General features: G+C 42.5%; 2 protein-coding genes and 1 long non-coding RNA gene across 3 annotated transcripts in view; all 3 read left to right on the top strand.

The window, feature by feature from the left end:
* The first annotated feature begins 303 nt into the window (after positions 1-303).
* On the top strand, positions 304-114413 carry LOC134586284 (scavenger receptor cysteine-rich domain-containing group B protein-like). The gene is made up of 10 exons (XM_063441771.1): positions 304-403; positions 17468-17782; positions 69410-69442; positions 69917-69946; positions 70819-70848; positions 76234-76281; positions 78057-78089; positions 82230-82262; positions 99539-99583; positions 114340-114413. The coding sequence occupies exons 1-10, from the start codon at positions 304-306 to the stop codon at positions 114411-114413; spliced, it is 741 nt and encodes a 246-aa protein (XP_063297841.1).
* A 3821-nt stretch (positions 114414-118234) lies between these two features.
* LOC134587165 (uncharacterized) lies at positions 118235-175173 on the top strand. Its single transcript, XR_010086617.1, has 3 exons — positions 118235-118281; positions 165809-165835; positions 175145-175173. It is a non-coding gene; the product is annotated as an uncharacterized LOC134587165 (long non-coding RNA).
* Positions 175174-183652: 8479 nt separating this feature from the next.
* Positions 183653-208243, top strand: part of LOC134587162 (putative per-hexamer repeat protein 5) — a 34068-nt gene continuing 9477 nt past the window's right edge. Inside the window, exons 1-2 of the mRNA XM_063443349.1 lie at positions 183653-183709; positions 184444-184474. Coding sequence (XP_063299419.1) covers position 184474 — 1 coding nt within the window. The 5' untranslated portion in view covers positions 183653-183709; positions 184444-184473. The remainder of the gene's footprint in view (positions 183710-184443; positions 184475-208243) is intronic.

Below are 208243 nucleotides of genomic sequence, written 5' to 3'. Positions count from 1 at the left end.
ATTTTTGGCATGAACGGCATTGGCCTGCTATTATAGCAAATGCTTATATATAAGTACATGAGAACCCACGAATGCCGTTCGTATGCTTCCCATACGAATGAAAATAAATGTAGTACATGAATGAAGCAGACTAAAAACCTTATTTAACAGAATGGACAAACACACGAAATGGAAATTAAATGAATGAGACTAATGTATGATAAAAAGTGTTCATATAACCAAACTATTTGCAGTTTGCCTGTTCGTATGATGACTGTGTTCATTTTTTCTAATACTCACGAAATTGCACAAAAAGCAATTTAGATGGTTGTGTTTGAAAAGACTGACGAAGGCTGGGAAATGACATCAGAGTCTTTGAGAACCAGAAGTAGAACAGAGGAACCTCCGAAATCGGCGACGACAGGTAAGCAGGGGTTACTGGGTTTAAATAGGACCAATAATCCCTCCCACAATTTCAGGCATATGCCTTCCACATATATATATAATAAAAGTATATAGTGTAATAAAAAGTGTAATAAAAGTGGGCCTACCTTAGAGGGTGTTTGTTAATAGAGGGAGTGGTGGGTGGGGTGACATGCCAGACCAGTAACGGTAAGGTGGGAGTGAATTGGCAGCCCTTTTAAAGGGAATCCAAGCCCCTCCCACAACTACAGGCCAAGCCTTCAAATTTGTAGTCGGGGCAATATAGCCGTATACAGAAATCTAGCATATAATAGATATGGTGGGATATAGATATGTGGTGTGCCGGAAACGACAAAGCATATATATATATATATATATATATAAAACAAGGAGTGTGGCTGCACTCACATGAACATGCATAAATGGGGTGCTGCTGGGGGCCAAATTATACAATACACAAGATCCAGCACACTCACCTATCCACTAAACAGCAACTTCAATGTTGAAAGATTTAAAAAAAAAATGTTTAAACACCTAATCTACGCAAAAATAATGGGGGTTTAGTTACATTATATGATCATACATTGCATAAGCCTGCCACAACGTCCATGTACCCCATCTTTGGCAGGTCCTACTCTAACAGCCTAACGTCTGCTCTTATGAGATTAACCCACTTACTTGGGGGGGAAAAAAATCCATCTGGGGCTCCCTGCAGTACAAGGCTAAATAGGGCCCTGGGATGAGGCACCTGTGACAGGGAGGGGTGCAAAACCAAGGAGTTGGCTAGACTCCCAAATATATATATATATGAAACAAGGGGGTGTGGCTGCACTCACCTGAACATGCATAAATGGGGTGCTGCTGGGTGCCAAATTATACAATACACAAGATCCAGCGCACTCACCTATCCACTAAACAGCAAATTCAATGCCCATTATTTTTGCCTAGATTCGGTGTTTAAAAAAAAAAAAAAAAAAAAAAATTAAATCTTTTAAAATTGAAGTTGCTGTTAAGTGGATAGGCTGTACACTTACTACTTTACATTGTAGCAGAGTGTAATTTTTTTCAGTATTGTCACATGGAAAGATATAATAAAATATTTACAAAAATATTTACAAAAATATGAGGGGTGTACTCACTTTTGTGAGATACTGTATATATATCCTTCCACCTATGCCTACCCTGTGGTGATTGAAGCGTGTGGTTAGAACAGTTTAACCACTAGCCTGACACCACCTCCTAGATATGGTGGCGATTCTAAGACCTGTCAAGGGTTCATAAACCAGATAGAGTTCCATTTTGGAACGTCTCCCAGGTCTTTTCCCACTGAAAGGTCCAAAGTCGGGTTCTTAATGGACCAGTTAACCGACAAGGCCTTGGAATGGGCTAATCCCGTTATGGGAGGCAAACAAGGACTTGTTTTATGATTACAAGACCTTTGTAAGAGCGTCCTGTAAAGTGTTTGATCCACCTGGCAGAGAGAAGAGTGCAGCTAAATGTGTTATGAGGATTAGGCAGGGAAGCAGATCCATAGCGGATTATGCGATTAGTTTACGCACTCTTGGAATGGACAAATAGTGGTTTAACTTCTGCATTCATGGAGGGGGTTAATGATAACATTGGATGAGGTGTCAGCCAGAGACCTTCCAGTCCTTCTAGAAGACCTTATCAATTATCAAATCGACAGTGATAATTGACTAAGGGAAAGAGCCCAACAGAAGACTCGTGTTAGATGTCCTACTGTTAGTGTAACCCCTAGTGCCTCAGTTCCTGATGTTCCTCCTTCTTCAGATACTGAGCCCATGCAACTAGGATTACCAAATTGTTTAGAAACAGTATAGGAGAAAGGCGGGGCTATGCCTATATTGTGGCCAGAAGGGGCATATTAGATTGACTTGTCCAGTGCGTCCGGAAAACTATCGCACCTAAGGTTGCTCAGGGGACCAACCTTAGGTGTGGTGACAGACCGTCTGGCACCCCGACCAGGTACCTCCATCAGTCGCCGCTTCCTAGTATTTGCGAGCACCATAAGCACTGCACTGGGACACCATAACTACTGTAAACCCCACAAAGCGCCGCAGCTTGGTTCGGGTCTCGCTGTCATCCAACAACCCTGGATCCAAGACCAGGATCCAGCTTCCAGTGAGTAGACCTCTCCTAGTCCAGAGGACAGCTCTTACAAGAGCAATCGTTGTGATCCAAGGGAGTATAGTGATTATAACAATCTACAGATTGAATATAGCTCTCCAATCCCTCAAACATGAGCCAAGACTTCATGTAGGGGTAAACTGTTCTGTTTATTGGCAGCCACAACTGGCCTTTTATGACCGTCCCCATGCAAGGTGTACTCCCCCTGGACCTGAGAGTAGCCTACAGTAAAAACATACACACAATTGCATTGGCTCTCAGGTCCAAGACATTGCCATACAAAACAAGACAATCCCTCCCCTATGCCTGGGAGATAATTGAGTCAGGAACTGAACTAACTTAATTATCTCCAGGCACAAAAAACACAACTTTTAACAATACCCCGAATGTACCCCCAAAACCCATGGAAACTCCACAAAAGTTACAACCCCCAATCTGGGTGACCAACATATCCAAAAATCACCCAGACCGGTTAAGAGGTTCGGGATTTCCATGGAAGTCATCATTTTGACTGATAATGTACATGGTACTATGCCCAAAACAGTTCCAGGGAATCAGGGCTAATGATCGGTCTCTCTGTCTAGAGTGCAAAAATACATAACTCACATGAACAGAGCCTTTTAAAGTGCATTGGGCAAGGTATATTGCAGGGCACATAGTCCTGCGGCAAGAGGCTGGCCAGCAAGCCCCTCCAAGAACCCATGAGGAGGTTCAGTTCATCACAGGTGTGACATCAGAATCCCCTTTAAAAGACTATTCTCCCCACCCCCTCCACTCCGCCACGGCCACCGCTACCCTGACCCAATTCGAACAAGACTGCTTACACACCCCGATACGCAAAGGCCAAATCTCCTTCATCTACCTCCAACTAAACTCCTCCTCCCCGACAGAAGCACTCGCATACACCAAAGCGTGGGAAAGGGACATCGGCCCCCCCAATGACCCGTCAGACTGGTCGGCAATATGGGAAGCAACTGCATCCCTAACCATATGCGTTAACCATAGGGAACAGGCCTATAAAACGCTCCTCCGATGGTACCTAATGCCCCTACGGATGAAACAAATAAAATGCTCGACCACGGACGATTGCTGGAAGGGCTGTGGGTCGCAGGGCACCTACATACACGCCTGGTGGCACTGCCCACACATCGCACAACTCTGGACGAAAGTCGCAGACCTAGCATCAGCTCTCCTTCACACTTAGATCCATCTTGACGCGTGGGTCTGGTTACTATCCAAACCCCACCCCCCCCTATTTAGGGCACAAAACAAACTACTTGCCAAAATCGCCTTGGCCACGCGGCGTACAATTGCCGAACAATGGGGCAACAAAAACATTCCCACCATGGACACAGCTATTAAGAAAATAGAGGAAGCCAGGGAAATGGACAATCTCTCGGCCCTACTTCACGACACAACCCACCACCACAACAAAATATGGGACCCCTGGATCATATATAGGCTGACCCACCCCTAAACTTTCCCAACTCCTACAGACATCAGCCGCCCTACTCCTCTACGACCCCTCCAAGATACCACCTCTCCGACCTCCCCTAACCCCCTCACCCCCCACCGACCCCCCATACATCTTCGCCAGACCACTGGCAATCGACCCACCAATGTTATTCCCAACCTCACACAACTGATGATTCTCAAATGGAAACAAGGGTACCACGCCCCCCCCACGACACTGACCCCTCACTACCCGAAACTTTCAATGGGCCAACACCCCCACGCCCCTCTCCCCATAACTCTCACCACAAGGCCCACACCGTCCTGGACGGGCTCCTGTGCCGAAACGGCCACCACAGATCAATGACTCTGACAGCTCATGGCCCACTCACAGCGACCAACCCCGCACCAAACCGTGAGAAACCGGTCTCATGAAGACCACAGAGATCCACGAACGGACACGCAACCCCCCCATCTCCCAACTACCCTACCCACCTCTGTTACCCCCCCAGACACATAGGGTACTAACCTAAAGACACAATCACTGAGTGACAGCCCACCCCCATGACACCCTCAAGACCAACAGACAATGTCAGCTAAAGAGACCATCATTAAAGTACATCTTATACGCGAGCCATGGTTATCCCAGTCTCTTTCTCCCCGGCTCAGAAAAGCCAAATCCTTACTCACTCAAATATGTGAATTGTACTTGTACCCTTCCCCTCTTTTTTATTCTGTACCCCACATTAACAGTTGAAAACTTGAAAATAAAGAATTTTGAAAAAAAAAGACTATTCTCCCCATCACCTTAACTTGGGGTGAGAAGTCTATAGACGTTTTAGTGCTCATAGATTCTGGAGCAGCTGACAGAAAGACCCATTTACCACTCCTAAGAAAGAAGTAGACACCATTGACTGTTGAGGCCATAGATGGTAGACCTTTATATTCTCCATTGATCACCCATGAGACAGAACAGTTCAGTATGCATTCTGGTATGTTACACACAGATGATTTGTGTTTTCAGGTGATCACTTCCCCTTCTTCATCAATAGTAATGGGTTACAAACAGTTCTCAACAATGGTTTACCTTGTAAACTAATGAAGTGTTTGATCAAAAAGAAGTCAATTTTTTGGATTATGTCATCTTGGCCTCTGGATTCAGGATGGATCCCAAGAAGTCATCAGCCGCTGTTGAGTGGCTTCTTTCCTCAGGGATTAAAACCTATCCAAAGGCTCATAGGGTTCGCCAATTATTATAGAAGGTTTATAAAAAAAATTCTACCATTATCCCCTAATAATGTGGCTATCAAGAATCACACTAAGAAGGCTATGAACCACTATGTTTGGCCTCCTGAGGCAATGGAAGCCTTTGAGAGCCTGAAACAAGCTTTTGTTTATGCTCATTTCCTCAGACATCCTGACCCTTCACTTCCTTTTGTATTTTAAGTACATGCTTCTGAGGTAGGAGTAGGAGCTATTCTTTCCCAGCGCTTGTCCCCTGACCAGCCTTTGCACCCATGTGGTTTCTTTTCTAGAAAACTCCTGCAGGCAGAACGGAACTATAGAGAAGTATTGGCCATTATCATAGCCTTAAAGGAGTGGAGACATCTCCTAGAGGGTTCCCAAGATCCTATCATGGTATTGACCGATCACAAGAACCTCTTGTACCTTGGAGATCTAAATTGCTAAATTCCAGGCAGGCTAGATGGTCTCTCTTCTTGTCCAAATTTAATTTTATAATCACTTAGACCTGGACCACGCAATGTCAAAGTCCAGGCAATTCGATGTGAGTGAAGAGGAAAAGTGTTTTGTCATTCCCCCAGAAAGAATCGTGGCTACAATGGTTCTTTCCGTGTCCTCTTTATTGTTAAGTCGCTTCATAGCTATTCAATATAAGTCCCCTGAAGACAAGCCTAGTGATAAACTGTTTGTTACCCCTACTGTCAGGCAGGAAGTTATGTACTTATGTCATGACAGCAAAACCACCAGACATCCAGGTATAAGCAAGACCACCAACCTTGTAACTTGTGACTTCTGGTGGCCTTCACTAATGAAGCATATAAAGGACTATGTGCTTGCTTGTGACAATTGTGCAGCCAACAAGACCATTCGCCGGGTACCATGTGGATTGCTCCAACTTTTACCCACTAAACCCTGGTCCAACTTGCCTATCAAATTTTTTTGTAGAACTACTCCCTTCCAGTGGTCATACTGTCATTCTCATGGTTGTAGTTAGATTTTCTAATATGGCTTATTTCATACCCCTGAGAAAACACCTTCCCCCCTAATCAGAATTGGCTTTTCTGGATTTTCACCAGGGAGGTATACCGTCTCCACGGCATACCGCAACAAATTGTATCTGACAGAGGTAGTCAGTTTGTCTCTCGCTTCTGGAGGGCCTTTTGCTCAGAGATGGGTATTTAATTGTCCTTTTCCTCTGCTTACCATCCTCAGACTAATGGAGCTGTTGAACATGCCAACCAGTCTCTTGAGCAGTACATACATAGTTTCGTTTCTCATCCCAAGATGATTGGGCTGAGGTTGCTCGCAATAACGCTAGTTTTTAGGTAGTCTATGGCCAGCATCCTGTTGTTCTTCTGATTGCATTCTCCTCACAGGGAATGCCAGCTCTGGATGAACACATGGCTGTTTCTTGTAATACAACAAGGCTGCTCAGAGACAAAGGTTACAGGCTTATAGGAAGGAGCTGCATGACGATGCCTATGTAATTGGGGATAGGGTTTGGCTGTCTACCTGAAATATCCGTCTCCGTGTACCATAAATTAAGTTTGCTCCTCGTTTCATTGGTCCTTTCCACATCCTGCGCATAGTGAATCCTGTATCGTATGCTCTGGACTTGCCTCATTCCATGCGTACAGGGCCGCCACCAGACATTTTGGGGCCCCTGACAAAGCACACGGTCTGGGCCCCTCGGGCGCCCCCCCCGCCCGGCCGGCCTCCCCCCGCAATGAATGCAGTGGGTGTTAGTGTAATGAATGCAGTGTGTGTCAGTGCAATGAATGCCGTGTGTGTGTGTCAGTGTAGTGAATGCAGTGTGTGTGTGTCAGTGTAGTGGATGCAGTGTGTGTGTCAGTGCAGTGGATGCAGTGTGTGGGTTAGTGTAGTGGATGCAGTGTGTGTGTCAGTGTAATGGATGCAGTGTGTGTGTCAGTGTAGTGGATGCAGTGTGTGTGTCAGTGTAGTGGATGCAGTGTGTGTGTTAGTGTAGTGGATGCAGTGTGTGTGTCAGTGTAGTGGATGCAGTGTGTGTGACAGTGTAGTGGATGCAGTGTGTGTGTCAGTGTAATAGATGCAGTGTGTGTGTGTTAGTGTAGTGGATGCAGTGTGTGTGTCAGTGTAGTGGATGCAGTGTGTGTGTCAGTGTAGTGGATGCAGTGTGTGTGTCAGTGTAGTGGATGCAGTGTATGTTAGTGTAATTAATGCAGTGGGTGTGTCAGTGTAGTGAATGCAGTGTGTGTGTCAGTGTAGTGGATGCAGTGTGTGTGTCAGTGTAGTGGATGCAGTGTGTGTGTCAGTGTAGTGGATGCAGTGTGTGTGTCAGTGTAATAGATGCAGTGTGTGTGTGTCAGTGTAGTTGATGCAGTGTGTGTGTCAGTGTAGTGGATGCAGTGTGTGTGTCAGTGTAGTGGATACAGTGTGTGTTAGTGTAATGAATGCAGTGTGTGTGTCAGTGTAGTGAATGCAGTGTGTGTGTGTCAGTGTAGTGGATGCAGTGTGTGTGTCAGTGTAGTGAATGCAGTGTGTGTGTCAGTGTAGTGAATGCAGTGTGTGTGTCAGTGTAGTGGATGCAGTGTGTGTGTTAGTGTAGTGGATGCAGTGTGTGTGTCAGTGTAATGGATGCAGTGTGTGTGTCAGTGTAGTGGATGCAGTGTGCATGTTAGTGTAGTGGATGCAGTGTGTGTGTCAGTGTAGTGGATGCAGTGTGTGTGACAGTGTAGTGGATGCAGTGTGTGTGTGAGTGTAATGGATGCAGTGTGTGTGTGTCAGTGTAGTGTATGCAGTGTGTGTGTGTCAGTGTAATGGATGCAGTGTGTGTGTCAGTGTAGTGGATGCAGTGTGTGTGTCAGTGTAGTGAATGCAGTGTGTGTGTCAGTGTGTGTGCCAGTGTAGTGAATGCAGTGTGTGTGTCAGTGTAGTGGATGCAGTGTGTGTGTGTGTGTTTAGTAGTGTATGCATATAAATGTAATGTTATTCCCCCCTCTCTGTTTCTTACCTGGTTCAGGGAGGGGGGGGGGGATTCTTTGATCCCTGGTGGTCCGGTCCAGTGCCATTGTGGGGCGCCCCGGCTCCCTATACTTGCAGAGGGGGCCCAGCGGACTGTAGCTGTACTTTACAGCATTTCCTCACGTCTCGCGGGAGTTAGAGAGCAGGAAATGCTGTAAAGTACAGCTACAGTCCGCTGGGCCCCCTCTGTAAGTATAGGGAGCCGGGGGCCCGTGGCTGCACCTATATATAGCGATCATCGCTCTATATAGGTGCAGAGAGTAATTGTGGGGCCCTGGACTGCCAAAGCAGTCCGGGCCCCCCAGGACCGCCGGGCCCGTGACAACCGTCATGGTTGTCACCCCCTGATGGCGGCTCTGCATGCGTATGCCTAATGTTTTCCATACCTTCCTGTTGAAACCGCTGATCTGTAATCAGTTTACTGGACCTTACACTTCTCCAGCTCCTGTATCGGTTGTGGGGGTGGGGGTAGTCTCCAGTAACTGGTCCATTGGAAGAGGTATGGTCCTGAGGAACGTTCCTGGGTCCCTTGGGCTGATATTCATGCTCCTAGGTTGGTCCGTTCCTTTCATCGCAGTCACCTGGACAAAACCGACTTTGTATTTTACTTGGGATTTCTGGTATCCTGACCCCGGCTTTGTCTTGACTCTAAGTATTCCGGTTATTCCTGTCCTTGATTTATTTTTGTCCCTGATTCTTGTTGTTTAGTTACGTTGAGTCCGGCCATTCTAAGGCTCAGTACTATGTCTTCGGACCTTTTGTGGTTTCCTCTTTTCTGCGTGTTGGGTTACGACTCCTGAGACATATATATAATGTGTATATATTGTGATCCTTTATAGCAATTAGCATGGTCATCTAGGGTACAAACATGCACAGTCTTTTAAAGTAACACACACCCTGTTCCAAATTATTATGCAAATTCTATTCACAAAGATTAAATATTTTGTTTTTCAGTTTAACTCATGGATAATATTGTGTCTCAGGGCTCTTTTGATCACTGAAAACAATTTCGGATACCTGTGATAATTAGATTGCCAGGTGAGCCCAATTTAAGGAAAAACTACTAAAGGAGGGTGTTCCACATTATTAAGCAGAGCACCATTTTCATGCAATATGGGGAAGAAAAAGGCTCTCTCTGCTGCCGAAAAGAGTGAAATAGTTCAATGCCTTGGACGAGGGATGAAAACATTAGATATTTCACGAAAACGTAAGTGTCATCATCGCACTATTAAGAGATTTGTGGCTGATTCAGAGCACAGAGGGGTTTGTGTAGATAAAGGCACATTGAGGAAGATTTCTGCCAGAGCCATGCATCGAATCAAGAGAGCAGCTGCTAAAATACCATTACATAGCATCAAACAGATATTTGTCTTGCAACTGTGCATAAACCTTTTATTCGGCCACCACTAACCAATCCTCACAAGCAGAAACGGCTGCATTGGGCAGAAAAAATCATGAAGACTAATTTTCAAACAGTCCTGTTCACTGATGAGTGCCATGCAACCCTGGATGGTCCAGATGGATGGAGTAGTGGATGGTTGGTAGACGGCCACCCTATTCCAACAAGGCTGCGACGTCAGCAAGGCAGTGGTGGGCCAGAATCATGTTTTGGGCCGGAATAATGGGAAGAGAGCTGGTCGGCCCCTTTAGGGTCCCTGAAGGCATAAAGATGACCTCTGCAAAGTATGTGGAGTTTCTGACTGACCACTTTCTTCCCTGGTACAGAAGGAAGAACTATGCTTTCTGTAATAAAATTATCTTCATGCATGACAATGCACCATCTCATGCTGCAAAGAATACCTCTGCATCAATGGCTGCTATGGGGATAAGAGGAGAGAAAGTCATGGTGTGGCCTCCATCCTCCCCTGACCTCAATCCTATTGAGAACCTTTGGAGCATCCTCAAGCAAAAGATCTATGAGGGTGGGAGGCAGTTTACATCCAAACAGCAGCTCTGGGAGGCTATTCTGACATCTTGCAAACAAATTCAAGCAGAAACTGTCCAAAAACTCACAAGTTCAATGGATGCAAGACTTTTCAAGCTACTATCAAATAAGGGGTCCTATGTTAAAATGTAACGTGACCTGTTAAAATGTTTAAAAAGTTAAAATGTTGTTATAAGTTTGATTGAAATAGCTTTTTATTTCAGTAAATATGCTGCAAACACAACAAATGACAATTTTCAGTTCTTTACAACCTATAAAGTGTTTTGAAACTCACTGTGCGTAATAAGTTGGAACAGTGCATTGTATGTTTTTTATGTTTAAAACAAATGCTGTTATCATTAGGGGGTTTGTTCAATAAAATTTAAATTGTACTCTTAATAGTTAATAACATGAGAATTATGCTGACTGTTATTTACATCAATTATTTAGGTAAATGAGAAAAATATAATTTGCATAATAATTTGAAACAGGGTGTAAATCCAGGCACTTTATTAATCACCACGGAGACAGCAGCAAATGAAAGAAACAATAATATAACAGAAATACCTGTAAACAAAATCCTAGCTCGTCTGAGCGCTTCCTAACATCAAATTCCTTATCTCTCAAGGGTTACACTATAACAAAAAAAATACAGGTTTCACCAACCTAGTGTCTTTTCAACTCTTTGCACTCCAGTTCTCAGTCAGCCTGCTCCTTCCAGTCCTCCAAAAATCTAACTGTACCTGCCTAGCAGGGAGCGGTTTATTCCCACTGCTGCAGATGATTACCTGCAGCTGAGCAATGGGTTGGAGACAGTCCAAAACCCTGGCCTGGGCCTTATTTCTCTCAGTTGTGTAAAAACTGAGGAGTGGAGCTCCGACCTGCCCTACTCTCTGAATGCTCCACCCCAGGTGTCCATATCTAAACATTAATTTAAGTTATAAACACAACACATACTCCCCTGGGATTAAATGTCATATGCTTCTCTGAACAATATAGTGGAAATATTAACTCTACCAGAGGACTGGGAGTTTGAGGGTTCTTTTTTTTTATTATTATTATTATTTTTTTTTTTTGAGGCGCTAGGGGTCCTTTCCAAATTCGACCTATTCCTTAAATAAGAAAATATGGTGATGTTCTTCATGAAAACCCATTAATTTGTAGAAAAATAAAATAGGATGAGAAAAGAGTTCCATACAAGATTGTGGATTTTCCAAATAGTTGTCCATAATTGTCTTTGATGTTTTTCCCTTTATTTTTTTTTTTTTAAATTCTTTATTTTTGAGTGCAGGGTTAGATACAGTTGTACACATTGACTTGTTTACTACTACATACCGTGTTATACATTTGGCACAGGCAGTCAAGAGGTACTGCACTTTTTTTTTTTTTTTTTAAAACAAGATAGGAACGTAGATAATACAGGATATAGCATAATTGTGATGTACAAAGTTTAAACAGTTGAGTGTCATTTTAGGCTAGCTTGTCTAGTTTCTTGATGTTTTAGCTGTAACTGGCTCCGACATTGACATTTAAATGGTTAGTACTATGTCTTAACGCTGTATGAGAAGTTAAGTAGCTAGAAGATACATATGCTGGAACCGAGAAGGAGTTAAACTAAGATGATTACTGCAAATTTCAATAACAGTTAAACAGTAGGAACAGGCTGGGTCACATAATGCAGTATAACATCGGCTTAAGGTGTATTATTAGGCTGCAAACAGACTAGCTCTATTAGGTAAGCTAATTAAGCAACATGCTGTAATTCAAATATTAATATTTCAATCATTCGCCTGTCACAGGGAGGTCAAGGCTTGACAAATTAAAAGTAAAGATTAAAGATTTGGCGGGACATAGTCCTCAATGGCTGCGCAGATGTGATATCATGTTCGCGGTCCAGGCCACCGTGCGGCAGCGCGAGTCAGTGGGCATCAGCCTACACCTGTGGTCGGCTCTGGCAGGACACATACCGGAAAGTCCCATGGGGCCTTAGCTCCGCAGATCATGGTTGTCGCTCTCCGGTGAGCAGCTGTACCGTGAAAGGTAAGATGTGCGCCCGGTTGGTCGCTGTCTCTTGGAGCTTGTGTGCAGCTTGTGTGGGAGGCCGGCTCATCATCCGCGTTCTCTCGGGTGTTGGGGTCTGGGTGTTCGCCCATGCGGAATGGCGCCGCTTGGTAGGTTGCAGACGTCCCTGGGCGAGGAGCGGTTCTGGGGTGAAGGGTGCTCCCCTTCTGGTTTACCCGGGAGCTGGCGCCTGGGAGATGCATTGATTTTTCTTGCCGTTTGGGTGCCTGGCGTAGCCACCGTCGGGTAGCTGCTCTGGGTGCCGCTGGCGGGTGTCTGTTTAAGTGGAGGCGGATCTTAGGGCGTATCCACGCCGCTGCTAGTTTCATTGCCGTCTTGAAGGTCTGGTCTTTAGTGTGGAGTGCCGACCAGAGGCTCGCGCCAAGCCGGTCGAAGAACTCCAGAGTGTGTACTGGCGGTTTGATGCGGGCTCTCCCCTTCGCGGGCCGCGTCTGAGCCGCCATCTTGGGTGGGCCCATGCATTGCCGCCTCTCTGCTGAGTGTGTCGCTTGGTTGGGGGTGACCGTCCCCAGCGAGGACCGGGATAACCCCCGCCGGTCCATGGGGGGGAGTAGCAGGGCCGTGTGTGTGTCTCGAATCGGAGCGGATCCCTTGCCGGGTGATCGGCCGCCTCCCCCATGCTGCAGGCTCCGCTCCATTGTAGGCCGCATGGCCGGTCCAGGCTTCACCAGGTTGGATCGGTGCCGGACTGGTATCGCCTTGATCCCTGCGTGGTGCTGCATCTTGCTCCAAGCACCTTAATTTGCTAGACCCTGTGGTTTGGGCAGGATTAGTGGATTCGTTTCTGCTGGTGCTGGAGGATTCAGGATGCACGTCCGGCCATCTTGGCTGTCAGGCCCCGCCCCCCGACAGAAACGGTCTTTTAAACATTCCATCCGCATCGCTCTCGTCCAGGGGTCCTGCCCTCCTGGGTGGTGTGTGTATTCCTCATTTTCGGATCCTCTACCAGAGGCAGTGGCGTACTAAGGGGGGGGCGGGGGGGGCGGTCCGCCCCGGGTGCCATCCAGTAGGGGGGTGCCACACCCTGTCCCTCCTGCTGGTCGTCCTCTCCCTCGCGGCTCCGGCGCTCAGTCTTTCCCTTTATTTTTAAAGATAATTACCTCATATCCATTTTTTTTGACAGAAATGTTAAAAGTAGGCCTAAAATGGTAAACTATCAAGAGTTATTTTCACTTCACTTATTAACACATAGTATTATTAACAGTTTTAGTAATCTGAATCTGACCTTTAAATTGATTTATTACCATTCACTTAATCCACATGATGACCAAAGCAAACCCCAGTGTATTTAGCCATATGAATCATAATTTATATATGAAGGCTTATGTAAAGTTCAGTGTTAGACATTAACAATGGAAATCATTGATCCAATATAAATTCCTTTTTTTGTTGTTTTAAATCAATATGTAACAATTACCTTTACATAGTCTCCTTTTTGTTAAGGGAAAGTTTGACGTTCAAACTACTAATCAAAATTGATTAATAGACATATGATATATATATATATATATATATATATATATATATATATATATATAGCTTCCCCTATTTTCTTCATATGTTCTTCAAATGGGGACCATTCACAGGACACTTTGCCGTCTATTTCTCATAGGATCAGTGCTCTCTTTAGGTAATTTGTAAATGGGTATCATATAACCAAAGACGAGTATAGAATTTTATAAAAAGGTGTTTTAATATTTATAGTACTTCGGTATATGGCATAGCAACTGTTTGCTAATATTATGTGACTGTATATATTATCTGCTTTAGAGTGTTGATGGTACATTCAGGACCAAGATTTGTAGTGTTGCAAAGTGTAAAAGATCAAATGTGTACTTGCTGTGTTTGTGCGACACCAGAGGACAAAAGAGGGGAACAGCCTAGGTTGTGTATATGTGTGTGTGTGTGTTTGGGAAGGCTACCTGTGGTGATCTGTGCTTGTGTGAGGAGGCGAGTGGGGGGATGCTGCTTGGGTGGAGCATGGACACAGCTTGTATAGTTGGGTGAGTGTGAATAAAGCTGATAGTGGTGTAGTTATATGTCTGGATAGGAACTGTATTGTGTGTGTGGATATGACTGTAGTGAGTGTGTTGGAGGATTGGAGTTGTATTGTGTGTTTTGGGGGCAGGAGTTGTGATGTATGTTGATAGAGAATGTAGTGTGTGCAAGGGGTTTAGGGGCTGTAGTGTGTGGAGAGATGGGTACTATAGTATATATTTGTGTGTATGGATAGAGTCTGCAGTGTTTGGGGGATATAGTTGCTGTATTGTGGGGTATGGTGTTGTGGTGTGTGCATGTGCAATTTTAAATTCAATTTGAGTTAACGATTTACTTTAGCCATATATTTTGTAGTATTAATATATACACTGATCAGCCATAAACTTAAAACCACTGACAGGTGAAGTGAATAACAATGATATCATTATAATGGAACCTGTCAAGGGGTGGGATATAACAGGCAGCAAGTAAACAGTTCTTGAATTTCATGTGTTGGAAACAGGATAGATGGGCAAGTGAAAAGATCTGAGTGACTATGACATGAGTCAGATAGTGATGGCTAGATGTCTGGATCAGAGCATCTCCAAAGTGGCAAGTTTTGTCTGGTGTTCTCGGTATGCAGTGTTTACTACCTACCAAAAGTGGTGCAAGGAAGGAGAACTGGTGAACTGGAATCAGAGTCATAGGTGCCCAATGATCATAGATGCATGTGGGGAACGAAGGCTAGCCCATCTGTTATGATCACAAAGAGCTACTGTAGCTCAAATTGCTGAATAATTGCTGGCCATGATAGAAAGATGTGAAAACACACAGTGCATTGCAGTTTACTGTATATGGGGTGTGTAGCCGCAGGACAGTCAGAATGCCCATGATTACCCATCGCCATAGTGCCTTCAATGAGGACGTGAGTGTCAAACCATGGAGCAATAGAAGAAGTTTGCTTGATCTAATGAATCATGTTTTCTTTTAAATCAGGTGGATGGCCGGGTGAGTGTGCACCATTTATTTGGGGAAAAGATGGCAGCAGGAGGCACTATGTGCAGAAGGCAAACTGGCAAAGGCAGTGTTATGCTTTGGGCAATGTTATGCTGGGAGACCTCGGATCTTGGCATTCATGTTGATGTTACTTTGAAATTAAATATTATTATTATTTTATTATTTATATAGCGCCATCAGATTCCGTAGCGCTGTACAATGTACCATCTACCTAGAAATTGTTGTATACCATGTGCACCCCGTTATGTTAATGGTGTTCCTGGATGGCAGTGGTCTCTTTCAGCAGGATAATATTTTGGCTTATAAATTCCCCCGAACAACATCCAATTGAGTATCTGTGGTATGTGCTGAAACAACAAATCTGATCCGATGAGACCCCACCTCTACAGTTAATGCCTTGGTATCAGTTTTTATGTTCAGATGTCTTGTGGAGACCATGACTTGATGCATCAGAGAGAGCTGTTTTGGCAGCACAAGGGGGGGGGGGGGGGGGGGGGGAGGGGGGCTACATGTTATTAGGCAGGTGGCTTAACTGTTGTGACTGATCAATGTAGTATGTAGTAAAAATTTGCTAGACAATAAATCCAATTAAATCTGTGCAAACACAGAAAAGAGATGTCAGAAAATTCCCTCATATATATATATATATATATATATATATATATATATATATATATATATATATATATATATATATATATTAACTTTAAAATGCTGGTCAAAATTATTTACACAGGTGCCTCATCCCAGGGCGCTATTTAGCCTTGTACTGCAGAGAGCCCCAGGAGGAAGTATTTCCCAAGTAAGTGGATTGATCTCATAAGAGCAGACATTAGGCTGTTAGAGTAGGAGCTGCCAAAGATGGGGTACATTGACATTGTGGCCGGCGTATGCAATGTATGATCATATAATGTAGCTAAACCCCCATTATTTTTGCAGAGATTAGGTGGTTTAAAAAAAAAAAAAAAAAAAACTAATAAAATCTGTCAACATTGAAGTTGCTGTTTAGTGGATAGGTAAGTGTGCTGGATCTTGTGTATTATATACATATATATATATACATATACATATATATATATATATATACATATACATATATATATATATATATATATATATAGCCAGCCTTTTACATTTATTCAACTTAGAAGCAAAGTTACATGAAATGTTATCTGAAAGAAAAAGTTTTTCAAAATTGTAAAGAGCTGCAGAATAAGTTGGCGTTATATAAATACTAAAAATAACAGGAATGTAGAAAAAGTGTTCTCTCTTTACAATAAAACTCTTATTAGTGCATGACCACATGCAACAAAACTGCCAAACTAACACAGTTTAATTTAGTGTGTACTATTTATGTTAATATTTATTATAATTTATTTTTACTGTGTTTGTGATGTTTTGCCCTTAAATTAACAATCCTGGCAAGTCACAGTGAATAAGCCTGAGAGTTCCTAAAATATGATTATACATGTAAAAATGCTTAGAGAGAGAGAGAAAGAGAGAGAGAGAGAGATAGAGAGATAGGTGATCCATCTCATACACTGCACTATGTCTTAAAATAATACTTGGAGGTCTGCCTTCATCCAAAACGTAAATGGACAAACTAGGCATCTCAGTAATCCCTGGGCATCCTCCTCTGGTAATCTCTCAAACCATTGATTACAATAATGAAGATCCAATGTAATGTTTTAAAAAGGAGAGCTATCACTATTTTCTAATAATAAGGAAATGCTGGATGCCATTATAATTTCTCTTTAGTAGTGGTTGTCTTGTGTATTAGTTAATATTTAGAGGCCACCAGTTGAAAAGAAAATTGTATTATATGGCACATTTCATAGTGTTCTCCAGTTCAGTGTCTACTAATGTAGCTAGTTGCAATAGCATTTAGCTTAACCCCTTAAGGACAGACGACGGATATATTCCGCCATGATTCCCTTTTATTCCAGAAGTTGTGTCATTAAGGGGTTAATATTTGGTTGGTGTATGAAAACACACACTAGCAAATAGTTATAGTACACACAGAATCTCTCTGCTGGTTTAAACAACTGGATTAAATTACTGAACTTGTAATTATTACTTGGGCGCATGGAAACTGGAGAACTCTAAGTCTTCAACTCTGCACCTGACAAAATGCCAAATAATTTAGTATATAATGCTCAATACATTGTGCAAATCTTTTACACATTCTTGATTTTTGTTTGTTTGTTTGTTTTTTTATAGATAATTTCCCTGTGCGCCTGGTGGGAGGCTGGGACAGATGTTCTGGACGTGTGGAGATTAATTATAACAAATCCTGGGGTTCAGTATGTGATGATTTATGGAGCATCCAAAGTGCAGCTATAGTATGCAAACAGCTGAATTGTGGATATGCTCTTCAAGCTTTACATAATGCATATTTTGAAAAAGGTTCTGGATACATCTTAATGGATGATGTGAAGTGCTCTGGAAGTGAGCAAGCCCTTTCACAATGCTCTCATAGAGGATGGGGTGTTCATGACTGCAGGCCACATGAGGATGCTGGTATAATTTGTTCAGGTAAAGAAACAAAATGCTATTATATCTGTCTATCTATATATCTATCTATCTATCTATCTATCTATCTATCTATCTATCTCCCTTTATGTCATCAACTAAACACTTAAAAGAAATTGGTTTCCTTGGAATTGCCTCAGATATAAAATAAATAGCAACATAATATTTTAGGTTAGAAAAGGTCCATTAATTAATCTACCTGACCATAATTCAGTGGCGGATCAAGAAGCTAACCCGGGAGGGGCACTGGCAGATCATTTTAAGAAACAATCCAGGCACAATAACCACTACAGCTCTCTGTAGTGGTTTTGGTGTCAGCGGTTGCCGTGGAGCCCTCCCAGAGTAAGTAGTCAATCTGTTTAAAAAAATGTTTGAGAACTTACCAAGGGTCTGCCGGGATAGGGGCTGTAGTGTGTATGTGTGTGAGGGGTGCAGTGTGTGTGAGGGTCGCAGTATGTGTATGGAGGGGTAGTTTGTGTGTGAGAGGGGTGAAGTGTATGTATGGGGTAGCAATTTGTATATTGGGATCAGTGTGTAAAGGGTGCAGTGTGTGTATTGGGAGCAGTGTGTTTGTGTGTGAGTAGCGCAGTGTGTTTTTGTGTGAGGGTTGCTGTGTGTGCATGGGGGCAGTGTGTGTATTGGGGCTATGTGTTTAAGGGTGGGGCAGCGTGTGTATTAGGGCTATGTTTGTAAGGGGGGCTATGTGTGTATAAGGGGGCTATGTGTGTTTATGTGGGGCTATGTGTGTTTATGGGGGGCTGTGTGTGTAAGGGGGGTTGTGTGTGTAAGGGTGTGTGTGTGTGTGTGTAAGGGGGAGGCTGTGTTTGTAAGGGGGTGGCTGTGTGTGTAAGGGAGTGTGTGTGTGTAAGGGGGGCAGTGTGTGTAAGGGGTGCAGTGTGTATAAGGGGTGTGTGTGTGTAAGGGTGTGTGTGTGTGTAAGGGGGGGGGGCTGTGTGTGTAAGGGGGTGGCTGTGTGTGTAAGGGGGTTGCTGCAGGGCCGGCGCTACCCTGTAGGCAGACTAGGTGGTGGCCTAGTGCGCTGTGTGAGAGGGGGCGCCCACAAGGGCTGCAATACTGTCTGAATCCCCCATGAGAGTATGCTGGCAATGTTCACTCACCGAGAGCACAGAGACCCCGCCTCCGCCTGTGATACAGCTGCAGGCACCCTCCCCTCACTGCTTCAGCCCTCCTCGCATTTCAGATGAAATGCTTTCTCTTGATAATAGGAGTTACGATTGTAACTCCGCCTCTTCCCACCCACAAACACTTAACCCCACCCATCCCACAACAAACTCTGCCTTTCCCCGCCCCAAACATTCTAACTCTGCCCCCTCCTCCCAAGACCAGGAGGTTTGAAGAGGATGGCAGGGTGTTGCACCCCCTGTCCTTTGCCTGAGGAGCAACTGGAAGAATGACAACAGAGGAGTTACCACAGTGCCTGACTGGACTGCTCCCAGTGCTCCTAGCCCCCATCTGGTATGTGTGTGTCTGTGTATATGTAATAGGCAGTGTCTGGCTGTGTATGTAATATGCAGTGTCTGTGTGTATTAGGCAGTGTCTCTGTGTGTGTATGTATCAGACTGTGTGGGTGTGTGTGTGTAATAGGCAGTGCCTGTGTGTTTTAGGCAGTGTCTGTCTGTGTATATATCAGGCAATGTGTGTGTGTGGGTGCGTATGTAATAGGCAGTGTATGTGTGTGTGTGTGTGTATCAGGCTTTGTGTGTGTATCAGGCAGTGTGTGTGTGTGGGTGCATATGTAATAGGCAGTGTTTGTGTCTGTGTGTGTGTGTGTGTGTGTATCAGGCTGTGTGTGTGTGCATCAGGCAGTGTGTGTGTGTATCAGTCAGTGTGTGTGTGTGTTTATGTAATAGGCAGTTTGTGTGTGTGTCTATCAGGCAGTGTGTGTGTGTGTGAATGTATGTAATAGGCAGAGTGTGTGTGCGTATCAGGCAGTGTGTGTATCAGGCAGTGTGTGTGTGTGTAATAAGCAGTGTGTGTGTGTATGTAATAGGCTGTGTCTGTGTGTGTGTGTGTGTGTATGTAATAGGCGGTGTCTATGTGTGTATTAGGCCGTGTCAGTGTGTATCAGGCAGTGTGTGTGTGTGTATTAAGCAGTGTATGTATGTAGTACATGTATGTAATCATAACATTTTGCAATTATGTATAAAGTATGCAGTTTGTATCAGGGATGTGGAATTTACATCGCCCAACTTCTGGGACATGCAGTTCCAGGCGTCGGATAGAAGTATTTTTTTTTCTTTTAGGGCTGCATCGGGAGGCTGGTGCCAAGCAGGGAGTGCATCTCTGACAGGCATAACTGGGCCTTGCTGCAGCTCACAGGGAGGTGTGAAGAGCGGCAGCATCCAACCGCTCTTCACAGTGGTTCCCAACCCATTCCTCAAGTACCCCCTACCAGTCCAGGATTTAGGGATTACCCTGTTGTGTCTAAAGTGTTTTTTTCTTCTTTTTTCTAAAAACACCTTAAACTTTCATTGAAATCACACAGTACATTGCAAGGGATGTGGATTTTGTTAGAATTCTCTCTAACAGTTAGCGGATATTGACTCTCTAATTAAGTCAAGCCTAGAGCAGATCTCTGGGTAAAGAGTTTGTAAATTCTTCTATTCATTTACAATCTCACAGTTAAACAAGATTTATTTGGTTAAAGATGGATATTGCCAGACTAGAAAAAAAGCAGAGACAAGCTATACAATTATCCCTTATGAAAAAAGATATATATTTTTAAAATTGTCTATTTCCAGGGTATTATCTAGATGTCACCTACAAGATATAACTATTCATTTACAATCTCACAGTTAAACAAGATGTATTTGGTTAAAGATGGATATTGCCAGACTAGAAAAAAAGCAGAGACAAGCTATACAATTATACCTTATGAAAAAAGATATATATTTTTAAAGATTGTCTATTTCCAGGGTTTTATCTAGATGTCACCTACAAGATATAACTCACCAACACTTATTCGCATGTGTTTATCATGACATGTAGGTGTATATAATGGGTAAGATGTGACATAGTGCATGTGTGTGGCTATGGGTAGCCATGTCACTGGATATGGGAATGTGACTGGGGGATAAATATATGAAGTTTATTAGCTGGGGTGAATGTGACTAGGTGGCTGTATGTAACTGAATGTAGGTATCTTGCAAGGTCTGCAGCTGGGTGATTATGTAACAGATTGGAAGTATGCAACAGAATTAATGACCAATCAGTGTGGGCCAGTAAGAGAGAATGAATGGGTTTATTACATACATTGCTGGGCTACTATTTGTATCAGTTTGCAATGCATACATATTACTTATATTTCCTGGCTTATAGGGGAATCCATCAATTGTAATATAATCTTTATGTTATATTATGCCATATCATTATTTTGTTGTTGTTTTCCTTTTAAATGTATATATATGCTTTTTGACAGCCATGTATGGTTTGCTAACAGTCATCTCAATTTACCTTTAGTCAAAAAATCAGCTATATGATGGAATGCTCTCTATTTTGCAATCCTCCAACTACATAGTTACATAGGCTGAAAAGTGACATGTGTCCATCAAGTTTAACCTTCCTCACATTTGTTTTTTTGCCTTTGATCCAAAAGGCGAAAAAAACAAAAAAACAAAAACAGTTTGAAGCACTTCCAATTTTGCAAAAAACTAGGAATAAAATCCCTCTTGACCCCAGAATGGCAGTCAGATGTATCCTTGGATCAGGAAGCTATTACCCTACAGTTGAATAATTATATCATGGAATATTATGTTTTTGCAAGTATGCATTTACTTGCTGCTTAAACATCTGTACATCTTCTGCTAAAACTACTTATGCAGGCTGATAATTCCCCATCTTAATTGTTCTTACTGTAAAAAAAACCTTTCATTTGCCTTAGACTAAAACGTATTTCTTCCAGTCTAAACGCATGACCTTGTGTCCTGTTTGTGAATAGATTTCCAAACAATGGTGTATATTAGCCCCAGATACATTTGTATAATGTTATCATATCCCATCTAAGTCAACGGTCCCAACAGTTGCAACACAGTAATTAGATAACCAACAATCTGACTGATAGTCAGAAGATGGCTATCAGAAAGAAGTGGAAATTGTAGGCAGGAGCAGTGCAGCCAGTGAAACTACCCCAGTGCTCCAGCAGGTCATGAGGCCTGTTGAAACCCATGGCACCAAGAAGTCATACCCGAATGCACTGGTACCACTGGTAGTTTCAATAAACAATTAAAGAGGCTTAACAGCAGTGGCGTCTCCAGTATTCATACTTAGGGAGGCACATAAGGGGCCAGGGACAAAAGTAGGGGGGGAAGTTATTAAACGTTTCTATAAACACACATACATACAAATATACATACACAAAACTCGACAAATTCCAGGCGCCAGGTCAACATGGAGACTAGATATTTCGCCCTGGCGCCTGGCATTCATTATACTTTGCTAACCCGCACAGGAAACATTAAAGCCGGCCGCAGCGGAGAGCATGGAGGCAGCGCGCAAGGGAACAGTAACCCTTCTGCAGTTTCTCTCTGCGCCCATGACGCATGACGTCACATCATGACGCTCGCAGCGGAGCAGAGAGAAACTGCAGGAAGATTGAGAGGAGACACACTGGAGGCCAGGAAAGATCCACTCAGCTCTCCCAAAGGTAGGGAGGCTGGGTGGATTTAAATTAAAATAAAAGCAATGTGTGAGTGTGTGAGAAAATGTGTGTGTGTGTGTGTAAGTGTGTAAGTGTGTATGTGTGTATGTGTCTCAGTCAGAGATTGTGGCGGAGCTTGCGTATGGGGAAGCTTCTGCACAGTGGAGGAAATAATGTAGAGTGGGCCCTGGTGCAAAAACTGTTTTGAGCCCCTGAAGACACATGCCTGTCGGGTGGCCCTAACTGCACTGGCCAATTTAAATTTTAAAGACCGGAGTGAAGCCAACTTTATACGCGGAATGATATGATATATATATTAAAATCCAAACAGGTTATGGTGGGGAAAAATTGTGATTGAAAACCTCTTCCACCTGAAGTCTGTGGATAGTTAAGACAATGTTAAATAAAAATCTGCACACCAGTCAAGCCATAAGACTTGCTTTTCCCACAGAAATCACAAATCTGCAGTAATGCTACTAATGCAAAGGCTTCTGGGAGGGCCTATGCAAATTAGTTTAACAAAGAATAACATTTTTGCCTCATTCCATTATAAACATGGGTTCCTTTGAGTCTGTGTTTGATGTATACAACAGATTTGAACACACAACTTAAGAAAAGATGCAAAACCAGCAAACCACTCATGGACAGCTGTGTCGTTGTTAATGCAACTCATCAGCATGAGGTTGGTTACTGGTTTGCTTATTAAGGCTTGGTAGTGCATGGGAAGTAAAATCCAAATAGGTTATGGTGGGGAAAAATTGTGATTGAAAACCCCTTCCACCTGAAGTCTGTGGATAGTTAATACAATGTTAAACAAAAATCTGCACCCCAGTCAAAAAAAAAAAAAGAAGAGAATATTCCCCTCTCCCTGTTCTTACCTTGGAGGGAGTGGGTGGCACAATCAGACCCATGGTGGTTATAAAGGCTGCCTATTCATCTGGTACAGGGGAGGTCACGAAATGAAAGGTTTCTCTCTTGGAGCTCAAGCCCTTACACAGACCAACCCATACAAACCCACGGACTGACCCATGCAAATCCACAGACTGACCCATAAACGCACACACAAACACACCATACACACACAGACCCATACACAAAGACTGCCCCCCACACAGACTGACCCATACACACACACACACACAAACTCCTCCCCCACACAGACTGACCCATACATACACAGACTGACCCATATACACACACAGACTGACCCATGCACACACAGATTGACCCACCCACATACACAGACTGACTCACCCCACACAGACTGACCCACACAAACAGATTGTGCCCCCCACACACACAGACTGAGCCCCCTACACAGACTGACCCATACACACACACACACACACACACACACACACACACACACACACACACAGAGTGACCCATACACAGCATGAGCCCCCTCCCACACACAGACTAACCCCCCCCCCCAAACACACACACACACACACACACAGAGACTGAACCACACACACTGATTCACACATACCAGCAGGGGTGTATTTACCAGGAGGCCTTTGGTGGCGTTTTCTGGGGGGCGGCAAAAAAAGATGATCCCCCAATCACCCTGGCAAATGCCTTGCCAGCCTCTTGTCCTGGGGGGCCCAGGAGCTGGCTGGCCACCTTAGGATGGCAGCGGTGGCACTTTCCGGGCGGGCGTCGAGGGAGCACTGATCATCCTGTTCAGCTCCCTCGCGCGTACCACCGAAGTGATGCTGAAGCCGGAAGCCCAGCAGCCCCACTGGACCCCAGGGAAAGTGAAAATCCACCCCAGCACTCCCAATGGTAGGGAGGCTGGGGGGGTTGAATTTAAAAAAAAATTGTGAGTGTGTGTCTGTTAGTGAGTGTGTTACTAAGTGTGTTACTATGTGTGTGTCTGTTAGTGTGTGTGTGTCTGTTAGTGTGTATGCATGTCTGTTAGTGAGTGTGCATGCATGTCTGTTAGTGAGCGTGTGTCTGTTAGTGTGTGTATGTCTGTCAGTGAGTGTGTGTGTGCGTTAGCTAGTGTATGTGTGTCTGTCAGTGAATGTGTGTGTCTGACACTGAGTGTATATGTGTCTGTCAGTGAGTGTTTATGTGTATTTAGAAGGCGGGGCGGGGAAGGGGGGGTGCCTGAGTTTTTTCATGCCTAGGGCAGCACAAAACCAGGATACACCACTGCATACCAGCAGCTGCCTGGATGCATCTGTGCAGAGCTGAGCTTCCTCTCCTTGTCTCTCCCTGCGCTGCTCCCTGTGACCCAACAGGAAGTTCCTCCCAGCAGAGTGTCCTCTCTGGCCGCACGTGGGAAAAGGGTGGAACACAGTTCCACAGTGACAGCACTGCTTGTGTATGTATCTGTGCATGTTTGTCATTTTTTGTGGACCTATGTATGTATCTGTGCAAGGGTTTCAGCATTTGTGGGTATGTATCTGTGCATATTTGTCAATGCTTGTGGAATTCTGTGTGAGTCTTTATGATTCCCTTCATGTGTCTGTGTTGCACTATATCTGTTCATATGTAACAGTGTTAAAATACCAAAAAAACAGTGCTGCACTTCAAATGTGCACAAAAAAAAGTTATATAATTAACCCTTTAAAGGACCACTATAGGCACCCAGACCACTTCAGCTCAATGAAGTAGTCTGGGTGCCAGGTCCCTCTAGTTTCAACCCTGCAGCAGGGAAACTGTTATGTTTGTACTGAGGGTTAATCCAGCCTCTAGTGGCTGTCTCACTGACAGCCACTAGATGCCGCTTCCGCGATTCTCACTGTGACGTCCTATGGGTGGCTTGAATGCGCGTGAGGCTCATGCGCATATGGCGCTGACGTCGGCAGGAGGAGGAGAGTTCCCCAGCACCGAGAGAGCCCAGTGGCTGAAAGGATTTTAAAGGTAAGTGGCTGAAAGGGTTTTAATCCCTTCAGCCCAACGGGAGAGGGTGACCTAAAGACTACATAGTGCCAGGAGACGAGTTTGTTTTCCTGGCACTATAGTGGTCCTTTAAGGACGGAGCCAATTGCACAAGCTGTGATCAAAACAAAACGTAAACAAAACCTGGAGTTTGCACTATATGTTGTTTAACCATAATTCATATCTTTCATATTAAGTGCACCCATATTTATTATATATAATTTTGTTGACGAGAAACAGGGCTTTCATTTCATATCAAATATCTCTATAAAACATAACTGAATGTGAATAAAATCTAAAAAAAAGTATGAGAAAAACATTTATTTTTCAAGTTCTGCATGACATTTTAACAGTGAATGGGGAAGCTTCTGTAATTGTGAATGTCATAACACTGTTAGATTTCACTGCAATAAAATACACATATTTGTATTCAGCAATGTCTCACGAGTACCACAGTACCCCCCATGTACAGGTTTTATAAATGTTTGGAAACTTACAGCGGTCAAATGTAGGGATTTCCCCTTTTCTATTGGAATTTGCAGATCGGTTTGCTTGCCTATGTTGACTTTGAGACCGTATAGTAGCCCAGGAATGAAAATTAACCCCATCTAGGCGTACCATTTGTAAAAGGAGACAACCCAGGGTATTCAAAATGGGGTACATCCAGTCTTTTTTAGTAGCCACTTAGTCACAAACCCTGGCCAAAGTTAGGGTTTATATAATTTTTTTTGTATTTTTCACAAATAAACTGCCCTTTTACCTATGATATCATCAGTACCAGGCCCAGACTGGCCATCGGGCACACCGGGCAAATGCCGGCAGGGGATGTCACAGGATCTCCCCTGCTGGTCTATGCAAGGCCGGCACTATCCGAGCGCCGGCCCCGCTGTTTTCCATTGCGGGCCGGTGGGGAGATCAGATATCTCCCTCACTGGCCCACTTTAATAGATATGCAGCTGGGGCTCTATCTTGGAGCTCCACCGGGTTCCTCTCGCGAGATCTGGAGCGTTGCCATGGCAACGCCCCCGATCTCGCGAGAGTGAACTCTAGCCTGCAGGACCACCAGGGATGATGTGAGAGTGCCGCCCCCCTCCCAGGTATATAATGCCTGCTTAGATTTTTTGTTTACCTCCTTCAACACAGAATCCCTTCTAACATTAACACACAGCACTCTCACACACATCATACACAGCACCCTCACACACATCACACTCAGCACCCTCACACACATGACACTCAGCACCCATACACACATCACACTCAGCACTATCACACACATCATACACATCACTCTCACATACATCATACACAGCACCCACACATCCTACACAGCACCCACACATACACATCATGCTCAGCACCCACATCACACTCAGCACTATCACAAAACACATCATACACAGCACCCTCACAAAACACATCATACACAGCACTCTCACACACATCACACTCAGCACTTTCACACACATCATACACAGCACCCACACACACAAATCACCCACATCACCCTAACACACATCACACACAGCACCCTCACACAAATCAATCACATACAGCACCCTCACACACATTACACACAGCACCCTCACACCGCACACACATCACACACAGCATCCATCACACACACATACTGCACCCCTCACATACACACTACACCCCTCACATACACACAGAACCTCCCCAACACACTGCACCACACACATACACAATACTTCCAAATATATATATATATATATATATATATACATACACACACACACTACACTCCTAACATACACAATCTGGATCCCCTATACACACACTAGATTCCTTGTAAGCAAACACATACTACACCCCTAAACACACACTCTCTACAAACACTACATCACCTATATACACACACACACACACACACTATAGCCTGTTTGCACACACTTGCTACATCCCCTATACACACATTCTCTACAGCCCCTAGCCACATATGCTTTACATTACACCACAAACACAACACGACTAAAACCGGCCTTATTACACAATACCATACCACAATCAGCTCATTCTACACACACGCAATACCACAAGCAGGCTCCAAATTCCATTTATAGAGACATCAGAGGCAAGTTGCAAGGAAACACAGTGCAAGCATGTTATTAAATTTGCTTGCGCTGTGCAAAACAAATACAGGGCTTTTTCCTCATGCTAGAGCTCTTCAGCAGAGCCCTGTGCATGGTCTGCCCTGGAAGAACATTGAAGCAACATGCTTATTTTGAGGAACTCCTGCCCCGCCCCCTTTTTAGTGGGCCGCTGTGATAAAAAAATGCCTGGGACAAATTTTTTTCCCAGTCCTGCCCTGATCAGTACTATACATTTTTGCATATATTTGTGTAGAGTAATGCCTCACGAGTACAACAGTACCCCTCATGTACAGGTGTTATGGTGTTTTGGAAAGTAATAGAGTCAAAAATAAGATTTACCAATTTCTGTTTTTGCTAATTGAAATTTGCCAGTTTGGCTATGTTGCCTTTAGGACGGTATTGCAGTCCAGAAATGAAAATTAACCCCACCATGGCATACCATTTGAAAACGTAGACAGCAAAGGGTATTCAAAATGGGGTATGTCCAGTGTTTTTTTTGTAGCCACTTAGTCCCCAATGCGAGCTTAAGTTAGCGTTCATATTTGTTTTTTGCATTTTGTACACAAAAACTGCACTTTTACTGGTGATATCATCGTCGTGATAAGTTTTACTGTTTTATAACACACATGTCTGTGTTCAGCGAAGTCTCTCAAGTACAATAATACCCCCCATGTCCAGGTTCTATGGTGTTTTGGAAAGTTAGAGGATAAATATAGGACTTGCAAATATATACAATTACAGGATGTGTTTTATTATATGTATGTATATGTAACTCCATAATAAATGTATTTGATATTGACATATATAACTATCACTATGAACGTCTGTTTTGCCGGATAACGCCGCATGATCTCTGAAGTGATGGAGCTCATGAACCTGGCAACCCATCCCCAGCAGCAATGTGAGTTAAAGGGAGTTGAGACACGTGGTCTCGCTCCCCAGTAGCAGTATGAGTTTAAGGGAGGGGAGATGGCCAGTCTCACTTCCCAACAGCAGTGTGAGTTACAGGGAGTGGAGACAGCCAGTCTCACTTCCCAGCGTCAGAGTATGTTCCAGGGAGAGGAGACAATTGGTTTCTGTCAGGGCTCCGCGGGCAGCGGTGAGGGGAGGCTGCAATCCTCTCGTAGCACTCACCCTCGGTCCGTCGCTGCCCGCAGTCCCCCGTCCTCTTACCGGTCGGCGAGCGGCGTCCTCTCCTCTTGACACGCCGCTCATGTCCTCTCCTCCTCCCAGCGGCAGCATGTCTAACGCTGCACGCTGGGAGCCGGCACTGATATCAGTACGCCGGGGTCACTCACGTGACCCGGCGTTAAAGCGCCAGTGCATCAATCACAGTGGGGGGTATAGATACCCCCCACATGTGTTTGTTAATTCTGATTGGAAGTTATCTAATCAGAATTAAGGCAAGGATATATATACTTACCTTTCCTGTCTCTCAGTGCCCTGTTGTGGTCTTTGCTTTATAGTATTGATACTGAACGTGTGCTTTCTGGTTACGTACTCTCTGGCTTGTTATACTGATTTGCGACTTTCTCCTACCCTTTGACCTCGGCTTGTTTCTTGTTATTCTGTTTTCTGGTTCCCCTTACTCGGCATGTCTCCTGACTATTCTGTGTGTGCTTAGCCTGGCCACTCTAAGGTCCGGTACTGCACACTTTCTGTGTGTGTGTCTGTGTGTGTGTTAGCGTGTTGGGTTCCCCGAATCGTGACATTACAACAGGGCCATAATGGAACCTGCTGACATACCACAGCTCCTAGTTAATCAGGAGGCTAGAATGGATGGCTTGGACCACCGTATGGATCAGTTTGCTCAAGCTTTGCAGACCATACTGGCTCGTACTGCACACTTGCAGCCTGCCATCCAGGAGGCGGTTGCTGCTGTGCCTGAACCCATTTCCACTCCAGTACCCGTTCCTGCTCATGTAGTCCATATGACACCGCCACAGCGCTATAGTGGTGACCCAGCATTGTGTCGTGGTTTCCTCAATCAAATCGACATCCATTTGGTGATGAATCCACGTTCCTATCCCACCGACAGATCCAAAATTGCCTTTTTGATAAACCACCTGTCCGGGAGAGCTTTAGCATGGGCAAACCCCATGTGGGAGAATATGTCTCCTATGTCCTTTGCAGATTTTTTGTCAGTATTCAAACGGTAGGGTTGCCTGGGCTGGCAAAGCTCTGCTTAGGGTTCGACAGGGTAACAGATCTGTAGCGGATTATACTATCGAATTCCGCACTCTAGCAGCTGAAGTGGTTTGGAATAACGACGCCCTCGTAACAGCCTTTCAGGAGGGTTTGGCCGCTTACATACTGGATGAAATAGCATCCAGGGAACTGCCTGTCCTTCTAGATGATATTATAGACTATGTAATCCTTATTGATAACCGTATTAGAGAGAGACGTAATCAAAGACGGCTGGATACACGGGTGTTACCTGCTCTACCCAGTACTGCATTACTAGCGTTACCCGCTCCTAGGCAACCATCCCCCGAACCCATGCAATTGGGTGCTACGGGGTTAACTGAGGCTGAAAGAACGTATCGTAGAAGGGATGGGTTATGTCTTTATTGTGGAAAGAGGGGGCACCACTGTAATACCTGCCCTAAATTACAGGGAAACTCCAGAACCTAAGGCCTAGAGAGGGGTTGGCCTCGGGTGTTATGACTTTGTCCCCTCATGTGTCCATCTCCAGACCATTTATTACGGTTTCTCTTTTGGTCAATAAAACCACTATAAGAACCAAAGCCTTGATCGATTCAGGTGCGGCATTACTTTGCCAAAACCGCAGCCTTGACTTTGATCCAAAAGGCCACACCCTTGGCCGTTGAGGCCATAGATGGTAGACCACTTGAGAGACCTCTGGTGACCCATGAAACCCAAGATATAGTTATGTCTGTGGGTGCTTTACACAAGGAAAGGTTAACCTTCCAAATAATTGACTCCCCTACTGCTTCCATCGTTCTGGGTTTTCCCTGGTTAGTTAAACACAACCCAGTACTTGATTGGGGTTGTTTAGACATACTCTCCTGGGGGGAATCCTGTCAACGAGACTGTATGGCCCATGTACGTCCCGTTTGTTTACTCAACGTGCCCACGGCTAAACCACTTTCTGTTTCTGTCCCTTCTGTTTATGCAGACCTCGCATTGGTCTTTGAAAAAAGGGAGGCTGATAAATTACCTCCACACCGTGATTATGACTGTGCCATAAACCTGTTACCAGGTACTATGCCTCCTAGGGGTAAGGTCTACCCGCTTTCTGAGAATAAAAATCAGATCATGGAGGAGTACATACGGGAAGCCTTAAGTAAAGGTTTTATTAGAAGGTCCTCCTCTCCTGCTGGTGCTGGTTTCTTTTTTGTGGCAAAAAAGGAGGGCGATTTGAGACCGTGTATAGACTACAGAGCTCTAAACAATATAACGATTAAAAATGCCTATCCGATCCCTCTCATTACTGAGTTGTTTGATCGTGTCAAAGGTTCTAAATATTTTACAAAACTAGACCTCAGGGGGGCTTATAACCTTGTTCGTATCAAGGAGAACGATGAATGGAAAACGGCATTCAATACACGTAGTGGGCATTACGAGTATCTGGTCATGCCTTTTGGATTGTGTAATGCTCCTGCCGTATTTCAGGATCTCATAAACGATGTCCTTAGAGATCTACTGCATGTCTGTGCCGTAGTCTACCTTGATGACATACTTGTATATTCTCCGGATTTGAAGACACATCATACTCATGTTAGGATGGTGCTTAAGAGGTTGTTGCAGAACGGTCTTTATTGTAAATTAGAAAAATGCTTATTCGACCAAACTTCTGTACAATTCCTGGGTTATGTTATTTCTGAACAAGGATTCAGCATGGATCCTTCTAAATTGGAAGCTATACTGTCCTGGCCCCTTCCCCAAGGACTTAAGGCAATACAGCGATTTATAGGGTTTGCCAATTATTATAGAAAGTTTGTTAAAAACTTCTCATCCATTATTTCCCCTATCACTAAACTGACAAAAAAAGGTTTACACCCCAGGGTTTGGAATCCTAATGCTATTGTGGCCTTCGAGACTCTTAAAAAGGCATTTGCCACTGCCCCTGTGTTACACCATCCTGATCCTTCCCTTCCCTTTGTACTGGAAGTCGACGCCTCTGAATCAGGTATAGGAGCAGTGTTGTCACAAAGACAATCGTATGACGAACCCCTCCTTCCCTGTGGTTACTTTTCTAAATGCTTGTCAGAGTCTGAAAATAATTACGACGTCGGGAACAGGGAATTATTAGCTATAGTGATGGCATTTAAAGAATGGAGGTACTTGTTAGAAGGAGCTAGACATAAGATTCTGGTTATAACCGATCATAAAAATCTATCCTATATCGCAGACGCTAAAAGGTTATCCTCTCGTCAGGCTAGATGGTCTTTATTTCTCTCACGTTTTCAGTACATAATCACATACAGGCCTGGATATCGAAATGTCAAGGCTGATGCTATCTCCCGCCAGTACGAACCTGTAGATTCTATTACCTCCACTCCTGAGCCCATTGTACCCACAACTAATATAATAGCTACTACCTGTTTGGTTATTTCGTCTCTTTTTCTTGATGGTATCAAGTCATACCAATCCCAAGCACCCCCTGAGACTCCTATTGGTAAGCTATACGTGAAAGTAAAAGACAGAAATAAGTTGTTAACATTATTTCACACAGCCAAAACGGCTGGTCATCCAGGGGTTACCAAGACTTACAAGGGTCTCCTCCAACAGTTTTGGTGGCCCTCACTCAAAAAAGACGTGGTAGATTATGTGCAGGCTTGCCGTGTCTGCACACAGTGTAAGTCCCCTAATGTTAAACCCCTGGGACTCCTTATGCCCCTATCTGTACCCAAGAAACCGTGGACACACTTATCCATGGATTTTATTGTGGATCTTCCTTCATCTGATGGAGAGACAGTCATTTTGACTGTAACGGATAGGTTCTCCAAAATGGCGCACTTCATTCCGCTTAAGAAGCTACCTTCTGCGGTTCAGTTGGCTCAGGTGTTTGCCAAAGAAGTGTTCCGCTTGCATGGTATACCACAAGATATCGTATCTGACAGGGGCCCTCAGTTTGTCTCTCGGTTTTGGAGGGGCTTTTGTGCTGAGATGGGGGTCTCCTTATCGTTTACTTCCTCCTATCATCCGCAATCTAATGGAGCTGCCGAATGAGCAAATCAGTCTGTGGAGTTGTATTTACGCTGTTTCACGAATGCACACCAGGACAACTGGTCCCATCTCCTTCCCTGGGCTGAATTTGCCAGGAACACTGTGTCTCATTCTTCTACTGGCGTAAGTCCTTTTATGGTGGCTTATGGGTTCCAACCCGCTGTCCTTCCCGGTGTGTTCTCCGACAAGGGAATGCCCGCTTTGGACGAGCACCTCGCCTCCTTACGGAAGATGTGGGATCAGGTCCATGCTGCTCTTTGTCGTGCTGCTGCTACTCAAAAGAGATTTGCTGATCGTCGTAGGTGTGCGGCTCCTTCTTATGCTCCGGGTGATAGGGTTTGGTTGTCCTCTAGGAATCTCCGCCTTAGGGTTCCCTCGATGAAGTTCGCGCCCAAGTTCCTTGGTCCCTATAAGGTGTTGCGTAGGGTGAATCCTGTGTCCTACTCCCTGGCCTTGCCTCCTTCCATGCGTATACCTAATACCTTTCACACCTCCCTTTTGAAGCCCTTGCTCTGTAATCGGTTCTCTGGGTCTCTCAGGCGTTCCGATGCCCTCCACGCGGTCTCTAGTGACGTATATGAGGTGGCTGCTCTCCTTGATTCTCGTTTCTCTCGAGGTCGGTTGCAGTATCTGGTTGATTGGAAGGGTTACGGCCCCTTAGGAGCGGTCGTGGGTTTCTGTCTCTGACTTGGACGCACCCTCTTTGATCCGCTCCTTTCATGCACGGTTTCCTTTGAAGCCTTCGGCTTCCCGCCCTCCGGGTGGTCCTCGAGGGGGGGTTATGTCAGGGCTCCGCGGGCATCAGTGAGGGGAGGCTGCAATCCTCTCGCAGCACTCACCCTCGGTCCGTCACTGCCCGCGGTCCCCCCTCCTCTTACCGGTCGGCGAGTGGCGTCCTCTCCTCTTGACACGCCGCTCGCGTCCACTCCTCCTCCTCCCAGCGGCAGCATGTCTAACGCTGAATGCTGGGAGCCGGCACTGATATCAGTACGCCGGGGTCGCTCACGTGACCCGGCGTTAAAGCGACAGTGCATCAATCACAGTGGGGGGTATAGATACCCCCCACGTGTGTTTGTTAATACTGAACGTGTGCTTTCTGGTTACGTACTCTCTGGCTTGTTATACTTACTTTGCGACTTTCTCCTACCCTTTGACCTCGGCTTGTTTCTCGTTATTCTGTTTTCTGGTTCCCCTTACTCGGCTTGTCTCCTGACTATTCTGTGTGTGCTTAGCTCGGCCACTCTAAGGTCCTGTACTGCACACTTTCTGTGTGTGTGTCTGTGTGTGTGTTAGCGTGTTGGGTTCCCCGAATTGTGACAGTTTCACTTCCTAGTGGCAGTGTACAGTGCAGGGAGTGCCGACAGCCGGTCTCCCTCCCCAACAGGAGTTATTGGGAGTGGAGACGGTCGGCCTCACTCCCCAGTGGCAGTGTGCATTACAGGGCAAGGAGAAAACCTTGTTTGGGAGTTACCCTGCCCAGTCAACATTCGCAGCTTTCCCTTGGTGCCCCTAGTTCAGCCTTTTCCCTTCTCATGAACTGAACTGAATGCCAGCTCCCTGGTGGCCGTTCACATGAACAAGCACATGAACGTTCCTCAGTGGTACTTAGTATTGACCGCTATGGTACTAATTTAAGCATGAGGACTTTGTGGTTCCCGGTCAACCCGTGAACGGTCCTCAGCAGTACTTAGCTGTGAATGTTATGGAACTAATTTCAGTTAGGTGACCTTGCGGTTTTCGGGCAACTTGGTCCAGTGTTTTGTTTTTGGAGGGAAGGTGCCTGAGACTGAAAAGAAAAAAATGCTCCCTGAGATCAAGGCGGAGCACCCCTGTATTTCGGCTACAGGAGCTCCTGAAAGTTGACCGGCCAAGGCACACATTGCTTTGGAACTATTTTGGGCATAGGACCACGTGTGTGGCTGGTCAGAACTTTACCATGGTGGCGTTTTCCTGACACAATTTGGGCATTCAGATCAGGGCTGTTTGGGGATGTAGGACATGTGGGGTTATTCTATGTGTTTATAATGTTTATATTTTTATGTTTTGGCTCTCCTGGGAGATAATTAACTTATCGGTCTTTAACTCCATTATCTCCCAGATGCAGAGATCTCTGGGATGGGCTTGTATTGTATTATTTGGAGACCCCCAGCGTGGGTCTTTGCATAAAAAATAGAGTTTAGCTCATTATAATCAGTTGTACTACCAGAACTGTGTTGTCTAGTTACTGGGAGGGGAAAGGGCTATTCACTGCTCAGCATCTTGTTCCAGCTTGTGGGAGATTCAGCGGGGAAAGTCCTTGTAAGGACTGTCGCTCCTAAGACTGTGTGTCGTCCAGTCCCTGGGAGGTAATAGAGCTAGTCTCCTACCCCGTTCCAAGATTGAGAGGCTTCAGGAGGACCCCAGTCAAGAAACAGTGACTGGGGCAGAAGCGCTGAGGATTTCCCCGGTTCCAGCTAGGAAGTCATCCTTGACAGAGGTACCCAGTCAGGGTATAGGGAGCTCCGCTACACTCCCATTTAGTTAAAGAAATCAGTTAGAAACCTGGACTGGGTTTTATGTACACCAAGTGTGCCAAACTGCCATTTGCAACTTTCTATGTGCCAAACTGCTCTGCTCCCCTGGCTTATGGAGAAGCCTGCTTGCCAGCCTCTTGCCACATGACTATGGCCCTGGGGTGTATGGCCCTTTAAAACTATTACTTGGTCTCATTGACTTTTATTTGGACTAGTGCTGGGCGCTATAAGCAGGAATAAACACTCATTGGAGTCAGTTCTAGAGTCCTGTCTCTTATTGGGGGTAACCAGCTATAACACTACAAGGGATTGCTATGCTCTGCATGCTCCCTTGGATAATCACTTCTAAGCTCTTTTAAGAGCTTGTTCCTGTTTTCCTCTCTTGGAGGAGAGGTTCACCCACTGGAGCCTGGAGCCTTGTCGTAGGTCCAGGGTGGGTAGGAGACGGCTAGAACCCAACCAAGCTACGGTGGTTCGTGGGGTCTGCGGTTGTTGTGGTGTCTGGTGGAGCGCTTGGAGCCCTCTGGAAGCACTAGGAGCATTCAGTAATGGAGGTACCCAGTGCTGTCCGTTATACCAAGGAACTCTAATAAAGGCTTGAAACATCGCTTTTTTGACTACTCCACCTATGGACACAAGATGCACAACAGGAGAAACTATTCTTAAATTTGCCTCCCCTAAGGTGGAATCGCTTATCCCACATCATGGTAGCTACATGCACAATTCTAGTTCCTAAGTACACACCATCTATATGTTTTCCTAGTACTCTGCCAGAATATTTATGTTTCTAAAAAACTATATTAATATGTGTGTGTGAACTGAATAAAAAAAAGAGGAAGTAATTTATGCACCAACAAATACATAGCAAAAATCTATCTAAATATTTAAGTTCAGAAAATAAACATAGAATGTGAAACTAAGGGGATAAAATTGAAGCAATGCCAAACACTAACCTAGTGAATCTTAAAGAATTAGAAGAACCTTCCCCCCACCCCCCCCCCCCAAAAAAAAAAAAATGATTGGACTGTGGGTGATAGTTAACTTCCCAATACTGGCACAAAAGTATTAAACTTGTTAAGTATAGTTGTGGATTAGTATTCTGCCTACAATGTGTTTATGTACATTACCCCTTTAGGACCGCGGATGTACTAGGTATGTCCGACAAAAAAAAAAAGGTCTTTAAGGACCATGATAACCGCTGCAATAGGAGTCTTTGGAGCAGCCAGCAGGAGCACTGTCTTAGCTGTCAGGCAGTCCCCCAGGCTGCTAAAAAGTAAAAATATAAATAAAAATAAATATATTTTGTGTGTGTGTATATATATATATATATATATATATATATATATATATATATATATATATATATATAGGTGAGTGTGCTGGATCTATATATTACACAAGATCCAGCGCATTATATATATTATACAAGATCCAGCGCACTCACCTATCCACTAAACAGCAACTTCAATTTTATTTTCTATTTTTTTAACACCTAATGTAGGCAAGGATAATTGGGGTTTAGTTACATTATATGAGCATACATTGCATAAGCCTGCCACAACGTCAATGCACCCCATCTTTGGCAGGTCCTACTCTAACAGCCTAATGTCTGCTCTAAATAATAAAATATGTATAATATATCAAAATAATTAAAGCATTTTATAATATATTATACATGTATGATTTCATTATAAGTGTACTTTGAGATATATACACATATCTCAAAATACACTAATAATGAAATAATATATATATGTAGAATATATTATAAAATGCTTTAATTATAATATATTATACATATATAGGAAATAAGTGTGTTTGTGTGTGTATATATATCTATATATATAATAGAAAATTTATTCATACTTACCATAATTTTCTTTTCCTGGTCAGATGCCATGGCAGCACAACATTGGGTAGCTCCTCCCTATCCCCATTGGACAGGAATAATAATTAAGCCGTATAAGTACCACCCTTAACCCCTCCTTCCCCAGTCACGTTTTTCAGCAATAGCCCCAGGTGGGACCCTTGTGCTGCCATGGCATATGACCAGGAAAAGAAAATTACGGTAAGTATGAATACATTTTCTATTTTCCTGGCCATATCCATGGCAGCACAACATTGGGTAATACCCAAGCAATAAACCAGGGAGGGAAAGAGACACAGACTCCAAATTTGAATGCAAAGTGTATTAACACCACAACAAGTGACAAACATAGAAATCAGGCATCGGATACAGACAGAACCGATTTAGCAAATTGATGAGATAGACCTGCTCTGACATCAATCTGGTAGCTCCTAATGAAAGTGTTAGTGGAAGACCACGTAGCTGCTTTACAAATGAGTTCAGTAGAGACATTAGCTGCGGCTGCCCAGGAAGATGAGAGAGCCCTAGTGGAATGGGCTTTAAGACCCACAGGGACCGGATATCCAGCAGATTCATAAGCAAGAATAATAGCTGCTACTATCCACCTGCTAATGGTAGATTTGGGAGCTTGCGAGCCCTTTTTACAGCCGCTATGAAGGACAAAAAGACTGTGAGAAGAACGCCCAGCAGAAGTCCTTTCAATATATATCTGGAAGCATCTCTCTAGATCCAGAGAAGACAGGTCAGTAGAATTCCCCATTTCTTGGGAGACAGACCTCAGGGATGGAAGAACAATATCCTTGTTGATCTGAAAGGAGGAGGTGACTTTAGGTTGAAATTCAGGAACCGAACGGAGGACAACTCTGTCTTTGTGAAAGACTGTAAAAGGCTCCTTAATGGATAGAGCGTGGAGCTCATAAACTCTTCTGCCGGAAGCTAGGGCGATCAGTAAAGCAGTCTTAATAGAGAGAGCATGCAGAGAAACAGTTTCAAAGGGTTCAAAGGGTTCCAACTTTAAGGCATTCAGGACCAAAGGGAGATTCCAGGATGGAACAAATGGCTTAATTGGAGGCTTTATCTGAAGGACTCCTTTGATTAATCTGATGACATCTGAGTCCAATGCCCATCTATGATTGGTTAGAACGGACAAAGCTGAGATGTGCACCTTAAGAGTGTTATAGCTCAGACCTTTAGCAAGCCCAGACTGCAGGAACTCCAAAATAATAGAGGAGGAGGGATCTTGAATATCAATTCTTCTGGGAAGGGCCCAGTCGGAAAAATCTTCCCACACTCTATAATAGGTGGCCGAAGTGGAATGCTTACGCGCCTTCAGCATAGTGTCTATTACGGCCTGGGAGAATCCTTTGTTTAAAAGCCGGTTCCTTTCAGTCTCCAAGCCATGAGATTGAGTGAAACAGGATTTGGATGCAACACAGGACCCTGGAACAGAAGATCCGGAGCTCTGGGGAGTGGGAGAGGAGGTTCCACCGAAAGACTTTGAAGCAGGGGAAACCAAGGTCTTCGAGGCCAATAAGGCGCAATCAGGATGAGAGACACTTGCTCTGTTGTCATCTTCCTCAGGAGTGGGAGAATTAGTGGAAATGGGGGAAACGCATATCCCATCCTGAACCTCCAGGGGCTTGATAAAACATCCCTTCCCAGTGCTAGATGGTCTTCTTCTTTCGTGAAGAAAAGCTCTACTTTTCTGTTGGCCCGAGTGGCTAGAAGGTCTACTTGAGGGAGGCCCCATTTGTCCACAATCATGTGGAATACTCTGTCTGATAGGCACCATTCTCCTGCATCTATCCTGGATCTGCTGAGGTAATACGCCAGTTGATTCCGTTTCCCTGGTAGATGATCCGTTTCCCAGGTGATTCATGATTTCCATCATCCTGCAGCACCTGGTTCCTCTTGACATAGGATACCACGGTGGAGTTGTCCGTTCCTATCTTCACCCATTGACCCTTGAGATGAATCGAGAAGTGTTTCAATGCTTTGAGGACAGCCAGAAGCTCTAGCAAATTGGAATGAACATTGTTTACCCTGAAACTCCATTCTTCCTGCGCAAAGTCGTGGAGACAATGAACGCCCCATCCCCACTGGCTGGCATCCGTTGTCACAGTTATCCATGCGATCTCTCCTAGTGGAAAACCCTTGGAAAGGTGTTCTCTGTTTAGCCACCACATCAGAGAATGGCGTACAGTCAAGGGAAGCTTGATGGGTTGGAGCAGGTTCCTGGAGGAGAATTGTCTCAGGAAATTGGCTTGGAACGGCCTCATTCTCCACTGTGCCCATCTGGTCAGTCCTATTGTGGAGGACATGGAACCACGGAGGCTCATGACAGCCTTTGCAGGGGCAACCCTGGATTTCAGCATCCTTCTCAATAGTATCCTGAGTTTCAGTATTCTTGCTGATGAAAGTTGGACAGTGCCCTTCAGAGTGTCGAAAGTGAGCACCTAAGTAAATCATAGATTGCGTTGGGTGGAGGTGGCTCTTCTTGGTGTTGATCTTCCAGCCATGTGCTTGCAGAAACTGAATGCTGGTAATAGCATGGGACGTCAGAGAATCTTCGTTGTTTCTTAAGATCAAGATGTCATCCAAATAATGGTAAATAGCGATGTTCTGCTTTCTGAGTTCTGCAATGAGAACAATCAGTACCTTTGTAAACGTTCTCGGGGCTTTGCTCAGTCCAAAGGGGAGGGCTCTGAACTGGAAATTACCTTCTTCCACAGCAAACCTCAGAAACCTTTGATGGGTTTGGGCAATGGGTATGTGAAAATATGCGTCTAACAGATCTATAGACAGCATCCATTGTTGGGTGACACTACTTTTATTATAGACTGCAGGGATTCCATTTTGAATCTGCGAATGTGCAGATGCTTGTTTAGCCTGTGTAGATCCAGAATGGGTCTCCACCCCCCTGAGGATTTCTTCGTTAAGAAAATGTGGGAGTAAAACCCTTGAGTTCTTTCGCCTGTTGGCACTTTGATGATGACCTTCTCCTCTGCAAGGAAAGGACAAAGTTTCGTAGGGCCAAGCACTTTTCCTTGTCTCCTGGCCACTTTGTGAGGTGAAAGCACCTGTTGGGAGGATGCTCGAAGAATTCTAGCAGTTAACCTCTCCGAATAATATCCAGCAGCCAACTGTCGCTTGTGGATTCGTCCCATATCGGTAGATATTTTAGAAGACAAGCCCCAACTTCTTCGGATTTGGGAATTATGTAGTCATAAATTCCTCAGATTTTTGGAGGAAGACAAACCGCGTGACTTGCCTCCTCTGCTTCCAGAAGGGGCTCCTTTCCCAGGTTGAAATCTGGAATATTCTCTACACGGCTTGTAGGACCTACTGTCTTGAAAGGAATGGTACTGGCTCTTTCCGGGCATGAAAGGATCCTTTATAGTTCCTCTCCTGAGGTAGAAAGGCTTTATTCCCTTCAGCCACCCTCTTAATGCATTTGTCCAAATTCTTGCCAAACAACATACTCCCGTGGAATGGCAAAGAACACAAACTATTCTTGGAGGAAGCATCGGCTGCCCAAGATCTGAGCCAAAGCACACGTCTGGAGGAAATCGAGAAGGACATATTTCTAGCAACTTTCCTTACTATATCTACTGCTGCTTCTGATGAGAAATCAATTGCTAGACGCATATCTCTTAGGTCATCTACAATGGAGGAATGGCTTCTGCCACTCCTGATGTCCTCCTCCAGCTCCTGTAGCCAAACTTTCATAGCTCTTGTAACTGACGTGAGAGCAACAGCAGGGTGGAGACTCGTGCCTGAGGCTACATAGGATTTGGAAAGGTAGTATTCCATCTTACGATCCATTGGATCCCTGAAGGAACCTGCATCGTCCACAGGTAGGGTAGTGGGCTTGGCTAGTCTGACAACTGCAGCATCAACTTTGGGTGGATGTTTCTACATCTTTGGGATCAAATGGATATAATCTGGAGAACTCCCCTTTTGCAGATGATCTCCTATCAGACCTGGACCATTCTTCTTTAATAAGGTCACTAATTGTGGCATGCACAGGGAAAGACGCTCTTTTTCTTCTAAGATCAGAGAAATAGCGGTTAGACGTAGAGGGTTCCTCCTCTGAGGGTTCCTTTAAGGTGAGGGTTTCTCTGACCCGTGCAATTAAATGATCCACCTCCGCAGGTACCAGGAAGTCAGGATCTGGCATAGCATCCTCCTCTGAGGAAAAAGCTAGGTCTCTCAGCGAAGCTGAATCCATAAACTCATCTTCCGAGTTTCCTGGAGACAAATCTGAGGGCTCTGAATATCTAGGTCGATTGTGGGTCTTTCCAACCTCTCTGATGCCCTGGGCAACTGCATGCTTAATAAGTTGCATAATGTCCGGTGTTGAATGAGAAGGTCCTGCAGCTGCTGAGAGATAATCCGAACAGAGACATTTCCCTTCTATGGCTCTTTTATCACAGGATATACACAGCGTCCTTTTGGGCGACTTCCCTTTAGACGATCCTGAATTCTTAGTACTTTTGGCACTGCAATACACCAAACGTGCTCATTAGCACATTACCACTCTTTTTTTTTATGAAAGGATGGCTTACCTATATTGCTTAGATTGTGACCTATTATGGTGAGAAGAATGCGATTCCCTGGATCTTGAGCGAGAATCCATCTATAAATAATAGATGGAACAGCGAAACTTAAACCAAGAAGAAGAAATTATAAGAAATAATAATAGGGTAAAAAACGTACTTTATGTTTTAGAAGAAAAAAGAACCTGGAAAGGTGAAATTTCAGCCTGCCCTAAAAAGAGGTCTGGCGCTTTAAGAAGGGCATCTGACGTCATCGCGCATGCGCAAATGACTGAAAAAACGTGCAAAAGGCCCAAATAGAAAATAAACAAACAGTTTTTGCGCGCGAACGCGCTCATTCGTGCTTAATCGCGTTCGCGTACTTATCCGAATGAAAATCCGCGCGAACGCTAGAAACTACCGAATGGCGCACATGCGTCCCGGAGCCCACGAACGCTGCGCGGGTGCACAGGAGACTCACGAAAGCCGTGCAGGCGCACAGGAAACTCCCGAACGCCGCGCAGGCGCACAGGAACCACAGAATGCCGCACAGAACACTACAGGTGCCAGGCTTCCACAGCAAACCTTAGAAACAGGTACCTTAGAGTAGGAGAAACCGACCACTTACCGGAAGAATAATCCTGCAGGTAAGTACCAATCCATTGAGCCATTACCTTGTTACTAGTGGGGGGAAATCCAAACAGAAAACCAGTTTTAATTCCATGGTCCTTCACTTGCTACCCCTGGGGTCAATGCAAGATTTATAGGAAGGAAAAATCCCCGGTCACTAAAGGGGTTTTCTCCAGGAGGACACCTTTGCGCAGGGCCGTATACTGGAGACTTCCCAGGGGAGAGAGGGTGAACTCCCCAGGGGCCAGAGGAACTAATCTTCAGGTAAGCCATAAAAGAATAATCTTGAAAAGACCGACATGTCCTAGGGATAGGACAGGAAAAAAAGACTGGGGAAGGAGGGGTAGGATGTGGTACTTATACGGCTTAATTGTTATTGCTGTCCAATGGGGATAGGGAGGAGCTACCCAATGTTGTGATGCCATGGATATGGCCAGGAAATAGATAGATATACACACACATGCAAATATATATAATATAAAAAACACTATATATATATGTATTACACACACACACACACACACATTCTACATATATATTTAACTATTAACTACATACTTATTTGATTTTATTAATTAATTATAATTTGAGGGACCTGCCTGACAACCCAGGCAGACAGTCCAGAGAATTTAATTGGCAAGCCTTATATTTGACCATTAACTTTCCAAAAACACCATAAAATCTGTACATGAGGGGTATTGTTATACTCTTATACTCGGGAAACTTTGCTGAACACTAAGATAAATGTTTAAAACAGTAAAACTTATCACGACGATTAAATCACCAGTAAAAGGGCCGTTTTTGTGTAAAAAAATTGCAAAACACAAATATGGACGCTAACTTTGGCAAGTGCTTGTGGCTACTACAAAAGACTGGACATACCTCATTTTTGAATAGCCTACTTTTTCAAATGGTACCGTCTCAAAGGCTACATAGCCAATCTGAAAAATAGCAATTTAGAAAAACAGAAATTGGCAAATCTTATATTTGACCCTGTAACTTTTCAAATCACAATAAAACCTGTACTTGAGGGGTACTGTTGTAGTCATGGGACATTACTTTACACAAATATGAGTTTTTTAGAGCAGTAAAATTTATTATCATCAGTGAAATGTCAGTTTATGTGTGAAAATTTTTAAAAATATATATAAATGCTAATTGTGGCCAGGGTTTGTGACTAAGTGGCTACTAAAAAAGACTGGACATACCCCATTTTGAATACCATGGGTTGTCTACTTTTACATATGGTATGCCATGATAGGGTTAATTTTAATTCCTGGGCTGCTCTATGATCTCAAAGGCAACATAGGCCCAGCAAACCAATCTAGCAAACATTTTTTTATTGCTTCTTTATTGAAAAAAAAATTTTTTATTATCAAATAACAAACATTTAAAATACACATACATGTAACATACCTGCCTCACTCTTGCTAAGTATTCTCCAATATCTATTTATTCTACAAGGATAGGCTCAAGGTTGATAAAGCAGGTATAACACTCAACAACTAACATCCTACAAAGAAAACAAAACCATGCAGAAAATAAAACAAAAAGAAAAAAACAAGAAAAACAAGGAGCAGCGACATAGAGTGGAGAGGAATACATTCATCATAGATTATACCCTTATTGGTGAATTAATCTTTACGTGTCAGGATCATTCCGACCATGTTTTAATATCCTCTATCGTCTTACTAATTCTTTCCCTATCTCTTTTGTTACTGAAGTTATTTAGGTGAGTGAGACAATACTTCATTACCAATTGGTGGTTTATTTGTTTGTTAATCTCCCTCCAAGTAGGGGGTTCTATTTGCCTCCAGCTGCATGCTATGACAATTTTAACTGCGACCAAATAATTAGTTACCAAAAAATTATCTATTTTTGATAGATTTGGCCAATTTATATGGAGGAGAGCTACTGTGGGTGACCTTATAAGTCCAGGGACAACCATTTGTGCAAGGCATTCAAATATTTTATTCCATACTGCTAGAATATTAGGGCAATACCACCATATGTAAATATATGAGCCCTCCTCTTGATTGCATCTCCAACATATTTTTGAATTAGTGGCTGATATCTTATATAACTTATCTGGGGTAAAATACCATTGATAGATGACCTTGACATGTGTATCCAGATAATTTAGACAATGTATATTTTTTGTTACCATATGGAGTCCTTTCGCCCACCCAGTTATATAAATTTGATTGCCCAAATTTTTTCTCATCTGGGAATTACCGATATTTGCCAGGGAGACATAGATGATATTATATTCCATTGACCTTGACTGAGGTCTTCTAACAGTATCTCCATTTAACAAGCTAGATAGCCTAGATGCATGCTCAGTTGTAAGATCCTTTTTATAAAGATCTATAAAAAAATGAATTCTCATGTATGAAAACAATTTATTATTTGGGAGGGAAAATTCTATTTGTAATCGAGGAAATGTTTTGATATTAGTACCTTCCATGAGTTGGTTTATTTTTTTTTTATAGCATGTCTTATCCAGTTTCTTAACATGATGTTTTCTGTGTGCTCTTCAATTATCTCAATTTTGAAGAAATTGAAAATTCTGTTTTCTAACTTAAACATTTTCTTTAACCTATCCCACTCTTCCATTAGATTATTTACAATAAAGTTGTTTTCCCAACTCTGTTTTAAATTTTGAAAGTCATTAAGATTCCATATTGCGGTTTCCCAGCTTTTCATATTAGCCATATAACGTTCAACCAGAATTCTTTCTTATTATTTTGTAATTGAGATCTATATATATGTGTTAATATATTAGTGTTATATAGATGTTCCTCTAAAGGCATATTAATTCCACCCTTTTTAGTTTTCAATGCTAAACTATTTCTGCTTATTCTGGGGGGTCTACCTTTCCAAACAAATCCATCTAAACTTTTCTGGATCATTATTATCCAGGAGATGTTATCTTCAAGGGAATCATCTGGAAAAGGTAAGACCATTTCGGCAGAACATAGTTTCTAATAGTATTTACTCTTCCCCACTATGATATGTCATGTGATCTCCATTATTTTAGTGTTTTATTGGTCTGTCTCAAGAGCCTTAACAAGTTCACCTCCATCGTCCTCTGCACCTCACTCACACTTCTAGACCTAGGTATTCTATACTTTGTTTAGTCCAAATAAATTCATATTTTTTTTTATTCTGATCTATATCTGTTGTTGTAACATTGGAGAATATACCATACTATATTCTTTGATTTCACCCATTAATGCCATCATTGATTCTTTTGGGGATGTCAAGTTAATTAAAATATTTAAAATAATTCACACCCACTTAGAAAAATATACTTCCGGTTTGATATGGCCGGCGGGATTTCTGAAGCACAGCTGGATGCAGTTGGACTTATCAAGGGGGCTACTTAAGCCCTGAAGGTTCTCCAGGAATTTAGCACTGAGGAAGGCCCTATCTAGGGCTGAAACGCGTTTGCACTTTACTGGACTTTTTACTGGGACTTTCATTTGGCTGTATTGTTATTTTGTGTATATGCTGTGGTGCTTTGCTGCTTTTAATTTTGGCCATTATTGCAGTACCATACCACGCTGTATTTTATACATATATCTGCCTATTTTTGTCCTATATTATTAATATTTTAATATAATATTTCATCAATTAATAAACCCTTATTTACTCTTGAATTCGTGGAGTCTGGGTCTTCAACTGAAAATTATCGAAAGCCTGAATAGGCACCCGAGAGCGAAGTACATAGAGCCTAAGAGGCTCCATCCTTGTGAGTTCAATCCTCATATGATACAATTGTTTGTTTTTACCTATATGGAAAACACTATGTATGTCTCATTTGTTTTACAGATGTAACCACCATATCTATATCTGCAATAGGTGGTATATCCTTTTTACTCTGTATATTTTTCTAAGTGGGTGTGAATTATTTTAATTGTTTCACTTTACCTTAAGGTGTTAAGGGATTACACCTTTCTGTCACACTTACTTTTATTGTCTATTTTAAGTTGGAAGCGCCTACACAACTATACACCTTGTGTATATTTTGTTTGTTAATTAAAATATTGTCGGCATATAAGCTAATTTTGGACTCTGCGCTGTTAATCCTGAGTACCTTTATATATTCGCAATTTCGGATATTTGCTGCTAATGGCTCTATAGATAAAACGAAAAGAAGAGGAGAGAGGGGACATCCCTGTCTTGTTCCATTTGTTAGGCCAAACTGAGGGGAGCAGATATTAGGGCCAATTACTCTAGCTTAAGGCTTATCATTTAAAGCCATTGTTGCTTGTAAATATGTCCCTGTGATACCAAACTTCTTCAGTACTAGTTTAAGGAACTCCCACCCGACCCTGTCAAATGCTTTCTCTGCATCCAGAGACAGTGTCAGGTGGGTTATCCCCTTGCTATTCACATAGTCCAGAATATCAATAATCCTTCTAAAATTTGAAGTTGAGGTTCTCTCTGGGACAAAACCTACTTGATCTGAATGGATCAACTCTTTAATAACAGTTTTCATTCTAGTGGAAAGAACTGTAGCATATATCTTCATATCGACATTAATCAGTGAAATTGGTCAATAGTTGGTAATCTCTGTTGGGTTCTTGCCTTGTTTTAATATTAATCCAGAATAAGAAATTTTTCTATTTACAAATAAACTGTGTTTGATGACATCCCTCTTATAGTAATTTTTGCTATACCAAATCTGCATTATTAAGCTGTGGATTATCAACACCACCCTATTCCTGACGATGACATCAGGTATCCAGTGAATCTATTTTATCAAGACATAGTCACTATAATGCAGGTGTATTAATAATACACCCACAAGTACATTTGGTTTTATATCAGTAACTTTTCCTTTTTTAACTATTAAGGATAGTTTTTTTGAAGCGCTGACACTTATATTTTATAATTTGTTATATAATAAATTATTTGATTTGAAAATAATGGTATCTTTAGAAAGACCATTTAATGGCAAGAAAAACGGTATATAATATGTGTGGGTACAGTAAATGAGTAAAAGGAAAATTACAGCTAAACACAAACACTGCAGAAATGTAATAACAGCCCTTGTCCTTAACGGTAAGAAAATTGAAAAGCGGTCTGGTCACTAAGGGGTTAAACAATAGATGCAATCCTACATGTATATACAATATAACTGAATCAATATTTCCCTTTGGGAGAGATTGCTTTTATCTTTGTATTATTTAATCAATATCTCTAGAGAGTTTAATTATTTTACTGTTCGTTGTAAAACAAATACACAATGCAATAAATAACACTAATATACATTTATCTATATTTCACATATTTTCTTACTCGATTTTCTTACTCGATTCTCCCATGAAATATGTTTGATGTGAAATGATCTATTGCTTGCCTTCTGCATATCTTGTTCCCTTTTATTATTACACTATCTTTGTAGAGTCACCTATCAATCAGCCCTTGTGAACATGTTATCAGAGTAATATACTGCACTTTTATCCTATCCATAATTTAATTTAAAATGGAAAGTGTTTCATATAATTTAAAGCTTAAATACTTTAGTGCATATTATAAATGCACAATAATGAGAACTCAAACTAATGCTGAGTAAAAAAAAAGGCATATACATATATATATATATATATATATACATACATATATATATAGTGATAAAGTGCATGGTGTGATCAGTGAAGGAGTCTATATTTCTCCTAGATTTCTTTTTCTTTTTTAAACTTTAGTAAGAAAGTAAGACAGTGGTATACTGCAAGGCTTGCACAGAAGCCAGTGTTCACAAGTGCATTATACATAGCATTGTTCATACTTCAAAAGATCATTGAGTGTAATGCATTGTAATGCCAGTTGGAGTGCTGTACCGTGGCAGTCTGCCAGTTTTTTTTTACAATTAATACAAATAATAAAGTACTTAATAACTTACTAACAAAACAGAGATGTAAAGTAACGGCTCTGCGATTCTAGAGGGTTTTCATGATGTTCCCTTAGTGAAGGTGTCAGGTCCTAGTGCGAATGGAGGTGTGTGCGTGATTGGGAATCTCTCATGTGTCTAGTGCTGGATCATCGTATTGTTCCCACAGCTCCCACACCTTGGTAAAGGTGGGGACGGTGTTCCGGACCTGTGCGGTTAGTTTGTCCATGAGATAGTTGTCAATCGGATCTCCGATTGAGAAAGCCGACCGGAGAAACACATCTCGGAGTTCAAAGGAAGATCATCCCATTGATTTTATTTGGTATTTTACTCATAATTTTTTTTTTTTTTGTAATATACAATAAATTGTCATTTATACTATATACCTATTCAGTGGATCTTCAACTGCTTCCTGCATCTATACACAAGAAGGTCATGCCTCCCTTAAAGGCACAGGTGCGTTTATACGTAGAGCCTAGTATAACTGGCTCTATCGAAGGTGAGCATATTCATGCACTGTCACTTTGATTATTTCTCCATCCAAACATATTTGCACTAGTATATTTTGTTTTTGTCTCCATATATCTGAAAATCTGTGAGCTGTGAATCTGGAGAGGGTCTGGTATAACTGTATATACCAAGCTGTTGAGATCTGAGCCGATCCCCAGGCACTCCACCATGTGAGTTGGACATATACCCCTTCTGCACTATACCCAGATTCCACTGGCATACTGCACTATTATGTGTTTAATTCTTTAATTCTAGACAATATTGTCTTTTATATCCCCACGAGTGGGACAAGTGTCACTTGACTTCCCCAATATTAAAATGGGTAAGATATTTCTTTTAGCGCTCCACTGAGTGATTCTTGTTGTGGTGGTGTGGTCCACCAAGTTTACCATCTTTTTCACATACCTATTTGTGTAGGATTGGGATACCTGCACGTGTGTTTAGCTGCTTTATACATACTTATATTTACTATTAAGCGCCGGTTTTACACTACACAGAGCACCCTTTTTTTTCAAGTCCATGGGTCTAGTTCTAGTTGTCTCTGAGGTACCTGGGAACCAAGGGATACCACCTTTTCCCAATATTCCTTTACCCTCGGGCACTGACACCCCATGTGTATGTAGCTGCCCTTATCACCACATAGATGCCAGCAGGTGTCCGTGGGGCTCAGTTGCATGTGATATTGTTTTACCAGTGTTGTGTACCATATAAAAGATTGTAGCATTGCTCTTGAAGTGTGACACACATTGTGGCGGAACCAACCTCGCCACTGGGCATTGGAGAAACCTGTTTGCCAGCCTCCTGCCTGCTGACTATGGCCCCTGGGAGATTTGACCCTTTAAATACGGGATTTGGGCATGTTGTATTGTATTATGCTGCTACTGGCCCTTTAAGAACCATCTGGGGACATACTGTGGAGTTACTGGGTGGCCACCATTTCATGTATCAGAGGCACATGGTGAGAACAATGGATGAAGCACATGGTGAGAACAATGGATGGCGGCCATTTTAACTCACAGACACTGTTGTGACTTTTCTACACAGTGTCATCTGGCCGGTATTTGGTGCACAAAGACATCGTGCAGTAGTTTTAATCTATACAACAGGGGACACATTATACAGTAATTATTTTTTATATAATCTGTATATGTTCTGCGGAATCTGCATTAAACTGTATCTTCCAAACTACTGAACGGATCTGGGTGAATTTTGGATATGTGGTTCACCCAGATCCCACGGTTCTGAGGATATACTTATATGGGGTTATTGCATGTTTTGGGGTCCCTGTGATATCTTTTATACAACTGTATTTCTCTGTCTGTGATAATTATATTTCCCATTGTGTTCAGTAACCATATCACAGGCAGAGGGGAGGATTTTGTGTGGGAGTGTCTGTGTGTATTGTACGTATTGATTGGTTGTTCTGTAAAACCCTGTGGGCAATGCTATGTTTGTGGATTGGGAATAAAAGAGGCTGTATGTGCCAGTACAGTTAGTTCTGCTTTGACCTCAACATTAAGTGTCGTCTCGTTATTGGGGGAATTGGATTGTATGCTGATTGCCAGGAGTGTAAGCTGATTGAATGCTTTTCCTGTTCAGCTGTTTACAGCATTCAAATGCTTGAGAGCATTCGTATGCTTCTCCGGTTTGGTGGTTGTGGTGTCTGCTGCAGTGCTTGGAGTCCTCAGGAAGCGCTAGGAGCATCCTTCAACGGAGGTACCCAGTCGGGGTGCCCATCGATCCGTTACACACATGGATACTTTGGTGCATACCTCCCAGATCTCCTGCCAGTCTATTCCCTCAAGAGCCTCTCCCAGGCCGGCCTCCCATTGATCTGTGTATCTGAGGGTTCCCCACTCCCCTGATTCCAATCTAATGTGTTGGTATAGTGGCGTGATAAGTTTGGTCTGGGTCGTTTCCTCATAGCATAGTTTTTCAAATAACGTTATTGGGTGTTGTGCTGCTAATTGGATCTCTGTTGTACAAGCAAAGTCCCTGATTTGTAAGTAGTGGAAGTAATCCCTAGTCTGGAGTGGGACCTTTGTTTTTTTAGGTGGTCGAATGTGACGGTGTTGTTGTCGATAAATAGGTGAATGTATCTTTGTAGCCCCCTTATTACTGTCTTATGGGCTGCTAAAAAGCGAGGTGGGGTCCATGCCAGGTGCAGAGTTTAGTGTGAAATATGTGGAGATAGCCTCTTTGATGGAGGCTCGTACCCTCTCATCCTTGAGGAGGCCAAAGTTTAACCTCCAGGTCCAATTAATGTTGTACTGCAGTTTACCTAATGTGATAGCTATATCGGCGTGGTCGGCGTGATAGCTATATTGACGTGGTGATGCTATTGATTTCTGTATGGACTACTTTGTGCATGCCTGTGTCGTTTACGAATAGATTGTCAATTCGTGAGTATGTGTCATGCAGGTTCGAGTCTATTGCTGGGCATGGTACTGCATTAAAGTCCCCTCCCACTACTACCATTTCCCCGCCAAGGGTCATCGTGACGGTTTCCTGTGCGGTCCAAAAGGAGGTGTCCGGGTCATTGTTGGCGTAGACGTTTATGTTATAGAGGGTTCCCGCCACCAGAATATAATGTCCCTCTGGGTCTGATTGTCTCATGGTGATTGTGAATGGGCAATGTTTTGTGGATGAGTACTGCTACCACTGCCTGTTTCCTGCTGTGTCTCGCTTTGTGTACAGTAGTGTAATTCCTGTACCTCAGTGAGGTGGATGCTGACCTGGGGAGGTGTGTCTCTTGGAGAAGTGCTATGTCTGCTCTCTTGGTTTTCAGGTCCCTGAGCAGCAGTCTGCGTTTGTTGGGTGTGTTGAGACCTTTGACGTGTAATGATACTATCTTAAGGGTCGTGACTGTGGAGTAGTAGTCTGCTATGAACCTAGGGTCGCAATAGCTTCTGTCCTGATTCCCGCTGTGGGGCAGTTCGTCAAGAAGGGAGCATTGTGGGTTGCGTACTGTACCATAAACCTCTGAATCGCCATGTTGAGCCTAAAAGAAAAAATAACCATAACACAAGGAACAATATCAAACATATCTGTGAATCACATGTTGGTACAATATTTTCTGGTCTTATAAACTGCCAAAATAATGTGGGGGTAGGAGCCTTCCCCAGTAAGGAGTGGCAATTCCCCGCTTCAATCCACCAGTTGTGTACTTATCCAAAGGTTGCATTGGTGGTTTATGGGTGCTAGTGGAGACGGTCCCCTTGGCAGTGTTAGGTGTGTCACTGCTACCCAGTATGTGTTTCAGGGGTATTTCAGGGCCAGGCCACAGGTGAGGGGGCCCAAAAAGACAAAGCCAGTGCCCGGCCTGGGCGGTTTACCGGCCCGGAATCCCCTGGCTGTATTGGTCGTGTAGGGTCCCCATTAAAGGGCATACTGGTAAAACATGGATGGGTAGATAGTAACCATGCCCCTTGTATAAGCCCAATACCCTCACGGGCGGTAAGGGAGACAGTCGGTTGCCACGGTGTGGCCTAGTACGCGGGGGGTGAAGTCATGGCGTCGTGTCAGTATGGATGAGAGTGTGAGGACCCTCCTGTTTGTTGTGATGGTTCGGGAATGTGGGTCAGTAGTATTTTGGCTCGGCCTGCCCTGGGATGTGCGGCTGCGGGGTTAGGCGGGAATGCAAAGTGCCGGATGTGAATGTTGATGCGGGGGTAATCCCAGGAGGTTGAGGTTGTGGCTGGGGCCTAATAAGGTGAGGGAGCAGCGGCACCAGCGCGGGGATACTATATGGGCCCAGACCCCAATGCCTTTCAAACTGTGTGGCCTGGAGCCTCTGTAAGGACCCAGGTGGCGGGTGTAGTGGGTGCCCCACGTTCCCTCCCCTACCCCGTCCTTCCATTAAATAGTGTTGCTTCACCCTTCCATTACCCTGCCACTTCTCAGCCCACCCCTCAACCCCATGAGGCACTTATCTGAGCCCTATTTAGGATGTATCAGACCGTCCAGATGGTGTGTGGAAGTCCGGGCACCCTGGCAGTGCAAGTCAGGTGTGGCCCCGGATCCGGAGATTATTGCACCTGAAACTATTAGCCAGATCTTCGACGTGCAGTTCAAGATCTCTTTGTTGTTTGCCCATATCATTGGAGTGGGCCACGTTGGCGTTATGGGCCTGTACTATAGTCTCAACCCGTTTTCCAAGTCGGCTGTATGTTGTCCGAGGGCCTGAATTTCATCCTTCACTTCTCTGGAACTTCGTGCTATTTCCTCCGCCAAGTAATTTCTGACTTTTAGTAGTTTCGTTAGTATTTGTGTTGCCTCTCCTTGCGTCCCCTCCTGTGTGTCATTGCCCGCCATGGAGGCTGGGGAATGGGGCTTTGACAGTGGCCATCTTGTGCGGCCTGATGTGAGTGCGAGGCTGCGAACAGGTCAGACACCATTTGGGTGGAATCTCTGCCCTCTTTCCCTTTCTTACGTGCAGATCTCGGGTAATTCGTGGCAGTAGACATTTTCCTGTGGATTGTGCCGGTTTTAACTGTTGGATGCCTCAGAAACGTGCTGGATTAACAGCCGGTCAGTGGGAGCTCTCAGATCATGCGGCCATACAGGTCTGCAGTCAAGCCACGCCCCCCCCATTTCTCCTAGATTTCTAGCGAAGCATATGCCATTTAACCCTAGGAGGAGTATGTGTGGTATGCAAGATAAAACAATGTTTAGAGATGGGCCCCTGGGGTGGGGCATTTGGATAGTAGGGCAGGCCGGTGCTCCACTCCTCAGTTTACAAGCAACTGGGAGACATAAAGTCCAGGCCTGGAATGCAGGCTGTCTCCAACCCATTGCGCAGCTGCAATTAATCAGCTGCAGCAGTGAGAATAAAGATGGTTGGTTTCTGCTTTGGCGGTTGGAAGCAGCAGGCTGGCTTGGAGCACTGGGGTGCAGAAGTATAGCAGTCAAGGTGACTGCGCACTGGAGTGCAGAGAGTTGCTATAAACAAGGTTGGTGAAATTGGTATTTTGTTTGTTTGTTTCTTGCTAGAGAGGGAAATTGAATGTTAGTGAACGCTCAGACGAGCTAGGATTTTGTTTGCAGGGATTTCTGTTACATTATTATTTCTTTGGTGTTGTTCCTGATGTTTCCTCCTGTGTGGATTTCCAAATAAAGTGACTGAACTTCTATTAAAACAAAAGACTGTGCATGTTTGTACCCCAGAGGACTGTGCTAATTGCTATACAGCATCACAATATATATATTTTCCTCTTGATCTAAATTGAGAAGCCTGTTATTGGATAACCACAGAAAGTCTAAGCTGGGGAAGAAGGGGATGTTTGCAAAAGTATCACAGAAGAGAACAGTAGCTTTTGCAAACTATTTTATACATCAATAAAAAAAATGCATACATGTTTTTTTGTGGTTTTCATTTGGGTTTAAAAAAAACTTAATTTGCTCAAAGCAGATGAAGGATATGTCTATTTTGAGACAGGCAATAGTTTATTACATTTCACTTCCCCTCTTAATGTGCTTGTATATTCAAAGGCTCTAGTAAATTGAATATTATTTTCAAATAATTTTTATTGAAATGTTTTTATTTTATATAATTTGAGTATAACACGGGGAAAAGGGGAAACAACATTAAGGGCCACACAAATATGACAGTGAAATAATTAGATATTTATTTTCACTCCATATTAATATACATAGCATTATCTAGATAACAATGGTAGGAGTATACAACATACAATAGATTGATCAGTATTTAGTCCTATATATCTAAACTGTAATATCTAAAAAGAAAAAAATTCAAAAAGAAAAAGGGTAAGGCAAAGAAAAAGGTTAAAAAAAAAGAGGCAGAAGGTGAAAGGGACAAAGAAGCAGGAAGTCCTCACCTGTACCTCACATTTTTGGAGCGTAACATTGCTGTAACTGCAGAAAACTGTCTTCTTTTAAACAATGTGGCAGGTGACAAGTCCTGAAAGAATTTAGCATTTTTGATAGTTTCAGGCAGGTCAACTTTTTTTGGAGTTGAGACAGAAACTTGTATTTGATATAAGCAAAGTTGAATCTCACAAGGGTATCCCTGGACGGTGTTGGAGAAACTGATTCTGGTTTGTGTAACCTGTGGCATCTTTCAAAAGATAACTCGAGTTTCGAGGCTGATTGTAAAGGTTCTTTAACCAGACTAGAAACGTAATCAGGAAGCGCCTTGGATGAAATTTCCTCAGGGATTCCCCTTATACAAATATTTTGCAATCTGCTGTGATCTTCCAGTTCTGTATTTATATTTGTAAGTGCTTCTACATGTGGACCGATTGAATTAATTGCTTGTTTCAGCTGACTTATCTCCACTAAGTGAATCTCATTTTTTTCAAGTTGTAGCACTCTAGATTCCAGTAAATCAGCTTTCTTCTTAGTATAATCCAATTCTTGCATTAGATCTGCACGTAGAATTTTTTTTAGGGAGGTATATACTTGTTCCATCCAAAGCTGTGAGAAGATATCCTTTTGAGCGAATAATTATCCATCAGAAATAATTTCTTCAGTTTTTTGGTGGTTTTTTTTTATGTGTAGCTTGCAGTACCTCTATTTCACCACTTAGTGTTGCTCTTTGCAACAAGCCTTCATTAAGTTTTGCCCTTCTTTGCAATCCCTGGGTGTTCGGGAAAGTAGAAACATTAGAATCAATGTTACCCTGATGTGAAAGGCTCACACACCACATTTTGTGTAGTTGAGTTTGTGGACATTGTGTTCGGTAATTTCCACCTTTATAGACATGGTGGGGACTGCCTTTGTGCAATCCTGCTTTCTTTGGGACCACCCGCAATAGAGGCACTCAAGTGGTCGGTACTGCTGACATGCTAGAGCTCCATGGAGCCACAAAATTAACAATTGGCTCCATGGAGGACTTCACAGGGTCCCGCATTCGGGACTTTAGCTCCGATAGAATGTCTGTTCTGTATTTTAAGTCTTTTAATGACGTGGCCAATCGCGACTTTTGCAAACTTCCAGGTGCCATCTTGGACGTTCGTGACAAAGTAGTTTTTTACACGAAATTGAACAAATTAATCTGTTTATGAGTTCTCTTGTGTGTTCGCATGATTCATAAGCTGTTAGGTTGCAATTTCGCATGAAATCTCTCAAATTGAAATATTATTTAAAGTGATTTTCGTTCCATTTATGGGCCACGCCCCTAAATTAAACATTATATAGTTATAAATAAATATATCTCTTTCCTCTGGATTGATCTATTTTTTTTTTGCCAGATTTAAGGTCCCCTATTCTTACATTAAAAAAAAAAACAACAAAAAAACAAATAACAACTTTTAATACAGTGGTTTCTGACTCCACCCCTTGGAGATCCTTACTAGAAGGATCTCTCCGGCCAAACCACAAGTCCATTCTTTATGAGAAACCCTCACTTCTGAAGTAGAGCATCCTCTCGGCTGAATGAGTGACAGTGGGGAAGATGTGTGTGTGTATGTATGTATGTATGTATATATATATATATATATATATATATATATATATATATATATATTCTCTATATCATACACTGACACACATGCAAATACACAGATACACAGAAGCAACTTACATCCTAAATGGTAATGAATTAGGGATAACCACACTTGAGAAACATTTGGGAATTGTTATAGATAACAAATTAGACAGCAATATGCAATGTCAATCTGCAGTTACATAGTTACATAGTTACATAGTTAGATAGCTGAAAAGAGACTTGCGTCCATCAAGTTCAGCCTTCCTCACACCTGTTTTTTGCTGTTGATCCAAAAGAAAAAAAAAAAAAAAAAAACCACTTTGAAGCACAATTTTGCAACAAGCTAGGACAAAAAATTCCTTCTTGACCCCAGAATGGCAGTCAGATTTATCCTTGAATCAAGCAGTTATTACCCTACATTGAAAGATTATATCCTTGAATATTCTGTCTTTGCAAGTATGCATCTAGTAGCTGTTTGAGTTGCTAAGGCCAGTAAAGTTTTGTCATGTATAAAGAGGAGCATACATTCTCGGGATGAAAATATAATTTTGCCTCTTTATAAATCGCTGGTAAGACCACACCTTGAATATGCTGTGCAATTTTAGACACCTGTTCTAAAGAAAGATATCATGGCACTAGAAAAAGTGTAGATACGAGCTTAAAAATTTATAAAAGGAATGGAGCACTTTAGTTACGAAGAAAGGTTAAAAAATGGTTAAAAAATTTAAATCTCTTTAGTTTGGAAAAACGGCACCTCAGAGGGGATATGATAACATTATACAAATGTATTAGGGGCCAGTACAAACCATTATCTGGATATCTATTAATAAACAGGGCTATGCATAGGACACAAGGTCACACATACAGATGTTTAAACAGCAATTCGATAAATACTTAGAAAAACATAACATACAGGGATATCATTTCTAATTAGTGGGGGGTAATAGCTGCTTGATCCAAGGTGATATCTGACTGCCATTTTGGGGTCAAGAAGGCTGCCTCTCCCCTCCTGTCCGTCACTTCCTCTCAGCAGTACTTGCGGTGCGGCTAGCATTTTTAAAGGGGCTTTGTTGCGCTATTACATGGCCGCAGTGCTGACCAGACCCCTGAAGATATAGGGCCCAGCGGGTGGCCCTAAATGCCTAGGCCACCTGATGGGCCCTATCAGAGTGCGGGCCCCGGTGCAGGTGCACCGGCGGACGGTCTTTCGGTACACATGGGGCCCATGTGGCTGCGCCTCCCAGGGCCACTGGGCCCGTGACAACCATCACAGCTGTCCCCCCCGATGGCAGCCCTGATTTCTGATGACTTAAGGGTAAGCAGACAATGTAATAGAGTAGCAGGAAATGCTAGCAGAATGTTTGGTTGTAAAGGGAGAGGTATTGGCAGTAGAAAGAGGGAAGTGCTCATGCCATTGTACAGAACACTGGTGAAACCTCACCTGGAGTATTGCACCCAGTACTGGAGGCTGTATCCAAAAGGATATTTATACTTTGGAGAGAGTTCAGAGGATTACAGGATAAAACTTACAAGGAAAGGTTAAAGGATCTTAACATGTATTGCTTGGAGGAAAGACGAGACAGGGGGGAAAATTATAGAAACATTTAAATACATAAAGGGAATCAACACAGTAAAGGAGGAGACTATATTTAAAAGAAGAAAAACTACCACAACAAGAGGACGCAGTCTTCAATTAGAGGGGCAAAGGTTTAAAAATAATATCAGGAAGTATTACTTTACTGAGAGGGTATTGGATGCATGGAATAGCCTTCCAGTTGAAGTGGTAGATGTTTACATAGTGAAGGAGTTTAAGCATGTGTGGATAGGCATAAGGCTATCTTAGATATATGATAAGGCCAGGGACTAATGAAAGTATTTAGAAAATTGGGCAGACTAGATGGCCTGAATGCTTCTAATCTCCTGTCACATTCTTTGTTTCTACGATATTCAAATAACTATTTTCCAAATGGTGACTTTCTGTTGAATTTAAACCAATTCCATATCCGAGTAATAGATTTTACTATCTCACGGCTTAGTAGTAAACATTGTATCACCCTTGATGTAATGAAATACTACGCATTATGACAGTAGAAATGTTCAGTAAATCCAAAAGTAAAATTTTGTCTGGATCATTTGATACTTGTGCCAGGTTTTTTTTTAATTTTTCTATTTATTTATTTAGTTCTTTATTGTGTTGTGCAAGAAGATACAATCTAGCAATTAATGCCACAACAGCTACAATGAGTACATAAAAGTACAGATAATGAGAATAAATAGTCAGATGGTGCTTTGATGTACTGCACATTTTTGTAGGTATAGAAACAAGCTGAGCATACATGTATTCAAGATTCAATAATATTTAAGTAGATATCATAGGCCATGGTATAGACTTGACATAATAACATTGAACAATCCCATGAAGTATTTTTCATTAGCTGAACTAAAAGATCTAAGACTTTTTTTCTATATACACAAAAGGTCTATTTCTCTTAAATATTCACAAATCTGTCTAAATCTGTGTAGTGAGCACTTCTTCTTTGCCGAGATAATCCATCCACCTTACGAGTGTGGCATATCAAGATTCTGATTATACAGTATGATTATTGCAAAGGTTTTCCTTAGGCTGGCCACAATAAAAGGCCACTCTAACCGGAGTCTAATCTAATCTGTGTCTGGTTGTCTCCATTGGATGAGCTGATTTAAAAGCCGTTAAAGATGGGCATTGAGAAGGTGAAGAGGATTTGAAGTGAGAAGGTGAGTTCAAACTAGCTGCAAGAGAAAATACTGGGTTGCTGCCTCTCCTCTGCAGACTCCCCTCTTGTAATTTCTCTGGGTAATATTTGAGTAGTTGCTGGGCCAGTTATAAAAATGCTCTGTCTGCTGTGGTAGGGGAAATACCAATATAATCACCAGATTTATCACCTCCACCGCCACCAAGACCAGGCATTGGGTAAACTACTTCAGCACTCTTCTCTAACTCTTCAGTAAAAAAAATGTCTCTGATAGTACTCAAAAACTAGACAAAGGTACAAAACCTTAATTGGCTGTGGTGCAATCAGCTGCAGCGGAAGCAACAACAGAACTTATAAACAATCAATGATTCAAAGTTGGTGTATTTGGCACTGGTAGTGGCTAAGCACAGCCATAACCTTATTACCGGTCTCACTAAAATCATTTATATAATTAAACAGGCCAAATCAAAGATGGTGTAAGTGGCACTGTTTCAATAGCAGTGGCATATCTTCCAACATTTTAAATGAACAAAGAGGAACAGTAAATTTAGGGATGTGTGTGTGGGTTTGGCCAGGTACAAGGCTGTTTTGAGGAATTTTAGGTGACTTACTAATAAAAATGTTTGCAACTAAATATAAATGTATTTATTTTATTTACACAGACTGATTTCTTAGATTTATTGACACATTTAAATACGCGTTACTCTGAGTTTTATTGCTGTCGACTTCTGTTATACGCTCAGACACACCCACAATATAGTTGGGCATTATGTTAGGAAAGAGAGCTGTAGGGCTTTGGGCCCAATGGGCCCAACTGTCTCTCCTAAAAAGGGACACTAGGGAGGTATGCTTTGGATTGGTACATTAGTAACCTAATCAGCAACCTCACACTAGGATCAGCTAAACAATTAAACAGGCTTTATCTATCTCCAGCTCAAATTGCAGTAAGTAGCACTGTGCCACCTGCAATCGCTGGACACAACAATAAGCTAGTCTCACAGTAGGATCTATTAATCAGGATATCTATCTACCACTCAAAGTTAGTGTTAGTGCCACTGGAGGTCACTATTTAGATACATATTGATATAAACCTAACCAGTCTCACATGAGGACCAATGAAATAGCCTATCTCTCATTCCCACACAGGCACAGCAAGAGTAAAACCAGGCAACTCCTGTATACTGGTCTGTCTCCCTCAATGCAGTAAAAATGTCTGAAATGAGCCTGCTTGTTCCTCTTTTTCCATTTTATTGGTCACTACTTGTAACTTGGTCTGTGAATTAACCAAGATGTGGCTGTCCCCTAACCATCAATCATACTTTTCTACCTCTTGAGCCTACAGGAGATAGAGCCCACATCATTGGGTTGATCTCTTGTCAATCATGGCATACGAAGCTGCTTATTTGACCTCCTCTGCATCTCCCCTCCAAAAAAATAAATAAATACCGTATATACTCGAGTATAAGCCGAGTTTTTCAGCACATTTTTTGTGCTGAAAAACCCCAACTCGGCTTATACTCGAGTCAATAGTCTGTATTATGGCAATTTGCATTGCCATAATACAGACTGGGGGCTGTGGGGGCTGGCAGAGCTGTAACTTACCTCTCCTGCAGCTCCTGTCCGCTCCCTCCTCCTCCGCGCCGTCCGTTCAGCACCTCGGTCAGCTCCCAGTGTAAGTCTCGCGAGAGCCGCGGCTCTCGCGAGACTTAGATTGGGAGCTGACAGAAGAGCTGACCGGACGGCGCGGAGGAGGAGAGAGCTGACAGGAGCTGCAGGACAGGTAAGTTACAGCTCTGCCAGCCCTCCCTCCCCCCAACTGAACTGCCAATGACACTGGACCACTAGGGAAGGAGAGCCCCCCTCCCTGCCATATATCAAGCAGGGAGGGGGGACGAAAAAAAAATAAAAAATAATAATAATAATAAATAAAAAAAATAATTAAATTAAATAAATAATAATAATAAGAAATAATAATAAAAAAATATGAAAATAATTTAAAAAATAATAACATTGCCCACCCCCCCACCAAAGCTCTGCAACACACACACACACACACTGCACACATACACATACACACACTGCATTCATACACACACTGCATTCATACACACACACTGCACTCACACAGACACACACTGCACTCACACACACACTGCATTCAAACACACTGCACTCATACACACACACACTGCATTCATACACACACTGCACTCATATACACACACTGCATTCATACACACACACTGCATTCATACACACTGCATTCACACACACTGCACTCATACACACACTGCACTCATATACACACACTGCATTCATACACACACACTGCACTCATACACACACACTGCACACATACACACGCTGCACTCATACACACGCTGCACTCATACACACGCTGCACTCATACACACGCTGCACTCATACACACGCTGCACTCCTTATACACACACTGCATTCATTATACACACACTGTAAATAAATATTCAATTAATATATTTTTTTTAGGATCTAATTTTATTTAGAAATTTACCAGTAGCTGCTGCATTTCCCACCCTAGTCTTATACTCGAGTCAATAAGTTTTCCCAGTTTTTTGGGGTAAAATTAGGGGCCTCGGCTTATATTCGGGCCGGCTTATACTCGAGTATATACGGTAGCTTCTTCGCTGTCCTGTCCTCCTATTTTTGGCACAAGTAATTTGCTTATTTTTTGGCAACAAAAATGGAACCCCAAATCAGGAAGCAAACAAACATGCTTTTCAATGCGAGTATTTTGCACAGTTAAATGTTCGTATGGTGCTTCTGAGATACAGAATTCAGATGATCCACCAATCTGGCAAAATTAAGATGAATTGCAATTCAGGCAAAACTGAAAACACAAGTCTATAAAAAGTAATTTTCTGCAAACCAATTGTAGATTATGCTAGCTTTAGTGTACCTATAATCTTAATTGTATTAATGACAGGAGACGAGTATTTGCTTAAGTCTCTCTTTACTAGAACTCCACAGCAGCACAGAAAAACAACCAATCAGAAAAAAGTTAGGTACTATAAAACTCCCCTCCCCATGCATCATTTCCTCTTTCAAGCTGCGACAAAAAACAGAATAAAGGTCAGAAAAACATAATGGGGAAGAAACGAAGTCCTGGATACAATTAATTCAACCATGTCCACTATCCGAGAAGAACTGCCAAATCAGATAGCGTTGATGGACTGTAAACTGAAACGAGAGCAAAAACAGAATCGAACAGGTTGATTATCCAAGGCAATATACTCTGAATACACAAGTAGGTACTCAATGTAGCAACCCCAAAATTACCTTAATATGTAGATATCCCAACCCTACTAATGAAAAAACAGACATAAGAACAGATGACAGGTAGCAGAGACAACAAGCAGAGTTGCATACGTACCTGAATAATCCAAACTATTAAAATTACACAAGGGAGGGATAAGAATGGGTGGGAAATACTTGCCTCCTGTCATTAATAAAATTAAGATTATAGGTACACTAAAGCTAGCATAATCTACAATTTTATAACATGACAGGAGGCTTCGTATTTGCTGTTTTAACGCTCAGCCAACAAGTCCAACGCTGTTTGTTTCGCTGGTACCTATTCCTGGAGATATCAGAGCAATCTTAAATGGACTTTCCAACTGCGATAAATGATCGATAAAAATGCTAGCCAACGAAGCATCCCAAATATGGAAAAAAACACCCATCGTTGACAGATCCCTTGTACGTGGGTTGTTACCTGTTTCCTTCCATGAGTCGCCATGCTGACTTATTAGCCATTTACCTGCAGTAGTAAAATGTCGAAGGTCCTTTGTGTACTTAGGGCCGCGAGAAGAAACTGCCATCATGTCTCAACTCTTGATGTGTAAGGTGGCTCCTCCGAACGTGCTGGGGTTGCCCGGTGATGTGGCCTTGCCGGTAGATCTCCAATCTCGAGGAATGCGCCTAAGTCCACCACCATTTCCGTAATAGAACCGAGTAGGATCTTTCACTCCCTCCTGGCCTACCCGGTGACATGTCTCATCCGAGAAGAAATGTATTATGTCGGCAAGAGTGTGGTCAAACCAGCTGTGTCCTGAGTGATTCCAATATTCCAAATGGACTGTGTAATCCTCGGCTGCGGTAGAGAAAGGACTCCAAAGGGACGTCCAACCAAGGTCCCAAACTGAACTTGTGTGGTGGAACGGTGGTCGACTATACTGGGAAAAAAGTGAATCCCCGAAATACTCAAAAGGGATGGGAGTTGAGATTTCCATCCAGATATGTTACGGTCTAAGAGTGAAAAGAAACACGGATCCAATGGCGATTGGGACCCGTATAACAACGAAGAGTCCTCACGTGGGAGGGAGTGAAACAATCCGATTACCCATATTACGATTCTGTTCCATGTCCAACCTGTGAAAATTCGTATAGGGGTACCTGGTCAATACGCCACCAACAAGATAGGGTATAATATAGTGAGACCCCTAGGTCCCTGTAACCTTGACTGTCCGGACACGTATCTCCCCGAGTAGGCCCTAGGACAAGGGACCCAGGAATCTGGGTTCGATAACCAAAGTCAAGGTCTCCCCATAGAGGGATTCCTCTCTTCTTAGTTTGGAGTCCGGCAAACACATAGCGTTCTCCAATACGCAGGTAAGGCCTAAAGTCCCTTTGCTCACAACAGGTGGTTCCAGAGAGCACATATGATGACGAAAACAAGGGTCTATCGTCAATCGTCCGAATCATGTGTTGCCCCATTTAGCATGCTGATAGCCCTATCTGAGTCTGCTACACATCTTGAGCCGCACTCCTGTGGTAGGTGGCGAACCGACTTTGACATCCGTGTAGTAGTCGGGGCATAGGGGGTTCCAGCATAGAGTCTCGTAGGTCTCCGAGACCCCAATCCAAGACGGCTCCCTTGAGGGATACAGAGTAGAAACGGAGGGTCCTCCATCTCCAAACCATGTTCTTCAGATATGTGCTCAGAGTAGGCAGTCCAGTCATCTTAACTCAAGATTGTTAATGAACAGGGAACTCAAGGTAACCAGGGATTTTCATGTGATCCATGCGTATAGTGTACCTGCAGACCGCGTAGCGGCCTTCCCCAGTCTTGTTACCCGAGTAAGGCAGTGTCCATTTGCTCCCTAAAGGTCTCAGTCTCTCATGTCATCATAATATGGGAGAAACTGTCTGCGCAGTTTATTCCAATGGTCCAGATATCTAAAACAGAATGCAATTGTCTGTCATATAGCGCAGAATATACCAAAACCTGCACTTTCGTAATACCTGAGGCTCATCCGTTAGCCATACCACCTCCAGGAGTGTGTGTAAAGAAGCGGGAGTCTCCCCCATCACACCTCTGTGAGTAATTCTCGCGTGTGGTACAGTGGTCCGGATCCAGTAGATCCATTACAGGAGGTGAAATAGAGGGATCCAGACTGAAAATGTAAATCCTGGAAGAACAGACAGCTCTTTATAACAAAATTGGTATCACGTCGTTAGATCAAATTGAATGCAGGAGGGACGCCCCTCGATGCAGACATCGTTGTCCTGTACAGGTACGAGCCTGTGTGATGAACAAATGGACAGCATCGTAGTGATGTGTGTGTATGAGAAAGCCGCGCTCTCTAATAATGTGACCAAACTCTGTGTCAGCTTCCGGCTGATAGCCTGAGCGGGCCACACCCGTTAATAACCAAACAGTAGCATCGACATCCGAGACTGGTTCTCCCTGCGAGAAATTGACACTTAAAACATGTCCTCTGTAACCAGCTCCGTATCGGGCTGAGGTTGAGGGAGGGCTGTGCCCTCCAATAACAAATCAGTGTCCGGTTCCGTATATGAGAGGGGTTCACTCTCTGGTAGCGAAAGTTAAAAATATAGTTCTCGGATCAAGTTGACGGAGGGCCGCCTCCTCTTGTAATCCAAACCAGAGTCCCTTAGGAACCCAGGGCAGTCAACTGCAGGGGTACACCATTTGCTAATATCAGCATAAAACTGAGATCCTGAGGTGGGTCTCTCTCTGGTCATGAGAGCTCTTTCTGAATCGCTCATCTGAGGAGGAATCAACCGGCAATAAACCAGACCGATGGAAGATGGAATAGTATACAACCATGGGCCTCGTCCACCAGAAATAGCACAAAGGGATAGTGAGAAAATGCAACCTTCGGAAAAACAAATATGGAAACTACCAACTGACCGCCCGGATCCCGTGCGCGCGCGCGGGGTCCAGGAGGACCGACGGTAGCCTGAGGAAAGCTGGAGACGTTCTCCGCAATCCACGAGAGCCCAGGTGGTCGGGGGAGGTCAAGTCAGGCCTCTCGACGACCCGAGCGAAAGACCAATTGGAAGGCTCAAAAACCAAGAAACGACAAATAAAGTAGAGAACGGTAAATACGTTCCTCGGGCGTCTGAGCGCTGGTCCCCACCTGTGCGAAATTCTCCTTGGAGATGTGCCAGCGCCGGGTTGGAATAAACTGCGGTGGTGTACCCAGGGATCCACATAAAAACCTTGCCCCTCAGGGCATGAGGTTTAGGGCCTTCACCCTTCCGATCATATTGAGGTGCCCGTATACTGGTGTCCTCTCGGATAGTAAGGCAGCAGTGGTTGCCTGGACACCCACCCATCTCCATGCCCATAGTGGGTAATGGGCTTTCTCAGTGATATCCTCCCAGGCCTGTGGCCAAAAGGGGGTTTCTGGCCCAGATAACTCAGGCCTAACAAAGGGCACAGATAGAGGAGGCCAGTCAGAAGGGCACGGACATAGCAGGTCAATCAGATGGGCACAGACCTAGCAGGCCGTCTCAATGGGCACAGACATAGCAGGCCGTCTCAATGGACACAGTCATAGCAGGCCGTCTCAATGGGCACAGACATAGCAGGCCGTCTCAATGGGCACAGACATAGCAGGCCGTCTCAATGGGCACAGACATAGCAGGCCGTTTCAACGGGCACAGACATAGCAGGCCGTTTCAACAGGCACAGACATAGCAGGCCGTTTTAGTGGGCACAGACATAGCAGGCCATTTTAGTGGGCACAGACATAGCAGGCCGTTTTAGTGGGCACAGACATAGCAGGCCGTTTCAATGGGCACAGACATAGTAGGCCGTTTTAATGGGCACAGACATAGCAGGCCGTTTTAATGGGCACAGACCTAGCAGGCTGTTTTAATGGGCACAGACATAGCAGGCCGCTTCAATGGGCACCGACATAGCAGGCCGATTCAATGGGCACAAACATAGCAGGCCGTTTTAATGGGGCACAGACAGAGCCGGCCATACACAGATGTTGTGTTCAACCTTTGCGTGGGTAGAGTCCTCTATATATGTGCAATAAAAAACAAAACAAAAACAGGGAACCTTGGGTAAAACTCCAATCTGTAAACTCACTAGCAGGGTAGAAAGTGCCTAAAATACTATACACGGAAAAGTGAAACCTTGTAGCGGTCAAATACAGAGATATCCAAGGCGCAAGAAAACACAGAGCAGTACATGGTGTACATGCTGTTCTCCAGCCCAGAAAAAAAAGTATATCTATATAAACACACATACACACACATCTCAACATCCATACACACATATCTAAATACATATATACAAATACATACACCCACACATACATGTATATAGTAATCTCATAGGAAAATAGTCACTTAGAAGGTCCCCTTTATTGAAGGGTAAAGCTCATAGCTGTATACAGTCACATAGTGAAACTGGCATGCAGTCAAAGGCATGTATACAGCTCCATGTGCAGTAGGAGAGCACTGAGCTGGGAGTGGGCAAACCTCCACGAGCAATGTACCAATGTACCATTAATATTGATGAATATGTCCCCTCATAATATTGGGGCTTTTGTCCTCTAATGGCATTGGAACAAGATACACTCATTTTAGGTATAGATGGTCCTGCCTTTTTGGTCATATAAGGACCAACAAACATACCTATTTATACTGATGATTTATGTCCCCTCATAACATTGGGGCAATATACAGTAAAATATGGGGTTCTCTCTTTTTCTTTGTTGCCATTAGTAGGGACTAAATCCTGCTCCTTCGTTATGTAGAATTTGTTATGTAGAATTTCATACTCATCATTATGGTTTGCATCATAATTGGACCCTTTAACATTGCTGTTCATGTCTCCGTACAACATAGAGACATTTTACATTAAGAACGGGTCCTTGCCTGGAATCTTGTGGGACCGTGCCCGTTCTCGCCTCTCTAAGGGGGGCGGACACTTTCTCCGCAATAGTGGGCGGGTATACCTCCCCGCCCATGCTGGTGATTGGCCGGGGGCGTGTTTAGAGACACGCTCGCACACATACACTATCTAGGACACTGCCTCCCAGTCCGCGTCATGTGACGCGGCCACGGGGAGGAGTGTCGGATGACGTCCACACATACTCCCCACACAGGACATTGCTTCCTGGTCCGCGTCACATGACACGACCCGTGGGGAGGAGTGTAGGATGACGCACATACTCACGTGACCGCACACAGCCGGCACCAACTAAGCTGATATGTGGAGGTATTTAAACAGGTTCAGGGGACACCACAAGCTCACTGCTCCTGACGACGGCGTGCTGTAACGCCGAAACGCGCGTCGAGCTAGCCTTTATTTAATCACTCTGCACTTTATAGGTAGCACTAATAATGATTTTTGTTTAATTTAACTTAAGTTATTGAGATAGGCAGGAACTAGGTAGGGACTTGGAACTTGGTAGGCACAAGCAGATTATCCACTGTGCTGAGGTATTCAGGGACAGTCTACTCACTATAGGAGTCCTTGCTTTTTCCAAGTCCTCTCTACTACTGTGTTGAGTTACTGTGAGTCTCTCAATCCGGATGGGGGATTCTCTGAAATAGGACAAAGACTAGCTTGTCTCCTTGCACAGTGAGCAGCTGTCTTAGTATTATCCCCCCAGGCTTGGTCCAGTACTACTCCCCTGCCTATCTATTTTATTTATTTTGTGTTTCCCTTTAGGATTATTAAAAGGTAGGGACTTCCCTCCCCTATTACTCTCCATTTGGGCTTATTTTGGCCCTTCCTCTTTTCTCTATTTTACTATTATCTGAGGGTTATTCCCTATGTTGGGAGAGTTATTTTGAAGGCATCTGGCACTGATTCATTGGCCACCTTATCTGACCTCTGAATCGGAGCCATTATCACTTTATTTTACATGGTGTACATGCTGTTCTCCAGCCCAGAAAAAAAAAGTATATCTATATAAACACACATACACACACATCTCAACATCCATACACACATATCTAAATACATATATACAAATACATACACCCACACATACATGTATATAGTAATCTCATAGGAAAATAGTCACTTAGAAGGTCCCCTTTATTGAAGGGTAAAGCTCATAGCTGTATACAGTCACATAGTGAAACTGGCATGCAGTCAAAGGCTTGTATACAGCTCCATGTGCAGTAGGAGAGCACTGAGCTGGGAGTGGGCAAACCTCCACGAGCAATGTACCGATGGAGGAGGGGCCGCGAGCGGTCGCACTCTCCCCCGGCCGAACTCTCCCCCGCCCGGTCGGACACACGCGGTCTGCGGGCGGAGGCGGACGCGGCCACGTGGAGAAAAGGATCCGGCCGCCGGGTACTCGTGTGGGCACGCGAGTACCCCCTCAACCGTAAAAACACATGGGACCGCCGGAGATTAACTCTGCGGTCCCGGAGCTCGGGGGTCGAAGGAAGCAGATGTAGTCAGCCTCCTGAAGCCCCCGAGCGGCACACACCACCGGACAAAGGCAGAAGGCACATGACATGAAAAATGGGTATAACAAGAAATGGGAAACAGACAGGGGGTGGGCACAAGTCCAAGGAAGAGACAGCAAGGACCCCAAAGCCCCCCCACAATTCCACACAAATAAAAGGAAATACAGTGAAAGCCTGAAGTTACAGGCACTAAGAAAAATCCCACAAAGATATATAACACAGCATATTGGAATAAAATCCCACAAGGGCATAAACAGTATAGAATATAAAAGAATAAAATCTAACAAGGGTAAAAGAAATAACTGAATATAAGATTAAATCCCACAAGGGCAATCTATAATATAGAAAATAAAATACTGAATCTATAAGACTAAATCTCACAAGGACAATATACAATGCTGAGTATAAATAGCAATACAATCTCACAAGGACAATATAAAATCCTGAATATAAGTAATAAAACCCAAAGTCACCCACTAATATTAGCAGGAGGCAGTGGTACTCTGACCTGTACTGTCTGCAGCAGCAAAGAAAGAGGAAATGATGCATGGGGAGGGGAGTTTTATAGTACCTAACTTTTTTCTGATTGGTTGTTTTTCTGTGCTGCTGTGGAGTTCTAGTAAAGAGAGACTTAAGCAAATACGAAGCCTCCTGTCATGTTATAAAATTCCTGTCAAACTGCTAACTAGTCAGTTCGGAAATGTTCTGTGACATTATTGAAAAATATTTTGTGCCCTTTAACTTTGCTAAACATTACACTTATTAAACATTTTGAACTACTGACAATTTTTTATACATTAAAATATACATCATGTATTGTATATGTCCATAATGGTGTTCTAGTTAAAAACCACCAAACTCAAAACCTGCTATTTAATACAAGTACTATTTTGTTTCACACAGGATCCTCCGCTCCACCTGCTGGACTTAACAAAGGTAACTAATAAATTAAGTAAGCATATACATTCACATTACTAGAATAGTAATTTTAACAAAACGTAAAAAGAAAAGCGTATGATATGTGTTTCCATTAAAAGAACAAGCATGCATCCTTATTCTGTGAAATAAGTTGGATAAAACATAGAGAGAAAAAATACAAAACTCTGGAGACACCAGAAGAGAGAAAAATATATATTGCACAACTCAATGTACCTTGATCTATGGAGAGGCATGAAGGCTCTGTCTCTGCAGGAACACTACTGGTCATTACTTTTTTTTTTTTTTGCCTCTAGGTCCTTTTTTTCCTATTTAGCTGTATTTTATCCAAGGTCGTGCCAATTACACAATTCTTTAAACATACTCTTATTGAGTGAGATGTACCATGAAGCAAAATTTAGTTGTACATTTTAAAATTTAGCTGTACATTTCAATATAATTAATTGTTTCCTTTTATTTTTTTCTCCTCCATAGATTTCTATCGCATGCCAACAGGAACTCTAGGTAATTAAAATATACTATTACATTCCAGTATAATATATTTAACAAATGCAAAGATTTTCCCCAAAACACAAACATAAGATTAGACAACTGAAGCAGAAATACTGAATATCTCAAAATACACTTAGAACGAAATAATATATATGTATATATCACTATATATGTATATATGTGTGTGTATGTAATAATTTTACATAATTAAGTCATTTTATTCATTACAATTTGCGGGACCTACCTGATAACCCAGACAGAAAGTCCAGAGAATTTAACACTGTAACTTTCCAAGACACCATGAAACCTGTACATGGGGGGGGGGGGGGGGGGTACTGTTGTACTCGGACGACTTCGCTGAACACAAATATTAGTGTTTCAAAACAGTAAAATGTATTACAATGATGATGTCATCAGTGAATTTTTTTTTTTCATTTTTCACACACAAACGGCACACAGACTATATAATTCTAGTGATACGTTTTACAGTTTTGAAACACTTATATTTGTGTTCAGCGATCGTCTACTTTACCCTAAATTTGTAATTCACTTTAAATTCACTTTGAATTGTCACTTTAGTGAATAATGTATACTTTAAAATTCACTTTTCATTCATTTTGCACTACTAACAATTCTCACTTTGATGAATAACGTTGGCAGTTTGTAACAAAAGTAAACAGATCCAGATAAATAATAAAATGACCAACTACTCCTGCATTTCAGCCAGGAATCTGAACGTTTATATGAATATCTGTGTGCTTAAATGTATGTATTAATATTCTATTAAACTATTGAAAGGCTATTAAAATCAATGTGTTACATTTGCATGTTTTCTGTGCAAAAAAATACTTTTGTTTTATAGTTGTGTAAATGTTTTTTTTCAGCTACCTCTGCTACTCCTGAACAAAACACAGGTAACATAAATTAATTATGGCAATCATAGTGGCAAAAATGTGTTTAATAATGTAATTCTTAGAGACAAAATGCAGATCTAGTTCATATTAGTTCATTGCAATTCCTAGACAAATTATTGGGGATGTTCACTGAATGTACAGTATTCTGACAAAGCAGCATCTAAACTGATGGATAACATCCAAACTGAATGAGATCCAACTTGGACAACTTTCAAAAGAGTTCTGACTGACTTAGGAATAGTACTGAAGACATCATAATAAACTGAAGAGAATGAATTACCATTAAATATAATTTTTAATGAACACTACAAACACATAGAGCACTTTAGCTGACACATACTTACCAAGTGTCCATATTTACACCCTAACTTGCACCCCTAAAATTAGTGTCCCTCTTTCTTAATTTTAAATGATAGGAGATATGCTGACGTGCTTTGTGTCAAGAATGTATACTGTTGTTTTTATTATTTTTATTTTACAAAAAGGGTTTTCAAAAAGATTTCAATATAAATTACCCTTGTACATCCCACTGGCTGTCACTCATACAACTGGTCATGTTACTTCTTGGTTTGTTTAGCTCAATTGAGCTAGACTCAGGCAATTATCCAGAGCACCTGCTTTGCAAAGACTTGCAAAGTCTGGGCAGGAAAATAAGGGAAGGGCTTGTAAAGGCTTCTTTAAAAAGATCTGCAGCTTTGGAAAGCTGTTTTTAGATATTTTAGATTTTTTTATTTGATTATATTAACTAAATAGTGTTTTGCTTTTTTCTATTTCTTTTTGGCCAGTGGAGTGTCTCTGTAATACTTGCTTCATCTTTATGTATATTACATTGCAGGCTCTTGTTTAGGGTTAAGTATTTAGTATGCCTGAATTTGATAGAAGGTGCATTCCTGTCACCAGGTCCTCCTGCTCCTGTCATCAATTCTGTTCCTCTAATGACGATTATGTCATGCGATAAACTGGAGAGACAGAATCTCGCTGTTTCTGTCCCCTCATGATGAACTATGTTGTAACGGATCGACGGGCACCCCGACTGGGTACCTCCATTGAAGGATGCTCCTAGCGCTTCCTGAGGACTCCAAGCACTGCAGCAGATACCACAACCACCGAACCGGAGAAGCATACGAATGATCTCAAGCATTTGAATGCTGTAAACAGCTGAACAGGAAAAGCATACAATCAGCTTACACTCCTGGCAATCAGCATACAATCCAATTCCCCCAATAATGAGACGACACTTCGTTTTGAGGCCAAGCAGAACTGACTGTACTGGCACATACAGCCTCTTTTATTCACAATCCACAAACATAGTACTGCCCACAGGGTTTTGAAATACAACCAATCAATCCGTACAATACACACAGACACTCCCACACAAAATCCTCCCCTCTTCCTGTGACATGATTACTGAACACAATGGGTAATATAATTATCACAGGCAGAGAAATACAGTTTTATAAAACATATCACAGGGATCCCAAAACATGCAATAACCCCATAAAAAGGTACTAGAGGTATATCCTCGGAACCGGGGGATCTGGGTGAACCACATATCCAAAATTCACCCAGATCCGTTCAGTAGTTTGGAAGATACAGTTTAATGCAGATTCCACAGAACATATACAGGCTATATGAAAAATAATTACTGTATAATGTGTCCCCTGTTGTATAGATTAAAACTACTGCACGATGTCTTTGTGCACCAAACACCAGCGAGATGGCACAGTGTAGAAAAGTCCAAACAGTGTCTGTGAGTTAAAATGGCTGCCATCCATTGTTCTCACCATGTGCTTCATCCATTGTTCTCACCATGTGCTTCATCCATTGTTCTCACCATGTGCCTCTGATACATGAAATGGTGGCCACCCAGTAACTCCACAGTATGTCCCCAGATGGTTCTTAAAGGGCCAGCAGCAGCATTATAAAATACAATATGCCCAAATCTGTTATTTCAAGGGCCAAACCTCCCAGAGACCATAATCACATGGCAAGAGGCTGGCAAGCAGTCCTCTCCAGGCACTGGTTCCGTGGTGGGGCTGGTTCCGCCACATTTCTCCCCTTTACCCACCAGACTAACAGGGTATCTGACCTCCTGCCGGTCAGTGCCCTGGTTAGACCAGCAACCCACCCACAAACCAGAATCCGCAGTATAACCCACCCACAAAAATTGGTTACTACACCTGGAGTAGTGGGTCGTTTGTCCAGGTCCAAGAGCTGCACCTCGGCTCTGGGGGGTACTAGCGCTCCGGATCGGTGGGTTGTTGAGTGGGCAGAGACCAGCAGTACTCTGCCCTGTTGCCAGCGCTACCACAGGAGTAGCCTGGTTGGAGCCCAGTTGAGGGAATGGCACAGTAGGCTGCTCACTCTGGACCTGGTAATGCTGCTGGAGGGAAAGACAGGCTGTCTCCTCTTTGGATGAACATCCCTGCTGCCGGGGGACAGGAACGACCGTCCCTAGCCCCTGTGAGGCATGTGCAGAGACCACGGTCCCATCTGCACTGGTGTGGGGCTTATCATCTCCCCTTTGTGGGCTAGGCTGCCGCTGGGGAGAGAGGGTAACAAGTTCCTCTCCCTTACACACTTTCTGTCGCTGGGGAGAGGGGGTGACAAGCTCCTCTCCCGGACTCTCTCTCTGCTGGTGGAGGGGGGGACCGAGTGTCTCCCCTTTCAATATATTGTCCTGCTGCTGGGGGGCGAGTCCGACTACCTCAGCTGCCCCATCTGGGAGAATAGGGTCTCCCCTTTGTGAAATAAGCTGCCGCTGGGGAGAGGTGGTCATCGACTCCTCTCCCTGGAACACTTGCAGACGCTGGGGAGAGGGGGTAGCAGGCTCCTCTCCCTGACATTCTCTCTGCTGGTGGAGGGGGGGACCGACTGTCTCCCCTTTCAATATTTTGTCCTGCTGCTGGGGTGCGAGACCGATGGTCTCTGCTCCCTGCAAGAGGAAGGAGAGGAAGGACGGTACCTTCACCTCCCTGTAACACACACTGCCGCTGGGGAGGAAGGACGGCACCTTCTGCTCCCTGTAACACACACTGCCGCTGGGGAGGAAGGATGGCACCTTCAGCTCCCTGGGGCGCACACTGCCGCTGGGGAGGAAGGACGACATCTTCGGCTCCCTGGAACTCACACTGCGGCTGGGGAGGAAGGACGACACCTTGGGCTCCCTGGAACTCACACTGCCGCTGGGGAGGAAGGACGGCACCTTCGGCTCCCTGGGACTCACACTGCCACTAGGGAGGAAGGATGACACCTTCGGCTCCCTGGAACTCACACTGCCACTGGGGAGGAAGGATGACACCTTTGGCTCCCTGGAACTCACACTGCCGCTGGGGAAGAAGGACGGCACCTTCGGCTCCCTGAGACTCACACTGTCGCTGGAGATCTGGGTTAGCTGCCCAGCATCCCTGTAGGGCCGGTAGAGAGACCTCGTTACCATCTCCACCTGCCTGTTGTGGTTCCTCACAGGACCAGTCTATGAGGACCCCTACTTCGGGTTCCTCTGGCCGCCTCAGGGGGAAACGGTTAACCTCCTCGAATGTAGCCTCTCTTTGGCTGCTGTAACACTCCTTCCGCTGAGCATATTCTCTCTCTTTCGCCAGCCGGAATTCTCGGTCCATCTTTGCGTTTCACTCGGCTGTGACCTTGTTCCAGATCGCCTGGAATATATCCATAGGCACATTATCACCATACTGGGCCACTCGCTGCCTCACCTCGGCCAGCCAATCATCGCCAGAGCCTTCCGTACTTGTCTGCTCCAAGTCGCTGGATACCTCTGCTCCCAGGTGTGCTGCACGTGTGCTAGCGTTGCCCTCAATTTGTAACTCCACGAATGGTGTCTCCGAGCTGCTTTACCTTGCACTAGGACGCCATCCCACCGCTTGCCACCAAATGTGACGGACCGCTGGCAGTCCGACCGAGTACCTCCGCCAATCGATGCTCCTAGTGCTTGCTGAGGACTCCGAGCACTTCAACCGACACCATCAGCACTGCAAACCCCACTTCCAGCGACGCAGCTGTGCGGGGTCTCGCCGCCTCTCACCCACCCTGGATCCAAGGCCAGGATCCAGCATCCAGTGGGTGAACCTCTCCTAAATCCAGCGAACAGGAACCAGGAACAAAACAAGCTCTTGCAAGAGCTGACTCTGGGGAGTATGTGATTATAGTAATCCCCAGAGTGTAGTTATCCCTTCCCCCAAGCATGAGCCAAGGCTTCAGAAAGGTGCAAGTAGGTCTGGTTTATTGAGGGCTACCTGCCTGGTATTTATGCAAGTGTCCACCAGGTGGACACTCCCCTAGGGGACCTGATGGAATATTGGGACACATATTGGATATCAGCCAATCACAGACAATACAAAAAAAAAACACTCCCACAGTGACATCACAATTCCTCCTCTCTATCCTGGAGATAATTGGGAAGTAATCAAATTATCTCCCAGGACAGAGGCAAGACTCCATTAACCACTTGGTTGCAAAAAGACCTACAATTACACAATGTTACAATTACTACATAAAACATATACATGCAACATATCCCCAGATAGCTTAGATCTAAGTGCACATTATTACAGAATGTCTCTCAGATCACATACATACAGTTCAATTGCCATGGAGCCAAAGTCTTTTCCATAGTCTTTTGTTACAAAAATAGGCTCCATGGCATAGCTATCTGGGGTAGCACTACTCACATACTGAAAGTCAGAAATATGCAGAAATACACAATTAAACCTTTCTGCAGGGGAAAATACAGCTATCAGCACAGGGGCCATAGTCGGAAGGCAGGAGGCTAGCCAGTAGTCCCCTCCAGGCACAAGTGGCGAAGGGCACTTTGTCACACATGTATTCTGAAAATATGAGAAAATAATGCCATTGAGAGAAGGGAAGATATAATAAAAATGATACGATTATAGGTTCATTGTCAACCAAGAGGTGCCACTATTTTACCTTGAATACACATTTTTTATGGCAATATAGGAGTTAATAGTAAGTGCTAGGGTAATGTAGGGTTAAATATTTCATTTTAAATGTGGACTTTTTTGAAAGCACAGTACTGTGGCATACATGCCATGATTCAAAGCCCAAACTTTTTTTTTTAAAAGCTTTTTTAAACATTGTATATCTTTAATCAGAGTATATGCAGTAGTGCACGGTAAAGCTCATTTGAATGTCGAGCCGGGAATTATGGTATAGTTGTGGAAACATGATTTCTATGTGTACTTCCCATGGTTCAATTGCAGACAAGGCAGGAATACGTGAAGAATGGAATATGTGAAGATTTGTGTATTTTTAATAAATGATTTTGAAAATCTAAGCCATAGCTTGTAAAAGTTCACATCAATGTAAAGTAATTAAAAGTATAAAAGCTGTATTTTTTTCCAATTCCAGGTGTCTATACAGGTGCTTCAACAATAAGCCCAAGACTTATATTGTCTTGTAAGTATGTAATGAATCTATATTTGAGCATGTTTCTTCAAGGAATATTCCAAGCACCATGAGAAATTGTAGTGAATCTGCTGCTTGAAGTGTTCTTTTAATTACCTTACCAGTGATGTAGTTACAGTCTTTGTAATGGTTATAGTGGGTTGTTATATGTTTCGATGTGGGACAGCTTACACAAATTTATTGTCAATTTTTTTTTCTTTCTTTCAAAAGTAGCTTTAAATCAAATTTTGGATAGACTAGTTAAATTCAATCATGACAGCCAGTGGCGGAACTACCAGGGTCGGACCTGCAAACAGGGCCATTATACCAGTGGGCCCAGCTGTTCTGTTGACCCCTGCTGACAGCACTGTCTCCTCTTGCAAAACTGCTATTAAGGATATTGCCAATTTGGTAATACACTAAATAGCAATTATCCTACCTCACTGATCGGCTAAAGTTCTTGTTGCTACTATTTGTGCTAGTGGCTGGTTCTTGGCTCGAAAATTTAACTATTAACGACAGGGAAATAGCAGCTGGTGTTTTTTTTTTTAGCCATTCTAATAGCTTATAATAGGAACTGTTAAGTCTATATACTGACTGGTTTATGATTGGTTTCCAACTCTGTCACTGCAGTTTATGTACTTCTACTAAAACTCAAAAATGACCACATACCTCTTGCCTAGTAGAAACATGTTAACAACAGCTAACTTCCATATATTTAATACAGAGTAAAGATTGGCTTACATATACGGTATGTTGATTGCTTCTCTGTATTGACATTAATTTAAAAAATAAAGACCAATAAAATTGAGTAGGGACATGGCAAGTGAAGAGTAAAGAGTAAGTAGATGGGGTTCAGGAGATGCACAGTGACAGTGCCTCCTAGAACCCAGTAGATGCCCAGTTTTGGACATTTTATGATCATGCTCCCCAATGCATAAATGGTTTGACAACTTAGGTGGAGTCCACAATATGCAGGCACAGCTTCTTCTGGAGCCAGAAGCTTCTTGTAGGTGTGCCTGTTACCTCCACATGGCTTTGCTAATTGGTTGAGAGCTTCAGATGAGCACTCTCAGCCAATGAGCCATTGTTCCATGCTGAAGAAGAGGAGGACACCAATGCCTGGAGGTTACTAGATAAGTTATCAAATCATACATAAATGGGAGATCAGTTTTGCTTCAGCCAAAAAAAGAAATTGAGCCACTGCCCCTGTTGTTAGAGTAACATATGGAAGGTGTAATTAAAACAGTACAGGTTAACAGTTATCACTTTGTCGATCAGTTCCTTTTGAAAAGATGACCACAAATGGACAAAAGAGGTGGACACAGATAAGATAATGAGGTGTACAAACATTGGAGGTATGTATTGAAAGGGAGAGATATAAATTACATAAAGTGCCTTAACAAAGAAGGGATTTAACAGTGGTAAGTGACTTGTAAAGAAAGACAGAGTTTGATAAACTGAGTGTTTATGTAGTGTTACCTTCAAAAGATGAAATGCGGCTGAAAGTTATTGGGAAAAGTGAGGAGATGAGAAGAAATCGTGATTTTGGAAGGAAACTGTGTGTTAGGGCAGAGATAGAAATGGAGTCTAAAGTAAAAGAAAATGAGAAAATTGTGCAAATTATAATAAGCTGCAACATGAATTACATTAAAATTACAATAAATGTGTGCTTTCTCATTTGTTTTCAAATAAATAATAATTTGAATATACATAGGAAATTGAAGCAAAAAATATTGTTAATTATTTGCAAAAATGTAATTAATACAAATGGTGTGTTTTTACAGCAACCTATGCTATAACCTCAGTAAGAAGCTCAGGTAATGTTTCTCTCTACACTACAATTGCATACAAAATGTTTTATAAATACCTTTTTTAATTTTTGAGAAACTATTTTGGCATATTTGGTATTTCTCTATTTTCCATTTAGTCCAGTCAAAAATATATTTGTTTATCAATGTCTGTCTGTCTATCTCGTCCTTTCCCCGTTCTGCTAACTCAATGACACCCACTAGCGGGTCTTAGTGTCTATTTATCTTTACTAAAAGCATGTATCTAGTGTCAACATATTCTGTGGCACTTTACAATTATATAACAGGATATTGGCCAAAAAGTAATTGATATATAAAATATTAACACAGACAAGTGATTTAGAAGGCCCTGCGTAAACAAACTTACTATTACACACTTAGAGCAGAGTTGAAAAAAGATACAATAATTATTTGATTTATGGAATATAATGATAATTTCTAAGTGTGACACAAGCTTAATGGCTGCTATAACATTAGTCTTAACACCAATAGTGATGTCGCGAACATAAAATGTTCACGAACCGTGCGAACCGTGCGAACCGCCATAGACTTCAATAGGCAGGCGAATTTTAAAACCCACAGGGACTCTTTCTGGCCACAATAGTGGTTGAAGGGGGGGAGTAAACCTACTCTCTTTCCCCCCCCGGCCCCCACCCCTGGGCGGCGGGTGGGGGCCATAAAGATAATGAGGGGGGACCTACTGTCCTCCCCCACACCTGGCCCCCACCCCTGGGCGGCGGGTGGGGGCCATAATGGTAATGAGTGGGGGGACCTACTGTCCACCACCCGGCCCCCACCCCTGGGCGGCGGGTGGGGGCCATAAAGATAATGAGGGGGGACCTACTGTCCTCCCCCTCTCCGGCCCCCACCCGTGAGTGGTAGGTGGGGGCCCTAAAAATAACAATAAGGGGGGAACCTATTGTCCCCCCTGGCCCCCACCCCTGTGCAGTGGGTGGGGGCCCTAAATACAAAGGGGGGGACCCTAGTCCCCCCCCCCGCTAAAAAAAAATGATCTCCCTGCCTACCCCCCTCACCCTAAAAATAATGAGGGGGGGGACCTTTAACTAAAAACCTGTTAAAAAAAATGAGATAAAAACAACTTACCATTCAATGTTTTCTTTCTTCTAAAATCTACTTTCTTCAGCCCCCAAAAAGGCCAAATAAAAAAACATAATAACCAACGCAATAAAAAAAAAAAAAAAAAGAGCGCCAAAAAAAAAAAATCCATGTTCACCCATGGAGGGCTCCGCGCAGACTGAGCTCTGCAGGGCGGGGGAAGGCTTATAAAGCCTTGCCACGCCCTGCAATTAGGCTAAGAGCACTCTGATTGGCTGGTTTAAGCCAATCAGAGTGCTCTTTGTCATTTTACACAGCGTGGGAAAATTCCAAAGAATTTTCCCACGCTGTGTAAAATGACACAGAGCACTGTGATTGGATGGCTTGAAATCCATCCAATCACAGTGCTCTGTGTCATTTTACACAGCGTGGGAAAGTTCAATTTTAGGGCCCCCACCCACCGCTTAGGGGTGGGGGCCGGAGGGGGACAGTAGGTCCCCCCCTTATTGTAAATTTTAGGGCCCCCACCCACCGCTCAGGGGTGGGGGCCAGAGGGGATGGGATTTTGCATCCTAAATCACAGACAAAAATGACAATGTCCAAAGAGAAATTGCCTTGCTCTCTTCTGCCCTCGAGGGTCTGACCCTTTGCCCTGCCTTCTCCTTTAAACTAAGTATCTTCACTCAAGTTTCTGAAGAGGAGGTTTATGTGCTTTTGTTTTCTTTCTGCCCTACCAAATGCATCGCTCTCTCTCTCATCTGCAACTTTGACTAAAGTCTTCAATGTCTCTCTATGCTCTGGCATTTTCCCCTCATCCTTCAAACACGTGGTCAATACAAAAAAAACTTTATCTTGACCCTGATACTTTGCTTAGCTATCATCCCAGCTATTTTCTTCCCTTTGCATCCAAACTGCATGAAACACTTGTTCATGCTAGACTTACAGACTATCTGAACTCCAATTTTTCACTAGACCCTCTACAGCAACTCCTAAAATTCCACCGAGTCAGCCCTGAACAATGTGACTAATGACTCAGTGACTTAGTTACAGTAGTGACAGCTATTACTTTCTACAGGAGATAAAATGGGGTCAGGAGACAGGGCATCTTACTGTCTCACTAGGTGTAGAATTTCTGCCCATAAATACAGTCAGGTCCATAAATATTGGGACATCAACACAATTCTAATCTTTTTGGCTCTATTCACCACCACAATGGATTTTAAATAAAATGAACAAGATGTGCTTTAACTGCAGACTTTCAGCTTTAATTTGAGGGTGTTTACATCCAAATCAGGTGAACGGTGTAGGAATTACAACAGTTTGTATATGTGCCTCCCACTTTTCAAGGGACCAAAAGTAATGGGACAATTGGCTGCTCAGCTGTTCCATGGCCAGGTGTGTGTTTTCCCTCATTATTCCATTTACATGGAGCAGATAAAAGGTCCAGAGTTCATTTCAAGTGTGCTATTTGCATTTGGAATCTGTTGCTGTCAACGCTCAATATGAGATCCAAAGAGCTGTCACTATCAGTGAAGCAAGCCATCATTAGGCTGAAAAAACAAAACAAACCCATCAGAGAGATAGCAAAAACATTAGGTGTGGCCAAATCAACTGTTTGGAACATCCTTCAAAAGAAAGAACGCACCAGTGAGCTCAGCAACACCAAAAGACTCGGAAGACCACGGAAAACAACTGTGGTGGATGACCGAATAATTATTTCCCTGGTGAAGAAAACACCCTTCACAATAGTTGGCCAGATCAAGAACACTCTCCAGGAGGTAGGTGTATGTGTGTCAAAGTCAACAATCAAGAGAAGACTTCACCAGAGTGAATACAGAGGGTTCACCACAAGATGTAAACAATTGGTGAGCCTCAAAAACAGGAAGGCCAGATTAAAGTTTGCCAAACAACATCTAAAAAAGCCTTCACAGTTCTGGAACAACATCCTATGGACAGATGAGACCAAGATCAACTTGTACAAGAGTGATGGGAAGAGAAGAGTATGGAGAAGGAAAGGAACTGCTCATGATCCAAAGCATCCCACCTCATCAGTGAAGCATTGTGGTGGTAGTGTCATGGCGTGGGCATGTATGGCTGCCAATGGAATTGGTTCTCTTGTATTTATTGATTATGTGACTGCTGATAAAAGCAGCAGAATGAATTCTGAAGTGTTTCGGGCAATGTTATCTGCTCATATTCAGACAAATGCTTCAGAACTCATTGGACGGCGCTTTACATTGCAGATGGACAATGACCCGAAGCATACTGCAAAAGCAACCAAAGAGTTTTTTTAAGCGAAATAAGTGGAATGTTATGCAATGGCCAAGTCAATCACCTGACCTGAATCCGATTGAGCATGCATTTCACTTGATGAAGACAAAACTGAAGGGAAAATGCCCCAAGAACAAGCGGGAACTGAAGACAGTTGCAGTAGAGGCCTGGCAGAGCATCACCAGGGATGAAACCCAGCGTCTGGTGATGTCTATGCATTCCAGACTTCAGGCTGTAATTGACTGCAAAGGATTTGCAACCATGTATTAAAAAGTGAAAGTTTGATTTATGACTGTTAATCTGTCCTATTACTTTTCGTCCCTTAAAAAGTGGGAGGCACATGTACAAACTGTTGTAATTCCTACACCGTTCACCTGATTTGGATGTAAATACCCTTAAATTAAAGCTGAAAGTCTGCAGTTAAAGCACATCTTGTTTGTTTCATTTCAACCCTATTGTGTTGGGGTATAGAGCCAAAAAGATTAGAATTGTGTCGATGTCCCAATATTTATGGACCTGACTGTATGTGACTGCAACATTGTGTAGTAAATATCAAATGTTTTTTGGTTCTATGGTTTCCTCGGAAGAGTTCATGCACAAGCTAGAACTTTTTACTAACTGACATCACAACATTTTGGCAATTTCGGTATAAATTTGCTAAAACACCAATTGCCATCTGGCACTAATCAATTGGCATGCATAAGTCTTCTTTTGTAAGTGTACTCCTTAAAATAGCACAAATGAACATTATTACAACATGATTAAAGTGGTCAGCATAGCTTTACAAATTTTATTTAAAAATGATCTACTTTTGTCTTGCAGATATCTTATCTACGTCTCAAGAGGTATTCTCAGGTAATACTGTGGTTTATATGTAAAAAATTAGGAAATGTATTTCAACAGACAAATAATGCCAAGCAAAGGTTTCTGGAAAAGCAGCCCTCTTGACTGGCTAAAGGTACAGCTGCTGTTGGATAAAACTTCCAACAAACCTCCATGACAAATATTACATGACAATTCAAACCCAATTTATTTGTACGCCTTCTTAAGGGGATACTTTTTCGTTTCAGAACTAACCCCTTTACTACCAGGTTATTTTTGTTTAACCCCTTCATGACATCTGGCACTTGGTGAGGAACTAGGAGTGGGCTCAGAAACTTGCTCCCATAATGATCACCAAGAGCGGGCTGCTTATTGATGCTTCATTAGTGAGGTATCATAAAAATGATATGGAGATCCATTAACTCAAGTCACTATCTCTGTGAGGCAGCCATGGTTCTCCATTAATAAATGTACATCCCACTTGTGTGTAATTGCAATTACACAATAAACCCACTCATGAGGCTGTTTAGTAAAAGCCAGAAGGACACTCACACACCAGAGTGACAGCTAATCACAGCAGCCTTATGGTTAGATTGAAAATGCATACTGGCATCAGTTGCCATTAGGATGTAGCTGGTTATCTCAGAAGAAAGGCAGCCCATCAACATTAATTGATTGGCTAGTAAGTAAATGATAGGCTGTTTAATTATAGTTATCAGGGGTCAGGGTTAATTAGGGTTAATATTGATTAGGAGTGGAAGGGTTAGGATTAATGTTGATTATGGTTAAACTAGGGTGCAGGTTAGCTAGTGTTGGCTAAAGGTAAATGGGGCAGAGAGGGTTAGGGCCAGACAGAGTTATAGTTAGATAGGGTTATAATTAGTGTTACAATGCACACTAATCCAAGTGTGCTTGTGACTTGGTTCTGGGTGTGAAAGGTTTAAATATCCCCATCTGTCTGCACTAGACTGAAAACCATGTAAACAAAATCCCACTTAACACCACCCACATTTAAAGAGACACTCCGGGCACCAATAAGTGTTCTGCAGAATACTGCACCATAAACATGATGTTCTCAAGGTCAGTAAGAGAATACAAATCTGTGGTGTACAATAGTGGGATGCACACAGTCTGATATTCCCCAGTAAAATAAAACATTTATGTGAAAACCACAAAAAAATTAAACACCATATGGTAGCCCAGGAATGCAAATTACCCCCATGATGGCAAACCATTTGTAAAAGAAGACAACCCAAGGTATTGCAAATGGGGTATGTCCAGTCTTTTTAGTAGCCACTTAGTCACAAACACTGGCCAAAATTGGCATTTAAATTCGTTTTTTGCATTTAACACACACAAATATTAACACTAACTTTGTCCAGTGTTTGTGACCAAGTGGCTACTAAAAAAGACTGGACATACCCCATTTGCAATACCTTGGGTTGTCTACTATTGCATTGGGGGTAATTCTCATTCCTGGGCTACCATACAGTCGACAAAGGCAACGTAACCAATCTGGCGAATCTCATTGTGAAAAAACTGAAAAATGTAACATGCTATATTTGACCCTGTAACTTCCCAAAACACCATAAAACCTGTACATAGGGGGTACGGTTTTACACATGAGACATCGCTCAATACAAATATGTGTATTGTATTGCAGTAAAAGTAAACAGTATTATGATATTTACAGTTAAAATGTCATGCAGAACTAAAAAAAATAACAATTTCTTAATTTCTCATTAATTATTTTATAGTTTATTCATATTAAATTATGTTTCATGAGCTAAATATTTGATGTTAAATGAAAGCAGTATTTCCCCTGAATAAAATTATATATAATAAGTGTGGGTGCACATAATATGAAAGAGGTGAATTACAGTTGAACAGACATATAGTCAAATTCCAAGTTTTGTTTACATTTTATTTTGATCAAAACATGTACATTTTGCTCAGTTCTTAACCCCTTAAGGACAGAGCTTCAGAAGCTTGTCTTTCACTTAATGACAACGGCATTTTTTGCATTTTTTGCTATTTGCGTTCAACTGCAATTTGCATTTTACTAATTTATTGCACCGACACATATTATATACCGTTTTTTAAAGGACAGAAAGGGCTTTAATTTGATGTAACACATATATATATAAATGCTTATTTATTATAAAAAAAATACAGAAATATGCAAAAAAATGAATTTTTGTGTGTTTTTTTTACAGTTTTTGCAATAATAATGTGTACATAATTAGTGCAGGTTAAGGAAAGTAATTAAAAATAAATTCATTTAGTTGTTCTGAATTACAGAATATATAATGTGTCTGGGATTTTAAGTTTTTTTTTGGTAGTTACAGGTCACAAAGCACAAGGAGTAAAATAAACTTTTTATGTGGAGCGATTTTAGAATTTGGTATGTTTGTCTTGTAAGCCTAATAGCCATAAAAGAAAACAAAATTGCCACACAAAAGTATATATTTATATAAAGTAGACACCACAGGCTATTTACCTAAGGTTGTTTTGACACTTTCTACGTAGCCATTTTACCGCCAACCTCTGCTAAATATTGAAGTAAAATTGTGTTTTTTGGGGGTTTTCGCACACAAACTTATAACAAAGAACTTCTCATGTGTATTTTGTAAAGTTGGTGTGTGCTATTCCTGTACAAAGTTTTATTATGTGTTCAGTTACTTCTGCTGAGTACAACGGTACCCCCATTGTATGTCTTTGGCACTATTTCGTGAAGCTACAGTGCCATATAGGAGACCTGTCCTTTTCAGTATTCACAGTAGAATTTTGAGAGACGGATTTAATGAGCCTATGCTTCCATTTGGGGTATTATAGTAGTTTGACTGTTCAAAAAAAACCCACAAAGGCCTACCATTTGTAAAAGTAGACACTCCAGGGTATCTCATAAGGTGCATATTGTGCCTTAACATGCCCCCATTTTTTTACCATTACATGCCAAAGTATGTGGTAAAAAATAATTTTGTGCATATTTTACATACGGATTGCATTTTTGCTGGGCATTTTGTATATTTCATGTGTGCCACTAAGTTCAAACCCCCCAAATTATGCTCAGCTAAGTCTTCTGAGTAAAAGGACACCCCCATTGTATGTCTGTGGCACTATTTCGTGAAGCTACAGTGCCATACAGGAGACCTGTCCTTTTCAGTATTCACAGTAGAATTTTGAGAGACGGATTTAATGAGCCTATGCTTCCATTTGGGGTATTATAACAGTTTGACTGTTCAAAACACCCCACAAAGGCCTACCATTTGTAAAAGAAGACACTCCAGGGTATCTCATAAGGTGCATATTGTGCCTTAACATGCCCCCATTTTTTTACCATTACATGCCAAAGTATGTGGTTAAAAAATAATTTTGTGCATTTTTTACATACGGATTGCATTTTTGCTGGGCATTTTGTATATTTCATGTGTGCCACTAAGTTCAAACCCCCCAAATTATGCTCAGCTAAGTCTTCTGAGTAAAAGGACACCCCCATTGTATGTCTATGGCACTATTTTGTGAAGCTACAGTGCCATATAGGAGACCAAGCCATATCAGTTTTGACCGAACTTTGAATTTTGATGCCGGGCCTATGTGCAATTTCCAAGCATCTTTGCAGGTTTTAAATTCAAACTACCCCACAAAGGCCTACCATTTCTTAAAGTAGACACCCCAGGGTATTTCAAAAGGCATATTTTGAACCTTAGCGTGGGATCATTTTTCCGCTAGCGTGTACCAGGTGTAGTGGTTATAAGCGTTTTTTTCTGCCTTTTTGACACTCCAGCTGAGATCACCAGTGTGGCGAAACCAACCTCGCCACTGGGCCCTGGAGAAGCCTGTTTGCTAGCCTCCTACCTGCTGACTATGGCCCATGGGTTATTTGGGGCATATTGTACTTTATATTGCTGCAACTGGCCCTTTTAAAATCATCGATGGACATATTGGGACTTTTTGGGATTGTGGCGAAACCGACCTCGCCATGTGTCCTTGGAGGGGGCCGATTGCCCGCCTCTTGCCTTTGGACTATGGACCAGACTTTATGGGAATGTGATACCCCAGATAGCTATACCATGGAGCCTATTCATAATGAAAGACTATGGGAAAGACTTTAGCTCCATGGCAATTGTACTGTGTGAGTAGGATCTGCGCGCTATTCGGTAGTTTTGTGCGCGCAGATCCCAGCTATCTGGGGATAGGTGAAATGTCTGTGTGTTATGTGTAAAAGGTGAATTTATGTATTTTAAAGTGTTTTACTGTCTTTGTGTCCCCATGTGCTTAATGGAGTCTGTCTCTGTGCTGGGAGATAATTGGATTACTTCTCCAGCACAGAGAAGGCCCTGGAAAGCTAGGGGTTTTAAAAGATACTTTTAGTAACTTTTGAACCCCTGGTCTGATCCATGCCATTTTTTAATATGTTGTTCCCCTGAATGGATTGATTGTGGATATGTAATTTTGTGTGAATGTGATGTATGGTTTTGAAGTTATAAATATTGTGTAAAAAGTATATTTTAAACTGTATGAATAATGGGATTATGTGTCACACTAAGGGGAGGGGATGTGTGGGAGGTAACATCTATGCCATTGGTTCTTTTATGCCTCCCCCTGGGTGTGGCCTGTATGTGTGAGTTGGAAATAAAAGCCAGGCTGGATGAGCCAGTCCAGAGTTCCTGTTTTACCCTCAAAGTGATGTGTCGTCTCATTATTGGGGGGGGGAGGATTTATTGCATGCTGTTCCAGTTGACTGCTAGGAGTGCAAGCCTATTCGTATGGTTCCTATTCAACTGTCTACAGCATTCAGAGGCTTGAGAGGATTTATATGCTTCTCAGATTCGGTGATTGTGGTGTCTGCCAGAGTGCTTGGAGTCCTCAGGAAGCGCTAGGAGCATCCATTAACGGAGGTACCCAGTCGGGGTGCCAGGTGATCCGTTACAACCAGTGACAATGATCTCAGCCAATCCAATAGATCCCCAAAGGGAAGTCTCTAAAAGTGTCGTGATCTCCTGCATGGAGCTTCTGTTAGCTCTCTGAGCTTAGCCCTGCAGAGGTCCTGCAGAGAGCACTGTGAAGTGAAGTATGTAGCGGAATATATGCCATAGCTAAAAAACATTTCGCTTTGATTCGGCTGTCCGTACACTCTTCATGTACCGAACTGAGTTTGTGTGGTCCACTGTTATAACCTCACAATCACAGACCACCCCTGGCTGTTAACTGCAAATTAATCATCAGTGCAAGTGTTTCCCCTGTGTGGCCGCCATTCGTATAACCGAACACATGTGCTCTGAGAACTGGCGGACATTTTGTCTCCCGAACGCAGGCAGCAGTACATGGTCGTCAACGGCCTTGAACTATTTTCAGATACGCAACCCCACGAACACCTAGGAAACTAGTACCGCGTTTTGAGACATGAACTACCGAACAATGGGAGCATTCACTCCCTTCATCAGTGTTCGCGGGAGAACCTCCAAAAGATGACCGGCTGTTGCCTTGTTTTCCATGGAACTGTTTTGGGGCATCACCTCGTGGCCTATTGGTTAAAACTTCATTTGAATGGCGTTCTTGAACCACCGAAGGGATCTGAGCACTATTTCGAAAAAGTGGGCTCACAGACCCAAGCAATTTTGTTATATAACTTTCGTGGGGTTCCTATGTTATTAAAATTTATTTTTTTATAGACAACTGTAAAATTGTATGTATTTCCTGTATATGAGAGATTATTGAGTTATAGTTTTCTCACTCAATAGTCTCTCAAAAACAGAGACTCTTGGGAGAAAAACTCCTGTGATTTTGATATGGAGGGGTCTGTGCATAAAATCTGTGTGTGACCAAAATAAACTCAGTTGACTCCCAGAACTATGTGTCCTCTAGTTGCTCGGGGGAAACGGTCTTGGAGGTCTATGCCAGGTATTGGAGCTCCGCTATAAAGTAAATGAACAATACAAAGGCTATTGGATAGTTATGAAACAATTTGCAAACAGTTTGCACTGTAGTGGTTATGGTGCTTGGAGTTTTCCTTTAATGAGACTGTGGGGAATGTACAGTGAACAAAACCACAGTGCTAAAATAGCCTTAGCCACTATAAATGGCATATATCCTTGCATATATTTTTACAAGTATTTAATACTGCTTACCTTCCTACAGGGAAAAGGGCATAATCCTGTGTGGTCCAGTCAGGGCCGGACTGGCCCACCGGGATACTGGGAAATTTCCCTGTGGGCCGCGGCACCTGGGGGCTGCGCATATAGGTGCCACTGGGTGGCCGGTCAGGTGGCACACTCAGAGGGGGCCGGCTGCCTTCCAGGCTGGAGCCGCCGGGCTGGGTGGCAGCCTCGCCGCTGCTGGTCTGGTGGCACTTCTGTCACTAATGATGCTGAGGGGGGAGGAGCATGTCTACCATGCTCCCTCGCGGTTCCCACAATCCCCAGCACATTATGCTGTATCAGTATGATGCTGTGCTGGGGATTGTGGGAACCGCGAGGGAGCATGGTAGACATGCTCCTCCCCCTCAGCATCATCAGTGACAGAAGTGCCGCCGGACCGGCGAGGCTGCCACCCGGCCCAGCAGCTCCAGCCTGGAACGCGTCCGGCACCCCTGACTTCTCTAGGTAAATGGGGATGGGGAATGAAACAGAGAGGGGAATAGAGAGATGGTGGAGGGAGGAGGGAGAGACACAAGGAAAGAGGGGGAGGAAGAGAGGTGTGGAGGAGGGAGAGACACAGGGAAAGGGGGGAGGAAGAGAGGTGTGGAGGAGGGAGAGACACAGGGAAAGGGGGAGGAAGAGAGGTGTGGAGGATGGATAGACAAGGGAAAGGGTGAGAAAGAGAGGTGTGGAGAAGGGAGAGACACAGGGAAAGGGGGGAGGAAGAGAGGTGTGGAGGAGGGAGAGACACAGGGAAAGGGGGAGGAAGAGAGGTGTGGAGGAGGGAGATACACAGGGAAAGGGGGAGGAAGAGAGGTGTGGAGGAGGGAGAGACAAATGGAAAGGGGGGAGGAAGAGAGGTGTGGAGGAGGGAGAGACACAGGAAAAGGGGGAGGAAGAGAGGTGTGGAGGAGGGAGAGACACAAGGAAAGGGGGGAGGAAGAGAGGTGTGGAGGAGGGAGAGACACAGGGAACGGGGGGAGGAAGAGAGGTGTGGAGGAGGGAGAGACACAAGGAAATGGGGGAGGAAGAGAGGTGTGGAGGAGGGAGAGACACAGGGAAAGGGGGGAGGAAGAGAGGTGTGGAGGAGGGAGAGACAAATGGAAAGGGGGGAGGAAGAGAGGTGTGGAGGAGGGAGAGACACAGGAAAAGGGGGAGGAAGAGAGGTGTGGAGGAGGGAGAGACACAAGGAAAGGGGGGAGGAAGAGAGGTGTGGAGGAGGGAGAGACACAAGGAAAGGGGGGAGTTAGAGAGATGTGGAGGAGGGAGAGACACAGGGAAATGGGGAGGAAGAGAGGTGTGGAGGAGGGAGAGACACAAGGAAAGGGGGAGGAAGAGAGGTGTGGAGGAGGGAGAGACACAGGAAAAGGGGGGAGGAAGAGAGGTGTGGAGGATGGAGAGACACAAGGAAAGGGGGGAGGAAGAGAGGTGTGGAGGAGGGAGAGACACAGGGAAAGTGGGGAGGAAGAGAGGTGTGGAGGAGGGAGAGACACACAAGGGAGGGGGATAAAGAGGCAGAGGGGGATAGAGACTGGGAAGGAGAGGGGAGACATTGACACAGTGGAGCAGTGAGGGGGAGAAAGAAACATACAGAGTGACTGGGGGGAGACAAAAAGGCACACAGAGGGGCTGTATATAACACTGGTGGATGGGGGGGCAACGAGGCAATCCCCCCCCACCCCACGAGGCTTTCCCCTGCTGGACGATCTCCCTCCCTGTTCCGCAGGCACCGTGCGGGCAGCCGGCAGGGGAGGGAGGAAGAGAGGACCCAGGGAGCTCTAGCAGCTCCCCTGGGTCCTTCTTGCACGAGCACAGAGCGTTTCCGCAGTTACCACGCCAACGCTCCATCTCTCACGAGGGTGAACTCTAGCCCTGGAGCTACGGGCTAGAGTTCACTCTCACCACTGCGACCACCAGGGATTCACATCTGCTTAAAATAAATCTGCACTTTTGTTTATTTTGAAGCCTATGAGTGCGCTTTTTACGTTAGAGTAATTTTTAATTTTACGTTATCTGTTCTAACACTGTATCTGCACACTGTGCTGGAGCGACGCATTATGGGGCTGGTAAATATTTTTTTTCCAGGGCAGCTTTTAATTCCCAGTCCGGCCCTGGGTCCAATGGATGTTGCTGACAGGCTCCACTGCAGCCCAGTGAGACAGAGCTTTGGGAAATGCAGACCACATCAAATGCTCTTCTTATTGAATGAGTCATAGTGTTGATCTAGTAACCCAGTGACAGCACCATGGGAAAACATTAAAACCCTTAAGGACACATGACATGTGTGACATGTCATGATTCCCTTTTATTCCAGAATATTGGTCCTTAAGGCGTTAAACTGGTTTGTACTTCCAGGCAGTGCATACTCTTCCTAGCAGGCTGTATTGTTTTGTATATACAGTTGCAAGAAAAAGTATGTGAACCCTTTGGAATGATATGGATTTCTGCACAAATTGGTCATAAAATGTGATCTGATCATCATCTAAGTCACAACAATAGACAATCACAGTCTGCTTAAACTAAGAACACACAAAGAATGAAATGTTGCCATGTTTTTATTGAACACACCATGTAAACATTCACAGTGCAGGTGGAAAAAGTATGTGAACCCATGGATTTAATAACTGGTTGAACCTCCTTTGACAGCAATAACTTCAACCAAACGTTTCCTGTAGTTGCAGATCAGACGTGCACAACGGTCAGGAGTAATTCTTGACCATTCCTCTTTACAGAACTGTTTCAGTTCGGCAATATTCTTGGGATGTCTGGTGTGAATCGCTTTCTTGAGGTCATGCCTTCTTGAGGTCAAACCATCTTGATTGACAGCACCACTGTGGGCGGAGCCAACCCTGTTACCAGGAGGAGGGGTTTGGTATCCCCTTATTTACCACCGCGCGCTGTGTATGAACAATAGCTCCAGCTCCAGCTTTTCAAACGTGGCTGTGACCACTGCACTTCAGCACCTTCATCATCATTTTGCACTTTGAACTTGCACTCTGCCCAGGCGGGGAAGACCGCGGACACCACTGTTTATATTTATTTTTTAAAACCACCTATTTTTTTTTTTTTTTCATTTTGGTGGCCATCTTGATTGACAGCACCACTGTGGGCGGAGCCAACCCTGTTACCAGGAGGAGGGGTTTGGTATCCCCTTATTTGCCACCGCGCGCTGTGTATGAACAATAGCTCCAGCTCCAGCTTTTCAAACGTGGCTGTGACCACTGCACTTCAGCACCTTCATCATCATTTTGCACTTTGAACTTGCACTCTGCCCAGGCGGGGAAGACCGCGGACACCACTGTTTATATTTATTTTTTAAAACCACCTATTTTTATTTTTTTTTCCATTTTGGTGGCCATCTTGATTGACAGCACCACTGTGGGCGGAGCCAACCCTGTTACCAGGAGGAGGGGTTTGGTATCCCCTTATTTGCCACCGCGCGCTGTGTATGAACAATAGCTCCAGCTCCAGCTTTTCAAACGTGGCTGTGACCACTGCACTTCAGCACCTTCATCATCATTTTGCACTTTGAACTTGCACTCTGCCCAGGCGGGGAAGACCGCGGACACCACTGTTTATATTTATTTTTTAAAACCACCTATTTTTTTTTTTTTTTTCATTTTGGTGGCCATCTTGATTGACAGCACCACTGTGGGCGGAGCCAACCCTGTTACCAGGAGGAGGGGTTTGGTATCCCCTTATTTGCCACCGCGCGCTGTGTATGAACAATAGCTCCAGCTCCAGCTTTTCAAACGTGGCTGTGACCACTGCACTTCAGCACCTTCATCATCATTTTGCACTTTGAACTTGCACTCTGCCCAGGCGGGGAAGACCGCGGACACCACTGTTTATATTTATTTTTTAAAACCACCTATTTTTTTTTTTTTTCCATTTTGGTGGCCATCTTGATTGACAGCACCACTGTGGGCGGAGCCAACCCTGTTACCAGGAGGAGGGGTTTGGTATCCCCTTATTTGCCACCGCGCGCTGCGCAGAGGCGCGCCAGAGGCGCACCAGAGGCGCGCCAGAGGGAAGCCCGTCTGTGCCCGTCCGTGCCCCGGACGGGCGGGACGGGCGGACCAACGACAATTTATTTACTTCTTACTTGTTTTTATTAATTTTCCCCCCCTATTTTTATTTTCTTATTGTTTACCTATTTATTTTGTTGCTATTTTTATTTTTATTTTGGTAATTTTAACTTTAGCCTGTCTTCAACTGTAAGTGTTACTCTATGCATTTTTTTTTGCTATTGATCATTTTTGCTAAAAGTTAAGATCGCATATTTTTGACAATTGGTAAACCTGGTCGTTATCTGTTATTGTTATATATAACTGCAGATTGTGCTTCAGTTGTTGAAACCTTGTAGCAACATGAGTAACTTGAATTACTCTGCCTCTGATTTGAAGGCTTTAAATACTAATGGCCCAATAGATATTCGTACTGCCCTCAAATTAAAGAAAAATAAAATATTATCTCGCTATGGAAGCTCACAGATTAAAACTATTCTTAATTTGGCTAGCAACCTTAGCAAGACTAATAATACTCTAAAGAGTAATCATGGCCCGTCTTTTAAGGGTGCTCTATTGAATGCCCGCTCAGCAATTAAGAACGCTGAGGCCATCAATATTGTAATTAAGGATAATAACCTTGATTTTTTGTTTTTAACAGAAACATGGTTTTCCCCCTCAACCCCACCTCGTCTTGATGAATTGGCCCCCCCTGGATATCACATACTTATGTGTAATCGAGCCACAAGAAGAGGCGGGGGGATTGCGATTATTTTTAAAGAACACCTTAAAATCAGGGAAATTGAGATGGAGGTGACATCCTTTACCACATTTGAATATCTCTCTCTCCTATGGCAGCGCACTGAGAGGGAAACGGCAGGTCTAGCTCTTATTTATCATCCGCCCAATACTAGTACCCCCGTCTTTATGGAGGAGATATCTGAACTGCTAACTATTATAAGTCTCAAGTTTACCTCCTCCATCATTTTGGGAGACTTTAACTTATGGGCTGATTCTCCTACGGACTCTCATGCCCAGAGTTTAATACTCTACGCTAAAACCATAGGGTATAATCAAGCAGTATCCGGCCCTACACATAGAACCGGACATACACTAGATTGGATTTTTCACAATGGGTTGATTTCCTCGACTGCTACTCCTCAACCCACGGCCTGGAGTGATCATAATTTGATCAAGTTTGAGGCAGTAGGTGTTGAAATGAAGAAAATCCCCCACATCCCAAAAAGAAATAATATCTGCACATGGTCTCGAGATATTTCCAAAGTCACCGGACCTCTTCTTAGCACAACTTTTTCCAGCAAAATGGACCCCATTAAATTTCATGATTCCCATACAGTAGAAGAGAAAATCTTACTGTTTAATTCAGTGATTGAAGAATCAATAGAGCTTCTAGCCCCTATGAAAAAAACTTGTCTAGAAAGACAAGTAGATAAAAACCCTCCCTGGTTTAATCAGGTGACCAGAGAGATGAAATGGCGATGTCGAGCAGCTGAAAAACGGTGGTGAAAAGATTACAATGCCGACCTTAAACTGGAATATCTAAAATCTTTAAAATTATATAAATCTAGTATTAAAAATACGAAAAAACAATATTTCACAGATAAGATTACAAAAGCGAAAAACTCAGCGGCAGAGCTTTTTCGCACAACAAACCTCCTAGCAAATCCTAACTGTTCGCTTCCCCAAGAAGAAACATCTCAAAAGTTTTGCGAATCCCTTTCTCACTTTTTTAAACAAAAAATAGATCTAATTAGGAGCAACATAGTGGTGGAACCTGATGCAGAAACTTTTACACCCTATGATGGTTCGATGTTCTCGAATTTTAAACCCGTTAGTACACCCAAGATTTTGATCATCCTCAAGTCTCTCAGGGCATCGTCCTCATCGCTGGATCCCTGCACTGCTCAGCTGGTGAAGGATGCCGCTGATGTTCTGGCCCCTTATATTGCAGACATTGTTAGTATGTCATTTGCCACCGGAGTTGTGCCTGGCATTCTGAAGCAGGCTGTGGTTATCCCTCTGCTGAAGACACCAACTGTGCCACGCTCCGAGTTGAGCAACAATCGACCTATTTCCACCTTGCCTTTTTTGGCCAAGATCATCGAGAGAGCGGCGGTATGGCAAATTCAGCCTCACCTGGAGTCTAATCACATTCTGGATGACTTCCAATCGGGATTTCGACCTGGCAGAGGGACAGAAACTGCCCTGGTTAAAGTCCACGACGATCTCCTGTGGGCCTTGGACAGAGGGGAGGAAATTGCCCTGGTACTCCTGGATTTATCGGCGGCCTTCGATACTATCGATCATGATAGATTGACAGAGAGGCTATTTACTGTGGCTGGTGTGGATGACAGGGCGTTGGCTTGGGTGACCTCGTTTCTCCACGACAGGGTTCAAAGGGTAAAATTGGAGACATTTTACTCCTCTAACATCTCCCTGACATGTGGAGTCCCCCAGGGTTCGGCCTTATCTCCAATCCTGTTTAACATCTATATGAGGCCACTGACCCATATCATCCGCCGCCACACGCTTCCCTATCATATCTATGCCGACGATACCCAGTTGTATTTTCGCCTGGCCAAGAAAAAGGAGGATCAAATCAATCTTTCTTCCTGCCTACAGGATATCCAGTCGTGGATGGGAGCCAATTATCTAAAACTTAATGGCTCCAAAACTGAATGCATCATCTTCAGTAACCAGGAGGTGAATAGTAGCTTTCCCTCATGGCCGGACTCGTTTTCTCCACCTCCGAGTCCTGCCACCAAGGTCAGAGATCTGGGAGTCATTTTCGACTCCAGGTTGACAATGAAGCCCCAGATTAATCAGGTGGTAAGCTCTTGCCACTACCACCTGAGGCTTCTGAGGTCTATTTTTAGATTCATTGCCTCCTCTGATCAAATCTCGGTGGTCAGTGCCATCATCGGTAGCCGATTGGACTACTGCAATGCTCTGTACCTTGGACTGCCTCAGAACATCATACACAAGCTACAGTTGATACAGAACGCAGCTGCAAGGCTACTTACGGGTGTGGCCCGCAATGACCATATCACTCCATCATTAAGAGCCTTGCATTGGCTGCCCGTTCGTGAACGGGTTCTGTTTAAAAATGGTTGTTTGGTATTTAAGGCAGTCCATGGTATGGGACCAGACTATCTGAAGGATAAATTCACACGCTATGCTCCCAGTCGATCCTTGAGATCGGCTGATTTAGCCTTATTGAAGATTCCAAATTTTAAAAAGAAAAAGTGCGGAGGGAGAACGAGTGAAGTTCAGGGAGCGCAATTTTGGAACTCCCTGCCTCTGACATTAAGACTTGAGAATGATCTACTGAAGTTCCGCCGGAGCTTAAAAACAGCTTTATTTGCTCAGGCGTACGGGATGACATGAAATTTTTTAACCTGGTCCAAATGCATGTGATTATAATGCTGTTGTTTGCTGGATATTGTTTTGTCTGTTTTTTATTGCTGGTATGCGCATCGAGACCCTATGGGTAATAAGACTGCGTTTCTTAAGAATTTTTTATAAATAAATAAATAAATAATGCCACAGCATGTCAATCGGGTTGAGGTCAGAACTCTGACTGGGCCACTTCAGAAGGCATATTTTCTTCTGTTTAAGCCATTCTTAATGATGGAGTTGATTTACTTCTATGCTTTGGGTCATTGTCCTGTTGCAACACCTATCTTCTGTTGAGCTTTAGCTGGTAGACAGATGGCCTTAAGTTCTCCTGCAAAATGTCTTGATAAACTTGGGAATTCATTTTTCCTTCGATGATAGCAATCCGTCCAGGCCCTGACGCAGCAAAGCAGCCCCAAACCATGATGCCCCCACCACCATACTTCACAGTTGGGATGAGGTTTTGATGTTGGTGTGCTGTGCCTCTTTTTCGCCACACATAGTGTTGTGTGTTTCTTCCAAACAACTCAACTTTGGTTTCATCTGTCCACAGAATATTTTGCCAGTACTGCTGTGGAACATCCAGGTGCTCTTGTGCAAACTGTAAACGTGCAGCAATGTTTTGTTTGGACAGCAGTGGCTTCCTCTGTGGTATCCTCCCATGAAATCCATTCTTGGTTAGTGTTTTACATATTGTAGATTCACTAACAGTGACTTTTGTAAGTCTTTAGCTGACACTCTAGGATTCTTCTTCACCTCATTGAGTAGTCTGCACTATGCTCTTGCAGTCATCTTTACAGGACGGCCACTCCTAGGGAGAGTAGCAGCAGTGCTGAACTTTCTCCATTTATAGACAATTTGTCTTACCGTGGACTGATGAACAGCAAGGCTTTTGGAGATACCTTTATAACCCTTTCCAGCTTAATGCAAGTCAACAATTCTTAATCGTAGGTCTTCTGAGAGCTCTTTTGTGCGAAGCATCATTCACATCAGGCAATGCTTCTTGTGAAAAGCAAACCCAGAACTGGTGTGTGTTTTTTATAGGGCAGGGCAGCTGTAACCAACACCTCCAATCTCATCTCATCGATTGGACTCCAGTTGGCTGACATCTCACTCCAATTAGCTCTTGGAGATGTCATTAGTCTAGGGATTCACATACTTTTTCCACCTTCACCATGAATGTTTACATGGTGTGTTCAATAAATACATGGCAACATTTAATTCTTTGTGTGTTATTAGTTTAAGCAGACTGTGATTGTCTATTGTTGTGACTTAGATGATGATCAGATCACATGTTATGACCAATTTGTGCAGAAATCCATATCATTCCAAAGGGTTCACATACTTTTTATTGCAACTGTATTTCCGAAGAGGCAATATATTAAATAGCAATTTTACAAGGGAGGATACCTGCCAGGCCTGGATCCCCCTGACAGACAGAACTTCCAGGTTCACAGTGGCTAATTTTACAAGGATATTCAAGCGCTATGCACTCCTATAAATGGAAAGGCAACAATATTATAAAATAAGACCGCAAAACGTTAAATTCTTATTTACACTTTTTTTTTTATTTACCATTCAAAAAGATGGCTTTGCAATTTGGAAAAAAAAAGTTAGAATATTTTACATAAAATAATCAATAATAATGATATATGCGAAAAGTACAGGAACATTTTATATACAAGTGCAAAGTATGTGGCAAATATGTAATAAAATAGCATAATTCTAGTTTGTAATGTGTGTAATGCGGAATCATAATAATGAACTTTCATCACCTACTGCATCTATATCTTTTTTCACCACCTCTCAAACACTTTCATTATCTGCTGGGATTTGGGACATAAAGATCTGTGATCCCATTTATTTCTAGGCAAAAGGAGAAGCAAATTGCAGCATTGAGACAAATTGACAATCTCCAAAGGGGCCTGCTGCTCACTGAGCAAAGTTTAGTGGGGCGTCTTGTCCGGTGGGAGGAAATAAGACAGCAGGGGAACAGGCAGGTATTTGGGTGAAAGTGTCATGAGGTAATAGGGTGGCGAGTGGGGGGGGGGGAAGAAAAGGTTTGGCTAGTCCTGATTTTTCGTGTTTGAGTGAAGATGTTAGGAGCATCAGTTCAGGAGTAGCTGTATTGGACAGAGTTATTCTTTCTAACATCTGGGAAACATCTATTATGGGTATGACTGAGAATATAAGAAAGACTAGAGAGGTTGTGGTGGTAGGGGACTCCATTATTAAGAGAGTATTAGTAGGGTAATCTGCTGCTCTGTTTGCATCAGATGGACAGTTTGCGGTCTCTCGTGTGTTTGCGTTCTGCCTGTTGCTGACAGAGTTCAATGATTATTGGAAGGGGCTGGAGAGGACCCAGCTGTCATGGTCCATGTAAGTACCAAAGACAAAGTAAGAGGAAGATGGAGAGTCCTGACGAGTGAGTATAGAGAATTAGGAAGTAATCTGAAGAAAACTACCTCCAAGGTAGTATTTTCAGATATACTACCTGTTCTGTTGTGCTCGGGGACAGGTTGGCTAGAAAGTTGGAGGAGATTGAAAACTAGTGGGAGGGAGGTACACATACAGTCAGGTCCATAAATATTGGGGCATCGACACAATTCTAATCTTTTTGGCTCTATACACCAACACAATGGGTTTGAAATGAAACAAACAAGATGGCCAGATTAAAACATTCCAGCTTGAACTCCCAGAACTCTGTGTCGTCTGGTTACTTGTAGGGGAAAGGGCTAATCACTGTTCCAGCTTGTTCCAGCATACATCGGGGAAAGTCCTTGTAAGGACTAGAGCTCCCAGGACTGAGTGTCGTCCAGTCCCTGGGAGTGGATAGAGCAAGTCCCCTATTCGGCTCCAGGATGGAGAGATTCCAGGACTGCAATTGGATAAATATTTGCAAACACATAACCTACAGGGATATCATTTCTAATTAGTGGGGTGATAGCTGATTGATCCAAGGAGACATCTGACTGCTATTTTATGGTCAAGAAGGAATTTTTTCCTAGTTTGTTGCAAAATTGGAAGCGCTTCAGACTGGGTTTTTTGCCTTCTTTTGGATCAACAGCAAAAACATATGTGAGGAAGGCTGAACTTGATGGACGCAAGTCTCTTTTCAGCTATGTAACTATGTAACTATGTAAATGAAAGGCCAACGACCCCCATATCACTAATTTATATATTTAACCTTCCTAAGCCACACGTCGTTTTCCCACACTGTATCAGCTATTGCATCCTGTAGTAAAATTTGTAGTAGAAATATTATGCAAGAGTATTGTGATTACTAGCCAACCAATTAGAGTGCTCTGAGAGCCTTTTGACAAAAAAGACAGCAAATCACAATCATATAACAGCTAAATAAGAACAAGTAAAAACAATATGTTAACCTGGAGGTTAAGCAGCAAAGAAATAGGAAGTGTGCATAAAGCTTAAGGCTTCTTTTATGTTTTTTATTCCATTGGCTGTTTTTTGTTGTTGTTGCTTTGGAGGTATGTAGTAAATAACATATAGCAACAATGTCTCCTGTAATGCTTTAAATGTAAATGATAATGATGTAAGCAAACATTTTTTTTATAATGTAATGATAAAGCAAAATAACATTCATTCTAAATTAAGAACATTTAAAATAATGAACCATTAAAAAAAAAAGAAAAAAGTATTTTTGTTTGTCATTAAAAGAGAGAAGCAAACAATGTAAAATGCAAACCTCTCATTTTTTAGTAAGGTTGTTTGTGATTTCTTACAGCCGCCTCCACAAGTAATCCACAAGAAGTATCAGTCTCAAGTTCAGGTAATTTTTTTTCACTGTTGAACTGTTATATTACATTAAATGATTCATGCAACTATATTTGAAAATGTGATACAAACATTTAATATTTGTAAAAAAAAAAGTCACAGATAGTTTTTAACAATAAAAATGATTATTATAAACGTAATGTACTATTTTATAATTTTTTTTAGTATTTTATAATGTCTAGTAATGTTACCATTAATTACTTAATTCCAAAATGTTCATTTTTCTTTTTTAAATGAAAGCAAAATAAAAGAAACGGGGTTGTCTACTAAAGTGAGAATTCAAAGTAAAACATAGTAACATAGAATGTGACGGCAGATAAGAACCATTCGGCCCATCTAGTCTGCCCAATATTTTTTAAATACTTTTAATTAGTCCCTGGCCTTATCTTAAGTCTAGGATAGCCTTATGCCTATCCCACGCATGCTTAAACTCCCTCACTGTGTTAACCTCTAAAACGTCAGCTGCAAGGCTATTCCATGCATTCACTACCCTCTCAGTAAAGTAATACTTCCAGAAAATATTTTTAAACCTTTGCCCTTCTAATTTAAGACTATGTCCTCTTGTTGTGGTAGTTATCCTTCTTTTAAATATAGTCTCCTCCTTTACTGTGTTGATTCCCTTTATGTATTTTAATGTTTCTATCATATCCCCCCTGTATCGTCTTTCCTCCAAGCTATACATGCCAAGTTCCTTTAACCCTTCCTGGTAAGTTTTACCCTGCAATCCATGAACCAGTTTAGTAGCCCTTCTCTTAAAGGAACACTATAATCACCTAAATTACTTTAGCTAAATAAAGCAGTTTTACTGTATAGACCATTCCCCTGCAATTTCACTGCTCAATTCACTGTCATTTAGGAGTTAAATCACTTTGTTTCTGTTTATGCAGCCCTAGCCACACCTCCCCTGGCTATGATTGACAGAGCCTGCATGAAAAAAAAAACTGGTTTCACTTTCAAACAGATGTAATTTACCTTAAATAATTGTATCTCAATCTCTAAATTGAACTTAATCACTTAATAATCACATACAGGAGGCTCTTGCAGGGTCTAGCAAGCTATTAACATAGCAGGGGATAAGAAAATCTTAAATTAACAGAACTTGCAAGAAAGAAAGCCTAAATAGGACTCTCTTTACAGGAAGTGTTTATGGAAGGCTGTGCAAGTCACATGCAGGGAGGTGTGACTAGGGTTCATAAACAAAGGGATTTAACTCCTAAATGGCAGAGGATTGAGCAGTGAGGCTGCAGGGGCATGTTCTATACACCAAAACTGCTTCATTAAGCTAAGGTTGTTTAGGTGACTATAGTGTCCCTTTAACTCTCTCTAAAGTATCAATATCCTCCTGGAGATACGGTCTCCGGTACTGTGTACAGTACTCCAAGTGAGGTCTCACCAGTGTTCTGTACAATGGCATGATCATTAATTTCAAAATTAAGGACAGAGTAGCCAAACTGAAAGCCGAGCTGACTGAGAGAAGTTTTCCAGTTTGTCTAGTTAGACCTTAAATTTGAAATTCACTTAGAATTCACTTTAAATTCTCACTTTATTAAATAACCCTGAAAATTTTCCTGGAATGAACTGCCCTTTGTTTCAGTCCTGAACACATTTCTCTATAAGGGTCCCATTGTATCCCTCTGTATCTATGAATGTCTGTCATGGGCAGTTTCCAATCTGTACATCAACTTTTGTACATCAATATTTACATATGTATTCTAGTTGCTTTATAGGGTAATGTAAGAAAGGGATTCTTAATACAGTAAAGGGGATCCTTTCAGACGGCTGTTATAGCCTTTATTTTTTCATATTGAACATATATCTGGCATACCAGGTGTACACTGACACTATTTCCATAAAAATACATTATTCACATTTTGGTAACTTGTTTAGAAATTTGCAATGCCACAAATGCCACCAGATTTGTTTCAAAGAGCCATGAGTAGGTTATTTGACTGTTTTGTTTTTCAAACATCAGAAATTAGCATTCAAAGCTTCAAAAACATTCTGTCTTTTCCACCTAAATTACTTCTTTTTTTTTTTTTATTATATGTGTATCATAACCAAACTTTTTTTTGGCACTGCTGTAAATATTTATATTGTGAGGCAAAACTAATAGATTCCTTATAATCTATAAAATGTTTTGTCTCACAAATATTTCTGTAATGGATGAAAAAGTAAACTAAATATTGAATTATGCAAAATAACTGTGACAGGACATTTACATTTCAAATATCACAATCTTTTATTACACTTCTATTGATCCTTCCAACATTGTTTTTAATTCATATTGCAGAAAAAACAGGACCCAACTCTCTTCTAACCAAGAGAACTATAAATCATTTATTTTGAATAAGGACTCATCTTTAGTGACTTAATCTTTAATACATACGTGATAAGCATTTGTAGATAAACATAGATAACAAGTGAAGAACAAGCAACCTTATTTAACTCATCACATATATAATACAGGTACCATTGTTTATTATATGGCAAAAAAATAAAGATAAATACATATAAAATATGTGTATCTTGGTTGCACTTGTTTGTATACTGATGTACTAATTGACACATTTCTATTTAACCAACAGAAGGCTCTGCACAGAGTCATCACATTACTGCCTCGTGAAAAAGAGGCCATACTGAGGTGGTCTTGAACAGACACCACAATTGCACTCACAAACACATCTGCTAGCCTGGCAGTCTCTGACAAAGTGATAGGTTTCCTCTCTTGTGTCCAGTGGCATATTTCATTCCTGCCATGCTGGTAGAACTGAGTAGGTCTAATTGTTGTAGCTACTGAAAGGTGGTGATTCATGTACTAAGCATCATTAGTTTGTAGAACTTCTCTATACTGCTGCCCCACTTAGTGTTGGTGTCGGTTTCCCTCAGTCATTCCCCATTGAACCTCTGTAGGTGTCTACATTCAGAACATATCTGTACAGTAATGTTCTTTTTACTAAAGTATAGTCAAGAGCCTCCTCTCCATCTGACCCCTGAAAGGCTGCTGCATATTCAACCATCAAAGTATTTTGCAGAAAGAGCACCCAGTCAACTTCCTGGATAATGGTTTACTATGAGCTTTTTCTCAAAGTCCTGCAAGAATGTATGCATTTCAGCATTTTCCTCATCACAGGCAGAAAGGGACTGACAAATCACCTTGAGGCCAAACATTGGTTGACCCCTCTCAGTCTGAAGTATTAAGTTGCCTCTCTCTCCATCCCATTCAAGTTGACCCTTTTTCAGCTCCATCTGAACATATGCATTTATTACAATGTGGCCGGTCATAGTTAGGTTGGGGCCTAGACAGACCAAAGCTTCTCGCTACCTGTTCTTAAAATTAGACAGTGGGATACCAGGGTGTGGCTGACTCTCAGCACTGCTCACTTCTGCTGCTGCAACTTTGGGCTCCAAGACTCTATGTATTGAGTACTTCTCTGTTGCTCTTTTCCAGTCATTTTACGATTCTTAAAACTTACCTTAACTCTCTTGTTCAGCTTTAGGACAGCTAATGATCACATTTGAATTTCAAAAGTTCAAGAAGTTTAAAAAGCCATTAGAGACGGGACTCTGCATTAATCAACAAGTCCAGACTTATAACCTAATCTATATTACCACACGTTTTTCCAACATATTAGCTTCTTTCCTTACTAAACTAATCCAATCTAGTTATTTGGTGACAATATTGTATTGACACTGATGAACTCCCTCCCTAATTTGACTTAATTATTATCACACATCTTATTACAAACTTAATGAGACTAAAACTGAAGCTCTTCCAATTAATTTGCCTAAGAACATGGTCCAAACTGTCACCGCTTCTTTTCAGTTTGAATAAAGAAGTGATTTTTTTTTTTTTTACATATTTCGGAGTTAATATCTCCAAATTTGTATATATCCTTTATAATGTTAATCATTTGCCATTGCTTAAATAAGTTACCAGGGAGCTGAATGCATGGAAATATATTTTGTTTTCATGGGGGTAGAATATTTATAATTAAAACCGTTATTATGCCAGAAAATGCTGTATAAATTTCAAATATCACAACTCAACTCTCTTCAAAATTTCTTTTTATTCCAGCCCGCTTATTTTCACTTATTATAAAGATACAATTATTGCACAAGTTATTTACTCACGTGCCCCTTTCCGGTGCAATATATTGGGTGGAAGTGGAGAAGGGAGACAGAATAGCTTGCACATTAGTAGATACCATTTGGACACCACATCCATTACACTAAAGGCAAAACCCAGCTGTAATTCCTCATATATGCTTAACACAGTGTGCATTTGAGATAATTTATAGTCTAAGGCAGGCAACACTACCAAGACTGTCAAAAGACATGCGTAACAAGGTAATGGAACTTTATAAAGATAGAAAAAGATACCCAAAGCCTTGAAATGCCAGTCAGTACTGTTCACTCACTTATTAAGAAGTGGAAAATTCAGGGATCTCTTGAACCCAAGCCAAGGTCAGGTAGACCAAGAAAGATTTCAGCCACAACTGCCAAAATAATTGTTTGGGATTCAAAGAAAACCCCACAGGTGACCTCAGGAGAAATGCAGGCTGCTCTGGAAAAATAGATTTTATTTTGGTTTTTTTCAAAGATCACAATATGACGATACTTGAACAAAAATGAGCTGCATGGTCGAGTTGCTAGAAAAAAGCTTTTACCGTGCCAATGCCACAAAAAATCCCAGTTACATTATGCTGGACACCTTGACACCTTGACATGCCTCACAGCTTTTTGCACACTGTAATTTCGAGTGACAAGACAAGACCAAAATAGAGCTTTATGGTCACAACCATAAGTGCAATGTTTGAAGAGGGGTCAACAAGGCCTATAATGAAAAGAATACCATCCCCACTGTGAAGCATGGTTGTGGCTCACTGATGTTTTGGGGGATGTGAGCTCTAAATGCACGGGGAATCTTGTGAAAATTGATGGCAAGATGAATGCAGCATGTTATCAGAAAATACTGGCAGACAATTTACATTTTTCTGCACGAAGGCTGTGCATGGGACGCTCTTAGACTTTCCAGCTTGAAAATTACCCTAAGCATAAGGCCAAGTTTATCCTCCAGTGGCTACATCAGAAATAGGTGAAGGTTCTGGAGTGGTCTATCACCCATAAATCATACCCAACTCTAGTATTAGATGGACTTATAGAAAATAAGCACTACCTATTTCTATTCACCTCTCCAACACCATGTTGCCCTGTTGTGGTTCTAACAGCCCAAGAGTGTGTTCCTTATTTCTCCTATTACTGGTTTCTGAATTTTGTCAGTTTTCTAATTTCTTCTGATCTATGGTACCCTTTGACTTTGGCTGGTTATATAGTTTATCCCTATCTCTCCTGTCCTTAACTTCAGTTTTCTTTCTGACTAATCTACTGTTTACCCCACCATTCTAAGGATCGGTATTCGGCTTGTCTGTTTGTTGTGTTATAGTTTGTAGGTTTTGGTTCCACATTGATCTTGACAACATAACGTTTTCCTGTACCCTCTATCTCATTACAATACACACTCTACTGATACAATTCTGAATATAAACAGAGTATCAGTTAATACATACAATATAAGGTGGAGTATCTTCTTGTTTAAAATGAATTTAAAGTAACCTAGAGATGAAACAAAAAAAGACACATAATGGTGCAATATTGTCTAAATCTCCTATGAATATCAGGGAAGTATGTGGAAATAAACTCACAAAGCAGGAGCCTATAGTGTGAGGCTCAATCTTCCAGCGTTGTGGGATTTAGGTTCCCACTCCCTTCTTTATACTGCCTGGAGGTGATGAATAAGGTGCTGTCCTCTCACAGGTAAGTTGTGGTAGTAAAAAGTGCTTTATTGATAAAGTGCACAAAAGATATAAAAATCACAAGACCTTACTATTGAAGGAAATCTTGTAGAGATTGTCTCTGATAGCAAAACGCGTTTCGCCTCCTGTGGAGGCTTCCTCAGTTGCTGTGGATCTTTGCTGTAAGTGTTCTCTTATGTAGTTTGAATTTCGCGCCCTTTTTCCTGACTTGATTGTTTGATCGCGGCATTTTTCCTTCCGCGTTCCACTGGTGGAACGCATTAGTTCGGGCATTTCCGGTTTCGGCACTTGCGTTCCAACAGTGGAACGCATGCGTTGTGATTCCGATTTTCGTGTGATGGAATATGTCTCTGCGATCTACTTTGCTTCATTTTCGGCTAGCAGTTCTTTATGCCCATAATCAGTCTCATGAGAAGCTGGCAGTCCATTTTAAACAATTATTATGGTACAAAAACGGGTCTCTCAAAAACGGAGTTTTAGTAGAGAGAGTAAAAATGAAGTAAATACATATACTGGATAAAAGTTATGCAAAATACAAATATAGGCAATTTTTTAAATGAACAGGCAATTTAAAAATACACTGTAAAATTACTATATAGATCTGATGGTGCAGAGAAAACTAAATAGATAAGGCATATAGGTAAAACAATTATTAATAGTGAAGCAAGAGTAAAATAAGTTTTAAAACATTCCTAAAATAGACTTAAAAATAAGAAGAACCTTTATATAAAAAAAGGGAAGACCTGCTATAAAAGGAACTGGGTGTTTAAAAATGGCAAACTTCAAAATCCAAATTTAGGCCATGGGGGATGAGAGTTTTAAAAGTGTATATAAATTTAATTTCTTCTTTCCCTAATGTTCTAATATAATTGCCCCCTCTCCAGTCTCGTTTCACCTCCTTGATCGCACAGAAAAATAAATTCTCTGGGTTTTGATTATGAATTTCTTTAAAATGCTGCGACACACTATGGGTTTCCAAGCCATTTTTAATGTTACGTATGTGTTCAGCAATTCTCACTTTGAGAGGTCTAATGGTTCTCCCCACATACAGGAGATTGCACGGGCATTTTAAAATATATATAATACCCTTGGAGTGGCACGTGAGGTGGTCTTTGATAGTATACGGTTTCTGAATAATACTTTCCAAGTCCTCAAAGTGTCTTCTTGTTTGTTTAGTTGTTCTACATGGGAGGCACGTGCCACAACCATAGAATCCTTTAAGATCCTGAATAAAATGTTTAGGTTTAGTGGGGTTTAGGTGGCTCTTAACTAATATATTTTTAAAATTTTTGGCTCCTCTGTATGTGATCCTAGGTTTTGAAGGTAAAATTTTATATAAAATTGGATCGTCTTTTAATAAGTGCCAATATTTATTTATGGTCTTATGTATACGTTTATTGTGTCCGTTGTAGTTACAAATGAAAGGAACTTCGTTGGTGTTAGTTAGTATTTTCTTTGGTTTGTATTGAATAAGTTGGTTTCTTTTTAGTTTACCTACATCTTCTAGATCCTGATTCAAAGATGTTTCGTTATATCCCTTTTCCATAAATTGCTGTTTGATGTACTGGGCTTGCTCTAAGTAGTCACTATCTAATTTACAGTTCCGACGAATCCTTAAAAATTGGCTCCTAGGAGCAGGGTTTATGATGACAACTTTTAGTATCGATATAACTATTGGCATCCACTGGTTTGAAGTGGTTTTTAGTGACTATCATGGAATCTTGAATCCTGATGTCAAGGTCCAAAAAATTTATATTATGTTCACTGTAAGTGCTGGTTAAATTGATTCCGTAGTCGTTAGTGTTAAGATATAAAATGAATTCTTTAAGAGTCTCTAAGGTGCCAGTCCATATAAAAAAGATATCATCTATGAAACGACAATACGACACCAAACTCGCCCCCCATGGATGACCCTGGAGTACAAATGCTTCTTCCCAAAATGCCATGAAGAGATTGGCATAGCTTGGGGCGAATTTGGTGCCCATTGCCGTTCCACAGATTTGCAAGTAAAAAGTATTCTCAAACCAAAAATAGTTATGAGTTAAAATTAGTGAGATTCCTTCCAAAATATACTGGATTTGCTCTTCCTTAAAATCCGATTTCTCTAAAAAATGTTTCACTGCTGCTATTCCTTTGTTATGGGGTATAATACTATATAGCGCAGTTACGTCACAAGTGACTAAAATGCTGCCTTCTATCCATTTTGTTTTTTCTAATATTTGTAGGACGTGAATGGTATCCTTAAGGTATGTGGGATTTTTTATGACAATTGGCTGGAGGATAGTGTCTATATACTCGGAAATTCTAGTGGAAATTGAATCTATACCGGATATAATTGGTCTTCCTGGGGGATTGATTATGTCTTTATGAATTTTTGGTAATAGATAAAAGACCGGTATTTTGGGGTTATCTATCCACAAATAGTCGGCCTCTTTGTCAGTAAGGATTCCTAAATTTTTTCCTTTCTCCACATATTGCTTAAAGGTTTTTATAGTTTCGTTCGTGGGATTATGTGTTAATTTCTGATAGGTTGAGGAATCCGAAAGTATTCTATCTGCTTCTTTAATATATGAATTTTTGTCCAGAATTATTTTTTAAGACATAGTTTTCTTTTAAACAAATTCATGTCAACAAAAAAATCGAAAGAGTTAAAATCAGCTGTGGGGGCGAATTTAAGGCCTTTATTAAAAATGTTAGCCTGTTCTAAAGTGAGGGTTTTATCAGTCAAGTTAAAAATTCCTTCTAAATTGATGTCTTGCCTCTCTTCTCTCTGTGTTGTTTTCCTCTTTCTTCTCTGTCTCCTTCTTCTTCCATTGATCGTTGTCTTTTCCCCTGTGTTTCCCAAGGTTGCGTATCGTCTGTCCACTTCCTTCTGTTTTGTATTAAGTCCCTCCGAAAAAAGATGGTGATGGTGGGGTATCTGGGGGAGGTGATGTATCAATATTCTCTTTTCTTGGTTCTCTATATTGGGAAATTGGTTTGTCACGGGGTTGGTGAGAAGGCCCTTCATTGGAACGTTTTTCTTTTTCTTTCCTTTGGGTTCCTTCTTTTACTACGTCACTATATTTTCTATGATCCTTATTTTTGGTGGTGGTATCAATGGGTTCATAATTGATGCGTTGGTGTCTTTTATGGATTGGTGTGTGGTTATATCCTGTTTGGGGTTCAACAACCTTGTTATAGTGAGTTCTTTTTTGTGACTGCCATCTATTTTGTTCTCTATCTAAATGTTGCTCTACTTTATTAGTGTATGGCGACTTCCTACTTTTTTCCCATTTAGTGTTCCTATCACCTCTCTCAGATTGATGTTGAGTGGTATATTGACGTTGGGAATGAGTATTTCTACCACCTCTTTCTAATTGATATTGGGTGATGTATGGTCGTTGAGAGTGAGTATTTTTGATGTATTGTTTTCTTTGAGGGTGGGTATTCTGGCGTGTGTTATTCTTTTTATTTTTGTTATTATCCCTTACATTGCCTGTCTCGTAATCAATAGTATCTCTTAAGTATTTTTTCTTTTTTATTTCTATAGTATTTAACTCAATTTTATCTACTTTGGATTGGATTTCTTTTAAGATATTATTGTAAACCTCTGGACTTGTGGATTCTGCCAGACAGTTTTTCCATTTATTTATTTCTTCGTCAAGTTTGGGGAGGGTCTCCTCTCTTCTTGCTACAATATAGCCCATTGTGCTAAATGGGTATCAGTTAAGTATAGTACCCCTTTTCTGAGAATGTTCACTATATATTGCAACATACACTTAATGAATGTAACTCTATTATAACATTCTTAATTATATACAGAGTATTATCCAAATCAAAATATGTTTATCACAGAACAGACACATAATACTGACACAGAAGTATCTCTTTGAAACATGCATATGTATATATGCAATCTTTGTAAAAATATTCAGGAAGGAACTTTGTACAATCAGTGTTTGTATTTTATAACATTGTATTGTACTGTATTGTACTAAATGTACTTGTATAGAGATAGAATCTATCAAAAATGTTTTTTACTACTTGAGATACCTAAAAGGTCATATTATTGGCACATTCACATATGTAAAGATGCTGCTGTTCGGTGTTCATCTACATTCCCTGAGGAAGTGAGCACAAGGCTTAGGAAATACATAGGAACGATTGAACACCATGATCACTGTGCAGTTTGGATCACACGAGCACTCATACCACAGCCCCCTGGCACTACAGAGTACACAAACCGAAGAGACGCTGAAGTTGACAAAATGTAAAGATCGAGCACGGATTAAGTGATTTATTAGGAGCTCTGGTCCTTACTATCAAAAGGACTCCAAAACACCCACAGACACAGGATTGGAACCTCTATTATTTATGCATCTTAAGCCACAAAGACTTATTAAGGATTTACATTGCATCATCATTTAAAACCTTGAGAGTTTGTCATAGCTTGGGAGAATATTTCACTCCAAACTTTTTAGTTTATGAATGTATCAGTGCATATTTTATCTACATATGTTTTAATCTTTTTAATAAAGGGTATTATAGTATAGCAGTCTTCTCTTCCTTTTGCACTCTTTAGGTAGGCCATATGTACTAAACTACTCACTAGAGGAGTAATAAGGACATATCTTTCCAAGGACAGCATCAGGATTTGTGTGTATATATATATATATATATATATATTTTTTTTTTTATTATTTATTTTTTTTTATTAAAAATAGTAACAAATCTTGCACTCCACTCAAAAAACTAATATAACGCCCGGTGCTTGTCCAGACAAAAACACAAGAACATATTTAAGGCTCTGTCCTGAGGAAAGCTTGAGGGGATCAAGCTGAAATGTTGACCGTTTTTATTTAGAAGGTAATAAAAGTAATATTTTATATAAAGTCCTTGGAGTGCTATCCTTAAATATTTTATATATATATATATATATATATATAAATATATATATATATATAATTATATATGAGATCTCTCTCTCATATACCGATATCGTTGCAGAGATGTCAGATCTTCTGTCCTACCACATTGGTTCCTGCAGGTTTCAAAAGATCAATCCCACCACTTTTTGATTTTTTGAAACCTGCAGGAACCAATGCGGTAGGACAGAAGAGCTGACATCTCTGCAACAATATCGGTCAACGTGCACAGGACTTTTGAATATAAAAAATAATCCAGGCACTCCAGCGAATTCCAAAATAGAGGCAATATTTATTAGAACAAGGAACCAAAAAGCAACGTTTCAACCCCTTAGGGCCTTTGTCAAGCTTCCTTTTCTCTGTATTGTAGGCACCTTTCCTGTGCTGTTTTTAGGGCAGATTTAAATTTTTTTAGATATTGCCCTTTCCTTGTAGCCCCTTTGTCTCAATGACTCTGACAGTGTACTCAGGTGCTGATCTCTGTCTTTTATGTCAGAGCAAATGCGGTGATATCTGATAGCCTGACTGTAGATGATACCTTGTTTTGGTGTGATGGGGATGGAAGCTGAAATTGTGGAGGTGGCTGTGGGTTTTCTATATACAGACTAATGGAGAGTGCCATTGGTGACAGTTATTGTGCAGTCCAAGAAACTCACACTATGATTCGAAAAGTTCATTTTAAGGTTTATTGAAGGGTGGAATGAATTGAATGATTTATGGAGGTCTACAAGGCTTTCTTCTCATTCTGTCCATATTATGAAATATCATAGATGTAACTATAATATGTATATGGTTTATGGGGCTGTGTACATAAAAATCTGTTTTCTAGGTCAACCATGAAAATATTAGTGTATTGGGGTGAAATTGTTGTGCCCATCACTGTTCCTGTAGTTATTGTTATTAAAACTGAAATATTTGTCTGTCAGTATAATCCAATGTGATCTTTGGTATATTCAAGGGAGCCCAAATTGTTTTAAGTTCACTTGAAGGAGTGTGAATTCAGACACCAGACACCTGTTGGTATTGAAAATAAGCATCTGACCTTTATTTTGTCAGTTGTGTTTTTATACATTTTTATACATTAAAAAGTGTCAGGGGTGGCAGGTTTAAGCATTAAGCATTTCCCAAGTCCAAGTTAGCCAATTTTAATATAGGATATCTAATATGACACCCATAAGCTTGAACATTGGAGTCAAAGTAAATTCTTTTTTTTCTCTGTATTGTAGCCAGAGAGATAGAGTGGATGGTAGCGCCATTGACTTGGAGGGATATAGACAATAGTGTATCAAAACTTAAGGGTGGAAAGACCAGAAGTTCTGGTTTGGACAGGTTCAGTTTAAGGAAATGAGCAGCCATCCAGTTGTAAATAGCAGAGAGGCAATCAAAGACACAAGTCAAAAGGGGTGGTTAGAAATCAGGGGAGGACAGATAAATGTGCATGTCATCCACATAGAAATGATACTGGAAGCCGAAGGAGCTGATGCATTTACTAAGGGAGGCAGTGTAGATTGAGAACAATAGGGTACCAAGGACAGACCCTTGGGGAACACCAACAAAGAGGGATTGGGGAGAAGAGGCAGAGCCAGAAAAAGAAACACTGAATGAGCACTTGGAGAGGTAGGAAGAGCACCAGAAGAGAGCGGTATTTCGTAGACTGAGATTACAGAGGATGAGAAAAAGCTGTTGATGATCAACAGTGTCAAAAGCAGCAGTAAGGTCGAGGAGAATTAGGATAGAGTAGTGGCCATGAGATATAGCAGTGATAAGATCATTGTATACTTTGGTTACAGCTGTTTCAACAGCGTATCAAGCACAAAATCTAGATTGAAGTGGGTCAAGCAGAGAGTTGGATTCAAGGAAGTCTATCAATCTCACATACAAAGCTCTCTCAAGGATCTTGGAGACAAACGTCAGTAGCAAGATTGGGGGGTAGTTGGACTGGGAATTAGGGTCGAGGTTGGTCTTTTTCCGAATCGAGATTACAGTTGTATGTTTGAAGGGTAGAGGAAATGTGTCAGAGGAGAGGGAGTGATTGAACATGCAGGAAAATGTGCAGCATTACATGTTGTCCAGTGTTGTAGCTTATTGCAACTGGATCAGCTGAAGGTAACCTGAGTGCTGTTCTGATGTGAGGCAGGGAAGTTTAAATTCAGACTGTAGGAAAGATAGGCAAGAGGGTCAAATAGGCCTGCAATAAAGCTAGGGAATAGGAAGATTCCCAGATGATAAGAGAGATATTCAACTAAAAACAAACACACATTTGGGTATGTACCAATAAAAGTAGGGGGAGGGAGGGGACAGATATCACAGAGGAAAGTTTTTTTTGTACAGGGAGTGCAGAATTATTAGGCAAGTTGTATTTTTGAGGATTAATTTTATTATTGAACAACAACCATGTTCTCAATGAACCCAAAAAACTCATTAATATCAAAGCTGAATATTTTTGGGAGTAGTTTTTAGTTTGTTTTTAGTTATAGCTATTTTAGGGGGATATCTGTGTGTGCAGGTGACTATTACTGTGCATAATTATTAGGCAACTTAACAAAAAACAAATATATACCCATTTCAATTATTTATTTTTACCAGTGAAACCAATATAACATCTCAACATTCACAAATATACATTTCTGACATTCAAAAACATAACAAAAACAAATCAGTGACCAATATAGCCACCTTTCTTTGCAAGGACACTCAAAAGCCTGCCATCCATGGATTCTGTCAGTGTTTTGATCTGTTCACCATCAACATTGCGTGCAGCAGCAACCACAGCCTTCCAGACACTGTTCAGAGAGGTGTACTGTTTTCCCTCCTTGTAAATCTCACATTTGATGATGGACCACAGGTTCTCAATGGGGTTCAGATCAGGTGAACAAGGAGGCCATGTCATTAGATTTTCTTCTTTTATACCCTTTCTTGCCAGCCACGCTGTGGAGTACTTGGACGCGTGTGATGGAGCATTGTCCTGCATGAAAATCATGTTTTTCTTGAAGGATGCAGACTTCTTCCTGTACCACTGCTTGAAGAATGTGTCTTCCAGAAACTGGCAGTAGGACTGGGAGTGGAGCTTGACTCCATCCTCAACCCGAAAAGGCCCCACAAGCTCATCTTTGATGATACTAGCCCAAACCAGTACTCCACCTCCACCTTGCTGGCGTCTGAGTCGGACTGGAGCTCTCTGCACTTTACCAATCCATCCATCTGGCCCATCAAGACTCACTCTCATTTCATCAGTCCATAAAACCTTAGAAAAATCAGTCTTGAGATATTTCTTGGCCCAGTCTTGACGTTTCAGCTTGTGTGTCTTGTTCAGTGGTGGTTGTCTTTCAGCCTTTCTTACCTTGGCCATGTCTCTGAGTATTGCACACCTTGTGCTTTTGGGTACTCCAGTGATGTTGCAGCTCTGAAATATGGCCAAACTGGTGGCAAGTGGCATCTTGGCAGCTGCACGCTTGACTTTTCTCAGTTCATGGGCAGTTATTTTGCGCCTTGGTTTCTCCACACGCTTCTTGCGACCCTGTTGACTATTTTGAATGAAACGCTTGATTGTTCGATGATCACGCTTCAGAAGCTTTGCAATTTTAAGAGTGCTGCATCCCTCTGCAAGATATCTCACTATTTTTTACTTTTCTGAGCCTGTCAAGTCCTTCTTTTGACCCATTTTGCCAAAGGAAAGGAAGTTGCCTAATAATTATGCACACCTGATATAGGGTGTTGATGTCATTAGACCACACCCCTTCTCATTACAGAGATGCACATCACCTAATATGCTTAATTGGTAGTAGGCTTTTGACCCTATACAGCTTGGAGTAAGACAACATGCATAAAGAGGATGATGTGGTCAAAATACTCATTTGCCTAATAATTCTGCACTCCCTGTATGTGTTTTTCTGGATTTTTTATTTTTATTTTGTCTTACTGTTAAAATATACCATTAAAAGTGTATTCACAAATGGGAGCAAAACCATATAAAATATTTTATTTCTTTTACTTGTTCCATTGTCTAAAATGTTTATCCTGCTTTCTTGCAGTTATCTCCCTAAGTAGTCCGGTACAGAAAACTGGCTCTAACTCAGGTAAAATGTTTTTGCACAATGAAATGTGACCTCTTATATTTGACAAAATGGTTCCTACAATATTGCATAAAACATATGATTTACATAATATTTTGCAAAAAAAAAAAGTCATGCATTTTTACCAGGATAATTTTTAGGATAGAAATGTAGGATTGTACACATAATGTATAATTTTAATTAGTAATGTTTGCATTTTAAAATGATAAAGTATGTTTTTTTTTATTTTTTTATTTTTTTTGCAACAAGGAATGATTTTGCCTTATCATATCACACTTATAAATTAATTATCTATACGCCACTGGGAGCAGACTTATTAATTAAAAAAAATTATGGGACCATAGTCACCAAGAAAACAATTGGTAACACACTACGCTGTGAAGGACTGAAATGCTGCAGCACCCTTAAGGTCCCCCTGCTCAAGAAAGCACATGTACAGGCCTTTCTGTGTTTGGAGGAGGAGGAATGCTGCCTATGACCCAAGAACATCATCCCCACCGTCAAACATGGAGGTGAAAACATTATGCTTTGGGGGTGTTTTTCTGCTAAGGGGACAGGACAACTGCACCGCATCAAATGGACAATGGATGGGGCCATGTACATTCAAATCTTGGGTGAGAAAGTCCTTCCCTCAGCCAGGGCATTGTAAAATGGGTTGTGGAGGGGTATTCCAGCATGGCAATAACCCAAAACACACAGCCAAGGCAACTAATGGAGTGGCTCAAGAAGAAGCACATTAAGGTCCTGGAGTGGCCTAGCTAGTCTCCAGACCTTAATACTGTAGAAAATCTGTGGAGGGAGTTGAAGGTTCAAGTTGCCAAACATCAGCCTTGAAACCTTCATGACTTGGAGAGGATCTGCAAAGAGGAGTGGGACAAAATCCCTCCTGGGAAGTATGCAAACCTAGTTGCCAATTAAAAGAAGCGTCTGACCTCTGTGATTGCCATCAAGGGTTCTGCCACCAAGTACTAAGTCAAAAGGGTCAAATACTTATTTCACTGATTGACGTCCAAATTATTATTATTAGTAGTATTTATAAAGCACCAACAAGTTCTGTAGTGCAGTAGAATGGGTGGACTAACAGACATGTATTTGTAACCAGACAAGTTGGACACACAGGAACAGAGGGATTTTAAGATGGAAGCAGCAGGATTTGGCGATTGATTAGACATGAGGGGTGAAGGAGAGGTCGGAGTCAAAGAGAACACCTAGGCAGCGAGCCAGAGAGATAGAGTGGATGGTAGCGCCATTGACTTGGAGGGATATGGACAATAGTGTATCAACACTTAAGGGTGGAAAGACCAGAAGTTCTGTTTTGGACAGGTTCAGTTTAAGGAGATGAGCAGCCATCTAGTTGTAAATAGCAGAGAGACAATCAAAGACACAAGTCAAAAGAGGTGGTTAGAAATAAGGGGAGGACAGATAAATGTGCATGTCATCAACATAGAAATGATACACTGAATGAGCACTTGGAGAGGTAGGAAGAGCACCAGGAGAGAGCGGTATTTCGTAGACTGAGATTACAGAGGATGAGAAAAAGCTGTTGATGATCAACAGTGTCAAAAGCAGCAGTAAGGTCGAGGAGAATTAGGATAGAGTAGTGGCCATGGGATATAGCAGTGATAAGATCATTGTATACTTTGGTCACAGCTGTTTCAACAGAGTGTCAAGCACAAAATCTAGATTGAAGTGGGTCAAGCAGAGAGTTGGATTCAAGGAAGTCTATCAATCTCACATACAAAGCTCTCTCAAGGATCTTGGAGACAAACGTCAGTAGCAAGATTGGGGGGTAGTTGGACTGGGAATTAGGGTCGAGGTTGGGCTTTTTCTGAATTGGGGTTACAGTTGTATGTTTGAAGGGTAGAGGAAATGTGTCAGAGGAGAGGGAGTGATTGAACATGCAGGAAAATGTGCAGCATTAAATGTTGTCCAGTGTTGTAGCTTATTGCAACTGGATCAGCTGAAGGTAACATGAGTGCTGTTCTGATGTGAGGCACGGAAGTTTAAATTCAGACTGTAGGAAAGATAGGCAAGAGGGTCAAATAGGTCTGCAATAAAGCTAGGGAATAGGAAGATTCCCAGATGATAAGAGAGATATTCAACTAAAAACAAACACACATTTGGGTATGTACCAATAAAAGTAGGGGGAGGGAGGGGCAGATATCACAGAGGAAATTTTTTTTGTTTTTTTTTATGTATAGAATTTTTTTGACGTGTTTTTCTGGATTTTTTAATTTTATTTTGTCTCAATGTTAAAATATACCATTAAAATTATAGACTGATCATTTCTTTGTCAGTGGGCAAACATTCAAAATCAACAGGGGATCAAATACTTTTTTCCCTCATTGTATGCTTTCGGTTAGGCTACTCACTTGGAATTCTCACTTTAGTAAATAACCCTTGCGATGGTTCTTCCCTAGATAGCCTTCACACAAACAGAGCTACCTGTAGCACAAGTCTTGACTTTAAACAGCAGCATGGAGGACCTTTCTCGCCTTTTCTGATCTCCCAGTCTAGATAGTTATTAGAGACAGGAAAATCCCAGCCACAAAACAAAATGTTCAAGATATATTATAAGAGAACTGTTAGCAAATTTCCACAGAAATTGACAAGGATGTATTAAATCTACTGAGGGGAACATAGCTGATTCCCACCAAACTGTGCCAGCAGTGGAAACTGCTTTCAACCATCATCAAATGTCCCACACAGGCACTAAAGATAGATCTCCCTAATGACAGTGGTAGGAAGAAAAACGTAACAGAGGAACTCTCTCATTTACTTCCTCATTTTCCTCCTTAAACAGGCTTACAATATTGTTTTGGGTGGTGCTTGCAGAATTATTTTTTTTAGCCATAGGCTCTGGATTCAGCACCTAGACATGTGAATATTCAATGTATATCTCTTGCTGACAAATGTAGGTTTATGAGTGCAGTGAAGGGGAAGTAACCAATAAGCTTTGAGTCACATACTTAATTCGGAAAACTTCACAGTGACATCAGTCTATGCTGCCTGTTACTAAATGACTAAGACTTACTGGAATTCTTTATCATTGTCCTTGAGATGACTCTCAACTTAAACTATCATCCCTCTTGGATGTTGATACTTTCCTGGGTCTTTACTTTACTTTACTGGGTCTCACTACAAATGCCTGCAAGAACATCTGCTACAAGATCATGCGATATCCAGAGAATTGTTCCATTTGTCTTTTGCACCATACAGAAACTGGGCTGACTGCTTATTAGCCTTCCCATGCAGTGTCTTTGCCATGGAGGATAAATCACAGATGTTATATGTTTCGGGACTGACTACTATAAAGTTATTTTCTTGTTTATTTTTTTCTTGCTCTTTCCTGTGTTTTTTTTTTTTTTTAACCTGAGTCAAGTGAGACTTATTTTTGTAATATGTTGGCAGTTTTTACCACGTCTATCATTAGGGTGTATGCTCTTTGATCCCCATATATACGGACATTAGGATTAGTTTACTTTATTATTATTATTATATTAGAAGTTGGTCACCGTTTTAGCTTTTTCTAGTGGGCGACAAGCCCTTCCAGCAAGTAGAATTGTTCGAATTTTTGCCATTCTAATTTAAATTCTCTAGAGTTTGAAGTTTAGTGAATAAATCTCTAGAGTAATACACCATAAATAGTATGCAAACTATAATATTAAGGATGTTTATAACGATTGAACATTTTGAGAGAAAGAACACCCTGAAAGGCAAATGCATTTTTTTTCTTCAAATTTTGAAACTGAAATATGATAAAGTGGCATTCACAAATAGGAGCAAAACCATATAAAATATTTTATTTATTTTACTTGTTCCATTGTCTAAAATGTTTATCCTGCTTTCTTGCAGTTATCTCCCTAAGTAGTCCGGTACAGAAAACTGGCTCTAACTCAGGTAAAATGTTTTTGCACAATGAAATTTGACCTCTTATATTTGACAAAATGGTTCCTACAATATTGCATAAAACATATGATTTACATAATATTTTGCAAAAAAATAAGTCATGCATTTTTACCAGGATCATTTTTAGGATAGAAATGTAGGATTGTAAACACAATGTATAATTTTAATTAGTAATGTTTGCATTTTAAAATGATAAAGTATGTTTTGTTTTTTTTTGCTTTTTTTTGCAACAAGGAATGATTTCGCTTTATCAGATCACACTTATAAATTAATGATCTATACGCCACTGGGAGCAGACTTATTAATGAAAAAAAAATTATATGTAATACACTTCCAACTGTTGCTTACTGCAAACTGAAGCTGACGCACATACCCTGTGCTCTCGGGGGTTACTGACTGACAAATGCAAGTCAAGACGAATAAAGATAGCTCAACAAAGCTCAAGAACATCATAAGATGAAAAACCAAGCCCTGCCAAAGTGAAGCAGCCCCGATCTCTAAAAATATAGTATACTTATAACACGGCCTGTCGAAATGGTGCCTGCGTGGAAAGTCCCAGACTCCACATCAGAAGATAGTGAGAATGAGGAATCTGACCACTCTTTTAGACAAGAGAAAACTCCAGCTGAGCCTCCTCTGTCACCAGAATTTATTCTAGTGAGTCAGGGTGATATACAACATTTCCTTCTGGATCTAAAGTCTCTAGTTGCACTGTTCAGAGAAGATATAAAAAATCTAGGCAAACATCACTCAGCAGAACTCTCAGATTGACCTGAGAAATAATGTTGACCTGAAGAAGCAAGTCAACAAAACCTCGTAGAGCAGTGTAGCAGCTCTGGAGGACGCCAGACGCCAATGCAACCTCCGTCTTAAAGGTGTAGTCAAGGTGATAGATGACAGAGAATTGCCCCATTATTTACTGCATTTACTGACCTCCATCCTTCCCTCAGCTAAAGTAAACACTGCATTGGTGGACCACTATTTCAGAATACCCAAAGGATCCAAAGCCCTGGAGGGAGTCCCAAGAGACAACCCAAACAACCCACAGCAAACTGATGGTGTAAGCGGCAACCCATGCATCTAATACGCACCGGTTCGAGGGAGCTGACCTCTCTTTTTAAAGTGACCTATCCAGGTCCACAGTGCAATGGCGACAATCAATGAGATCGGTGACACAACTACTTTGTGACATTGACATCCCATATTGCTTTGGTTCAGGGCGCAAACTATCAGTGCTACATGAGGAGAAATGCATCCACATCTCCCAAGTATTAGATTAAAAAAAATGCCATACTGCGCTGTACATCTCCTTGGTGAACACCTCAAACACCTCAACCAGACCCGTACAAGAGCCAAAAACTAACACTATTGCTAAGACTTGGGACAAACGCAAGATTAAATCATTCAACCTTAGATCAAGCAGACCAACGAGCCCAACAGCTTCTACCTCAGCAGTCACCTGAGTATACTATGGAAGCGGACTGCTCATACGCTGGCCCCATGCCGGAGACATGTTTTCAAGCATTCCATTTACATGTTTCTCAGATGTTTTGTATAATTTCATGTATTTAGTTATTTACTTTACTTTGAAGTTATTTAAGGGAGTTATTTAACAATGATGACCTAACTGCAGGGATTATAGCATGTCCAGCTGTTATGTACAGGATTCCCGATGAGCTTATATCCTCTCCATATGTAAGAGTGTGTCGTAACTTTTAGTATCAGCTAACTCTTTTCAAATGTGCAACTTACAGCTGACATTACCTTAGAACCTTTTTGAATTGCTAGGCTACGATATTTTAAGTTTCTTTTTGCGACTTAGGCTGTACCTGCTAACACTGACTTAACAATATGGGTTCCCTGGTGATAATTCTAACTTAAAACTTAAAGTACCTTAGCTGACACTATGTACCCCTTAAATGATGCAGCATAATTCCATATATGTTAATACTCTGTTGCACACAAATGTGGCATCATGTTTTTTTATTGACATATTGTTACTCCTCTGCAATGCTGCAATAAAAAAATTATAAATTAAAATTTAAAAAAAATCAGATTTAGCTGTTGAAACACTCAGATACATTTAATTGAAGAATATGTATCCCTTATCAATATATATTTTGGGATTTTAGATTGAGAGTTTGATGAATGAGGGGTAATAAATTGACAGATTAAAATAAGAATAGGAAGGGAAATATAGAGAAAAGGGATGCAATCACATTTAGAAGTCTTTTTATTTTTATTGTATTCAATTATTTTTATTTGGTTTTATATAAACAAAGAAAAATAGTTTACAACATCCACTGACAATAAAAATCGAAAGTAGAGCATTGTAAGAAATAACATACAGTTACATGCAGTAGTCGTTGTCTCACTATCTATCTTCCGTTACCAAAATCGTGGACACATTCGGTAATGTTACCAGATTAAATGCGTACATCTAGAGGTCACATAAGTCTAAGAGTTGCGGTATTCCTGACTATTATACGTGCCAGCTGTGCTCAGGTTTTATAGTGCCGATAATGCATGTGCTCGGGTGTATTTTAGTTATAGAATTCCTGTTGTCCCCTGGAAGCTATAACATTGTGTGAGGGGTGGGCTAGGACATGAATTATAATTCTTTAGTAGCAGTCTGAGGAGTGACCTTATTCATTTATGTGATTGTCTGTGTTACCTATGCTGTACCTATCCACTCTCCCTACTTGTTTTACTTGGTCTAAAAGGGCTGTCTCCTCTAGGAAAGCGTTCCATGGTACCCAGATGAGTTGGAATGTCTGGTGGTTTTTGTAAATAGCATATGTAAGTTCCTCCATTTGTTTTATTCCCTCCACCCTGCTTATCCATTCCCTTATGGATGGGGGGTTTGCATGTTTCCACTTTACTGGGATCAACTGATTTGCTGCCATAAGTAGGTGTTAGGTTAGTGCTAGGGCTTGTTTCTTCATATCTGGGGGAGGAAGAATAGATATTCCTGGGAGGGTGGTACTGTTTCACCTGTGATACGTTTAATTAGCGTGAATATTCGTTTCCAATATGATTGTATTTGTGGGCATTCCCACCATATGTGTGATGGGTGGGCGTTTGGTTGCTGGCATCTCCAGCAGGTATGTTGTGCGGTAGTGAATAGTTTGTGTAGTTTAGCAGGTGTGTAATGCCACCTGGATAGTCTTTTGTAGTTCCCCTCCTGTGTGGCTGTGCATGTAGAAGCTTTGTGGGCCCTCATGAATATTTCCTTCCACTGGAGTGGGGAGAGCTCAATTTGGAGTTTGTTAATCCATTTCCCTGTGCACGGGGGAAGGTTAGGTGCTCTAGTCTTAAGCAGAAATTTGTACATTATCGAGAGCACTTTATGCTTAAGTGGGTGCTCAGTGCATAACTTTTGAAAGCCCATGAGTTTCCTAGCCCCCCTTGGTAGAAGCTTCATGGTCTGGATAAAGCGAGTCAGTTGTGAGTAATGCATTTGTTGCATCCCTGTAGGAAGTAACAAGTTCTTTTAGAGGTTTTATTGAATAAATAATTATAGGTTTTATAGTGGTGTCTTGCACCACCTCCCGGAGCTGGGACCACCCTCGGCTTGAGTCTAGTAGTCTGCCCGTAACCCCTGGCTCAAAGAGAGGATTATGTGTGATTGGGTATAGTGGAGATGAAAACTGGGACAGGGCCTCGTTGTTGTGCAAGGTCATACTTTAAGTGTGGCCGCAATCGTTGGGTGGCGTTTGTGCTGCAATAAGGGAAGGGCTAATTTGTGCCAGGGAGCCTTCTGTATGGGGGCTTCGAAGAAAGACTCTTTTATTGTCCGCCATTGTTGTGGTGAGGGGGCCATCGTCCATTCATAAATTCTGGTTAGGTGTATGGCTTTGTGGTACACATTTAGGTCCGGTAGATTCACCCCTCCCTCTGCGCGAGGTGTTGTCAGGAGAGAGTGTGCCAGTCTGGGATGTGTGTGGGACCATAGGAAAGTGGTGATGGTCTTGCATACCATGTCAAAGAATGTCCTTGGGATTACAATGGGAAAAGTTTGGAGTGGGTATAGGATGCACGGAAGCACGTTTATTTAATTATGTTCATTCTACTGAACCAACAGAACCCCGGTTTGTGCCATCTATTCAAATCTTTGGAGATTGCGTTTAGGATCAGGGGGAAAGTTTAACTCATAGAGGCGACCTAGTTTAGGGGGTAGATGTACCCCTAAGTACTTGATGGATTTACTGGACCAGCTGAATTCAAAAGAGTCTTTGAGGTGAGTTTCTAATTCAGGGGTGGTGTGGAGAGGGAGGATCTCACATTTAGTGAGGTTGGCCTGGAAATTGGAAACATTTCTGTAATTCGACATTTCTTCGAGTATATGGAGGAGGGAATCTTGTGGGTCCACGACCATAAACAAAAGGTCATCAGCGAAAGCAGAGACCTTATATTCTGCCTCATTGATAGTAAAGCCCAGGATCATCTGGCTGTCCCTAAGCCCTTGTAGGAATGGCTCCAGTACTAGGATGAAAATCAGGGGGGAGCGAGGGCATCCACTGGTTCAGATAATTTGCCATTAATTCTCAGTCTAGCCATGGTGGTTGAGTAAATTGCTCCCAACCATTCCGGCCACCTCACCCCGAAACCTAAGCCTTTCATTGTGGCCAACATTAGGGACCCGTCTACCCTATTGAATGCCTTCTCTGCGTCGATTGCGAGCAGAATACTGGGGGAGGAACTGCCTGTGGTTGTCGCCTAGTGCATTAGGTTGCTGATCTTGGTGGTATCATTTTTTGCCTCCCTGCCAAGGGCAAACCCGGACTGGTCTATGTGTATAAGTCCCGAAAGTAGGGGTTTCAGTCAATATTTTTGTGAAAATGTCTGTTTATTAGTGATATGGGTCTATAGCTCCCACAATTGGTTGGGTCCTTCCCCTCTTTAGTTATTAAGACTATGTTAGATTCTAAGGCAGAGTGAGGGATGGTGTGGTTCAGATTCTTTGCGTTAAAGGCGTTAAGGAATGGCTGTGACAGAGTCTGGGACATGATCCTATAGTATTTGCATGTAAATCCATCCGGGCCTGGGCTCTTCCCTACCGGTAACTGTTTAATTGTGTGTAGAAATTCTTCTGCTGAGATAGGGCTCTCTAAGAATACCTTTGCATTAGGTAGTATGGTGTGTTTGATTCTCTTATGAAGGAAACTTTGTATGTCAGTAGGGTCGGGTGGAGTTTCACGGAGATTGTAATATTCTGTGTAATATTTTGTAAAGGCAATCATAATGTCTGGCATCATCTGAGTCCTGGACCCTAATGCTAGACACGAAGGTTGACTGTCTGCCTTGCCGCAGTGTGTGGGCCAGTGGCCTTCCGCTTTTACCCCCATGGGTGCAGTAGGTATGTTTTTGTTAAGTGAAGCTTCCGCTTGGCGTGGAGGTTTAGGTGGTAGTGAGTTCCATGCGTTAACAGAGTCATTAACAGAGTCTTATAGGTTGCTAGCAAGTGATCGATGGAATGTTGTTGTTCTAGCTTTTTGATCTCCTGGGTTAGGCTTCAAACTCTATCTCTTAGGCATTTCTGGTCAGAGGCTATTTTTATGAGTTCTCCCCTCACTACACATATATGTGCTTCCCATATTATGGCTGGGGCTGTATATGGGTGGTTGTTTTCTGTTAAGTATCGCTCCAGGTGTTTCTGCAACCTGTTTATTATATCTGAGGTATTGAGCAGAAGGTTGTTAAGTCTTCATTGGGGACGTGACTGGGGCGGGGAAGAGATCATCAGATACAATGATAGGGGAGAATGGTCTGACCATGAGATCTGGCCATAGGTGGCCCCCTTGAGAAGGGATAGATGCCTATGTTGGAGGAATATCATATCTATTTGGGTATAGCTGCCCGTTGGCGGAGAGTAGAAGGAATAGTCTTTTCTGGTTGGATGTAGACTCCTCCAGCTGTCGTAGAGTTGGGTGTCGTGTAAGATATTAAGTTGTGTGCGAGCCAGGAGTCAGGTAGTCACTATGTGAGGAAGACGTTTTTAGGTCTGTAACGGACCGTTTCAGCACGCAAGGGGTTAAAATCCGCTTAGGCGATATTCCCCTTTTTGAGACAGGCACAGCTACTGCAGAACACCAAACTCCTGAATTGAATACAAGTGAATGCACCAAACTCCCAAACTGCATACAAGGGAATAAGGTAGCACTCCGAACTGGAACCTCACGAATACCTGCTAGCAGACGAACAGGAAAAGCTCCCAAGCGGCTTACCCTCCTGACAATCAGTCTCTAACAGCATACAGTGAATCCCCCCAAGAACGAGACAAGGCTCCGTGTTGAGGGTCAAGCAGTGGTCTGGTTTACTCAGGGCTACCCGCCCAGTATTTATGCAGGTCTCCCACCTGGTGGACACTCCCCTAGGGGACCAGATGGGAGACTGTGACAAGGGACAGACATATACCAATGACAGACACACAGAAGTAAAACATCCCCACAATGCATCCTGATTCCCTCCCTCTATCCTGGAGATAATTGGGAAAAATCCAATTATCTCCCAGGACAGAGGCAAATCGCCATTACACACGTGGGGACACAAAGGCAGCAAAACACCTTAAAATACATAAAGTTACATTTTATACACTAAACACAGACATGTCACATTTCCCCAGATAGCTGGGATCTGAGCGCATAAAGCTACCAAATAGCGCTCAGATGCTATTCACACAGTTCAATTGCCATGGAGCCGAAGTCTTTAATTACACGAATAGGCTCCATGGCATAGCTATCTGGGTTAACACATTCACATAAAATAAAGTACCGAATGAATGATTGTGTTCGGTCAAATCGGCACGAATAGGAGCCAGGAGACGGACGGCTCAGCGGTGTTCGTGCAAATAAGTGTCCGTTTTTAGTTCCATAGTTTAAGCACTGAACACCACTGGCCGTTCAGGACTTTTAGAATGGCCGTCGCCACGTGTTCGGCAAACGAACAAAGACCACCCTGCATTCGTCAATTAAGCTGCGGTTAACCGCAGCTTCAGGGAGATAAATTGGCGGCACACTCCAGCTCCTAGGTGGTCGCGTATTCGTTAGTTTGTTCGGTAGATAGAATCTACCAAACACCCTGGCAGAAAGGCACGAATAAAACCTTTTAGGGAAAATAAAACATTTTTAAAGTCTCTGGTCCATAGTCCAAAGGGAGCAGGCGGGCAACCAGGCCTCTCCAATGCAATGTGGCGAAATTGCTCTCGTCACAAGGTCACTGTCTAGAGTTATGTTCATGTCGCCCCCTATGACCAGTATGCCCTGCTGAAATTTTGTGTAAGATCTTCTTTAACGCCTGACACGGTTTCCTATTCAGGAGGTAGAGATTAGATAATGTAACTCTCGTGTTCCCTATTTTCCCTTTCACGAATATGTAGCGTTCTGTGTCATCTGATAATTGTTCTGTGATCTGGAAAGGGACCTGGTGTCCTATCAATATTGCTACCCCTCTAGATTTCGCCCCTATGTAGTGGCTGAAGTAACCGGTGGGGTACCTCCGGTTTCGTAGGGATGGGGCTGTTTCTTTTCGGAAATGGGTTTCCTGGATGAATGCTACCTCCGCTTTGTGTCTGTGGAACTCTGCCAGTGATAAAGATCTTTTTCAGGGGTATTCAGTCCCCTCGCATTTTGTGAGTGAAGGCGTATAGTGGTCATGGTGTGTGGTCAGTAAGTAGCGGTGTGGGGATAGTTGGTCCCACCTTTGGGGGCGTTGATTTGGGTCTCTAAATGTAGCGGGCTAGACTTAAGCTGTCAACCTCTAGGTCCAGTAGGGTCTTGATCTATAGGTGCTGACTGTCTCGATTGGTTTGCTGGTGGTAAAGTATGTGGATAGAATCAGAGGGTTCCACTGACTAGCGGTGTGTATGTGTGTGTGTGTGTGTGCGGATAAAAAAGTAACGATATTTGTAGCGACTATCACCTGGACGCTCCGGTGCGATTTGATTAATGAAAATAGTAGTTAAGCAAAGTAGAGGGATGGTGCTCATGCACCGTATCGGGCGGTCTGCCCTATTGTAGGGGGTAAGGTAAAGGGCTACCGAATGGGTAGCAACCAATATAAACTTGGTTATATGCAAGTTCTCTCTCTGTGCAGGAGAGGAACCACTGTCTAAGTGGGTGCTTGGTCAAATAGCAACCTGAGGTAGTGAGCTCTACCTCTAGAGCGTGTAATATTTAGGAGACTCAGAGAAGTAATCCTTATTTTTATTTTTTTTAAAATGTTGTTTCCTTTTGCTTGAATGGTTACGGGGGGAGCTGAGGGGTTGGAGTCCGAGGTTAAGATGTTTAACAGTTTAACAGCCTGGGGAGAAAGTGGGGTATATTTTCACTTGATCTGCCTGAAGGCCCGCCCCCACCCCCCTTTCGTAGTCCCACCCAGAACATGACTGTAAGACAATGCCCCCTGAGGGTACTGTGTAGGCTAAAACTATAGTGGAACATTCGTATCACCCAACAATACATAATTAATAACAAAATTAACATATGCAAACTTTGCTGTGGCTCTGTCGTGTGTGCTGGGCGTCCGATGGAAAGGGAGGGGGGACCCCCACTGTCCAGGTATCAATTGATGGGACATTGGCGGGTAAAGAGCTGGACCCCTGTCGTTTGATTCCTGTCCCTGGTATTTGAAGTTCAGTGGGTCTAGACCTCTAGTGGGTCTTGCGAGGATGGTGTAATCTCCCGTAACCATTCCCGCTGGTATATGGATTTCTTCTCCAGTGCAGTGGCTGTCATCTCCTATGAGGTGTTGGAGTAAGACTTCCTAGTGGATGTTTCCTCCATGTCCCTGTGGCTGTCTTCTGTTCAGCGAAAAGAGCCGTTGATCTGTTCTCCTCTTCTTCAGTGAGGTATTTCCCTGTTGGCACTGAGGTAGGAGTACAGTTTCAGGATTTGGAAGTGGCAAGTTCCAGTCTACGATCTGCATGTCTGGTAGCTCCAGAGCTCTCAGAAACTGTTTGATGTCCATATGTTGCGCTGACACAATAATTCTGTGATCGGTTTAACCCCTTAAGGACACATGACATGTGTGACATGTCACGATTTCCTTTTATTCCAGAAGTTTGGTCCTTAAGGGGGTTAAGGGATCTTCTAGCTTGAAGGGTATACCAAGACAAGTCCGGATAGATTTGTACAGGCGTGCCGTGGAACAGGAGGGTTTGGGAGGTATCCCTGAGGCTCCGCAGGATATTGTCCTTAACAGTGAAATAGTGTAATCTGCATATTACATCTCTTGGGGCCTCAGGTTTTGCCCTCGTGGATGCAGTGATCAATGTTCTCTGTCTATCATAATCATGTTGTCACCAGGTTCAGCCAGTATCAGGTTAAACAATTCTGATAAAGTAGCCAGGATATCTTCCCCCTGGGTTTCAGGTAGGCCTCGCACCCGCAGGTTATTTCTGCTGCCACGGTTGTCTAGGTCATCTAGGTTGTCTTGTGATCTGCAGGAGAGGTCAGACGGTGTCAGGTTGAGTGGCGAGATGTCTGCCTTGGATTCTGCCACGATTTTAGCCTCTGCGGCTCATGCCTTGCGGTCAGAGGAGTCTCGGAAAAATCAGGTTAAGGAGCCTGATTTCGGTATCGGGGTTTTCTTTGTTCTCTCTTGAGTGCCTCCTTGCCTTTTGGGATTGCCCATAGTGCTGCGTTGTCTCCGATTATTGTGGATTCACTTTCAAGTTGAGAGGAGCTGACTTAGTGCATGTCCATTCAGCTCCGCGGTTGGCCACGCCCCTCCATTTAGAAGTCTTTTTTTCTGAAATGTTATATATCATGTTTTTATATTGGTTTACAGAAGTCTTAATTTCACTTAAAAGTTGAAATTTGGAATATAGAACTGAAAGACCTGGTTGGGGTGGGAAAAAGGTTGTGAAGGGATACCCCATCATCGTTCGTCTAATTGTACTCCCTTCTATCAACCTTCCCCAGTCATTCGTTATTTTGTTTGGTTCCCGAAACGAGACCACCCCAGAGACTAATTAGAACTTAGAACATTATGTATCTATACGAAAACCACAGACTAATTGAATGCTCCTAGGTGGCCGCCATTTTGTGCATACGAATACACGTGGTGAGAACAATGGGTGGCGGCCATCTTGTCTCCCAAACACTGTCTGCAGGACTTGGTCGTCGAGTGCCTGGAACTGTTTTCGGCAACTCACTCGCACAAACACCGGTCTTTATGGAGCTCCTCTACGTTCCCTTTGCCATCCACTCAGACGAGCGGAGTTTGGGAGTTTCAATACACCGAACACAGGGAGCATTCTCCACAAACTAGATTGACTCTATCTATTGTGGTTTTTGTATAAAACCCCACGAACACAGACCGGCTCTTGCTACCATTCTCCTGGAACTGTTTCTCGGCTTCAACCTTGTGGAAGATCGGTCAACTCTCCCTGCGGTGCCGTCCGGCAGGCCCGCCGCTAGCGGGCAGACAAACCAAGCAATTGCTTGGGGCCCCGAGCTGGCCCTGGGCCCCAAGCAGAGCCGGTGCTTTCTATAAGGCTGCAGCCGCCTGAGCGCTCTATAGAGAGCCTCAGGTGGCTGCAGCACTCCTCTCTCGTCACTTCCCCTTCCCTGTAGCGTGATGGAGCTGTCAGTCCGGCCAGGTACCACATGGTACAGGAGATTCAGTTTCCTGTTCCCGGTATTGACTGACAGGAATTGCACACTGAATGCTCACTTCCTTTCAGTCCATCCGGGAACAGGAAACTGAATCTCCTATACCGCGCGGTACCCGGCCGGACTGAAAGCCAGGAGGAAGAGAAGAGGAGCTCGGCCACGCTACAGGGAAGGGGAGATAACTGAGAAGAACATAGGGAGGGAGGGAAGGGGGGTAGTAAAAAGAACATAGGGAGGGAGTAAAGAAACATAGGGAGAGGGAGGTGGGGAGTAAAAAAAATATGGGAGGGGAGTAAAAAAACATAGGGAGGGGTAGGGGGAGTAAAAAAAAACATGGAAAGGGGCAGGGGGGAGTAAAAAACATGAGGAGGGGGGAGTAAAAAAACGAGGAGGGGGGAGTAAAAAAACGAGGAGGGGGGAGTAAAAAAACAGGGAGGGGGGAGTACAAAGAACATGGGGGAGTAAAAAGAACACAGGGAGGGGGAGGGGAGTAAGAAGGACATAGGGAGGGGGAGTAAGGACAGGGGGAGGGGAGTAAGAAGGACACCGAGGAGGAGGAGGGAGTAAGGAGGACAGGAGGGGGAGGGGAGTAAGAAGGACACAGGGTGGGTGGGAGGGGAGTAAGAAGAAAATTGGGAGGGTGAGGGGGAGTAGTAAGAAGAACATAGGGAGGGGGAAAGGAGTAAGAAGAACACAGGGAGGGGGGAGAAGTAAGAAGAACACAGTGAGGGGGAAAGGAGTAAGAAGAATACAGGGAGAGGGGAAAGTAAGAAGAACACAGGGAGAGGGGGGTGAGGAGATGGGGAGTACACAGAGGGGGGAGGTGAGGAGAAGTAGAGATGAGGAGGGAAGGGGTGAGGATAACACAGGAAGGGGGTGAGGAGAACACAGGGAGGGGTGTGAGAAGAAGCGGGGGTGAGGAAAACACAGGGAGGGGGGTGAGGAGAAGCGGAGATGAGGAGAACACAGGGAAGGGGTGAGGAGAAGCGGAGATGAGGAGAACACAGGGAAAGGGGGTGAGGAGAACACAGTGGGGTGAGGAGAATACGGGGGGTGAGAAGAGACTGGTAGGGGAGGGTGGGTGGAGAGGAAAGACCACTAAGGGGCAGGGCAGAGCTCTAAGGGACGGAAGAGAGAGCTCTATAGGACAGGGGGCAGGACAGGGAGGTCCTTCACACTACGCACACAGCAGTTTTAGATAATTTGCACATGTTTGTGAGAACTGAAAAATTGTAATGTGAGTGTGTACGTGTGTGTGTGTTTTAAGTATGTTGAATTTAGTTATTGTGCACTTGTTTAATGTATATTTGATTTTATGGTACAGTGGTGTTTTTTGCAAATGTTAAATTGTTGAAAATGTTCAAATTTTATGCACATTATATGGAACAGCAGTATTTGCACTGTAATCCTTTTTTATTTATATAAAGTGTGGGTGAACTGTATGGCTGTATGGCTATGCTGTGGTTCCTGTAGGCTTTGCATGTATGTAGGGGGAGGGATTTGGAGGGGCCTCCATGTCATTTTGCTTGGGGCCCCAAAATCCTTCAAACGGCCCTGCCGTCCGGTAACTACCAAACAGATTTGGCTGATTTTTTAATATGTTGCTCCTACAGAGACAGTTTTGTGGGGTTCCTATGTCTTTTTGGGGTATTTCGAGATATTGTGAAAAATTGTACTTTTTCTAACCAGAGGATAATTGAGTTTAGTATGTACTCAATTATCTCGCTGGCTCAGAGGAGGAGTTAGACACTGTATAAATTGAAGGCCTGTGTTTCCAATAAACCAGTCTTGCATCGCATTAAGCTATGCAAGACAGTGATACGTTCTCAGACCGTCACAACTGGTTGGCAGCGGTGGGATCATCCCTTTTTCCTGAATTAAGAATCCAAGGTGGGCACTGATGTACAGTGAATGGAAGGCTGGTACACACAGCTTAAACGCAGCACATTGAATAAACTATTAGAAATTTGTGGAGGTACTGCCAGCAACAAAGCCAAGCAGGTCATAATCAGTGAACTGATGGAACTAGACCGAGAGAACTTGGCTGCGGCAACCCCGACCATTCGGGAAAACAAAACAGAGATCAACAGAGAGATTAGGGAACAACTGGCACTGTTCGGGCCAAACCCATATTCCAATCCTGCAGAAAGTTTAGAGATTCCTGTAAAGTGGACAAAGACTCCTACACGGAGTGGTCATGACGATTGAAGCTGTCCGCATCTAACTGGATAACAAGTTGCCAAGCGACCACTGTAGATGACATCCTGCAGCTCATTCTATTAGAATAATTTTATAATAATATACAGACGGACGTTAAAGAGTGGGTAAGGGACCGCAGACCCTCCTCCCTTCCCGAGGCAGTCCAACTTGAGGATGAATACACCGATGCCCGCAAGGTAGACCGTTCTACACCCCGTGTCCAACTCCCCAGGACCGATCCACCAGCCCAGCCAGCACTGATGGACTTGACTAAGAAAAAGTGACCCCGACAAGTCCTGTGGTCCCCGAGTGTTAGGTGGCTTTCCAAGCTCTGAAACAAGCTCTTGTTAACGCACCTGTCTTAGCTGCCCCAGATCCTAACAAACGTTTTATCGTCCATACAGACACTTCCATGTTTGGACTGGGGGTAGTTCTGAGTCAAATTGCAGACGATGGTGGGGAGCACCCAGTGGCCTATCTGAGTTGGAAACTCTTGCCTAGGGAGGTCAGTTACACGGCCATTGAAAAAGAGTGTTTGGTCCTAGTCTGGAAAAGAAACTGACCCCTTATCTGTATGGCCGTTATTTCACCCTCATTACAGACCACAACCCCCTAGTTTGGCTCAACCAGGTCGCTGGAGATAATGCTCCTCTGCTATGGTGGAGTCTTGCCCTACAGCCTTATGACTTCACCATTCATTATTGACCGGGCAAACAAAATGGGACAATGGATGGGTTTTCCCGCCAGACCGATTTGCTACCTTGATCAGTACTGTGGAGTCCTGACAGTCCCTAATGGACCCAAAAAAGGTCCAACCGTGCCTGCTGGAGCAGGGAGTAAAAGGGGGAGGGGCAGTGTGAAGGGATACCCCATCACCGTTTATCTAATTGTACTCCCGTCTATCAGCCTTCCCCAGTCATTCGGTATTTTGTTATGTTGCATTCGTTATTTTGCTCGGTTGGTGTCAGGTCCCCTGCCCCTGCGCTGTTCGCGGAGACCTTGCTTACTTCATCACAGCGAGAGGCATCATCTGGTCCATGTCTCTAGACTGGCAGTGTGTCTGACGCTGCACGCTCCAGAGCATCTTTCATATATATATGTGCTGCACCCGGTCATGTGACCCAGCACAGTTATGACCTCACAGACCACAAGGGAGGGAAGAAACTCCTCCCACATGTTGTGGTTAACACTAATTGAGATTAGCCAATCAGGCACACCCTGTGTGTATATAACCTAACCCATCCCCTGCCTCAGTGCCCTGTTGTGGTCTTTGGTTTACCATTGAGCATTGCACTTGTTATTTGGATTTCCTGGTTGCTGATATTTGGCTTTGTCTCTCGTTTTTCCATCTCTCTATTTCCCTTGACTTCGGCTAGTGTTTTGACTATTCCTTTTTGCATAACCCGACCATTCTAAGGATCGGTATTGCAATTTTCTCTACTCTGTCCTGTCTGCAAGTTAGGGTTCCCTAGTTAATGTTACAGTTGGTGTGATATGAAATGCATCATTAGAGGACACCTTAATTAATTGGGATAATTAGCAAAAAATAATAGAGGTCCTTTCTGATTTATAAATATCTTCATAAATTATCAAAAGATAACAAGAGGACTACCAAAAAATAAGAACAGCCAGTGGAATTTAGATGATATTAAGATGAAGTGGTATTATAAAGGCATCAGGGAAAACAAACTACTTTCAATTAAAAGGTAACAGATTTAATAGAGTTCACAAAATTGAGATAGATAATGAGATATGCCTTTATTCATGTCTATTAGTCATTTTTTAAATTTACCTATAAAATATTTCACCAGGAAGGATATATTGATATCAAACATGTATTCCTGACCCTATAGTGTTAAAAACACAATTTAAGTGGGTTGCCCCCCCTTGCCATTAAAATGTAAGAAATACCTTAATTACAGTAACACTCGGGTTTGCTGGTGCTGGCCCCGCCCAAATTTGCCTTCTTGGCTTACATTATCAGAATTGATAATCTCAGCCAATCCAGTGCTTTCCCATAGGAAAAACATTGGATTGGTTGAGATTGTCAAGGAAGTAAAAAAGGAGTGGGACCAAATGCCAGCTTGACCAATCAGCATCTTATCATAAAGATGCATTGAATAATGCAAAGCTTGGAGATGTTGAACGTCACTGCCGCTGGAAACCCCTTCCCTGACCATTTTTTTTCTCTGAGTTGTTCTGGTGACTTTAGTGTCAGTTGTTAATCAAGAACCTTGTCACCATACCGATCATAGTTACCGTTGTGGTACTAATTACCAGCATATAGATTAATTGCGGCACTTACAGTACTTGCCTAGTTTTATGACATTAGGGCACCTATAGTAGTTACATGTATTATTTAGTTGTTTTTTGACACACTAATCTTTCCTTTTCGTGTGTGTCTCTGCACTCTCCTCTTTACCTTTTTCGTTATATTAGTTCTCACTATATTTACCCCATTTTATTAAAGGGTATTTTAACTGTTCATTACCTATTGCATACGCTGCGATCTATATCCTATAGGACAGATTTCTCTCTTTTTTGTTCCAATTTACTATTAGGGTTACCCCCTGCTCTGTCCGTATTATCGATTGGCCACTCCTATTTCTTTTCATTCATTTTTTCCCAAGGTTTTAATACCAATTGGCCTCTTTATAACTAGATTGGGTTACCATACCAACACAAGAACAGTTATTGAATATTAAGCTCTGTACGGCAGCACCCGAATACAAATCTTTTAATGACTGACCTTCTAGACCGTCTAGGGGACCATAACCTAGGCCATGACGAAATAACTAACGTTTTTTCTACGAATCCACTTAACCTTAATGCTGCGATCACTGATGACATTAATACCGCCTTTTTTAACATTCAAAAAACATATCAGGACCAAATTCGAAGCCTCTGGGAATTAACCAGTCTGAAGCAATATTTGGAACAGAAATTGGTTCCCAGAGGACTTCGCCCAGAGATATTACTACCAGATAAAATCCAGACGGACGAGCAGTTAAGCGAATGGAACTCTATCCTGCTTGACTGCTCGGCCAGACTAATGGATTTTCTGGTTAGACTGGAATCTACAAATTTTGAAATAATCAACTCCAAACTCAAAAATGACATTGTTGGAATAAAAAACTACAACACTGACGCTCTTTTCATACAAATGGAAAATAAATTACAACAGAACATCAATAATTTCAGACACCATCTAAAAATCAAAAAACACAATAAATTTCAGCGGGACTTCAAGGATTTCAAAAACGGCACAATCTTCAGGCCTTCTACCAAATACTCTAGAAGGCGCAATAACTATCAGGGTTCCTCCTCAGGTGAGACTGATTGGTCCGACCAGGATCAACCTCCACAAAGGAGACGGTGATCACCGTTTAACCGCAACAGTGACCACTCAAGGGAACCTAGGTCCTCTTCAAACACCAGTAACAAAAGCATACTCAAAAACCCTGATAAGATAGTTTCGTTTCTGGACATCCCAGTATCCACTGATATTGCAAACTCTCAGACTTCTACCAATCCCTCCTCAAACTCTTTTTTAGAACAGGATCAACCGCGACAGCAACGGGGACGCCTGAGAGACAGGGATCGCTGGGGATACAAGAACCAGAACCGTACCCAGAGACAATAGCCTCTAACAAAATCATTAACCTATCAGACTTTCCATTAAATAAACACCACCTATCCCTATTGAATCGGGGACTATCCTTTGTACCCACACCTACCTGCAATAAGTTTACCTGGTCTAAGGACCTTAATCTGTTTGGACGGAAACTAGCCCTGAACATCTTTCACGCCAAAAAGGATCAAGTGATGGCTAACGAAATGGGTCTCTCAGTAGAGGACTACGAATTATCCAGAACATTGGACACCCTCCTGGTCGAAAGTGATCTCTCAAGACCTCTCACGAGTTTCAAATCAGCAAGTTATTTTACACCAAACTTTGCCGACTCACCACATGTAGACCTTTTCGTCCAGATGTCACTGAAAGAGCTTGAATCCGCTCCGACCCACAATTTCGGTACTAGTAACCTCAGCTTTATGGAACGGCAGGCCCTTAAAGATCTCCAAAAACAGACAGAAATCATTATCAAAAATCCACCCTGCTGATGCTACAGGACTTGACAGTCCCACCGTATACCCAGCTAGCCAGTCTCGATGTTGTTGCTTTATATACTAACATCCCTCATGACAAAGGCCTCAGGGCTTGCAGGTTCTTCTTGGAGAACACTGCCTACAGCAACCTTCAGACGGAGTTTATTCTAACTCTACTTGAATTCATATTAACTCACAATTACTTTGTCTCTAATGGCCAACACTACCTACAGATCTCTGGGACTGCCATGGGGACGGCTTGCGCACCTACCTATGCCAACTTATTTCTGGGATGTGGGAGCAGTGTATTGTCTCCACACCCCGTTTTGACCACTTCCGTGAATTTGTTTTAAGTTGGCATAGGTATATAGATGACCTCCTAATCATGTGGGCAGGATCCGTCCCCATGTTTCAGGAATTTGTCAAGGACCTAAACGCAAATGACATCAACCTGAAGCTAACTTATGTCATAGACGAAAATGAGCTGGTCTTCTTGGACCTAAAGATCCTGTTGCTGATGGATGGTACTATTGAAACAGAACTATTCAGGAAGGCCACCTCCACAAATAGCCTTCTTCACTGGGACAGCCACCACCCGTTTAAATTGAAGGCCTCGATCCCATACGGCCAGTACCTGCGGGCTAGAAGGAACTGCTCAGTAGACCAAACGTTTCATAAAGAATGTCAAATTCTAAGATCTCGTTTTAAGGAACTAGGCTACCCCAATCGGGTTCTGAAAAAGGCCTTCCATCGGGTTTGCTTGTTGGACAGAGCATCAACCCTATTACCTACTATACGGAGACAAGAATCCAAGGCCCCACGGTGTATCGCTACCTACGATCAAGGTTGGGGACCAATGTCCAAAATTCTCCAAACCAACTGGCCAATACTTCTCCATAACCCTGTACTCTCCAAATTGTTACCAAAGTATCCCTCAATTACAGCACGCCGGCCTTGCAATCTGCAAGATCAACTTGTCCGGAGTCATCTAGCATCCCCTCTGCCAACCACAAACTGGCTCTCAGAGACTAAAGGAACATATAGATGCGGACATTGCAAGGCCTGCCAGTACATTCTACCCTCCAAGTCTACCACCTCCACCCAGACCAATTACACTGTGGAGACCAACGCCCTGGTAAACTGCAGTACTACCAGAATTATATACTTAATTACCTGTAGCTGCGGCACGCAGTACATTGGGAAAACTTTCCAACAATTTAGGCGGAGAATATTACAGCATGTAACATCCATTAACAACAGGGTAACTCCAACCCCGGTGGCTCGGCACATTCTAAACTTTCATGATGGCAAACCTGATAATCTCAAATTCCAAGCAATAGAGAAACTGCTCCCTAACCCTAGAAAGGGCGATTTCAATAAGGCGTTGTTGCGCAAAGAGTCTCAGTGGATTTTTTCTTTCAAGACATTATCCCCTCTCGGCTTGAATGAGGAGTTCAACTACACCCCATTCATACACTAAGGTGGTGTATCTATGGGACTATGGCTCCGCCTTGGGGACCTACTTTTACAACAATCCACTAACTTATGCAATTGGAAGGCACCACTATGGATAACTAACCTACCCTTGTGCCCTCTCCCATCGGCATCCACTCCCGATCTGATACTAGACCATCGGGACTTTTTCTGTAAACTGTTGTATTCACCTATCTACATATTGTAGTATCTTTTCACTTTATTCCTAGATTCCAGCCGCACTGAGTGCAGAATTCTGACGATCCATCAACGGGTCAAGACCAGCAGAGTCTGTCTCGTGTCATCACCTCTGGGTCTGACTACCAGACTGTATCATGTGTCACACGAATTATAGTTGACAATTAACAAGGTCCTACCAGCTTATGCCACAATACCAACCAAACTGCCGGTCCAATATCTAATCCCCGAGTAACCTATAATCGTCAAGGCTTTATCAGGATCGTCACTCAATTGTACGATCACTAAGCCTCACCATCATGGACTTACGGCAATAAGCCTTTTTGGGCATTCTATCAGTTATTGGTATTGATTGTTTAAACTTAATTTAATTTATGTTATTTTTCTTTTTCGTCATACTCTCTTCTTTTGCGTTGACATATTGGGCATTTGTACTATCCCCCATGGACTCAGCGTAATTCTGACCAATTTGCACACCTCCCCAAAGGATAACGTTGATCATGACTTATCTACCGGAGACGTTTACCGTACAGACTCCCATTGCGAATTTCGCAATTAGCACTAGTTTGTGCTCCATGGACCACCGTATTTTGGCCCCTCCTTCTCTTATCTGCAGCAACCAATCAGATTTGTGAGCGGGCTTTTTAAACCTGACGAATCAGGGAAGACTTCTCCCCCTGATGAGCCTCTTTACACAGGCGAAACGCGCGTCGGGCTGAAGTGTGGCACCTATTATCGGTCTCGGGTTTGACACTAACCCGTCCACCTCAAGGTTACCCTGACTCCTCGGACATTATTACGAAAATCTCTTGGTTGACCAAAACCTTGTACTCGAGCGATACTTTTATTATTATCCAGCATCCCGGCTTACTACCTCACACATACGGGATGCCTAATTAGGCTCCGGACGAACAGTAACCTTTAGTATCCACCAGGGTACTACTTTATTACAACAAAATTAATTTTACCTTTGAAAAGGAACTATTAGGGCAAACATTTATTACATACCCTTCCCTCTTCCTTGTCTCCTACCACTTTACTATACCTGGTACCCACGAAGGCACCATTCTACCCTCCCTGTACTAAAACTTTCTGCTTATCATACAGACATATATACATTTAATAGGGGGCTACTTGATATCTTCTACTGGTTATCAAAACACCAGCAAGGATAGCCAATTATAGTAAGGTAGTCGAGTAAGGATACCTTGGTTTGTCCGACACTGGCAACCATAGGTCAAAACAAGTTAGTCTAAGTAACACGACTAACCTGTGATACTAAAATTTATTTACCCATACAGTTCGCCTAACATCGGCAACCATGGGTAACAACCTCAACCTTTTCCTTCATTGACCATAATTTTTATGGGTATGTATGCTTAACCCGGAGGGAGGCACACTGTAATCCGACATTCTTCTAGTCGGTATACGGCTCACCCCCTCCATTAAACCGATACCCGGCTACTCTCTTCTCTCACACTGCCCACTAGGATTGTATACCCTAGTAAAAAGTTCCATTTAGGGACCGGTGGTTTGAGCTAAAGATTGGTCGGTGGCACTCTCCATGCCAATACATGGCTTTCCTACTCTCCAATTGAGATATCTTTGGGGACGTACTGACTCTATGTAGGACATCGGTACTGTTTTATCTTAATAACTATACGTATACTACTACCGTTACCCCGAGATATTTGATATCCCTTACTGTCATCTGCCTCATCTACTGTTGGGTTACTTGTCACCATACCGATCATAGTTACCGTTGTGGTACTAATTACCAGCACATAGATTAATTGCGGCACTTACAGTACTTGCCTAGTTTTATGACATTAGGGCACCTATAGTAGTTACATGTATTATTTAGTTGTTTTTTGACACACTAATCTTTCCTTTTCGTGTGTGTCTCTGCACTCTCCTCTTTACCTTTTTCGTTATATTAGTTCTCACTATATTTACCCCATTTTATTAAAGGGTATTTTAACTGTTCATTACCTATTGCATACGCTGCGATCTATATCCTATAGGACAGATTTCTCTCTTTTTTGTTCCAATTTACTATTAGGGTTACCCCCTGCTCTGTCCGTATTATCGATTGGCCACTCCTATTTCTTTTCATTCATTTTTTCCCAAGGTTTTAATACCAATTGGCCTCTTTATAACTAGATTGGGTTACCATACCAACACAAGAACAGTTATTGAATATTAAGCTCTGTACGGCAGCACCCGAATACAAATCTTTTAATGACTGACCTTCTAGACCGTCTAGGGGACCATAACCTAGGCCATGACGAAATAACTAACGTTTTTTCTACGAATCCACTTAACCTTAATGCTGCGATCACTGATGACATTAATACCGCCTTTTTTAACATTCAAAAAACATATCAGGACCAAATTCGAAGCCTCTGGGAATTAACCAGTCTGAAGCAATATTTGGAACAGAAATTGGTTCCCAGAGGACTTCGCCCAGAGATATTACTACCAGATAAAATCCAGACGGACGAGCAGTTAAGCGAATGGAACTCTATCCTGCTTGACTGCTCGGCCAGACTAATGGATTTTCTGGTTAGACTGGAATCTACAAATTTTGAAATAATCAACTCCAAACTCAAAAATGACATTGTTGGAATAAAAAACTACAACACTGACGCTCTTTTCATACAAATGGAAAATAAATTACAACAGAACATCAATAATTTCAGACACCATCTAAAAATCAAAAAACACAATAAATTTCAGCGGGACTTCAAGGATTTCAAAAACGGCACAATCTTCAGGCCTTCTACCAAATACTCTAGAAGGCGCAATAACTATCAGGGTTCCTCCTCAGGTGAGACTGATTGGTCCGACCAGGATCAACCTCCACAAAGGAGACGGTGATCACCGTTTAACCGCAACAGTGACCACTCAAGGGAACCTAGGTCCTCTTCAAACACCAGTAACAAAAGCATACTCAAAAACCCTGATAAGATAGTTTCGTTTCTGGACATCCCAGTATCCACTGATATTGCAAACTCTCAGACTTCTACCAATCCCTCCTCAAACTCTTTTTTAGAACAGGATCAACCGCGACAGCAACGGGGACGCCTGAGAGACAGGGATCGCTGGGGATACAAGAACCAGAACCGTACCCAGAGACAATAGCCTCTAACAAAATCATTAACCTATCAGACTTTCCATTAAATAAACACCACCTATCCCTATTGAATCGGGGACTATCCTTTGTACCCACACCTACCTGCAATAAGTTTACCTGGTCTAAGGACCTTAATCTGTTTGGACGGAAACTAACCCTGAACATCTTTCACGCCAAAAAGGATCAAGTGATGGCTAACGAAATGGGTCTCTCAGTAGAGGACTACGAATTATCCAGAACATTGGACACCCTCCTGGTCGAAAGTGATCTCTCAAGACCTCTCACGAGTTTCAAATCAGCAAGTTATTTTACACCAAACTTTGCCGACTCACCACATGTAGACCTTTTCGTCCAGATGTCACTGAAAGAGCTTGAATCCGCTCCGACCCACAATTTCGGTACTAGTAACCTCAGCTTTATGGAACGGCAGGCCCTTAAAGATCTCCAAAAACAGACAGAAATCATTATCAAAAATCCACCCTGCTGATGCTACAGGACTTGACAGTCCCACCGTATACCCAGCTAGCCAGTCTCGATGTTGTTGCTTTATATACTAACATCCCTCATGACAAAGGCCTCAGGGCTTGCAGGTTCTTCTTGGAGAACACTGCCTACAGCAACCTTCAGACGGAGTTTATTCTAACTCTACTTGAATTCATATTAACTCACAATTACTTTGTCTCTAATGGCCAACACTACCTACAGATCTCTGGGACTGCCATGGGGACGGCTTGCGCACCTACCTATGCCAACTTATTTCTGGGATGTGGGAGCAGTGTATTGTCTCCACACCCCGTTTTGACCACTTCCGTGAATTTGTTTTAAGTTGGCATAGGTATATAGATGACCTCCTAATCATGTGGGCAGGATCCGTCCCCATGTTTCAGGAATTTGTCAAGGACCTAAACGCAAATGACATCAACCTGAAGCTAACTTATGTCATAGACGAAAATGAGCTGGTCTTCTTGGACCTAAAGATCCTGTTGCTGATGGATGGTACTATTGAAACAGAACTATTCAGGAAGGCCACCTCCACAAATAGCCTTCTTCACTGGGACAGCCACCACCCGTTTAAATTGAAGGCCTCGATCCCATACGGCCAGTACCTGCGGGCTAGAAGGAACTGCTCAGTAGACCAAACGTTTCATAAAGAATGTCAAATTCTAAGATCTCGTTTTAAGGAACTAGGCTACCCCAATCGGGTTCTGAAAAAGGCCTTCCATCGGGTTTGCTTGTTGGACAGAGCATCAACCCTATTACCTACTATAAGGAGACAAGAATCCAAGGCCCCACGGTGTATCGCTACCTACGATCAAGGTTGGGGACCAATGTCCAAAATTCTCCAAACCAACTGGCCAATACTTCTCCATAACCCTGTACTCTCCAAATTGTTACCAAAGTATCCCTCAATTACAGCACGCCGGCCTTGCAATCTGCAAGATCAACTTGTCCGGAGTCATCTAGCATCCCCTCTGCCAACCACAAACTGGCTCTCAGAGACTAAAGGAACATATAGATGCGGACATTGCAAGGCCTGCCAGTACATTCTACCCTCCAAGTCTACCACCTCCACCCAGACCAATTACACTGTGGAGACCAACGCCCTGGTAAACTGCAGTACTACCAGAATTATATACTTAATTACCTGTAGCTGCGGCACGCAGTACATTGGGAAAACTTTCCAACAATTTAGGCGGAGAATATTACAGCATGTAACATCCATTAACAACAGGGTAACTCCAACCCCGGTGGCTCGGCACATTCTAAACTTTCATGATGGCAAACCTGATAATCTCAAATTCCAAGCAATAGAGAAACTGCTCCCTAACCCTAGAAAGGGCGATTTCAATAAGGCGTTGTTGCGCAAAGAGTCTCAGTGGATTTTTTCTTTCAAGACATTATCCCCTCTCGGCTTGAATGAGGAGTTCAACTACACCCCATTCATACACTAAGGTGGTGTATCTATGGGACTATGGCTCCGCCTTGGGGACCTACTTTTACAACAATCCACTAACTTATGCAATTGGAAGGCACCACTATGGATAACTAACCTACCCTTGTGCCCTCTCCCATCGGCATCCACTCCCGATCTGATACTAGACCATCGGGACTTTTTCTGTAAACTGTTGTATTCACCTATCTACATATTGTAGTATCTTTTCACTTTATTCCTAGATTCCAGCCGCACTGAGTGCAGAATTCTGACGATCCATCAACGGGTCAAGACCAGCAGAGTCTGTCTCGTGTCATCACCTCTGGGTCTGACTACCAGACTGTATCATGTGTCACACGAATTATAGTTGACAATTAACAAGGTCCTACCAGCTTATGCCACAATACCAACCAAACTGCCGGTCCAATATCTAATCCCCGAGTAACCTATAATCGTCAAGGCTTTATCAGGATCGTCACTCAATTGTACGATCACTAAGCCTCACCATCATGGACTTACGGCAATAAGCCTTTTTGGGCATTCTATCAGTTATTGGTATTGATTGTTTAAACTTAATTTAATTTATGTTATTTTTCTTTTTCGTCATACTCTCTTCTTTTGCGTTGACATATTGGGCATTTGTACTATCCCCCATGGACTCAGCGTAATTCTGACCAATTTGCACACCTCCCCAAAGGATAACGTTGATCATGACTTATCTACCGGAGACGTTTACCGTACAGACTCCCATTGCGAATTTCGCAATTAGCACTAGTTTGTGCTCCATGGACCACCGTATTTTGGCCCCTCCTTCTCTTATCTGCAGCAACCAATCAGATTTGTGAGCGGGCTTTTTAAACCTGACGAATCAGGGAAGACTTCTCCCCCTGATGAGCCTCTTTACACAGGCGAAACGCGCGTCGGGCTGAAGTGTGGCACCTATTATCGGTCTCGGGTTTGACACTAACCCGTCCACCTCAAGGTTACCCTGACTCCTCGGACATTATTACGAAAATCTCTTGGTTGACCAAAACCTTGTACTCGAGCGATACTTTTATTATTATCCAGCATCCCGGCTTACTACCTCACACATACGGGATGCCTAATTAGGCTCCGGACGAACAGTAACCTTTAGTATCCACCAGGGTACTACTTTATTACAACAAAATTAATTTTACCTTTGAAAAGGAACTATTAGGGCAAACATTTATTACATACCCTTCCCTCTTCCTTGTCTCCTACCACTTTACTATACCTGGTACCCACGAAGGCACCATTCTACCCTCCCTGTACTAAAACTTTCTGCTTATCATACAGACATATATACATTTAATAGGGGGCTACTTGATATCTTCTACTGGTTATCAAAACACCAGCAAGGATAGCCAATTATAGTAAGGTAGTCGAGTAAGGATACCTTGGTTTGTCCGACACTGGCAACCATAGGTCAAAACAAGTTAGTCTAAGTAACACGACTAACCTGTGATACTAAAATTTATTTACCCATACAGTTCGCCTAACATCGGCAACCATGGGTAACAACCTCAACCTTTTCCTTCATTGACCATAATTTTTATGGGTATGTATGCTTAACCCGGAGGGAGGCACACTGTAATCCGACATTCTTCTAGTCGGTATACGGCTCACCCCCTCCATTAAACCGATACCCGGCTACTCTCTTCTCTCACACTGCCCACTAGGATTGTATACCCTAGTAAAAAGTTCCATTTAGGGACCGGTGGTTTGAGCTAAAGATTGGTCGGTGGCACTCTCCATGCCAATACATGGCTTTCCTACTCTCCAATTGAGATATCTTTGGGGACGTACTGACTCTATGTAGGACATCGGTACTGTTTTATCTTAATAACTATACGTATACTACTACCGTTACCCCGAGATATTTGATATCCCTTACTGTCATCTGCCTCATCTACTGTTGGGTTACTTGTCACCATACCGATCATAGTTACCGTTGTGGTACTAATTACCAGCACATAGATTAATTGCGGCACTTACAGTACTTGCCTAGTTTTATGACATTAGGGCACCTATAGTAGTTACATGTATTATTTAGTTGTTTTTTGACACACTAATCTTTCCTTTTCGTGTGTGTCTCTGCACTCTCCTCTTTACCTTTTTCGTTATATTAGTTCTCACTATATTTACCCCATTTTATTAAAGGGTATTTTAACTGTTCATTACCTATTGCATACGCTGCGATCTATATCCTATAGGACAGATTTCTCTCTTTTTTGTTCCAATTTACTATTAGGGTTACCCCCTGCTCTGTCCGTATTATCGATTGGCCACTCCTATTTCTTTTCATTCATTTTTTCCCAAGGTTTTAATACCAATTGGCCTCTTTATAACTAGATTGGGTTACCATACCAACACAAGAACAGTTATTGAATATTAAGCTCTGTACGGCAGCACCCGAATACAAATCTTTTAATGACTGACCTTCTAGACCGTCTAGGGGACCATAACCTAGGCCATGACGAAATAACTAACGTTTTTTCTACGAATCCACTTAACCTTAATGCTGCGATCACTGATGACATTAATACCGCCTTTTTTAACATTCAAAAAACATATCAGGACCAAATTCGAAGCCTCTGGGAATTAACCAGTCTGAAGCAATATTTGGAACAGAAATTGGTTCCCAGAGGACTTCGCCCAGAGATATTACTACCAGATAAAATCCAGACGGACGAGCAGTTAAGCGAATGGAACTCTATCCTGCTTGACTGCTCGGCCAGACTAATGGATTTTCTGGTTAGACTGGAATCTACAAATTTTGAAATAATCAACTCCAAACTCAAAAATGACATTGTTGGAATAAAAAACTACAACACTGACGCTCTTTTCATACAAATGGAAAATAAATTACAACAGAACATCAATAATTTCAGACACCATCTAAAAATCAAAAAACACAATAAATTTCAGCGGGACTTCAAGGATTTCAAAAACGGCACAATCTTCAGGCCTTCTACCAAATACTCTAGAAGGCGCAATAACTATCAGGGTTCCTCCTCAGGTGAGACTGATTGGTCCGACCAGGATCAACCTCCACAAAGGAGACGGTGATCACCGTTTAACCGCAACAGTGACCACTCAAGGGAACCTAGGTCCTCTTCAAACACCAGTAACAAAAGCATACTCAAAAACCCTGATAAGATAGTTTCGTTTCTGGACATCCCAGTATCCACTGATATTGCAAACTCTCAGACTTCTACCAATCCCTCCTCAAACTCTTTTTTAGAACAGGATCAACCGCGACAGCAACGGGGACGCCTGAGAGACAGGGATCGCTGGGGATACAAGAACCAGAACCGTACCCAGAGACAATAGCCTCTAACAAAATCATTAACCTATCAGACTTTCCATTAAATAAACACCACCTATCCCTATTGAATCGGGGACTATCCTTTGTACCCACACCTACCTGCAATAAGTTTACCTGGTCTAAGGACCTTAATCTGTTTGGACGGAAACTAGCCCTGAACATCTTTCACGCCAAAAAGGATCAAGTGATGGCTAACGAAATGGGTCTCTCAGTAGAGGACTACGAATTATCCAGAACATTGGACACCCTCCTGGTCGAAAGTGATCTCTCAAGACCTCTCACGAGTTTCAAATCAGCAAGTTATTTTACACCAAACTTTGCCGACTCACCACATGTAGACCTTTTCGTCCAGATGTCACTGAAAGAGCTTGAATCCGCTCCGACCCACAATTTCGGTACTAGTAACCTCAGCTTTATGGAACGGCAGGCCCTTAAAGATCTCCAAAAACAGACAGAAATCATTATCAAAAATCCACCCTGCTGATGCTACAGGACTTGACAGTCCCACCGTATACCCAGCTAGCCAGTCTCGATGTTGTTGCTTTATATACTAACATCCCTCATGACAAAGGCCTCAGGGCTTGCAGGTTCTTCTTGGAGAACACTGCCTACAGCAACCTTCAGACGGAGTTTATTCTAACTCTACTTGAATTCATATTAACTCACAATTACTTTGTCTCTAATGGCCAACACTACCTACAGATCTCTGGGACTGCCATGGGGACGGCTTGCGCACCTACCTATGCCAACTTATTTCTGGGATGTGGGAGCAGTGTATTGTCTCCACACCCCGTTTTGACCACTTCCGTGAATTTGTTTTAAGTTGGCATAGGTATATAGATGACCTCCTAATCATGTGGGCAGGATCCGTCCCCATGTTTCAGGAATTTGTCAAGGACCTAAACGCAAATGACATCAACCTGAAGCTAACTTATGTCATAGACGAAAATGAGCTGGTCTTCTTGGACCTAAAGATCCTGTTGCTGATGGATGGTACTATTGAAACAGAACTATTCAGGAAGGCCACCTCCACAAATAGCCTTCTTCACTGGGACAGCCACCACCCGTTTAAATTGAAGGCCTCGATCCCATACGGCCAGTACCTGCGGGCTAGAAGGAACTGCTCAGTAGACCAAACGTTTCATAAAGAATGTCAAATTCTAAGATCTCGTTTTAAGGAACTAGGCTACCCCAATCGGGTTCTGAAAAAGGCCTTCCATCGGGTTTGCTTGTTGGACAGAGCATCAACCCTATTACCTACTATAAGGAGACAAGAATCCAAGGCCCCACGGTGTATCGCTACCTACGATCAAGGTTGGGGACCAATGTCCAAAATTCTCCAAACCAACTGGCCAATACTTCTCCATAACCCTGTACTCTCCAAATTGTTACCAAAGTATCCCTCAATTACAGCACGCCGGCCTTGCAATCTGCAAGATCAACTTGTCCGGAGTCATCTAGCATCCCCTCTGCCAACCACAAACTGGCTCTCAGAGACTAAAGGAACATATAGATGCGGACATTGCAAGGCCTGCCAGTACATTCTACCCTCCAAGTCTACCACCTCCACCCAGACCAATTACACTGTGGAGACCAACGCCCTGGTAAACTGCAGTACTACCAGAATTATATACTTAATTACCTGTAGCTGCGGCACGCAGTACATTGGGAAAACTTTCCAACAATTTAGGCGGAGAATATTACAGCATGTAACATCCATTAACAACAGGGTAACTCCAACCCCGGTGGCTCGGCACATTCTAAACTTTCATGATGGCAAACCTGATAATCTCAAATTCCAAGCAATAGAGAAACTGCTCCCTAACCCTAGAAAGGGCGATTTCAATAAGGCGTTGTTGCGCAAAGAGTCTCAGTGGATTTTTTCTTTCAAGACATTATCCCCTCTCGGCTTGAATGAGGAGTTCAACTACACCCCATTCATACACTAAGGTGGTGTATCTATGGGACTATGGCTCCGCCTTGGGGACCTACTTTTACAACAATCCACTAACTTATGCAATTGGAAGGCACCACTATGGATAACTAACCTACCCTTGTGCCCTCTCCCATCGGCATCCACTCCCGATCTGATACTAGTCCATCGGGACTTTTTCTGTAAACTGTTGTATTCACCTATCTACATATTGTAGTATCTTTTCACTTTATTCCTAGATTCCAGCCGCACTGAGTGCAGAATTCTGACGATCCATCAACGGGTCAAGACCAGCAGAGTCTGTCTCGTGTCATCACCTCTGGGTCTGACTACCAGACTGTATCATGTGTCACACGAATTATAGTTGACAATTAACAAGGTCCTACCAGCTTATGCCACAATACCAACCAAACTGCCGGTCCAATATCTAATCCCCGAGTAACCTATAATCGTCAAGGCTTTATCAGGATCGTCACTCAATTGTACGATCACTAAGCCTCACCATCATGGACTTACGGCAATAAGCCTTTTTGGGCATTCTATCAGTTATTGGTATTGATTGTTTAAACTTAATTTAATTTATGTTATTTTTCTTTTTCGTCATACTCTCTTCTTTTGCGTTGACATATTGGGCATTTGTACTATCCCCCATGGACTCAGCGTAATTCTGACCAATTTGCACACCTCCCCAAAGGATAACGTTGATCATGACTTATCTACCGGAGACGTTTACCGTACAGACTCCCATTGCGAATTTCGCAATTAGCACTAGTTTGTGCTCCATGGACCACCGTATTTTGGCCCCTCCTTCTCTTATCTGCAGCAACCAATCAGATTTGTGAGCGGGCTTTTTAAACCTGACGAATCAGGGAAGACTTCTCCCCCTGATGAGCCTCTTTACACAGGCGAAACGCGCGTCGGGCTGAAGTGTGGCACCTATTATCGGTCTCGGGTTTGACACTAACCCGTCCACCTCAAGGTTACCCTGACTCCTCGGACATTATTACGAAAATCTCTTGGTTGACCAAAACCTTGTACTCGAGCGATACTTTTATTATTATCCAGCATCCCGGCTTACTACCTCACACATACGGGATGCCTAATTAGGCTCCGGACGAACAGTAACCTTTAGTATCCACCAGGGTACTACTTTATTACAACAAAATTAATTTTACCTTTGAAAAGGAACTATTAGGGCAAACATTTATTACATACCCTTCCCTCTTCCTTGTCTCCTACCACTTTACTATACCTGGTACCCACGAAGGCACCATTCTACCCTCCCTGTACTAAAACTTTCTGCTTATCATACAGACATATATACATTTAATAGGGGGCTACTTGATATCTTCTACTGGTTATCAAAACACCAGCAAGGATAGCCAATTATAGTAAGGTAGTCGAGTAAGGATACCTTGGTTTGTCCGACACTGGCAACCATAGGTCAAAACAAGTTAGTCTAAGTAACACGACTAACCTGTGATACTAAAATTTATTTACCCATACAGTTCGCCTAACATCGGCAACCATGGGTAACAACCTCAACCTTTTCCTTCATTGACCATAATTTTTATGGGTATGTATGCTTAACCCGGAGGGAGGCACACTGTAATCCGACATTCTTCTAGTCGGTATACGGCTCACCCCCTCCATTAAACCGATACCCGGCTACTCTCTTCTCTCACACTGCCCACTAGGATTGTATACCCTAGTAAAAAGTTCCATTTAGGGACCGGTGGTTTGAGCTAAAGATTGGTCGGTGGCACTCTCCATGCCAATACATGGCTTTCCTACTCTCCAATTGAGATATCTTTGGGGACGTACTGACTCTATGTAGGACATCGGTACTGTTTTATCTTAATAACTATACGTATACTACTACCGTTACCCCGAGATATTTGATATCCCTTACTGTCATCTGCCTCATCTACTGTTGGGTTACTTGTCACCATACCGATCATAGTTACCGTTGTGGTACTAATTACCAGCACATAGATTAATTGCGGCACTTACAGTACTTGCCTAGTTTTATGACATTAGGGCACCTATAGTAGTTACATGTATTATTTAGTTGTTTTTTGACACACTAATCTTTCCTTTTCGTGTGTGTCTCTGCACTCTCCTCTTTACCTTTTTCGTTATATTAGTTCTCACTATATTTACCCCATTTTATTAAAGGGTATTTTAACTGTTCATTACCTATTGCATACGCTGCGATCTATATCCTATAGGACAGATTTCTCTCTTTTTTGTTCCAATTTACTATTAGGGTTACCCCCTGCTCTGTCCGTATTATCGATTGGCCACTCCTATTTCTTTTCATTCATTTTTTCCCAAGGTTTTAATACCAATTGGCCTCTTTATAACTAGATTGGGTTACCATACCAACACAAGAACAGTTATTGAATATTAAGCTCTGTACGGCAGCACCCGAATACAAATCTTTTAATGACTGACCTTCTAGACCGTCTAGGGGACCATAACCTAGGCCATGACGAAATAACTAACGTTTTTTCTACGAATCCACTTAACCTTAATGCTGCGATCACTGATGACATTAATACCGCCTTTTTTAACATTCAAAAAACATATCAGGACCAAATTCGAAGCCTCTGGGAATTAACCAGTCTGAAGCAATATTTGGAACAGAAATTGGTTCCCAGAGGACTTCGCCCAGAGATATTACTACCAGATAAAATCCAGACGGACGAGCAGTTAAGCGAATGGAACTCTATCCTGCTTGACTGCTCGGCCAGACTAATGGATTTTCTGGTTAGACTGGAATCTACAAATTTTGAAATAATCAACTCCAAACTCAAAAATGACATTGTTGGAATAAAAAACTACAACACTGACGCTCTTTTCATACAAATGGAAAATAAATTACAACAGAACATCAATAATTTCAGACACCATCTAAAAATCAAAAAACACAATAAATTTCAGCGGGACTTCAAGGATTTCAAAAACGGCACAATCTTCAGGCCTTCTACCAAATACTCTAGAAGGCGCAATAACTATCAGGGTTCCTCCTCAGGTGAGACTGATTGGTCCGACCAGGATCAACCTCCACAAAGGAGACGGTGATCACCGTTTAACCGCAACAGTGACCACTCAAGGGAACCTAGGTCCTCTTCAAACACCAGTAACAAAAGCATACTCAAAAACCCTGATAAGATAGTTTCGTTTCTGGACATCCCAGTATCCACTGATATTGCAAACTCTCAGACTTCTACCAATCCCTCCTCAAACTCTTTTTTAGAACAGGATCAACCGCGACAGCAACGGGGACGCCTGAGAGACAGGGATCGCTGGGGATACAAGAACCAGAACCGTACCCAGAGACAATAGCCTCTAACAAAATCATTAACCTATCAGACTTTCCATTAAATAAACACCACCTATCCCTATTGAATCGGGGACTATCCTTTGTACCCACACCTACCTGCAATAAGTTTACCTGGTCTAAGGACCTTAATCTGTTTGGACGGAAACTAGCCCTGAACATCTTTCACGCCAAAAAGGATCAAGTGATGGCTAACGAAATGGGTCTCTCAGTAGAGGACTACGAATTATCCAGAACATTGGACACCCTCCTGGTCGAAAGTGATCTCTCAAGACCTCTCACGAGTTTCAAATCAGCAAGTTATTTTACACCAAACTTTGCCGACTCACCACATGTAGACCTTTTCGTCCAGATGTCACTGAAAGAGCTTGAATCCGCTCCGACCCACAATTTCGGTACTAGTAACCTCAGCTTTATGGAACGGCAGGCCCTTAAAGATCTCCAAAAACAGACAGAAATCATTATCAAAAATCCACCCTGCTGATGCTACAGGACTTGACAGTCCCACCGTATACCCAGCTAGCCAGTCTCGATGTTGTTGCTTTATATACTAACATCCCTCATGACAAAGGCCTCAGGGCTTGCAGGTTCTTCTTGGAGAACACTGCCTACAGCAACCTTCAGACGGAGTTTATTCTAACTCTACTTGAATTCATATTAACTCACAATTACTTTGTCTCTAATGGCCAACACTACCTACAGATCTCTGGGACTGCCATGGGGACGGCTTGCGCACCTACCTATGCCAACTTATTTCTGGGATGTGGGAGCAGTGTATTGTCTCCACACCCCGTTTTGACCACTTCCGTGAATTTGTTTTAAGTTGGCATAGGTATATAGATGACCTCCTAATCATGTGGGCAGGATCCGTCCCCATGTTTCAGGAATTTGTCAAGGACCTAAACGCAAATGACATCAACCTGAAGCTAACTTATGTCATAGACGAAAATGAGCTGGTCTTCTTGGACCTAAAGATCCTGTTGCTGATGGATGGTACTATTGAAACAGAACTATTCAGGAAGGCCACCTCCACAAATAGCCTTCTTCACTGGGACAGCCACCACCCGTTTAAATTGAAGGCCTCGATCCCATACGGCCAGTACCTGCGGGCTAGAAGGAACTGCTCAGTAGACCAAACGTTTCATAAAGAATGTCAAATTCTAAGATCTCGTTTTAAGGAACTAGGCTACCCCAATCGGGTTCTGAAAAAGGCCTTCCATCGGGTTTGCTTGTTGGACAGAGCATCAACCCTATTACCTACTATACGGAGACAAGAATCCAAGGCCCCACGGTGTATCGCTACCTACGATCAAGGTTGGGGACCAATGTCCAAAATTCTCCAAACCAACTGGCCAATACTTCTCCATAACCCTGTACTCTCCAAATTGTTACCAAAGTATCCCTCAATTACAGCACGCCGGCCTTGCAATCTGCAAGATCAACTTGTCCGGAGTCATCTAGCATCCCCTCTGCCAACCACAAACTGGCTCTCAGAGACTAAAGGAACATATAGATGCGGACATTGCAAGGCCTGCCAGTACATTCTACCCTCCAAGTCTACCACCTCCACCCAGACCAATTACACTGTGGAGACCAACGCCCTGGTAAACTGCAGTACTACCAGAATTATATACTTAATTACCTGTAGCTGCGGCACGCAGTACATTGGGAAAACTTTCCAACAATTTAGGCGGAGAATATTACAGCATGTAACATCCATTAACAACAGGGTAACTCCAACCCCGGTGGCTCGGCACATTCTAAACTTTCATGATGGCAAACCTGATAATCTCAAATTCCAAGCAATAGAGAAACTGCTCCCTAACCCTAGAAAGGGCGATTTCAATAAGGCGTTGTTGCGCAAAGAGTCTCAGTGGATTTTTTCTTTCAAGACATTATCCCCTCTCGGCTTGAATGAGGAGTTCAACTACACCCCATTCATACACTAAGGTGGTGTATCTATGGGACTATGGCTCCGCCTTGGGGACCTACTTTTACAACAATCCACTAACTTATGCAATTGGAAGGCACCACTATGGATAACTAACCTACCCTTGTGCCCTCTCCCATCGGCATCCACTCCCGATCTGATACTAGACCATCGGGACTTTTTCTGTAAACTGTTGTATTCACCTATCTACATATTGTAGTATCTTTTCACTTTATTCCTAGATTCCAGCCGCACTGAGTGCAGAATTCTGACGATCCATCAACGGGTCAAGACCAGCAGAGTCTGTCTCGTGTCATCACCTCTGGGTCTGACTACCAGACTGTATCATGTGTCACACGAATTATAGTTGACAATTAACAAGGTCCTACCAGCTTATGCCACAATACCAACCAAACTGCCGGTCCAATATCTAATCCCCGAGTAACCTATAATCGTCAAGGCTTTATCAGGATCGTCACTCAATTGTACGATCACTAAGCCTCACCATCATGGACTTACGGCAATAAGCCTTTTTGGGCATTCTATCAGTTATTGGTATTGATTGTTTAAACTTAATTTAATTTATGTTATTTTTCTTTTTCGTCATACTCTCTTCTTTTGCGTTGACATATTGGGCATTTGTACTATCCCCCATGGACTCAGCGTAATTCTGACCAATTTGCACACCTCCCCAAAGGATAACGTTGATCATGACTTATCTACCGGAGACGTTTACCGTACAGACTCCCATTGCGAATTTCGCAATTAGCACTAGTTTGTGCTCCATGGACCACCGTATTTTGGCCCCTCCTTCTCTTATCTGCAGCAACCAATCAGATTTGTGAGCGGGCTTTTTAAACCTGACGAATCAGGGAAGACTTCTCCCCCTGATGAGCCTCTTTACACAGGCGAAACGCGCGTCGGGCTGAAGTGTGGCACCTATTATCGGTCTCGGGTTTGACACTAACCCGTCCACCTCAAGGTTACCCTGACTCCTCGGACATTATTACGAAAATCTCTTGGTTGACCAAAACCTTGTACTCGAGCGATACTTTTATTATTATCCAGCATCCCGGCTTACTACCTCACACATACGGGATGCCTAATTAGGCTCCGGACGAACAGTAACCTTTAGTATCCACCAGGGTACTACTTTATTACAACAAAATTAATTTTACCTTTGAAAAGGAACTATTAGGGCAAACATTTATTACATACCCTTCCCTCTTCCTTGTCTCCTACCACTTTACTATACCTGGTACCCACGAAGGCACCATTCTACCCTCCCTGTACTAAAACTTTCTGCTTATCATACAGACATATATACATTTAATAGGGGGCTACTTGATATCTTCTACTGGTTATCAAAACACCAGCAAGGATAGCCAATTATAGTAAGGTAGTCGAGTAAGGATACCTTGGTTTGTCCGACACTGGCAACCATAGGTCAAAACAAGTTAGTCTAAGTAACACGACTAACCTGTGATACTAAAATTTATTTACCCATACAGTTCGCCTAACATCGGCAACCATGGGTAACAACCTCAACCTTTTCCTTCATTGACCATAATTTTTATGGGTATGTATGCTTAACCCGGAGGGAGGCACACTGTAATCCGACATTCTTCTAGTCGGTATACGGCTCACCCCCTCCATTAAACCGATACCCGGCTACTCTCTTCTCTCACACTGCCCACTAGGATTGTATACCCTAGTAAAAAGTTCCATTTAGGGACCGGTGGTTTGAGCTAAAGATTGGTCGGTGGCACTCTCCATGCCAATACATGGCTTTCCTACTCTCCAATTGAGATATCTTTGGGGACGTACTGACTCTATGTAGGACATCGGTACTGTTTTATCTTAATAACTATACGTATACTACTACCGTTACCCCGAGATATTTGATATCCCTTACTGTCATCTGCCTCATCTACTGTTGGGTTACTTGTCACCATACCGATCATAGTTACCGTTGTGGTACTAATTACCAGCACATAGATTAATTGCGGCACTTACAGTACTTGCCTAGTTTTATGACATTAGGGCACCTATAGTAGTTACATGTATTATTTAGTTGTTTTTTGACACACTAATCTTTCCTTTTCGTGTGTGTCTCTGCACTCTCCTCTTTACCTTTTTCGTTATATTAGTTCTCACTATATTTACCCCATTTTATTAAAGGGTATTTTAACTGTTCATTACCTATTGCATACGCTGCGATCTATATCCTATAGGACAGATTTCTCTCTTTTTTGTTCCAATTTACTATTAGGGTTACCCCCTGCTCTGTCCGTATTATCGATTGGCCACTCCTATTTCTTTTCATTCAGTTGTTAATCAATCTTTATAACTAGAAGAGGTCAGCAGAACAATTTTTGATTTAAGTTTCAAAATTAGCAAAGTACCTGTACTTGATAGCTAACTGTGGCGAAACCGACCTCGCCACGTGTCCTTGGAGTGGGCTGCTTGCCCGCCTCTTGCCTTTGGACTATGGACCCGACTTTATGTGAATGTGTTAACCCAGATAGCTATGCCATGGAGCCCATTCGTGTAGTTAAAGACTTCGGCTCCATGGCAATTGAACTGTGTGAATAGGATCTGAGCGCTATTCGGTAGTTTTGTGCACTCAGATCCCAGCTATCTGGGGATATGTGACATGTCTGTGTTTTATATATAAAATGTGACTTTGTGTATTTTATAGTATTTTAATGCTTTGTGCTCACCATGTGCATAATGGAGTCTTGTCTCTGTCCTGGGAGATAATTGAATTACTTCTCAATTATCTCCAGGATAGAAGACTCTGAAACCGGTCTGGGCCAGATAGCGATGTGCCAGCCAGGCCCCAAAAGATACTTTTACTAACTTTTGAACCCCTGGTCTGATTCATGCCATTTTAATATGTTGTTCCCCTGAATGGATTGATTATGAATATGTAATTTTTATGTGAATGTGATGTATGGTTTTAGAGTTATGAAAGTTGGGTAAAAAGTATGTTTTAACTGTATGTGTAATTGAGTTTCCTCTCTGGATATGGGGAGGGAATATGTGGGATGTAACTGTGATGTGATTGGTTGTTTTATACCTCCCTGTGGGCGGTCCTGTATTTGCAAAGACTGTAATAAAAACCAGGCTGGGTGTGCCAGCACCTGAGATTCTGCTTGACCCTCAAACCGAAGTGTCGTCTTGTTTTTGGGGGAATTGGATTGTATGCTGACTGCCAGGAGTGTAAGCGGATTGTATGCTTTTCCTGTTCAGCTATTCCAGTGTTCGTGTGTTTCCTGTTCGGGAGTTGGGGATTCGTGCAGTTTACAGTTTGGGAGATTGGTGCTTGCAGTAGCTGCTGGTCTATCTGGAAGGGGATTATCGCCTAAACGGTTTTTATCCTCTTGTGGGCGAAACGGTCCGTTACACTTACCAATACGTTTTATGAAATAGTTTAAAGATCAATTAGTACAGTGCCTTTTCAGAACATTTCATGAAATAATAGACTGAAAAGGTTTCCCAGAGGAGTTGTTAAGGGCTAATAATATTCCTTTATTGAAACAAGACTGTAAAAGTGTACTTAATTACCATTATCATCACCATCACCATTACTGGAATCATAAGACGGACACTCACCCGATTGACTCATGTTTAAGTCACCCTGTACACAATATAGGTGCAGGGTGTCTTATTTGTTAAATGTTGTGTGTGCTCTCCTGTCCTGCTGGCTAGTTGAACCTAAGAAGCTGGTCTGTAAGGAAATGTGGGTGGATAATGCCTACCAGGCCTTACAGTGTTTTGTGGTCCAGCAGTAAATGTGACTAGCTGAAGTCGACCCTACAAAAGCATAAGACGAACACTTCTTATAGGTCACCCTTTGCCCATTATAGCTCATTACCCTGTCACTGGATGGTAAAAAGGCCTTTGACAGGGCCATTTGGGATATTTTATCCGGTATATTCCTGGGTGCTATAAAGCTTTATACAAAGGTATTAAAATAACAGCAGACCCAGTTAGAATATAGAAGCAAATGTTATCTGTTTTTAAAACATATGAATAAAATTTTGAAAGATTGGAGAAGTTAGATATCTCCTGGACTGGCAGGATTAATACAATTAGGACATATATCCCACCAAAATTAGTCGACTTATTCTGTATGCTTCCATTTACATTTTCTACAAGCAGGCATACAATGATACAAACTGCTTTTAGTAGCTTCATCTAGGCAAGGAAAAAACTAGAATCAGCTTACAAACATCTGCCTGAAAATATTGATGGGGTATTTGGGTGCCTCTAATATTTTTTAATATCAATGTGCATACATAATGACCCAGGTTTTAAAATCTCAAAATAGAAATAACAATGTAGAAACTTAGAGTCAAATTGAGTCAGGTACCTACCATATCATTTTTTTCCTTTTTTGATCTGAGCAGAATACAAATATCAATAAAGGCTTTAGTGAGAAATCTATAGTGCTAAATAATTTCTGTTCCTTTTGGAACACAGTTAAAAGTAAGCTCAAATTACAGGAAAAGGTATTTGTTTTTCTTCTACTGGATATAATTATGACTAATGTGTAAAGATTGGGGTAACCCCTACACAAAGGGAGAAGGATATCAGTCAAAACAGAAGGAAGAACAGGATACCAGATGTTAGAGTGGCCGGACTTAACGTATGCCTAAAAAGGCAAGAAATCGTAGTTAAAAAAGATGCCTGGGCTAAGGAATACAGATGTACACAAGAAGAATAAAATAAGCCAAGGTCAAAGGGATACAGAGAGTCAGAATTGTCAAAATATAAAACCACATCAGCAACAGGAAAAACAGAATAATAATAAATGCACTCTCAGGCTAACGAGAACCACGGCAGGGCAATGATTCACAGCAAGAGGGGAACTTATATAGGGCTAGAAAGAATACTATTGGACATCTTCACCCTCCACGAGGCCACACAAAGGGGTGTAACCTGTCCAAGACGTCCAACACTACAAGGTGAGTATAAAGTGTAACACCCACAGGGTCCTTTTTTCTCCTTTTTTGTAGGGGGAGGGTGTCATCATACATCTAGGTGACTTAGTATCCTTCCTGACATCTTTCCCTCCTACTCCTTCCTTTCGTCCCCCCATTTTTACAAGCTCTTTGAGTCACTATTATAAGTAATATATCTATCCTATATAAATTCATGGTTTTCTATATTCTGATCTGGATATTGCTAGTGGGGCTGTCTCATACTTTGGTACTCTGTTTGTTACAATGCACACATAGTTTAAAGATTGAGACACTTTGTAGCCCCTCTATCCACAAGGTAACTGTTAGCAAATTGCTCTCCTTAACAGAATACAATAGTTTCCATTGTGTTTCAGTGGGTTTAATATTTTGTGTGTGTGATTTATAGGAGTTGGCTACCCATTTATTATTGAAAGTATTTTTCCTGGTTGACTACTATTAATGAGCAGCTGAATCTCCCCAGATATAATTTTACATCCTACAGCCCTGCTAGTATTTTAATAGTTCTTTTATTTTATGTTTTCCTTACTTCTTAGGCCAATTACCTATTATAAACCTCATAACACTGTTGCGGCATTCCCTGACGTCTGCAATTTAATGTTTTTTACAACCATGGAGGCAACTTCTACTTATCACCACAGTGATCCACTTCTGGAGGACACCCTGGTACAGAGCCATCTGGCACCTAAGAAGAAAAAAAGACCTAACTAACTATCTACCAAAGGGCACCTATAAATGTGGCCACTGCAGTGCATGTGACTTTATGGACAAAGACTCCAAGGCATTTGCTGATAGTAACAATACTGACACATTTACAGTTCGGTCATTTTTTAACTGTAGTACAGAAGGTGTAATTTATCTACTAACTTGTTCCTGTGGCATGAAATACGTAGGGAAAACGTTTAGACCTTTTAGAAAACGTATTAGGAACATGTCAATTCAGTCAGGAGACCTTTAGAAACTCCGATATTCCGCCATCTGAAAATACATCACCTTAATTCTTCTAAAAAGTTGAAATTTATGGGTATTGAACATATCCCACGGACTCAGAGAAGAGGTGATTGGGATACTAAATTGAGACAACGTGAGTCCTATTGGATTTACAGACTTAAAACCCTCTCGCCCATAGGGCTCAATGAGAGATTTTCATTTACTGCATTTTTGTGACCTCTCCATTTTTAGATGTTGTACAACCTAAGGGAATTCCCACCCAATCTTTGTATATAAGTCGTATTGAATATATATTTTTTTTGTTGAATGTTCTTTTGTCACTAGGAATCTGGTGTTATGGGACAAGAAGGTTCACCATTGAATTCATAGGTGGTGATATCCTCTTATATAATTAGGGTGACTGTTCTGTTCACCCATTATTTACTATAGGGATTTAAAATCATCACATTGAATCATAGGTGTACCTTAAGCCATAATTAAATCAGGGCCTTTATCCCTTTAAATCCGCCCAATATTGCTATCCCCCTTCTTCTTGCTGTTATTATTGAATGGGAATAGGATTAACCTAACAAGTTAATCAATATGTTTCCATAATCATGAATGGATACACTATGGGGTAGCAATATGCTGGCAACCCCTTTGTTTCACCGCACGGGTTAATGTGGACAGTGACAGTGACGTCACGAAACCACTCCCCCTGATTGCGGCAAACTTTTTCCATTCCCCACGTGGGTATTGAGTACTTGTGACTGCCCCCTGCCCAATCGGAATAAGGGAGAGCTCTTGACCAATCACAGGACAAATACTACGTCACAGCAATTACCCACGTGACGAACCACACCGGCTAACGATTCACAGGCGGATTGCTACACAGCACATAAAAGGATACTATGTTACACTGAAGCTCATTACTCCTGACGACGGCGTGTTAGAACGCCGAAACGCGCGTCGAGATAGAATTTTCTTTCTTTTGTTCACTTTAGGTAGCACTATGGATTTAGGTAGCACTATGGATTTATTTGATTTCAATTAACTGTGTGTTTGTTGCTACTTAGACAGTAAGGGCATTAGGGTTAAAGGTAGGCACTTATGGTTTATCCATAGTGCTGAGGTAAACAGGGCAAGTTTTGTGCGCTCTCTAGGTGTGGATATTTGGGATTTTGGGCGAACTACTGGGGATTTTTTATCCCTCCACCAAGGAGGGTTGTTTCTTTCATTCCTCTGGTTCGCTTCTCCTTCCCCCCACCCTTATTACTTTACCACATATGGGACCAAGGTCATGATATCCTTATTTGTTGCTACGTAGCCAGGTAGGATATTTGAGTCATAGGTAGGCACTTACGGTTTCCCTACAGTGCTGAGGTATACAGGGCAAGTATTGTGCCCCCTTTAGGTGTGGGGATTTGGGATTTGGGGTGAGCTATTGGGGACCTTTTATCCCTTTATCAAGGAGATTTGTTTTTTCCCCATTCCTCTGGTTCCCCTCTCATCCCCCCACCCTTATTACCTATCTTACCTATTTTTCTCAACATATACTACAATGGTTTAGACTGGCTCCATATATGCCAGTGTATAGCCCTTTCTCCTGTCCTTTTTTTACTTATTATCTTAGGTTTATTAAAGGTAGGGACACCCTCATTTCATATAACTCTCCAATTAGGGACTTAGGTCCTTTCTCTCCTTTTCCCCGTTTTAATTCCGTGGGTTATTCCCCGCTATGGAGAGTTATTTAGGGCATATTAACACCAACCCACGGGCAACCTCCATTAGCCCCTGGTTTGGTGTTTTTCTATTTATTTTTCTTTAAACTAACTACAGCATTTTCGCTTTTATACTGACTCCTACGGAATATTTGCATGGTTGCACGCTTAAAATATAAGTCCTTCCAATTACGTACTTTCACACATTAGGTTATTCAGCTGCCAGTCATGGTTCACTACACTCATGTTTCCGGGTACAGTTGTATTCCATATCACAGATGATATAACACTCCCGACAAGTTAATTTCCTTCAAACAGGGGCATTAACAAGCATACAATAAACATTGGGACGGAGCACTTTGCTCTATTAAACGTGCATAACACACATATGGGTATACGCTTTTAAATGTCTATATTCAATTTTCATACATTGTTTTACCCGTCCGGGATACAGGTATTAATAACCCTTATGACCAGTAAGGGTATCTAATCATACTACCAGGTATATACACCTGCTCATGTGGTATTTACATACATTTTCTATTTTCCCCTGGATATATTCTTAGCGTACTGGCAATTAGGGTCTATAGGTTTCCAATAGGTATTCTCCTTTCTTGGCATCTACGCCTGTCGTATAGTGGTCCCGCGAGGCCAACACCCCGCCTCAACGCTCGGAGGCAAACACCCATCAGGCCACTCGTGAGCTAGCCGCCTCGCATGGTATATAGAGAGGGCCTCACCTGTCACTCCCCTCCCCTTTTTTCTGGTTACAGTCACCAAGAGGCCAACATCCTGCCATTACGTTGGTGGCCACAGAATTCCCTTGCGCCATTGCATAGATAGAGCCTCTCAAGCCCATTGGCAACTAGCAGGGCCTTACCTGTCACCAAACAAAGGATTAATTGTTTCACCATGCGGCTTTAGCTAGCAAGCCAGTACTAGCACACTGTGGGTTCATATAATAATGGCTATCTTCATCTTTCACTTGGAGAGGATGTTGCTAGTCCCACACGACAATTTTGTCCCAACACAGTGGACGATCACGTTTCAGGCTCCAAGCTCTAGCACCTCAGAACTACCAGAGACAAATTGGGTCGTCTATTCTCTATGGCAAATCCCAGATTTGCAACAATTTCCATGTTGGCACAAGTAGTTTCAGTGCATGCAGACTGTGGCAGATATGTTCCCAATACGTCAGGGCACATGAAAACCATGTGTCTCAATAAATGTACCCTGAACATTACTTCACGTCTGTAAACATTACGCATTTCCAGTACTTTCTAACTCATCACCCTTCCAGACATTTAGTTGATTTCCTAATCTCCGATTTTAAATGCATTCCGGACAGGTATTGCCATATACTTTTGGGGTAGTCTAGAATGCCCTAACTTGCAGTCATCACAACAGCATCCAACAGTTGGCAATACACTCATGGCCCAAGAATGGCAGAAATATTTCTACCTGGGCCTCTCCGATCTACACCATTTACAGCGTGGCGCAATCCCATTGGGATTGTCACAGGGAATCTTCCCTCACACTGTAACTGACTTATCTGCACCTCGCGCCTCGGCTACCCCAAGTCTCAACTCCCTCATACCCTTCCGAGGAGTCTTTATTACAGGATGCCACCATTGTTCATACCATTAAAGCTATCATTCAAGCAGCGGGGGAAGCCTGGTTAAGTAAAACTGATATCACAACGCATTTCAGACTGCCATCATCCACCCTACACTGGCACTTACAGGGCATTTATGGGCAGCAGTCATATATTTCTTCTCCCGCTTAACTTTCGGGTCAAGAGCAGCCACAATCCTAAATATATTCGTAGAACTATTTGCTGGTTGTGGTTAATCATATCCAGATGCCCCATAGTCATACACTCCCGAGATGATTTCTTGTTGGTCAAAGGGAACGCCTTTCCCTCTAGAAGCTTCAAGGAAGTGTCTGAACACTTGGGGTCCCAGTATTCCCTAAGGTCACAGAAGACCCAGACACTATCGTTACATTCCTGGGCATACAACTTGACTCGGCATCCTTGCCAACAAGTTACCACGTGAGAAATAGGAACAGTCGCAACAACACCAATTACCACCTCCTGCTTGGTACTCGAAACCGCATGGAACTACAATCCCTGCCAGGTTCCTTAAAAATTGCCATGCGCATCATACCGCATATAAAGTAGAAAGGTGAACAGCGCTAAAACGTAGAAAATGTACATACGTTTAGTAGAGATACTGGTCAATGAAGTAACTTGAAAAAAAGAGAACCGAAATACAATAATGGTACAGTATGTATGAACAATATAATTCAGTAAAACAGAGGTGTTGTATTCACACTCACACTTTAAAGAGCTATATCAGCTCGGTGTTAAGAGCCTGGATGGAATAATCCCTGTCTATGGATTTCTTGAGGTTCAGAACCGTTGGTGAATGTGTAGGTGTAAATTTTTGTTATATGAAAAACAGAAGTAGAATACACCACATGGTATAGTATGTAACTGTAAAATAGTTTAGTAAAGTGGATAATCCTACTTACATATACTAGAGCAACGACCTGCTCTAGTTTGAAGAGTTTCAGGTGGAACAATCCCCACCTTGGGATATAATGGACCCAGGTATAGCAGCAAAAGCAGTATTAAATAGGAAGGAGGACAAGAGAAATGACTGGATATGTTAAAAATATATATACTTTAATACAATTAGTAAAAAGTGAATATCAAACTATAAAACCAGTCCTATAAAAAAGTCCAAAGTTCTTCCTCACTTGACGGGTTTCGCCGAAGCTTTTTCAAAAGTGAATGCTTGCTGCTTGGGGTCCTTGAGATTATATACCTCCTCTGATGATGTAAATCGATTCCGCTGTGTATATTTCGTCATTTCCGGTTTTCGGCAAGATAGCATAGGCGGAAGTTCTCCGGGCGCCATTTTGAGTGTGGGCGATTTGTGGGAAAGTTCGAAATAGAGATCAGAGGTGTAAAATGACACAATAATACATTGAATCAGGCAATAACTTGAATAATTACAGATATGGGCATACATAAAGTATATAGGTAACATAGAAAATATAATTTATTAATTGCTTGGTAGTGTCTTAAACGGAACTGTTCCGGCCGCCATTTTGGATGTGGGCTAGTAACAAGAATTGAGCTCAGAGGTTGCTATATCAAAAGGAGCATACTTTAAATGTAAAAGAGACATGTATATACAACTAAGGGGAATAAAAACATACAGTATAAAAGGATGTATAAGCATCTTTATTAGAAATGGATTATAAAAATGAATTAAAAAAGATGGATTATAAAAAAAATGAATTATAAAAAATGTACCAAGTCGAATTCTATATTAAGCCCATTTGGGTGGAGGGTATCTAAGCGATAGACCCACTCCATTTCTAGCTTCCCTATGTTTCTAATGATATCGACCCCTCTCCAATGCGGTTTATATTTAGCAATGCCCAAGAATTTTAATAGGCTAGGGTCTTTGTTGTGCTGTAGAAAGTGTGCAGATACAGAATGATTTTTGTAACCTTTTTCAATATTCCGACAGTGTTCACTAATTCTTACCTTCAAGGGCCTTATTGTTCTGCCGACATATTGTAGTCCACATGGGCACTCTATAGATTACGTTATTACTATTACATGTTAAAATTTCATTAATATTAAAAAGTTTTTTGTTTCTGTTAGACTTAAACTCTGATGTACATTTTTCCATTTTGTGTGTTTTTCTACATGATATACAAGTATTGCATCTAAAAAAAAACCCTTGTTGATAGTTAAAAAAATATTTTTTTGTATGTTTTGATTCCTGGTGAAGTTTTTGGTAAGTTGTAGTTTTCGATTAGGTGCACCTCTATATATTATGGTGGGTTTATCTGGTAGGGCATTGCTTAAGATTGGATCCTCTTTGAGTAAATGCCAATTGTTGTTGATAAATTTTTTGATATGTTTGTTTTTGTTATTATAGTCAAATATCAGGGGGAGAGTAAATCTGTTAGTCTGGGGATCCTTAGGTGGTTTCTGGAGTAATAGTGATTCTCTCTTTGTCTCATCTATTGATATTATGGTTTTGTCTATTGTTTTGGGGTTGTAGCCTTTTTGTATGAACTTTTGTTTCATGTTTGTTGCTTGAGTATGGAATACTGATGCTTCTGAGCAGTTTCTTTTCAGTCTAAGGAATTGGCTTTTGGGTATTCCATTAAGCCATATGGGGTTATGGCAACTGTCATAGCTGATAACAGTGTTAGTATGTACTTCCTTAAAATGTGTTTTTGTGCAAAGTGTGTTCTCTTTAATATAAAGTTCTAAATCTAAAAAGGTAACTGTTTATACCCCACCCTCCACTCCCATTGTTCATATTTCCTCTATGTAAGCCCACTTTTTACCGGCCTACAGCATACGTCGGTTTCGGCACAACTCAAACAATTATTCCTAAAGCTACATTGCTACAACCATCTTATTCTATATCATATGAGAATGCCCCGAACACAAATGTGTGTATATATATATATATATATATATATATATATATATATATATATATATATATATATATATATATATATAATATATAGAGACCGTCCCTGCACTCAAGCTGTAATATTTCACAAAAGTTGCCGGGTGCCAAGTGTATCCAGAAAATAGCAAAAAGTATCTTCAATGCTTTATTTGGTCATTTAAAATAAGGATCGGCGTTTCAGTCCATCTTGTGGACTTTCCTGTCCATCTTGTGGACTTTCCTCAGGATCAAGACGAGATACATTTTGATACATTTTAAAAATATATATTTTGAAACAGCAATTTCCTATTTGTGCTTATAGACCTATGACTTGCAAAAAAGCCTGTAAACACTGAGTGTTTTTAAACTCAGGACAAAATTTCAAATTTATTTAGCAGTTTTTTTCATTAGCTTTCGTAGGTAAGTAAAATATTTTTCAAGCAAAAGTCAAAAAACATTATTTTTTTTTTTACATTTTCACCATATTCTATAATTTTTTTTTTAAAGTAAATTATATGACAGGATACAAATAATGGTATGTTAAGAAAAACCTTTTTGTCCTGAAAAAAACAATATATAATTTGTATGGGAACAGTAAATGAGAGAGAGGAAAATTACAGCTAAACACCACAAAAGGAGCCCTGGTCCTTAGCGTACAACATGGCTAAAACAGTCCGGTCCTGAAGGGGTTGATAAAGTTATTTTCTTTCATATTATTATTATTTAGGGACTTGTTTCAGTCTAATACTTTAATTTGATGTGGTGTTGGAAGTTTGTGGGTTATTCCTAGGTTACAAGTCCTTCATTACACAACTTGAGGTCCCCCTAGTGTGACTTCTTGTGTGTCTTAGCTAACTAAAACATACAGGATTATTCACTAAAGTGAGAATTTGAGGTAAGTGAATTCCAAATTTAAGGCCAGAGTAGTCGAACAATTTTTGTTTTTTCAGTTTGGTTATTTTTGGTTACTTTGAATTTTCACATTAGTGAATAACCTTGTAAATCTATCAGGAATTGGATGCTGCATTTCATATACCCCATGAAGTTGAAGTTTTGAGAGTAGAAAGTTCCACAACCAAACTGTTGAGAAATAAAATTAGAGATATTCACGAAAGCTTATCATTTTCTTTACTCATGCAATGCTTTTTCTTTTAATTTCTTAATAGGTGTTTTTACTACAAGTCCAACAATTAGTAAGTATGCATTAACAGTGTGAAAAAGTTGTCACTGAAGCAAAAATAAAGTAAATGGAAAAGATGCCAAACTTTAATTATGCCAGTTGCTTAAAGGGACACTATATTCACCAGACCATTTCAGCTCATTGCAGTGGTTCGGTGCAGTGTTACTGTCCCTCTTAGTCCTGCACTGGAAATCATTGCAGCTTTAGAGAAACTTCAATAATTACCTTGAAGGACTAAGACTGTCTGGACAGCCACTGGAGGCACTTCCAGGATGCTAACGGACTCCAGGTTGTCTACATGGCGGTGAATGTCCTTACACTCTGCGCATGAGCGCAATTCCTGTAGGATGATGTCACAGCAGGAGGAGCGCCGATCCAGTGAAGAGGGACATCACCACAGGAATTGGATAGTAAATAAAGTTTTGTTTTCTAAACCATTACATGCCGGCATGAAGGGAAGGGGTACCATAAATCACTATACCGTTAGGAATACACATTTGTATTCCTAACACTATAGAATCCCTTTAACAATGTTATTGCTATTGTAACAATGTTAGTTATGATTAAAAATATTTGTATTAATGGTAAAGTACCATTAGACTATTTAAAGAAGATCATTGTTTTGTATACATTAGTAAGTGAAAGCAAAATTCCAAATCACTGGTGCTCTCCATATAAGCATATAAAATATTTTTTTTTTTTGTGCTGTAAAATGAAATGAAGAAGTATAACAAAATTATAACATGGCTTGATATTTTTATTTAAACAATACATCTGAAAGTCCAAAGGATTTTTTTTTTCTTCAGTCATTCACATTTTGAAAACTAACACAGGTATGCATTGTTAGTTAATACATAGTAGCAAAAAAAAATTTCATTATTTTATCATAATTTTTTTTAACTTCTATTTATTGAAAAAAAGTTGTTTTTTTGCATTCAACTATACATCTGTTCTAAAAGAAGGCTTAGGTAACATGTTTTTTTTTTGTTTTTTTTTAATTGTCCAATTTGAAAATGTTCCATTTACATATACTGTTTGCACTCTATCTTTAAGCTACTGTTTTATCCGAGCAAAATCCAAGTAGATGGCATCCACTGGAACACCCCAATCACAGAAAGCAATTATGTTAGTTTAGCATGACCTGTCATTTGTGAAACCATGTTGATTCCTGCTAATGCTATTGTTGTTTAAAATGAGTTCTTGAATATTATCCCTGAACAGCTCTTCAAATAATTTCCCAACCACAGCTGTTAAGCTTGCAGATTTGTAGTTTCCGGGTTAAGATTTTGAACTCTTTTTAAATATAACTTCCAAAGAAAACCTTTTGCAAGCTGTATTGACATGCTTATTTTGTAACAAGACTATTGACTCATCTGATTTAAATGTCTTGAATGCCCTTTTCTTATCGTTTATTGCTGAACTGACCATTTTATTAAACCCCGTTGGTTTTAATTTGCTTCATTTTTTTTTGTAAATCTTTATTCATAGAAGGCCAGTACAGTAAGACATGTTCTCTTGAGCAATCACCAACATAGTACAGGGTATTTTTTATGATATTAATTCACAAATAGCCATACAGGTGTAATATTAGCACTGCAACATATATAGCTTGGTTGGGGCTTCTAAGTGCTGCTTCAAAGTGTGTGCTTTGAAATATTCCAGAGAGTACTGCTTCAATGTATGTACTTGGAGATATTCTGGAGATAAACTGGAGGTAATCTGAGGTATACAGGAGGACCAAAAAATTCAAGATTTGTTTGATTTAAATTACTCACCTCATTAAAATGGCAGACTTAATTCAGTGTAATCGTTATTAGGCATTTGTTTCACGTTCCACTTTTTGGAGATTTGGATGCTGTCTAATCTGTAGACAGTTCTCTATATTGCAGCAGGATATTGCATTTTTGAAGAGATTTGTAAATTACAAGAGATTTGTAAATTATCTGTTAAACTGAAGCTGGGACTGTTGCAAAGCCACTGCCAAAGAGGCAGCCTAGGAATGAGTATTGCAGTTTGTTCATGTTTCTCTCTGGTTACCGATTCTTTGGCTTGTTATTCCGATTTTCCTGTTTTCTCCCTTCCTTTGACCTCGGCTTGTTTCTCGTTCTCCTGTTTTCTGGCTCCCTTTACTTGACTTGTTTCCTGACTATTCTTAGTGTGCTTAACCCGGCCATTCTAAGGACCGGTATTGCACCCTTTACTTTCTGTGACGTTTTAGCGTGTTAGGTTCCCGAATCATGACATTACAACAGGGCCATATTGGAACCTGCTGACATTCCACAGCTGTTAGTGAATCAGGAGGCTAGAATGGATGGTTTAGACCACCGTATGGATCAGTCTGCTCAAGCTTTACAAACCATACTGGTTCGTACTGCCCACTTGCAACCTGCCGTTCAGGAAGCTGCTGCTGCTGTGCCAGAACCCATTTCTGATCCGGTACCCGTTCCTGCTCACGTGGTTCATATGACGCCACCACAGCGCTATAGCGGTGATCCAGCATTGTGTCGTGGTTTCCTCAACCAAATTGATATCCATTTGGTGATGAATCCTCGTTCCTATCCCACTGACAGAACCAAAATTTATTTTTTAATAAACCACTTGTCCGGGAAAGCTTTAGCATGGGCTAATACCATGTGGGAGAATACGTCCCCCATGTCCTTTGCAGACTTTTTGACAGCGTTCAAACGCACATTTGATCAACCAGGTAGGGTTGCTTCTGCTGGCAAAGCTCTGCTTAGGGTCCGACAAGGTAATACATCAGTAGTGGATTATACTATTGAATTCCGCACTCTAGCAGCTGAAGTGGTTTGGAATAATGACGTCCTCGTAACAGCCTTTCAGGAGGGTTTGGCCGCTTACATTCTGGATGAAATAGCATCCAGGGAATTGCCTGTTCTCCTGGATGATGTAATAGATTATATCATTCTTATTGACTGTCAGGGTACCTGTAGTCTCTACCTCTGATAAGGGCTGTCAGAAGGGCTGTTTCCTCCGTTCCTCGCGGTTCCCTCGGTCGTTTACACGCCGGCCGCGAGGGATCCACGTCCTTTTATGACGCGACGCTCAGTAGCCGACGTCATGACGCCAATCCTGCTCGACCTGTCAGTCAAGCCCTGAACACTAATCAGGACTCGTCGGGGGTGTGATTACCTCCTAGAACCGGGGTATTTAATAGAGCTTCCCGCATTTGCTCATTGCCCTGTCGTGGTTCTAGCCTGTCTAGTCACTCAGTGCGCTTGTATTTCTATTGTCTCTTTGGTTCTGACCCGGCTTGTTTGTATTACCCTGCTTATCTCTGTTATCCTTTGACCCGGCTTGTCTCTCGCTTACCTGTCTTCTCGTTCCCTCGACCTCGGCTTGTATCTGACCATTCTCTACTTAGTCCTTACGTTAGTCCGGCCATTCTAAGGTCCGGTATACGTACCTACTACTCTTTGTACTCTGCGTGTTGGATCCCTGTCCCGATCCTGACATTACGACAGGGCCAATGGATCCTGCAGGTACAAATAGTCAGCTTGGTTCTTCCGATCCTAGGTTTGACGCCATGGAACACAGAATGGACCAGATGGCCCTAGCGCTACAGGCGTTATTATCTCGTCCTAATAATCCACCAGAAGAGATACGTAATAATTCTATCTCTCCTGTAAGTTCAGGTCTAGAGGTAGCCACTGTAGGTGCCTCTTCCCGTATTACCCCACCTGTACGTTATGGTGGTTCTCCTGAGAAGTGTCGAGGTTTTTTAAACCAAATCAGTATCCACTTCGAATTACAACCCCGCTCCTATCCTACAGATAGGGCGAAGGTTGGATTTATTATCACCTTACTCGTTGAGAAAGCTCTGAGATGGGCCAATCCGTTGTGGGAAAACGATAATCCGTTAGTATATAATTATAATGCCTTTGTAGCTGCTTTTAGAAGAACTTTTGACCCTCCTGGTAGAAAGGTCAATGCAACTAGATTACTGTTGCACCTTAGACAAGATAACCGAACACTTGTGGATTATGCACTAGAGTTCAGGTCCTTGGCGGCAGAAGTTACGTGGAATGAACAGGCTTATATAGACGTATTTTTAAACGGATTATCAGATGTAATACTTGATGAGGTTGCTACTAGAGAGCTTCCTGAGAATTTGGAGGATTTAATTTCTTTTATCTCTCGCATTGATGAACGCTTAAGAGAGAGGCAGAACACTCGAGATAGAACCTGTAGACCTTCCTTTAAACTAGCTCCCTCATTTCAAAATCCTGAAACCAAACCTCACCTTTTCCAGAACCTATGCAGATAGGCAATACTCGTCTCTCAGAAGAGGAGAGACAGTACAGGAGAAGGGAGGGGTTGTGTATGTACTGTGGAGTCAGAGGTCACTTACGCCTAAATTGTCCCAATCGCTCGGGAAACGCTCGCACCTAAGTTTCTCTAGAGGACAGGCCTTGGGTGTTTCTATTTTGTCCTCTACTCATAATTATAAAGATCACAGGCTTCTGCTACCCGTTTCTTTAACTTGGGAGAAGGGAGTAATAAAAACTGTGGCATTGATAGATTCCGGAGCTGCTGAAAGCTTTATCGACCAAGTTTTTGTTACCAAACACACTATCCCATCTCAGTTAAGGGAGACGCCCTTGGCCGTTGAGGCCATAGATGGTAGACCTTTAGTTGAGCCTGTTATTTTTCGTGAAACCATACCCGTTAACTTAACTGTTGGTATCTTACACGAGGAAGACATATCTCTATTACTCATTTCATCTCCTTCTGTTCCCATAGTCCTGGGGTATTCTTGGTTCTATATCTATACACGGTCTCAAATCGCCCTCCTTTTTCGCCACAAAAAAGAAACCAGCACCAGCCGGAGAGGAGGACCTTCTAATAAAACCTTTACTTAAGGCCTCCCGTATGTACTCCTCCATGACCTGGTTCTCTTTCTCAGAAAGAGGGTAGACCTTACCCCTAAGAGGCATAGTACCCGGTAATAGGTTAATGGCACAGTCATACTCACGGTGTGGAGGTAACTTATCTGCCTCCCTTTTTTCGAAAACCAATGCAAGGTCTGCATATACAGAAGGGACAGAAACAGAAAGTGGTTTAGCTGTGGGCACGTTGAGTAAACAAACGGGACGTACCTGGGCCATACAGTCTCGTTGACAAGATTCCCCCCAGGAGAGTATATCTAAGCAACCCCAATCAAGTACTGGGTTGTGTTTCACTAACCAGGGAAAACCCAGAACGATGGTAGCAGTAGGGGAGTCAATTATTTGGAAGGTTAATCGTTCCTTGTGTAAAGCACCCACAGACATAACTATATCTTGGGTTTCATGGGTCACCAGAGGTTTCTCAAGTGGTCTACCATCTATGGCCTCAACGGCCAAGGGTGTGGCCTTTCGGATCAAAGTCAGGGCTGCGGTTTTGGCAAAGTTCTCATCCATAAGGTTGTCTGCCGCACCTGAATCGATCAAGGCTTTAGTTGTTATAGTGGTTTTATTGACCAAAAGATAAACGGTAATAAACGGTCTGGAGATGGACACATGAGGGGACAAGGTCATAACACCCGAGGCCGACCCCTCTCTGGGCCTTAGGTGCTGTAGTTTCCCTGTAACTTAGGGCAGGTATTACAGTGGTGCCCCCTCTTACCACAATAAATACATAACCCCTCCCTTCTACGATACATTCTTTCAGCCTCAGTTAACCCTGTAGCACCCAATTGCATGGGTTCGGGGGATGGTTGCCTAGGAGCGGGTAATGCTAGTAATGCAGTACTGGGTAGAGCAGGTAACACCCGTGTATCCAGCCGTCTTTGAGTACGCCTCTCTCTAATACGGTTATCAATAAGGATTACATAGTCTATAACATCATCCAGAAGAACAGGCAGTTCCCTGGATGCTATTTCATCCAGTATGTAAGCGGCCAAACCCTCCTGAAAGGCTGTTACGAGGGCGTCATAATTCCAAACCACTTCAGCTGCTAGAGTGCGGAATTCGATAGTATAATCCGCTACAGATCTGTTACCCTGTCGAACCCTAAGCAGAGCTTTGCCAGCAGAGTCAACCCTACCGGGTTGATCAAACGTGCGTTTGAATGCTGACAAAAAATCTGCAAAGGACATAGGAGACATATTTTCCCACATGGGGTTTGCCCATGCTAAAGCTCTCCCAGACAGGTGGTTTATCAAAAAGGCAATTTTGGACCTGTAGGTGGGATAGGAACGTGGATTCATCACCAAATGGATGTCAATTTGATTGAGGAAACCACGACACAAAGCTGGGTCACCACTATAGCGCTGTGGCGGTGTCATATGGACTACATGAGCAGGAACGGGTACTGGAGTGGCAATGGGTTCGGGCACAGCAGCAACCGCCACCTGGACGGCAGGCTGCAAGTGTGCAGTACGAGCCAGTATGGTCTGTAAAGCTTGAGCAAACTGATCCATACGGTGGTCCAAGCCATCCATTCTAGCCTCCTGATTAACTAGGAGCTGGGGTATGTCAGCAGGTTCCATTATGGCCCTGTTGTAATGTCACGATACTGGGGAACCCAACACGCTAACACACACACAGACACACAGACAGAAAGTGTGCAGTACCGGTCCTTAGAGTGGCCGGGCTAAGCACACACAGAATAGTCAGGAGACAAGCCGAGTAAGGGGAGCCAGAAAACAGAATAACGAGAAACAAGCCGAGGTCAAAGGGTAGGAGAAAGTCACAAAGTCAGTATAACAAGCCAGAGAGTACGTAACCAGAAAGCCCACGTTCAGAATCAATACTATAAAGCAAAGACCACAACAGGGCACAGATAGACAGGAAAGGTAAGTATTTAAATCCTAGCCTGAATCCTGATTGGCTAACCACCAATCAGTATTAACAAACACACGTGGGGGATATCTATACCCCCCACTGTGTTTGTTGCACTGTAGCTTTAACGCCGGGTCACGTGAGTGACCCCGGCGCTTAGATAATAGTGCCGGCTCCCAGCGTGCAGCGTTAGACATGTTGCCGCTGGGAGGAGGAGAGGAGGACGCGAGCGGCGTGTCAAGAGGAGAGGACGCCGCTCGCTTATCGGTAAGGGGAGAGGGGACCGCGGGCGGTGACGGACCGAGGGTGAGTGCTGCGAGAGGATTGCAGCCTCCCCTCACCACTGCCCGCGGAGCCCTGACAGTGACACCAGACACACATCCTTCCCGTCTAGGATTTCTTTCCTAATGAAGTCTGGGATAGAGTGAGCTGGTGACACAAAAGGTGACATAACTGTGGCTGGTGCTGGAGGGGGATGTATGAGAGAGTGTGGTGTTGTAGCAGAGACTGCCGGGGTGGGGGCTGAGAGGCGATGGCACACTCCACCTTAGGTAACCTCTTGTTCAGGGTCTGCAGGTTGGCCAGGATTGCTGCAAGGGTGTCCTGAGTGGCCCTGCAAGTGCCTGGCCTTGACTCGGGTGCCTGATAGGTCAAAAGTCTATAGAGTTCCGCCTTTCTAGCCGTAGCTGGAAAGGGGATGCCCCTGAGCCTAAGTTCGGCCGTAATTTTAGGAATAGTCCATGCTCTCAAGAACGTAGGGGTAGAGGGGTTGAGAGACTTGGGACTGACAGGAGTGAACTAAATCTCTTCGGCACACAAAACATCTATGGGGGCTGGTTCTTGAGGCATTGTAGAAATGAATTTGTGAATTATATTAAGTAGGGGTGAAGGAGAGAACAGAGGGGGGTATGCGGGGTTCCTTAGGTGAACTGGACTATAAGGCTAGTGCCGAAGCAAAAAACTTAACTGTGAACTAGTGACAGATGAGGCCCTGCTAGTGCCGGATGTTGATGTGTTTGAGCGTAACATAGGGGCGTATGCTTATTAGTAAGGGGTGGCTATACGAGCGCAACGTGAGAGCCTGAGGTGAGGGATCTGAATGATTAGTCTGAGACTGGGACGAGTTTATGCTGATTGAGGTTTTAGGGGTAGCAAGTGCTAGTAACTAGCAAGAACGCAAATACCTGGTAATGTAGCGGGGTACCAGGTTAGGTAGGTTGAGTGGTTCTTGCCTAATGGCAGTATGAATGTAGGCCTAAGTAAAAATGTAGAGAATTTAAACATAATAGAGTACAGGTACTTGCATGAGCGTAAGACTTTTTTTCGGAGAAAACCGGAGGAGGCCTAGAATAATGTTGGAGCTATGGATTAAAGCCATCGTACAATTATAAAAACAGAAGTGGTTATAACAGAATATATTAATTAGCAAATTCCCCCAGAGGCTGTGTTAACTGGACATAAATGATACGAGATTAGAGGGGCAGTACGTTTGTGACAAGTTTAGAGTGAAGGCTGCCTGAGGCCTTGACATGATTGAAACTGAAGTGAGTAAATACTATACCTGGATTGTAAATACAAGAACTTGAATTTGACAATTTTATGCAGTAATACAAGACAAACGGGCAATCTGTGGAGACCAAATAAATGTAACAGAGGCTAAGATTAATGTCTGCGTAAGCTAAAGAGAAATAGAGAATAATATGAAATGTAGGGTTTTGAAAATTCTTCCAGAGGACCGTGCTACATATTAATATATATGTTCTGTGATGGTGTACGGGGTTGGCCTAGAGTTGAAAAACTCTGCCAAAGTAGTTGGGTGTCAGAAGAAATTATTAAGCATTTAACACAACTTAAAACACAGAGGGTTAATTAAAAAAAGGTCTTGAAATAAATAACCGAGTTCTGAGATAAAGTGTCATACATCTGAGGATCTTATATTTTAAACATAATGAAACCAAGAACCACAGACGTAGTAGTAAATGGTTGCAGTAATAAACAGATTGTTTAACTAATTTCGACAGATTTAATACAAACAGTTAAGTAACCGAACGGGTAAGTATATATATATATATATATATATATGTTCGTTTAGTTAGTACAAACGAAAGCTGATAATTGCACGAACAGGGGTCGGCAGTTTAGACCGCACAGGGGACCCACTGAAGCTTAAGTATAGTCTGCATTCGACTAATTCCACACGAACAGAAGTAGTGCATGAACGGGTAAGTATGCGAGGGATGAACAGAAAATTGCACGAACGGGTAAGTATACATATACATAGTTTGTTCGTATGAATGAACAGTATACCAGAATTTAATTAAATTTACACCAGAGTTTACATGAACAAAGGGACAGTTTAGACCACACGAAGGACCCACAAAACGTACGTTTAGCCAGCGTTCGACTAATTTATAATAGAACATTCTGAGAAACATAAAATGTGATTGCTTGACATTCACAGATAGAAGCAAGCCCACATACAATATTGGTTTTCTTTAAGCCCTTTCATTGTCTAAAATAATATTTCTGCTTTCTTAAAGGCTCTTTCCCAAGTACTACAGCAGAATACAGTGGCTCGGGCTCTGGCTCAGGTAATATATATATATTTCTTATACACAGCAGTCAAACTTATATGAAAATCTAACACATACCATTTCTCAAAAAATTGTGTAATTTAAGATCAACAAGTTAACATTTTGCATAGAAAGTTAGGAGTATGAACTAAATATATAATTTAAATTAGTCATGTTTACATTTCAAAATGCCAAAGTATGCTACAATTAACCCCTTCAAAACTGTATTTTCATGTTATATACAGAGATGATATAACTAAATGTTTTCATAACAAATTACTTAGCTTGACCTTTTTGCCATTGCTCTTTGTCCTTGCAGAGAATATAATTTTGCTTTCATTTCTCCATTGTGCCTCTCTGCATCCCTGTGAGGGTCTGTAAATTGAAAACCTCCTCTTCTTTTTACCATACTCCATAGCAATGAAAAAAAAGGCAGTAACAATAGCAAAATGTCTAATTATGATAAAACAAACAAACATATTATACTAGGACCGTGATCTATACATTTCACATACCTCATGAAGGTGATGTTTTGTAGAGAAAAATATATCATATCCAAAATCTTCAGAAACAAAATCAAAGCTATTTATAAAAGGTGAAACAGTCTTCTTACACTTAGGGGTAGAAAGAGACCAAAAGATAGTGCAGATATAAATTAAAATATAAAAAATGTATTACAATTGCAATTACAAGATAACAGGATAAAAAGGCATATCTCCACTTCAAAGTGGAACAGGTATAATGCAGTAATGTAAGTCCCCAGCGTCTGTATCCTTCCTCTATTAACAATCACGCACGCGACGCGAATACAGTTCAGGTGGAATCCATCTCTTCATTTTAAGCGGGATATTTAAAGAGAGACTGTTAATAGAGGAAGAACATCCCTGAGGAAGTCCATAGGATGAAACGTGTAGGATACAGATGCTGGGGACTTACATTGTTTTACAACTCAGCTAGTGTTGCCTAAATTTTGCCATTCTGTTTTAATTCTTCACAGTTTGAGGTTTAGTGAATAACCCCCTACAATGCTAAAAATATAATTAGTAAGAAGTCTATAATAGTAGAGATGATTACACTCATGGAACATTCTGAGAAAAAGAATACCTCAAATGTCCAATGCAATTTCTTTTTTACCTCTTCCAAATTATGAAAACTTAAATGTAGTTATTTGTTTAACATTCACATATAGCAGCAAAATCATATACATTATTGCTTTTCTTTTAACCCTTTCTAAAATGTTTTCTTAAAGTCACCTTCCCAAATACTCCAGAAGAAGAAAGTGGCTCTGGCTCTGGCTCTGGCTCGGGCTCGGGCTCTGGCTCGGGTTCTGGCTCGGGCTCTGGCTCAGGCTCTGGCTCAGGTTCTGGCTCAGGCTCTGGCTCGGATTCTGGCTCGGGTTCTGGCTCAGGCTCTGGCTCAGGTAATATACTTCTGCTATCATGTTTAACCTCTTATACTGCAATCATGTTTAACCTCTTATACTTTACAAAATGAACCCTGCAAATGTAATGGAAAATGTAACACACATACTATTTCTCAAGAAATTGCTGTCATTTAACATCACCTAGATAATATTTCATATAATTTTGGGATTATAAACAAAAATACAATTTAATTTATTTATGTTTGCATGCCAAAATGCCAAAGTATGATACTGTTAATCCCTTCCTTCAAAACCATATTTTCATTTTACATACATACCACTAAATATTGTTCATGACAAACAACCTTGACTTTTTTGACATTCTTCTTTTTGTCAATACAGAGAAAATTATTTTGCTTTCATTTCTCCATTCTGTCAATCTGCATCCCTGTGAGGATCTGTAAAGTGAAGCCATCCTCTATTTTACCATACTTGCAATGGAAAAAAGGAGTAGCAATGACCATGTGACGAGAGCAATCTCGCCACATTGCATTGGAGAAGCCTGGTTGCCCACCTGCTCCCTTTAGACTATGGTCCTGCATTTTAAACTTTTATTTTACCTGCAGAAATGTTTATTTGTGCCTTTCTGCAGACTGTTAAAGCCATGCTACCCGAGATAGCTATGCCATGGAGCCCAGCCATATACTGAAAGACTGTATGAAAGACTTTGGCTCCATGGCGATTGAACTGTATGTATGTGATCTGAGCGCCATTCGGTAATAATGTTCTCTCAGATCTAAGCTATCTGGGGATATGTGGAATGTATATGTTTTATGTACTAAATGTAACAGTATGTATTTTTATGTCTTTTTGTCCTTTGTCTGCCATGTGTGTAATGGAGTTTTGCCTCTGTCCTTGGAGATAATTGGATTCCTTCCCAATTATCTCCAGGCCAGAGAGGAGGGATTGTATGTTTGTGCTGAGTGTGTTTTACGGTTCTCCTGTAAATGATTGGTTGTACTGTGTCCCACCCTGTGGGATGTCCCCTTGCATGGGGACTTGCATAAAAGCCAGTGTGTGGCCATTACAGTTGAGTTCACTGCTTGACCCTCAACACAGAGCTTTGTCTCGTTCTTGGGGGGATTTACTCTATGCTGTTAGAGACTGATTGCCAGGAGTGTAAGCCGCTTGGGTGCTTTTCCTGTTCAGCTGCTAGCAGCTACTAGTGAGGTTCCAGAAAACAGTGTTTTAGTCATGTGATCTGATTCAATTGTAAAATGGAGGATGCTGTTTAAGGGTTGGATTCTTGTTCCAACTGCCTAATATCTGTTAATAGTTGAATAAAAAATATCACTTGGAACCAGAAGTTGGTAGAAAGAGATATGGCAGCAAATAGCAGTGCAAATAACATTTCTTCCTTGGATTCCTTGGAGTCAGGGAATAACTCTGAAAACTGGGAAAAATGGAGGGAGCTGAGAGAACTTGTGTTTGCAGGTCTAGATACAGACAAATGAACTGATCAACACAAGGCAGCAAAGTTTTTGATATCTGTGGGTCAAAAATTACTTGATGTGTATCACTGCTGAAGACAAGAGAAAAACAGATGTACTGTTTGTAAAGTTTGAGGCATATTGCTACCAAAGGAAAAACTCCACAGTGTGAACAAAACTGCATTGTGAGAGGAATCAGTGTGTAGTTGAACCTGTACCTAAATGGGTGACACAGCTGCCCTTGCTTGCAAAATACTTTGATTTATGCCTCTGAGGGATTAGCAATTTCTATATAAAAGAGGGTGCACAGCAGGTCATTCATGTGACAAGGAAAATAACTCTAACACTTGAGGTTAATATTAGGCAAAAATTAAACAAGAATGGAGAAGTTGGATGTAGTAAAACAGTTACAGAACCACCAAAATGGATCAGTTTCACGGCTGTGGTAAAGAAAAAAAAATCACTGGCGCAAATTGTATTTGCATTGATCCATGTGACATGAACGGAGTAATGATGAGAGAACACTACAAACTCCCCACCATAGAGGACATAGCTCACAAGCTATCAGGAGCAACAGTGTTTAGTGATCTACATGCACAGCCTGCTTACAGGCAATGGCTTCTTGATGAGGCCAACAGTCGTCTGACCACTTTCAACTCTCCCTCTGGACAATAGCAATTCACAAGGATAACTTTTGGTATAGAGTCTGCTCAATAAATATTTCAAAAGAAATTGCATGAACTGATTGTGGATCTACATGGTGTTAAAAAGATATTGATGATGTGCTGGTCTATGGAAAGGATCATATTGAACACAACAGAAACCTTATTGCCTTACTCAATCAGTGTTGTGAGAAAAAAATCTTAAATTCAATCAAAACAAAATGCAAATTGGAGTTGAAGAAGTCACATATTTTGGACATTTACTAACCAAAGAGAGCTAAAAGCCTGATCCAAAGAAAACAACGTGAAGGCACCAACTACCAGAATGGAACTGGAGAAGTTATTAGTCATTTTGATTATCTCTCCAAATTCTCTCAGGGCCTCGCTCAGCAGACAGCACCACTGTGTACATTACTACAGAAGGATGCTATTTGGTCTTGAAATGCTAATATGGAAAAAAATCATTTTGACAAAGTGAAAGAAACTGATCATTAAACATTCTGGAACAATACTGAAATATTTTGACGTGAACTGTAGTACTTTGCTCCAAGTGGATGCTACTCAGTTTAGGTTAGGTGCTGTGCTTACTCAACAAGGACATCCTGTCGCTAATGCTTCTCAAGCTTTGACCATGACGAAAGCCAATTATGCTCAAATTGGAAAAGAGATGTTGGCCATGGTTAATGAATGTGAGAAGTTTCACCAATACATGTATGGTCACTGACTACTATCCGTTGGAGTACATAATGCAAAATACACTATATTCTGTACCTCCACGCTTAAACAGTATAGTTATAATACTGCAGAAGTTTGATCTCACAGTGAAATATAAGCCAAGAAAGGAAACATGAGGGCAGGTACACTGTCTATGGTGTTTCCAAATGGGCACAGGATAGACCTGATCTGGAAGGGCAAGTAGATACAGTATACAACACAAGTAGAGGGGAGAGTCAGTGCTAGATAACAAGATAGGGGGGCAGCAACCCAAAAAAAGGGAATCTCTCAAGACCCTTAAAAAAACAAGATGTAAGAATAAGGAGGTAAGGGCTGCGCCAAAGTCTCGTAACAATGAACATACAATAGGAAACAGACCAAATGGTCTAGATGGTAATACAACAGTAAGTAATGCTGTGCCAATAAATGGAATGGTGGAAAAAAAAGTCTCACTAAAATAGCAGGGTAAAATGGGGGTGCAATCTTCAGGAGTTGATCCGTCCGGATGATAAAATATTAATATAAAAGTCTCACTAATATAGCAGGATAAAATAGGGGTACAATCCTCAGGAGTTGATCTGTCCAGATGGTTAAAATATCCATATATGTGGAGAGACAAAGGGGAGATACACCAATTTTTGTCCATTTAGAGTAGATTCATTACCTGTTAGTAGAGACTACTACAGCAAATGTTTTGAGCTAGTGCAACTGAAGAATCCAAAAGAATCAACAGTCATTTGCGCATTCAAAACATTACTTTCAAGGCATGGAGTGTGTAAAGAACTTGTGTCCAACAATGGCCCACAATACTCAAGTGCTGAATTCCAGTGCCAGCTATGTGAATGGGGAGTCAGGTACAAACCAGCAAGCCTTTATCATTCACAGGCTAATGGATTAGCTTAAAAGCTAAATAATCCATTCCATTATCTGGAAAGCACAGTTATCAGGACAAGATGTGTACCTAGGCCTGTTAAACTATCATACAACACCCATGGAAAATAAGGAAGTAGAACTGAAAACCCCAGAGCTAGGTTCCTAGATAAGGAATCCAGGTTATCTATTTTTTTGTATTTGTCTTTTGTCTCTATTCCTACAAGGATTTGGGGAATCCTTGTAAGATTTACTGCTGCCTTAAAGTATATAGTGAGCACCTAATTTTTGTGTGTTTTATAAGGAATCCAGGGCTCATACAGCCAATACCAGAGTCCCAAAGGATGGGGTAACCCTAAATAAAATAGAAAGATAAGCACAAAATTACTAGGACCCTCAGAGCAAGAGCTCCCAAAGTGGAACTCTGCAGACACAGAGATAGACCCTTATCTAGAGAGACTCTAGTAAATAGCAAAAGGGATCTGTACAGTTACAAAAGGCAGGAAGGGCATAGGTGGGTAGGTAAATAGGAGCAACAGAAAGTAGGGAAAGTAATGACAGCTAGGAAAAAACTAACAGCAGCGGTAAACACCACACTCAACCCTAAATGTTAAGCTCGTAAACCCAACTCCAACCATATAGGTAGGTAACAAAAAGTCTCTAGGGGAAATCCCCCCAAGTAGAGTAAAACCATATTGTGGGTAGATCAAATAGAAAAAGAGCCTGACCCTAAGATTACCTCAGTACTGTGGGAGATGCCATTGGTACCACTGTCCCTGCCTAACAAAATGAAACTTATTAAACTAGAAAAACTAGACAAACAAAAAAGCATAATCAAAAGTGCTACCAAAAGTGTAAAAAAAAAAAAGAAAGAAAAAAAAAAAAAAAAAGAAAGCTCGACGCGCGTTTCAGCGTGTCTACACACCGTGAGGAGTAAGTGAAATGAGACTACCAATCATATCACACCGTGGAGTTGACTGACATATTCACCACTCCCCCAGTGAGGAGTTGGGTGGAGCTTCATACAGTCAATCCCGGAATTGGTTGACACCTCTGTACATCATCGCTAGTCGTCCAATGGGATGATGTACCATCATTCATCTTAGTATACAGCTGATCGGGGGGAATGGACTATGACATCCTACATACGCCCTCTCATTCCGCAATCATTATTCTGATTGGATACGGGTACTTCTCAGCTGTAAGAAATGATTTACAGTTAGAGGGTATTTAAGACCAGGTCGAGACAAGTCTCATTTCACTTGTACAAAGTCCTTAAATTGGCCCTCGGTGCCCAGCCATATTACAAATACATTGTTTATGTACCTCTTCCAGCAATGTATTTTATCAATGTAGAGTAACATATGTAGTACATGTTTAAGTTGGTCCTCCCATGTGCCGAGGTACAAATTTGCATAGGACGGGGCACACAATGTTCCCATCGCTGTCCCCTTAATTTGATGGTAGATGGTACCAATAAATAAGATGTTTCTTGTGAGTACAAATTGCAGCAAATCACAATCCTTTGTTGGCTGTGTAATATAGGCCATATATTATCAACTCCCATCGTATGAGGGATGGAGCTGTATAACGACTCTACACCAAGACTACAAAGTAGGGCTCTTTCTGGTATACAGCTGATCGGGGGGAGTGGACTATGATGTCCTACATACACACACCCTCTCGTTCTGGTATCATTATTCCAATACTTCTCAGCCGTAAGAAATGATTTACAATTAGAGGGTATTGAAGACCAGGTCTAGAAAAGTCTCATTTCACTTATTCCTGACGACGGAGTGTAGACACACCGAAACACGCGTCAAGCTTTCTTTTTCTTTTTACACTTTTGGTAGCACTTTTGATAATGCTTTTTTTTGTTCATTTAGTTTTTCTAGTTTAATAAGTTTAATTTTGTTAGGCAGGGACAGCGGTACTTAGGTAGGTACCAATGGCATCTCCCACGGAACTGAGGTAATCTTACGGTCAGGCTCGCTTTCTATTTGACCTACCCACAATATGGTTTTACTCTACTTGGGGGGATTTCCCCTAGAGACTTTTTGTTACCTACCTATATTCTAAGGATGGTATGAGTTTGGTTTACGAGCTTAACATTTAGGGTTGAGTGTGGTGTTTACCGCTGCTGTTAGTTTTCTCTCAGCTGTCATTACTTTCCCTACTTTCTGTTGCTCCTATTTACCTACCTCCCTACGCCCTTCCTGCCTTTCGATACTGTACAGATCCCTTTTGCTTTTTACTAGAGTCTCTCTAGATAGGGGTTGATCTCTGTGTCTCCAGAGTTCCACTTTGGGACCTCTTGCTCTGAGGGTTCCAGTTATTTTGTGCTTAACACCCATGGAAATATTATGTTTGCCTGCACAGTTGCTAATGAGGACCACAGGTCCCCTTACACCACAGATACTGCTGCCACAGACTATTCCACAGGATTGGGTAATGAGTCGGCGGAACATAAACATGAAAAAGTAAAAATGGTCTTATGACAAATCTACCAACTCAAAATGTTCACTCAGGGCTGTGCAAGCTGTGAGACACAGTATCATTGAGAATGCATGAATTGCTTGAATTGTCAGTGAGACTGAAGCACCAAGATCATGTGTAATCAAAACCAAGTGTGGACAGCAAATCAGATGCAATAGGTATCATCTTCGTCTTGACACTGCCACGCATACTTGGTTGGAAAAAACATACAGCAATGACAATAAAGAGCAAACAACGATGGCACTGAATTTCCCAATATGTATAAACTGCGGACCAGTGACTTATCTATTAAGGACAACATAGATATTGACTTATCTTTTAAGTTCAACATAAGGACAACTCCTTGCAACAAAAATGAGGATGTAGTATTGACACTACTTCTGAGTCAATGGTTACTTTCTCTTGTTATGGTCAAGCTACTAAATCAAAAGTGTTAAAAAACTTTGTCTCAAATTAAGTGTTTATACTTTAGGGGAAAGATGTAATAATGTGTATGCTTCATGTTATGTTTTTAAGTTCAATAGCCATGTTAGTTTATTCTATGTACCAGGAAACAGTTAATGTTTTAGTTATGTGATATGAGGGGGTGAGACCGTCAGAGTCAGTTGTAAAATGCAAGATGCTGATTAAAGGTTGGACTTTTGTTTCAGCTCCCTCATGTAAGTGAATATTTGAATAAAAAAAAAAAAACATCACATTTATAGTGATCAAATGTTCTGAGAAAAGAATGCCCTGAAAGTCAAATGCAATTTAATTTTCAACTCTTGCAGAACTAAAATGTGAAAGTTTGAAATTCACAGATAGAAGCAAAACTTTATCAAATATTGTTTTTTTTTCATCCTGTCTAAAAAAATTTGTTTCTGGTTTCTTAAAGTCACCTCCCCAAATACTCCAGAAGAAGAAAGTGGCTCAGGCTCTGGCTCAGGTTCTGGCTCAGGTAATATCGTTTTGCTGTAGACATATTGCAATCATGTTTGACCTCTTCTTATATTTTACAAAATTAACCCAGCAAATTTATATGAAATTGTAACACGCATACTATTTCAAACAAAAATGGTGTCATTTAATATCACCTAGATAATATTTTTCATAGAGATTATTCTTTCCTAAATTCACCTTCCAAAGTACTCCAGAAGAAGAAAGTGTCTGGCTCAGGTAATTCATTTTTGCTGTGGACATACAATGTCTGACCTCTTGTATTTGACAAAATGAACCCTGTAAACTTGTATGAAAATATGATACGCATACCATTTCTCAAAAATATAGAGTTATTTAATATAACATTTAACATATAATTCAAAATGCCAAAGTATGTACCGTTTTGATTCTTATCTCCAAAAAACATATTTTACATACAGAACATAATATAACTAAATATTGGCCATGATTTTTTTTGCCATTCCTCTTTTCATCCCTGCAGAGAAAATTATTTTGATTTAATTTCTCAATGTTGCCACTCTGCATCCCATCTGTAAAATTAAGCTCTCCTCTCTTTTACCGTACTCCATAACAATGGAAGAAAGGAGCAACAATGATTAACTGCCTAATTATGATAAAAACAAAAACATAACCTACCTGGATCTATGCATTTCACATACCTCATAAAGCTATTTATAAAAGCTGCTAATTTTCTTTAATCGTTCAATGCTTTTTTTTTTCTTTTATTAATAGGTGACTTTACTACAGCTCCAACAATTTGTAAGTATATGTTAACCATATCAAAAACTTGGCACTGAAAAGTTTTTTTTTTTTTTTTTTTAGTTAGGATTATTCCAAATCTTTCATTATGCTAGTCACTTAAGAACTAGATGTCTATTCCAGCCAACGTCCCAAGCACACCCATATAATTAACGGGTTATCTGGGTGTGGTTTGGTTGGGACATTGACTGTAAAGGACATCTAGTTCTTAAGTTGCAGCCATCACACTGAAAATGCACATATTATAATGCCAGCTACATGATCTGCTAATATTTTCAGTTGGCTCACTGAGCCTATGTGGCCTCCAAAGATGATGTCTCTGCTGATCTACAAGGGCCTTTAGAAGTTCATGATGAAGGCTTGAATAAGCTGACATTTTACTGGAGGACTTGGCCATCAGGTCCTGGTAAAATAATATTCACATTTGCAAGATTCTGAAGGATACCCAGGAGGGATCATTGGGATCCACTGTGCTGTCTGTGGATGATTAATCACACACACACACACCTCACTCTGAGGGCTTGCAGAAGGGAAAGTGAGCATCCCTGGGATGCAATCATTAGATTTTATCCCAGTGCCACCATAGTGCCATATTCTAGAGGTACCGGGGGAACATATGCTTGATAACAGGAGAAGCGCTTGTCTATCTTCAAAGATGTCTTCCCACTCATTCTGCAAAAGTGCAGGGCATGAAAGTCCTTTGCAGATGTACTCCAATCTCATATCATCAAATTTGCATTGGGCTATCCATTTAAGATTCTGGCATTTTATTTTGTCTATTATAATTAAAAAAATGCATATATATTTATTTACAATACTATTTCCTTGCTTGTTACTTCCTTATTTGATAAATATTTTTTGAACATGTTTAGCTCCAACCAACATTTTTTGTTTTTGCTTCCATTTAATAGTGCTTGAATCAAAAAATCCATTTACTGGATAAACATGGTAGCATATACGAAAATTATACGTACACAATGGGTGGAGTATCTTGATTCGAGGTATAGGATAATGGCAAAAGTGCAAATGGTATAGCTGTAAAAACACAATAATAAACACGCACCTAGTGCAATATCATACAGTACATGGATAATAAAGTACAAATTTCGTAATTTCATACTCACAAAGAAGGAGCCAACAAATAATGGCTCAATCTGGGCGCCTGTGGGATAGTTGGAAGGGATCCCACTCCCTTAAGGTATGTTGATTGTATGTTCTTTGTCCCAGAAAGGAAAAATGTCCACAAGGATTGTGAAGACAATACTTCCTTTAATCAAAGAGTAAAATAAAGTGCAAAGTACAAAATGCAAAGCAAAGTTTTAGCATAAACCACTTCAAGTGGTAAAGTAAAAAAGTCCACTATGGGATAGCAATTAGCAAGACGCGTTTCGCCTATAATATAGGCTTCCTCAGTTGCTAATATTACCTGTCCGTTATTAGTCTTTTATACCTCTTTCTAATTGTTCCATTTTCTTCACCTGTTCCGTCTTGGTCTCTTTCTGATGACGTTTCCAATCGCGGCTGCATGTTAGTGACGCGTTTCCGGTTCTCGATTTCCTGTTTCGGCTGTTGCTGGAACGCATATGCGTTCCATTCGATGGAAAAACTTTATTGTCCACATTGTTGCGCCAATTTCCCTTTATACACCCGGATATCCACAAAAATAAAGTAAAAGAAATAATAAAACAGAGGATTTGATGAATATACTAAAGGGCTCCCTAGTAAACTCAATGACACACACACAATCTCACTACAGACTAGCTCACTAAAGACAAGCTCAATGACACACACACACACACACGCAATCTCACTACAGACTAGCTCACTATCTGATAAGCTCACTGACACACACAAGCTCAATACAAAAAAGTTCATTGACACACACAGAAGCTCTCTGACCCATACACAAGCTTACAATAGACATGCTCACTAAAAATTCACTGACACCCAAAAGCTAATTACAGACAAGCTCAGTACAAGTTCACTGACACACACAAGCTAAATAAATCTCACTTACACACACAAGCTCACTAAAGACATGCTTACTACAAGCTCCCTGAAAGATACAAGCAAAACACAGACAAACTCATAGCCTCACTGACACACACAAGCCCACTACAAGCTACCTGACATACACAAGCTCACTGACACACACTCAAGCACAGTACAGACATGCTCACTACAAGCTCTCTGACACACACACAAGCTCACTGAAACACACACAAGCTCACTATAGACAAGCTCTCTGGCACACACAAGCACAATACAGACAAGCTCACTACAAGCTCACTGACAAACACAAGATCACTACAAGCTTTACACACACACACACACACACACACACAAACTATCAATCACAGGCTGCTGGGTGAATATATAAGTACCTGTAACTTCACTGTAACTGGACTTCAAGTGCAATATGATTTTTTTTCATGAAGCTCTTCCACCACCTGTGTGAAAGGTCACCAGGGCGAGACTGGGGGGAACAGCTCCAGCGCAGGGGCTGGCTCTGCCAGACTATCCATGCAGAGCTGGAAACTAAGAAGGAGCGTTTATGAGAGGAGTGAGAGAGACTTTCAGTGCTCCTCACTCCTCTCTGCTGCAAAACAGCTGTCACATTTTTCTGTTACTGGCCTCTGGCAGCCTCACTGCTGCCATCCAGCAAACCTTCTGTGTCAGGCTCCAACCCCAAACAAAAAGTCAGAGGAGGTAAAAAGAGTCATGTGCTGCACTGCCGGCCCCAGGTGCACCAGCCTACCGGGGAATTTTGTGGTATCCCGGTGGGCCAGTTCGGCCCTGTTGTCATCTTGCCCCACTTTACCTTGCCACAGGTAGACTTTTGCTTCCCCCTACTCTCAGGATTGAATGGTTAAGCTATGTTATTTAACATATTTTCATACATATTGTATGCTCTATTTTAGTAGCCCAAAGGGTTCTTCTTCAAGGTCTTATCAATCTCTCTATTTTAAGGGGAGTTGGGTATAATCACATTATAAAATATTTCTGATTATTATTCCTCTAGTAATGAAGAAGGGATAATATATTCCCAATAAAAGGAATGATAAGTCTGCCTCATGTGAAGGATGTGATAAGAAAGCAGTGGATGGCAAATGATTGTGCATCTAACTCAAACCACACAAAGTTTGTATATGCTAGCATGGATATGAAAAGAAGTTGCACGGAGCATTTCAGAAGCCATACATTTTAGAAAGAAGCAGGAAAGAAACCACTGCATAGAGAATATTCATCAGACTCTTCAGGTGCTGACATTCTGGATCCAACAGGATAATTCTAGATATTAGACCACGTACAGTGCCTTGCAAAAGTATTCACCCCCTTGGCATTTTTTGTGTTTTGTTGCCTCACAACCTGGAATTAATATGGATTGTTTGAGGATTTCCACCATTTAATTTACAGAACATGCCCACAACTTTAAAGATGTATTTTTTTTTATTGTGAAGCAAACAACAAATAGGACAAAATAACAGAAAAAGTAAATGTGCATAACTATTCACCCCCCTAAAGTCAATACTTTGTAGAGCCACCTTTTGCAGCAATCACAGCTCCAAGTCACTTTGGATAAATCTCTATGAGCTTGCCACATCTTACCACTGGGATTTTTGCCCATTCCTCCTTGCAAAACTGCTCCAGCTCTTTCAAGTTGTATGGTTTGCACTTGTGAACAGCAATCTTTAAATCTGACCACAGATTTTCTATTGGATTGAGGTCTGGGCTTTGACTAGGCCATCCCAACACATTTACATGTGTCCCCTTAAACCACTCAAGTGTTGCTTTAGCAGTGTGTTTGGGGTCATTGTCCTGCTGGAAGGTGAACCTCCATCCTAGCCTCAAATCACGCACAGAGTGGTACAGATTTTGCTCAAGAATATCCCTGTATTAGAACCATCCATCTTTCCCTCAACTCCGACCAGTTTCCCAGTCCCAGGTGCTGAAAAACATCCCCACAGCATGATGCTGCCACCACCATGTTTCACTGTGGGAATGGTGTTCTTTGGGTGATGTGATTTGTTGGGTTTGCGCCAGACATAGCATTTTCTTTAATGGACGAAAAGTTCAATTTTAGTCTCATCAGACCAGAACATCTTCCTACATACATTTTTGGAGTCTCCCACATGCCTTTTCGCAAACTCAAAATGTGCCATTTTGTTTTTTGCTGAACGTAATGGCTTTCTTCTGGCCACTCTGTCATAAAGCCCAACTCTATGGAGCATACGGCTTATTGACGTTCTATGTACAGATACTCCAGGCTCTGCTGTGGAACTCTGCAGCTCCTCCAGGGTTATCTTAGGTCTCTGTGCTGCCTCTCTGATTATTGCCCTCCTTACCCGGTCTGTGAATTTTGGTGGGCGGCCGCCTCTTGGCAGGTTTGCTGTTGTGCTATGTTCTTTCCATTTGGTTATGATAGATTTGATGGTGCTCCTGGGGATCATAAAAGATTTGGATATTTTTTTTTATAAACTAACCCTGACTTGTACTTCTCAACAACATTGTCCCTTACTTGTTTGGAGAGTTCCTTAGTCTTCATGTCAGTGTTTGCTTAGTGGTGCCTTTTGCTTAGGTGTTGCAGTCTCTGGGGCCTTTAAAAAAAGGTGTGTATATGTAATGACAGATCGTGTGACACTTAGATTGCACACAGATGGACATCATTTCACTAATTATGTGACTTCTGAAGGTAATTGGTTGCACCAGAGCTTGTTATGGGCTTCATAAAAAAAGGGGGCGAATACATACGCACATGCCAATTTTCTGTTTTCTATTTCTAAAAAATAGTTTTATGTATATATTTTTCTCATTTCACTTCACCAACTTAGACTATTGTGTTCTGATCCATCACATAAAATTCAGGTTAATAAAACATTGAATTTAAGGCTGTAATGTAACAAAATAGGTAAAATAGTCAAGGGGGGTGAATACTTTTGCAAGGCACTGTAGATTCCGGTAAAGAGGAAGCTGATTTAGTTTCTGAATCATTAGATGGGAAGACTATTAACAAATCATTCAGATGGTGAGAAAGACCTTGGAAATAAGAGAAGAAATACCTAAAGCAGAGACCTCGGACACTTTTCTGCTCTTAATAATAAAAAAAAAAACTATAATTTCCTTTACATAAAACCACTAGGGACATTGTATTGACTGAATGGAAGAAACCTGAAAAAAATATTCTAATTTCAAGGTAAACTATCACATTTATATTCTCTGGAAGAAGAGATATCCAAACTTTGGATCATTGACCTCAGGATTCATTATGCGATCTAAGAATTGTTACGTATTCATCCTCACCTTATGGCATTTGCGCTAGAAATTGCTTTCCTGGCAATAATGGAGGTGCCGCTCAGCAGTCCTGCGCTAGTGTGCCTGACTTCTGCAGCATGCCGGTGGACGATGGTCGCTGCGGATCCATGCCTTATAGCCCCATGTCCGCTCACGGTAATAACAGCGTCAAAGTGCGTGTGACGTCATGCAAAAGACGCATACGTACGTTTTGGGATCAAAGGACGGTTACGGCCAATCGGATCTGCAGGAGTGTTATTTAACCCCTTAAGGACCAAACTTCTGGAATAAAAGGGAATCATGACATGTCACACATGTCATGTGTCCTTAACCCCTTAAGGACCAAACTTCTGGAATAAAAGGGAATCATGACATGTCACACATGTCATGTGTGGTTAAGGGGTTAAACTCCTCTTTCCTTTTACTCATTGCCCTGTCGTGGTTTCCCTTTGCTGGTTATCCGAGAGTGTGTTCCTGAGCGTATATTTCAGTTTTTTTTACTTTGGCTTTGTTTTGACTTCCCTGAATTCTGGTATCCTTGACTTCAGGCTTTCCCTCATCGTTGTGTCTCCTTCTGTATCCCTGACCTCGGCAAGTATTCTGACTATTCTTGGGTACGTTAAGTCCGGCCATTGTAAGGTCCGGTTAAACTTTATACTTAGTCCTAGGTGTGATATAATTCTGCGTGCTGGATCAACTAGTAATTCTGACATTACGACATGGCCATAGATCCTGCAGAATTGTGTGAATACATTGCAGCTTGTGAGAGAAAGCTAGAGGAGGATCACCGTGTGGATCAATTTGCCCAGGCTTTCAGTACGCTTCTTACTCAGACGGCTCATTTACAGCTTGATGTTTCTTCCATTATCTCACCTCTGCCTAATGTACCTCCACCTTCAGTATGTAAGGCACCTACTATCTCTCTATTTCCTCCCCCGCATTTTGTTGGTAATATTTAAGAATGCCGGGGGTTTCTTTATCAAATTGAGTACCACTTTGAGGCCTCATCGGGATCTTTTCCCACGGATAAAGCTAAGATTTGGTACTTGATGAACCAATTTAAAGCTAAAGTCTTAACGTGGGCCAATCCATTATGGGAGAGTAATAGGAGTATTGCTTATAATTACCAGGAATTCCTTGCAGAACTCAAATTAACATTTGAACCATTGGGCAGGGAGGATGATGCTTCCACTGCCCTAATGCGTATCAGACATCTCGGATTATGCCATAGAATTTTGCACCTTGGATTCTGAGGTAAACTGGACTAATAGCAGATAGATCTCTGCATTTAAAGAAGGATTATCCGAGGCTTTTGCTATTCTTGATGAAATTGCTAATAAAGATCTACCTAAGAGGTTAAATTAATTCATCACATATGTGATGCATATTGATAACAGACTTAGGAGCAGGGGAATTACTAGAAATAGAACCAGACGTATGTCACTGGCACCTCGTTTCTCCAAACCTGTTGTCCCTGGCCTATCTGTACAGTCTGAACCTGAACCTATGCAGTTAGGGGTTACTAGACTGTTAGAGGCAGAGAAACACTATAGGAGAATAAAGGGTCTTTGTTTATACTGTGACAAAAAAGGACATATGAGAGATGCTTGTGCCGTACGTCCGGAAAACTTCCGCACCTAAGAACCTTAGGGGGACAGGTCTTAAGTGTGATGGATACGTCCTCTGGTAATACCCAAAGTAGATTTCTCCTTGACATTCTTTAATTAAAGGCCACATGTGTAAGTCATCCTCGCCTGCTGCAGCAGGGTTCTTTTTTGAATCCAAAAAAGATGGAGAATTATGCGCATGCATTGATTATAGGGCATTAACAAGATCACCATAAAAAATGCCTATCAAATTCCCCTTATCTCCGAATTGTTTGACAGACTCCAGTTGTTGCCTCCAAAACAGGGGTAGGGGCTCTTCTTTCTCAGAGGGAGAGTCAGGATACCCCTTTGAATCCTTGCGGGTACTTTTCTAGAAAGCTGTCTCCAGTGAAGCGGAACTACGATATTGGTAACAGAGAATTGTTGGCCATTATACTAGCGCTTAAAGAATGGCAACATCTTTTAGAGGGTTCCAAGGATCCCCTTCTGATCACAAAAAATTGCCATATATAGGTGATACTAAATGACTTTCTTCTATACAGGCTAGATGGTCTTTGTTCTTTTCTCACTTTAACTTTATTATCACTTACAGACCTGCTCCCAAAAACGTTAAAGCTGACGCCTTATCTAGACAGTTTGACATTGAATCAGAACAAGAACAATAGACATCCTCTATTGTTCCACCTGAGTGTATCATTGCTTCCACTGTTCTTTCCTTGTCAACCCCTCTGCTTTGTGCTGTCATGGCGGCTCAATCCCAGGCACCTTGCAATAAACCTCTAGATAAATAGTTTGTTCAGTTGCTTAAAAGAGAGGAGATAATGAGAATATTCCACAACAATGTGACTGCTGGGCGCTGTCTCAAGATCATTTTGGATCCTTTTGGTAGGATTCACTCAGCTTTCAATAAACAGTTAGGTTCTAACCGCAGCTAGTTCCCTTTTTTACCACTATAATGTCTTAAAGTATAGAGCTTAGCAGGGCTAACCATACAGATATCTTAGCCATAATTTTATATAGTTAGTAAGAGATCCTCTATTTAACATATATAAATAATTGAGAATACAATATAAAATAAGGATTGTCTTGGAAGCAATAAAGTTTTGTCTTTTTAGATAGTTATTATATAAAAATATAAATAAAATCCATTACAATAATTTATAGTAGAGTTTAGAAGATTAAACTAATTACTTGCAAATATCAATAATAGATTATAAGATGGAGCAGCGTCTGTCTCCAAATCTCTCCTCTGTCTGTGTCTTAATAGTGATGTCGCGAACACGAAATTTTTGCGAACCAGCGAACCGGGCAAACCGCCATTAACTTCAATGGGCAGGCGAATTTTAAAACCCACAGGGACTCTTTCTGGCCACAAAAGTGATGGAAAAGTTGTTTCAAGGGGACTAACACCTGGACTGTGGCATGCCGGAGGGGGATCCATGGCAAAACTCCCATGGAAAATTACACAGTTGATGCAGAGTCTGGTTTTAATCCATAAAGGGCAGAAATCACCTAACATTCCTAAATCACAATGGATATGGATTCACACCTGACATATGACATATTGACACCTTGACATATGGATTGACACCTGTCCTCAGAGACCCTGATACACACTGACACGGAGCAGAATAGTGACTGTTCCCCCTACATAGGGTCATTTGACAGGTATGGATTGACACCTGTCCTCAGAGACCATGATACACACTGACACAGAGCAGAATAGGGACTGTTCCCCCTACATAGGGTCACTTGGCAGATATGGATTGACACCTGTCCTCAGAGACCATGATACACACTGACACAGAGCAGAATAGGGACTGTTCCCCCTACATAGGGTCACTTGGCAGATATGGATTGACACCTGTCCTCAGAGCCCCTGATACACAATGACACAGAGCAGAATAGGGACTGTTTACCCTACATTGGGTCACTTGGCAGATATGGATTGACACCTATCCTAAGGATCCCTGATACACACTGACACAGAGCAGAATAGGGACTGTTCCCCCTACATAGGGTCACTTGGCAGATATGGATTGACACCTGTCCTCAAAGCCCCTGATACACACTGACACAGAGCAGAATAGGGAATGTTCCCCCTACATAGGGTCACTTGGCAGATATGGATTGACACCAGACCTCAGGGATCCTGATACACACTGACACAGAGCAGAAGAGGGACTGTTCCTCGTACATAGGGTCACTTGGCAGATATGGATTGACACCTATCCTAAGGATCCCTGATACACACTGACACAGAGCAGAATAGGGACTGTTCCTCATACATAGGGTCACTTGGCAGATATGGATTGACACCTGTCCTCAAAGCCCCTGATACACACTGACACAGAGCAGAATAGAGACTGTTCCCCCTACATAGGGTCGCTTGGCAGACATGGCGTGGTTGTGAGAGGAGGAGGATGACTTTCACCTCTTCCCCTGTTAGATTCCCGTTGTGCTGTGACATCACCCTTATACGCTGTGTAAAGCATACTTTTTAATTTATTTAGCGAATGCTGCATCCTTTCCGACTTGTAATTCGTTAACATTTCCGCCACTGTCTGCTTATACCGGGGGTCTAGTAGCGCGGACACCAAGTACAGGTCGTTCTCCTTCAGCCTTTTTATACGAGGGTCCCTCAACAGGCAAGACAGCATGAAAGACCCCATTTGCACAAGGTTGTATGCCGAGCTACTCATTTCCCGTTCCTCCTCCTCACACAGAGCAGAATAGGGACTGTTCCCCCTACATAGGGTCACTTGGCAGATATGGATTGACACCTGTCCTCAGGGACCCTGATACACACTGACACAGAGCAGAATAGGGACTGTTCCCCCTACAGAGGCTTACTTGCCAGATATGGATTGACACCTGTCCTCAGGGACCCTGATACACACTGACACAGAGCAGAATAGGGACTGTTCCCCCTACATAGGGTCACTTGGCAGATATGGATTGACACCAGTCCTCAGGGACCCTGATACACACTGACACAGAGCAGAATAGGGACTGTTCCTCCTACATAGGGTCACTTGGCAGATATGGATTGACACCTGTCCTCAGAGACCATAATGCACACTGACACAGAGCAGAATAGGGACTGTTCCCCCTACATAGGGTCACTTGGCTGATATGGATTGACACCTGTCCTCAGAGCCCCTGATACACACTGACATAGAGCAGAATAGGGACTGTTCCCCCTACATAGGGTCACTTGGCAGATATGGATTGACACCTGTCCTCAATGCCCCTGATACACACTGACACAGAGCAGAATAGAGACTGTTCCCCCTACATAGGGTCACTTGGCAGGTATGGATTGACACCTGTCCTCGGAGACCATGATACACACTGACAGAGAGCAGAATAGAGACTGTTACCCCTACATAGGGTCACTTGGCTGATATGGATTGACACCTATCCTAAGGATCCCTGATACACACGGACACAGACAGAATAGAGACTGTTCCCCCTACATAGGGTCACTTGGCAGATATAGATTGACACCTGTCCTCAGTGACCACGATACACATTGACACAGAGCAGAATAGGGACTGTTCCCCCTACATAGGGTCACTTGGCAGATATGGATTGACACCTGTCCTCAGAGACCATGATACACACTGACACAGAGCAGAATAGAGACTGTTCCCCCTACATAGGGTCACTTGGCAGATATAGATTGACACCTGTCCTCAGTGACCATGATACACATTGACACAGAGCAGAATCGAGGCCGTTCCCCCTATATAGGGTCACTTGGCAGATATAGATTGACACCTGTCCTCAGTGACCATGATACACATTGACACAGAGCAGAATAGAGGCCGTTCCCCCTACATAGGGTCACTTGGCAGATATGGATTGACACCTATCCTAAGGATCCCTGATACACAATGACACAGAGCAGAATAGGGACTGTTCCCCCTACCTAGGGTCACTTGGCAGATATGGATTGTCACCTGTCCTCAGAGACCATAATACACACTGACACAGAGCAGAATAGAGACTGTTCCCCCTACATAGGGTCACTTGGCAGATATGGATTGACAACTGTCCTCAGAGACCATGATACACACTGACACAGAGCAGAATAGAGACTGTTCCCCCTACATAGGGTCACTTGGCAGATATGGATTGACACCTGTCCTCAGAGACCATGATACACATTGACACAGAGCAGAATAGAGACTGTTCCCCCTACATAGGGTCACTTGGTAGATATGGATTGACACCTGTCCTCAGAGCCCCTGATACACACTGACACAGAGCAGAATAGAGATGTGGAATAGTACCTGGGGAGCTGGGGGGGTGTCGTTGATGTGGAGCAAGACGCAGCAGCAGAAGAGGACTCAGCCGAGGAGGTTATGGAAGAGGATGGAGTAGGAGGAGTAGAGGAGGTGGCAGCAGGCCTGCCTGCAAGTCGTGGCAGTGTCACCAACTCCTCTGCAGAGCCACGCATTCCATGCTTGGCAGCCGTCAGCAGGTTTACCCAATGTGCAGTGTAGGTGATATACCTGCCCTGACCATGCTTTGCAGACCAGGTATCAGTGGTCAGATGGACCCTTGCCCCAACACTGTGTGCCAAACATGCCATTACTTCCTTTTGCACAATCGAGTACAGGTTGGGGATTGCCTTTTGTGCAAAGAAATTTCGGCCGGGTACCTTTCACTGCGGTGTCCCAATAGCTAAACATTTTTTGAACGCCTCAGACTCCACCAGCTTGTATGGTAAAAGCTGGCGGGCTAAGAGTTCAGTCAAGCCAGCTGTCAGACGCCGGGCAAGGGGGTGACTTTGTGACATTGGCTTCTTACGCTCAAACATGTCCTTGACAGACACCTGACTGTGGGCAGATGAGCAGGAACTGCTCGAGGCGAGAGACGGAGGGGCGGATGGTTGAGAGGGGGCAAGGAGGACAGCAGTGGTTAACGTGGCTGAAGATGCAGGACCAGGAGGAGGATGGCGGCTTTGAGTTTGTGTGCTGCTTGTACTCATGTGTTGATCCCATAGGCGTTTGTGATGTGCGATTATGTGCCTTCGCAAAGCAGTTGTACCTAGGTGGGTGTTGGACTTCCCACGACTCAGTTTCTTTTGGCACAGGTTGCAAATGGCATCGCTGTTGTCAGAGGCAGACACACAAAAAAAATTCCACACTGCTGAGCTCTGCAATGATGGCATTGTGGTGGTGGCAACAGCATGCGTTGATTGGCGTGCTGTCTGGCTGACCCCGGGTGCCGATGCATGCTGTCTGACTGTGCCCCTAGCTCCTTGCAACGACCTACCCCTGCTTCCAACTCGTCTCCTCCTCCTCCTCTCTTTCTCCCAATCTGAACTTTCCCCCTGTTCTTCTTCTCTTCTAGCGGGCACCCACGTGACATCCACGGATGCATCGTCATCATCAACCGCTTCACTTGTATCTGACAACTCAGCAAAGGAAGCAGCAGTGGGTACAACATCATCATCATCACACCGTACGTGTGTAATGCTACCTGACTGAGACATATCCCTGTTATCTACATCCTCTGGCTATATCAGTAGCTCATTTCTTCCAACTGATGTGTAAATAACTCCTCTGACATACCAAGTGAAGCGGCTGTGGTGCTAGTGTTGGTGGTGGCGGCAGGCGGGCAAGTGGTAACCTGAGAGGTGCCCGAAGCTAAGCTGGAGGAGGAATGTGCGTCGAGGTTCCGAGCGGAAGCTGTAGAAGATTGGGTGTCCTGTGTTAGCCAGTCAACTATGTCCTCAGAACTTTTCAAGTTCAGGGTGCGTGGCCTCTGAACACTGGGCATTATTCTAGGGCCAAAGGGAATCACAGAACCACGACCACGACGGCCCCTGTGGGGTGGCCTGCCTCGGCCTGTCATTTTTTTTTCGATTAGTGGTACTATGCGTGCAAGCTACTGTGACAACAGATATGAGTGGCACTGGTGTGACACTGTGCCCTGGCAGGCCCTGAAACACACACTCGTGAAGGAAACTGACTGCTGTTATATTACAGTCCAAAAAGTTTATTTTTTATTAAATGCAAGCTATTGGGACACCAGATATGAGTGAGTGGTGGCACTGGGCAGGCCCTGAAACGCACACTAGTGAAGGAAACTGACTGCTATTATATTACAGTCAAAAAAGTTTTGTTTTTGTTAAATGCAAGCTATTGGGACACCAGTGAGTGAGTGGTGGCACTGGGCAAGTGGGCACAGTATACGCTGTGAGCCTGACACACACGCTGGCAGACAACTAACTGCTATTCAATCTATTACAGTCAAAATTGTATTTTTTTTTTTTTTAAATGTACACTACTGTTACACCAGATATGAGTTGCACTGGTGTGACACGGTGCCCTGGCAGGCCTTGAAACGCACACTAGTGAAGGAAACTGTCTGCTATTATATTACAGTCACAAAAGTTTTTTTTTGTTAAATGCAAGTTATTGTGACACCAGATATGAGTGGTGGCACTGGGCAAGTGGGCACAGTATACGCTGTGAGCCTGACAAACACGCTGGCAGACAACTAACTGCTATTCAATCTATTACAGTCAAAATTTTTTTTTTTTTTTAAATGTACACTACTGTTACACCAGATATGAGTTGCACTGGTGTGACACTGTGCCATGGCAGGCCTTGAAATGCACACTAGTGAAGGAAACTGACTGCTATTATATTACAGTCCAAAACGTTTTTTTTTTTGTTAAATGCAAGCTATTGTGACACCAGTGAGTGAGTGGTGGCACTGGGCAAGTGGGCACAGTATATGCTGTGAGTCTGACACACAGGCTGACTGGCAGGCAGGCAACTGCAATTACATTACACACAAAAAAAAAAGCAGACTGATGTTCTAGCCCTAAGAAGGGCTTTTTGCGGGTGCTGTCTTTACAGCAGAGATCAGATGAGTCCTTCAGGACTGTAGTGGACACTGAATACACTAGCCTAGCTATCAATTTCCCTATCAAATCAGCAGCAGCTACACTGTCCCTACTCTCACTAAGAATGCAGCTTCACAATGAATGTAAAATGGATGCTGTCCAGGAGGTGGGAGGATCTGGGAGGGAGGGTCTGCTGCTGAATGGCTGGAATGTGTCTGCTGACTGTGAGGTACAGGCCAGGGTCAAGGTTTACTCAATGATGATGAATAGGGGGCGGACCGAACAGCGCATGTGTTCGCCGTCCGTGGCGAACGCGAACAAGCAATGTTTGCCAGGAACTATTCGCCAGCGAACAGTTCTGGACATCACTATTCTGTAACTCTCTCATTTCTTTCTGTTCTTACTGACTCTACTATACGTAGTTTACTTTGCATTTTTTTGTCTGTTCTCCCTACTTTACTATAATTTGTATATACATTTTTCCATTTGATAAGGGGTTGCTTAACTACAGATAGCTATGCATACCAGAACCATCCTACTACATTGATGTTACACTCTTTACTCTAGATAGCGAGTTCAGGAATACTTGTCAACAATTTCAGCTGCCACCACAACTAGAGTTGCCATCTGGCCGGTAAAATACTGGCACAGACGGTTTTTGAGGCTGCCTGACCGCTATTGCAGTAATACTGGCAATAGAAATGCCAGTATTTTTCTCAGTATAAACTGAGTTTAAACTGTAATACTGGCGCTGTCCAGTAGGTGTTGTGTGTGTGGAGAGTGATGGGTGTGTGGAGAGAGACAGGGATAGGAAGTTCCAGCATCTCCCTCACTGCCTCTCTCTACTCACTGATCCGCAGGGGAGTGTGACAGATTGCCTGGCCCCTCGACTGGGTGCCTCCACCAATCACTGCTTCCTAGTAACTCTGAGTACTTTCAAGCACTCCACCAGACACCATTAGCACTGTAGACCCTTAGCCACCACAGCTTGGCTGGGGTCACGCTGTCCTCCACTCACTCTGGACCCAAGTCAGGGATCCAGCTTCCAGTGGGTATACCTCTCCTACTCCAAAGAGTATAGCAGGATAGCTCTAACAAGAGCTACTGATATAGCTGTTATAGCTGTTACCTACAAGCACGAGACAAGGCTCTGTGTTGAGGGTGAAGTAGAACGGTTTAATGGCAGCCACAACTGTCCTTATATGCAAGTCCCCATGCAAGGGGTTTTCCATAACATATTTCAGGGGCATTTCCCACTGGACCTGAGAGGACCTGAGAGGGGACTGTGACAAAGTACACACTGTAATTGCATTGGCTCTCAGGTCCAGGACACTCCCACACAGAACAGGATAATCCCTCCCCTGTGCCTGAGAGATAATTGAATCAGGAACTGTACTAAACTCAATTATCTCCAGGCACAGAAAACATACATTTTACAATAACCCGAAAGTACCCCCAAAACACATGGAAATCCCACAAAAGTAATATCCCCTGATAGCCCTGATCTTGGGGGACCAACATATCCAAAAATCACCCAGGTCAGTTCAGGAGTTCGGGATTTCCATGGAAGTCATAATTTTGACTTTCTGGAGTACAAAAGTACATACATCACAAAAGCTTTTAAAGGGCCCATAGTCTTTTGGCAGGAGGCTGGCAAGCAGGCCCTTCCAAGATCACATGGCGTGTTTGCTTGGTGGGCAGAGGCCACCATAGCCAGTGTTACAGCTGGGTAGGACAGTGGGTTGTCCGGTCCCAGAACACATGGACCGGTAGAGAAGAGGCCAGTGCTGCTCTGTCCTGTAGGTATTGCTTCTGCTGCAGGAGCCTGCTGGGTGTCACGTTTAACCACACGGGGACAGGTAGGGCAGAGGCCAGCTGTGCTCTGCCCTGATGCCATCTCTTCTGCTGGGATGGCCTGTGTAATGTCAGGCCTTGGACAAAGGAAAAGGGGAGGGCAGAGGCCAACCGCACTCTGCCCGGATGCCAGCTGGGAGGACCTGGGGACAGTCCGACACTGTGACAATGGGTCACTGAGACACTAGGGAACACTGAGATACATAGTGTCTCCATGTCTCCCAGTGTCCCTATGTATCTCAGTACCCCCTAGTGTATGTGTCCCCGTTTCTCTCAGTGTCCCTGAGACACTGGGAGACATGGCGACACTGAGACATGAAAGAGACATGTGGACACTGAGACACTAAGGGACACTGAGACACTAGGATACATAGTGTCTCCATGTCTCCCAGTGCCCCTATGTATCTCAATATCCCCTAGTGTCTATGTCCCCATTTCTCCCAGTGTCTGAGGGGGCCCTGAGACACTAAGGAACACTGAGACACTAGGGGACAATGGGTGACATGGGGACACTGAGACACAAAGGGAGACATGAGGACACTGAGACACTAGAATACATAGTGTCCCCATGTCTCCCAGTGTCCCCTAGTGTCTCAGTGTTCCCATTTCTCTATGTGTCCGTGTCCCTGGGATACTATGAAACACTGGGAAACATAGGGACACTGGGAGATATGGGGATACTGAGACACTAGGGGACACTGGGAGACATGGGAACACTGAGACACTGGGGGACTTAAAGACACTGATCTGTGAGACAGTGGGAGCAATCACTCTTACAGCATAATCAAACTGTAATTTACATATTGTGATATCACACATGCATAATTAACTATGCAAATTAGTATAGCCGGTATTTTTTTTATTTTTTATTTTTAAAGGTGGCAAACCTAACCACAACAGATTTAATATTATAGAAAACAAAACTTTGCCTTTGCATACAGAGCTACACATCGCCTTTTGAAGAATCCTATTTCATTCTCAGATGCCTTAAAGGGACATTCCACTGCCCAAATACAAAATAAATATAAATCACTGTTTAATAGATAAACTCCAAATTAAATCTTGGATGCATTTAATTATGCATCTTTTTTTTCATATGTGCTGTATCTACAAACAACTTGCAGAAGCTGCAGTTTTCATGTCCGAAGCCATTGCAAACCCTCCCCTTTAACCCAGTCCAGAGTTGCTGTGGCTGTTTACAGATTTCCCAATGCAGCTCGATGTGACATTGTTGCAATAGGTTACAAATAATATATATAAAGTGAGGAAGTAGTACTTACATTACACATATGGCTAGGTACAAAACAGAACTGCAGCAAGCAAAACAGTGTGTGGATGATTAATGTTGATTAAAGCACTATCTGCTGTTCTCCTCCTTGGTGAACTCCTAGTATTCAGGGCACTTATTGGAAGAGCGATTTTCTTCCCCTCTACAACTGTTTATATGAACGATGGAATATATGTTCTGAGCACTATGTACTAGTTTGTAAAACTTTTATACTCTCTTAGGTCTTCTTTGTCTATATGTTCTCTCATGTGAACCAAACTACTGTATCAAGTATAAACAGAGTACCTAAACACAGGACACCTAAAATCAAAGTATGAGGACAAATATAATATATATGGTTACAACTTTAAAATTATTACATCTCTGTTGGAAACAAAGCAATTTAACAATCTACAGGTATTGTAAACCATAAGACAGCAAATATGTTTATCCCCCGGCTAGATATCCACATGTAAGATAAGTTATATGTTAACATTTGTCTTTACTATTTCATCTCTAAACCTCAATATAAACCCATTAAACACAAATTGCATCAACTTTACATTATAAAGACAAAAGTTGAAGACATTTTCCAACTCAGCTATTGTTCCTAAATATTGTCATTCTGATTCTCTACAGTTTGAAGTTTAGTGAATAAACCTTTATGGTGATAAAATATAATTAGTAAGCAAAGCAATTTAAAATATAATTCGCAAACTGGGTATGTTTAAAATCAGACTGTTGAAAATGACATAGAAAAACTTGCATCTAAACTTTATCCCAAACTAGGTCCCCTGTACAGAAACAAATCCTGCCTAAGCCCTACAGTAAAGGAAAAGAAGATTGTACAGCAAAAGCTGATGCCAATCATTTATTATCGGGAGGTAGTATATTCATCTGCATTACAATCAGGGGCGGACTGAGAACCCTCAGGGCCCCCGGGCAAAATACATCAAGGGCCCCCTTACAGGCCCCACCATACTCCGCAGCAAGCGCCACCCATGTCCTGCCTCCATGCACCGCCTCCAGACACACCCTACACAATCTTTAGACACAAGGAACAAAAGTGCAATAATCCCTTCAAGGCCCCAGTAGAGACTACAATTGAGGGCTAATGGGACATGGAGGGGGGTCTTTCTAGCAGAGGCTATCTCAGTGTCCTTTAGAGAGTGTGTTAGAAAGAATCCCCTCCAGGCCCTATTAGAGACTACAATGGAGTCTAATAGGCTTGGAACGGGGTCTTTCTAACAGAGGCCATCTCAGTGTCCCTGCTGGAAACAGTCGCCTCCAGGCCCCAGTAGAGACTACAATTGAGGGCTAATGGGCCATGGAGGGGGGGAGTATTCTAGCAAAGGCTATCTCAGTGTCCTTTAGAGAGTGTGTTATAAAGAATTTCCTCCAGGTCCCATTAGAGACTACAATGGAGTCTAATGGGGCCTGGAGGGGGGTCTCTCCAACACTCTGGTTCCTATTCACAATATAGCAACACAACATAGCTCGCTGATACCTAGGCCAAGTTGGCTCCTCTTACCTTAATTACTGTTGTTGGCTGGCAGTCTGTGGGCTTGCTGGAAGGCTGTGGGCTTACTGGCTGCGGCTGGCAGGCTGTGGGCTTGCTGGCAGTCTGTGGGCTTGCTGGCTACTGCCGGCAGGCTGTGGGCTTGCTGGCTGCGGCTAGCAGGCTGTTGGCTTGCTGGCTGTGGCTTGCTGGCTGGCAGGCTGTGGCTTGCTGGCTGCGGTTGGCAGGCTGTGGGCTTGCTGGCTGTAAGCCTAACTGGTGGCCTGTGGGCTGGCTGGCTACTGGCCAGCCTATGGGCTGGCTGGCTGGCCGGCCTGTGGGCTGGCTGGCTGGCCTGTGGGCTGGCTGGCTTGCTGGCTACTGGGGCACTTGGAGATTATTTAAAGAAATAATCCATGCACAATAACCACTACTGCTCTGTGTAGTCGTTATGGTGCCAGGAGGGCCGGGCCCCCCTCCCAGAGTAAGTAGTCAAACCGTTTAAGAACAGTTTGACAACTTACCTGGGGTCTGCTGGGATATGAGGCTGTTGTAGGGTATAGGAGCAGTGGTGCAATGTGTAAGGGGTGCAGTGTGTGTGAGGGGGTGTAGTGTGTGTAAGGGGGTGTAGTGTGTGTGAGGGGGTGTAGTGTGTGAATGTGTAGGGTGTGTGGGGCAATGTGTGTATGAGGGGGCTGTGTATGTGTGTGGCAATGTTAGTATGGGGGCTGTGTGTGTATGGGTGGGCAGTGTATGTGTGTGTGTATGAGGCAATGTGTGTAAATGTGTATGGTGTGTGTGGGGGCAGTGTGTGTGTATGGGGGGCAGTGTGTGAATGTGTATGGTGTGTGGGGGTAGTGTGTTTATGGGGCTAGAGTTCACTCTCACCACTGCAACCACCAGGAATCCCTGGTGGTCACAGTGTTGAGAGTGAACTCTAGCCCGTAGCTCCAGGGCTAGAGTTTACTTTCGCCAGAGCCGTAACGTTGCCGTGGTAACCGCGGCAACGATCTGTGCTCGCGCAAGAAGGACCCAGAGGAGCTGCAGGCTGAGCTCCCGGGTCCTCTCTTCCTCCCTCCCCTGCCGGCTGCCCGCACGGTGCCTGCGGACAGGGGAGGGGGCAATTGCCCTCCTCTTACTCCCCCCTACCCCTCTTCTTACCCCCCCTCCCCCTCTTCTTACTCCCACCTCTTCTTACTCCTCCCTCTTCTTACTCCCCCCTCTTCTTACTCCCCCCTCCCCCTCTTCTTACCCCCTTCTTACTCCCGCCCCCTCTCTTCTTACCCCCCTCCCCCTCTTCTTACCCCCCTCCCCTCTTCTTACTACCCCTCCCCCTCTTCTTACCCCCTTCTTACTCCCCCCTCCCCCTCTTCTTACTCCCCCTCTCTTCTTACTCCCCCCTTATCTCTTCTTACCCCCTCTCTCTCTTCTTACTCCCCCTCCCTCTCTTTTTACCCCCTCCCTCTCTTCTTACCCCCTCTCTTCTTACCCCCCTCACTCTCTCTTCTTACCCCCCTCTTCTTACCCCCCTCCCTCTCTCTTCTTACCCCCCTCCCTCTCTCTTCTTACCCCCTCTCTCTTCTTACCCCCTCCCTCTTTTTACCCCCCTTTCTTTTTACTCCCTCCCTTCCCTCTCTCTTTTTGCCCCCCTCCCTTTCTCTTTTTGCCCCCTCTCCCTTTCTCTTTTTGCCCCCCTCCCCTCCCTTTCTCTTTTTGCCCCCCCCTCCCTTTCTCTTTTTGCCCCCTTCTCTTTCCCCCCCCTCCCCTTCTCTTTTTGCCACCCCTTCTCTTTTTGCCCCCCCTCCCCTCCTCTTTTTGCCCCCCTCCCCTTCTCTTTTTGCCCCCTCCTCTTTTTGCCGCCCCCTCCCCTCCTATTTTTGCCCCCCTCCCCTCCTCTTTTTGCCCCCCCTCCCCTCCCCTCCTCTTTTTGCCCCCCCTCCCCTCCTCTTTTTGCCCCCCCTCCCCTCCCTTCCTCTTTTTTGCCCCCTCCTCTTTTTGCCCCCCCTCCCCTCCCCTCCTCTTTTTGCTCCCCCCTCCTCTTTTTGCCCCCCTCCCCTCCTCTTTTTGCCCCCCCTCCCCTCCCCTCCTTTTTTTGCCCCCCCTCCCCTCCTCTTTTTGCCCCCCCTCCCCTTCTCTTTTTGCCCCCACCACCCCCACCTGTAGCGTGGCCGAGCTGCACTCCGGTCCGCGGTGCCGGCCGGAGTGATAGGAAGGTGCACACTGAGCACCTTCCTATCACTCCGGCCGGCACCGCGGACCGCACAGCTACAGGGGAGGGGAGGTGAGAAGCTGCAGCCGCCTGAGGCTCTTAAGAGAGCGCTCAGGCGGCTGCAGCATTTAAAGGGGCGGCCCCTGATCACAATCCCACATTAATAAACTCAATACATTGTATAACTCGTTCTGCCGATTTGCGCTACAATGTAATTACAGGACCCACCATTGTGACATGCTAAAAGAACTAAACTGGCTGTCAGTGGCGTCTCTAGGATTACTTTTTAGGGGGGGCACAGGGTAGGCCAGGGACAAAAGTAGGGGGGCACATTCAACCCCGCCCTCACTGCAGTTTGACCCCGCCCCTGCTGCATGTTAAGCCCCACCCCCGACAAAATGTGTTGTTTTTATTTTTTTGTATAATCCCTGGTGGAGGATTCATTATTTTCCCCCTTGGGATTATTAAAAAAACAAACACATTTCCTTTGATACAGTGCCATAGTTGCCAGCATTTGAAAAAAAAATTCCAAGGACATTTTGCAGCACAGCTATCAATTACTGTCTGTGTATAATATCCCTGGACAGTCAGTGCTCTCTGTATAATACAGGGTTGTGTGTATAATAAATTGGGACAGTCAGTGCTCCCTGTATAGTGCTGCTCTCTGTATAATACATGTCTGTGTGTATAATATCTCAGGACAGTCAGTGCTCCCTGTATAGTGCTGCTCTCTGTATAATACAGGTCTGTTTGTGTATAATATCCCAAGACAGAGAGCAGCACTACACAGGAACACTGACTATCCCAGGATATTATATACACACACAGATCTGTATTATACAGAGAACAGCACTATAGTATTATACAGATAGCTGAGCATATACCCCATGTCCCAATCTCTAGACTACTAGTACCTGTCAACAGCAGCTCCCAGACGTGTGTAACAGGGCTAAAGTGTGCGGCAGCTGACACAGATGATTCAGTTGTAAAGTGCACTCGCTGGCAGAGCCAAACTGAGAATCCAAAGCAGCCCTGGAAAAAAAATGTATGCCATTTCTACAAGTCAATATGTATATATTGTACAGTAAGCACACAAGCTCACCGACATGCGCAAATAGGTTTACTGACAGACAAAACTCTCTGACTCACACACAAGCTTACTACAGACAAACTCACTTGTATAAACACAAGGCTCACTACAAAGACGTTAAGGGACACACACAAGCTCATTAAAGACAAGCTCACTGACACACACATGCTCACTAAATTGAAGCTCACTGACACACACAAGCAGTACCATCTTAACAGCGTTAAGGGCCCTCGGGCAAAGCAGTGCACTGGGGCCCTTCCTACACAACAACTCACAGGAATAAAATTTTTAATTATTGATAGACTGCTGAGTACATACACACAGTACACTGAATACATACACACACACACACAGATTTCTGAATGCACACAGACTACCGAATGCACACAGGTGTTGCTGAATGCACACAGGCTGCTGAGTCCATACACACATACACACACACACACACATACACAGACTGCTGAGTCCATACACCTACAGACTGCTTAGTCCATACACACGCAAAGACTGCTGAGTCCATACACACACACACACAGAGACTGCTGAGTCCATACACACACAAAGACACACACACAGACTGCTGAGTCCTTACACACACACAGACTGCTGAGCAGGGCTGCCATCAGAAATGTTAGGGCCCCTGACGCAGCTCAAGATCTGGGCCCCCGGGGCCAGCCCTGAGTCCGCCCACAAGGATGAAGTGTGTGTGTGTATAGTGGATGTAGTATGTGTGTCATGGATGCAGTGTGTATAGTGGATGTAGAATGTGTATAGTGGATGCGGTATATGTGTCATGGATGCAGTGTGTATAGTGGATGCAGTATGTGTGTCATGGATGCAGTGTGTATAGTGGATTCAGATTGTACGTTTTGTGTAATGTTTGTATGCATACATTAGATGCAGAGTGTGTGTGTAGTGAATGTAGGTGTGTGTATAGTGAATGCAGAGTGTGTGTTTTTGTAGTGGATGTAGTGTGTATAGTGAATGTAGTATGTTTGTAGTGAATGTAGTGTGTTTGCAGTGAGTGCAAAGTGTGTTTAGTGAATGTAGTGTGTGTGTAGTGCCGTGCGTGTTTAGCAAATGTAGTGTGTAGTGAGTGAAACGTGTGTATAGTGAATGTAGTGTGTGTGTAGTGCAAAGTGTGTTTAGTGAATGCAGTGTGTGTGTAGTGCAGAGTGTGTTTAGTGAATGTAGTGTTTGTAGTGAGTGCAGAGAGTGTATAGTGAATGTAGTGTATGTGTAGTGCAGAGTGTGTTTAGTGAATGTAGTGTGTGTGTATGTGTGTAGTGCAACATGTGTATAGTGAATGTAGTGTGTGTGTGTGTGTGTAGAGCAAAATGTGTATAGCAAAGTGTGTTTAGTGAATGTAGTGTGTGTGTGTGAAGTGCAGAGTGTGTTTAGTAAATGTAGTGTTTGTAGTGTGGTTAGTGAATGTAGTGTATGTGTAGTGCAGAGTGTGTTTAGTGAATGTAGTGCAGAGTGTGCTTAGTGAATGTAGTGTGTGTGTGTGTGTAGTGCAGAGTGTGTTTAGTGAATGTAGTGTGTGTGTGTGTGTGTGTGTGTGGTGCAGAGTGTATTTAGTGAATGTAGTGTGTGTGTGTGTAGTGCAGAGTGTGCTTGTAAAGATTCAGTGTGTGTGTAAAATAGGGGGGGGAGTTTTTTATTTATTTGTGTATATTTCAATTTTATTCCCCCCTTCCCTGGTTCTTACCGTGCCAGGGAGGGGGGAGATCACATTTCCTGTTGATCCAGCCGCGGTACATTGAAGAGCACACACATTGTCTTCCTTTCCAGCTCCTCTCTGACTAAATCTCACGAGACAGCAGTAACCCGTGGCAACGCTCTGGCGGCCGCAGGGTGCAGGAACATTAGACAGAGAGCAGCTGGAAAGGAGGACAGAGTGTGCTGCTGGGCCCCCTCTTCATTGTACAGGTAGCAGGGGGCCCTCTGTGCACATATATATAGCGAAAATCGATATATATATATATATATATATATATATATATATTTATATATATATATATATATATATATATATATATATATATATATATATGTGTGTGTGTGCACATAATGAATGTGGGCTCG

Source organism: Pelobates fuscus, chromosome 2, assembly GCF_036172605.1.
Source record: "Pelobates fuscus isolate aPelFus1 chromosome 2, aPelFus1.pri, whole genome shotgun sequence".
In the NCBI taxonomy this organism is placed as follows: domain Eukaryota; kingdom Metazoa; phylum Chordata; class Amphibia; order Anura; family Pelobatidae; genus Pelobates; species Pelobates fuscus.
This window is presented reverse-complemented; position numbering and strand designations above follow the sequence as displayed.

Bases quoted from the DNA above. Each gene is read 5' to 3' on its own strand.
- LOC134586284 (XM_063441771.1), top strand. From the start codon at position 304: ATGGTTGTGTTTGAAAAGACTGACGAAGGCTGGGAAATGACATCAGAG. The intron at 17,783-69,409 runs GTAAAGAAACAA...TGTTTCACACAG, and splicing joins TGCTGGTATAATTTGTTCAG to GATCCTCCGCTCCACCTGCT. The intron at 99,584-114,339 runs GTAATTTTTTTT...GCTTTCTTGCAG, and splicing joins AGTATCAGTCTCAAGTTCAG to TTATCTCCCTAAGTAGTCCG.